Here is a 243,793-nt window from a genome sequence, read left to right on the forward strand (position 1 = left end):
AAATTATAATAATTATAATCATGATTAAACTCGCTAAGCTATAAACCACGTTTTCCAATATCTGAGTTCATGACATGTTAAGCCAACATCAAATATATCACTTTATGTTAAGCACAATATGTTAAGCCAACATACTGATAAGACTGAAGGCCTTGCAAGAGAAACGCTGTCGTCATTCATCCTGAGGTGGTACTTCATTCCAATAGGTCTTCTGGCCAATATTGACAATCCATTCATTATCTATTTCCCAGATTAATTCTTATTTGTCAATCTTTTTCAGGTTCTGTTTTATTTTATTGGCCTTTTTCCACCTGCCATCTACAGATTTTTCTCCTCTCTCAAGTTCTGTGCTAGAGAACTAGAGAAAGATGTATAAAGAGATTAACCTGCAGAGTCTGGAAAGTGACTGGAAAGAAAGTGATTCAAGAAGTAAGGTTCTCTTAAATACAAATATATTATGCACTTGTTAAGCAACTGGTAAAATTACTGTTGCATACTGAATGTTCCAAGGATTGAGGATTTTCAGGAATCCCAGACTGCAGATTAACCCCTTTATACATCTTTCTCTAGTTTCCTGGAAGATCTGTTGGAATGAAGTGGCACTTCAGGGTGGGTGACTTCAGAGTTTCTTTTGCAATGGCTTCAGTCTTGTCAATACATTGGCTTAACACATTGTGCTTAACATAAAGTGGCACATTTGATGTAGCTTTAACGACCTTTATGAACTCATGTTGTGGTTTGTAAAACTGGTTTACAACTTAGCGTTATGCATGAGACAGATCTCTTTAGCTTGTTAAATAGACCAGATTTGTTTAACTTGTAGTTCAACCTATTGCTTAGCAAAGGGCATGAATGTAGAAGCCAATAAATGTGCAAGACAGCATCTCCTGCAGTCTTAATGGAGGGAATTAGCAGAGCAAACCAAATTATCTGCTATGAGAAAAAAACATCATTACTATTTTAATACAGCTGGCTTAATCACAATCGGTAGGATTGTCTAAGTGCTCCAGCATTTCAAACTGTATCAAAGTGAGCTATTAGCAATTTCATCTGAGATTATTGAATTAAGAATAAACTGAGTATCTTATTATACCATTTGTTTTGTGTAATTCCTGGCACACACTTCAGTAATTGATGAGAAAGAGATTACCTGGGCTTAACATTTACTGTCTAGATACTCTAAATGTACCTTGCTGAAGATAGATGAATGCAACAATATTCTCATAATTACATAGTGAACAATTACAAGTAGTGAGTATAGAAAAAAAAAACACAGTAACAGTGGATAGAATTTTTTTTCTGAAACAATATACAGTAGGAGAGTGATTTAGACTGGGTTCAATATAAACTTTTTTGGTGCAACACAAAATCAGTTAAGAGAACACAGTGACATACAATGTGGGCAGGGCCATGGATCAAATGATTTAAACAAGCAAACTCACTCTTAGGAGATCTACAGATTTATACATCAAACAACTGCAATCTATGCAACCTCAGTTGTTGTGGAACCTCCTTTGGGTTTCACAAACACACTCATTGAAGTGGTAAATTTGGATAGAGAAATCTGTGTTCTCTCCTTGCACTTCTAAATTCATTTAATATCAAGTATCTGTTACATCATTTTTTTAAGGAAACAATCTTACTTGAGTAAATTGTAATGTTGATGAAACAGACATCAACATTCTTGGTCAACTGGACCACATTTAATAAGTGCAGTTATTCCTAGCATGGAGAAAAATATATTGTCCATTCTTGTCCATATTAAAGATGAACAGATCTATTAAAAGAAGGAAGAATCCTTCTTATGCTGAAAATAAGCATCATTAGATATAAGAATTTAAGCCCAAGCACTGATTCAAGTATTTTTAAGTTCAATTTTATATAGCCCTACATTATATTTTCTAAATTTATATCTTAAGTCTTTCCACAATTCATTAAATTAATTCTTCACATTCATCATTCTAATCAAAACATGACTTAAATGAAATTCTTGCTTGTTCTGAGTGTGGATTCATAAATAAATGTCAGCTTATAAATACATGTCTTACATACTATGAGACCATCAGCCCAGCAAGTCACTATGGAGAGACTAACTGCATCTGACTCTAGAGTTACAAATAATGGATGCTAACTACAGAGGAGATTTGATAAATTTGGAAGAATATTGCTCATAAGGACTGGCCTCTTAGCCCCATATCAAGAGGGGTTCATTGGTTTGGGTAGATGAAGTGATTCATGTCTCAGCGGGCCAAGTTTGTAAGATGCTGACAAAGTTAAACCATTTCAGACATGTTTAGTACTCAGATAGGAGACCATTAGAAAAACCCATGTGTGTAGGTTGGACTGGGAAGTTGAAAAATATATCCCAGAAGAAAGTAATGACAAGCTACTTTTACATTGCTGCCAATGTCCATGTAGTCATTAGCAATCAAGCTTGATTTAAAGGATTTTTGTTAATCCTGTAAAGTATGCATCTTCTGGTAATCATAACTTTTATTAGATAACTTTGAGATAATCATCATCCATGCCTTGTCTACCAAACGAAAAGATCATGCATCTTCAAAAAGTTTTATACCATACTAACTTATATCACTCCACATGACTGAAACATTGTTCTTGTGGTGAAGAAAATGTAAGAAATTTGCCTCCCTCCCCCCAAGGCTTCATGGTTTATTTGCCACTGTAGAGAGAGAAATCTTTGGTATCTGGTGGCTTCATATAACATATATGGAGAGCTGGAGTACAATGGATGGAAATATTATAATGGCAGGCACTGATATTTATAGAAGTGAGAAGAGAATGTATTTTCCCTTATATTATAATAGGTCATGTAACTGTCGTGCATTTCCATGCTACTCTCCCATTCTCAACAATAGTGATTGTTGGGGGTTTCAGCAATTACAAAAGAAAGTTATGGGCCACATATAGAAGTAGGCTGTAAAGTATTATAGAGAAGCTCTCGAAGATTCAGTGACATAACACTGATGTTCATTAGTAGAAATCTTTATTTTATACATTGGCCCAAAACTCACTCATCTATTTGTCAAGATCGTAACTGCATGATGAGTTTGCTAACAACTTGTTTGTGTAATCCTGATAACGTTTGAAGTTATACTAATACCCAAGAGATGAACGAAGCTCAAAGCATTCACTTTTTTTTGTTTATGTCTATCTCACATGATTCAGTATGGAGAAAAAAGCAAGATGCTCTCACATCTTTAGAGACCTCCTGTCAGACAGAGAAATCACTGGCTACTCTCTCTGCACTCTCTAAATCATGTGCTGTCAGCAAGAATTATGAATGCCTTGGTCATTTTAAAACTCAATACTGTAACAGCCTTCTAAAGGCTGTCAAATTCTTGGAAATTTATAGCACACTTGGATGACCACAAAACTCATTACAAGCACTTCCAGACTTTGAAGAGTTCCCCTAGCTCAGTGACCTTATTTTCCCTCTTTCTACTTCTTGAATATTTGTTCAATAGACTTACTGTGGCAGGCTAATTACCTCCAAGAAGTTACAGGCTATTATACCAGGCTAAGGAACAATGGCTCAGATCAAGGAAAGCAGCTCATTGGCAAAAGACATAGGAATGACTGTCCAATTTTAACCACTGTGCATGCATACTTGAATCAAACATGGATACATGGAATGGAATGGAATAGAATAGAAGAGAAGAGAAGAGAAGAGAAGAGAAGAGTTGGAAGGGACCTTGGAGGTCTTCTAGTCCAACCCCTGGCAGGAAACCCTATATCATTTCAGACAAATGGTTGTCAAATCTCTTTTTAAAGACTTCCAGTGTTGGAGCATTTACAACTTCTGGAGGCCAGTTGTTCTACTGATTAATTGTTCTAACTGTCAGGAAATTTCTCCTTAGTTTTAGGTTGCTTCTCTCCTTGATTAGTTTCCAACCATTGCTTCTAGTCCTGCCCTTAGGTGCTTTAGAGAATAGCTTGACTCCCTTTTCTTTGTGGCAGCCCCTGAGAAATCTTAACACAGCTATCATATCAGCCCTAGTCCTTCTTTTTAAACTAGACATACCCAATTCCAGCAACCGTGCTTTACATTAGTTAATATGGAACATTCCTTGGTTGCCTGTTTTACCCATTGAGATGACAGTCAGGTAGTAATAATAATTATGTTCCATTAAATCAGTGTTTCTCAACCTTCCTAATGCCGTGACCCTTTAATACAGTTCCTCATGTTGTGGTGACCCCCAACCATGAAATTATGGCTTGGTTCCTAAGACCATCAAAAAAATATGTGTTTTCAGAGGGTCTTAGGTGACCCCTGTGAAAGGGTCGTTTGACCCCCAAAGGGGTCATGACCCACAGGTTGAGAACCACTGCATTAAATGTTTGGATAGAGAAATGTGGGACAATTTGCACTGTCCTTGCTCCCTATCACAACATATTGAGTGAATTCATATTGCATATGACTAGGCTTTTACTTCCAGAGTCATACTAGGATGCTGAAAAGTATTTTCTTAAGGAAGGTTCATATCTGCCCATCAACGGCAGATTGCCTCGTCAACAGTTCTAGCCACAAGCTAAATAAATAAATGTCAACAGTCCAACAAAATTAAATCTGTGAGTAAGATTGCTCCAATTGGATACAGTGTCAAACTTGATTTTAATGAGGGCCGGACCAGGGTTGTGTTTGACCTTGGGGGCCGGCATGGGAATGGCCAGCTTGATGTCACTCATATCGGTGGAGCCTGTGGTGGCCTGAGTTTTCTGCCAGCAAAAACAGGCTCCTGAGCTCTGTTTTTGGCTGTGATGCCCTCCTGCAGCCTTCTGCCAATGAAAACGGAGCTTGGGTGTAGGCCACGTGTGCCCCCCTGGCCCCATTTTTGGCCACAAATGGAGCTCCATTTTTACTGGCAGAGGGCTGCAGGAGGCCATTGCAGCCAAAAACAGACCCTGGGAGTGTCACACGTGGCCCTCCCAAGCTCCATTTTCTCTGGCAGAGGCACTGCGGGCCAGTCCTTTGCAGGGTGGCCCTATGGGCAAGATCTAAGCACCCATGAGCCAGATCTGGCCCCTGGGCCTTGATTTTGACACCCCTGGGCTAGGGTATAGCTCTACAAAACTCACACGTGTTCAGTTCGCCCTCCATTTAAAATGTCCCAAATTCAACATGGTACCTACAGGATGCAAGGTCTTCTTTAAAAAAATTTTTTTTCTTTTCTTTTCTTTTTTAAACAAGCACCTGTCACTTGGTTCTATAGTTGGGCAGCTATAGAAATCGAATAAATAATAAACAAAACTTCCTTTTTTATCACCATCAGGAGATGATTCTAAATAGTGAGGCTCCAAGTCAGAGGCTTACAGCTCCTTAAAAAACAAGAAAGGAAACAGGAATTTTGAACATATGCTTCTGTGTACCAAAATATGAAATAATTCTGATGCAATGGATATACCCATCAGAAAGAAAAGATGGAATGACAGAGGTATAAACAGAATTGAAAACTTCAGGACTGCACAAAGTGAGGAATAAACATCCTCTTTTTAAAACAGCTAACAGGAGGGAAGATGTTGCCTGTAGTCCAGGTATATAAGTATGCAGAAGTATAAGTATGCATATTTAAATTATACTGCATATTCCTTCCCCACATTGTTATATGAAACCCCTGGTGTTTTAGCCCATCGCTGTATATTCTTCACATTTCCTTGCTTCGGAGAAGCACATGGGCTAGACTGAGGGAATGGGAACATTTCCCCTTCTCCATGTTGTCCTAATGTGATGCTTTTCCACATTCCATTACAAACATTTGGAGAGGAAAAACTGAATTCCTTTTTTTAGGCAGCACACATTTTAAAAATTATTCAGTCAATGTACATCAGATTTTAGTGAAGCTCAGCCTTCCTCTGCTATTCATTAAATCAGGATTTTTTTTAAACTTTAGGCTCTTTGTGCAAGTCTGAAAACAAACCAGTTCATTAAACTTGATGCAACTCTTAAAGCATTCATATTTTTTTTTTTAATCTAAACTCATGAGGAAGTTGGAAAAATAATGACTGCTGTAATGAATACCAGGTAGACCCAAAGCACTCCTCCAAATATTATTTTCACTTATTCTTTTATTCTCTAGAACAGTGGTTCTCAATCTGTGGGTCGTGACCCCTTTGGGGGTCAAACGACCCTTTCACAGGGGTCACTTAAGACCATTGGAAAACACATATTTTCAATGGTCTTAGGAACCAAGCCATAATTTTATGGTTGGGGGTCACCACAACATGAGGAACTGTATTAAAGGGCCACGGCATTAGGAAGGTTGAGAACCACTGCTCTAGAATATTCTCTGTGCTTATGAGTTGTTGGAAGTTAAAACCCACCCCCTCCTAGAAAAATGAAATATTTTACGATACATTAAAAAGGCAGAATATTTTCTCTAAAAGAGAAGTAGAAACTCAGAGAGGCAGAAACTCAGCCCCCCCCTCCTTTGTTAATGGGCCATTAATGCCTGGGGCAGTCTATTCTACATAACAAAGATCTATCTCCTTCAGGCAGAGCCATTTAATTGCCTAATGAAAGCATCACCCAGCAAGTTTCAACCAAACTTAGCACACAGACAACCTACAAAGTTACCCCTGCATGGCCCCATGGGAGAGTGACAACCATTCAGGATACTGTTAGTTAAGTTTTTCTGGAACCCTGACAGATACATTTCTTGCCACAGGAACAGGAAGCAAGTTCAAAGCCCAACAGAGGATACAAATATATTTCACTCTCCATTCCATGTGTTCAGTTACCCAGAATCACACATGTTTGGTGGTTCTACTTCACCATTAAACCATCTTTCCAACCAGCCTCCATGTTTCCAGTGCTTCCCACTTGGAACTGAACCCAGATGGACATTTCTTCCAATAGAGTCATGCATAAACCGATTGTGGTGGCCATCAGGTAACAAGAAAACATTAAAGCCGTGGATATGAAAAAGAGGTGACAAATATGTCTGGGTGAAAAAACATAAAGTTCTCATTGCGGGATGGAAACAGTTAAATGATACCCTGAGGAAACAGCATGTTCATTTTTCCTGTTCATGGCAGCTATTGAAATCCAGAATCCTTGTTTTCTTGTTTTTGTAGGTGATTAGATTACGCAACTTCACATGCAAATGTTAAAAAGAGTTGTTCTGAAAGATTCTCTCTGCTTTTTAATGAGCAATTAGCATTTATAAGAGGAAATCATGAAATGGGGGTCAAGATAGGCTAAAACTCAAGGAGGCAGAATACATTCGTTCTTTAAAGCCGCTTTGCATAGAAAAAAGTAATTGTTGCAGACAAACCTTTCTATTTTAAAACAAAAACAAAAAACTACAGCTGGCTTTGAAAAAGGAACTTGTGAGGATTTAGAGACCAAATACAAGAATTGTTATTTTTGTTTTCCTCAGTGCAATGACTGATTAAAAGCCTCTCTATATAGAATATGTTCAGCTGCTGATGAAACTGTGAAATGAATTTTGATGATGGATATCAGAAAAATATTATTTATGTATGACTAAGATTTCTGTGCTGCTCCATTACTGCTGGGCTCTGAATGTCTTAGAAGAACTGGAGATCAAACCAAGAGACAAAATCGATACTATATAAAAAAGGTACCATCTATTGGGGAGGCACAAATTTACACCTCTTCCCCCCCAGGTCTTGTCGAATGGGGTGTTTTTATACCTCCCCCAAGACAGTAGGGAGGAAGCAGCCTGGATATGGGAGAAGCTATTCAGAAGGGAGAAGGGGGATCATCCTTCAAATATCTGTTTTGTAGGGCGGGGGCATATACAGATGAAAGTCTGATACAACAAGCCCTTTTCTCCCCGTTCTCACTGGAGGGAGAGATTCATTCCAGGGCACATGAAGTATAGTTTTGTTTAATCTAGGGCAGTGGTGGCTAACCATTTTGGGCTGCTGTGCCAAAAATAGTGCATGCACCAGCGTGCACGCACTCGTGAGCCCAGACTGTAATGCGCACCCCCTCCCTACGCCCCCTGCGCTTCTGCATGCAATTCCCCCCCTCCTGCCTCACAGCTGATTTTTCGGCTGGTTTGAAGCCTTTTTCGGCCTCCCAGAGGCTTGTAAAAAGCCTCTGCAAGGCTTTTCAGGACAAATTATAGACTCATTTCATCACTTCTGGTATTACAGGAAATGACGAAACGAGCCTACAATTCATCCAGAAAAGCCTTGCAGAGGCTTTTTACAAGCCTCTGGGAAGCCGAAAAAGGCCTCAAATCAACCGAAAAAAATCAGCTCTGAGGCGCATGCATGCTCAGTGCAGTAAGTTTGCCAGCGGCTTGAGTGCCAGCGCAAATGGCTCTGTGTGCCACTTGTGGCACACGTGCCATAGGTTCACCATCATGGATGTAGGGATTCTCAAACTCTGAGACAATTCCTTAAAGTAAGTAATTGGTTTATATCACACCCAATAAAATTAATTCATTGGGATTATGGTTAAACATGAACTAAATATACCAGTTTGTTTTCTGCCTCAAATAAAACAATTATATAGAGCTAGCACATCTGGACAGCAAAAATCCAGAGAACTGTAAAGAAAACCACAAAGAAATATTCTGTAACATAAATGACAAAATTCAAGAATACAATCATGATGGTAATTCAAAGAATCCCTGACCTCTTTGCTAAGAAAATAAAACAGATGAAAAACCTATTTGAGGAAAAACCTAGGAGAAGGTAGTACAGGCTGTTCTCGACTTACAAAAGTTCACTTAGTGACAGTTCAAAGTTACAATGTCACTGAAAAAAGTGATTTATGACCAATTTTCACACATACGACCATTGTAGCATCCCCATGGTCACATTATTAAAATTAGGATGCTGGGCAACTGATTCATTATTTATGTCCTGGGGTCATGTGATTACCTTTTGTGATCTCTTGACAAGCAAAGCCAATGCAAAAGCCAGATTCACTTAACAACCCTGTTAATAATTTAGTGATTCACTTAACAACTGTGGCAAGAAAGTTCGTAAAAATGGGGCAAAATTCACTTAATAACTGTCTCAGCAACAGAAATTTTGGACTCAGTTGTGGTCATAAATTGAGGACTCTACCTGTAATGCCCCAACTCTAAGCTTGACGAAGCCAAGACAAACATTTTATTGAGACTCTCACCCTCCTCCCCACAAGTCTTTGTTTTAACAGTTTATTCATACATACATACATAAGTGCTTTGTGAATAGTATACTGCCTGGATCATTTTTCTTACCCTAATGTGCCGGGGTGGGGCGTGGAGAGCCAAACGGAGCATCTGAGGGCTGTAACCGGTCCCCGGAGGCTCCATTTTGGCCTGCAATGGACTGGGGGATGCCCACAAAGGGCCAAATGGAGTGTCAGAGTCCTTAGGAACTTCATTTTGGCCAGCAGCCTATAAGGAGACTGCTTGCTAGATCTTCACAAGGTAAATGACCTAGTGAGGCAGGTTAGGAGAGGGGAAGCAACTGTGGGGATCATGAGGCATTTCAATGGGTCGGGGAGGCCTTGGGTGGTCTTAGGCAGATGCCTGTTCCATCAGTAGCACCTGCCCATGGCCTTCCCCATCTGTAATATCTTATGTGCACTTAACGAGCCTCACATTCAATTAGCGAATGCGTGGGCGAAAGGAGGGAGTGATCCTGTTCAAGGTATGAGATTCACTCCCACGAATCCTTGGTTTATGAATGGAATAGCAAGCTCCACTACATTAGTAACTCAAGGACTATCTGTAAGGCACACGCCTTGGATCTAATCCATGAAACATTTTTCAAACATACATAAAAACATACATGCCTATGTGCACGTTGAGGACTACGTTCTTCTGAACTTAGCCCATTTTTTCCCCCCAATAAAAATTCCTAGGATGTAGTTTCAGCAAACACTTTTGGCTTGGCAAGCCTACTTGGGAGTATAAGAACAAACAAACTGGAGTCCATGTGGGTTTTTTTAGTTATATAGAAAAGATCCCAGGGTATTTTCAAGGTCTGCCAAGATCATCTTGGTCTACCCTTCTAAAAGGGAAACCTGATTATGTGAACAATAATGTGCTTTGGCAGTTTTAAGGCTTTACTTCTTTCTTTGCCCTGTGCTAAAGCAAGCAACCTTTCCTATATCGAGAGATCTACAGACAGCAACCAATTATACAATCCTACCTAGGTTTGCGAGTACCAGAGAAAATTTATTCACATAGATATACACACTCAAAATTAAAGGAGTTTTCTTCTGGCTAAGTGACTATACAAATACAAAATAGTCGTTTCTCCTTCTTAAAAAAAAGAAAGGGGGCAGAAATATCCAAAACTAAGTTCGTTATATTAAACAAGATCTTCCTTTTCGATCAAGAAAGAGAAACACTGAATTAGAGGTATATACATTGTGTAGCTGTATAAAGAAAGTAAGTGATGTTATGAAAATAAATGCAGTTATATTAAAAAAAATCAAACTACAGTAAGAAAACAACACAAAGAAAGCAAACGGAATGGTTTTAAGAAGAAATGGAATGGGACACAGTCTGAGTGTTTGGCATATACTGCAAAAATGCAGCAATCTTGAGTTCTTGGAAGAAAGATAAGGTATAAATCTAACAACAATAACAACAAAAGGCACATTTGTCAAGGGAACAACTCGCTGAAGGTTTGCAAATAAAACTGCAAAAGAAGGACATTTTTCAACATAGGTTTTATTGTGCCTTTAACCTGCCTCCTTAAAATATTACAAGGCAAGCTAAAATGGTAACCTTCTATTGCAACTCTCTTCTTATTGCTTTAAGAGGAAAAGATGGGGTATCTGTAAGATACTTCTAGATTTATAGCAGTAAAAGCATGTTCAATCTCCTTAGCACATGACCCAAACTTCATAGTAATTACTCTTTGCAGAATTCCCAGTTAGTATGGCCAGCTTTAGAATTAAGGGAGCGGGAGTCCCAATAGATTATCGGATAGAGATGATTTCTACAGAATGCAATATATGATAGCTTAACATGGAGAAAGAAGCGTTACATGATCACATTTTCCTCTGAATGTCTTCCAAGCTTTTATAAATGTAGAATCTGAAGGAAATAAACAATTACCATATAAATATTAGTAAGACTGATCTCCATGATAATGTTAGTTAATATTCTAGCTTTAACATTTCTGGACTAAACGGAAGATGCAGTGTTTCAAAAACTTGGCAACCTTAAGATGCTTGGACCAACTCCCAGAACTCAGCATTTTACAGTTGTCAAGTTTGAGAAATGCTGCCCTAAAGGCAGCTTATTGTCTCACTGGAGTCCATCTCAAAATCACCTCACAAAGGATGAGTCAGTGTATTCCAATATTCTCTGTGACTTCAGAATACAGCTGGTCCTTGATTTACAACATTCCATTTAGTGACCATTCAGAGTTACAACAGCACTGAAAAAAGTGACTTATGACCATTTTTCACACTTATGACCATTGCAGCCTCCCCATGGTCATGTGATTTTCATTCGGGTGCTTGACAACTGATTCACATTTATGCAGTGTCCCAAGTGTCATGGGATACCCCTTTGCGACCTTTTGACAAGCAAAGTCAATGGGAAATCAGATTCACTTAACAACCGGGTTACTAATTTAAGAACTGAAGTGATTCACTTAACAAATGTGGTGAGACAAGTCATAAAATGACTCACTTTAACAAATTTCTCACTTAGCAACATAAATTTGGGGCCCAATTGTGGTCGTAAGTTGAGGACTACCTGTACTTAGAGTAAGATCTGGCCTTAGCTTTTCCACTCTCCTTCCCTTCCCTTCCAGTAGGCTGAATTTCAGCATTCAGGATATCTTACGAACAAAAATAAGCCACATGAAGATTCTCTTGTTGTGATGTTATCATGACCCTTGATAACAAGGGGTAGAGCAACCCTTGTTTATCTATTTTATTTTATTTGGCCTGCTAGAAAGTTTTATCCTCTTCAAGTCTAGTGCAACTGCCTTTACAACTACATGTTAAACAGAGATATCTAACCATTAACTCCAAGCCTCTGCATTGTATGGCTTCAGCACATTTTTAAAAACACGCCGGAAATGTTGCTATACGATTAAAGCAATTTTTTGTTCATTTCTCTTTTACAAACTAAATTAAAAAGTGAAATTTTGTGGCAGACCAAGATCCTTTAAAATGTATACTCATGTTCCTCTGACCTTAGGGGAATGTGCCCTACCAATAATTTTGAATGGCACATTTTAAAATCTGGTTTTTAAGTGGCTTTTCTTTCTTCCCTCACCACTAATAGACTTCTCTTGTTCTCATGGGCATACAGTTGGATTCTTTGTCCTGCATGGAATTGATGGGGCATGTCAGGACCTGGGATCAGCTAGTTACAGACTGGTGCAGGCCTGCTTCCTCTGACTACTCTTCTCCACCGCCCTTCTGGAAACATAGCAAGCAGATCAATAATTAATGACTAACTGCTTGATTAGCAGAGGATTAAACAAATTGTTCAAACCATTTGCTTAGATTCATCCAGCAGTGATCTCACCACACATTAAGGGGAGCGACAGGACTTAATTTATCCCACTAGCACATACCACTCTGACAGGAAAAACAAAGCTAGGAATATTTCAGTTTTTCCCCTAATTTATCCTGTATTGAAGTGTTGGAAGAAAATCCATCTCGTTCAGTTCCAAACTGGAAGAAAGACACTGGAAACATGGAGGTTAATAGGAAAGATGATAGGAAAGATGAAGTAAAACCACCTGTGATTCTGGGTAGCTGACAAATGGAGTTGAGAGTGGTGGGTTTTTATACCTTCTTTGGGCTTTGTACTTGAGCTTCCTGTTCCTGTGCAAGAACATGTCCTTTAATATTCTATTGGCTGTTGTCAGATTTCTATGGCATCATGTAGAGGTCATGTAGGGGTTATAGCTGGCTCTATAGGCAAAAGAGGAAATGAAAATCCTAGGTGTTTGTGCTAATTTTGTCAACCTTTTGTTTGTTGCTTATCTGAGCTCCCAGGTGAAGTTTGGACTGCTCTGGGGGTCATGCAATAAAGGGGTTGTGTTCTGAAAGGGTGCTGGGCAATTCCTACTTGGCTAATCCTGTATTGTATCTTGGGGCTGCTTCTAATCTTATCACTCTGCCTTTTTTAGCTTTGCTGCAAGGAGTTTCCAAATATCCTGTCTTGAATGAATCACCAAATCTGCATTTCTAAAAACTGGCCTCCTCAGTTTTTGTTTGGGGGGGTATTAAGAAAGACTGAGTCTGCTTTCTGTCTTTGAGAGCATGTTTCTCCATTTCTCCTTTAGGGAAATATAATATTCTGCCTTTTTAATATTTCCCAAAATATTTCATTCTTCTGGAGGGCAAGTACTGACTTTCTACAGAAGTAATAAGGACAGTGCCCAATCACTGTCTCATTACTGGGACAGAATTAGATTAAAGCATCAAAATTTATGCCAGCGATTATTATTATTAGTTTGCCAATTCAAGGTCTAGAGAAGGAACATCCAACCCACAATCCATGGGCTTCATGTGGCCCTGGGTAGCCCCACAAGATCGTACACTTGTAAGATTATTGTCTGATTTTAGTGACATTAATGTACATTAACTATATTATACATTTTATATGCAATTCAAGTCAATTTCTCTTGACACAGTGTGGCCTAGGCAAGCCAAAAGGTTTGACACCCCTGATCTAGAGGACCGAAAGTTAGAATGGCTATAAGGAAAGAGTTCTAGGTCAATTTTTGTTTTCAAATGCTATACGGACTGGATTCAGCTATTCTATGTTGTAGAAAATGTGTCACAGTAAAGTGAAAAACATAATAGCAAGTATTTGCCTGCATTTTTAACTTGGAAATAAACACATTCATACCATAATGGCTGCTCTAAACCAAGAAATCATGTTTTAGCACTATACATGAGCTAACATTTGCTCATAAAGCCTGTACAAGAGCAAAAATTTTCACTGTAATTAGAAAATGAGCCCAATCTCCCCTCTCTTTTCCCTTTTCTTGAATATTCTTGGCCTAAAACTACCTGTGGTCTTATAGGTTCTGGGTTTATAGTCACCAATATAGAAAATGGTACAGAAAAAGAAAGAAAATAGGATTGAACCCAAACTATTTTTGAATAGCACTTTCTAATTTCATTCAATTCCAATTTCACCCAACAGTGAAAATGAAATCAGACTTCATGATGTTGTTGTTTGCTATATCATTCCTCATCTTTAACTCTTAATTTTTTCTGATAGTTATTATACCATTTGCTTTTCTATTATCCTCTTGTAAAATCCAGTCTCATCATCTATGTCCAAAATCCTAGAGCATGGGGGCTTATCCACAGTGTTCAAAGTGTAGCAAGAGATGGTTTTATAATCACTGTCATCTCCATCTCCTCCTCCTCCTCCTTTTTCTCCTTTCTCTTGCTTCATTACAGAGCCTGCCTGTTTTGTATTACACTTGCCTAGTTTTTTAGTCAGCTTGTCACAGAGCCTTATGATGATTATGACTGAGAGGAAGTGACTGGCTCAAAATCACCCAACTGGGGACCATGTCTAAGGCAGAACCACTGCCTGGATCTCCCTACTGTTTATCAGATAACCACTACACCACACTGGTTTACTAAATGACTTTATGATACTATCTGTTCTTTTTAAAAGTCACCCAAATGGTTCATTCTATAGCTTTCTAGATAGTCTATTCCTAGGACCGGTTTTTCTTGTGCCCCATGCTTAGGAGGCACAGGAATGTGAAGCTTTTGCTGCTGGCAGAAGCTAATCAAAGTATTACTCTATTGGTTATCTTTTAAAGAACAGAGGGGAAAATGTGACAACTCAGCTCTGACAAGCAGAGATTGGAAATTCTTATCAAGCAAGCTTCAAGTTATACTGTTAGAGAGGAAGAATAAAAATAAACTGAATTGTGGAAAGACACACACACACACACACACACACACACACACACACACAGCAGGGATAGCAAGGGTGACAGTGTAGGACTGGTGGGTACGGAATTAGCCATTTGGCAGCATCTTGCAATAACCAGCCAAGAGTCTACTATCAGCTATATAGACCATCTGGAACTTTAACTCAGTTTACTTCAAAGTGGGTGAAATTTCTAAAAACAGTTACTTAAGTTTGATATAGCAAGTAATCGATTGATCATGTGCCACTACTTTGGTGCTGGCTATGGGTGACCACATAGAATTTTTTTTCTAGGATTACCTGTTTCAGTTTTGATCGTCGGATCTTCCAATGTTGTCCCTATCACCACTGCAATTGAGTCCCTCTATCTTGCTCCTGATCATCCTCTTCCCTGGAGATTGATACAGATTACAAATGAGGCCTTTGATGTTCAGGTCTCCAAAAATAATGGGGACATATCTGGACTAGAGAGCATGTTGTGGGTGCAGTCACAAAATTGCTGCAATGAGAAATTTGTTTATTGACAATATGGGTATCTGGCAGACATGGCTCATTGCAGAAATGGCTTTTCTCTTAATTTTTTTTTTCATTTGAACTCTTTTGCAGTAGGGGCAAAAGAGGTTGGCTTGGACTCTTATTCACATAGTTATAACTCTGAAAGAAACATGATTCATTAGGATTTAATATCCATCTTCATGTAATGAAGGGAGAGAAAAGTATCATTTGTATTGGCCTAAAGCAAGTTAGAATACAATAATAAGTTGTCTAAAAAGAAGACAGATTAGCACAGCAGATTATTTGCTACTTGCGGTGTTTGAACACTTCAATTAACACACTGATAGTTAGGACTGTCAGTGATTTGGCAATGTCACTAAGCTCCAACATTTATATACACTGTGCTATAAGGTCAGCTCATCCAAAGCATGAATGATCATCTCAATCCCTTTTCTGAGTGCTGAAAGAGGAAGTGCTATGAACATCCTGCAACATGTTATCTTCTGAATTACTGGATCTATTCCACTCCAAATTCCAAATAGAAAATCAGTCCCTCTCAGGACTACAGGGTGGGGTAGGATGAGGTGGGTGTCCCTGGTTACAGAAGTTGCATTTTCTGTAGTCCCAACCCCTATTTGCCTCTTTTCATTTTCATCTGTCTCCACTTGCAGTGCACAACAAGCAATAAACACCAGAAAATTAGCTTTGGAAATAATAACTTCCTGCATTTGTCATTGAATTTCACTTCCTAATCATGCTGTTATGGCTGTTATCCCAACACACTGCATGAATCATTAAGAGCTACTACCATTATTCTATAATTAGGAAGTTCTGTGAGAGTTTTTAATGAAAACATCCAAATATTTTGAATCCAGGTATATGGGATGGAATGCATCCAAGGAAAAGTCAAGTTCTTTGAGTGATCTACCATGGATTATATTTACCTCATGGCTTCTTTATTTTATTCCTGGTTACTCTGGGATGAGTAGATTCTGAACACATGAAAGGAAAACATAAAGGGGCATATGTAATCTATCCTGAACTGAACAAGCTGTATCTTTTCCTTTATTTATGGATTTCAGAAAAGAAGAATATGAAAGACTGATTTGTATCAAATTAAAAATTTAATATGTTTAAGTAAGCATTATTTTCTCTGGATGAGAACAGCAACCTAATCTTTCAGGAAAGGGACATTCCCTGCTCTACTTAGCAGGGGTGGGATTCTACCAGTTCGCACCTATTCGCTAGAACCTGTTGTTAACATTCTAAGCAGTTCCGAGAACTGGTTGTTAGAAGAAATTACTGGCCTAATCCTGTAAGGAAGGCAGGAAGGAAACATTCTGGTGTTGCTTACAGAAAGTGCCTCTTCATTAACCGTTATTACATTCTTGGCAGGACTAGACTTCCTGTCTCAGGAACATCTCTGGAGTTTTTTTCCCTCCTTTGCTGGTACTTTGCTTGTGCGGAGTGATCATTCAAAATTACAATGGCACTGAAAAAAGTGACTTATGACTGTTTTTCACACTTACGACTGTTGCAGCATCCCCACAATCATGAGAGGCCAGGCGAGGAGATGCGTGCCTCAATGTGAGTGATGTTGAGTTGGCCATACCCAGCCAGTCACATGACCACCAAGCCATGCCCACCAACTAAGCCACACCCACAGAACCGGTTGTTAAAAAATTTGAATCCCACCCCTACTACTTAGGAATTAAAAATATTGAAACTGGGCCCATTTATATGCAGGCAGCCTATGGACATTTTCTTCACAACCAGAAAACAGCTCAAACCTAGTGCCTTCTAGGTGGTTCCAATACAACTATTAGTCACCTAACCATAACTATTGGTAGTGGAAAATTTAGCCTCATATAACTGGAGGAACTACCATTTTCTGTGAATCTGCCAGAGCATGGGGAAAAGAACAGGGACTTTCCAAATATGCATCTCTATTTATTCTTATTCTTTTGTATGTTTACAGATAGAAGTCAGGTCTCCCTTATCCAGGGGTTTTCATCAACCTTTAAACATCTCCTTCTCAATAACTACATAAGCCTGAGTGTTGGCCCACAAGAGAAAAACCTTTAATTCTGAGGTGATGACATCATTCCAAGTCCATCAGGACAATTCGGCCTACCAAAGTTGCCAAATGAGAAGGCGATGTTTGAACTTCGCTCTGCTGTGCATTGATCTAACATCATTTTGACTTGAGCTAGGAGACAGTGTATGCTAAATTGGCATGCTATTAATCAAGCACTGAAGACCTTGCTTCCCTGTGTGGATTTTTGGCGCAGACAAGGTCTTTTCTGCAGCAAACAAGAACTTCAGTATTAATGCCTACTCTTGTTTTTGTAAACAGAGCACATAATTTCACTGCCATTGTGGCAACGACTAAGGACACCATACAGATATAAAAGGAACTGTGTGAATTGTTCATAGATGATATGGCCTACAGCAAAAGATGTATTCCTTAAAGTGGCTTTCTCCAATCAAGCACATTGGACTGTTAGAAGAGAGTCCAGAGTTCGAACCCAGGCTGGGTCACCCAAAGAACACACAGGGCAAGCCACTTGGAGCAGAGGCAAAGTTTATTTGAGAGCATAATGTGAAGTACAGCGATCAAAGTTTGCGACTAAGTTACAATTGTCAAGTGATTACCTTTATACATTTCCTCTGTTCTGTTCACGCTTTCCGGAAACAGAGCATACCTTGCAGGAATTATTGGAAACTGCAATTAACTGGGTGGTCAAATGGGGGCATGGTGGTTAGTTTGTGGCATTTTTCCATTCATTTACCATATCAACTGGCTTTTTGCTTAATTAATATTGATGCTGGGAATGATAGGCACCCAGTAGAAGGGATCCTTTTATTAATACATGTGATATCTGTTATGTACCTGAATGGGCTGCAACCTTTGGCTAATCTAAACCACTTTATGTGTGTACAGGGCGGGTTTATAATGACCATTCTTTTATAATGATCGAGTTATTAATGTCTGCCAACTTCCTGTCAGTTTTGTGCAGAGTCTGTTCTATATTAACATACTTGTAATCCTGTAATCTGATTGGTCCACCGACTCAGCTTACTGATTGGCCCATTTTCCCTATTCTGATTGGACCATATTTACCACCTTACGATTGGTCTGGCTAGACGGCGGGAGATTCAAGGAGCCATCATTGGCCGCTAGCTGCAAGCAGCCATCAATAAAAGAGGCTGCTGAGGCCCGCGGTTTACACAGATTTTAAGAACTAAATAAAGAGCTGAAAGTCACACTGGTCTCCAGTCTCTTTTCCCGCGATCTAACAGAGTCAAACTCGGCTGAAAGCTCAGAAAGGTCTTTGTTTTGTGACCTAGAGTTTCCTGGAGTCAGGTATGGGCAAGATTAGTGTGTGGTCTGGCTAGAAGATATCATGGACACTTTTACTTTCTAACAGTACAATTCCATAAATTCTGACATGACTATGATTTGTGTCTATTTCTGCTAAGGAAAAAGAGGGCTAGTCGCCTTGTCCCATACAGCTTGAAGGAATTGCTGGGAAAAGATCTGGAGAAGCCTATTAAAGAGATTCTCAATAGACTGGCTCTATTTTCTCTGTATATCAAATTGATAAAAGAAAAGAAAAAAGCTAAATTAGGGAATTTTCAGAACAATCTGATTCATATAAAGTTTAATTAAATATATACATAAAACTCAGAAGGAATATACCTGGATAGCCTGGGTAAGAATGTTAAGACTCAAAAAAATGTATGCAACATCCTAAATAAAAAACCATTTTAGAGTCATAAATCCAAAACACAGATTCAAATGGTTGTTTATGCTTTCGACAGATGTCCATTTCAACAAAGAATAGAATAGAATAGAATAGAATAGAATAGAATAGAATAGAATAGAATAGAATAGAATAGAATAGAATAGAATTTTTTATTGGCCAAGTGTGATTGGACACACAAGGAATTTGTCTTGGTGCAAATGCTCTCAGTATACATAAAAGAAAAGATACAATCATCAAGAGTCAAGAATCATAAGGTACAACACTTAATGATAGTCATAGGGTACAATAAGCAATCAAACCATACTAGGAAACAATCAATAAAAATCATTAGGATACAAGGGACAAAGTTACAGTCACAAGTGGGAGGGGATGGGTGATAAGGAGTGATGAGAAGATTAATAGTAGTAGACAGCAAAGACTTACCTAAATGGTAACAAAGAAAGGAGCCAAATCTCTAAAATCAGTCTATATGCTTATTTTTTGTTTTACACTCCTTAAAAATGCCTATTAATGTCTGCAATATTTTACTTCTATGTTTTATCCAAATATTTACATTCTTTTTTTCCAAGGCAGATGTCGTACAATAAAGTTTGCATATGATTAAACTAGCATATAAGCTAATTAAAGAATACAACACCCAATTATTTTATGAGAAACACAACAAAAGTAATTCAGAGTCTGGGTAAATCATGAGGAGTTAATCTCCAGTGAGCTTTTAAACTGGAGAGTTTGCATGTAATAATAGTGGGACAAAAGGACCCCAGGGAACACTGTCTTCAGAATTAAGATTGTTGGTTATAATACAGAGTTCCCCAACCTTTCTGGCTTTGTGGTCCAGTGAGGGAGGGGGGAGAGGGGTTCCACCCTAGCAATGAGCAAGCATGCATGCTGCTTGTGCAAGTGGGGACATAGGCATGGACACACATTCCACTTCCTTGGCCCGGTTCCAAATGGCTCAAGGCCCAGTAGTGGGTGGTGGCCAGCTAGCTGGGGACCCCCTGTTATAACAATACAGGTAGTCCTCCACTTATGACCACAACTGAGCCCAAAAGTTTGGCTGCTAAGTGAAACAGTTAAGTGAGTTTACAACATTTTGCAACCTTTTAAATGTCGCAAAGGCTGTTGAACGAATCACTACAGTTGTTAGGCTAGTAACATGGTGGTTAAGAACGTTGGTGGCGGCATTCTCAAAACTGTGTCTACTATAAGTGTGTGTGTGCGTGTGCGTGTGTTAGTGTGTGTATCAAAGCTAAGCATGCTTTGGAAAAGAGCCACGAGCTCTGAAGTGCTTCTTTTCATTTGTTTTCAAAACCTACACAGCGCCCATATAGTATTTTTTTCCTTTACCAACCATATCACAACCTACTTTGTATTCCGGCAATGTCTTGTTTAGACAGTTCTAAACACCTTCATTAATGCTCCATAGTATGGCAAAAACATTAAGCCTGCCCTCCTATTGCTAACCCTTTAATAAAAATTCCCAGGAGTCCTCTTTAATCAGCCACAAAATGACTTACCTGCTGATTTCTGCAGAGCCCCCCCGCTCTGTTAATGGAATAAAATCAGTCTAAGCCTTTCTTTCTTTATTGTCCAGTTGCACCAGGTGATTCCGAACTCATTTTGCATTTCACATGTGATTCATTCCTGATTGCAATATGTTGAACAGAAAATAGTAGCCAAGTTCAGCATTTAATGAAAGGTGTAATACATCAAGAAATTATTCAAGGTCTGCAGTTAGCGGATTTTGCTCCCTGATAAGACTTGATGCTATTTATATAGAGTAAATGGCAACAGAAGGTGCTGCGAACCAGTGAGCCATGCAATGCTGTAAAATACTTGAGTGTCGGGGGGGGGAAGGCTGAAAGCCCCTGGCCTGTAATGACATTGAACAGAATGCAAGCCAGCAAAAGCAGGCATATGTCTGAGCTCATGAAGCATGATTTTGACAAATGATTGGTTTAATACATCTTGCAATAAATTCGTCCTACTGCAAAGAGCACAGCATAAAGACCTCTATCAACACCCAAAGAAACTTGTGCATTCCTATGTAATGAAACTGTTTGAGAAATGTCACAAAGAGTTGCTAAGTAGTTAATACATTCAGCACATATATGGAAAGGATCATTGAAGTTTTAATAGATTAATAGCAGCCTACTGTGCCTCTGCTCCATCACTTCTTTTGCTTGCCTGTGAGATGTTTTTTTTTTTAATATAGTCCCTTTTCTCTGTTCCTCTTGTGATATTTTTATTGAAATTAAGGAATCTATAAATATTTTATTTTCCTTTACCCACCGTGTTTATCAATCCCTTGGACTCATGATCAATGCCTTCATGTTTTTGTATTGATGTTTCACATCCCAAGCTGTCATTCCTTCACTTCACTTTTAGTCTTAACAGGAGTCTTAACAAAAGTTTGCAAGCTATATTTTGTTTAATCTACTTATCTACTTTTATTCAACACCTTTTTATCCAGTCCTTTTGTACTAACTTGAATGGTGAAAGTATTACCCATAAAGCATCATTCAATACCTCTTTTATTCAGTCTTCTTCTCCTTGTACTTCCTTGAATAAAGCATTATCTGTGCTCCTTTATAGCCATTCATTAGAAAGAGAAATCATTTTTCTTTGGGTGTGTTCTGTGCTGATCAGGGCAATTGTTAGTTTTACATTGATCAAAAACATTGCCACAACTTGAACATAAGTGCCAAAAGGGACACGTTATGGACACGAACACTTTGAAATGTTTGTGTTTAGGTTTGGTTGAGGATACCACCCTTCAGCAAACACAGATTGCATTTTGCGCTAATTCCTAAGCCAGAGTTTCTGGCCAAGGTGACAGCTGTGACGCAGAGTAGGAAAACTTGTTTAATGCATGTGTAAATATTTGAAATGCCAGCATAGATGTCTGCTGTCTCTGCACAACTTGGGCAAGAAGCCTACTCAGCTATTAAAACCATAATTCAAGGCAGCTGCTCAGTGGTGAGATTCAATTTTTTTTTACTACCAGTTCTGTGGGTGTGGCGGGGGAGGATACTGTAAAATCTCCAGTCAGAGGTGACATTTGCTGGTTCTCTGAACTACTCAAAAGTTCCGCTACTGGTTCTCCAGAACTGGTCAGAACCTGCTGAATACCACCTCTGCAGTTGCTCCACTTTTCTAACTTGGGTGCCTTCCAGATGTGTGGGCTTCAATGTCCAGGATTTGCAACCAATATGGCTATTGTTCTGAAAGCAAAGAATTGAATAACAGAATTGGAGGAAACCTTGGAGGTCTTCTAGTCCAACTCCCTGCTCAAGCAGGCGACCCTATATCAAGGGTCTTCAACCTTGGTAAGTTGAAGACTTGTGGACGTCAACTCCCAGAATTTCTGAGCTAACATGACGGGAGGAGGACTTCTGGGAGTTGAAGTCCATAAGTCTTAAAGCTGTCAAATTTGAAGACCCCTGACCTATATCATTTTGGATGAATGGCTTCTTAAAAACCTCCAGTGATGTAAGACTCACAACTTCTGAAGGGAAGCCACTGGTCCAGTTCTACTGGTTAATTGTTCTCACTATCAGGAAATTTCTCCTCAGTTCTAGGTTGGTTCTCTCCTCGATTAGTTTCCACTCATTGCTTCTTGTCCCGCCCTCAGGTGCTTTGGAGAATAGTTTGACTCCCTCTTCTTTGTTGCAATCCCTCAAATATTAGAACACTGCTATCATGTCTCCCCTAGTCCTTCTTTTCACTAGAACACTGCTATCATGTCTCCCCTAGTCCTTCTTTTCACTAGAACACTGCTATCATGTCTCCCCTAGTCCTTCTTTTCACTAGAACACTGCTATCATGTCTCCCCTAGTCCTTCTTTTCACTAGACTAAACACACCCAGTTCCTGCATTTGTTCTTCACGTTTTAGCCTTCAGCCCCCTAATCATCTTTGTTGCTGTTCTCTGCATTGTTTCCAAAATCTCAACATCTTTTTTATACTGTGGTGACCAAAACTGGATGAAGTATTCCAAGTGTGATCTTTCCACTTCCAAGTGTCATCAAGTGAGGTGCTCATATCTGAGGAGCACTTATTCATGGGCAGTCTTTCTGAACTTTCAGATAGATTGGATCAGAACTCCAGTCTGGCTGGCAATTGGAGAAGTGGTAATTGCATGCATCCAGAGGGCACATGGTTGGTGGAAGTTTAGATATATAGATGGTCTCTGTTAGGAATTGATAGTCACCTAACAGTTGGGTTGGAAATATATAAACCAGGATAGACATTTAATACTGTCTCTTTAAGGGAATGCTAAAATTGTAATTGGGTATGGTTCCTCAAACAGCCATAAGATGGAGCCAGAAACCTGGGTTGTTTAGTCCTGTTGTTGATAGTTGCTAGTTGGCCGATGTTCTGATGTTGGCTGTTTTTAGTTCTTGAATTTTTCCCTATTTACTGTTGCCTGATAGTTGTTCTTCTTGGATTTGATGTGAGTCTATTTACTGAACTGTTTATGATACTGGACTTTGTTTTTGGATTATCCCTGATCTGACTGCTTTAACCGTGAATGACTTGGACTGTTAGTTGAACTTTGTTTAACCGTTTACTGGAAGTAAAAACTTACATTTTACTATTCAGTGTATCTGTGTGCTGGTTGTGTGTTATTCAACATCACTCTCACTATGTCTCCCTGTGTGCACTCATTCTCCTAACGGGGAATTACCTCAACACTCGTTATGGGCCCAGGCCATACCAGACTCAGATAACTGAGAGTTAGTGTGAATATACAGTACTTTATACAGACAGCTGTTTACTGTTTAATTGTGGGTTACTGTCCTGGTAAAGATGGCACAAGAGCCGTCACAAGTCTATCACTGATAACCCAGTTGGATGGAACAAACTAGGTTTCCTGGTCTATGAAGTGCAGTCTACTTCTGCATAAGGAAGGGTTATGGAATTCAGTTCAGAATCCACTGGATGTAAATGCTTGGGATCCAGATGATGAGGACGATGCCAAGAAGCTTGAACGAGCTCTTTGTATAATTGGACTAACACTGAGTGACCAGCAGCTAATCCATATTCGTGGAGAAGAGTCTGCTGCTAGGTGTTGGGAGAATTTGAAGAGGATTTATGTTCGTGACAGTGTAGAAGCACACATACATCTTACACGTAAACTGTTTAAAGCACATCTTCTGAAAGGTGGAGATATGTTAGCTCATTTGAACTTCATGAAAAGAACTTTTCAGGAGCTACATGAAAAGGAACTGATATTTTCAGAGCTGCATAAGTTTACATCATTCTTTCCTCACTGGATGAAAGCTATGACGATTACATATCTTCACTGGAAGTTCTACTCAGAGATAAATTGATATTGACTGAAATAACCTGGTGATTATTAGAAGAGGCAAGAAGATGGCTGGATAGGGACCAACTGAGAAAGAAACAACCACAAGAAGAGGATTTGTCTTCAACTGCCTATACTGTTAAATAATTTTATTCTTGTGGAGCTAGAAGACATATAGCAAGATTCTGTAAGAAGGGAAAACAACAGAATAATGGTAATCACCAGAAGGCTAAGAAGAATGTTAATTTAGCTATGTATAGCAATTTAACTATAAACCATGATTTGTGGGTAGTTGATAGTGGAGCATCGCAGTGCATTACTAAAAATAGAGAGAGGTTTGTAACAATGTCCCCGAGTAAGGAACATGTGTCATTGGCAAATGAATGGAAGATGAAAGCATCTGGTGAAGGTACTACATATTGTTCATATGTAAATGAGCATTTAACTATGCTATATGTGCCTAAACTAAAATTTAATTTGTTATCAATAAGGGCTTTAGTTAACATTGGTTATATAATAACCTTTAGGGGAGATAACTGTTTAATAGAGAAAGAGGGTAAAAATATTACTGCTACTTTAGAGAATGGTTTATATGTTATACATGATGACCAGTTGCAGATGGTTAACTCAGTTTATAACAATGTTAAGCCACATGACGAATGCATACATTTACTACAAAGATGTCTGGGGCACATTAATTTCAAAATGTTGAAACAAACTGTTGAATTGTCAGAGGAAGTAAAATTAAAACCCTGTAGTAAGTACTTAAACTGTAATGCCTGTAGTCAGGAGAAAAGCAAGGTTACTCCAGCAAACAAACTTAATGGGTTTAAGACCAAAGAACCTTTAGAGGTTGTGTTTGCTGACATAATTGGTCCTAAGAAACCAAGTTTAGGAGGTACCTGCTATATTTTGAATATAATGGACCATAACTCACGGTATGGTTTCTGCTATCTCATCAAAAACAAAACAGAAACATCCCAACATTTCTTTAATTGGCTGAGGTTTGCTGAGAGAAAAATAAAACATAGGGTAATTACGTGAGTTACTGATAACAGGACTGAGTTTATTAACAATAGATTCCAAACTATGTTAAAATTGGCTGGTGTCAAGCATAACATTACAAGCCATGGCTTGCACTATGTTATCTGATTCAGGTTTGCCTGAAACACTGTGGGGTGAGGCCATAATGTGTAGCAACCATGTGTTGAACAATGTAGTGAACACAACAACTGGTGAATTGCTATTCACTCGGTGGCATGGCAGAAAACCAAATTTAAGTTATCTACACACATTTGGAGCTCCAGCATGGGTGCATATTCCCTCACAAGTAAGACTGAAAGGGCAATGTAGAGCTAGGAAATTATTTTTCATAGGTTACGAGGCCAACCATAGGTTGTTTAGACTTTGGGATCCAGGCACAGCTAACTTTTACTGTAGCGTTAGTGCTAAATTTCTTGAGCACATTGGAAACTTGAACAGGAATACAACAGTGATGTTGTAATTGACACCCAAGTAGTCCCTAAAGATGAAATGATTAAACCATCAATAGCCATTAAAGAGGAAGAACAGAGGCACAGGAGGAGGTAGGAGAACAGGCACAGGAGGAAGTACAACAGGAGCAGGTGGAACAAGAGTCCACCAGTTAGCCCTGTATTACGGAGATGTTCAACCCGAGTAACACGACCACCTGATAGATATCAGGCTAGTGTTGTATGCCAGGTGAATACAGTTCCTGGTTACTATAATGAATTGAAACTGTATCCTGCTAAGGATCAGGCTGCTTGGCAGGAAGCAATGGATAAGGAGTTGAAATCCTTACAAAGGTTGAAGTATATGAAAATGTCAGGTTACCACCAGGTAAACATGCCATAGGGTGTAAGTGGATTTATAAACTGAAGACAGGTGTGAATCGGACTGTTACCCATAAAGCCAGGTTAGTAGCACAAGGGTTCAATCAGACAGCAAACAACTACGATGAGGTGTTTGTGCCTAGTCTAAAGGCTACAACATTATGAGCAGCATTAGTGTGGGCAGTTGAGGAGAAATCCATTATACATCATTTAGATGTAGAGATGGGATATCTGCATGCACTGTTGCAACACACTATATATTTAAAGAAACCTTTAGGTATCAAAAATGATAAAACAGCTGATTGCTGGAGATTGAAAAAGAGTCTTCATGGCTTGACGCAATCAGGATATGAGTGGAACCAGTGTATAGTTAAGGAATTAACTGAGACAGGTTTTTTAGCTGGCATGGCTGATCCATGTTTATTTAAAAAGGAAAATGATGGTGTAGTTTTGTTGTTGCTATTGTTTACTGATGACATAGCATTAATCACCAAAACTGAACAAGAAGCCACTGAGTTAATTTCACTATTAGAAAAGAAATTTAAAATAAAACAGTTAGGTGAAATTAAACAATATCTTGGTTTAAAGATAGATAAAACTAGAGGAGGATACAAATCTCATAGGCAGATAAAATTACAGTGTTAACCAATTAGCTAGGTTTAATGCTGAGTCAACTAAAAGGCACTGGCAAGCTGCTAAACATGTGTTAAGATATCTGAAACAAACAATGCATTATGCATTATATTTGGAGCCTAAGGATGAACTAAGTCTAACTGCATATGCAAGTTTTGCTACAGACATAAATACACGTAAATGTACGTCAAGTACTGTAGTATGGTGTTTCTCCAACAATACAACCTCCACCAATAGGAAGACCCAGCATGTTTTCTAGGCATAAAATGAAATTAAGCCCCTCCCCCCAAATTTAGGCCTATTTTAAAACATGCAAAATGGGGGAAAGGGTGGGGGGACTTGCCGTTAGGAGCGCCCCACAGGCAGCAATTCCTCGCCACTAGCTGCTCCTAATGGGTGATCATGGCAGAGCGCGGAGAGCTCCCTACTCCTGCCAAGCACCTTTGTGGCAGACCCAAGACCTTCAGCACCCGCCGCTGTTGATTTCCCTTCTGCCCATGCCGCCACCGCGTTTGGAGCTGCCACTTATATAAACCAGGATAGACATTTAATACTATCTTTAAGGGAATGTTAAAATTGTAATTGGGTGTGGTTCCTCAAACGGCCATAAGATGGAGCCAGAAACCTAGGTTGTTTAGTCCTGTTGTTGATAGTTGCTAGTTGGTTCTGATGTTCACTGTTTTTGGTTCCTGAATTTTCCCTATTTACTGTTGCCTGATTGTTGTTCTTCTTGGTTTTGATGTGAGTCTATTTACTGAACTGTTTATGATACTGGACTTCATTTTTGGATTATCCCTGAACTGTCTGCTTTAACCGTGAATGACTTGGACTGTTTATTGAACTTTGCTTAACTGTTTACTGGAAGTAAAAACCTACATTTTACTATTCAGTGTATCTGTCTGCTGGTCATGTGTTATTCAACATTACTCTCACTATGTCAGTCTCCAAGACAACTTCCCATACTGTCCAGAACAGCTTAGTTTGAAATAACATGTTTTGTTAAGCCCCAACTGATCAACTTACCAGCAGAAAAATATTGTAACTTGACAACTGGCTCTATATAATATACCTTTGCTTGTGTATTCAATTAGCTGAAGGCCAAATATGTGCCTGAAATATTTCTTTACAACAATAATCTGAATCTTGAAATATGTGGTACCATGACAACCACAGTGTGTTTCCTTTCATGCCATTGTACATTGCTGTATGTTGTTAACAAAAGCATTTCAGAATAGCAATTTCAAAGAGCCATACACACAATTTTAAATGAGGTAGTTGGGGGCAGAAATAAATGACCAAAAACATCTGATTCCAAAATACTCATCTAGAGAAAGGATGCTTGACTGCAGCATAATATTGTAGGGTTCCAGGTCTGCGTTGGCTTCCTTCTGCTTGGCTGAGTCACTCTGCTGTTTGAATCCATACTGATTATTTGATTGGGTCTATCATTATCTGTGCAGAGATGTCATAGCAGGGTCCACTTTCAGATGAGGCCTACTTCTGCTTTGGGGTGGGGTGCCTCCTTTCAGCTTGAAGATTGTTACTGATTAGTGACCATCTATTTGGAGGGAGGATAAACCTCCTGCAGTTCAGTGGTAGGTCATTGTTTCCTGCAGAAGGTTCATGATTCAGTCAAGTTCAGAGAAATTTGAAATGGGGCATTGAGAGATCTGCAGTCATTGTAGGGAAAACTGAGCTACTTAACCCTGATACAATATATGGCACTACCTTCCTTTCTTCATACAATGCAGAATTCTTGCCTTTTGCTATTAAAAGCAAACCAAGGCTTGGTTTACGTAAGAGTTTAACTATGCTCCATTAAATAATATGTGTAATATAATAAATGTAAAATAATATGTGTAATATTAATATTAAATAAAATGTGTTAACTTGCACAATATATTAGGCCTTGCTTTAATATAAGTCCTATTTCATATGTTATGAGCAGATCCTCTTTTTGATAGGCTCCTTGTCTAGTATGGGTCTTTTTCCCTGTTCCGAATCGAGCCCATTGCAGATGCATCCCATATCTGAAATTGGCTTAAGAAACAACTGGAAGCAGCCTTAGAGACAAGCAGTTTACTACATTTGTCAGGGTTTACCCAATGTAACAAGCCAATAAATATGGTTAATAACCACAAAGACTTCATTCACATAGCAAATGAAAACCAAACCAAACCAAAATAGCCTTATTGTGTGAAATAGGTCTAAAAGTGCCACTCAGTTTGAACTTGCATATTAAAACCAAATACAAATGTGGCACTCTGCCAATCTGAGTGCCAAAAATGTATACATAAATGCTCCCTTAAAAAAAGAAAGAAATTCTTGAAATTGTTCTGCTCACATTCCTTTTTGCATCATGGGAAAAAAATCTATCCATCCTGGTTCTGTCATCTTGAGGTGAGAATCAGCATCAGGAATGAGATGCAAATGCAGGCTTTTTACGAAGAGGAAGTGGAGGAAGGAGTACATAGATAATATCCATGCTAAATTAGGTTTGCCCTAAAAGTAAATATTTTCTATTCTTATCATGTGCAATGCTGAAAAAAGAACACTGTTAATATTAGTTTTCTGTTCTGATGAAATGCTGTCATGCAACTAGAGGAGATTCTCCAAAGACGGATACAATAAAATAGTCTTGTCCTTACAAGTCATAAAATTCCTGGTCCTGATTTTTACATTCCTTCCCTTGGATGAATCTGCTGATGCATGAAATAACTAATTTTTAATTCAACAACCTCTGCTAGACAGCTTCAGGGTCTCTTGAGGTATGGCCTTTACGCCTTTCCTCTTATTCCTCATACACTTCAGTTGTGATGCAGCCAAAATTTTAACATTTTTGCCATTTGTACGATTAGAGCTCCATAACGCTCGGAGAGGGCTATTTTCCATTTTCCTTTAGGAAATTCTTGCATCAGCTACCTCTCTCCTACAGTTTAACCTCTGCTATCTAAATCCCTCTAAGCAATTTTATCAATAAACTTGGTTTTAATCCTTCGAGTCAGTCTCACAATCCCTGTTGGTTTGTTTTTTTAATCTGTTTACTTTCCTTGCTTAGGTGAACAATTGCCTCTAGACAAGATGGGCAGGACACAAATCAATCAAATAGATAAATAAATAGTCTGCACTAAATTCATTATCCACTTTGGCCATTTCATGGCCATGGAAACATATGGCCCCCTCATTCTTCAATCAGGAGGAAAGTACATTGACGTAGTAAGCTTTGTCCTTTACCATTATTCAAGGATAAACTGGCTAGCAATTGCTACCCAGAGTACACATTAGGGCAATTATTTAGGTGATTCAATGATTGGTATATTCCTGGCTCTCCTTCCCCTCCTGCCCACCATCTCCTACTGTTGGAAAAAAACAACCGCTACTTGTTGTTCTGAACATGTGGGTGTCTGTGACGAGGGACATGGTTTGACATTCAAGATGTCATTTTTATTTTCTTAGGTATTTTGACATTTTTTCTCCGGAGAAGGCTCTGAAAAGATCGAAAGAAAGAGAATGAGTGGTGATAGACTGCCTTGATGCATGCCCCAGTTGATCAAGATCAGCATGGAGAAAAACTATTTATGTAGCCACTAAGGGTCATCTACAACTTATTACAAAGCTCACAATGTGTTCTTTAGAGGAGAATAAGAATCTGTGCACATGCTTGAAAGCAGCTCCTTGAAAGGTTTTCTCTAATCCTAAATTTCACTGTGTTGTGGAATTTTGTGAGTTACAAATCCAGTTTCTTTAGAAATACATATATCTAAACCATTTTTTAAAAAAAAAAACCACACATGCTAATTATCAAGGAGGAAATTTGATTACCACTGATTTTCATAGAACCGGAGAACTGTAAATAAAAATGCATCTATTTTATTTTTAAAACTGCAACTCGGACTTTCTATGCTTGTGGAACGGGCTTCCCAGATAAATACAAATGCTATGTGTCACCTTTCTGCTCTTGCAAGAACAACAATACATGATATTTGATCATGCGCTAAGAATAGCAATACAGCCAGGGATCTATTTATTAATGAGTGACCACTGAACACCTTGGGTGTGGTGTGGATAAACTGCCAAGAAAGCAGCTCAAAAAATGAAGGAATGTTGGTAAAGACTTACCTAAGTGACATATGGGTGGCATGACTGGAAAATCTTCAGGAGTAAAGGTGTAATCACATGTAGGAGGTATCATTAGTAAATATAGGAGACAAAAAAGGGTTGGGTAGTAAACTTTAAAAAAAAATCAGACTAGAAAAGCTCCTTTGCAACTGGCTGTTAATAAAAGGGGAATAGTTCAGTTTTCTATCCCATGGAAGGGAATTCAAGTGTCTCTAATTAATAGCAATAGCATTTAAGACTTATATACTGTTATATATAGTGCTTTACAGCACTGTCTAAGCATTTTACAGAGTCAGTAGATTGTCCCCAACAATCTGGGTCCTCATTTTACTGACCTCAGAAAGATGGAAGGTTGAGTCAACCTTGAGCTGGTCAGGATCAAACTCCTGGCAATGGGGAGAATCAGCCTGCAATACTGCATTCTAACCACTGCACCACCATGGCTCTTAATTAAATGAAATTAAATTAAACCTAAATAAGGAAAGGTGTGGGCTAAGAACTGGGATCGTGGCATTCTAATAACAGAATTAACTGCAAAGAATGTGCTGGTTTGCCATTTTGAATATTTTTTTTTTAATGGAGTGTTTCCTTCCTAAAATAGAAAACAGCAACATAAAAATTGTTTCTAATAAAATAAAGCCCACAACCCTTCACCACCACAAACCTCCAACTCAAAGTACTTCCCCAGACAGAAAACAAACTATTAGCAAGGGCATGCCAATTTCTTTTCTGCTAATACTTTTATTCACTATATATATAAAATACTGTACAGAGATTATGTGATGGCAAAAATCCCATCTTCTATAAATTGGACAACATAATTAATGTTTGCTTCATCTAATAATCCATTTTTTGGGTCACAATCACAACTCTTTCAGATACACAAGCAACAGCTCTGTTTTTTTTCTAACACTGCATGGAAGAGTGAAGGGTCATAAAGGTTTTATTCCTGTTGTTGTTCACAAAACACACTTTCATTTCTCCATGGTAACTACTGAGTAACCAGATAGAGACACCATCCTACACAAATGTTTACCTAGAAATATTAAGGCTTTTGTGAAAATAACCTGCAGTTGCTGAGTTGGAAGCCAGCAGCGAAGACTCTTAGATTTCTACTGTTCCTGAAGTTAGACAATACTTTTCTGTTTTTGGGAATCATTTTGCAAAAATGGATTGTTTATAAGGTCAACAAAGATATATTCACCAACACAAAGTTCAACCTAACCCAAGAATCTCTTTAACTATAGGTCTCTAGTAGCTTAGTAAACAAAGGATTCCACAGCTTGCTGGTATAACACATGATTTGATGCAGAAAGTTCATCCATGAATGCTCCCTTTTGATTTATTTGAGAAGTGTAATGGGGTTGATGGAAAGGCCTCAATGGCATGAAATATTGAAAAAAAAGGCAGTTGATGTTGGTACTATCAACAGTTACAATACAGTAATGATTGGTATATGAAGTGGCACCTTTGTTAAAAAATGAAGATGGAATATGCTGTTATAATTCTCTTATACAAAGGAAAGAGGAACAAATGACCAGACTCAAGTTATCCTACTTTGGTCACATTCTGCAAAGACTTAGCTGCCTGAAGAAATCTCTGATACTGAGAAAGGTGAAAGGAAAGAGAAGAGGATGACCAGCACCAGGGTGGAGTAACTCACTTACAGTGGTGATGGATGCACTGTTTGAAGAACTGAAAGACCAGATTAGGGACAGATTGTCACAGAAAAAATCTGTATGTTCATTAAGAGTTGACCTCAACTTAATGGCACATGCTGTAATCAAATAAATATAAAGGGAAAGATAATAATAAATGCAAACCATACAGGTGGATCCGTTTGTCAAGTACATTGGGAAAGTACATTCCATCTAATAGAAAGGATACAGAATAATCATTAGTGCAGTTTGGGAAATGGAACATTTTTACACTGGAAAGAGCTATGTAATTCAAATTGTTGCTGGTAGACAAATGCATTAATGTGAGAAAGTTGTAATTTAGAGGAAGTGGCAAAATACTTTGAGTAACTCAAAATTGGTTATAGAATTCATTAAGAATGGTATATGATAGGAGCAAAAACACAAATGAGAATAAATTGGTTAACGAATAATTCAATATTAGCAGAAAGTGAGGGTGCATCATATATTTTTGCTATGAAATATATTTAAGAATTCATAAAATACTTGTGGTGTAAATGTGTAGACATGCAGGTGAATAGATGTGACATCTCAAAGTATATTCAATCATATGGTGCAATAAAGAGCCCAGATCTAAAAAAATAATAATGCCTGAAAGGTCAAGGTTTGATAAGGAAAATTTAACAATGCTTATAATCTACACATCAATGGTGAAAAATTAGATCAATGTGTGTATCTTTGTAAAATGTTTATTAAAGAGGGAATAGATGGAGAGGATTTAACTGTAAATGCTGATAGAAAAATAATGGTAGAATGTAGTACTAATATTTGTCAAAATAAGTTAAAATTTCTATAAGTTATTTACATGGAAATAAAAGTTGGATATGGCAGGAAAAAACATAAAAGTTGACATGCAGTGGGAACATGTAACGTAAGAAATATGATGATAAAACAAGAAGAGACAGGGTCAAGAATGAGTGGACTGATTGGATGTGGACTGAATCCGAAAGTGAGTGACCCATTTGAAAGAAATGTACTAAGGTTGGATCATATATGAAGACTGAATCACAAATAAATACAGTATATGAGGGGCCCTTGGTGCTCTCTGAGTTTGTTTTCTTGCAGACATTTCATTACCCAAACTAGGTAACATCATCAGTGCTAGTAAGGAGTGCTGTTTGCTGTCAATTTGTATTCTATAGTGCAGAGGTCTTCAAACTTGGCAACTCTGGACTTCAACTCCCAGAATTCTGGGAGTTCAAGTCCACAAGTCTTAAAGTAGCCAAGTTTGGGGACCCCTGTTCTGGTAGCTTGCTTGTCAGTAGGAGTGGGGATGTTCTGAGATTCTTTGATTGGGCTATTGGCTTCTTTGGCAATTTCTTGATTGGGGAATTATTTGTTAGCCTGACGTTAACTTCAAATTAAGCAATGCCAGGGGTGTCAAACTTGTATTGTCACGTCATCACATGACATATGAGGACTTTAACCCCCCCTTCACTAAACTGGGCATGGATGTGGCCCACACGTGACATATCCGGCCGTCAGTCTGGAAGTTTGACAGCTCTGATCTATGCTGGTCTGGGTGCTTGAATCATTTTGTTCCTTTTGGGGCTAGGTTATAGTCTCTTTTGCACAATCATGTACATAGAGTATGACTGTAGAGTCAATGGGTCAAGAAGAAAGCATAAAATGAAAAAGCCGTGGCGAGATGGAGTTGATGACAACCTCAAAAAGTGAGAAATATAAAGTATATGAATTAGCAGCATTTCACAGTACTTGTGAAAAAAGTTTGGTTTGCTGGAACATATGGAGAAGTTAGTGAACGTTCTTGGTATAAACTAGATTTACTTAAATTTCTTTTTCTCATCTCTTGCATTTAATATTGTTGCTCATTGCCTCTCATTCTTTGTTTCCTCTACTTTTCATAATGTTGGTTACAATACTTGCAAAGGAATAGCATGTTGGGTATATACAGGTCGAATATTAACTTGAGCAATTTTAGACCAGAAACTGCAGGCAGAAATATATTTAATTATGCCTTTCAAGCATTCATGTGTGAATTGAATTGGAAAATAAAAATAGCAATCTTTGATGTATAACTTTATATTGCAAACAAACAAATTACATTAGAACACCCTTTTCACTAATGAATTGTGTGTCAGGGTGGGTAGGTAGATACATTCAGAAGTTTTTTAAAGTCTTCTATATGCAGTCTGACATGGAAAAAAACAATGGATCAAACATTTGAGCCAGTTAATCTAATCACATATATACCACATAGAACAAAAATTATAGCTGAATGCCCTGAAAATAAAAGCTTGAAGCGTAATATTAGATTCATTTTTCCAAGGGTTTTAATTTTTTAATTTTAGCTTAATTTTTACAGAGAGGAACAATGTGTAATTATGATTTTCAAGTATTAACATTACACACATAATATGTATCAATATGAACTCCAAACATTCAGAACCTTGGCAGACATGTAATAGTAGCTTTATTTAATGAAACCACTAATGGAAGATATGAAAAAATGTTAAAAGGAACATTTGAGTTTATTATTCCTGTACTAGTCTGCTTTCTTCAGTGCAGATAATTTTTAGTAATGTTTTTTTCTAAATCCTCAACAGGCTTCTAATTATTGTTTGGATGTGAAAGTACATTTTAGCCTCTGCAGAATCAGTTTCCCTGTAGTACAAATGTTCTTATTAGGAAGACATTTTAACATGGAAAGAATATAAATGAGATTTGTTTTTTTTTATGTTTTGATCAAAAGAATAATGGGAGCCAAACCACTATGCTATTAGGTCTTTCACAGAAATTAGATGACCAAGTGGCTTTTTTAACGAGGCTTGTTATAAACACTGACTTTTCATGAAACATTCATGTTTGAATAGCACACTGCCTTTTAGAAATCAAAGGACAATTTGATGGAGTCATCTCTATATTACACTGTCTTTCTTTACATTTTCCCCATTTTTGGGGTAATGCTACATACCCAACTCTAACTCAACCCAGGATCTTATTCTTAATCCAATATGTGTATGGATTTACTCAAGCATACCTGAACATGGGTAAAAATTCAAATATTAAGAGTTGTAGGCTCTCTGATCAATTTGGCCTATTGTACTTATGATAGCAATGTAATCAACATAGGCTATTATGTTTAAACTGGCCAAGAATCGGATTTATCAAACAGGATTTATATAAGAATAACACTACCAGGAATTTGGGGAAACCCAATGTGCCAACAAAAATAGAATACAGAATAAAGTGTGCTTGCTTTAATATTGCGGGCACGCTCAATGCTGGATTGAACAATTTGAGGAAATGACTTAGGTCTAAAAATTAAGAATGCTTCCAAACTAGTCTCTTTCTTTCTTTCTTTTAATAAAGCCTATTTGTCTCCTTCGCAAAATGTTATGGCAAATAGAATCCAAGTACTTCCAATATGAAAGCAGACAATATTCTTGATTAAGAAAAAAGCAAAGCCAGGATCATTGAACAATATATTCTGATTGACAGCATAGGACCCTCCCCCTCCCATCTGATAGCACCCCCATCAACTGAGGCTTCCAAGGATAAAAAGCTGCTTCTCTGGTTAAACGCATGGTGCTTAGTTAGTACATTTTCACTTCAGTGTAGAGATTGCCCATTTTCTTCGGAGAGGTAGTCCGCGACTTACAACAGTTCATTTAGCGACCATTCAAAGTTACATCACTGAAAAAGTGACTTATGACTGCTTTTCATTCTTATGACTGTTTGCTGCAGCAGCATTCCCATGGTCACCTGACCAAAATTCGGATGCTTGACCACTTACTCATATTTATGATGGTTGCAAAGTCCCGGTTTCATGTGTTCACCTTTGGCGACCTTCTGACAAAGTCAAAGGGGAAGCCAGATTCACATTTAATAACAACCGCAGTGATTCACTGAATAGCTGTGGCAAGAAAGGTCGTAAAATGGGGCAAAATTCACCTAACAAATGTCTCGCTCAGGTGAATAAATTCTGGATCCAACTGTAGTCGCAAGTCAAGGACACATAGGGAATGTTGCAAACAAACTTCCCAAGAAGGAAGTGTTATTATACACCGTTTTTTTTTTTACTGGCATGAAAATCAAGTCAGATCTTTATTATTGTCAAAGACCAGCATAATTACTCAACAACAAAAGCAAAACACAAAAAAACAAAAGCAGCGCGCCAAGAATGTATTCATAGATCTTCCTGCCTAGCAGGCTGTCCAGGGTACAGTTCAAATGGAGAATATATGGCTTCGCCCCTTTTCTCTCAGGGCAAAGGAGTGATATCGCAAAGGAGGATTTGGAAGGCGGGTAGGGTGGAAAATATGTGCACCATACACAGGTGTTACGAAAAGCCTCTCGGTGGCACTCAGATGGAGCGTTGCTCTGTACATATTCTCAAGGATTCTGCTTTGTTGTGATTTAAATGGAGTAACTCAAATTGTCCAGGAAATAAGCAGACAGGGCTGACAGTGAAATGAGATAGTTGGCATTTGTTCTGGTGAGCTCTCTGTTCTCAAGCTTGTGAAATAAAAGGATTTATTATGTGTGTATTTACAAGTTGGCTTTGGCTATCACTTATGGCATCAAGGTAAGACACACAAAACTTTTATTCTAGCCAATCAATCTTATTTGTCCAGCCATTTTACCCTTGGGATCATGTCAACAGAGCATAGCAAAGATCCTGATTCTTTCTAATGCCGTGTCAAGCAGAGTTTTTTTTTTAAAGCTATTTAAAATCTTGGCTTTGGAAACAGGGAAAACATCACACTTATACAATATATTTGACGAAGTAATTAGATGAAAAAGTCACTTTTTTCCTACAAACATTGCTTCTTATTGGTTCTTGTGTATCTCACAAGACTGGACAATGCTGCAACACATCTTCATAAACATGCTAACTAATTATCTATCATGAATTTTAATTTTCCCCCAAACTACGTACCCAGAAGAAGCTTACCTTCCTAAACTTCCCTGGTACAGGTAGCCCTTGACTTACTTACAACAGTTCATTTAGTGACCATTCAAAGTTACAACGGTGCTTAAAAAAGGGACTTCTGACCATTTTTTACATTGACAACACTGTGGCATCCCTTGGTAGTCACGTGATCAAAATTCAGATGCTTGGCAACCGGCTCTTATTTATGACGGTTGCAGTGCTCTGGGGACATGTGATCCCCTTTTGCAGCCTTCTGTCAAACAAAGCTGATGGGGGAAACCAGGTTCACTTAAAAACCATGTTACTAAATTAACAATTGCAGTGATCCACTTAAACAATTATGGCAAGAAAGGTCCTCAAATGGAGCAAAACTCAACAAATGTTTCACTTAGCAGCCAAAATTCCGGGCTCTATTGTGGTTGTAAGTTGAGGACTACCTGTAATGCTGAAACCCTATCTGCATCAGGGCCTATGTACACAACATTTATTTTTCCTTTTCCCCCCTCTTTCCTTGGTCAATCTGCATGTCGTATTAGATCTCTCTCTCTCTCTGGTCTTACTCTCCCAGAGGTTTATGTGAAGCCCTAAAGGTAGTGTTCTCTTCAGAACATTCAGGCCATGGTGAATCTGTATTCAGTTTCTGGATTACTGATTTCCTGGAGATGGAGATGTTGGCACTGAACCTCACATCTATTACTGAAAAGACAGATTCCATATAGACTTCAGCAGTAGCAGCAGCTCTAAATTCAATTAATTTAAGTATGAAATGTCCCCCTACGAATGGACTTGGAAGAAGCAACAACGAGCATCCAGAAAGCTGAATTTAAAGATAGAATAAGAGCAAGAGAATGAAAAGAACCATTAAGGCATTTGAAGAGATCAACTTCTTTCTTTCATCAATTGCCTAGAAGGTAGAAGACAGAGACAAGCATACCACACTCTGTTTATGTATCTACTGGAAGCACAAACCTGCATTCAGAAAATACACTTTGTATAAACATTAATATGATGTGTCTTAACCCCCCGCCCATGCACACTTTTAGCCCTTTTGAAATTTCAGAAATTATATTCACAAAAGCTATTTTTTCCCTGTTTTAAAATTAGTATACTCATAACACATGACGAAATAAATGACCTGCTGCAATTTTACAATAAATATTAAAACATTTTAAACCATCTTGTTTTGCATGTAAACAATAGCAAAAATTGTATGTCAGAATCTGTACATAAGATTTAAAACTTGGTGTGTTAAAAAAGTAAGTAGTTCAAAACCAAAGTATCAATAGATAAAAGACAGGAGGATAATACAAAAATGTTCTCTTAGGTGGTAAGTTTAAAGCCACCTAACAAAACCTTGTTATAAAGTTTACAGCCATAGAAATAATCCACTCTATTATTTGTTACAGAATAAACATGGGCTAAGAGAGGTCATGGTCTGGTCAATATGGTAACTGGTGTAAGGGGGGAAAAAAAGGTAATGAGATGATATAATTCATATGTGAGACAGTGCATGCAATTCCACTCTAAACAGTACCTGTCCTCAACTTAGTTTTTGGTTTGTACTAAATGATCCACTCTAAGCAATGAAAGTTTGCATCTAAGTTTTATACACCGACTTTCCCCATGCCAATAATAAAATGCATAGGATGAGATTAGTCATATGACAAATCATGACTTCTCTCAAATCAATCTACAGCATTACACTGTATTTCCATGTACTGATACACATTGGTAGCATTAGAGTCCTTTATGTACCTACTTACAATAGACTTGGCTTCTTCTGACTCTGTCAGATTTCCTCACTCCTCACCAATAGGATGGATCTTAGAAAAGAATCCTTATGTATTATATTATCTACATGTGTTTCCTCTGAAAATAAGAACAGGTCCTGTATTAATTTTTGCTCAAAAAGACGCATTAGGGCTTATTTTGGGGAAAATACAGTTCTAAATCTGTCCGTCTGGCTGACAATCTTAACTGGGGCTTATTTTGTGTGTAGGGCTTATATTATGAATATTCTAAAATCATGCTGGGGCTCATTTTCCAGTTGGGTCTTATTTTCGGGGGAACATGGTATTTTTCCCTATCACTTTCAATTGTTTGGATACAGGTACGTCTCTTCCTCTAAAAAAGAAGCAATACAAACTGGATATGTAAGTTATCTTCATTTAAAATTAATCTGTATAATTTGGAGTTAAAAATTAAGACACTAAAGAAGTTGGATCAGTGACATTTTCCAAGATGTTGTCAACTAAGCTGTCCTTGTTCAAGCAGTTCCTCGTATATTTTCATCCGAATTGATGGTCTGTATAAAAGTTCTCTTATCTGATTCACTTTGGCCAACAGAGGCAACAATTCTTTATGCAAAGCTTCCTTTACTAGAGCTGTTTCAGGGCTCTTCCCTAAAGGAAAAAGAATAACAACACATTTGTACAATTAATAGTGATTAAAATGTTATGGAACAAATTACTAAACAATACGCCATTGTGCAGAAAGTATATAATTTTGCTTGAATGCATTTTTTTTTACTGTGAAGTAGAAAAAAATGTTAATCAGAGAAAAATACAACTTATGTGTGAAAATTGTACTTCAAAATGATGCATGATAGGAGGTTCAGTATCCAGTTACATTCTATTGGGTAACAGTAATTCTGATTCACATTAAGATTTCAGTACTGACTGCTCTTTGATACAACAGATTGCCGCCTTCTCCAACAAAACACTTTATTTAGTTCTGCTGAACAAAATTCAAGATACTGTTTCTTTGGCCATTCGTTTTGCATCCAGGCGGCACAGAAAGAAAGCAGTGGAGAAATAACTCTGTAGTCAAGAACACAAGAAAGATGGCACTTTGGGTGGATCACATCTCTCGTCCTTCTTGTCCTTTCCTCTCTCAGGCTTATCTTCTTTCCCAGAGTTCAGTAGTGTTTTTTTAAATAATCATTTTCAGTAGCATTGACATTAGTTCTTGTAAAGCTCTGTGCTCTCAGTTCAGAAAGGATACCTGATAGCAAACCATAACCATCATGCCAGCGAGGACAACTCTGAAGAGTAGGGAGCAGAGACATGGATGTTGGTGCTACAGCCCTGCCTTTTTGGCCTCCAAAACAGTCATTTTCTACTAATGTCACTCTCACTTTCTTTGCTATTTCCAATGGCCACCTCCTCAGTCTTCACTGGGGTCCCACAATCATTTTGTATGTTTTTGTTTTGAGTTTCTTCTAGATACTGCTGTACCGCCTTGAGGACTGCAGTCTCCACCAGCTTTTTGCTGAGGCTCAGCAATTCTGCATCATCTGGCTCTGCCCCCTTTTTGTCACCTGTACACCACAACAGACAAAAATCAGTAAAACTAAGCAGGGAAAACTGCATGCAAAAACACACTTCAGGGGAAAAGCTTCTCAACACACGGGATACACATTCATCAGGGTGTTCTTGCTTTCGTTGGTTCCAAAACCCTTGAAAAACCTTCAGAATGAAACATAAGAGGAGTCCCCGGTGCTCCCTGAGCCTGGGTGTTTTATTGCAGATGTTTCATTACCCAAACTAGGTAACATCATCAGTGCTAGTAAGGAATAGGGTGGACTCTCAGTTTATATTCAACCCTGAGTACAAACATTCTCCATTGTTATAAAAAAAAGGACCTGTAATATGAGCAGTAAGGAAGGTGACCTTGCTAGAGATACTGTCCAGGTCTGTTCCTAAAGCAACAAGGGCAAAAACACACCTTAAGTCTAAAACAAGAAAGTATGCTTAAGCAACTCAGACAGATACTTGCCTAATTTACATCAATATGGTGAGAGTAAAGAACGGACAGATTTGCAAGATTCTGTTATTATAGCCAATGATAATAAAAAATGTTGTAGATTGAGCCTTCTTGTAGAGTTGATTTCTTGGTTTGGTCTACATAACGAGGCTGAACTTAATTCTTTCTCTGTTCTTTGCCTGAATCTTAAGGCAGCCTGTCTTATTTCCCTGCCATGGAATTCCATTCCATGGATTCTGGCTGTTCCATTTACCTCTTTTGTCCAAAGAAAATTCCTAATCCAACAATTACCTAAAGCCTCAGCTTATACATTGAAAATCATCTTATTTCAGGAATTTGAAATATAAAACTTGGTGCAATTTGGGACTAATTTGTGTTATAGTCTGTTTAAATTATGAAATTGTGGCTGAGATGAGAAAGCCTGTTGAGGTACTACTGGAAGACTAATTAAGAATAACAAAACATATAATAAATATCTTTAAACAGAAACAGAAGTCACATAGAGCTTATCCTCCAGAAGAATCACTTATTCTTTTTAGTTATGAAATGTTTTTCCAAGTTGATACACTATTGAAATGGCAAGTCAATGTTATCCAAAGATTCCTAGTTTGAAATCCTGTTTATTTCATATTTACTCCATAAGTCATACTTTGCAACACTCTTGGACTAGTTCCATACTTCAGTGATCACATAAGGCAGAAATTGGAGCAAGGCAAATATTTTCCTTGGAATCTTTGCAATTCTGCAAATATGAGAAATCTTGCTTCACCACTTACTGCTCTTGGGTTCAAGCTACCCATTACTCTCTACCCATAAGATCCTGAAGCTGAATTCTTCCTTTTCTTCTCCTTTCTCACTTTGTAAGAATGCAAAGCGATCATGGTCTTAGTATTGGAAATAACTCCTGAAAAAGGAATGACTTGCTATTCTGTCACTTTCATAGCACATAGAGCTTTTAAATGCAAATTGCATGCTAGATATAATCAACAACATGCTAGAAAGCCTTTGAAAGATTGCCATGCCTTGTTTGAATATATTCCCATCACTGCTATCACTCAAATTCTTTTGCAAAGTGCAAAGGAATCTATTTAAAAACATGGTGCTGGCTATTTTGTGTAGTGGAGGTGAGGGATATTTGTTAGATGGTGGTAGCTCTCAGGGCAGAACATGGGCTGGGTGACATATTCTTATTGGTTAGCTGAAACAGAAGTGCTAAGTCCTGATGAACTCACAGTATTCTTGGTTTTTCAAGGTTAGTACAAATATATAGTAGGTCAATCTGAAACTGCTTTGTGAGGAACTGGGAAATGGAAATGCTGCCATGTGGAGGTGCTTTCTTTTTTAATGAAAATGTAATAAGCCCTAGCTGTTTAATCATACACTTTCCTACCAAAGGGCAATTTATAAATATACAACTCTATTGAATGCAGTCAATTTATATTTTGCTATGAAACTAGTATTATTGTTAAAGTAAAGTAAAACTGCTTTTTTGCTCCTAAGCAACTCATTAGTAATGGACTGAAAATGTCACTTGCATCTAAAACAAACTCTGAAAAATAGTGAGCAGGGAGAGGAACACTGGTTCTTCTTTTATTTTACTTGTTTGGTTTCTATAGTTGCCCATCTCAATAATGACTCAGAATGGTATACATCTATGCCTCCCTCCTCTGCTCACCTAGCATTAATTTAGTTCAGGAGTTTTAAGAAGTGGATGGCTCAAACCACTGTGCCCCCTTAAAAACCCACATGCACATTCAAGGAGGAAAATAAGGGTCCGTAGTTATGCTCCATTATTATGGCAAGCTTTAGGAATAACTAAAGAATACTGACAGGCCAAACACAGTGAGCTGTGGTTTTCGTATCCCTACTTTAGCCATAGTCTTTGGCTTGAACCTGTTCTGACCAAGGCTTCCTGAGACAGTAACAAACACACAGTAGTCCCAAAAACCTTTTGTTTTATTTCAACAGCTGTGAATTATATTCATTCACAGCTCGTAATGAGTCCCAAACAGTTGGTGAATAGTCCAAAAGAAGTCTGCCACAGTCCTTTGGGATAAGGCTGAAAAGCACGCACCTTTATCTCCCTTGAAATGCTGCCAACAACTAAATTGCCAATTAGCTGTACAAGGCCAAACAGAGCACAAAGTCAACACGGAGCTTCAGACTCCAAACCGATCAGAACAAAGTTGCTTCCCTCAAAGGCTCATGTCCCTTTGCTCCTCTTTCATATCTTATGGGAGGGGCCAATCACCTCCAAGCCTTACTCCTGAGTCGCCCCTTTTGTCTTAACTGTTCTTGCCTTCTGACAGCTCTGCGCACTGGGAACAGGCTCCCCCTGTTCCTTTGCCTTGCTGATGTCAGATTCTAGAGGCTCCGGAGTCAGCACATAACTCCCAGAGTCAGCACATAACTCCCTGGTCCCACCTCTGTGTCGATGCAGTTTCCTCGTCTGAGCCTTCCCTAGCCTCCAAGACAGGGCCCCTGTTCCTCCCCACTGTCTGACTCTGCTGCCAGCTCTGCAGGCCGCCAGCAAGTCACAACAGAACCATAGTTTTCATATTGTACTTTAGATTATTCAAATTTAGAATCTTTTAAAGCCTTCATGAAAATGAGTAAACTGTGAACTATTCACCTGCTTTCAATCATTTAAAAATAGAGAAACAGGGCACATTCTATTCTTCTTGCACTGCATTAGAAAGACCTTTTAATCAAATGAGATGAGAAACAGTGGAAAGCCTTGGGACTTGTAATAATAGCTAGGAAACTTTCACTGACTAATTTTTATTACATTGCTTGTATGCTTGGCCTTGAACGCTATATAAATCATAAACAGGCCAAATAATTGAAAGACTTCAGTTGAAACAAGTTATTTTTCACTTTGAAGGAACTGTGTTTCTCTTCTGTTTTATCCAGTCCTATTTAGCACTTCCAATGAAGCTTCAATCTTTTATCTATTGTCATCCTCTGGCAAGGTCTATGTCACCTTTAACGGTAAAAAAAAAAAATCCTTTCCAGCATTAACGGACATCTTGTACAAAACACATTCTAAGTGGCTTCCTCCCCTCCTGGAATCTCTGTAACAAACGTTCAGAGACTTCAGGAGGGAATCCTGTCCATCTAACTGGGCAGTTTGTTTTCTAAGGTGACCAGATGCCTATGGGAATCCCATAATAATGGCCTAATAAAGAAAGCTACATCACATTTTTCTTTTCCTCTCCCTAGATTCTGAAATTAAACTTAAGTTATTGTTATTCTGTCAGCTCTCACATATATTAAAAGTATATTATCCATAATTTGTTTGATCGTTTCTGTAAAACAATCAGGAACCATTGCAACATATTTTGTCAAAACATGCAGCATATTCACTACCTTTGCATTACACTACCTTTGCATATATAATCACACAATATATTTTATTTCCACACTCTTCAACCCAGTGGGATTTAAATTATTCATGGTAACTTAGATTGTACTAACATCAATGGTTCTACTCTGATTAAGTTTTGCACAGGGGTGGGATTCAAATTTCTTAACAACCGGTTCTGTGGGTGTGGCTTAATTTGCGGGTGTCGCTGGGTGGTCATGTGACTGGGTAGGTATGGCTTGCTGGCTGGGTGTGTTTGGTGGTCACATGACTGCTGGGCGTGGCTTGGTGGTCATATGACTGGGTGGGTGTGAGCAAGTTAATGTCATTCACATCAAGGGGTGCTCTGCCAGGCCCGTCCTCTCCCAGCCATTCCTTGTCACACCCAGCCTCAACTTATTTATAGTTCTGTAAAAATGTTGTTCACCTTTTTTAACTTTATTATCTATTATTTATTCATTTATTATGAAATGGTATAGGGTTCCCCCAAGATCCCTTCTAAGTTTTATTCTGACAGCTTTCCCAGGACCTCTACTCAGAGTTTGGCATCCTCCACTTTCCTGCCTGAGCAGGGGGTTGGACTAGAAGGTCTCCCAAGTCCCTTTCAACTGTATTAAACTCAAGTGTATTTAAGCTCTGGAGTCTGGACTATAGACATTGAATGTATGTAAACCCTGAAAAATATGTGGTAGCTCTAGGCAAAAGGAAGGCAGTAAAATCACTCTAGGTGTAGGGACAGTGTAAAATATTATTATATGATAAATAATGGAACAATTAAAAATAATAGCACAGAGTTTTCTCTCCCCGCTTCCTTCCTATTTCTTTTTTTTTTGTTCTTTGTTCCCATTTTTTTTCTTTCTTTCTCTCCCTTCCTTCATTTCTTGTTTTTTTCCTCGTTTCTCTCTCTCTCTCTCACACACACACCAGTCTCTCTACCTTCCTAATTCTTTCTTTCCCTTCCTTCCTAATTCTTTCTCTCCCTTCCTTCCTTTTTTTCTCTTCCTTTTTTTCTTTCTCCCCCTTCCTTCCTTTCTCTCCCTTCCTTTTTTTCTTGCTCTTTCTTTCTTTTTTTTCTTTCTTTCTCTCCCTTCCTTCCTCCCCTTTCTTTCTTTCCCTCTCTCTCTCTCTCACACACACACACACACACCTGGTCTGGGACGAACTGAATGATATGGCAGGCTCCAGTCAGCAGCGGGCGGCGGGAAAAGGAAGAAAGTGGGGGTGGGGGTGGCATGCACCGGCAGAGGGGCCATGGAGAACTCCCCCCAGACCTCCCAAAGTATCTCTGCAGACAGTGTGCAGCGGTGGCAGCATGGCCGTGGAGCACCCCCGCCTTCCCAAAGTACCTCTGCGGGCAGTGGTGAGTCCGTGGAGCGCCCCCAGCCCTCCCAAAGCACCTCCTCGGGTAGCATGAGGCAGCAGCAGCGGGGTCGTGGAGTACCCCCAAACCCTCCTAAAGCACCTCCATGGGCGGCAGTGCTTACAAGAGATAGCCAGGTCCCTGCCCTCCTGGTCGGAGCACCACCACCGCCACTAGCTTCTCCCAGGGGCAAAACAAAAGGAAGCGAGCGATTGCGGCGGATCTGCCTGCCTCCCATAAGCAGTGCTGTCGCCGCAGTGCCTCCACCCGTTTTCTTTCATTTTGCCCCAGGAGAAGCGGGCAGAGGTGACAGAGGCGGCAGAGGCGCTGTAGTGATGGCGCTGCTTATGGGAGGCAGCCGGGTCTGCTACCCTACTATTCATAGCACCACTGCTGCCGTTCGCTGCGCCGCAGACACATGGTAAGGAGAGCTGGGAGAGCGCCATGTGGCGGCTTAGCCAGCCAGCTGAGCCCAAGGATGGTGGGGGCCGTAGCTAGCTAGGCCCCAGCCAGCACCACTGCCAGGATGGGGCCGCGCTGATTTGGAAGCTAGCTAGTTGAGTCCGGGGATGGTGTGTGGGGGCAGCTAGCTAGGCCCCAGCTAGCGCCGCTGATGGGGTGGAGCCGCACTGGTGGGGAAGCCAGCCAGCATAGCCCAGGAACCGTGGGAGGATGGCAAGGTCTGGGCACAGGCTTACTTGTGAGCAGGCAGATCAGGGCTGCTCAGCTGGGATTAGGGTTAGCCTAACTCAACTGGAAGGAACAGTGGAGAGACTCGTGTTGGCTACGGCCAGGTCAGCGGCTGCTTCTCTCACTTGCTCTTGCTGGGAGAGAGCAAGAGAGCCTCTCCTGGCAGAGCAAAAAGCTTGCAAGTCCCCCTCCCTTTGGGAACCAGCTCCTGGGCAGCAGAGGGAAACAGGATTAAACTGGGCTGCTTCTCTGCTTCCCAGGAGCCATTTGCCGATGGGAGGGGGACTTACAAGCTTTTCACTCTGCCAGGAGAGGCTCTCTCACTCTCCTTGCTGGAGCAAGTGAGAGAAGCAGCCGCTGGCTTGGCTGGAGCCAACAGGAGTCTCTCTATGTGTTCCTTGGTTGAAGGCAAGGAGGGGGAGAAAGGCAACCAGCAGCGGTGGCAAAACACAAGTGGTGGGGGAGAAGGGGCAAAACAAGAGGCAAGTGGTGGAGGGGAAGGCAACCGGGGATTGCACTCACCCAGGGAGATCATCAGATCAGGCAGGGCCACAGCGAAAGGCAGGCAGCAATGGCTGGCCTGGCGGGCAGGCAAAAGCTGGGTGAAGGCATGTCACACATGCGCACAATGTTGGGCATGTGCAATAGGGACTGGCTGGGCAGGGAGTGGAGAAGCAGGCAGAGAGGGGTGGGACCATCCAGAGGCCCGATTTCCCGGTTCTCTGAACTACGGAGAATCATAACAACCAGTTCTATCGAACCGGTCTGAACCGGTAGAATCCCACCCCCTGGCTTTGCGTCTTGTCCTTTGGGATAAAAATCCTGTTCTTTTATGAGGCATCCATTCAGATACATAAAGAGTATTAACATTCTCCTAAACTTTGTCAAGGGTTTTTTTAGTCTGTCATTGGATTTAGATCCTAATTGTTCTTTTCTGAATCTATACCAATATGTCTAATCTTCTCAAAGTCTGTTGGTCTGATTTAGGTTATGGGGCTACTAGCTTTTCTTCGCTATTTTCCAATATTTATAAGCAGAGAATTAAAGTAGCTTCCATATAATAACACTTCATTCTGCAACTGGAGAAAGAAAAGAAGGTAGATAAGCTTGCAAGATTAATAAACTTTATTATCTGCTCTTCTCTTGATTAAAGTCAAGAAACAAAGAGAAACTAGCAGATTTCATAGTACCAGGTTGATAAATGAAAACCTAACCAAAATGTGGCCTGAACCTTGATCTATTTCCCCAGACTAGAATGAAATTGAAGCATCATTCAAAAACCTTCACAAGCAACTGTATTGCCCATATTGGAAACTGAACTAGAAGATAAAATTGAGTCTGAAATTATAATGTTCAATCGTTAAACAAGTGACCCTATTATATAATCATTTGGTTTGATTATAAAAAGGAAATGTTTGAGAGGATTTTTATGTTATTTGCATGTGCTTGCTAATATGAATTCTATATTTTTTAGCATACAGTGAAGAAAGCTAAGCAATCTGCGGGAAAGGTAGAAGGAACAGTATGTACATCACTTTTGTGTACTGCGGAGTGGTTCTTCTGTGCTGAATTTTGTTGTACACACTTAATAAAGTTGCTGTAAAATCTTCCTCATTTCAAACATTTGGCATAAAGGAATGACTATCAATTACTGTGTTTAAAAATTAATATCCCATTCTAGATAGGCTATAAATGTTCCTGTTCCTGTGCAAGACTCCGAACAAGTAGAATAGCTTCTAAAATATCTCATTTAAAAGAGGAATCAAGATAAAAATGTGTTGTGCAAATGCTACACAGTGGTTGCATATTTAATTTAAATAGCATATATTTTTCATGCTACTAATACCTTAAATGGCATGTGGAGTCCATGGGCACTGGGTCCCTGATTATCAGAGCCCAAATGAAATGGGTGGGACATGTCATCAGAATAGATGACCAATGTATACTTTGCCAGTTGCTCTATGGTGAACTAGAGTCTGGGAAGAGACCTCAAAGTTGACCATGCAACAGCTACAAAGATGCTGTGAAAGAAACCCTACATCATTGTGATATCCAACCAAGGGAACCAGAAGCTACAAATGTCGATGGAACTTGTTGGCCAGCTTTCAAGTCAGGCATTACCAAAAACTGATGGAAAACCATGAGCAGCATCACAAAATATTGTCCAATTACCACAACAATGGCATTGTAGTGCTCCCATTGGGCTGAACTCTGGTCCTCCAGATTGGGACTCTAGAACCACCTCCGTATCCACAAATGGTACAGCAGTATGTCTTCTTCAAACCTGAAGGCCTATCATAGCTATAAATGTAGTTGTCATGCTACTGTACTTTATCTTTAAGTAGCATTTAACATTATACGGTTCTGTTGTCATTTTCCCTTCATTCTCCTTTAACTTGTGCTATACAAATTCCAGGTTTTTTTTTTTTTTTTTTGAAGCACATGTACAAGGTTAGAATACTTATTTCTTTTGTGATATAAGCATACTAGAATCATAATAAGTTCATTCAATTCCTCCCTCCCACCAGGATACCAGCTGATTTAAAGAAGTCAAGAACACCCAATTCCAAATTGGGCTATGCTGTATCTGCTCCTGAAAAACAACTTCTACTAGAAGTGGCAAATTGCAAAGTTGTTATAATGTGGTGTTCATATTCAAATCAGCCAGGTTTGTAAATATGCAGATCTCTTCTTTCACACACATCCCTTCTCACACACGTGCATATACATGTATCTGGTGATAGGCCTGAATTGAGGATAAACATAATGAAGAATCAGCTTTTGTAAAAAGACAATTCTATATAAAGATAGCCTCATATTAAATTCAACCTGCTGACAACATCGTTCAATTTTCTTGGCAAAATTACAGAAGTCCTTTACTGTTATTTTCTTCTAGGATGTCCTTTAATTTCTCAAACTAGCTTTCAGCCCTGGAATTCCCATATAAGTACAAGCCAGACCCAATTCTGTTTTATCATCCAGGATACATCTGATAGCGATGGATCCACAGGCATTCCTTTGTCTCTTTATACTGTATTTCTATTCATATTTCATCATCCTATTAGCCTGTTAACACTGGGGATATTTGTTCTTGCAAAGTGATCTTAAACTAGACACAATGGAAATATATTTGGTTGCCTAACCTCTTGGCTTCTGAAGCCATTTGACATTTTGACTAAATAGCTCATTTATGCCATCAATAGTTTCACTTGCAAACTCTTTATTTTTCTTCTTCCATAGACCTCTTTCAAAAAGTTTATGTTATTAATTGCAGTTTTCAGTCTTGTGTTTTTGACTGAGATATATCCACACTGATGCCCCAATACTATAGTGAACTAATTTACAAACCAATGTTATTGGAATGTGTCATTTCAAACTCTGGATTAAAGCTTATGCAACTAATATGCTTTCACTTTTTGATTATTTTCTTATATGTAAGATTTATTCTTTTGCATGGGGGAGGGTGGGGCAACCATTTGACCTGCAAACGTAACCAAAACATCTTAGATACAGACCAAAGATAGACGATGAAAGTTATTGTCTCATTTTTACTTCATAATTCAACTTCCTTTGCATTTGTGTGCACAAAGTTAATGGCCCCAATTAAGAAAAATCTTACTAACATTTCAGTCTTTGGCTTAATTACATTTAACATTAAAAGTTTCAGTACATGAAGTTAAATTTTTAAAATAATATATTCATTATTGTTTATTCTGCATAAAAAAGACTACCAAGGAAGAAGTGCTTGAAAAGGATCTCAATGTCCTTGATTGCTTTATAATTCCAATGAATGTTAAAAGTGGGAATTATTTATTGTTAAAAAAACCCCAGTATAACCAAACTCATAGCCCTATTGGATAAAAATTCAAAAATGATGTATATCGGAAACAGATCTGCAAGTATGTTTTGAAGAATAAATATTGTATTATAATCATGTTGTATAATCTACATGATAGCTTCCCTTTTATATGTGGCAAATCAAACTTTATAACAAACTTCATTCATATTATATTACGATGTCACAAACTTGTACTCATACTAATTCAGTTAAGCTCAGAATTAATGGAAGCCACTAATATTTATCCTAAAATACTGTACTTCTGGGCTTTAAAAAAGCCACCCAGATACTTGGAGAAAGAATATACTAAAAAAGTTTTGCAGTCAAAAAGGGATTAACAAAGTGGAGGTACTTTGAAGCTTGACAATAATTATCAATTTGAAAAAGAACATTTTTCATAAAATAAAGAAGAAAGACTAATATTTTAAAATGTACCATAGTGAAGTGGACCAGATATCTGCATTTACCTAGTTATCATCTATGTTTCTATATATCTTTCTCTAGCCCTCACTTCATCTGAATTCGGCTTTATTAGCTTTTTATTTAATTTGTTCCATGACTTTCTAGCAAAATACCATAATAACAAAATTTCTTTGGGACCCATTGTTTTATCCTACCTCTCTTACTTGATTCCAAGATTCTGCCAGTTATTTCAGCAACATATCTGCTCACTTCCTCTTACATTAAACCTGGCTCTTATCCTGCACTTCTCATTACATTTCTCAGAACTACATTGGATCTCCATCCAAGATTCTTAAGATTCTATTTTTGTATTCTATTGTATTTTACTTCATTTATGGTAACCAGAAGGAGGTGTTGGATTAATTAAATGTTACTTAGAATCCGGAATTAAGCAGTAAAGTGACTAAATCATGGGTCTGCCACAGCTAAGGCACCTTAGTAATATTACTGGTTAACTAATATACTATTGTTATAACTGTTTATTTGGAAATTCCACTGAGTGGACAAGGTTATGTGTATAAACTGCAGTTTATCATTAAAGCCAACTATAGCAAAAACAGAAATGAAATGTAAAATAAACCAAAAATGCAACAGTTCCCCTAAATATTGCCTATTAAAATTAAATGAAATTTAAGATATGGGGGGTATCTCAGTTTTCTGACAGAAAGACTGACAGCACATAATGTTTGAATGTTGCTACACAAACTATTCTGAAACACAATTAAAAATTAACATTCCATTGAAATGATTATTATTAAATAAGTTAATAAAATTTATCTGTTGCAGTGCCTTTTAAGTAATCTGAATAAAACTAAAAACATGCCTGGCAGCTGTTCAGAAAAGAAGACTCTCTTTGAAGAGTGCCATGCAATAAAACAAAAATACTAGAAAATCCTTTCCCTGTTTTTAAGTACAACAGCAACAAATCATCAGTCATTTTGGTCCTCCATGTCTATTGCATTTTGCTAGTAAGCACTGCCTTCAACTGAAATTAGATTTAGCGTGGCAATACTGCCCTATCGGATAGGGTACATCTGATAAGTTAAACAAATACACACCCCAATGTTAAGTCATATTTCATTATATGCACTAATAGAATAACCATCCATACTTCAGAGTTACAGACATAAAATCTGTTTCCTAGCCTAAGAAAACATACAGATACATATTCAATTTCTACTTACCTGCATTCCTTTAAACCATAATATATAATTTAAAGTGTAGGTGAAAATAACCCATGCTCCAAATGCATATAGCTGGATTTTTTTGTTCTTAGCAGTAAACTACATTCTGAAATAACTGCACCCAGTACTGGCATTGCACAAAACAACCAGACTTACTGATTTTTTTCTCCTCTCTCCCAAAAGGATAACAGCACAGCTGGCCCATGATATTTACTGTTTGATTTTCTTCCTCGTCCTCTCAGTGTGTACCACCCCAAACTGTAAACTGCATGTTGCTCTCGACTCTGAAGGCAAACTGTTCATTCTACTCAGAGGAACACAGAAAGGCACACACACATACACACACACACACTGAGGGGAGGGAAAGAGAAAGCAGCCAGCTCTCTGCTGTAAAGAATGAGAAAGGCTCCACCTCTTTGTCCTCGGCACTGATAGGTGTAGAGAAGGAAAAGTATTCCTACCATCTGGAGGGGTTTACAGTGAAACTATTTTACACATACACACATGGATGCTTCACACATTTCACAATTTCTCTGCACAGGAATTTAGAATGTCAAAATATAGTATCTTGTCACCATCAAGAACTAGTTATATTAATAGCTAGTTTTAAATCTTACAGTTGGGACAATGTTAGAGGCAGAGTTTCCTACTCAGATTTTTTTTCTCTTGTCTTTCTATGCCTCAAAAGCTGTAATACTTGCAGAAACGTAAGAGATACAATATTTTCCATCACTTTATCTCAATTTTAAAACAACCCATGTAATTTTATAATCCTACCTCACTTAAAAGTTATAAAGATGCAGGAATGCAACCAGAGATGGGCAAAATCTTTATTTAAAGTCTATATGTTTTTCCCAATTGTTAATGTCGGGGACACATTGGTGCCTCAGTACTCGTTCCCAACTGGTTCAGGGAGGTGGAATGAGTATTAAAAAGGATGAATACCAAACAAACCATATGACTAACCACATGTTCCTTTGTTTTGGCTAGGAAGGACCTCCTATCTGTCCCTTTTCCTATGTCAATGCAATGACCTTCCCAGCATGGTCAACTTCCTGTCAGCCCCTGTGGCTACCCCTCACTTCTTTTTGCAGAGCATCAAAACAAACAATGAGTACTGGGACATTTTCACGTCCAAATTAAGTATTAAGTGCATTAAGTACCAAATTCAACAAGTTTTGAAGTGGTCGAGTACCGAGGTACCACTGTATTAAATCTTCTTCTAGAGTTCAACTACTACAATATGCTTGATAATGCTTGGTTCTGCTTATGTGATTAACATTACGAGAGAGAAAATGCCCAACAGGAGATGGGACATGCCCTGAAGTCGTGCTCTACAGACAGAAGCAGCTACCAACACTGAAGTAATGAGGGCAAAAGTTGAAAATCCATTATTGTTTGACCTTGTCCTGGCAGAACAACATCATATATATCAGCCATTCTGAAAATTATTTTGATAATTTTATTTGAGAAAGGGGATAGTTGGCCTCAACATATGGGAATCTACAGTCTGTACCAGAACCATAGCTTAGCTTAGCTTTCACCACATGCAGTGCTCACGGAGATTAATTTAACTTTGCAGCCCCAAATTCCAGCAAAAGCAATAATTTCTCACCACTATCAGAAAAGTAATTAATATTTCACTCTAGCTTTCCCCTTATGAATTACCATAAACAATTGTAAGGTAATTGCTAAACTCTTAGTCTAACAGGGATAATGTGATACAGCTGATACTTGGCTCTCTTAATCTTTAATAGTAAAAGAAATTTGAAGAATTTGATTTGATCTGATTACATGATAAAAAGTTATGTAATAAGCCTCTATCCTATTCTTTCTGTATCTTTACCAACTACTATCCACTTGCTAGAAGAATTTCTTCTTTGCAGTATTATCCACAAACAAAAACAGAGGAGCATTATTTTTAAATATTGAATCACAACTGTTGTTTAAAACAATGTGAAAAGGACACTCTGTCCTGAGAACACTGAGAATTGTTCCAAGATAATTTGGTACCTTATCAGGGACAGAAGTCAGAATGTTCTTTCATGGAAATACTAGTGTGATACTTTTCAGGCAAATATTATATGGTTCTTATAAATTATTCTGATATGGCAGGATGGACTGTAAAACTCTATCATGCATATGAACAGCTTCGTCTACATTTTGTAATAAAGCCTGCTTAAGCAAAACTGTCATCCTGTCAAATCACATGTAAAAAAAAAAAAAAAGCACATGACCCATATTCTAAAGAAGAAATGAATTAAACATGACTACTTAACACACATCTACAGGGCATAAGTAAAAGCCTGTAATTAAAGCAAAAGAAAAGATGTCTGGTGGGAACTTCTTTCATTTTACTCTTTTCAGGAGACTAATGCCCTATTTATTTAAAAAGGAAACTAACTGGGAAAAACGCTAGAAGTGTACTATTTGTTTCATTTTACAACTGTGAAGTGACAACAGATAGTTTATTTCTAAGAGTATTTAATGAAATATGTCCAAATAATTTCAGCATGAAGAAAAATGTGGGTTTAAAATTCTCATACTGAATTTAATAAAATTTCACTATGAAATCTGTCACTGATGCCAAATGAAGTAATATACAGGTTTTGATAAATAAATCTATTCACTATAATTTCACTGTTTTTATACAGTTTTACACTGTTTTTATACATTTTATTCTATAGTTACTCTTCATACCCTTCTATATTTATTTACAATTTTTAAAAATCTGCATAAAAATTTATAAGCAAACTTTTTTCCTCCAATGTACACATCCTGAATAAAATGATGCTTTGTCCATTATCTTTTAAAATATACAATTTTGTGTACTTTAGTACGCAGATTTATACAGGTAGTCCTCGACTTACAACAGTTCACTTAGTGATCGTTCAAAGTTACAACGGCAATGAATAAAGTGACTTATGACCATTTTTCACAGTTATGACCTCTGAAGCATCCCCAGGATTATGTAATTGAAATTCAGATGCTTGGCAACTGCTTCACACTTATGACCGTTCCTGTGTCCTAAAGTCATGTGATCACCTTTTGCAACTTTCTGACAAGTAAAGTCAATAGGGAAGCCTGATTCACTTAACAACCAGGTTATTAGCTTATCAACTGCAGTGATTCACCTAACAACTTTGACAAGAAAGGTCATAAAACTCAGTTAACAAATGTCTCACTTAACAACAGAAATTTTGGGCTCAATTGTGGTCATAAGTCAAGGACTATCTATCCTGTTTCGATTGAAAAACAGCATCACAGAACTCAGAAAGATACAAAAATAGATAACTGCATTTCTGCATACAAATTTATTCATGAAATACTATTTAGAAATGTATGCTTGAAAAGTTCAGCCGAACAAATTTATCTCCCAGCCCTATTAACACATCACATTAGTTTCCTGAAGCCACTGAATAAGTTTAAGCAAGACATTATCTCTCCAATGCAGTCCCAAATCTGCATCATGATGGCAAGCTGTGGCTCTACAGATCCTTCTGAATAGAATCCTTGAAATCATTTTAATTTTGTTAGTATTTTCTTTTTGTCTTGAGTGTTTATATTTGTTCTTGTTCTAGGTATCTATCAATAAAATAAAATAAAATAAAATTTTATCATGGCCATGGCTATCTTTTCTATTATAATCATCTTTCCTTTTGAATTGCAGGTCTGGCAAAAGGAAGGCCAAGTGAAAAAAAACAAAAACTCTCACTTCTATAAATAAATTGTTGAGTGCTATAGCTCAAACTCAAAGAACAAACAAAAAGAAGAAATATTAGAGCCAAGGATGTGAGGGAACCAAGCTTCTTTTTGTTGTTGTTGTTATTCAGATTTACACGGAATTTGAAGACCAATGTGGTTACACTATTCTGGACCTGAACTGCTACTACAACTAACTACTACAAGCTACTTCTGCTGCAGCCAGTTGCCTGCAATTTGGCAGTTCAAATCGCACCAGGCTCAAGGTTGACTCAGCCTTTCATCCTTCCAAGATGGGTAAAATGAGGACCCAGATTGTTGGAGGCAATATGCTGATTCTGTAAACCGCTCAGAGAGGGCTATAAAGCACTATAAAGTGGTATATAAGTCTAAGTGCTATTGCTATGAGCATTAAATATTTTTTCTAGTTCTGTGATTTTTATTCATTAATCAAGATTTAATTGCTTCTTACATACCACAGATTCTCACAAAGTTCTTTAAATTTCCACAACCTATTTACGTAAGTGTTCAAATTTCCTGCTAGGAATTTTTATTCCGTTATGTATTTAGTTCATTAAAACTACAGTGACATTTTAGAACAGAAATCACCCATCTGTATGGCATTTTTACATGAACACAAATGTACATCACCAATTCCTTAACAAACAAACAAAAACATAGATTTGAGATTTAAAAAAAATGCTTTAATCTTTATACTGTATGTGCACATGTATGTATATATCCCCATAAAGAGGAAAAGAAGAATAACCTTTTATCACCATATTAAGTTATTACTTGTTAAATAATGAATAAATCAAGATGGTTGTGTTCATGCAATAACCTGAGCCATAATCCATAGCTTATACATCACAGAAATTTTGTTCCTTTACATAAACCCAAGCAAGATACTAATCATTATTGATTAGTATAATGTATCAACCCAATGGAGGATTCTTGTCAGCGGGCCTGACAATTCTCTTTTATAGTCCTCTGTTACTTATGGTAACTGGGACCAGAATTTTGGAAGTCCTTATTGCTGTCATTAAGTGAGGTACATGGCTTATTAACTGAGAAGCTCCTTACAACTTTCTGTTGACTTCCAATAACCAAAGTCAATGGGGAAGCCAGCAGGAAGTTGCAAGTCCCAACTGGTTTGCAAACAGGCTGGTAGACAGATAACTGGCTGCTACTGGTAGATGGAGAAGGGTGCATAGGGATGTGTGAGAGGCAGGGAGGTGCAAACACAGTGGGGCTTGGGATGGCTGCTGCAGGGTGCAGAAGGTTATGCAAGGGTGAACAAGGGGTGGAGAATGTCATAGGATTTGAGATTGCTACTGCAGGGTGCAAATGGGACAAGTGAAGCAGGAGCACAGTGGGGAACATCAGAACAATTTTCGACTTTCCTTACTGGCTTTTCCATTGACTTTGCTTGTGGGAAGCTGGCAGGGAAGGTTGCAAATACCAATCATGTGACTGGGACACTGTTAAGTGCAAGCATTTGCTAAGCGCCCAGATTATGATCATGTGACTAGCCAGTTGCTGGGAGAACTGGAACTTCAAAGAGCAGTCATAGTTACTACTCATTCAGCATCACTGTTAACTTTGAATGGTTGCAAACAAGTGGTAATAAATCGAGGACCAGCTATATATTTAAACACGGTAGGCATATCTAAAATGCAAAAATTTTAAAAACTCCATTAGAGAGATTACAATATATTTATTTCAGATTCAGTACTAGAGTTCTCTGACTTCCTTAAGAGTAGATTTAGTCTTGGGAATTCTTCAGACAACAGAAGTCCCATCATGAAGATTTCCTTGTAAAAAGTTCACTTTTCCTGAAATCACTTGGTATTTCTGAAAGACTCCTTTGCCTCCTTTGCTTTCTGTGCACAATGCACAAAGAGTTATATGATAGTAAAAGTCACAATGCCTGTATTGTTACAAATGCCAAATCAATATAGGATTGTACCCAGGAGTGTCTACAGGGTTAACAGCATCAAAATAGCAGGCAAAACTGACAACTTGCCTCTACTAATATGGGAGGGGGGAGCAATTAGATTATTCCAATAGCTTCCACCATTTTGAACCAGCTAACATTGCCAATGGATATCCCAAATGGTACTATGTTCCACAGCAAATAATTCAATTCCTTAAACTATAAAGCAGATTTATTTATTTGTACCCCACCTTTATTATTATTTCTGGACTTAATTCAAGAACATATCCAATAAACCATCCTTCGCCTATTTTCTCAACAACTCTGTGAGGTAGACTAAGAATGACTTGCCCAAGGTCATGGCTAAAGCTAAAAGTTAGAACTCACAGTCTCTTGCTTTCTAGCCTGGTTAACTACTAGACAAAATCGGCTCTCAGACCTTAAAACAATACTTTAATGTCTATTTAAAAATTAGGCCAAAGAAACCTGTCTTAATTGAAAAGTCCTTCTGCCCTTTCTCCAGAGTCTATTGATAGAATGAGTTAAACCTCTTCATTGTGGTTTCTCAATAATGTGTAAACTATCTTTCTCAAAGAGTTTTAACTGTATCTAATAATATATTTTGAAGATGAACCCTCTAAATCAAAAGCAGAAAGGGCCCCCAAATCTTTTCATTTTTACTGCAGGATGGCACTTTCTAATATCAACCTTTATACCAAATCAAAACAATTTAGCCCAGCAAAATATGACCAATATATCTATTTATAACCCTTTATGTGTACCTCAACAATAATTCAGCAATCCTAAAATATTTTCAGAATTGGGCCAGAGTGCTTGATCAAATCAAAACAGATAGTTTTAGAGCATTAGCTCATAGCCTGAATAACAGGCTAATGCTGTTAAAAGAAAATATTTTATGGAGACATTAGCTAAAGCAGGCAAACTTCTAAGAAAGTTTTATCTTAATGCTTTGAGATACGATCATTCCATGATGACATATCATCATTAATCTTTTGTAAGTTTTAACCAAATACCCTAATATGTTTTAACAGGTTAGCCTTGTTGCCATTTATTAATTCTGAAAATTAAGCTTTTAATTCATCCATCATTCAGTTCTTCCCATTTTCAAACAACAGTATTGAATATACAAACCCTTGATTTACAAGACATTATTCTTTTAAATAAAAGGTATAGTATTTGAGTAAGAAATCTGTTCGCTGTAAATTGAGTTTTAAACTAAATATTCATATTAAAAATCAAAGGGGAAAAAGTCTCAGCCAAATGAAAATTAAATCAAATTATTTGCTGACCCTGAAATATACTGCTAAAATCATGTTTTTTCAAATTGTATTAATACATCAATATAAAATTGATACATAATACTGAATAATAAATTATTTTACTATTTAATGGCATCTTAGGGTTTTAATTATTATAAAGCTAATAAATTTGCAAGACGTAGTTAATATTACCAATTATCTCAAAGCACAGCTAAAATGAATTAATTCATTATTGCCTACGGTCCTTTCTATCAATAAATTCATGAAGTATTTTTAAAGATTATAGCATCATATTATTTGTTAAGTATGCTTGCTCTGCATATAGATAAAGTGGAATTTTTAACATCTAATTTCTTAACATAAATATTTTTATTTTTAATTTCAGATAATTATGAGACCATTGCATAAAACATTTGGTTTTGTATTTTTCTGCATTATTTCAAACCCTTACTGCAATCTTCTAGTTTACAAATCAATCTAAAACCTTTGATCTAAAATTTATTAGCAGCTGCTAGTTACACAATCACAGTATACATACTAAATCTAAAAAGATCCCAATATTCAGTACTGCAATTTAAACATTCTGATAAAAAGAAGACCCTTATACTGCAGAACAATTTCCACATTTGGTAGTTCTCAACCTCAGTTTTTTTCAGCCATTTTAAAGTGTTGATTACTTGAAGGACCACTTGTCTCCCATAACATCTGCCCAGTCAATTCAATTCTGGATTCTTTCATATATTTTAGTTTGCACAGATGGCTTATCGTAGGTGGCACATTTCTCCTGATATTTTGGTTAAAAATCTGAGGTTGAATTATATGTGGATGGGCTCATATGTGAGTATACTGTATACATGATATATGGTTACTTTAGAGAAGTACTGTCATATGTTTTCACAGATAAGCCCATCCATGAATAAACTGAACTCAATTTGGGGGGTATATTATGGTACCTAAAACTCTCAGCTTTCTGCAAGTTTACAAAGTACATAGCACTTGTTTGCTCGTCAAACTGGAGGCTAGAGATTTCCTCTGCAAAAAGATTTTGAACTTTGTACCTAATTAGTTTCTATTTTTCTTTCACCGTCCCTGCTCCTCTTTTGACATTCTCATTTATCAAGTACAAGGCTGAAGTTATAAGAACTGGCTCTATTTCTGTACAAATTTTAGCTATGAAGTTTAAAGGAAGAAGAGCAAGTGAAAAGCCAATTCAGTGCTGCTTTTCTGTGATATAAGAACATCTGCACTTGCAAGCTGGGTAAACCACCTACTGACAGTCAAAGAGTCAGCTAGGCTCCTCTATGAGAGGGCCAAAAAAAAAAAAAAATCTTTGGAAACAAAGATTTAATGCTCTGGAAAAAAATGCTGGCCTTTTTTTTAAAAAAAACATGGATTTAAGGTTTTTTTTTAAAGCAATAGTGCTATGTACACAGAAACTGGAAAAGACAAGTTCCGCCATATGTATATTGCTAGCTGATACGACTGGCTGTACAAATAATCCTCGAGTTACAAATATAATACAGCCTACCAATGACATTTGTAACCGAGGATTCGTTTCCCTGCTTTCCTCAAAGCATTCGCCAATCAACATGGAGCCCAATGAGACAAAGGAAACAAGCTCCATGTTGACTGGCTGCCACGCCGCAATCCCTGAAGCTGCTCATTCGAACTAGTCTGTCAGTAGTAAGCAGGAGGCTGCTTGCCGGCAGCCAGACTGGGCCCAAATGAAGCCTGCAGACCCTCATGGCAGGGAAAGCCGGGCTTTCAGATGGGGTGAACCTGTTTTCCTTACATCTCATGTTCTTACAGTTCACTGGCTTCTGAAGAAAAGACTTCAGCTTCTCTGCCTTGTGGGTGATCTTCTTCTGAAGCTCTTGAGAAAGTAAGTATAGTAAAGCATGGGAAATAGAGTGGGGAGGAGACAGTGGAATACAGGACGCTAATGGTGAACTGGTGGGGTAGGATGGGGGGGGAATAGGCAGGGAGCATGTTGTAGCATCTCTGCGGTCGGTTGTAAGGGCGAATGACCACTATGATGCTGCAACATTCGGAACTTCGGGACCAGGTTGTAAATACTTTTTTTGGGGAGGGTAGTAATTTTGAATGGTTGCAAATTAAACTGTCGTAATTCGAGGGATACCTATATTACAGATTTTCTGCTGCTTCTGCCAAAAAGTTTTGCATGGATTTGCTTTTTACTATTTCTTTTGTTTCTCAGGACTCTTGTAAGAATGTTACAGCTATTGCCTTGACCAAACAATTCTCCTGGCCATTCAACTGTAGTTTCCATAGCTGTTTGTAATGCACTAAGGTTACTTCTTATTATTCTCAATGCAGAGTAGCCAGGCACAATTTAGCCCAGGGTGTCAAACTTGCATCGTCACGGTGTCGTCACGTGATGCATCAGGACTTTTTCCCCCTTTGCTAAACTGGGCAGGGGCTAGGGCCAGTGCGTAACGCATCTGGGCTGCGGGCTTGACACCCCTGATTTAGCCCATTCTGTTCCAGCTTTGGAGGTGATCCATATCAGGGTGATGACAGTTCTTATAGGCAGACCATTCACAATTACATGTTTCCAGAAATCTCCTGTAGTACGTTTGCTTTCCATAGCTCTTCCCTGGATTCTCCCAGTCATGAAATCAACTGGATCCCTTGGTCACTCATTGCCAGTGCAGCCAGTTCCATATAGTGCTCTTTGGAGAGAGTCTTTGCATAAAATAAATAATTCCCATCTATTTTACTTGACATCCCTTTTAGGAGCCTGTCATTTATTAATTGACCAATTTGACAGGTAGCTAAATCTTTTATTGTAAGCCTTCACACAAACTTTCCCTACTCTTTACTGGGGACAGTGTTTTCCTACCAGCAAGATTCACTTTCTGGAAGGGGAAAACAAAGCAAAGGGAATTTATCAAGCCTTTCTTTATGTGGCCTGCAGTAAATAAATAACAGCACCATGCTGACCTTGTTACTGTAGCAGAATAGGATTCTACAGAATAGAAGAGGCAATTCTTTTGCTGGCTCTAGGACAGCTGCATAACACTTCAAATCAACTGAGAGAAACAGCCCTATTTCTATTTAGTTTCCATCAACTTGGTTACAAACAGAACAAGATAAGCAGATTTCAAATATATCTTTTAGCCTTTCCTCCCCAAAGCATGACAGAAAAAGCAATTTTAATGTGTAATTATAGATCTAATTTGAAGTAGGCAGTTTTTCAAAATGAAAACACTACCTTGATAACTGGGTATTGGAAATGTCAGTCAAAGAATGAGTAACATATGGCCACACATTTCCATTTAAATTCTAGAGGAAAGTAAGGTGAAGAAACAGAGATTTGGTGGATATGTGGGTAGGACAGGTATAAAAAGTCTACAGCCTCAACCCAAGGAAAATCTACAATCACTGTATACATATAAAAGACATATTCTTAAGAACTGTATATTCTAGAGCAAGATTTGAATTATTGGATTCTATGGCTAAATATTGGTGCTTCTATCACTTGCCATATCACAAGAAGAGCTTCAGTTGTTGAAAATACTGTTCTTGTTGTTGATTTTTTTACTGTCAACTGTATGTACATCTTAGATTTACATATTTAACATTGCTCCTTGAAAAGATGGCCCACTGGGATCTGAATTGCAGATAGTCCTGTTTCCTCCTGAGTTTTAAGCTACACATTGTGAGAAGAATTGCTAAGTTTATACTTAAGGCAGCTAAGAACCCATTACACTGAATAGATCAGGGTATCCTGTAAAGCAAAGAATGCTGATTCTTCGTATTTACCACATATGTATTTTATTATTGTATTTCCTTTGATATATTTTACCCCAAAATTAAATCTTGTATTTTATTTTTTGATATGGTCATAAGACTAATCAATCAATAAACTACCACTACCACTGTATACAAATATTTATTGATATATAGATACTTTGTAGAACAATTAGGAGTCATTTTGCTGTGAAAGAGACATAAAGGTAAATTATAAACTTAAAGGTAATGCTTTTACAGTTCTTTTTATAGAAGAATTGTTTTACTCCAAAGCATGTTACCATTTATACATGCATACCTATATACAAATGCACTTATGGATATATACGAATGTACACATTACAACATTTTAAAAAATTCCAAATCAGGAAAGTATTTGGTGGTGACAGAAAGAACAATAGATGCTATAATAATCTCCCCAGATTACTGAAATTATGCTGCAGTGCTGAAACACAAAAAAACGAGGGCATCTACTCAGTGGTGGGATTCAAATTGTTTTACCACTGGTTCGGTGGGCGTGGCTTGGTGGGCGTGCTTTGCACGCACGCAGAGGCTTTCCTACTGACCTTCTCTTACACTCCTGCACTCTCCCTTTGTCTTCAACAGTTGACGCGTGGCAATCCATTGTGCTGCACGATGCAGCTGAGGTTGAAAAGCAGCAAATAAAGGTCAATATGGAGCCCAGGCAGGTGGAGCCCAGCAGCTGATCATCAGAGCAATTGAACTGGGCAGCGATCTTCAGAGCTACTGGGAGCGACTTAACTGGGACAAACTGGTAGAATCCCATCCCTGCATCTACTGTAATGAGGGTGTGCCACACAGCCACTTTTCTAAGAGTACTGGTTGAAGACAAGGCAATACTATGTAAAAAAGCTTCAAAGCCTTATGACAGGCCTAGCACTTAAGCTTGCATTCTTAATGTTATATTCACTTACAAAATTGTACAAAGAAATCAGCAAAGGTTTTATACATGCAGTATATTCTGCACTATTAGTTAGCATAGAAAGGATTAAGAAATGTATTTTCTTACCCACTATAATCGAGGATTCACAATGATAGTAGCCATTGGGTTGCTTTTTTTTCAACATTGAGCAAAGATCTAGACGGTTCATAAGTTCATCTCCAAAATAATGATTTTTGAAATTTGCAAACATGCTTGAATCAATTCTCTTCACTCCCTTGTAACATCAAAGAAAAAGCACAGACAGAAGAAGACAAAGTGAACATAATAGAATGAGTATATATAAAATATTTCAAAGAATAACCTAAAGATGTGACTCCTTGGGTAGTACTAGTTTAGATCTCATTAAGTTTTCAAATAAAATTCATTATTTCCTAGTTAAATACTTTATTTAGAAAACTACTAGAGCTGTGGGAATATATTAAGCATTAAACTTCACTACTACTATAGTAATAAGATTAGCATCTTCTTAAACCAGCCTTCTGTCTGACAAAGAAAAAGACAACACTGTAGACTGCAACCCACTATCAACTGTAAATGCAATCTCTGATGTGTATATACCCTGTTCATTAGTATAATTCTTCTAATTGGTAAATTAGCAACTGAGGTTAACACCAGACTTATAGCTGATCTCTGGAAGCTCCAGGCTTTGCTGTTTTATTTCCAGCAGTTCCTGACAGTTCAGCTCTATCATGCAGACAACGGCAAGAGTGACAAGATGCAGTATGCCTTCACATTGTTTGAACTCTTCCTCTGGGCAGTTGTGCAGATAGAGGTAAGCAGGCAGTACAACTTTAGCTCTCTACCTATACTCTACTGCTCTCTTGTGATGAGAAGCTCATGAGGAGTTGAAGATTCAGTGCCAATAGATTTGCACATCGGAATTTCAATCGTCTCTACCCTCTCCACTAAAATAAACAAAAATTGGTGCCCACATTTGGGTTACTTTTTCCTAATTCTTTACCTTTGTGTCTTTTTATGGGTTTCTATGTTGAATAATGGAAATTAGCTCAATATTTTATTTTCTCTGTAATCTGACTGTTAATAAAAATATGGATAACAAAATAAGTTTTTTGTTCTCTTCTTTTATTGTATCTCTATTTTCCCCTTTTCTCAGTTGTTTTCCTGTGTTTATTTCTGAACAGAAGTCCTTTGAGATTTTCCTGCATGGCATTTTGGATAGGATTCCAAAAATGTGTTAAGGATTGGAGAAAATTGTAAACTCAGCTCTTGGCCCCAACTATTTAGAATAATCATTTTTCTAGGATCAAGCAGATGCCTTTTGTAACAGCTACACAATTTTGAGAAAAAATGTGACTACTCTAATAAGTTGCAGGCAGGTGTTGCACTCATGTTCCCAAATACATAACTGAATTTTACATAACTGTATTTTACATAACCGAATTTGAACACAACTTTCACAATTTTAAAAAAAAGTTAATTATGACAATTACTGCCATTTGTGATAGGAAGGGACTTCTGCTATTCTATTATATAAGTGAACAGAACAACCACCAATTGCATAACAGTAAATGTTACGATATCAACCTGGCATCTGATACCTAAAGAAAGTATTGATTCAATAATTTGAAATGATTTCCTATTAAGCAATATAACATGTACTTCAAAATATAGGCATATCATATATATAAATGTTAAAATATAATATTTAAAATAAAATAGGCAGAAAAAGACTTATAAACAGCTTTAAATTTAGTTCTCTCAAGGCACAAATGACCAGACTCAAAGTATCATATTTGGGGACATTACCTAGTTCTTTAGAAAAGTCTATTAAGTTGCTAAATGTGGTGGGAGAGAGAAGAAGAGGACAAGATGCATGAACTCAATTATAACAGCAATGGGTGCAATTTTTTGAAGAACCAAAAGATCAGGTTAGGGGCATCTATCTATATGGCTTCTAAGAATCAAAAGTGACTGAATAGCACATAATAATTATCATATTTTTTCCTTAAAGTTATCTATAAATAAGTGTTATAGTTTTTCTTCTAGCAATGATTTATTTTGAACAATTTTTTTTGCACAAAAAACAAGCAACACTCAGAAAAATAAGGGGACGTATGAGATTTAGTACTAACCACTATAGTATATGCTAGATAGCTCTGTTTCGGTTAATGCCTGAAATACGGCTGACATCTAGTGGTGCATCATGTGTGATGCATATGAGCTGCTTCTTGATTTCTCATCCCTAGCTCCTTTTAGTTCCATAGGAAGTATTTTTAAATCAATAACTATGGACACAGCCTACTTAACCACCCACTCTGCCACTACAATACATAGAATAATATGATATTTGCATTCCATCAACTACCAAGGCACTTAAATGAATGAGAAACAGGAGACAAACTAACCCTTTTAATGGGGGTCCTTGGTGCTCCCTGAGCTTGGCTGTTTTCTTGCAGACATTTCATTACCCAAACTAGGTAACATCATCAGTGCACTGAAATGAGTGCAAGAAAACAACCGAGCACAGAGCTCTGTCCCTCATTTTAACCCTGAATTACAAATATTCTCCTTTATCTAAATTTTAACAAGGTAACTTCCAAAACTAGTCTCATCTTCCTCTAATATATTCAACCTTCCTCATCTTATGTCCAGGATATCTATATAAGGGACTAGTTTCCCATCCTACTTTTGTTATCCCTTTGTTAAACTCAGAAATGTTTCTGTGAAAAAGGAAGGCCTTGTGCAAATGCCTCACTCCAAGTAAGTTCCCAAGTTAATTCAAAAACTAACTTTCATTCATTCAGGGGAACAGAAACATGTAAGTTAGTTCTCTCCCCTCAAGATTCTGGCAAAGAAGCAATCTGAAAAGAATTTTATTTTGATGTCATGGCATGCTAAATGGCTCCCTTGAGTCGTGTTCGTCTCTTCACCCATCTCAAAGTGTTTTTTTCTGCTAGCTGACAACCCTTCCCCCACCTTTGTTTTGACAATGACAGAAAAGAGCCTGCAGAACAAACACTGAGTGGGGGAAGGGACCCTCTCTGGAATGCTGAAAGTGAGAGAAAGCAGCCATTGTGAGAGGATTTATTTAGGGAAGATAAATTATTTAGGGAGGATCTGAGGGGTGTGTGTGTGTGTGTGTGTGTATGCGCGTGCATGCACATGTGCACAATTGTGCTGTTCCCCATTGCTCATGTGCCTTGGGGAATGGCGAGCTGGCCTTTTTGGATTGGCAGCAGTGGGGCTAGGGCTGAAGTCAAGGCCTAGGCCTCCATTTCAGGCCTAGGCCTTGGGGTTGCTATCAAGTGCCACTGTTCAGAGTAGCCAACAGGGGGGAGAGATGGGGCGGAATGTAAAGAATTCATCTTTTGGTCAGGCATGGTGGTAGTGTGATACATCAACTGAGTCAAGTTAGGCAATTTAAAATTTTTCACAAATCAAGCCCAAAAGGTTTGCTATCGCTGCCCGAGAAACTCTGTCAAAGGCAAGTTCACTTTCTTTAAGACCAATGTAGCCATCCTGGAATAAAAGGATCACAAGACTTCAGTGGATGACTAAAGGTGATGGAAAAATGTGTTGCTTCTATGAGAAAAGAATGCAAAAGAGACAAATTCAGAAAATAGATGTTATGTAAAATAGGCTTTGATGGGAAAGTATTAGCAAGGTATTTTTGCAACTGTATTGCAACAGCATGCATAGGAAATATGCTAGTGTATGTATTCGTGTGGATACCTGTCTATAAAATAAGGCTATGCCTCAATCAGAAATTATCCAGAAGAGATGCAGTACATTGAACACATAAGAATGCAAGCATGGCATCTCAGCAAAGGGGTTTTCATCTTTTCCAAATAATTTTCAAAGCATGCACTAGATTAAAATATAGCACATGCATATAAATGTAAGAAGAAAAAATAGTATGGATTTAGGAAATACTGATCAAGCCAAGTTACACTACTGGAATAATTAGAAAATACTGTAAATGGAAGTCCATTTTAGAAAGGTACAGTCAGGAACACTCGTATAAAACTTCTTAATTCTTACAAGGGATAAAGTGAGATAGAGAATTAGAAGTGTTCTGCATGAAAAAATATCTACTTACAATATTAAAAAGTGGCTTGTAGATAGATGAAATATAGATTAACACTGTCATGGTATCTCTATTAGCAGGATACTTATGAGGAAGCCCATTAATGCAGAATCTGGGTACTTTAGGCTTGGGATCAGGAATGCATTGGGGATTTTGTTACTGTACTAATGATCTTGATGCTGAAGGAAATTCCTATCAAGTTTATTTTAGATGTCATTTTCAAGTTTTAGAAGCACCTGGGCTTATTATGCTGGGTGACTTCAATATCCACTTTGGACCTGGTTTGTTTGGGGTGGTTTAGAAATATACAGCACAAAACAGGGCAGTATAACAGGGTCAATATAATATAGCTTCCATGATTGATTTGATTTTTTTGTTCTAATCAGGAGGCTGTTCTGACGATGGAGAAGTCTGAGGTCTTCCCCGGAGTTATGGACAGGCTGCTATCTGGTTAATGTTGGATGAATGGCTATACATCATCTTTGTGGGGACCCTGAGTCCATTAGGATGATATACCCCCAAAAAACTACTGGACAGGTGACTTGAGATGTTTTTTTTTTTTACTATATGCCCCTCTGATATTTGTTTATTACTTCTACCTATGACGTTACTAGAGATTTATTCAATTCTGTAAATTTCTGAGTAAATAAATATACTATGAATAAACATACTACATTCTTTAAAGGAGTCAGTTATTAAATATCGTAAGCACATTGGATTCCTTAGAGATATCTCTCAGGGAGATATTGATTGCTCTAGACTACCTCCAATCTTTTTCAATATTTACATGAAATGTCTGATGGGGCATCATCAAGAGATACAGAATTGGGTGCTCTCAGTCTGATGATGACACCCAAATCTATTTCAGTATGACAACCTCAGGTTCCCTTATACGTCTGACAGCTTGCAGTCAATAATAAATTGTATGAAACCAAATGCAGACAAAATGGAAATGCTTACTATGACTGGCATAATGGAGCGGCATCTATTATGTGAATTTTTTCACATATTTAATTCTGTATACAAAAGCTATAATATAATACCAACCATGCAGAAGAATAGCTGTTTGTTAGCTAAAATGTAATCTGGTTCATATGTTGCTGTCCAGAATTTATATTTCTGTATATTTACATACGCATTTGGTCCTGTATATTTATTGTGCACAATATTTCTGTTTGGACTTTTTACTTCAAAGATTCCAAATATCAGTATTCTCACTTTAAAAATACTTCTAAGAAGCATATGCACTTTCAGTCTTGATTCCAAAATGCAAAAAAAAAAAAAAAAGAAATTATTCATTCCTTATTAACAATATTACAACAATTTTGAAACCTTTCTTTTAAAAATGTATATAGAAAGATTATGGACCTGGTGTATGAATGTTATATTTTAATTTAAAACTGGATTCAGCGAATAAATTAATGTTAAGAGTGGATGGGGCCCTCAAAATGGACAGGTGTATGAGTTAATTATCTTGTATTAATTACACTTTGTCCTGGTCCATCCACTATTTTACCCTGGGCCCTTTTACTCTTTGATATATGGCTTATAGCTTAAAAAGATTATATAATCATTGTTTTGCACACATGTTCCATAAAGGATGAGCCACTAATGCAATATTGTGTATCCAATTACACAGGTGCTTGAACTTCTTTGAAGTCAAGGAAAATGAGTACTGCTGCTACTTTTTCCAACCAGTGCCAGTTCCAACCTCAGCATGTCACTGAAGAAGATGATGGGCTATCTGAAATCTACCTGTGTGTTTTATGGTATGGAGGTGAGCTGGGAATTGTTTACTATGACACTGGAGACTGCTCAGTATATTTCATGTCTGACTCACCTGACAACGAAGACCTCAAACTGCTTCAAAGGGTGATAGATGAGGTTTCTCCCAAATGTATATTGAGTAGTGCCAAACAAGATTCTAACATTGCCAAATTTCTGACCAAGATAGATACCGCGGAAGGAGAAAAGCCAGAAGGAGGAAAAGTAGAGGTTGTCCTCTATCCAAATATGGATTTTGGTTTGGAAGTGAGCAAACAAAGGATTCTATCTAGGCAATTCCCTTTTGTCCCTTCTCACATGACAGCAACTGAGAAAATTCTTTATTTGTCCTCTATTTTACCTTTTGAGAGCCCTCTTGTGCTAAGAGCATTAGGAGGTCTGCTAAAATTCCTTGACAGGAGAAGGCCTGGAGTTGAACTAGAAGATAGTCATGTTGTTGTCCCAATCTTAGCCTTTAAAAAGTTTGTACTGACAGATACTGTAAATGTGGATCAAGACACTTACTGTGTACTGCAGATTTTTAAAAGTGAAGTACACCCTTCTGTGTATAAGCAGGCCACTGGGAAGAAAGAAGGCCTGAGCTTATATGGAATTCTGAACCACTGTAGGTGCAAGTGGGGAGAGAAACTGATGAGACTGTGGCTCATGAGGCCCACCAGCAACTTTACAGAGCTTAATAAGCGACTGGATGTTATCCAATTCTTTTTGTTAGCTCAGAACCATGAAACAATTCTGACCTTACAGGAATGTCTCAAAAATATAAAAAATGTACCTCTGATTCTTAAGAGGATGGCTCTTTCTAACACAAAGGTAAGCGACTGGCAGGCACTTTATAAAACTGTTTACAGTGCTGTGTGCCTAAGAGATAAATGTCGCTCTCTCCCAAGCACCATTGAGCTTTTCCAGACAATTTCTCATGTTTTCACTGATGATCTACACTATATAGCCAGCCTAATTAGCAAAGTGGTAGATTTTGAAAGCAGCATCTCAGAAAACCACTTCATTGTCAGACCAAATGTGGACCCCATAATTGATGAGAAGAAACGAAAACTAGTGGGGCTTTCAGACTTTCTCACAGAGGTAGCTCGCAAAGAACTAGACGACCTGGATAGTAGGATCCCATCTTGCAGTGTTATTTATATTCCTTTGATAGGGTTCTTACTCTCTATTCCACGGTTGCCCACAATGGTGGGCAAGACTGACTTTGAGATTGAAGGTCTAGATTTTATGTTCTTATCAGAAGAAAAGCTGCATTACCGCAGTGCCAGGACCAAAGAATTGGATATTTTGCTTGGTGACCTTCACTGTGAAATACGAGATCAGGAAACATTAATCATGTACCAGCTACAGTCTAAGATCCTGGAAAAATCTGCAGTACTCAGTGATGTGATTGAATATACAGCACATTTAGATGTGCTATTATCCATGGCAGTCATGGCTCGAGAGAATGGATATACCAGACCCAGCTTCTCTCATGCTCATATTATTCACATAAAAGATGGAAGGCACCCTCTGATAGAGTTATGCGCAAAAACTTTTGTGCCTAATTCAGTGGACAGCAGTGAAACATATGGACGGATTAAGCTCCTTACTGGGCCTAATTCATCTGGTAAAAGTGTGTACCTAAAACAAGTAGGTCTTATTACATTTATGGCTCTAATTGGCAGTTATGTCCCTGCTACCGAAGCTGAAATAGGACCTATAGATGGAATTTATACAAGGATCCACAGCAGAGAATCAGTATCTCTTGGACTCTCCACCTTCATGATTGATCTTAACCAGATAGCCAAAGCAGTGAATAATGCCACTGAAAACTCTTTGGTGTTAATTGACGAGTTTGGCAAAGGCACAAATACTATGGATGGGCTCTCTCTTTTGGCTGCTGTTCTAAGGCACTGGATTGCACAAGTGAGCCAGTGCCCATACATTTTTGTTGCTACTAACTTCCACAGCTTGATGCACCTGAAGCTCTTGCCCCATACTCCTCTTATGCAATATCTGACCATGGATACACATCAAGATGGAGACGAGCTTGTATTTTTCTATCAGATTAAAGAAGGCATGTCCACTGTCAGCCATGCAGCCAATATTGCAGCTTTGGCTGGCATGCCTTCTAAAATCATTGACAGAGGAGTCGAAGTATCAGAACTGTTTCGCAATGGAAAACCTATCCAACGTACTGACCATCCCTCAAAAGAGAAACAGATGCAAAATTGCAAATCTCTGGTGGATAAATTCCTCTCCCTAGATCTTGATAATTCCCAAGTGGATATAAAGGAGTTTATGATTCAAGAGGTGCTACCTTCTTCAGCTTCCATATTGTAACCTATTAACCTAGAGTGATTTGAATAGAGACCATATAAGTAATTGTAATACAAATAATATATGACTGAACTATAACGTTTAGTGTATACTGAATTGTTACAAAGTAGGAAATACATCAGAAAGAAATGCCACTTATTGATTCAGACAAAAAGCCTGAAAAATTCATAATCCACCAAACTGAGTTTTACCCATCAGGCCTTTATTATGTTTTACCCGATGCTTGTCACCCCAACCAGCATATTCCATTCTGTCATATATGAGAGATGACAAAACAAATCCTGATCCTGCAAACCACCATACTGCTATTGTTATATTTGATGAATTATTAATGTGTATTAGTGAATAAATTATAACTGAAATGAAATTTAGAAGATTATTTATAGATTTCCCTGGTTTTTTTGTAAACATATTTGTCAATAACACGATATTTGGACAACAAATGGACTATGTTCAGATTTACTTACTTCTTTTTCACTGATAAATTATTTCAAAATTTGTGTGATGTGCATTAAATATGTTCATAACACAAAAATAGTCCAGAAAATATACAATACAAAAATATTTAAAAGCAAAGAAACTGATATTAATATTCCTTTTTAAATAGTAGATTTTTCTTTGCTTTGGTGTATTTGTTAAATGTTTTTGTATGCTGGTATTCTAAAAAATAAAATCTACAATGCTTCATGTTGGTATTATTTTCAAATGTCCTAGTTTCTTTAGCTTTACAACAGAACTCTTTAATTCAGAACATTCAGGTATTTTGCATAAGGAAAAAATACCTTTATTACTGGTTACTGAAATACAGTTATAATATAGGAGAAATTAAATTAGTTCAGGCACAACATAGATGGCAGTATATGATCAAGACTAGATTATATTTCTCTTTCTCTCTCTTTAGAGAGATCTTTCTTTCTTTCTTTCTTTCTTTCTTTCTTTCTTTCTTTCTTTCTTTCTTTCTTTCTTTCTTTCTTTCTTTCTTTCTTTCTCTCTCTCTCTCTCTTTCTCTCTCTTTCTCTCCCTCCCTCCCTCTCTCTCTTTTAGTTTGCTTTTGCACCCGTAGTACAAACCTATGGCTTCCATATACATTTAAACGTGAACTATTCTTAAATCGTTCATTAAGGCTGACATTAGACCAAAAGTGACATACTACTCCTGTTTAAATAAACTCATACATCATACATTGTTAAAATTACTAAACTAGTTTCATTATTTATTTTGAACACTTGCTAGTAATGAGACAACTATAATCCTGTAAAATGGAGATCTATTTACTAATAATGTTGTTCTTACTGTATTTTTTCTATGTTCAAATTACTCTAAAATGTTATTTATAATCTTGGAGAAATAATAAATATATTTGTAAAAATACAAATGTTTTAATTCTACTTTCATACTTTTTAAAAATATATTTTTCTGAATTTTATCTGCAAGCATCTTTACAATGGCTGCACTAAAAAGTTACACTATTTTCATTATTACTCAAGGGCTTCAGTGCTATGTATATTTACTTTGGAAATAAATGTGAGGCTCACTTCTAAGTGGACAGGTTATACTATCAATATTGTTTGATTTTTAACTCAAATTAAAATTAATTCAAACAGAAACTACATTTATGTAATGATGTGTATATATCATTTTAATGTCTTACGAATCAGGGAAATTTATATATTCTGTTTTTCAGATTCTCCTTTATAAAATATGAGCGATAATGACATCAAGGCAAAGGTCTTACTTTCATTTAATAAAGAAGTACTATATTTATTACACTCCAGAAAAGTGTTTGGCCCCAGTATTTCCTTATAGTCTTTAAAAAAAAAGCCCTATGAGTTGGGAATTACTATTCAAAAGCATGAAAACTGCAGAGGAAAACAGAATTTGTAAAAATGCCCTCTCCCTTAAATTAATCTTTCTTTTTTTTCTTTAAGAGAGCTGTATAAACTGAAATTAATAGTTTTTGAATGTAATTGTTTTTAAATAGTATCAGATTATTTAAATAATTTCAATTATGCTGTTGGATTAGATTTCAACTGTGAAATAATCTCTTATAGGGCTTCCTGATAACAGACTTAATACTGATTTACCTGTCACTTAGCTACATTTAAATATAAAATTATATAACAATAATTTGTGGACAATGCAAACTGCCCCTCAGCCCTATTGTGATTACTTTACCTGCTTTTGTAGTTTGGGGGATTTTGACAACTTCATGAAGGTCAAGTGAGGCTTTAAAACTTTGTCATCTATGATGATACCTTTTTCTTGAAACATCTTCTTCACAATTTCTAGGTTTAAAAAAATAGAAGTACTTAGAGCTAAATCAGAGAATGAGAAATATCTGTTTCATGAAAAAGAAGAATCCACTGAAAAGAGAGAACACTTTATTTCTAAATTTGCTACAACTAAACCATATAATTTTACACATGTAACATTAATTGCATATAATTATGGTGCATATTATTGGAGAAAGCAGAAATCCTACTCCAACATGGCTGTATAATGATACACAAGGATTGCCTTATTCTGAGATCACTCTCACACTTAATTTTACTATTACTGGCATGTGTGAAAGCAAACTGTCAGCTCAAATTTGCTTCAAGCATGTTAATGCTAAATCACATTGTGTATTAAACTTACATGTATTTGGCAAGTCAGTAGTAAAGCAAACACTTTTGTGACTTTTACAAAAGACAGAACTATTTTTAGTCTACTGCAATGTATTTTTTTTTAAATCTTAAAACAGATGTCAAGAGTTTAAACATTTTTTATCATAATAATGTTTAAAATAAGGAGGGAATTGCAGAAGCATCGAGCTGGAAAGTCCACTGAATCCACATCCTGCTCAGTGCAGGAATCTAAATCAAAGTATTGTTAACATATGACTGTCTTTCCTCCACTTGAAGACATTAAAGGGGACCAACTACCTTCAAGGTGCTCTTGGTGGTTTTTTCCCCCTATTGAAATGGATTCCTGCTACTTAAATCTGTTATTCTGAATCTTGCACTCTAAAGAGAACAGGGATTGCTCTTCTATATATCTTTTCAAGTCACTGAAGAACACTATCAGTCCTCTTTTGTCAAGGCCCTGTTTCTCCAATGTTTCTTCACAGGAGTTCGTTTCTAGCTCCATGATTGTTATTTTCCGAATCTTTTCAGTTTTCCTCAATCTGTCTTGAAATACTTGTCCAGAACTCTACACAACAGTCAAGATGGGATTTGACCAAGTAGAATGGTTACTACTTATTTATCATGTAGAAATTATACTTTTACTGATGTGGGATAAAAAGTGTGTTTGTCATCTTTCAATACATCCGTTCATTTATATTTAGTTCACAATCACTTACTGCTGTAATATCTTTTTCAAAAGTACTATTACCAAATTAAGTATTCTATAGCTGTACCTTTGATTTTTATTACTGAAGAACTTTGCACTTGTCACTTTCAATTTTCACTTTGTATGTTTGATTTGAATTCCATTTCTGTCTTCTAGTATATTAGCTATCACATCCAATTTTCTATCATCTGCAAACTGATAAGCATTCTTCCACCACTGCGCCAAATCATTAATTAAAAACACTGAAAAATAGAAGACTGAACCGAACAGCATTCGGTCTCCAATTTGATAAGAAACCACTGAAAAGAACCTGATGAGTTATGATTTTCAAGCCAATTATAAATCCACTTAATGACCATGCATCCAGCCCATACCTAATAGCTTTATAATCAATATGTTATGGAGTCCTTTGTCAAATGCTTTCCTACAGTTAAGGTATAGTTTTTCTACAGTAATCCCATAATCTATGAAGGAAGTTACTGCAGCAGAACTATTTTTATGACATAATGACATAAAATTAGTCTGGCCAAATTAGTTCCTGCCAAATGTGTGCTGATATCCAGCAATTGTAAATTGTTTTCAAGATATTTACAGATCAATCTTTTTAAAGCCGCTACAGAATTTCCACAGGTATTGCTATGATGTTAATTGCTGGTTTCTTGAATTTGCCCCCAATTTTTGAAGATAGGAATATTTGCCCTCCTTCATTCATGAGGCACTTCAGATTTCCAGAGTGCCTCAAAATCTAATACACAAGATTTTATCAAGACTATTAGCATAATTCCTTCAATACTCTTAAAATGCAATTAATCTGGTCCTAGATACTGAAATAGTTTTTCCTTAATATGGTTCTTTCGGTTCATTCATCCTATCCTTCACATTTTGCTGTGGAACACATTGTTGAAGAAAACTAGACCAAAATAGGAGCTAAGTAACTGCATTTTTTAAAACCTTCTTCACTGAGCAGCTGGTATACAAGTTTTTAATTCTCCTTTGTAATATAATATAGTCATAGATCAGAAAACTGTTCTCTTTGAATTTTTAAAACAGGCTACAGTTATCTGATCAAATGTTTATATTAAACTTTAAATGTTAATATCAATAGTTTATTGGAAATTTTCAGTATCTCCTTCTGACATTCATTTCCCATTTTAATTTCCTTTGCTTTATTTTCATGCAAAGATATTCACATTTGTTAACACGGCTGGATTCAGATTTCATGCCTCAGTAACCTTTCAGACATGTCCTCTGATTTTTCCCTTTGAACTAGAAAGTTCAGTAGGCCTGTTCAGAGATTCTACGTAAGTTGGGAATGCCCAGAACTGAGTTCTATCTTTTCTATCTCTGTCTTCATGAGCCCATTTCTTCATTCAGCTAAATATTTACTTATAGGCCCATTTAACATCAATAGTAATAGCACATAGCTCTTCATAGCCCTCTCTAAGTGGTTTACAGAATCAGCATATTGCCCCCAACAATTTGGTCCTCATTTTACCGATCTTGGAAGGATGAATGGCTGAATTGACTTTGAGCTGGTGAGGATGAAACTGCTTGCAGTTGGCAGAATTAGCTTGCAATAACCACTGAGCCATCACAGATAATAGGGAAAACTATTTTTTGTCCCTGTTGTTAATTTTTAAACATTTCTAGAATCAGAAATGTAAACCTGCAACAGACCATCAGTCTGGTTTAGTTCATCAGTCTAGTCCTGGTTTAGTTCCACAACTGAGACCAGAAACCTGGTCCTTACGGAAATGATCACTGGGTGAACCGCAATTCTATTTATAATCTTACTTTGGTTTTCCTTTGCTTTACAGACCTGTGAAGGTTGTAAATGGGACCATTAGTTGCAAAAGTTACATTTTCATCTTTGTTGTAACTGCAAACAGTTGCTAAATGAGGTGGGTTGATAAATGAAGAATAGTAGAATAGAATGGACGGGACCTTGGAGGTCTTCTAATCCAGCTCCCTGCTCAAGCAGGAGAACCTACATCTCAGACAAGGGACTGAAAAAACCTCCACTGACGGACCGCCCACGATTTCTGGAGGCAAACTGTTCCACTGGTTCACTGTTCTTGCTGTTAGGAAGTTTCTCCTTAATTCCAGGTTGCTTCTCTCTGATTAGTTTCTAACCATTATTTCTTGTCCTGCCTCTGGTATTTTGGCGAATAATCTGACCCCCTCTTCTTTCTGGCAGCCCCTCAAATACTGGAATAGTGCTATCATGTCACCCCAATTCTTCTTTTCTTTATACCAGCCAGACCCAAAATCTGCAGCCATTCTTCGAATAGTTTAGTCTCCAGGCCTTTGATCATCTTAGTTACCCTTCTCTGATCCAAAGCCTCAACATCTTTTTTTATTGTGGTGACAAAAATTGGCTGCAGTATTCCAGGTGTGGTCTTACTAGGGTTTTGTAAAGCATGTAATCTTCATGTAATCTGATTCTATGCTTCTGTTTATACAACCCAGGATTGTATTAGCTTTTTTGGATGCTGTTGCACATTGTTGGCTCATATTCAAATGATCATCCACTAAGACTCCAAGGTCCCTCTCAGTTACTGTTTTTGAGCCAGGTCTCACCTAACCTGTACTTAGACATTTTATTTTTCCTGCCTAAATGTAAGGCTTTGCTTTACTCCAGATTAACATTCATTTTGCTGGATAGGGCCCATTGTTCAAGTTTGTCAAGAACTTTTGGGAACTTGAACTAACTGTATTTGTCAAAAAACTTAAGATTTATGTTGAAAGGCAAAATGACACCAGAACTATAATTACTGATTATAGTCCCACAAATATGGCAGAAACGAAGTTTTAGCACTAAACAAAATTTGCTCAAGATTGAAAAAGGAAAATTGCTTACCCAATGAACTTGAAATACTTTATGGTGGAAATTATGTTTAAAATGTTAATAAAACTAGAAAGGGTACAGAAATGACCAGTAAAATAACTGCCTAGAAGTGACAGTGCAGTAATAAAAGATTCTTCTGCAATCAGTACCATCAAAGCATATCCATGTTGAAAAAGGAATTGCTCATTTTTGGTTTTCACATGTCAAACAAACTTTGAAAGTCATATGAAATCAGTACTTTTCAAATGATATTTTAACTGCTTGTTTACTAAAGTAGAAAGCTCATCTAAAACAACTTGTTCAATGCTGATTTTAGTCTTCTACAAGGATACTTTTGAGTTCATTCAGATCCAACAGATTTGAGTTGTACCTTGTGTAAAAATGCATTGATAATGAAACTGATAGATGTACAGTTTTATGCAACATTTTCAAACAAGGAAGCAATGAAACAGGAAAAATAAAATACTGCAGAGAGAAAGAAAGATTGTTTGCGCACAATTCTACTTTTAGCTCTACCTCTTGCCTGTTTCAGTATTACTCATTCTAGGAAAATGTTGCTGTTGGAAGAAAGGAAGATTTCTTACCCACTTAATATAATGATTGATTTGTTTGACTTCTCTGGAAATCTGACAAATTCTACAATGATTATCTCAAGTTAGAAACTTGGCAAAATTTGGGATTTAATTTGGGATTCAAGAGACGTTGGACTACTGAATTTATTCCAACATTGCTATTAACCACATCTACTAACCAAATGGAACATTTTTACTACTTGAATTTTGAACAGCACAAATATTTTGAAATGACATACATTGTGTCTAATAGCTATATTCAAATAAAGACTTATTGTGTTCCCTAATGCATTCCCCTCCTCCTTTCCTGATTGCTGGGTAATGCTTGTAGTAAATGTAGGCTTTTATGAAAGAGCCAGAGTAAGTGCTGCTAACATTGTCAATAAAGACCCACACAGTTTCAAGACATAAGCTTTTCAATTGTTAGTTTGTGTACCATCAGCACAAAATAGGTAAGAAAAGAAAAGTCATTGTTTATGGTAAATGCTTTCTCACAGCCTAACACTATGAAAATGTATTTCCAATTACTCTCCCTTTACCTTCCCTTTTTTGTAAAATGCAGGTGAGAGTTTTTTTTAAAAGCTTTACATACAGGTGTTGAGGTGCTGATACACCAAATGTCATGGCTCTTTAACAGCAGGTGGCAGCACTTCACTGACCATGGCTGATCCTGAGAAAGTTTATTAAAATGTGTATTTTGTGTGAAAGAGAGACAGACAGAGAGAAAAAGCCTAATTAACAGCAGAAAATGCAGCACTACTAATAGGGATGTGTGTGTGTGTGTGCTTTTTAAGTCTAGAAAGAAAGCCCTATGAGGAACCAATAAAAGGATGGGGGATTATTTAGCCTACGTCTTTCACAGGACTTTCTAGATTCGTCAATTTAGAAGTTTCCCTTTGACTTGCTCCCATTTGACACTGCTGAAATTTGACAAATTCACTGTTTAAGGAATCAAAGTATCTGTCCAATTATTTATTCTAATTAATGGCAATCTAGGATGAAATTACTTTTTCTATATTAACAGCACAAAACTTAGGTGATTTCTATTATCGTATTTCACCATCTGAGAAAGTTTTAAAGTGTACATTCCCTTTTTGTAAAATACACAGTGACCAGAAAGCCATTTCTTTGTGAAGCAGCATTTAGAATCCTAAGGGATTCATTCTATTTCATTTTGTTCCATTTTGCACTTTGGTTGCTCATTTATTTATTGATTCTTTTTTTCAGTAAAACCCCTGATTCAATTAACAGCTACTGAGATGTTTGCTCTTAGACAATCAGCATCTAACCCACAAAAAATATGATAGGCATAGCAGGAAAAAGAAAGCATATTAAATAAGCTTATTTAGAAACACATTAGGAACAAATAAAATATTACTACTTATTTTGTGTATAGCATGATACTCAAACTGATGCACAATAGTTACAGTGTATACAATATGTATACATGCTGAAGGCCTGCCTTGTGTGTGAACTTTTACTTCAAAATGATTTGATTAGACTCACTCTCAAAATTTACACAAGTTTCTCTAGGAAACCTAGATGTTATTAGCAACCTGAACAACGCCAACACAAGATTAGTATCTATTTAAATTCATATAATCTGCTTGTTGGCTGACCTTAAATGCTCTCATTTCCTGTCATTTCTTTATATCGTTCTTCCTCTAAACCGCTTTGGTTCAGTAATAAACAATAGACAACCTAATAACTCTCTTTTAAAAAATGAAACAATAATCCTAACAGTTAAAATAATATAATTGCCATAACAGTACATTGGAATAAGACAAATACAATACAGAGTGCTGTACTAAGAGAAGCAACAAAATATGTAGCGGGCTTTTTGTCTGTGAAAATACTAGTAAACACATGACATGATGTCACCATATTGGCAATGTTTCTTTTGCTTACAAAAGATAACAAATAGACAAAAACAGATTATGTATTTTATTTATGTATGTATGTATGTATGTATGTATGTATGTATCTTTGGTTGTTTGGGTTTTCTCCCGCGTAAGATTCGAAGTATCTAGGCAAAGTTTCGATGAAGTCTCATTCATCATCTTCAGGCTTCTGTCTCTGGCTCTGTGCTTCACTCTGAGAAGCACAGAGCCAGAGACAGAAGCCTGAAGATGATGAATGAGACTTCATCGAAACGCTGCTCAGATACTTCAATCTTACGCGAGAAAACCCAAACAACCAAAGATCCACATACAAATACCCGCGAGAACCTCAGAATATATATATATATATATACATATATACATATATACATATACATATATATACATACATATATGAGATGTATCCGAAAGTCATATGTAGAATAGATGCATGCATCTTTTGGAGGAAATGACTTGTGTTCCTAAAGTGAGTGGCCCACCCTAGGCAAAGTCTATTGAAGCAAATGTGGCAGCTTTAACAGAAATAAATTTTAGTTATAGGAAAAAAATTCAGATAGGCAGAAAAGCAGCATCTAGCTAACTACATCCTACCAGAAGCAAAGTTAGCAATAGAATGTTCATGTGCAAAAAACAGAAAGGAGGAATTTGAGATTAACAATCACATCAATCAAGAACAGAAATAGTTAGTGATAAAACCACAGAGAGAATTCCCAGCAGATTTTCTGCATCTTGTGGTCCGTAAGTTATGAAAAACTGAAGTTACATCTTCAACATCCACTTCTTATTTTCCCCTACTCTTGAAACTTTTAGGAAAGTAATCAAGAAGGTAAGAGATTAACCTTGGTTTTAAAATTAATTAAATTTGCGGGGGAGGAGTGAAACCGAAGAAAGAACAAGTGAAAAAATACATTGAAATTGAAAAAGAAAGAAAACGAAGAGCCATATGCAAGTTTCAGATGAATTCTGGATTCAGAAGCAAAGTGTATGGATGCAGGAAGATTTCTTAAGGCTCCTTCCACATTTGAAACAACTGGCTTCACACCGGCAAAAGACCTGCTTACTCCTTTGGGATTCCCATTTACTTCTCTCCCATATGTAATCATTAATGCCTTTTTCCCATTTACAAGAGGCAAGAAGATGGGAGGAAGTGCAAGAGGCAAGAAGATGGGAGGAAGGACAATGGCTTGGCCATTAATTTTCTTGGTATCTCCTTGTAGATGGCCCTTTTTTCTTCTCTCTGCTTTGAAACTCTTTTCCTTGGACACTCGGAGATAAACCACGAAGATCCTCATGCAGGGCAGAAAAGTGAAAAGGTGAGGAGAGTGAGGCTGCTAGCTGTGCCACAAATTATAAAATAGTTCTAAAACTTATTAAATGACTTTGAGATTCAAAAGTCTATACAAATATTTGCAATGCGTTTCTCCAAACATTTGTTCCTGAGGAAAATAAGAAAATAAAAATAAGAGAACAAATAAGGGCAACAATGTGGCAGACAGTTCAAGTTTTAGTCATAGTGAAATTCTCCTTCTAGAGCTCACTAATAATTCTGATCTATGGAGAAAGATCCTGAAAGAAAATCTAAGGTATTGTCGGCTGCCAGCAGAGCTAGCTGCAGAATCAGTCGAGGAGGAGGTGGAGGGAGAGCCTGGGCTGGCTTCAGAGCCTTTGGAAGGCTCTGATAAGAAAACAGCACCAGAGAGAGGCAGAGTGGGAGCCTTCTGTCCTCCCCCAGGTGGAGAGGCAGATGTTTTCGGGGCCTGAGCTGAGTGAGGGGAAGGAACAGATGGGGCCCATCCCAGATGCCCATATGCAGCGGAAAGGAGAGGAGAGCAAAGGAAAACAATAAGCCAGCTCTCAAGGAAAAGCAGACATCAATGCAAGCCAGCTCCTCCCTGGCTGGGAAATAAATAGTGGGGGTTTGGGAGTGGCCGGTTGTCACAGACAGCCATTCGCTTTTAGATACACCAACCCATTCGGATTTCTTGGCCAGGACTGTTGGGACTAAATTACATTTGATTTTTGTTTATCCACATGAATAAAAAGACTGTTTCTACTCTGTTTGAAAAGGGATTTTTACTTGTGAGTAAGTGGCTTATTATTATTTGCTAAGGCTGTGTCAGAACAGGTATTTTCTTAAGATTGTTTGCCATTTTTAATAGGTTTCCCTATAAAAATGTAGATTTCATAATCTGCCATACTTTGCTCCAGGTCCATCATCAAGCTCAATTTTATTATTATTTTTGATTAACCCACATAATGTTCTGAAACAAGAAATATTTACAGTAATATAAAAAAGTAACCCCATGTAGGGTTTTTTTTTTGCATTTTTGACATTGGCAGACATATTAATATCTAATTTTCATTCAAGAAGTATGTGAAAATAAAGGTGATGTAATTGAACCAAAAAACTATGAAAAATTGATTTTGCAATCATTTATTTTAAAAAATTAACACATGAATTTCCTTCTGTAGAAAAAGCTTCTTGGCTCTTTTGGCACAAACAAACTCAAGTAAGCATTTATTATCAGTGTCTACCAGCTTTTTATATTGACTGGAAAGACTTCTTTCCCATTTCTCCATGCAGGATATTTCCAGCTGTGTGATGTTTAATTGGTTTCTTGCAGGCACCCCCTACTTCAAATCACCTGACAATGTCATCTAAATTAATCAGATTTTCAGTTGGCTAAGCCATCCCAAAAAACTCAATTAATAATAAAGGAGATCTTGACCCCACTTTTTAACTGTGTGAATTTACAGAAACACAGTTGTTAGGAAAGATTTTGCATAGCATGAGATATTTCATGACATCATACATTTAAACGGGTAGAACAAAGGACCATTAGAGTGTTTGGTATTTATTTCTGTGTTTTTCTCATAATTGGTTATTAGTTATTGCTCCTGGAAACATTTCGTTTAGACATTTAAAATTAAAATACAAGGTTGCCCTTGTTATTTGTGCTTTCATTGACACCTGACAACTGCCTGGAACATTTTCTTGGCAAAATTTCAGAAGTGGTTTGCCAATCTTTTCTTCTTAGGATTGAGGGAGAATATCTGGCCCAAAATTACCCAACCAGTGTTTATGCCAAAGTTGGCAGTAGAACATATGATTCCCCAATTTTATAACCTCGTATCTTATCCACTTTATCTAAGTGGCTGTCGTATCAAAGAGATATAATGATACAGAAATTAACAATGTTTAAGTATTGCAGTATATAATACTAGAAGGTTTTGAGTTAGAACTGGAAATACTTTTTTTGGCTACAAAGGTCCAACTTGAAAAAAATGCTCCTTTTCTAAGAAGTCCTGATTTATTTCAAAGGATGCGTATTTTATTTTCCATGAGTAGAACAACATGTTTATTTCATTCTCCCTGAGAATGTTTTCAATGCTGCTAAAACTGCCCCCATCTCCATCCTCCAGTTTCATACTAATCATTTGGAAATTAGAGAAATACATAGAATGCCTGTGAATCTTCTATTGAGCTATGCAAAACATAATCAAGATGGCTGTGGCCTTTGCAACTTTGAAAAATTCTCCTAATGTGAGTCACGCAATATTCAGGCATGGTACGACTTCACATTCCTTCAAGCACAAAAGAACATTCATTGCATTTAATAATGTCTTAAAGGAAAACTTTTCAAGAAATGATTGGAATTTGGGGAACAGTCTAAAAGGACAATGTCAAACTCCAGGCTTTTCTGCAAAACTGAGATCTTTTTGTTAATTTATTTTTCCAACACTTTGCTTTATCAGATGGTTTCTGTTTTTTAATACTACATTTTGTATTGCTCCCATTTTAAGTTCCATTCCATTGGATCTAATGCCTACAATCTCTCATTTCTCCTATACCTAGCAAAAATCATGGGGCAATTCCCAAGAAATGCATATATTTCTCTCTGTTTTTCTTAGCAAGTGATACATGACAAGAGGTTACATCCCATTCTGAAAATTATTTGTAGCCATCCTGACTACTTGCCAAAGATAATTTATTCCTCCATAAATCTGTGTATTTATTAAAATGCTGTTTTCAGTGGCCAACCAAATTGTAATTGCAATCAAAATTTAGATATTGGCCTAAAAGCAGTATTGCTATCACCCAAGGATAAAAGTCAAACAAAATCATGTTACTGACAGTACTTTCTCCATTTAAACTTTTCTTTCCCATTCATACCCTCATGAATTTTGCACCCTCTGACAAATATCAATATTTATTTTATTTATTGATTTATCTGATTTGTTAATCACTTACAAAATAATAGGTATAAGTATAAACATGAGTAAGAATACAGAAAATAGATACGATTAAATGGGGACAATAGGACAGGGACGGGAGACATGATGGTGCACTTATGCACGCCCCATATGTATGTATGTAGAATATGAAATAAATCCTACAGAAAGAAATTTTATACATCCCCCAGCTTCACAAGACACCAACTACAAACCTCCACTGATGTTTAAGCTAATAACTCTACTTCCTTGATACACTTGAAGTAATAACTGTTTTCTTTACACTTAAGCCACCAAAGCAACTTGTAGGAGTCTGTTTTACATTTTTTTGCTGTGCTCTTTTCACTAAGGATACTCCTATGATTCACCTCCCAGTTCATATTTCACACAATCCAACAGGAAAAAAGCTGTTAAGAGTGTTTGTTGGCTTGCAGATCTGTAGGCGTGCAATGCTCTCAGGAGCTGCTCTCAGGGAATACACATTTCATCTTGAAGGATCCTGTAGAGCTGTAGAACTATGGAGTAAGATTTTTAAAGCTTTTCTGTACATTTTTACCGTGTTTCTCACAAAATAAGGCCGGGCCTTATTTTTTTTTTTTTTGACCCCTCCAAAAACGGCTAGGCCATCTTTTGGGGGGTGACTTAATTTCACCCCCTTGCATGCTCGGGCGGGAGGGTGGCGATGGCTTGGATGTTGACCTTGGCGTTGGTGGGGCACATCATATTGGGAGACCTTCTACCACCGTTGCTTTCCCTTCTCCCCGTGCTGCCGCGGCGTTTAGAGCAACTCCACGGCATTTGACGCAGCCACACGCGGCCAGCCAGGGCTCCTCCCTGCAACCAGAGGGAGGCAAGGCGAAGGGAAGGCGGCGACAGGACGCCTGAAGCCGAATGTCTCCGCTGGGCTCCGTTTGAAGGGAGGAGCCCTGGCTGGCCGTGTGTGGCTGCTCCAAACGCCGGCAGCACAGGGAGGAGGGAAAGCAATGGTGGCGGAAGGTCTCCCGATACGAAGTGCCCCACCAACGCCAAAGTCAATGCAGGCAGCACCATATCCGCGTATGCAACAAAATTACTTCCTAACGGCAAGCCCCCCTGCCAATCATCCTCATTTCACATGTTTAATATAGGCCTTAATTTGGGGGGAGGGGCTTAATTTGATTTTATGCCTATAAAACATGCTGGGACTTCCTATTGGGGGAAGCCGTATTGTTGGAGAAACACGGTAATACTTTCAAAATGAATTAGATCTTAAGGAAGGATATTTTACAATCCAACAGATAAATATGCACATGCATACTATATAAGTGCAGTATGTATGTGTACAAATATGTTTATGCAAGGATGCCCAGGAACTTAATTACTCCTCTTCTGGTAAAGGGAAAGGCTTTTTAAAAAAAAAAATCTTAGGAGCACTGGAAGCTCTGGGAACACTTAGCAATTTGCAGATTTGAAACATACAGGGTGAGTTCTCTTTGGCTGCACAGTACTTTCTGTGACCATGGACGTAAGAGTCTAACTCAGCATCAGAAATTGCTCTTTGCAAATTCTAAACCCACAAGTATACAGACATTAAATTAAAAGTGGTTTTTATCTGGAAATGGCAAGGACAAAGTATAGCAATCTCAGGGTGGTTTTAAAATAGGTTGAGAATCACTTGCAATGGGAAAGCTAGTGATTATGGCAGAGTTCTGTGTTTGAAGTATTATCTATATAGGATGCCTTTTTGCTCAGTGCAGTCCAAACAATCTCATGCAGAACCCTTTCCTTTGTAACCTTCATACATGATCTCATGGGTGAGACATCAATAGCAGGTCTTATACTTCTGTCTGGTTGTGGCTTTTCCCTTAATATGGACACTGGTTTCCAGATGCTTAGATTGCCAGTGAATTTGAGTCTCTGCCTATAGAAACCTCTAGCTCTGTAATTGTAGATAATGGTTTGTTGCTCTCTTCATAACTGGACAATGGATACAGCTGTGCATTGCATGCAAGTGGTCTGTCACTGCCTTGTATTAATGATAATGTTTCATTTGTTATCTCAGTTTCTGATGAAATAAAAATAATAGTTTCACATGTTTATGTGTGCAACCGGTTCCCTACCTGTGAAAACTAATTATTTCCACAATGTGGAAAAGTAGGGAATCTATAGCTGCTTAAGCAATGTTACTAAAAAAAAAACCCCAAGATCAAACAGTGTTTTTAGACTATCTGGCGCAACACCTTGAGTTCCTCAATTACAGACATCACACAGAACTGTGATTAGCCTTTAATATGAAGCCCATTTTTGTAGGCATGAAATAAAAATAGTAAGAAAGGACTGCAGTTGCCCAAAGTGTGTCTCTGTTTATTCTCTTAACATGTAATCTCAGGCTTCAGATTATCTCTGAATCAAGATTAGGTATCTAATCCTTCTTGAATTGGTGAATGATCATGCAGTTTCCAATCATTCTGCAGGAGTGGTAGAATAGTGATGTTATCTCCATTTCTAGAGTTATTATCTTGTGTTCTCTTTAACTCCAGATTCACAAATGGATCAAGCTTGCTCAAGGACTAATGTAGCAGCTATATCTAAACAACTTTTTTTTTTTTACAAAAATTAGGCTACTTTGTAATAATATTAAAAAAAAGATTTACCTGCTATCTTTAAAAGCGTGGTTGTGTTATCACTCTCAGTCAACTTTACAAATCCAATTTGATTTCTGAAGTGATCAATACCTTGAAAAGATAAATTCAAAGGCTTCCCTTGCAGTAATTCTTCAATTAAACCTCCACTCTCCAAGAAAGCACCAACACCACTATCAGAAAGAAAATAACATATGTATATTAATCTATCAATCTATCTTCTATCTGACTTAATACATACAATCACCACATTAACTTGCTACAGGAAGTTCTGACTTAATAATCATTGGTTCTGTGACCAAAATCATAGCAGCACTCAATGAACGATACTTACAGCCGGTTCCCAGAGTTATTGCCATTACAATGCCACCAATGGTCACATGATCAGAATGTGAGTGCTTTGCAGCTCACAAAAAATTAGGACTTCAACTCCTCCCCTGCCTACCCCACCCCCATTTCCGCCTTTTTGGCCACTTTTCACAGTGACACTCCTTGGTGGTAGCAGAAATGCTGGGGCTGAAATAGAGGCTTGGACCTCTAGCAATCTCAAGCCTGCTGTGCCTATTGACTTGTGCTGTTTTCCTTCCTCTGCAGACAAGGAATGCAAAGCCTGGTCCTACCCAAGGCAGCTGCTGGCTACATCAGACCTTCCTTCCTCACAAGGCCACTTGCATTGTTTTAAAAAAAGGATTGTCATTGTCCAAATAGCTTTCATCATTCTCGTGATGCTTTGGAAGATCTCAGAAGCTTTTGGAAGGCTTTCTGAAGCACTGCAAGAACCAGCATGCGCTATTTGGAGAATGATGGGTGCAGCCTTCTCACGAGATTTCAGAAGGCCTCTGAAGCCTCTCAAAACAACACAAGAATGCTGCATGCTATTTGGAGAATTGTGTGAGTAGCCTTAGGAAGGCCTGGTGTAACCAACAGCTGCCTCACACAGGTATGCCTTGTCAGCAGGGGAAGACAGCAAAGGTCAGCCGGGAGCAGCAAGGCCTTCAGAGTACAGGGCAGAGTACAGGGCATTGGTAGACAGTGGTGTGAGGTTTGAGGTGGCACTCCTTGGCAGCAGCAGTGTCGAATCTGAAGTAGAGGCCCAGGGGAACTGACAGCAGACTAGACTGCTGAAGACCCCAGGGCCTTTACCTCAGCTCCAGTGTACCATCACCAAGGAGTGTCGCTATGCCAGGCAGTCAGAAGGGAAGAGATGGGGGTGGGGGGAGAATAGATAGATTGGAGTAGTAGAAGAAGAGGCAGGGGAGGCACTCTCTTATGTTAGAAGGCTTGAGACTGGGAAGGACCAGGCTGGGAATTGAACCCAGGCTGGATTGTCACCTAACAACTAGTAGGATGCAGACAATGAGAACAACGGGGACTGCCAGGATTGAGGTTGCTAAATGATGAAATTATGTGACATCATGCTTTACAACTGCATTGTTTAGCAACAGAAATTCCACTACCAAGTATGATTGCAACTTGAGCATTACCTGTGTTAATTATTTTCTAGATTGCCTCATTTTTCATAGATTCCCTGTTTATAGAATACTAAAAATAATTTAAATTATCAATTTACCACATGCAGTTGTATAAAACATTAAGTTTACCTGAGCTCATGACCCACCCCACCCTCTGGGTCACGAGTTAAGAGGTTTTTCCTTACCAGAATCCTCAATGCCTTCAACAATGGCAGAGCTTCTAATATGTTTGAAAAGTTCTTCAAAAATTTTAAAAGATGCATCCGCCTTGAAAAGAGCCCATGTTAAACTGTCAAATATCAGGAGCTGACCACAGGAAACGTTTTATGACATTTTTGTATTGTGACATAAAATGCTTTCTGATCATTTTTTTTTTTTTTGTCATAAAATGTTTTATGAAATCTACCAAATTTCAATTCCACAGGAGTCGTGGATCCTGGATTTTAGATTCATTCTTTAACTTAGCCTGATTTGAGAAATCTTGGCTGAAAAACTTTTTCCCTACGATAAACTGTTTTGCCCAGTTTACAGACATGAGAGTTTTGCAGTATATATAGATAAATCTAGGGCAAACTACAATGCTTCCTTGTAAACTTCCAATTTGACTGAAGGCAAGACAGACATCAGTGATATTTCAGTCTTGCCTTGTTGCCCATCTTGGCAACCTATGCACACTGCTTTCTCTAACACATACAATAGAGAAAATGTCTTTTTCCTAGCACGGTTTCAGATCAAGTTGCCTAATGCAATATTTCTGTTACGTATTTTGCCATAGGAAAATAAAATAAAATTTAACTGATCTGTCTTGCACATTTAAAAAAAAGATCTTGTTCTTTCGGTGTTCTGGATGAAGTAAAGTATCAAACTAAGACTTTGGGAGAGTTGGATACAGAGCAAATTACAAAATGATATAGTTAACCTTGGGTCAGGATCCTGGTTTTTGAAATTTTATAATTCATTGTTATTCTGGTGAAAAATGGATCAGATTAAAACACAATACAGCTTAAAAAATAATTAATAGGATTTCCTGCCAGTAGGCATCATTAAGAATTCAGCCTTATTAAGCCTATTAAAGCCTTTAAAACCTTTGTTGTTGTTACTGTTGCCATTGTATTCACATAACTATCACTAGATGGCAGTAACTACCTTTTAAGCAAGCGTCTTTCCTTTCATACATTGCGCTGCAAAAATGCATTTTGACTCAAAGTATGCCTTAAGCAAAGAAATGTTAAGATATGCAATTAGTTCCTTTAATAATTACCAAGACAGCTTACTAAAGCCATATCTGTGACTGGGGACAGTAACACAATCAACACAAATAAGGCATATATATGTTCTGACATCATTGCCTTTAAATTAATCATTTTCTAGCTTTCTCTTTCCATCCCTTTTTGTCTACTGTGAACTCTGAAGGGCTTTGCTACAATATTGATGTGAATTGTAGAGACTCCCATGACGTGTCCTGGAGATCACATATGTCATACTTTTCAAGCCATATTATTTCAATGTATAACTGTGCCTGTAAATAAATTTAATAATCTCCCATAGCAACACACTACAGTACAGGGAAGAATCAGCAGCTAGGGACTGATTTTCAAGAAAACATGCTCACTACAATTCATTGAGAAGGGTAGCAAAACAATAATTGTTTCCTAGAATACAGCTTTAAAATTACTGTTGTAAAATCATGGATTTCATAAGAAAAAGAACAAGAAATCAAAACAGCAAGCAGTATGCCTGGGTAATGGATAAACTCTTGGAACTGAACTACAAAGACCCAATTTTAATCCCTCCTTGACCAGGGAGTCTGGATGAGTCTCGTAACCCAATTTTAAAAGGTTGCAATTATGGGAGATAGAAAGGGAAGGGGGGTGATTTTATAAATTCCATAAAAAAATTTAAAAATCTGAGTTTTTAGAAAAAGTTGGAATATAAATTAAGATAAGACTGTTTCGAGGCTTAGTTCACATCAGCAACTCTTTCTCCACATGACTGTTTCTAATATTAGTTTCTACGAAGAAACTCAAGGTCTTTCATTGCCTACATGCTAAGGAAAGAGGCAGGGGTAAGTTAGTTTCTATAGTAAAAGCAGCCCTTTATTTCAATCTATCACAAGTATAGGAACCAGCCACATCAGGGTGGTTTCTCTTCCCATTGTCTGATAAGGAGGGTCTGCATAAAAGTAATTGGCTGGATTGCACGTGTGAACAAGTATTACATGGTGAAGAAACCAGCAAAGAATGGTTTATATTCAGCTCTCCCAACCAAGAATGTAGGAAGCTTCAAAACTCATTCACACCAGATTTATAATTTCTAAAGTAATAAAAAATAATAATTATCAAGTCACATGAACATTATTAACTGCCTGGTCTTGATATCTCCAAAAAAGAGGTATATATTGGTAGAGGAACATACTATTCTTTATACTTTCTTAAACATTATCTACGTTTCAGCCACCCAACTTTCTCCCTAATCACTTTCTACCCTATATATGCAAATGGTTCTTAGCTATTCTACAAACTTAACTGTCTCAGAGATCTTCTATTGCCAATCTCTAAATTAAGCAATAGCTGATTCATTTGCTGACACTAACCACAAAAGCAAAGCATGAATGATTCTCACTTCTTCTGCTTCTAGTTCTGCTATATGGGGAAAAAAATCAATCCTCTTTCTCACTGAGAATTGTGATGCTTGGCGTTAACTACATCTCACATTACAACAGAAACTTATCATGCTGGTGACCCAAGACTGGGTTGGCATCTACTATCTTTTGTCCACACTACGTGATCTTGGAATGTACTTTGAAGATTCTGAAAAATAACATGGATTTTCTGAAGTATTTTATTTTCTTTCTATTTTTTCGGCAGTGACCATTTTCAGAAAACTCTTCCTTAGATTTGTTTAATTATTTACCTTGTTTTGGTTTTGTTATCGAACTTTCCTTTGTAAAGCAAAGTTATAAACATAAACCATTTTTTAAAAAAATCTTATGAACCTTTTCAGATTTTCCCTTTTTCAGGTCTGTCTTTTATGTTTTCCAAGAAAATATAATCACCATACCTATAAACCACTTGGTAAAAAGACAAAAGTCAAATCCAAGTAAATGCACTCAAGTCAATATTACAAGTGACATTATGTCAGGCTTAACAAACAAGAAAGCTGTCATCCTGAACAGCTATTATAATTGAAATACCAGTATTATATATATAATATAATGTACTTATTGGAGAAGCTACCGTTAAGATAATACGAGGTCAAGGCCACAATAAATAACCATTTGCAAGAGATAGGTTCCTCTCAGATAAGGATAACAAAAGACAGAAAATGAGGTGGTTGAACATCTGAACTTTTCCTGGAATGAATCAATTACAGAAAACATATCTAGCCAGATGATACTGTGACATTCCTGCTGGATGAAAAGATAGCAAGATGTTTACATAACCTTTGAGTGACTGCTGTAAAAGATATGGTAATTATATTAGTAACAGCTATACAAACATCTGAGATTGTAAGTGTGGAAGAAGACTAGGGTCTTCATCCAAACTTTTATAAAATGGCGCTCATTTTATAAAATTGGATGGCTATCAAAATAAAAAAAAATATGGGGCACAGAGAAGAGGTGCTATAGGATTCAGAAATGGAACAACTTTTTATTTGATGACAGAGGAGAAAAGACTAGAAGTATATTCGCCCAATGTAAAAGTGTCGGAAAATATACCACTTTTAGGTGGTATATTTAGCACAGCATGTGCAAAGGAATTCTGTTGCCAATTTTACACAGTAAGTGAAGAGAGGGAGAGTTTATTTAAACGTAGGTTTCATTTCCATTGGAGACATACCACAGACTGAACCTAACTATCTGCAGAAGCAGTGGAGTTTTTCAGATGCTGCACTGGCTTTCAGTAATTGATGGTATGCTGAGACAGACTGGAGGAGAAGACCCGCTTCCATATGATCCCCTTTTTAATTAGTGAAGGATGAAACTCCATATTCAATATTTTTAAGTGGTCATTTGCATACTTCACTACTCCAGCTAGAGAATACAGAACTTCAAGTTGGCACAGAAAGAACATTCAAAAATAATGAGTGCACAAGCATAAATTGAATTATGAGGAGACAAAGAAATTGCAGGAAAAGGGAGAAGGGGAAAAGAATAGAATAGAAAAGGCAGCAAACAAGTCTTTATAAAGCAGTACTTGTTTTTTATATATAAATTGTTAAATAAACTATAATGTTTAACAGACCACTTATATCAGAAGTGAAACTTCTTCATTTTTTTCATCATTAATTTAAAGCTGTGTTAAAAGTAATTTTTGCTGCAAATCAATAGTGTATTCAACATCTGCGAACTGTAGGATTTAAGATCACAGCTAAAATTACTGGAAGCAAGTAAATGGAAATGTTTTGGCTTTTAGCACAGTTATGTTGAGAGGTTCAGCCACAGACTCATTATATCCTCCAATTTACCACATGATTTATTTTTTGCTAAACTCAAGCCATTAGCTGCTTTGTGAAGAAGTCAAAGCTGAACACAAAGTTCCCAAAAACAGTTTTAATGGTCCAAATTCATAGGCCCTTAGCCAAGTGCAACAGCGTGAAAAGTATGTATGTAGCCTTTAGTGGTGCCATCAAATACAGTATATGCTGACTAGAAAGTTAAGTTCTAGTTTGAAATAGACAAAGATAATCAACAAGAGTAACATATGCCATTTCTGTCCTATAATCTCTGACTGAGAAGAATCTGGATAATCTCTTTTATTTAGTCCAACGCTAATTTGTCACCGCCTTCTCTATCAAAGTGGGTGAACATTATTAAAAAGGGCTGACTCTCTTCAGACAAAAGCACATTACTGAATTCTTAAAAACAAGGAGCATTACAATCTTTATCAAAGAGTGTATTCTAACTTGCTCACATCTCACTTAACCAAACCATCCAAAGGCCCTGGGAAGGATGTGGACTGAGTCCACAACTGCATAATCCAGGTTACTGAAACCAGTAACCACTTCTTCTGGTTCCAAAATCAAAAGAAATCTAGATTAAAATTTAAAAAGATGACTTGCTCACCAGAACAGGTTCTGTCCAACTAGCATCCAAAGCAGATATCTACTAAGATACCCACAGATTCACCCGGTGTGTCTGTCCCGTTCATCTTTTCTCGAAAGAATCCAAGTTACTCTAAATGGAATTTCTGGGAAGCAATTTATGAATGTAATAAATGTGGAGAAAAAAGCGACACTTTAGTGCTCTTGCTGCCACCATGCAATCTCAAAAGAACAGCTCATCTCAGTATTTAATTGTGTCCATTTCTAAGTTTTCACCAGCTATGTTTAAATGTCACTATGTATGTGTACAGTATGAATGTACAGTGCTAAAATATCAATGAGGAGCCTACCACTTCACATAGTTGCTAAGTATGTGTTAGTTCTAGTTATCAAGAACTAACTGATCATTCCGCTCCTGGACTACAAAAATTCATATTAATAATATATCAATGGTTACTGGGAAAGTAATTGATGTCATAATTAATATTAAAATAATTAATAATTGTTTCTATTCCTATTCATTCTTTTCCCAGTTCTATCCTAAACAAAACAGATTTTAAAACAACCTTTGATTTCAGAATGAAAGACTTACTTGCTAATTGCTTCTTCATTGGACAGATGCATCACTAAGAGGGTGACATGGAAAGTGCCATAATGAATCATTGCTTTGGAGAGCCTATTATCTTTTTGTATGATTGTGTTCTGAAGAGTCTGAATGCCATCTATAATCTAAGATAAAACAGAAGCATATAGAAAACCAAATTACTGCAAAGATTACTAAAATTAATGCAAAAGAAAAAAGGGAGGGGGAAAAAAGATTGAGCATTTTAGTTTTAGGTAGGCAAATATGATAGTAGAGTCATAGAAGAACACAACCAACCAAGGCAAGGAATCCATTATATCTTAGTGGGATTTATGCCATAAACTAGTCCAGGGTATGGCATTTATTTATTTTTTTCAAATTGTTCCAGTGCACAAGTATATAATCAGGTCCCTGATTAGAGTTTAAATCTGCTTCAATAAATTTGAAGCTGGTGGGGAATAAATAATTTGTGGATAAAATGGCACCCTGCTGTCACATCTTGTTATGGTTTTTCCTTGCAAAATCATGTCACTGTACACCATTTGTGCCCGATTATATGCTTTCACAAACATTTCATTCATATTAATCTTAAGCAAAGGACATGACAGCAAGTAAGATTTCCCATTAAAACATGCAAATCCAATCATAACATTAATGAATACAATCATTGAAAAAAAGGACAAACTGTATTCGCTTTCTCTCTGAAGAGAATTGTGATGGTATGTCCAGTCTATTTGACTGGAAATGCCAAAACAAAGCAGTAAAAGAAGCTATTATCACAAAACATCTGTGTTACATCAACCTCATTTTAACAGCAGGTATTGCTAGGTTGGAAGTTATAGGAGTGAGAATATGTAGCCCACCCACAAATATTAATATTAATATTTAATTAATATTTAAATATTTAGTATTTAATAATAAAGGAATTAAAGTCCATTTTATACCACATCAACATAAAGAGTCTGATTGTTCTTGAGTTATCATGGCCTGGGACATTAAATTCATACAGAGTCTGGTAAATAATGACAGGATTATACAGTAACTCCACTAGATTAAATCAACTGTAGCAATGGGATGGGGGATATTAGTATTGATTAGATTCACAAAACATATGAATAAGGTGCTTCCCTGTTCAATGAGCAGGATCGTACTTGTTGTTGTTGTTGGCCTGGGACAAATTTAACATAATTGGAGAGAATGAGGGCTATAATATGTAGGGCGAGAATGCCATGATATTCATTGAGGATTTTGAAATAGGTTTTTAGGATTTACATAATAGTATTTTTGTAATGTAACTCAATTCTTCAGACTGAAGTAAATTGTATCCACAATATCTGACAAGTTACTAGTACTGTCAAAAAGCGTTGCAAATATGTTTTAGTTTGGATCCTCCAAACTATAAAGTAAAACACTGAGAACAAACTCACCAGTCATATGTTAACCTAGCATGTTATGGAAACACAGATAATATGCTTGAGGGAAAGAAAAAATGCTAACTGGCAGATAATCATTTCTCAAAAATCTTCCTGTTTTCAAACTACCCTCTAACTTTCCTCACTCCTTCCACCTTCTTATTAAATTTATCTTTGATGTCACTGTTGCAATCAGAATGTAATCAGAATAGGTGAGCCTTTTCTAGATAACATGATTTTAAATCAGTGGAGTTCCTGTGCCAGCAATATGAACAGATTGTTGTGATTAGAACTAAACTGTGGTTTATCAACTGTGTGCCATTTTGTAGATTTTAAGTAGATTTTAAGAAAAAAAAATCACCTTTGGATTTGTGATTGGAACAGAAATGAAATAATTGGGTCTGTCTTGGTTTTTCTTTTTCTTCGTTATTGTACTGTCTTCTTCAGTCCCCTTTCCTGCTAATCTCTTTCTCTTCTTTTTAACAGATGGTTTAGATTTGCTCGTGTCTGGATAGAAAGCAAAACAGTTATTATACTGTAAGCACATGTAAGTAGAACAATGCATAACATCTGATAAATACAACATCAAAAGGCCATTCAGACATTATTTTACCCTCATTTTCAAATTTGAATGGTAAAGTTTCATCCTTTCTTAGTCAGAAACAACACCACCTCCATTCTGTTCAAGATGTTCCTCTGTCCTTGGAAGTCCCAAAGGTTTTTTTTTTTTAAAAAAATGCAACTAGACTTGTTTTGTTTTGCTTGAAGACATTTCACTTCTCATCCAAGAAGCTTCTTCAGTTCTGAACGGAAACTCAGAATTGAAGAAGCTTCTAGGATGAAAAGCGAAACATCTTGTATCAAAACAATGAAAGTCCAGTTGCCTTTTAAAAAGCACATTTGAGACACCCATGGCCAGGATGGTCAAGAATCTCCATAGACACACACCCTTGGAAGTAATGCTCAGGAGTGCAGGTGGAAGGAAGAACTAAAAACAAAGGCCATGTTGCCCTCTTTTTTCCAATGTTTAAAAAACCCAACAATAACACTGCTATATACAAATCTGGTCCCAGTCCAGGTTTACAAACCTGGAGCTTTCAAATATTTTGGACTGAAATTCCTTGCCGCTGGCTGTCCTGCAGTAACTAATGACTAACGAAAGCCCAGAATCCAATAGAAGAGAATATGTGTAGTTCAGAGTTGAACTGTGAGGTCCTTGGTGCTCTCGAAGCTTGCAGATATTTCATTACCTGACAAGATAACATCATCAGTGCTATGGGACATGGACTTTGCTACTGTGGTATACAACAGCTTGGCCTGCCAGCATATGCGGGAATATGATTTTCTCTTCACTAGTTCCTTGATTGGGTTATTGCCTTCTGCTAGATTGCTCATCGGGTCTTAAACTCACTGTTGATTGCTGCAGAGGATGTGTTTAAGTACACATCACTGTTCCAAGACAAGCAATCTAGCAAAAAACAATACCCTAGATGAAGAAACTGTCAAGGAGAAAACCACACCCTCCATCAGCACTGGTAGGCAAGCTAATGGATGGGGGAGCAATATCCCTAGCATTGATGATGTTGTAGTCAAGTAATGAAATGTCTGCAAGCAAATAACCAAACTAGGAGCGTTAAGAACTCCAAAGCCCAGACCCGTGATGGCAAACCTATGGCACACGTGCCACAGGTAGCACGCAGAGCCATTTGTGCCGGCACACAAGCCAAAGGCAAACTGCGCATGCACGTGCCTCACAGCTTATTTTCGGCTGGTTTGAGGCCTTTTTCGGCCTTCCAGAGGCTTGAAAAAAGCCTCTGCAGGATGAATAGGCCCATTTTGTCACTTCTGGTATTAACAGGTATTCCGGTATTAACATTAACAGGCAGGTAAGGGGGGATGGGGGGATTGCACGCGCATGCGCAGGGGCGCGTGCATTGCCTTCTGGGTGCTGGTATGAGAGCGCACAAGTGCCAGCGTGCACACAATTTTTGGCACAGGAGCCCCAAAAGATTAGCCCAGACTATCTGATACCAGTTTGCTTCATCCTGCTAATGTTTTTTTCAATTCAATCTCTAATACATTGATGGGAAAATCTCCCTAAACAAATATTTGTTATGGCTAAAAAAGAATCAAAAATTCAAAGTTTGAAATGTTTCTACCTGTTATAAATGTAAACATAGTGGGATCAAGATGATTAGGAAATACTGTTGTTTCCAGAAGGGCCACTTGTTTTGTTCATTTTTTCTTTTACGAGGCACTCATACAATGTTGCTTCAAAATTATTGTATTCCAGTATCTTCTGGGGGACCTTAAATCCATGTCATTTTTTTCAGAGTACTTGTGTGAGTGAACCCTTTGTGCGTGTTTTTAAATTAAAACTCAAATTACAACATGATTTGGTTCCAGGTGGCTTTTGCAAAGTACTTATTAAGACTTCCTTCTGCTCTGCTCCTAAAGCTTTAATTAGTTCTGTGTTCATACGCCCTGGTCTCACTTAATCTTTGAGTTAGTTGCCTCAGGTATAATCAAGCAATCCCATCTTTCGTTATTAAATGTTTTAACTGCATTTTTCATTATTGAAATTGCCCTTTTGTGGCATTTCCCTACAAGGTTAGCATGCGCAAGCATTAGAACACAGGAAGCTTTTGCTTTATAGAAATTCTTATACTGAATAACTTGGAATTCAAATATAATTCAGAAAAAGGAAACTTCTAGCCATTTTGAAAGGGAGAATTAAGAAGACTTGGAATTTGAAATGGCAAATGTTAGGTTGTTGTTGTTTTTTTAAGAAATCTGGCCTAAATATTCTTGTTTGCTTAACTACAATGTGAATATTCACTCTAACAAAGTTTCAGAGTTCTATTCTACTAAACTTACTGCTAAGTTCAAGTTCAATATCTACTTCAGCAAATGGCATTTCCGCCATCAAGTTATCAATCGAATTGTTAGAGCTGGAGCTGTACGATTTCTTCCTCTGCTTTTTCCGTTCTTTTTTCTTGCACTCCACAGTTTGTTTTCCATCTGGAATACATTTAAAACAATGAATTTGGTTTTAGATTTCATGGCTGATTAAACCATCACCAGTAAAATTCTGTCCTAGGCTTACAAGCTCATTACAGGGCAGTTTTTCAAGCACAATACCAGAGGTTCTCCTGCATTTGCTTGTTTCTCCGGTGTGCAAGTTTAACTGATTTTTAAAGCATTAAATAGATTACAATAATGGATTTGCATATGTATTTTGATCCCCATTTGAAAAACAGGGATGAAGTGGACACAAGTCTTTCATAACAATCTATAGTTTAGAGTAATTCTCTTGCTCTGATTTTTAAGCTTTGAAACTAGAACAAATTTATCTGGCTATGGCTAAATAAGCTATTAACAGTGTTTTATTAATGTGAAGAAAGGTTGGCGACTCAGTTCTGCACTGAAAAAATGATTCAGCCAGGGTACATTCAAAGGCTTCTCACAGCTGGCTGGAACTGTTAAATGGAAACAATATTATCACTTATTTGACTTCAGATTTTATTGGTTACCACTCATTTCTTATTTAGAACTATTTGGGAAACTTACGATAAAAGGTGGTACACATACTTTTAAATAAATAAAACTCAAACTTTTTTTTTTCCTATTCTACGAGGGCTATCCACAAAATAGATTACGTTTTTGTCTGTAGCAAGAAGGGGCGGAGCTAGCGCAGCCATCTTTGGTCTGTGTATGCGCCGCTCAGTCTGCATCTAGTCGTGCTAGTGGGAGGTTCGTATCGTTGCTCGTTATTTCACAGCAAACATTTGAAATGTGTGCTGGAATTGAAAATCCTGCAAGTTGTGAGGTGCGATCAGTGATAAGGTTTTTGTTGGCAAAAAAAACATAAACCAATTGAAATGTCCATCCTCATAAGAAAAGCAATTCAGAACAAGCATAGAGGAAAGTTAAGCTCAAAAATTTTGTTTTACATGACAATGCCCGACCACACAGAGCAAATCGCACTCAAGAAGTCCTGAATGCTTTCAAGTGGGAGATTTTTCCTCATCTGCCCTACAGCCCCGATCTTGCACCAGGAGGCTAAATTTTATGACAATGGAATTACAAAGCTTGTTCACCGCTATGATAAGTGCCTCAATTTGTTCGGTGAATATGTTGAAAAGTAGAATTTAAGTGTCACTTTCACGTGTATGTAATAAAAATTTTTTTTACTACACTTTGTTTTTTTTCTATCGCAAGACGTAATCTATTTTGTGGATAGCCCTCATAGATACTCAAGTATCTGCAACTCCACTATTGTCTTATCATTATGTATGCATTCAGGAATGTAACCAAAAGCCATGATTCAATTATATTCTTATCCATTATCCATTGTAATATTCTTATCCATTATCCATTGGTTATCAAACAACCATATAACAGAGGATCTGTGAGAATTGTTTTTCTTTTTGATCTAGGTTGCAGATTTAAGCAGATTTAGGGAGATTTGTTCGAGAATCTCGGAAATCTTGCTGGGCTGTCCAAGGAAAAATGAACACAGGATTCCATCCTGAAAAGCAATAAACTCAGTTAAGGTGTTTAAATTTTGCTCCATATCACATTGTTTATTAGCCATATTTTTATAAATCATATCCTTCATGTATATTTCAGAATTTCATGCCACTTTGATTACACCATGTTCTGTACAAATATGTTTGCGCCTTTAAAAAAAACAGGGCTTAAAATTATTTGCTGTGTTTGGCCTTTTCTTTTCTTGAGCAGTAATGGCAAACTACAGATGATATGCCATGCCATTTCTGGTGACACACCAGGCCTCTAGACCAGTTTGTGGTCAAACTCACAGGGTGTCAAACTCACGGCCCATGGGCCTGATACGTCACGCAGTGGACACGCCCATGCCTGGTTTAGCAAAGAGTCACAACACCTCATGTGACAACACAACAAGATTAGTTTGACACTCCTGTTCTAGATGCTCTAGAGCTCACCTGAGATGGCACTGCTCTCACATGGCCTCTGGGGCCTCATGCAAGAATTTCAGAGTGAAGTAAAAAAAATCTCCCATCACTGCAGAAAGACAGATCTCATTGTCAAGGTTGGATATTCCACCTCTAACCTAGAGGGAATTTGGTAACAAAGGAGCACATGCTATTCTTAAGACATAAAAAGAAACCAGTGGCTTGATAGAGGGAGTGTGAAAAAACCCAAACATTTAATCCAGATTATTAGTATCCTGTATAGTGTTTCCTGGATACCTCATCCCTAGATAGGGGCGATAAGCCACCTGATTACAAGCTAATTGGCTTCAGTGTTCAAAAAACAAGGGAAGGATAACAAGGATAACTGCTCCTGGAAGCTGTACAGAAATTCTAATAGCTGTTAGATGGCAGCCGATTGGGGAAAAGAGATTTTGTATGAAATGCTAAGATGAATATCCTAGTTGAGCAATCCTGTCTTCAACAGGTTAATGGTTTTAAAACCACCATGTGCCTTTTTATCGGGGAGGGGAACAAAAGGGAGAAGAAAAATTGCCTGACCCCAAATCAGAGGCATGAATTTCATTTGCTCTGTTTTAGACAGGCAGCTAAAAGCTTACAAATGTATGCACCGTGTAGGCAATTTATTGGGATGTAGATCACAAATACCTTTTAGGTGCACTATCACTGACCAAATCTAGTTTGCCATCTTAAATTTCCAAAATTATTGCAAGTAAAAGGGCTATTATGGCAACTGTCTTTTATTAGTCTAATTATACTTTTGGTCCTGCATGAAGGCAGTATTTAATGAAACAAACATAAAGGTAAGATGAATTTCCCTGATGGCTTTGCATCAGAGCTTAATCGCCCCATTTGCAACACATAGAAATGTGTGGTTTGGCCATTATATAAATATAAATGCTATGAACAATCAATACACAAGGAAGCAGAAACTGCTGAACAAAATGATTTGCCGTATTAAACAAGTGAGGCAGGTATTCTTTCTCTCAAGGGAAATCATCAAAAAAGGATGAGACAAACAAATGAGTCATAGTCATGAGTGGATAGTCTGCTGGTTAACAATAGTAAATAGATAGATCATAAGTTACTCCAACATGTAACAGTTGGTTATTGTCCTTTATTGGCCTATAACTTTCATTAAAGAGTATTTTTTTGTAAAAGTTTCATTCAGAAAAAAGACCAATTATACTTTGCAACCCAATCTATATACCTCTAATATTGGAAGCTTTTGCTCTCAGAGACCGAAAAGCTTTAAGTTTCCTGCTGTAAGTTGCAGGTTGAACTGAACAGCCTCAATGATTCCTTTCAACTCTATGACGGCATTGTTATAAAACAATGAAAATCACTAATTGAGTACCGTATGCCTAGGATTAGTTACTTTCACAAAATATACTGTTCTGTCCTTGTTTTCAAACTGAAGATGCATTTTTAATTATGGAGAAGCAGGGGTGTGGATACTATTAGAATGGAAGGCATCTAGGGAATACAAGAGATGTAGACTAGATTGAGAAATCAAAACAACGCATTAGAAAATGTCTATGGCAAACCACATCTGAGACTGTTACCAATAAAATCATAAGAATATTCATTATATCATCAAGAATTGAGTCTGACCTCGAGAATCTACTGCATGGATTCATAGGATGTTCTGTTCCTTATTACCGAGAAACAGTGATTTGAACCAGATTCTATTGTAAATGTTCAATTTCTAAAATATGAATACACTCTCAGGAATAGACAACATGTGGTTTTATAACAAGGTTGCTTACTGCTGTCATACAGAAGCGTGTAATCCTTAATTATTAGAAATTTTGAACTCTGGAATGCCTCAGATAGGTTTTGCTGAAGTTATACTACCTGGATCTGTGAGCAGTATCAAATACTATTCACCAATACTAGGAACATAATAAAATATACCTTGATTCAACCCTTGCATCTCCCAAGATAGGTATTTCCTCATTATTTGTGCTACCATATCTGCCCTTGAGAGTATTGGTTAACTAGGAACTAGGGTTTATTTCAGCATATCCTGCATTGTAAAATATTTTTGGAACAGTTTTCAGTATCCCTCAGTGAAAGAAAAGTACTCCATTTTGGTTGTCTGTAACTTAGAAACAGGCAACATTTTAATACAGTTGGCCCTTAAGGGACTCATGGCCACAATTTCTGCTGCTAATCAAAGTGGTTAATTGAACCACATCTGGTTTTACCTTTTTATGCTATAGCTGTTAAGGGAATCACTGTGGTTTTAAGTGAATTGTATGGTTATGTGAATCTGGCTTTCTCCATTAACTTTGGTTGTCAGAAGCCATCTGGGAAGATTACAAATGGTGATCACATGACCACAGGATGCTAAAACGGTTGTTAATACTTGTTAGTTGCTAAGTTTACTTTACTTTATTGTCACTGCACCTCATACAACAAAATCAAACACCATCTTCAGCGCACATCATGACCATGAAAATAAACACAAACACACATCCTTCACACTCCACACATTGAACCAAAAAACCCCAACACTGCACTATACAGTAGAATTCAAGAGCTACTGCCCTGGGATAGAAGCTGTTTTTCAGCCTATTTGTGCTTGTTTTTATTATTCTGTACCACCTGCCAGATGGTAATAATTCAAAAAAAAAGTGTGCCCAGGATGAAATGGATCTTTAAGAATGTTTTGAACTTTCTTAAGGCAGTGGGAGCTATAAAGCTCTTCCAAAGAGGGGAGAGGGCAACCAATGATCTTCTGGACAATGACATTAACCCTCTGGAGTGCTTTCCTTTCAATATTGCATCATGTGACTATGAGGATGCTGTGAGAATTGTGTGAGTCATTTTTTTTCAATACTGTTGTAACTTCAAACCAGTGCTAAACCAGTTTTAAGTTGAGGACTACCTGTACCTGAATAATTGCTGTCTTAGGTAGTAAATATAAATGTACCTCATTGACATTTCCCCCCAAACTGTATTAAAAGTCTACTACAAAGCCTAAGTTGCTGACAGGTGTTAAAGTAGACCAGTTATTGATATCACTTTCTTTCTAAGTGGATTTAAAAGATAGAAACTTCTAATTTCTCTCAGTAATTCGGTTTCTAGAGAAAATGGAAGGGCAGGGGCACAAAAAGCACCTGTGACTTTAGTGCAAACTGAAACAGTTTGAAATAATGGGCTAAGATGGATAGAAAATTCAACTTCATATTGTATTATGAAGTTTGTCACATCCACCAAGTTTTAGTCAAATTTCTCTAATAGGATAAACATAGTGAAAGAAAATCAATTCTTGTGTTATATGCCCACTAAAAAAAAAACAAAATACCCACATGAATACATGTAAACCAAAGGTGACTTTGTAGCAAACGAAATGCAGTGACTTCTAAAGCATTGCTTAGAATTGTTCAAATTGAGGTTTTATTACCCTTATCGACTTGTTTGCTTAAAAAGCATGGGTTAATAGTGTCATGTTTACCCACTTAAATGCTCACTTACTACACTTCAATAAGCCCATCGTAACTCCCATTCCTAGTGGTAACCTCCAGCTGCCAAGTTACATGATAAACCAGCAGCAGGATTACACTTGATCACTAAATTGGAAAGGAGGCCATCAGAAAACATCCGAATAGCAAGCTGGACTGATTTAAAAAAAAAAAAAAAAGCAGGCGACAGTGGCAAATCACTTTGTACTTTTGCCAAGAAAGCAAAGGGGGTCAGGTCTGTATAATATTCAGAAGCTGAATTGGATTCAAACAAGATCCTCCGTTAGCTGCAAGGTTTTCTTACTGAAGTCTTTTCAGCCCAATTTGTTGATTTCTTTGAGCAGGATTATCACCCCTTTTGTGAAAGACTTATTCATAATACATTGGGGAACACTCGTACTAATTCATTCACGCATCGGGTGGTCTCTCTCTAGAGAGAGTATTCTGATGCCCTTATGATGACCGAGCTCCCTTTTTGGGGTTAACTAAGGGCCCGGAACAAAGCATTGCACAAGTTTTAGAAGAGGAAGGGAGGTTTCATTATCTGCGACTGCCAAACTGTGAGAGACAAAATGGAAGTGCCCCCGCCCCACTCCCACGTAAAGGAAGGAAAAGTTGAAGAGAAGGGTGAGCCTGCTGGACGCTCCTCTCTTGGCTTTGGGGCCGCTGCTAGCATTCATTATCTCCTCCTCACCGATCTGTCGTGACAACTGCTTGCTCGCAGGGGGAGGCTGAACTTTTCCTCCTATTCCAGCTTTCTCCTCCTCCTCCTCCTTCGCTTCCAGCCTTTGGGAATCCGCCCGGAGAGGGGAGGATCCCTGCACAGCCATAACGGCGCCGGAGAAGACAGATCCTCGTCTCACCTCTGGGGGCGCCCAGGGGATCTGGGGGCCAGAGGACCCAGCTGCCCCCGCGGCGAAGCGAACGGAGCGAAGAGTCCAGAAAAGAAGTCGCGGCACTTTCGATATCATAGCCCGGGCTCTCGCTTTTCTCCGAGCACCTACGGAAAAATGGAGGAGTCAAAAGGAAAGCTCCACCGGTGCCTGCCGTTCAATCGGCGGAGCGGACACGACTCTGCTCCCCCGCCCCCGCACGTGTAATTTAGGAGAAACTACGGCTCCCAGCATGCAACGCAGCTTGCAGAGTGGGCTCGAAAGGAGCAAGCCGTGCGTTATGACGCCGCTTCGAATGTTTGTTGGGAGTCAACAGCGCTAAACCTTTCTGATCGGTTTGCATTGTATGAAAATAATTTCCAGCTATTATTCGTTCTCCCTCTTGGGGTTCTCCGTTGTATTCTCTGAAGAATCAAAATTCTTGGTGTGGAATATGGACTGCATCTGTATAATATTCTTGAGCCGCATAACCCGTAATTCCCGCCATAGCTGCTCTTTATTGGAGGTGGCAACACATCCCTTTTAACCAGATCAAGGTTTAACCGTTTTAAAAAAGACGGTGTTTCTCAATACTTTGTGCCTTCTGGTATCCCACGAGCATTTGTGCCAGGAGAGCACCAACTTCATTGTAGTAAATATGACTGGTTCAAACGGGAAATAATGGGTATGGCAGCCAAGCAATTTTGGAAGTTGTATGTATGGCATGCTGTCGTTGCATGGCCCTTAGCCAACTTCATAATGAGTACCTTGTATTTTCAGCTGCTCTACACCTGTCCACATATCTGGCTTTGAAATATAAACAGGAATTGAAGAGGCTTCTAGAATGAGACTTCACCGGGAGATGGCTTAATTGATGATTTATTTAGGATGTGGTGATTCTAGAATGGTTCTCATTTGGGTATATATTCAGTTTGGGCTTTTGCACAATGCACTGCACCTAAAAATTACCATTTAAATGTATTTTGCAAATTTACCCAGTGTAGGCAAATAATTGAATGCCAAGACAGAAAATCACGGAACATTTTAAACTCAGTTGCAATTATTGACTTGTAGCTCAATGTACTGTGGAATAAAGTTAATTTATGCTCCATTAAATCATATAAATCCATGTTAACTCAGGAAACTAAAGTTGTCAATCATGAGCTAGTAAGTTGCATGAACCCAGCCAAAGCAAACCCAGCTCAAAGAAATGATGGAATTCTAGTCACAATGCAAGCCCTTCCCTTTTTACACATATCTATATGTGACATCTGCATATGCAAAAAAGAGTGCAAGTTTGTATAGCTTACTTAGTTTCCACCTTGCTTTTTGAATCTCCCTCCTAACAGATGATCTCTGAAATATTCTTACTACTTGATTACTCCATCCTTTTGATCAACCCCCATCATTCGGAGTCCATTAAAAAATTTTTTTGAGTATATACAAATTTGAAACTTAGCTGTTTTTGTCTTTTAAGGAAACTAAATAATATCTTGGGCAAATACCTGTAGTTTTTTGAGAAGAGCCCCAAAATGTTTAATCTCCATACTTTCCCCCCCTCATTTGTAAACATGATGTTTGTCATAAAGATAGGAGTTGGGGTATGAATGGAGGAAATCAAATTCCAGTTCTCCCTCAGCCACAGAAACTCACTGGGACAGTGGGTCTCTTTTAGCACAACCTATGTCACTGGAGTGTTGTGGGGGGAAAGTAATGAAGGAAGAGCTATGGATACATTGTTGAATTGCAATGTTAAATAAAAGCAAGATATAATAAAATAATCCTTAACTTTGTCAAAATATTCTGGTTCTGGAATTCTGGAACATGTTTCCATCAATATGCTGTATTCTTTTAACAGTTTTGAGTTTTCATATAGCATTTAGTCTGTCCGCCTGGTCAAAGCCAGATCTAGTCTTCTGAAATCTGGTCCTTTCAGATCTGATGGGACTACAATACCCAAAATTCCCAAATTGGGAAACATTTCAATTAATATGTACACGATTTAACAAAATAAAAGCTAGGTTATCAATCTTGCAAATTCACACACACAGCATGAATAGAACTGAAGTTGCAGCAGACGTCTAAGGAGGGAGGAAGGAGTTAATAAGGCACTGGAAAGAAAAGGGGAAAGTGTTCATATGGAACCAATTACAGTGGTATTGTAAAGGATGTTCCCTCCAGAGGAAGAAAGCTAGCTAATGGAAGAGTTATCTTCCTGGAAATGCAACAACACACATCTTGAACGGCTGGCAATGAACCAAAATATTTTTAAACCCCTTTGTTAAGATTAAAGGGAAAGAGTGACCAGTAAGATGGAGTTAGAAAAATTCTTCTAGAAAAATAGTTCTGAATGCAGCCCATTTTCTACCAGTTTCCAGATTTTGAATTGGTTGGGAGGGAAGGATACTTATAATGCTGAAGTTTTAATCGTCTTGGTTGTTTACTATTCAATTCAGTGATTTTCAAGGTATGTTATAACTTTTAAATTAAAGAGCAGGCTTTCATCAAAATTAGTATTCTGCTACAGAATGTTAAAAGACCAGTTGAATCTGGCCTGGTACCCTGAATTCCTTATTTAATGGCTCTTTTCAAAGGGAAAACCTAATTGTGAATGACTTAAGTCCTAACTAGACTTGTGTATTCCACTTCTTACTAATTATCACAAAGGTTTTATAAAGGCAGCAAACTTGCTTTGTACATGGAACAGAAAAATGGAAATCTAAATGCCAAGTGGCATTGAAAAAATAAAATATTACCAATCACCGCTTAACCTTTATATAGCACACCCTACAAGAGGAAATGCCATTGAGGATTTATTTGCTTACGGATTTGTGATTGTGGATGTAGGATCATCTGAGAGATGGATTTGTGATTGGAGTCGAGACTTCATAGTGATTTGTGTGTCTTTTATAAAGCTAGCAGATGTCACTTCATCTAACTTGGCTGAAAAATGGACAAGGGAGGAATCAATGTTCATGGTATATGTTGGCATTAATGTTGGTTAAATATTATGGAGAATTTCTGAAATATAGCTAAAACAGACATAATGGAACCCTAGTGAAATGGACAGAACTAATGAAGATACAAATTATAGAAAGGAGAAGGAAACACAATTGGAATTTGTGTCACTTTGCAGTTCAAAAGAAAGTAGTGAATACGCTGTGATTTCAAGCTTCAACTTATATTGACCATCTGTGACTGGGAGCCTACTGTCTACTTCTAATTCCAATCATGTGGCTTTTTATATCTTTTTATACTAGGTGTCTATCCAGATACACGAGATTGTAGTGCTTTGTTTCCACTTCCCCACATCAAAATATTTTTCCATGTAATACTTTATGCTACTACTAGTTAAAAAAGAAATTTCCGTGTGACAATTTTATTTCTGAATTCTTTGTAGATTCTCTCCTCCTAATTGACATGGAGAGGATGCCAAAATTCTAGATTTCTTTTTAGTGCAACTTTTGAAACATAGCTCTTCATGGTTACTATTTAATATCCCTGAAATAATAATAATAATAATAATAATAATAATAATAATAATAATAATAATAATAATAAATTATCTAAGTGATCTGAAGTTATACGGAAATTGGAAATCAAAATCCAGTCACTGACCAATACAATTCAAATTTTCAGCACTGACATCAGCATCGAGTTCAGCCTGGACAAATGCACCACAGTGGCACTGATGAAAAGAAAAATTGTAGAAAGTGATGGAATCGTAATGCCAAATGGAGTGCCACCAACCCGAAGCCTACAAATACCTGGGCATACTGCAGCTGGACAATGTCAAGCATGGGCAAGTGAAAAATGTGGTCAGCATAGAATACACACCAAGGGTCAGAAAAATTCTAAAAAGCAAACTGAATGGTGGTAACACCATCAAGGCTATAAATACCTGGGCCATACCCGTCATCAGATATACTGCTGGGATCGTAAATTGGACACAGGCAGAGCTGGACAGCCTGGATAGAAAAATGAGAAAACTGATGATCATACGCTATGCACTGCACCCACATAGTGAGGTTGACAGGCTATATTTGCCCAGAAAAGTAGGTGGCAGAGGACTTTTGCAAGTGAAGCAGACAGTCGAAGAAGAAAAACATGTTCTGGCAGATTATGTGAAAAACTGTTGAACCAGTTTTGAAGGAGGTCAACAATAGAAAGCTGCTCAAAGTGCAGCAAACCAAGAATCAATACAGGAAAACAGTGATGCAAACTCGGGCTGACAGGTATAACGAAGTACTGCATGGACAGTTCCTTGAAAAGATCCAAGGAAAAGTAGATAAGGAAAAGACCTGGTTATGGCTGACCAATGGAATACTGAAGAAAGAGACAGAAGGCCTGATTCTTGCAGCCCAAGAACAAGCCATCAGAACAAATGCAATCAAAGCCAGAATAGAAAAATCTGCTGATGACCCCAAATGCAGATTCTGCAAAGAAGCAGGTGAAACCAATCACATACTGAGCTGTTGCAAGACAATTGCTCAGACTGACTTACAAACAACACCATAACACAGTCGTTCAGATTGTCCACTGGAACTTGTGTCACAACTACCATCTGCCTGTAGCAAAAAAGATTTAAATATAGTTAAAAGTGTCTTAAATTAGTTAGTTGGCTCTAATACAAATGCCTATGTAATCTAAGTCAGATTACTATTCCATAGTATTGTATGAACCTCCCCAGCAGTCCCAATCATACTCACAAAGTTCAGTGGTAAGATTATTCATTTCTGGTAGTAGAAACTGGATATGCCATACTCAAGGCTAAGGATGTTGACAGTAACATTACTTGGCTGCTCAGCCTACCTATTCCTCCCACTATTTTCCTAGCCCCTTCTTTTCCTAACATTCCCTTTGCTACCGCCAATAATTTTGGAGTTTTCCTTTTCTCCTGAAGCATTCTAAGCCAAACATAGACTACCTGGAACTACCTATCTACACAAAGAATAATGTGCATAGAAGGATGCATATTTTTGTAATTTGACAGCTGATGTATGGGAGGTTATATATGGGTTGGCAGCAATTCCATGCATACTTGTAGCATGTTCTGCTCTGTTAGGTCCATTTTTTTCTTATTAGTTCCATATTAGATTGGGAATTCTAAAAGTAATTAGAAGAAGAAGGCAATGGCAAACCTCTTTCATGCTGATTTCTAGAAAACTTCATGGATTCTTAGTCTGTAGGGTTGAGCTGAAATGTTATGAATTTGGGATGTTTACTTTTGAAAATTAAGTTTTCAAAATCATATTCTTGTGGCTTTTCCAAATCCCTAATGTACTATGGAAAACTGGTGTTTACAACTCTTATAGCTGTGTTTTTTTAAAAATTCTCTAAGATATGAAGACAATAGTTTCAGTTGTTTTATTTTGAAAACATGTAATCTTTTGTATGGAAACAAGGAATGATGATGTCTTTAATTGGGCTGCTGTGGCGCATGGCTTTTTGATGGCGCACTTCTGTTTACATACAATTGATCTGATCCTACCAGAGAGCTTTTTGTATGCTTAGGATCCAAGACACTTCCAGGCCTTATTGATCTCCAAGTAGTATTTCTCAGCATTGCATGGTGAAGGTTTATTACTCTTCTAAGCAAAATCCATATAGCTTACAGTTTCTGAATACAGAGTTTTGACACCATTCCAGGATGCCACATTGCATTAGTGTATGAAGTCAGCCCAAAGCAGGAAACTGCTTCAATGGGATGTCTGTTGCCTTTTTGTTTCCTGCCTTTCGAAAAGAAAATGTATCTCTAAGTAAAAGGATATGTGCTTGAGAGGCTGCTATCAGAAGTTATCCACCAAAGTAAGATACCATGAAACAGCTCACTAAAATTCAAAAATCTCATACTTTGAAACAGGTTGATGTGGGGAAATATGTCTCTCATACAATAACACTGGTAAATCTTTGCATTCTGAAGCGAGAAGGGGAGGGAGGGAGAATGGAAATCTTCCAACTGCTGTAAGTATTTTGAATTAATCTTCAGTCTGAAATGGACTGAAGAGAAAATGTGTCAAACAGATCATTAAAAAGCAACATCCACAATAAAAGGCATAATTTCAGCTTGATGCATATGCTGTGTACTGATTTCCTTTCCCCCCAAAACGCCCTGTATTTTGCATTTTTGACCATGCGTATACATAACTATCAACAAAACGGAACACTCCTAATTGATTTCACTGGGATTTTCAGTCAGGAATGCAGAACTAGATCCAAAAATTGTCTTGTTCCAGTTGGAAGAGATGCATTATTGCAACCTAGTAAATCATCGTTTTAAGACTAAATTCATTGTTGGATAAAAATCCAGAGGTAAAACTTTGCTTCCCCAATATTATTTTTGTGAAATATTATGGTTACTTTAAAAACCTTCGTTACACTTATATCTTTTTTAAAAATCCTTTTGAGATTTTTACTTTTTTTCCTGTCTAAAGGGCTATGTTGCAAAATAAAGGATATTGTTATCTATTTTTTTAGATGCAAAGGATATTGACAGTAGCATAGGTAGGATGCCATGAAACAGCTTGCACTACAGGGAAGCTCAAGTTTTATAGAAGGATAAAGAAGAAAGTAGATGAGAGATACAAAGAAAAGACATCTTAATAATATCCAGTGCTACAGAATGCTAGTTGACCAAAATGAAAAGAAGTGTATAGAAATTCAGCAACATGTTGAGTACACATGCAGCCTCTTTTAAACTCAGTTTGCTCATTTTTGGTCTCATTTTGCAAGAGCTCCTCTTTCCCCATATAGTTACAAATTCATTCATTCATGTATATCTGTGTGTGCACAAATACACAGAAAGACACAGGTAGACACTCCCATGTAGAGTCAAGTTGCCTAAATTATCCAAGGCAGACAACGTTATTGTTATTTTTATTTCACACATATTTCGAATCACAAATTAAGTACAAATTTTCATTCAAAACTCCAACAGTATTTAACAAAAGTTAACACTTTATTTAATAAGCAATGAGGAAATTAGGTTAATATATGTAATTTAGGAACACATTTGTATGGGAATAGAGATAAACATAACAGTGGCAATTCTTTGTTTTTACCAAGGGAAAAACTGGATCATTTTACACATCTTCATAGCATATGAACTGGCAGACTAATACTCGTCCTAAAATCCAAACGTAAAACAAATATGGGCGTCCATTCTGTTTCTCTTTCCAAGACTGTTCCACATTTGAAACTGAAAGTAGAATTATACATTCCTATTAAAGGTCACTTTATTAGATCATGCAAGTCTTTTTAAGGGGGGAAAAGCTTGCAGCAAATTAGCTCTTGTAGATAGCAATATCTTGCAAATTTCTCTTTCAATCTATTCAGGAAGGTACAAGTTGCTGTCACATTTGTTCTGAGTGTAGATCTCTCCATCCAGCTCCAGAAGCTGATTTCTCTGTTTCTTCTTGTTCTTTATACTGTTTGCCTTTGCCTCCTGCTTTCGCTCTTTCATTTTCTCTGCCCCCAGTTCTTGACTCTTTTGTTTTTTGTTACCCCTGGAAAGTATTACTCAGCAGGTGTAACAGTTTCTTCCGCGTACCTTGACTTCCAAAAGCCACAACACCATCTTGCTTTTTATTGCAATCTATTGTGCCTTGCACATGGGGGCATTGGTGTTTGGACAGAGGCAGTGGTGGGATTCAATTTTTTTTACTACCGGTTCTGTGGGCGTGGCTTGGTGGGCGTGGCAGGGGAAGGATACTGTGAAAATCTCCAGTCAGAGTGGGTATTTGCTGGCTCTCCGAACTACTCAAAATTTCCCCTATCAGTCCTCCGGAACTGGTCAGAACTTGCTGAATACCACCTCTGGATAGAGGCAACCTGAATGTGGGAGGACATTGAATGAATTATTGACATGTGTAAATAGTAAGCCAAGAAATATATTTGGACTCATAAGTAGTAGAGATTCATCTAGGCCATGGTTCCTCAAAGAAGTCAATATTGACCCCTGAGTTGAAGAGGTTACTAAATGTTTGGTGATCAGCAAATGAACAATAAATGATGAAAGGTTGATTGTGATCAATTAATTTTTTCAGAATCTCTGTAGAGTTCCACACCAGTCTCTCACCCTGAAGATTGAGATAGATATTAACAGTTTCAGTTTAAAAAAAAAAAGGAAAGCTAAATCTCATATTGTTCATATTTTAAATATTACCTATTTTTATGAAGTCATGTCTATGATCATGGTACTATTAATTTAGTTATTAAATTATTTTCATATGTTTCAGATGTTTGGGGGTCAATGAACAATCTGAAAGGATTGAAGAGTTCAGGGACCTCTGATCAAGCACAATCTTGCTAGGCAATAATATTACCTCAAAATTATTGAATTATGTTGCTAATTTAAAGTGATTCAGTATAGGTTTTCATAATCCGAATCTCAGTTGTAACAGCCAAAATGCAGGTCTTTGCCCTGTTTTTGATTATAGCAAGTTAGGAAAGCCCACTTTAATATTTTGTATCACTACACTTAGAGTGAGGTAACTAAAATAATCAATCTCAGAAGTAGTCATCATCATCATCATTATCTTCTTCATCATTCCTCCAAGTGCAGGGTCGCTTTTTGGATCAAAGAACACCATCTTGCTTGAAGAAGCACAGCATCCAGGTCATGTCTGCATTTTGATGGAGATGGGTGGCGACAAAAAAATTGACCAAATGGCTTGTCACCTGGCTTTAAGTTAGTTTGATCCGTGTTTGATCTGTGTTCACTTTAGCATTGCCCTGATGAGTGGGCAGTACCTCACTGCCAAATATCAAAAGTAGTGATGGCCACATTTTTAAAATTATCACAACATTTACAAATTCCTACATACACGTAGCACTTAGCAGGGAGTGTCCTTTCATCTTGCACCTCATGCATTTCTTGTCTGAACATTTCCCATCAACTGGCCAAAGCAGAGATGGTATTCAGCAGGTTTTGACCAGTACTGGAGAACCGGTAACGAAAATTTTGAATAGTTCGAACAACTGGCAAATACCATCTCTGCCTGGTCCTGCCCCCATCTATTCTCTGCCTCCTGAGTCCCAGCTTTTCTTGCCCTGCACAGAGGAATGGAGCTGGAAAGTAGGTTAGTGGGGTAGGGAGGGAATGGGGATTTTACAGTATCCTTTCCCTGGAGTGGGGTGGAAATGGAGATGTTACAGTATCCTTCTCCTGCCATGCCCATCAAGCCAAGCCACATCCACCAAGCCACGCCCACAGAACCGGTAGTAAAAAAAAAATGAATATCACCACTGGGCCAAGTCACTTTGACTAAGGAGCCATAAGACTCTTAAGAAGCAGTTTTCCTTTCTTGCACAAACATTTGAACATAACTTTTGATTGTCTTTTCTGACAGAGCCAACAACTAACCATTATGGGAAAAGCAGATAGACTTTCACTTCCCTTTGCCAACACAAGCTGGTTATATTCTGTGTCTTGGCGCTTTTCTGAGTCTCTTTATTCTAGGTAACTTTACTAGAGCAGAAAAGCCTATCTTTTGTCCTTGTTTATAAAGGGATATTTTATTCAGAAGGATATACTGTATACAGTACTGATTTGCAAGAGAACAGCTGGACTGAAATTCAAACCTATAATATTGTACTTTGGCGATGATCCCTGAACAGATAGTTCCATGTTCTGGGTTCCATAGAAACAAGAACTTTGTTGAGATAAAAACATGAAGCTAATCTCTTAAAAAGGAAAATTAACACTTGAGTCACCTCACATGTTTAACCTGGAGAATATATTTGAATTATGAACTGCATTCATAGTGTATATGTGTACACAGGGGATAGGTGTTGTAAGTCATTGGACTGGAAATTCAGAAAAAGAACATTTGCTTATAGTGATGTTTTGAAATATGTCATATTGTGAATTAACTTTTATTTGTAATTTCACAACAGAGTGCTCTGTCCACCAGCCGAGATAACTATACTTATAGGTCATTTGATTTCTTTAATGTTATTTCCACATTGTAAACCAGATGTTGAACAGAATAAGAGACTGCTCTAATGTTTTTGTATTGCTTTATGCTTTTTAACATTCTAAGCTGCCCAGTCATCTTGTATTGTGATGGATGGCTAAATAAATAAAGTAAGTAAGTAAGTAAGTCAGTCAGTCAGTCAGTCAGTCAGTCAGTCAGTCAGTCGGTCGGTCAGTCAGTCAGTAAGTGATTTCCCCCACTCCCTGACTGAAATCACCAGATTCCTCAAAGCCAATGGGCATTTTCTTCCTGTGCATAGGTACCATTGCAGAAGTAACTGCTCATAGATGAACACTGAAAATAGATGGTATAATCATGCCGCAATAGATAATGATGTGGCAGCATAGTTGGCAGGATTGCAGAAGCTATGTACCGATACAGAGACATTTATTTGCATACTTAAATAGAAATATATAAAGAGAAGGCCTTCAAAAAAGAATTATTGGGTGAGTAGCACCGTAATCCACAGTTCTGGGATCTCATTCTGCCACACACCTTCTATTTGCAGACTTTGTGAAATTCACTGGACAAAGGGATCCCACCTTGCTGCTATATGCAACGGAAGGCTTCAGCATTTAAATACGTTTCCTGCAATACACATGTGATTAATGCTATTCCATGTTCATAGTGTTTAAGAACTAGAATGCACTTCTGTACGTCTTGGAGTATTAATGTTAAATCTTGATAAAGTTTCTAGGAAGTTTGTTTCTTTTTAACCACTTTTATGACATACATTTAGATATTCTAACTTTAAAGATTTTCATAACTTTTGCAGTATCTTATTTGCTTTAAAAAAAACTGGCCTTGCTTAAAAAAATAAAGGTGATATGAAGAGATCCAGGGTAGGACTTGGAAGTTCCAAGTTTCAAGCCAATCCTCAGCTATGGAAATTCTCAGCTAAGGAAAGTCACTGGATGACTTTGAACCAGCCATTCTGTCCCAGTGGTGGGATTCAATTTTTTTTTTACTACCGGTTCTGTGGGCATGGCTTAGTGGGCATGGCAGGGGAAGGATAGTGTAAAATCTCCAGTCAGAGGTGGTGGCTTTGCCGGCACCATTCCTGCATTCATTACCTGGGATGCCCCATGCTTCTTGCTTAACAACTTCTTATGTGGAAAATCTTGCCTATCTTGGGGTTACGACAGCAACTGGGACTGCCAAGATTATCGCCATTAAGTGATGCAGTCTCATGATACCACTGCATCACTTAGTGACAGCAATGCCAGTCCAATTACTGCTGTAATGAGGTCTATCTGTAATGTCAAATAAAAGATTGCTTTATTTCGCACCAGCCCTGTCTGCAACTGAAATGATAAATGAAGCACTAGTGACATTCAGATGTGGTAAGCTGGTTATTGAGTGCAAACTGGTTATTGAGTGGTTATTGAGTGCAACGAGTATGGGCCTTGATTCAGCAATAATCTGCAATTAAACTGCTTATATACTGTTGTGACTGCTTATATGTGAACACCTGGCCAAATGTTGCATTGGGACAATATTTCTTAATCACAGGGAGCTCAGTAAATTATTCATATATCATGTCAAATATAAACCATAATTAAAATTGGTCATCCTTATACATTGAAATTGAACTACTTTGTCTTACCTATCACTTCATAATAAATTGGGGGAGAAGTTATTTTTGGCAGTCCTGTAATTATAGAAATAATCGTGAGTCTTTATTTATTTGATCCAATTTGTTCAACAATACCAATACAACTTAGCATGACACTAATATTGGCATGGTTTCTTATGATAGACTTTACTATTTAAATTCAAATAGCAGTGTAGCTTTCTTTTAGGCCAACAGAAAGATGAACATTTGTGTGGTTGGCACTGTTCCCAACTAGTTATGGTACTAGTTATGATTTAAAAAACGGATAGACACACACTTCTTTTCTACCTTTTATTCATGCACAAATTCATGAGCAATGTTAACTGAAATTAATTTCTATAGACATTTCTATAGCCTCTCTAATGGCAGAAAACTATACAATCTTAAGACCATTTGCTGTAGCAATGCTTTTATCAAGACTAACGGCACCTGCCTTATAATAGTGCAAGCAATATACGGAACATGGCCTTTTGCCCAACTGCTTATGAAATCATTGCTTATGAAATAATTCTGTATATTTCTTAGATAAAATCACATTGTAATGGTACATGAGAATGACCTTGGGAGACAGGAGGAACAGATAAGAAGCAGCTTAGCCCACAGAAGGAATGGGGGGCATAGCAAACATTCCAGAAGAGACCCTCTCTAGTTTCTTGGATTGTAAAGTTACGGGGGCTGAGAAGATGTATTTTCAGACTTGCAAAGGGCCAAATCAATAGGGTTGTGAAGGTGCATAGGCATGCAGGCATACACATATTTAAATTGGAACAAAAATAGCAGTTGCCTTCATAACAAAAGCAATGTAGTTGTACTGCAGGCATGGCATACACTTATTTGATTTCCAACAGAGGATAGCCAAAATGCCAGATGTGGCCCTCGAGACATCAAATCCCAGGTTTGTTTTAAAAGAAAGAGCTATTACTTCTAGGTGTGAGTCTTGTCTGGACTATCTACCACTTTGGAATGGGTGCTAGCTGGGCAGAATCCCGTCTTATGAAGTTAACTGGGCTTCTTTTCAGCTTGTGGAACCTGAGAAAGGGGATTCCTGAGAAACCCGAGAAAGCCTTTCTCTTGCAAACTGTCCCCCTCCCACCTCTATTGGCTCTCCTGGGGTGCGAGCATGTAAATTATCCCTTCTTTTTTGAGGGTGGGATAAATTCTACCTGCCTTGAAGAAGGTGGGAGTGTACCACCACCCAAGATGCTCATTTGATCTGACCATTTTTGATCATTATTGCTCAATCTCCCACGGTTCCTTTTTAAGGGAAGGCTATTGAGAAAGTAATGCAATTCAGGTTCAGAAGATCTTATAAGAAACAGTTCGTCTGAATCCTTGCCATTTAAGGTCCAATCCTAATCATTTTACATCATTCAGAAATGGCACTGAGTCCTCCAGCTGATGACTGTAACTAAGATCTTGATGGAGGGAAATCAGTGGTGGTATTCTACCAGTTCTGCCAAGCCAGTAGGGCCGAAGAGCAGTGGAGACTGAACCAGTTCTCTCCTATGCGCTGCTGTTGGGCTCACCCACCCATATTAACCTTTATTCCTTGCTTTTGAAGCGCAGCTGCTTTGCGCGGCACAGCAGATTGCTGCGCAGCAGCTGCTGAAGCAACAGGGAGAGTGCAGGATTGCAGGAGGGAAGTCAGAAAGCCTCTGTACCTGAGCAAAGTGCATGTTTGGCACACACGTGCAAAGTGCGCCCACCAAGCCATGCCTACCAAACTGGTGGTAAAAATATTTGAAACGCTCCAGAGGGAAATCTAAAGGCCCTATTGGCTTTTGATACTGTCAACCATGGTGTCCTAATAAACCATCTCCAAGGAGTTGGAGGCGGCATAATTTGATGGTTTATCTTCTGGATGGGCAGTTATAGCATGTAATCATGAGGGACCAGAGCTGTAGCCCTTGGGTGCTCCAGTATGGAGTGTCAAAGGCACCTGTATTGTCTTATGTAATGTATTTATGAAGCCATTAGATGAGGTTTATTTGTCACTTTGGGTTTATATGTCATCAGTATACTGATAATACGTTTAGAATAAAGAAGAAACTAATCTATAACATGTAATAAATATAAGTTTCTGGCTTTTAAGAAAGATGCAAAGTGTTATATGTTAATAATATGTTGTTATGTGGAGAATCCAATACTCAGTTTCCATTGATGGAACTTTTTGTTCCATCAAGGAAGTCTACTCCATCAGCGGAATCAAAGATTCCCAGTGTGTTGCTTTCTGTAGTATCATCTTAGATTCTATTTCTGGAGGACTTGAGAACCTCTGGAGCAATTTCTTTTCAAGACAGGAAGTATGAGCACAAAATCCTGTTACTGATGTGAACATCTGCTTTTACAACATTGGATCTTGCTCCAAGAAAAAGTCTTGTTTATTTGACTTTCAGCATAATCCAGTTTATGCAAACCAAAATGTTATGATCTCTGGGCTCAATTGTACTGACTCTCAAAGAAGATTGCAGCTGATATGTGAGAGATCCCAGCTTATGAAGAATGGAATTTCTAACTGTTTTGTACTCAAAAAATAAAATAAAATAAAAATTTGCTTTTCAAAATAAGTGTCATCTCATTTTAACACTCTAATTTATAGTTTCTTTTTGATTCTGAGGTTGAAATACATCTATATCTATTAAAATATGAATAACTAAACAACTACTGAAAGAATCATAAGGTTTGTGATTTATTTGATATAGATAACTAGGAATACTTTATGCCACTTTCATACTGTTCATTTCAAAGTGTGCGATTAGTGGCACAGTAAAATAGCAAGACTAGTGATAGTTACATATTAAATATTTTAAGGGGTTGCATTAGAAGCATCACAGATAAATAGGACAAGCTTTGCCAACAGCATAATTACACATAAACAAACACTTGAGAAAGACTGCTGGGCTTTCCTCAATAGAATATTAAAAGACCAAAATCTAAGGTGGAATTTTATTTAATGACATAAAAAAAATAAATAAAGGAGTCAGTTTTGAGTTGCAGGCTATATTTTCATCTGCTGTATTTTTTTCTTCCCTATAATTTCAAGTAAGTAGTGCCTACAAGCTTGATGAAATACAGTATGTAGTTTGTTAAATACAGTTTAGGAAGTCCGTACAATAACCAAAAACATGTCATACAGTGATTATACCACGATCAGTAATGGTTTTATATATATAAATATTCTTTTTAATGTTGTGTATATCTTTTACAAAAAGGAAATTATATTGCATACAAATGCAAACATTACAAACTTTGTATACATGTAGCAGTTAAAGTATAGGCAGTTTTGAATCTGTATTTTAACAGCCTGTATTTTAACTGCTACATGTATACTCTATTTAATACACACATCTGCACAGGATCTAGGTGGTTTTTTTTTCCTGGGTTAAGCATATATTCGGGGAGTGACTTTTGTTTGTTAATGCTGTTAAAGCATTTGGTTTTCCCTTCATAATGATGTTTAGTTATTAAACTTATATGCCATCTGATTAAAAACAAGAAAAAATAATCACGCTATTCAAACTGGAAATTTGTATACAGTAGTGGAACTTTACATTGCTAATCCTTAATAATGTAAGAAGCCACTTAAATGATATTTCAAGGATTATCAAATCAGAGACAAATCAGTGTAGGTGAATTTAGGATTGTTATTTGGTTGGTTCATGACAGCTGTAAAGTCATCAATGAAAACATGTAAATGATACCAGATACACAACAATCAAAATACAACAGAATTTTAGATAGTCTTTCATCTCCTAATCAAAGCAATTTGTGTAGGATGTGAAAAATATTTCCTTGTTTATTTATAAAAGATCTATGTAGTATGTAAAATATTATGTAAAAGAGTATTATCTTAGGTAAAAATAACTGTAAGATCAAACATTGTTTTCTTTCCGTTTTAATAAGGTTTTATTTATGTCTTAAAGAGGAGAATTGCAATGCATTAAGCTGAAAATAACTGCAAAATAAAAGTTGAATGGAAAAGCAAATGTTTCATGAATATCAAAACAGATCAAAACAATATTTGTAGCCAACAAACCTGTTTTCCCATTTGGTTTTAGCCACACCTCCATTAGATATTCGCACGTTCAAAAATGGGTATAAATTAACTGCTTTTATTTTGAAGCAAAAGCAACTTTAAGGGCTTGTTTTGAAATATGCTTTTAATCCAGACTGATGTGACTGATGCCTGCTCAAAAAAGCCCCACTTCTGACTATTATTTGCCTTTCAAAATGTAGCTATTTCAATTGAAAGTTGAGATGAGACTTTATCTGAATGAAAGCCTAATGAAGGTGCTATCCTGGATGTAAACTTGTCAGCTTGGAAGACGGGGGGAGGGCGATGTAGAATAATCTGCAGGCAATTAACAATATCCCCAAAAGCCCACATGTAGTGGACTGAACACAAAACAAAAAATACGTTTCCACCATTTTTAGTTGCTATATAGAAAACTGAGGATAAAACATCTGTATGAAATCTTGAACATCTCAGTTACTCTGAATGACCTCCCTAGATGAATGTTTTGGTTATTACTCTTCTTCATTGGTCATAGATAGCAACAACTTGCCAGACTAGACATAAAAGGGATAAGATGGATATTTATCCATCTTTAGATGGAACCAGAGTGGTATTCAGCAGGTTCTGACCAGTCCTAGAGAACCAGTAGTGAAAATTTTGAGTAGTTTGGAGAACCGGCAAATACCACCTCTGACTGGCCCCGCCCCCATCTATTCTCTGCCTCCCAAGTCCCAGCTGATCGGCTGGGTCTTCTTTTGCTGCCCTGCACAGCGCAGCGGAGCTAGAAAGCAGGTTAGTGAGGTGGGGAGGTTTATGGGATTTTGCAGGAACCTTCCCCCAGGAATGGGGAGGGAATGGAGATTTTACAGTATCTTTCCGCTGCCATGCCCACCAAGCCACACCACGCCCACCAAGCCATACCCACAGAACCGGTAGTAAAAAAATTTGAATCCCATTACTGGATGGAACTACCCATACATCTGTATTGTGCCTGTTCATGGCTTCAATTTAAACTTTTGTCCAAAGGTCTCATCTGTGAAGACTCTCCTTTATCCTATTCTCAGTTATCTACTCACAGCGTGCCTCATACTAAAATTATCAGAGCTAATTGTCCTCAATGTAACATCACTTGCCATAGCTCATGAAATTGACTTCATCTCAGGACTATTTTTCCAGTTCCCTATTGAAAACCTTTCCATGCAGATGGAACAGTGGGGTCTGGGAGATGGGATGTTTCATAATCTGCAAGAATTGCAGGCTTGGTATTGCAATCAAAGTCCTGCCTCTTTTGTACATGCTCACAGGTAAAAAGAGTGGGCATTCAGTTGTGAAATTGAGAATGCCAGATTACAGATTCTCCCCCTTCCCCATTGATGCCCATGGGTAGAAAGGTTGGATTTTTTTCCCCAAATGCAAACTGACTAGACTAGGTTAGATCAGGCCATCATTCTGACAAAGATGGGCAGAGAAAGCAAACATAGCAATGGAGAGCCAAGAAAAGATCTCTGAGTTCTCTGGCCATGTAGCTTGTTCAGACTACGGTATAATATTAGCCTTTCGAGGTAGGAGTGGGACAACTTGCCACAGCCAACTAGCCATGGCCAACTCGCCATGGGAAAACTCGCCATGGGACAATTTTAACAATTCTATTTAATTATTTTAAATAAATAAAATTTATTTTAATTTTTACCATTCACATTTCATTCTATCTCTCCTTTTACATCCTTTATTTAATGACTCTGTTACACCAATTCTTTGATATTACTGTAATTCTTGTCCCGCAGCGAGTTGTCAGTGGCATGTTGGCCATGGCAAATTGTGATAGACCACTTCTAGATAGTCCAGGCCAGAGGCAGAACCATGAGTAGTAATTCTGCCTTTATTATACCATTACATTAACAGAAACATAAAACACCGAAAGTATTCCCCACCCCCATTCCTTTTAGTCTCCAGAGAACTAGAGAGAGTTCCTTCTGAAATGCTTTCCCCACCTCCTCTCCTGTGTGCTTTTATATGCCAGTAGTCCAGCCTGCAACTTCTCCTCCTGTCTCCCAAGGTTATTCCCATTACATCTAGCTTGGGGGGGAGGCAGGAGCAGGAGTTACAGGTATCTGAGTCTCGGTGGTTGACAGTGGTTGGCTTGGTGGGGGCTGGACCTGGGGGAGCATATGACTGTTACCTCCTTCAGTTTACACTTGCAAGTGCCATTCTTGCTTATTCTTCAAATTAAAACAATTTTAAACAATACTTTAAGAGTGTGGGCCCCATGCTTTTCTTGATGGCTTAGGATTACAATAGACTTTTATCTTTTTTCAATTAAGGAGACTTGCTGTACGTATTATCAGCCACCTTTCATCCAAGCAATAAATGTTAAATGGATCACAGATGATTTAGTGAAGCTGTTTAAATATGCAGCTTCCAAACCAAGCTAATGTGCAGACATTGATTAGAAAGTGGGTAATGGCATTAATGCAAGCAGAAAGAAAATTAAAATGACCTGGAGGTGGGAAGCATTACCCTATGGAGCTTCTACCTCAAAGTACACTTCTGCTTAGTTAGATTTGATCCCATCCAGAAATAAAATGCTGTTGAAGCCCAACCTGTTAGCTCAAAGAAGCCAGAAGACTAGCCATTATGATCATTATGAATGACAGTAGAACTGAGTTAATACATCCTTGGATGTTGTTAGCGCCTTTCTGCTAATGACGTTCACATCTCCACTGAGGTATTACTAACGCGGTAAGTCTGGACAGGTGCCCATTAATATGGAACTGAATCCTCTACTTTGCAGGAACAGGGAAGAAATTTTACCAAAGCTCCAAACAGTTAATCATTCAGGGACAAGGCAATGGGATGATGGGCAGGCCTGAGGGAAAATGTTGGTGTTCTCTTATGTATTCCTGATAAAATAGTGTTCCTTCTAAATACCTCTAATGTTAATTTATGTAATACAAGTATATAATTCCCTTGATCGTGGGATCCATGACAGAAATCAAAATAAGGGACAACGTAAATACTTGTTAAATTCATCTTTTAGCTGCCATTCCACCAAACTGCAGCAGTGTGTTGGAAACCAATGTTTGTCTCCAGAAAAAAGTTCTCAGAGGTGTAGTTGTTTTAAGTTCCTCTTTTCTCTAAATAGATTGTTTTGAGCTTTATGAATTTGTGCCATAGTTAGTCTTTCCTTATGCACTCCCATGTCCTTTTTATTATATGGAAACACAGAAATACAGTTATTAAAATCCAGACTGTGACTGTGTTATTACCAAAATAAAAAATGGAGGAAAAAAAATAGAAATAGTCAGCAAACAATAGCTAAAAATTTCTAGTTCAAGACCCTGACCATTAACCACATTTTGGAAATAGACACCCCCAGAATGAATAAACTGTTTAAACTTTTTATGGAACTACAATTTAATTGTTGGCAGTGAGGGCTGTGAGGAAGCAGTGTCCCTCAAAAGCTTGCTTAAAGCTCATGAATTCCTCTTTGTCAAAGCATAAGTGAAAAGCATGACGGAGCAAGGAGACAGCATTGTTGTTTAAACCAACATTGCTGACAGCTAGACTGTTTACTTTCAGCCGAGGTTTTTCTTTTCTCTTTATACAAGCCTGTGTCAGTGGGTCACATTTTCACCAAGACAAATGGCTTTAAAAACATGAGAAGTATCAAAATAGACTCAAAATCTGTGCATGCAATGAAAGGAATGTTAGATACCAAGTTTCTCCAACTATTAAGACAACTGGTTAAGGAAAAATGGGGAAGAAGAGACCTGCAAAATGCTTCCTTCCCTGTTTGGCTTTGTCTTGTCCACAAAAACATCTTGCTAGTGACAATATGCTTGGGAGGCTTAATTGAGAGAAGGGGCTCTTAGCTCCAGTTGTTTATAACACGGTGCTAATTAAACCTGCTGAGGCTAGTGTCATTAAAATCATTAAAAGCTATTATAACATCAGAGTGAAAGAGGGACTGGCTTGCATGTCTCCTATGCATCTTCAGAGCTTCACAATCTTTAAAGGCAAAAGTTGCTGCTGCTTCTGGGTCAGTGTTGGAGAACATTCTTCCCATTCTTTCTGAGATTTTCTAAACCCTAGGGAAAACAGAAATGTGGAGAAAACACATAAGCTGTGTTGACTCAACTGCAAGTGCAAATCTTGCCAAGAAGTACGCTGTTGAGAAGTAATTGCTTTGCTCTTCTATGGTTCAAACACAGCAATCAATGGTTTGGTTAACTAAGAATTACTGTGCTAAGCACCATAGGAGGTATCATGCTCTTCAGTTTGAAAATTGGTATGAGAAATGACATTTTGGAAAGCCCATCAGGTGAAATGAAACTGAATTACTTCTTAACTGATGTGTGACAAATCCCCATTTTAATATAGATGAATTATATTGATTTCTTTAAGGCCACAGTGGGCAAACTTAACCACCAGATGTTGGATTGCATCAATCTTTATCCCACATCCATGACCATCAATCATTATTCCACATCCATGCTAGGACCCAAGAGTTTTGTAACATCAAAAGGAAATGTATTTTACTACATACATTTTGCAGGGAAGTTCATAATTTTAGGAGGTAAAGTTAAACTATTTTGTGTTAAAATCTATGCAATTGAATTTGTTTCATTCTCCCAACTTTACATCAATTTATCTCATTGTTCTAGGTGATACGATACATGATTTATTATTTTAATCCTTTAAGTATATCAAAAGCAAATAGCTATCCATGTGTATCCATATACTTACACATTTATACTAACCAGAAAGTAAATGTTGAATATTGGGCCAGTATATACTTCAAAGATTTTGCAAAAGAGCATAGATGTAAATACTATAGGTCAGGAGATAAGTCACCTTGAACAGTGAATTATTATTTTTAAATATAAATGGAATATAAATCAATCAATCAATCAATCAATCAATCAATCCAGGTGGATTGGGACTTGGGGATTTTCCCAACAATTTGGGAGGCACCTTTGTCCACATTCGGTAGACTTTTGGAACACGAAGGGAGCAGGGCACTGGATGAAATTGTTGCAGAAGTTGGGAAGTCGAGCTTCAGCCATTCCAGAGTGGGATGATTCAGACCCTGGCTCTATGTCCTTTGTTACTTAACATCTATTTGAAACTTACTTGTTAATCAGAGGTGAGGTGTATCAGTATGCTGAAGATAGTCAGCTGTTTATGGCCATCCTAGCTAATCTGTGGACGCTATGCAAGTCCTGAATTGGTGTCCAGAAGTGAAAGAAACATGTGTGAGGAGAAATGAGTTCAAATAATTCCTACCATGAAAGTTGCAAGACTCCAGCAATATGATAGGGTTGCATTCCATGGTGCCTTTGCTTAGCTCCAATTGGTGTGTCACTTGTGGCCTGGTTTGGACCAAGATGTTCAAGGGACATGTCCTGATCTCCACAGAACTGGACTATTTCACCCTATTCCACATAGGGCTATCTATGGAATACAAAATGGAAATTTCAACTGATCCAAAATTTGAAGGCTAGATTGATAGCTAGAGAAATTTGCTATTGTAGAATTATATTTATTCTTAGAGCTACAGGTTACCAATACTCTGCATACAATTCAAATGTGCTGGTTGGGGCTATTTCTAAGCCATGGCACCAGAATAGACCCAGAATTTCTTTGCCCATCGAAAAAGTGCTATGGAGAATCCTGCATCCTCCTGCACCCACTAGAAATTGGTGTTCAGACAAAATGTCAAGTGCTTTTAATAAGACTCCCTGCCCCACCTCCTTTACCTTAGAAATATAGCATGTCCCAACTTTCATTTTATTCAGAAAAACACTTTATTTTTGATGTATGCCAGCGTATTCACAGCAAAAAAAAAAGTGTCAGTAAAGATTATTTTATTTTATTTTATTTATTGCCTGGATTTCAAGATACCAGAGCCCAGAGAAAGGGCAGCTGATAACATGTGGGTCATTATTACATTAAAATTAATTTTAATATTTTTTTTCCTTTTTGAATTTTGGGAATCATTTCGAATCCGAGCTATTGGAATGACACTCCAGAACAAATAAAACTAAAAATATTTAGTGAGCTAACAAAGATTGCTGCTTCGTCCCCATTTGGTGCAAGTATCTCATGTGGTTGAGTAACCCAAGGGCAATGCATATGGGACACGATGGATGACATAAGAGACATTAAAAGCTCCTGACCAAAGAAATCTCAGTCACCGCGCTGCATCTCGGATTTCCTTCCCGCCTAAAAATGCAATAAACGATTTGGCAGGAAAAAGGAACCAGTGAAAGATTTTAAATCGCCAATTCACTTCAGGCAGCTTATTCTCCTCTCCTTTGCAGAACAGAAAACATTCACGCTAAAACAGTACGCGCCCCCCGGGCCCGAAGGCGCGGTTCTTCAAACTTCAAGTCTGGCGATTGGCTGGGCGTGGCGAGAAAAAAAGCAGGAGGGAGGGAGGCAACTGGCCATGCTTGTGATTGACGGGCCAGGGAACCCCCCCCCCCATAAGGCATAGGTGGGGTCGAGAGCTGTCCCGAGGCCTTGATTGGCTGAGAAGCGCAAAGGGGGCGTGGTTCCAGGCGGAGGCGGTTTAGGGCTGGGGTGGGGCTGACGGCTTCGGCCAGGGAATTTCAATTTTGAGTCAGACTTAGGGAGACGGTCGGTGCGTGGGGTCGAGCTGGAGGAAGGCAGGTAGGGAAGCGCTCAGCGCGCGTAGCCGGAGCGACTTGTGCCTGTTGGCAGGACTGAGCACGGGACTCGGCGTCAGGCGCCTTTTCCTCCCCTGGGAGCGGGGAAGGCGTGCGAGGCAGGCAGCTGGGCTCCGAGCGAGCGGGAGAAGTTGGGTTTCCCCTTCCTTCTTCGGGCGCCGGAGGTGAGTGGAGATTTGTCGGTTCTGCTCCCCGGGCAGCGGTTACTGCCTCGGACGGGAGGTCCGGCTCCTGTTCATTTTCAGCCCCAGACTTAGGTCGGCTCCGTGGGGTATGTGGCCAGCGCTGCTTCTGCTCTGCGCCCCCCCCCGCCCCTCTTTTTATTTTTCCCTTCCTCCGCCCGGTCGCCTCCTCGTCCTCTGGGCCAAGATCGGTGATGTAGTTCGAGTCGGTGGCGCCTCCGCGAAAGTCAGCCGGGGCTGAGCGAGAGGAGGAGTGGGGGTTGCAGCAGCTCCGCCAGGAAGGCGCTTGCCCTTCGGCCTCGGGGAAACCCATTTCCCTCTTTCCGCGGGATGGAAGAAGGGATAGCGGGGAAGGGGGGGGGGGGGAGGAGACGGACGACGAGTCCGCAACTCCCGGGCCGAGCAGAGTTGGCGCTCTTGGCGAGTTGTTCCGCAGTCAGTAGAGTGAGATGCAGAGATGCGCCGACGGCCCGGAGACGCTTCTTTCGCGCTGAGGTTGGGAGCGGCGCCTTCACTGCCAGTTGAAAGAGAGGGGGGGAAGAGAGAGAAAGGAAAGAAAGAAGAGAAGGAGAAAGAAAAAGAAAGAAAAAAAGAAAGAAAAGACCCTGCGCCGTTGGAAACTTCCTTTAGTTAAGGCTGCATCCTGGAGCCGGCGCTGGTGTTTGTTGAAATCTCCCTCCTTTTTTTACACCTTGCCGTGTGTGTGTGCTCAACACCCAAAGTGCGCCCTGGGGCGAGTATGAGAATGAACAGCGGCGACACTTTTCTGGAAGTTCGCCCACAAAATCTCGGGATCGTAACTTATTAGGGAAGCCGCTGCAAGTGGGAAAGGGGGGAGATCTGTCAACTCTGTTTTTACACATTGGAGACAGCTGCTATGGTTCGTTTTTTTTTTGGTGGTGGGGAACCACCGGGTAAGATCACCAATTTTTTTTTAAACGGGGAAGGCAGGAGTATTTTATGAATGCAGTTAACATATGAATCATATCAAAGTTATTGAAAATGATGATGATTCTAACAGTTTTGGAAAATATTACTGTATTTGTGAGGCTTGTATCCTATCTAGTCTGCAGCAGCCCAAGACAGTGTACTCCTGGTTTTTCTCACAACAGAAACCCTATGAGGTAAATTTGACTGAGAACATTTATCCAGAATGCTTTGGGTGAAGGTGTGCTTGAATTTGGGCCTCTCCAATTTTGCATCTACCATCTTCACAATTATGCATAAGTGATTTCTCTTTAAAAACCTAAAACCCACAATGGCACTTTTATAATGATATTTTTAAATGAAGAATTATGCTTTTTCTTTTTTCTCTGTTAATCTGAGAGGGTGGCATTATACAACAAGTTTTATTCAGGATTTTTCTATTGCACATTTGATAGGACAAAAGAAATTATTCTTCTCCCCAAAGTAGTGGCGCTTGTAAAACCCTAAATTTAATTTATGAAATTTAAAAATGAATATTAGGAAGATACATTTGATATTAGATTATGCTAACATAAGTCTGAATCAGTATGAGGACATGTACATAGAGAAATGATAATTCAGGATTGTATGCACTATCTCTGCATTAAAAATTAAAGTGATAATTCTGGTTTAGGGTAAGTAAGATGGAGAAGACTGAACTCACCAAGAGTTGGGCTTAACCTGATGAAGATGTTAACTTCATACTTTGAAGAGTGAAAGCTTATGAATATTATGTTCCATCTTTTAATCTTACCTAGCTAATTGTTTTTCATTCCTGCAGGATATTCTAGGCTAGGATATTGTATGGTATGAGAAAGTGAAATGGAATAGAATAGGAAAACTGTGACTTGTTTATTTTATAATGTTATGGGAAAGCATTGTTTCTGGATAGCTTGTTGATGAAAATAAGAGAAAGTGGCTAGGGAACTAAGTGTGGTGGAAATATAGATAATAACTTTCTTTTATTTCAACGGAGCTCTGTCTAGATTGGCTTCCGTTTTCAATCTCAAAGGATAAACTGAACTAATATCTTTCTATTGTGACATACAGGAACAAAAGTATGATACAAAGGGTTTTGTCTTTATTAGCTTGCCTTTATGTTTTCCTTCTTTGCTTTTTTCAGCATGCTTTAAAACCATTTTTCTGTAATTTAACCAATCTTCTGTCCTGGAAATGGCCCAATGTACATATCTAGGGATATTTCGTGTAAGAATGGTACAGAGCAAAATTTATTTGCTACACCCTTTTTTCTGAATTTTTGTCCATCTTATGTAATGAAAAGTTTTTTAAACTTGGATCATAGAATTGCTTTGTAAACTTTCAGTTATTTTAATGAATATATTAGCTCAGTATAGTTTATTTAGTGGTTTTATTTTAGTGGTAATTCAAGTTGTTGATCAGTAGTTTTTGGAATAAGCTTAAAACATATTGGAAATAAAACTACAGTCTTAAATAAAATGATTTCAAAAGTGTTTTGGGGTAAAATGATTTGATTATTAAGCAGTCATGGTCATAACATTTGAACATAAGCAACTTGTGCAGCAATAATTATGAACAATTTTGTCCTGTCTCCTGGGAATTGGTTGAAATTTAGCAAACATACAGTAGGAAGACATATCTAGGTAATAGAACAGAGAAAAATTGACAAGTGTATTTCCGTTAATGCAGGTTTTATAATATTTCCAAATTTCTGAAAAGATAATAATGTCCAGATGTAGGATGAACTGGTGTACATGTAAATAGTAAAAATATTGCTAATTTACAGAGAGTTTTTAAAATGTCTCAAAAAAGAGTGTATTTCTACGAATTATTTCTAAATTTTATAGTACCAAATTTCCTTCAACATCTGCAACATATTGATTATGTGCCATTAATTTAGTGTCAACTCTTCCTGACCACATAGATTTTGTCCATGATGATTGGTCCCTGACTTTGTTCTTCAGGTCCTCTACCAATATCTTCAACAGAACCACTAAAACATTCTTCCAGGTCCACAAATGGGATTTTTGTGTGTGTTATGATTGGACTATTAAGTATTTGGAGTAATTACCTGATTTAGGATGTATGATTGCGTGGCAGTTAGGAAAAGTAAACATATTACCTTCCATTGTTTGAAGAGGCGGAATAACATGCCACTCCTTTTGAGACTGTTTGCTTTAATTGTCTTGCTTTCCCTGTTTATACACAAAGACAATGAAAGGTGTAATGAACAAAAAAGGATGTCCCCCTTGAAAGCATACGTGTAGAATTACATGTAGGCATAATTCTGAAATAAACATATTGAAAGCCATATTGTTCTTTTTATTCAACTTTACTGAAACAGCATGTTTCTTTTAGAACCCAAGGGAAGTTTGATTCTTTTATGTTTTAGGAGACATGTCTTTGATTCTTCTAGTTTGAGAAGAAAATGGCTAACATTCATGTGCTGAGAACCACAGAGTGCAATCTTGCAAAACTTCAGATGGGCCTTTTTACTTTTAGCACATGGAATGCAGTCCATTTTGATATTAGTGAGGCATTTATAGTGGTGTCTTTAAGATCGTTAATGAAGATCTACCTTTTCATAAGAACTTTTCTGTGTGAATGTTGCATGAATAGTTTCCATGTTTTTCTTGTTTCCCCCCGATCTTTTTAAAATAAATGCTATTTTTATTCTGCTTTAGCTTACTATATTAAAAAAAGTAAAGATTCAAATTGAGCTTGATTCTGAGTGACTACTTGGGCAAATCTATGTCATTTTCTTGGCAGTCATATGAAAGTGTTTTGTTGCTGTCTTCCCAGGATGCTGATTAGTCTTTCTAACCTAATTTGGTGGTCTTTCAATGTCATCCAGAATTACCTAGGTGCTGCAACCTATCTGGCCCTATTGTATTGTTGTATTTTAATTTCCCTATTACAAACATTCTGACATTTGCAAAGAAAAAAATCATTCTAGAAATTTATCTTTGCTATCTAGTTCTGTTATATAGTATAATAAAAACATATTTACATTGTTTACATTTCTTGTGTTAATATTTTTTTTATTTAGCAAGCAGAGATTAATTTAAGCTGGCCTTTCCAGGGTTTAACTTTTCCCAATGTATTCCTTTGAAGTGTCTTAGAATTTTTACTTGTTTTATAAATTTTTTTCTTCACATTTTTCACATGCATGTTATGAGATTTATTTATTAGATTTATATCTCACATTTTGTCCAAGAATTCAAGGCAGCATACATGACACTTGACCTGTAATTCTTGACTTTCAAGAAGTTAAAACTAGAATAAAGGTATCCTTGACTTACAGCAGTTTACTTAGTGATTGTTCAAAGTTATGATACTGAAAAAAAATGACTTATGACCATTTTTCACGCGATCATTACATCCCCATGGTCATGTGATCAAAATACAGATACTTGGCAACTGACTCACATGATGGTTGAAGTGTGCCTGGGTCATGTGAACACCTTTTGTGACGTTCTGACCAGACAAGTCAATGGGTAAGCCAGACTCACTTAACAACCATGTTACTAACTTAACAACTGCAGTGATTTACTTAACTGTGGTAAGAAAGGTCCTAAAATGGGGCAAAATTCACTTAACAGCTTTCTCACTTAACAACAGACATTTTGGACTCAATTGTTGTAAATCGAGGACTACCTATCTGTTACAAAGGTGTAAACAAAACTGGGAAGTCTTTTCTATTAGAATATAGTGTGATCTAGTTCTCCCTACTGATTAAACTTCTTCAAAGGTAATGTAAATTTGTTTTTCTAAGAAAAGGTAGTATACAGTATTCAAGCTCATTGCTTGGTTGAAGTAGGTTCATCTAAGTCTATCTTGTTGCCTTTGTTACAAGAGGATATTGATATTCCTTTTAAGATTTCTGTTAATAGTGAGGCAGTATTGTTTATTTTCTATAATTTGTACTGGTTTATAACTTAATAGGAAATAATCCTGTTGAACTTGTTGCTATTAATTATGTGATGTGCTGTACAAATATTTAATACAATTTACAGAATAGTTTTATATAGCTATATCTGTCAGGTTCCAAGTAATACAATCATCATAAAATTCAGACTTGACAATATCTTAGAATATAATAAATATAATACCAATTACAAAATTAATGTATTATTCATTTGGATTATTTATATACAATACTTCCAAAATTTCTCAAAACTTATATTTGTTTTGTTTATAGTCTTGGCAAACACGGCCCTTTATGTGAGGCCACAGAGAAGCAGATTTCACATTAGAGATATAGGTACAAAACTTTGTGAACTTGAAACATTGAACTGCTTCAGATAAGATTGGACCAAGTTCCTCTAAAGTTGAACTCAGGACAAGACATTTCACCTAAATACCATAAATCCATGCTTCTACTGTGACATCTGATTACCTACTATTTTTTATTAGCTATTTGCTATTTTTGCTACCTTGGGAATAAATTATGATGTATGGGCCAAATGTTTTTGCCACACAGTACTTTCTTCAGTGAGTGGACTTAACAACTACCTATTTATATGGGTAAACTGAATTACTTTTCATTTCGTTTAAATAAATTATTGATATTAAATATAACAAAGATTCACCCAATCAATCTCTTCCCACTAATCAAGTTATTTTAAAATGGAGTTAAAACAAAAATGTGACTTTAAATATTAATATTCTTGCTCATAGATTTTGCATCAACTCATTCATTGGCCACTTGTCATAGTCTCTTCAAATAGTTTTAAGCACGTCTCCTTTGCTTCAAATTAGGGACTTAGGTGCCTAACTTCTAATAGGTTGTGTGCTACAAAAGTAAGTGGTCTAACATAATCATGTATTATTTTGGAATTGATAAGGAAATGTGGACCTTGGTATTCTAATTTGAAGTCTACTGCTGAGTTATCCTATTTCAAGTCTACTCTTCTGTTTCCATGGTAGTGTTCTGCCAGCTAGAATAACATTCCACATTGGATATAATTGTTCTTGATATCTAGAGAATCCACCTGGAGAAGATTTAGGCTATGGATGGATCAAAGTGGAAGAGATGTCTTGCTTTGTAACTGGAAATTCACACTTTGCATTGCTTGAAGTAACTTATAAGGAAAGATAATTGAGATATCTGTTACCAGTTATCTTTATATAAGCACAAAGCAATGTTAGGGATTTTTTAAAAAAATATATAATTTGAAGTAGATTGAACCTAATTTTCAGGAAACCTAGTAGTACGCCTGCAATCTAACCTTTGCCTTTTCATATGTATTCCAAATGGCAGCATCATACTTGTCAGCATAGTGCTGTATGATCAGAAAGCTATTCTTTTGTTTCCTGTTGATGGTTTGTTTCCTTTGTCTTGCGTAAGTAGTTTTTTAAAAACACTTGAGATATGCTACTAACATATTGTGATTTTTTTTCTTTATTCAGCAAATGTTGAAACTGATGACAGTGCACATTTATGGAATGCATAGATGTAAGCTGCTATGTATTTAAATAAGCTGGTTATGGATTACAGTTTGTGCTTGCATTAGAAAAATCAAAAGTAGAGAAGCTGAGAAACAGTTTCTGGGATACTTCTACTGGAACAAGACACATTTTTCTTTTCTCTTGCACTCTCCTGTGCTATCTGGAAAATCTACTTTGGTGCATTGTGATACTTTTGGAACAATGTTTATGAGTTGCCTGTGGGGCTGCCAGGAAGGGGGAACTAGCTTTCTACTCTTATTGGTGTCTTATTGGTGTCTTTTCATAACTCTTGACAGATGGGTGTCTAATTGCTTTAACATATTCAGAGAATCAGAGCCCATGACTAGCTATTGGATTCTATTGAAAGCAACTGTTCTATTTTTCTCAACTGGTACAAAATATTTGTATTTGTTTTGGCATAAAATTGAAGTGTTTTATTGCAGGTTTGAAATAAAATGAATCTTGAAATCTAGTGTTTTGTCAAAGCTGTGTAGCATAAAGGAACTGCATTCTTGTGTATGCACAAAAATGAGCAAAGTTTTAACCACAATTAGTGGAGCAAGTCATCATGGTTTATATGATACGCAAATCACAGTAGCTGCGCTTTCACAACATGCTTTCTCAAAGAAAACTATGTTGTGATGTAGCATAAATTTCAAGTCTGTCAAGTTGGCCCATTCAAAAACAAGATGATAACTAACTTCACAAAAGTTTACCATCTTTCATTGAATTTGAAATAAAGGTAGTCCTCAACTTATAACCATAATTGAGCCCAAAATTTATGTTGCTGAGATATTTGATAGTGATTTTTGCCTGATTTTGGGACCTTTCTTGCCACAGTTGTTAAGTGCATTACTGCAGTTGTTAATGAATAACATGGTTGTTAAATGAATCTGGCATTTCTGTTGACTTTGCTTGTCAGAAGATCACAAAGAGCATGACCCTGGGATATTGCAACCATCAAAAATATGATCATGGAAATGATACAGCGGTTGTTAAATGTGGAAAATGATGCCATTGTCAGTGCCATTGTCAGTGCCATTGTCTTTGAATAGTCACTAAATGAATGTAAGTCAAGAACTACCTGTAGTTTTAGTACTTATACCTGTAGGTTAAGTACTAAATGTGTCCAAATGCTAAGAGTTGCATGTTTATCAGTTCTATAGCAATATGAATAACAGAATCTGTTTGCCCATTTATTTATTTTGCAGTTTTATTCAAATTTTAACGGAAAACAATCCCTAAGTGGAAGATTTTACAATGTAAAAAGAAAAATTCAAATACAGATTTACAAGTGTTCCTTTACACATTTATTAGTAGTAGATTGCAGTAGATTCATTTTTAATAGAAATGTTTAGTAAGCAATCTGAATGACAATGATAATATTGAGTAAGGAATGTAAACAAATGTAAAGCACTTATGGAGTGGCATATAAGTATAAGTGCTATTGCTATTATGTCTCTCTGAATAGCTTTTTTGCTATTGGTAGTGAGTGACCAATCTTGAAAAAGTTCCATGAAGTTGTATTTTGATCAAAGAAAAATAAGCACATGATTGAACAGGCTTTACTGAAAGTAATTTATCAGGGCATTTATCTTACCAAAAATTTAGAGATTTATTTTGTTTAGATCTAGCAGAAACATGGACGTAGGTGACCATGTTGAGATAGTATGCTTAGATTTTCAATTTTTTTCACCAGTGCTTAAGAAAACATAATGTTCATGAGATTGCAAAAAATTATTGGAGAAATTTGATTTGCTTTATACTGTATCTTTACATTTGTAGTGTGATAGTGTTATAAATTAAATGAACACTTGAAATAGTCAGATACAAAGTTCATAGTAATATTGCTTCAAATTTAAGGAAACCAATATTCTAACATTGATAACATTTTTCTTCTTTTGTTTATCTTAAGTAAATTGTTCTTGGAGAAGCGGAAGTGTAATATTTAACATATGTAATTACTTGAGAATAAAATTGAAGATGCAGTCCAACTGTTCTTGATATTAAGAAATGGAAGCGTAACTCGAAACGTATTAAGGCTTAAACTTTAAAATGAAATATTCATTTCTGGAATAACTTTATATGAAAATGTGAACAGACTAATAGTTAAAGTTAATAGCATCTTAAATTAGTTTATGATCTAGCATTTCAACTGGTAGTTTCATTTTAATTTTAATCTTGGAGTCCTAGTGGACATTTCACTTAAATTTGAGCCAATAGTGTACTACAGCTGCCATCGCAGTTCTAGCCTGCATTAACAGAGGGATAGAATCAAGATCACGTGAAGTGTTAATACCACTTTATAATACCCTGAGAAGACAGTTGAATATTGCACCCAGTTTTGGTTGCCATGATATAAAAAAAGATGTTGAAACTCTAGAAGGAATGCAGAGAAAAACAAAAATGATTAGTGGACTGGAGTTTAAAACAATATGAAGAATGGTTGCAGGAATTGGGTATTTCTAGTTTAATCACAAGGCTGTTGGTTCTGTTGACAGAAGAAAGCAATGAATTGGTAACAGGTGACAAAGCAGAATGTCTTGCCTTATAATTTATAGCTATCTTTTCTTAAGAAGAAAACTAGGTGGCCATTATTATGTCTCTAGTGAAAGGGGCGGGGGATTGCAATTTAGGATGATCAAAGAAAGATTAAAAATACTTAGCTAATTCAAATGAATTCAAGTCTCCCAAGCCAGGTTAAATGTATCCTAAGATTCTGAAAGAATTAACAGAGGTTAAAACAGAACTAGCATCTGTGATGCCATGGTGCTGCAATGGTTACAATGCAGCATAGCAAGCTAATTCTGCTGACTGCCAGCAGTTCAATTCTCACCGGCTCAAGGTTGACTCAGTCTTCCATCTTCAGAGGTCGGTAAAATGAGGATCCAGATTGTTGGGGGCAATATGTTGACTCTGTAAACTACTTAGGGAGGGCTATAAAGCATTGTGAAGCAGTATATAAGTCTAAATGCTACTGCTAGTGTTATGTGTACTGGTTAAGAACTCATGGAGAACTGACAAAATTCCAAGAGACTAGAAGAGAACAAATCTTCACATGTGCAAAAAAAAACAGAAGGGATAGAAAATTGCAGACCTGTCAGTTTGATTTCTGTGCTGTGCAAGATTTTTGAACAGATTAAAGAGCATGTTAATAAACACTTGGACAGTAATGCAGAAATCAACAATAGCCAATATGGCTGGTCATAAATAAGTAATGCTGGACTGTTGCAGGCTATCTCCCATTTGACAGAATTGATAATTTAATTGATTTGGGGGAGTGATGTGGACATATTTATTTCCTAGGCTTATATGCTGCTCCAATTCTGAAGAAATCTGTTTGGCTAACACTTCTATAAGAATGTTAAAATCAAAATAGACACCGAGGAACAATCCAGCATCAGGCCAAATTCTATAATGGAGACCAATTACTTCCAGAACTTTCTTGATAACTGCCCTAAAACCCAATAGCATGGGATTTGAGGTACATTGCTCCAATGAATGAGAGCTGCAGGGAGAATACATGTCCCCTTATTAGTCTTTAAGAGAAGCGACCTGGAGGGAAACTGTCATTTTTAATTTTATGGGGCCTATAGAGGGTGACAACCATCACTTTCAATTATATCCAGAAACAGTTCGTGATGTAAAGATGTAAATGCTCCTACCACAACACCAGTAGCTGAATTCTTGACCATTTGAAGTTTCTGGATACTCTTAAAAGGCAATCATACTCTTAAAAGGCAACAATAACTTGCTATGTGTGAGTTAATTAAAGCATAACTGGAAACAAGGGCCTAAAATCCAAGAATGGTCATTATCGATGCCTTAGCCACATCTGCTACTTGCTCTTCGAGCATGAGCTGTGAGTTGGAAGACTCTCAAATTACAAACTATCACCTCATGAGGAAATGTGATCCAGAAGCAAGGATTATCTCTGGAACTGGAATGTTTTCTACACCCACAGTTACTCTGTTTTCTGGAATTAAACCTGATAGTGTTCTTCCTCACCCAGATCAGACATTAGAGTTAGAGCTTTCATTGGATCTCCTATTCAGCCTGGAATTGAGATGTACGAATAAATATTATGAATGTAGTGTTGAAACCTGGCTATCTCTCTCTCCCCCCCCCCAAAAAAAAAAATCTCAGGCCGTTGCTTCAACGAGAAAAGTTCTCTTCAAAGTTGAATAGGAGGAATGAGGGTTTTAAGAACTGTGACATCTCAATCCGAATATCATTAGAGCATGACCTCTTCACCCAAATTACCATTGACTGGGATCTCCCTGTTAGGAAGAAATAGAAACATTGGAAATCAATACTTCCCATTTCCAACTCCTAAAATCTGTTCAGGAGGATGCCATGAGCAGTGAAACCAAAAGCTACAGGCATTCAATAGGATTAGGAGAATACTAGTGTCATTATCTCATACCTATTACACATCATCAACAAGAGTGATCAGTGTGATTTCAGCATCCGATCTAGACCTGAATCCTGACTAAAAAGTGATTACATACATTTCCGCCACAACTGAATCTATAGTTTTCAAGCACATTCCCAAGAAATGTGTTTGCTGTTTTGGTAGATTAATAAGAAAACCTGACCAGTATTCCTCAGCTGGTTTAGTATTGGAACAGCAAGTACTTTTTCAGTTTAAAATTCGGTTTTATATATTTCTTTTAAAAATACACTGATCCATTGAAAACATCAAGAAAATATCAGATATCTTACCCACTGGCAACTGATGATGATGTCCTGCGTTTGCATGTTGATATTTAACAGAAATAGAAAAAAGTACTGATCTCTGTGGCACCTCATAAATGAAGGACTCAGGATGATCAATACTAATTGGTGTTGTACTGTATGCGTTCTATATATCATTTAACTAAATATTCAGTAGTTCAAATTGTCTGCAGGAAGGAAGAGAACTAGCCAACACCAATTAGTGTTGGTGTAGGAAGGAAGAGAACTAGCACAATACAGTTGTACCCATTCCCAATCCCTTGTACCAACCTAGAACGTTACCCTGGTTAATGGTATTGAAATCCACCAAGAGATCAAGTAGAACCAGAATGGATACACTACCCCCATTCTTCTCCTGTCAGAAATCATCCAAAAGTGCAATCATTGCCATTTCGGTCCCATATCCGGGCCTGAAACCTGATTGGAAGGGGTCCATATTATCCACTTAATCAAGGATCTGTTGAAGCTGCTGCACAACCTTCCCTAAAAAAAGAAGGTTGGACATCAATTAGTATAGTGGGAGCCAGTGATAACTTCTTGTGGAGGGAGCGACCCCTCCTTGAGCAGGCATCTAATGAGCAGATGGCCAAGCTTGTTGTCATAAGGGCCCTCTTCATGTTCAGCAGATTCAAAATGTTCTCAAAAAAGAGAACAAGATTGTCCCCAGGTACCTCCTTCATACCTGCACAAAGGCTGCCATCTAACTGGGAATGAATTTGAGCTATTTTGTCCAACAAATGCTCTGAAATTTCTTCTGTATGGCCATGCAGATGAATCTCTAGGTACCCCTTACCTAGAAGAGCTCAAGTCACCTGGAACATGACTGCCAGGCAGCAATCCTCAAACACAGTAAGGATGGAAAAGTAATGGTGCTTTGCCACACTTATAGCACCTAGCTATACCTTAGAGTGGCTGTCACCGGTGTTTGTTCAAGTTTATCCTTCATTAATCTCCAGCAGTAGTTTAGGTATATATTATCCTATTTCATCTCTCTTGGCTCTTCCACAAACCACAGAGAGTGACAGGTTCCATAGGAAGGAAGAGATTGCATGCACCTGATCAAAAACCATAACAGCCTTCTCATTACAAGTGATGACTAAGGCCTCAGCCAGACTATGCAGCAGACCAGCAAGAACAATGCTAGCTCTCTTGAGAACTCTTCAACGTCTATCAGTCACCAGGGGTTTAATTTTATGGTTGCCAGGACATAATGTGACCATGATAAAGGAGCTAGAGGGAGCTCTCCCAACTCCAGATCATGTTGCCATTGCTCCAAGAAGAGGACCAGATCAGGTATATGACCATTGATCCATGTGAGACACTGGATGACCTGGGATAGGCTTATATCTGTCATGATGGATATGAACTCCTTAGCCACTTCAGGCTCTACTTTCGGGGAAATCTTCCAGGACTATAAGATGTAGAATTGCACTGCCAACCTTGATACGCAGTTGGGGAACTCAAATGAAGAGACAGCCACACAGCAGAGAGGTTGGTACAGTAGCAATACTATATATAATTATAAATATTACCTGTTAACTTCAGAAACTTTTAGAAATGATATATATGTTTCCATATAACAAACAGGCAATTTTGGCCTTGTTTTTTCCTGATAAAAAAAATATCTTCCCATATCTCAAAAACATCCTTTAGATTATTTGAAAATGTAACAGATGGGTTGATTTTTCTTCATTGCAGTATAGTAAAGCAGCTTACACCATTAATCTAAGGATAAAATTCTCTTCTTCCTATTCTGTGTTATATAAACGTTCCTGTTGTAATCAACATATAAACCACAATTCTTTAGATCTTTTTCTTATTGTCTTCCAAATATTCAACAAAGTAATTCTGGGTTTATTTTGATTTTCTAACTGATCATTTTATCTACTTCTGTAAATACTAAATCGCAGCAGATTTTAATCTTTAGGCATATCCACTATTTTAGATATCAGATATGCATACATACATACATATGTATACATACATACATACATCTATATATCTATATCTATCTATCTATCTATCTATCTGGTATCAGCATGCATTCCATTTCTTGAAAACATGTATTTTTCCATATTGTACTGTATGCGTTCTATATATCATTTATTCAGTAGTTCAAATTGTCTGCAGCATTTGGAGTGTTCATTTCTTTATATGGGACATGCTTTTCTTTTGGCTTGTTAAAGGATTGACAATAATATTTTGAAAAAGAGCCAAGTATTAATATGGATAATTATTTGAGGGGTGGACAACAAAACAATTTAACTAGACTATTTCATATTTTTAATGTAATTTTTTTCTCTAGCATAGAAATAATTTTTTGATAAAATAGTATTTGTCATGGCAGTTTGAGACACAATGAAACACCCTCCATGTATGATATAAACTTTAATACTTTCATAATAAAAATATAAATAGAAATAGAAACAACTAATTCAGAATAGTTGTTTTTATTTTTTTAATTTTATATTTTTACTGTGGAAATATTAAAGTTTATACCATACATGGGGGATGTTTTAAAACTGGGATGCATAAATCCAGCCCTCAGAGCCGACCTGGAAATATCAGAGGACCATCCCACGGTGCTCTGGCAGCTAAAATGGGTCCTGCATACCCCCCACCTAATTTTCACCCTCCATGACCTCCTGCAGCACTGCTGGCTGAAACCTGGGCTGAAAAATGCAGCCTAAAACAGGTCAAAGATGGGCCCAAATCAGGCCAAAAATGGGCCCAAAGTAGCCTGAAAAACAGGCCAAAAACATGCTGGAGGAGACCAGGGAGAGCAAAAACGTGCAAGGGGGCCGCATGTGTACCCCCACATGCTATTTGAGTTGGCAGGGTGCTGCAGGAGGCATCTATCATGTCCCCCCCATCTCCCACCACCACCACCACCAGCCCACAGAGGAAAACTACAGTGCTAATCTGGCCCTTGAAGAAATCCAGTTTGACACCCCTTTTAAAATGTACATAATCACAATCCTCCAAAATAAAAATGGATGCAACAAGCTACCTACCACATCCTCTTCAGGAAAACTCCATCTCGAGTAGCTTGTAATGTAGAATGTTACAAGAAACGGGGCAGACCTTTATTTGTTCATTTATCATATTTATAAAGCTACCCATCTCACTAATAGCAACTCTATTAGAATATATAATAGTGACTCTGTAAGGGTATACAACAATCAAATAAAATCACAGATACATAAAACAATCATAAAAATATTTTAAAAATATCTTTGTTAAAAGAATATATTATAAAAAATTAATATAAACCACTAACCTTAAGACTACTCCACAGAGAGTTGACTCCAAATGAAAACCATTCTCTTTTCAGATTTCCAACCCAGGGAGGGGACCAACACACTTTGGAGCAAATGGCCTTCAGGTCTCCTCTATGCCTTTCCCCTCTTCCTATCATTCCGGCAATCATTCGGAAGATGTTGGAGGAAAGGGCGGAGCTCATAGTCCTGGCACCCCATTGGCCCAGGAGACCCTGGTTTGCCGATCTGGTGAATCTGTCTGTAGCCCAGCCCTGAAGGATCCCGGCCAACAAGATCTCTCTTCATCAAGGAACCTTATTCCACCCGGACCCTCAGTGGTTCTGCTTAGCCATTTGGTGCTTGAGCGGCAATCTCTTGACAGGATGACAGAGACCATCCAGGCCTCCCGTAGGCCTTCTACTACTCGCATCTATGATGCTACCTGGAAGGTCTTCAGCACTTGGTGTTCACATTCAGCCTGAGATCCCATTTCAGTGTCTGTTGCAGATGTGTTAATTTTCCTTTCAAGATGGGCTGGATCAGGGGCTCACACCTAACACCCTCTACCGTCAGGTGGCGGCTCTGTCATCGGTGTTGTCCTGGGATAATTATTCATCATCCTTCAGTTCGCAGGTTTTTGAAGGGGGCTTCTAATCTACGACCCCCTGTAATTCACAGGTATCCCACCTGGGACCTCCCTAAAGTGTTGCAGGCCCTTATGGGAACCCCGTTTGAACCTCTCAGATCTCTTATCGCTTCAGTTTATGACCATCAAGGCGGTTTTTCTAGTGGCCATTACATCGGCCAGGAGAGTATCGGAACTTGCAGCACTCTCAGTTATGCAGGATCTGTGCATTTTCTATGAGAACAAGGTGGTTCTAAGACTACATTTGTTCCTTAAGTGAATTCTTGGTTTCATCAAGACATAGTGTTACCAGATTTCTGCCCCAAACCATTCCATGATTTGGAACACAAATGGCATATGTTGGATGTAAGGCGAGCCCTTTGTATCTACATCAAACGTACTGTGGCCTTTCGGAAGTCCGAAACTATGTTCATATCTTTCCATCCTAATTCCTTGGGGAACAAGGCTTCATCATCTACCATAGGTAGATGTATCAGGGCATGTATCTCCAAGGCCTACCAGACTTTGTCCCTATCGGTGCCCAAGAATCTAACAGCCCACTCCACTAAAAGTGCTGCTACTTCCACTGCCTGGTGTACCCAGGCCTCTCTCGAAGAAATCTGCAGGGCAGCTACCTGGGCATCTCCTTCGCCATTTATACAGCACTATCGCCAGGATTCCTTTGCTTCTGCTGATGCCGCGTTTGGAAGAAGGATACTACAGAAGGTTGTCCCACAGTCAGAGTGAGTGGACCAGATGATGGGCCTCACGTGGACGTGCAGGCTTTGGTATATCCCATTCCTGGACTCCTGGCATGGCGTGGATGAGAATGTGTATGATTACCTGAGAACGCTCTTTCTATCAATGCTGCAAGAGAGTACAGCCCCACCCTTGTGTGTCTGGTTTTGGTGGGTTGTGTGTGAATTAATTTCACTGTTATCTTCCAGAGACATGTTACGCCTGTCAAGCATCTTTGCCTAAAAGCTGGGGAGCCAGCTAGGGGCTGGCTTTTTATATAGTGGCAGACGCAACTCTATGACATCAAGGAGGAGTCATATCTCATTCCTGGACTCTCTTGCAGCGTAGATAGAAAGTGCGTTCTCAGGTAATTATACCAATGCCTATTATTGCACATCCCCCATACGAGTTCAGTTTTAATCCAGTAGTGTGATGAAATTTGCACTTCTCACTTCGAAAAAATATGGTGACCTTTTTTTACTCTTCTTGTTTTATACCTGAATATAAAGTGTATGTGTACATAAGAGTCACCATAAATCAAACTATGAAGTACCTTTCTAGTCCTATCTCATGTTAAGCATAACAGATTGTTCTTGACCCTTTTGTTCAGAATTTTAATTCACCACCACAGCCTCTTCTGAGCTTAAGTGTGACCTTACATTCTTTCTGCCTTTTTGCCTTGCAGCTGTGCTGGCCAACAGCCATGCTGGCTAGCTGTCATGGGAGTTGTAGTAGAGCAACGGAAGGAAACAGATTGGGAAACATTGCAAATTTGAACTAAATTTGAAGAATGTTAAAATCCTTCAAAAGTTATGCTTTAGAAGATACAGGAGCTTTTGGCTTCTGGAGAAAGGGGGAGGTTAAGCATTTAAACATATGCACAGAGATAGAGCAACACCATAGAGCTGCACCATATTTTTAGTCTTTGGTCCTCCAAATGTTGTAGTTTCAACTCTTAGTATCTCTAATCCAATCTTTCTCAACTTCGGCAATTTGAAGATGTGTGAATTTGAGAATTCTGGGGATTAAGATCCACACATCTTTAAATTGATGAGGTTGAGAAAGATTGCTCTAAATGCTCATTGTGCTGTAGACAATTAGGGTTTGGCTAACTACCATTTACAGGATAATACCATTTATAGAACTAAAAGTTTCTCATTCCTGTGGGATGGTGTGTAGATTTATGAATAGTATACATAGTCATTAACTTTTTCTTGTGGGTATGGAAAAGATCTAATTTAGTAGAAATTATGTTTACTAAATGTTTTGTGTAACAAAATCTCAAATCTATTAGGATCTATAAATAATATTTTGGATTATCCATAGATAATATCCATAGAAAAGGGGTGCGGTGGTTCAGTGGCTAAGATACTGAGCTTGTCAATCAGAAAGGTAGGCAGTTCAGCGGTTTAAATCCCTATCGCAGCGTAATGAAGTGAGCTCCCATTACTTGTCCCAGTTTCTGTCAACCTAGCAGTTCAAAAGCATGTAAAAATGCAAGTAGAAAAATAGGGACCACTTTGGTGGGAAGGTAATAGTGTGCCTGTCATTTAGTCATGCCGGCCACATGACCATGGAGATGTCTTTGGACAGTGATGGCTCTTCGGCTTTGTTACGGAGATGAGTACTGCCCCCTAGAGCTGGAAAACACCTAGCATGTATGTGTGAGGGGAATCTTTACCATAGATCCATATTTTGGTAATAAGTTTGAGATTTTAATAAGTCTGTTTACTGCCTTTTAGATGAGATTGTTAGTTTCCATAGCCATCAATATTAGCTTTTATGTTGACCTTCTAGACTCTGACTTGAGTTAAGGTATCTTACTTGACAGTTTATAGTTAACAAGTCTAAAGCTTTATTAACTTTTTTTAACTTAATTATTTTATTACCTGTCCAGGTAACATAAATTTATTGTGAAGACATAAATAACATAGCTGACTTATATTTAATATCTTTTCTTTTTAAGGAAATGTCCTAGATAATATGAAAGTAAACACTTTTTCAGTTGTCCTCCCTCCTTTGTACTGCATCCAACATGCCAATTCCTCTCATTCTTTACAGTTATGTTTTTATTCAGAATGATTAGCTGTTAAAGAAGCTTATGACAACAGGTTTAACACATCATTTAGGCTAGGATAAAATGGACGTAATGATCAGATGCATCTTTGTTTTGTTTTAGTACTTGTTACAATATATATTTAAAATTTTTTCTATTATTTTCTTTTAATGTGCTTGAGAAATTGTTTTATATGTATCTTATAAATACAGAACTTGTGTTTTGTTCTATGCGACAGTCGGTGAACTGATACCTTACTTTTGTAAAATTCCTGAAATCATTTCAACGAATTAGCCATAATTAATGCAATTGTCTTTCAAAAAGATTAAAAATATGTATGGTATGCTACTGTTCCTATAGGAGAAAACTGTAGCAGAGGCAGTATTCTTCTCACTTAGCACAATTCATTAAACTAGCACAGATTTAAAAACCAAAGCACAAGAGAATTTTTAATATCATTGGTTAGATTTGATTTCTGTGATAATCATTTACTTAAAGAGAGTTGCTTAATGTTTATGGACCAAATCAATAATACCAGGGGTGGGATGCTTCTGGTTCTGCCCGGCTCTATAGAACCGGTAGCTCTGGAGTGCAGCAGACACCAAACTGGTTCTGTGCCTGCTGCTGTTTGGCCCACCCACCTGCCCGGGCTCTTACCTGTCCTTTATTTCCTGCTTTTTCAACATCAGCTGCTTTGCACAGCATAGCTGAGGTTGAAAAAGCAGTAAAAAAGTGCTTTTTGAAATGCTGTGCACCTGTGCGCAGCGCTTATTAGTTTTCCCGGTGGCTCAGCCAATAGTATAGTACACGCGCATGCAGATACCAAACCGGTAGTAATGCCGGTTGAATCCCACCCCTGAATAATATCAGAAACGCTTGTCTGCTCATGGGTCCATTTTGTATTGGTTGGTGACAACAGAATGTATAATGAAAATCTATAGTATATTGCTGTTCTAGTAATATTTAAACAACAGTTCTGGGTTCCATAAAGCTGCATTTCTAATTTAAAAACATCTCTTGTGTATGGTACCATTCAGGACATACAAAGCTTATTGTACATATAACATTGCAATACTGTACTAAGTTATAAATTTGGTTTTAGTCAATTTTGTCATATAAAAAAAGCAAAACCAAGGATCTCAATCTAAATGAGAACAGATAGTCCTCGACTTATAACCACAATTTAGCCAAAAATTTATGTTGCTAAGTGAGACATTTGTTAAGAGATGTTTGCCTCATTTTTCTTGTAGTTGTTAAGTTAGTAACATGGTTGTTCAGTGAATCTGGTTTTACTTATCAGAAGGTCACAAAAGGAGATCATATAACCCCTGGACACTGCAACTGTCATGAATATGAGTCAGTTGCCAAGCATCTGAATTTTGATCACATGACTACAGGGATGCAGCAACAGTCATAGGTGCGAAAAAAGGCCATAAGACACTTTTTTCAATGCTTTTGTAACTTCAAGTGGTCACTGAATGAATTGTTGTAAGTTGAAGACTACCTCTAATGTAGATTAAATGGCAGTTCCTGAGAAATTAGACAAGAATCTTATTTTAATCTTTATATTCTTTTATTTTGTTACAATTCTGGTTTGTGATTTATTTTAAACGGTTGAAGATCTGTGTTATTTATCATTTCAAAAATATATTAACAATTCTTAAGTACTCAAGAATTTTGATAGGCTTTATCTGAATCATTTTTGGCCCTCTGCCTTTGTCATACTGAAATTCTATTTGTTTTCCAATTTATCCCTTTCTCCAGGAAACACTCAAATTCATAAATCATTCTGTTAGATTTGTAATTAACACCTCGGATTATCCAACTGTAGCAAATCAAAATTTTCTAGGCCACCAGCAAAGACTTGCTAAAGGCAATAGAATTGTGTACTCATTCTCCTTATTTACTGAAAATTTGTCTGTCCTGACGAATCTGAACTACAAAGAAACTTAATGTTGCCTCATGAAAATAGCTGTGGAATCTGGCATGAGGAAAATACCAGAGCAAATGGGTGTGATGAGTCATTTCCCATTTCTTTCTGACCTTAAGTTCATTCAGTTCACTGATGTTTTTAGTTTTTCCCTCAGTCACTATTTCTGTTTGTCGACTTATACTCAGAGGTAATCAAGGACATGTTGGGATTTGCTCATCTGTAACACAGTTGCATTGCATATGTTTATTTGTATGCGTAGCATATACAACTTCAGCTCACATACATATTTTTCTTGGTCTGTTCTTGCTTTGGACATAGGCTTTCCCTTTACTCTGGAAATTATGATTATTGTATCCATTCCTATTCTGCAAATTGTATCTACCCAAATTAATGGCTGAATTAATTTTTCAAGTAGGAAAATATCACTGAACATGGTAAACTTGTGGTTTTTTTTATATTGAATAATCAAAATTTGAGACCAACTGTACCTACCAAAGGTACAATATAATATTAGATTTTGTGTTCTTCAAATTTAAATAATGTCTTCTAAAATAGTTAATGTATTTGAAGGATTGTTTTTTGATGTAACATTTTTTCAGCAGTTTTTGTGTTTTTAATTATAATTGTCAATTTTACCCAAAATAAAATAATTATTTTGTATATTTTTTTAGGAATTAGTGTGGAGTAAGAGGTTTTTTTTCTATGCCAACTAGATATTAATAATCTGCATTTGAAGATGTACTGTTTGGTTACTTATATTTTTATATAGCAGAGAGAAATGTATACAGTAGATACTAGATTTCTGTGCATGAATGATTACATGGAAAGCATTAAAATATGAAAGTAACAACTTGTCTCATTGTCTTTAAAATTAACATAATTCATTACTGTTAAGTAAAGTACTGTTTTTTCTTCAGAAAAATAAAATACATTAATTTTAAAAAAAATGTTTCATTCCACATTATTGCCTCTTTGAAAAAATATTTTATCTTGGAAATATGTTGTTTTACTTGAATCATTTTACAATAAATAATTCCTTCATTATTATTGTCCACAAGAATTTTCCAGAGTTAGGGAATTCCTGTGTAGGATGTGAAAATTCATTCTTTTCAGTCTGCTTTTTTCTTTTCACTATGTTGCATAGAGAAATACGATAAAATTGTGCAGTTGTTTCTTTTTCATGTGTTGAATAACTTTACATCATTTATCAAGAAAGGGACCACATGTTTAATTAGGTTCATGATATGTTTTAGAGTAGGGCTTCCCAACCTCTAGTCCATGGACCAGCACCAGGTAGTGGCATGCCAGAAACCGGACCACACAAACAAGCAATGCCCGATCTGTGGGATGCAGGCAGCACACAAAACCACATGCCCTCCAGTCCACAGCACCAGTCCCTGGCGCTCATAAAGTTGGGGGCTGCTGTTTTAGAGTGCTGTTTTATATGCAGTTAGATCATACCACTCACTTTATGTCAGTATTGGTATATAGACAGAGTTGCTTCCCGTAGTTTCAAACTGGATTCTTTCTCAGTTGAAGAAGACAGGAATGAAACCTGAAGCCTTGGCATTCAAAGCAGAAAGAAATTCATCATACCAAGGGACAAAACAGCAATTGTGGACAATTCTATAGATTTACTCTGTCCTATATCATTTTGTGCTACCCTGACCTCTAGGTACAAGGCATGGCAGGGCTGTGGAGCATTGGGTGGCAGGGGAAAATGGGATTTTATGCTGTACTGGCTGTGATATGAGGCTTGAAGCGGTATTTCTCAGTGGGAGTATGGGGATGAAGTAGAGACCTAGGGGCAGGGGCAGCTAGCTGACTCAACTTCAGCCCCAACCTTACTAAGGAGTGCTGCTGTGCAGAATGGCTAAAAGGACACAGATAAAGGAAGGATAGATGGAGGAATTGAGGTCCTTGTGTGGTCATTAATGCAGGGAGGTTGCCAAAGGCCCAAATTTTGATCATGTATTGCAGTGGCTGCAATTTCGAAGATCAGTTGTAAATCCCTTCATTCAGCACTGCTGCAGCTTAAACAGCCGTTAAATGAATAGTCATAGGTCAAGGATTATCTGTGTGCAATTACTGGATTACCTTGAAGGCTTGGTATAATGTATAATCTCTCTGCAGTTCTGGGCATTGTAAAATGTTTACCCCCCCCCACAATCATGTAACTACATTTTGAGGACATAGCAAATGGGTCACCCTTATAACCACAATTTGTGACTTTTTAATCTACTTTTTTGTCAGTTTCCAGCAAAAACCCAATTTGGAAGAATGGGTTTACTTAGCAACTATGCTGTTTGCTTAACAATCACATGATTCACTTAATGACTGTGGTAGCCACTGAAATCCTATGGATAGTGCTAGATGCTAGCAGCAAACTGCAGCCTTTAGCTATGGGGCCTCTTTTGTTACTGCATGATCTCATCTTCTATCCATTGGATTGGAAAATCCCAGACCTTCCAGGCTTTTAGGTGATCTCATTTACTAACATCACCACTAGTCTTAAGGATTGGTTGGGAGGATGTATCAATGTACTTGTGGGATCTATTCTCCAATCCAGATGCTGCCTTCGTCTTGTAAAAACTCTATAAATGTAATAAACACTGTCCATGCAGTCAGACATCTTGGCACCCTGCACAATGGCTGGTCTTTGAAACCCATCAAATGACCACAATGATTTGCTGAATAGCCACCTTGAAAAATGTCAGAAAAATTCAGTCACTTGGATTCTTTGATTTTATGACTACAACAACTTACAACCAGATTTCAAAAGGCCAGCAGATTGGGGTCATCGTCGGTGGTATTCAGCCGGTTCACATTGGTTCAAGTGAACCGGTAGCAAGGATTTGGCATGGGTTGTCGAACCGGTAGTAAGTTCTGGCTGGACATGCCCCTAATCCAGTCGCCCGGTTGCTGTTGACTCGCTTGCCCCACCTGCCTGATGCTCACCCCTTAAGGTATTTCTTTTTTTCCCCTCCCAACAATCAGCTGTTCATACGATCAGCTGTGCCAGGATTCCCCTAGCTGTCTTACTGCTTCGCCCAGGAGGATTCCCTGAGGCCCAGGAAGGCAAAAATTGGAAGGAGGGGTGCAGTCCAGCGGGGGCCTTCTGGGAGCAAAAACATCCCCCCCCAAGAGGCTTGCCTGAGGCTCAGAAGGCCCCCAAAATGGGGTGTGTGTATGTGCAAAAAAGCCACGCCCACCCAGTCACATAGCCATGCCCACCAAGCCACACCCACAAAACCAGTAGTAAAAAGTTTTGAATCCCACCACTGGTCATCGTCAGTTCTCAAGAGAGAATGTTTTAGAGGCCAAGAGCTATGGTAGAGAAGACATGTCTCTGCCAGCCAACATTCCTTGACTGGCAGAACTGTTGCTTCTAGAAAGACAAGAAGTTAATTCTTTTGAGTTTGCACCTACTGTAGATTAAGAATGTTTACATAATTATTTGCTTTGAGTTCTGAGAATAAATTTGTGTACATTTCAGTAACTGAACTGATCCAAACAGTAGCATATTTGTCTGGTAACTAAACATGCCATAGTTAATTTTTTGTTTGTTCTGTTTCATGTTTTCTTTTGAGATTAGATAAATGGAAACAAGGTTGTCTTATACATATTTATGATAGAATGAAAGGAATAAAAAACATTTTCTATTTTCTGTTAAGGTTGAATTTTCCAGCAAAGTTTGGGGCTTGCGTAGCACTACTCTTACTCGTTTTAGAGACTGGATTTTCATCTTACAATTGCATCATTTGTATTATCTAATACTTGTAAACCACTGATTGAATATACTGGTTTGATTTCCCTAAAATTGTATATAACTTATGCTGTAGAAATTAAATAAATCGATATGTCAAAAAACTTTTGAAATAGAATTTTCAGTAATAAGAAAGCATGAATTGATTCCAGTCTGTTGCAAAATAGAAGTGTGTTTTTGACTAATTGTTGAAGTCTATATACAGTTTTAATATGAGTAATGAATGATCAAATTGTTCATCCCAGAATAAATCAAATAGTATAGTTCAAAATCATACCTTTTAACTTTGAAATGATATACGCCGTAGTTTAGAGCTTCAAAAAAAATGGTATAGTGATACATCAGCATCTTTACTAAAATGTAGTGAATTTTTAAGAAATGGTAAATGCATTGTTAGATCTTATTTTATTCGCCATCTGTCATTCTTTCATTAACATCCTTTAGACATAGTCCTTCCGCAGAAATAGACACCATTACTGACAAAGTTGATATTGTGATTAATAATTTATGGCTCCATTCTTTAAGGATCCCCTTTAATATTTCCAATGTTTTAATATTTTGTGTCATTTTGTAATTTCCAGCATTAACTGCAATAAAATTCAAGCTGAAAATGACACACAGTAAATGCCTTTTAGACTTCACTGCTAGTAGAATTCTATGCATGTCTACTTGGAAATGAGTCCGACTGAGTTCAGTAAACATTTTTCCTAGTAAGGATGATGATCCAGGTGGAAGAATGAAATATGTTACATAAACAATATTTGAGAAAATGCATGTAGTTAACAGGTTCTAATTATATTTGTAGGGAGTAAAAAACTGATGCATCTAATGACACATATTTGATATTAATCTTTTAAAATGTGAAATACACAGTTACATGTGTATGCTTGGTTAGCTACTTTCTGCATTTTATTATCAACTTTTATTACCTATAAATGTATGCAGATGTATGCAGCATATTTTTTGCATTTTTACCAAAATGATTCAATAACTCAAAATTGAGTTTTTGATACTGTATTTTATCTAGATGCCTATTTTAATTGATTGGAATTACCAAAAAGTCATCTGTTTAAAAAATGTTCTAAGCAAAAAAAATATTGTATTTTTTAGGGCAACAAGTGATAATGACGACCGAAGGTGGTTCAGATAGTGAAGTAAAAGAATCAGAGAATCTGAGGACTAACACAGGAAGTGAAAATGCTGGGGATGCACCAGAAAGTCAAGAAGATCAGAAACAAATAGAACAAGGTTCTCCTGTCCTTCCAACTGCAGCTACCCAAAAGAGCCCTAAAAGCTCAGGTGGAAAGGGCATTTCTCGTTTTATACCCCCCTGGCTTAAGAAACAAAAATCATACAGCATATCAGAACCCAAAGATGAAACTAAGAAAAGAGAGCATCTAGCATCAGAAGAAGAGACAGCAGTGGACGAAGGAGAATGTCATCTTTCAGAAGAAGAAGCTCAATCTAAAGGAAAATTAGAGGACATTTCTGAGAATCTTCAAGAAGCTGAAGTGGGTGGTGATAAAGAAGAAAAACATGTTGAGTCACAGGTACATCCTAGACAGAAAAACAAAACAAACTTTAGGAATCACACTTTAGTGACCTTGTATTGTTGTGGCTACTGTTATGTTACATTTTCTTTTGTTAATATAAATTAATACCATTCATTCTGAGGAGTATTTTGATTTGGTAGTGAATCATACTGTTCATTTCTGCCTAACCAAATATTATAATTTTGTTACTTCAGATTCAGCAAAATCTAGCTATTGAAATTTACCTAATTTTTATAAACTAGAATAGAGGTTTTTCTTGTTTGCTGATGTTTGAATAAGAAACTTGGGGATTGTAATGGCTCAGCGATTAAAGACACTGGGAGCCCCGGTTCGAGACCTGAGTGCCTTATTCCATGTACCTTCGGCATATAGTCATGCTGGCCACATGACCCTGGAAATGTCTTCAGATAATGCTGGCTCCCTTGGCTAGGAAAGAGAGATGAGCACTGCCCCCTAAAGTCAGACATGACTGGACAGGGGAAAGCTTTACCTTTAAATAAGAAACAGTAAGACAAGTAATACTGTGTAATGTTGTGGGTCGTTGGGTAGGTTGATGACAGGTCTCCATTGGTTTATGAAGGCTAGTCTGAAAAAGGTCTGTCCTGAAATCCAAGGATTTTGGCATGGAGTGTTTGCAGTATGAGGCGTGCAAAAATCCTGCTTGGATTTCAGAATAGCTCTTTTCCAGCCAACCCCAAGACAAATGGACTCCCTCTTGTTTCTAGCAGCTGGCTGTAAATGCCTCATGCTGCAGATGTTCTTTGCCAAAATTCTCCTTGAATTTTGGGATGGATTTTTTTCAACCATTCCCTAGAAATCAGAGGCTTCTTATCTGAGAACGTTTCTGCTTAAAAACCCTCAAAATTGCTTAATAACTGCAACTGAATATGCTGAGATTTGGGGCACTGAGTGAAGTAGTCATGTGACATCCTGCTTAATGACTGCTTTCAATGACCAAGATTCCAGTTGTGGCAGTTAAGTGAAAACTACCGGTGTTGCCATCAAGTTGGTGTCACTCTTAGAGACCATGTAGGTAAATTTTCTCCAGGATTTGGTTCAGTAAGTAAAATGCTTTTCAGGGTTTTCTCCCTCGAGCTGCGAGGAGCATCCAGAGAGTGGGAGGTGCTTCAGAGTACTCTCTCACAGGCTGAGCTTCAATTGAGGAACGCTCCGCCCCCTCATGTGGCTCCACGCTGCGTTCCCCAGTTTTTGCTCAGCCTCGGAGAGACAGGCTGCTTTTAGATAGGCTCCTTGGCTGATTCAGGTTTTTCGCTGCTCATTCGATCTCTCTCCCAAATCACCCCCCTCTCTTCCTCTGTTGCCCAGGTTCTGGAATTCCTCCAAGAGGGCCTGCTCAAGGGGCTTTCCCCTAACACCCTGAGGCGGCAAGTTGCAGCCCTGGCAACTGTCGTCTCCTGCGATAGTTTCGGCTCCCTTTCCCATCACCTAGGGTCAGGGCCTTTCTCAGAGGTGCCACTAACCTGTGCCCCCCAACTGTTCACAGATACCCTACCTGGGACCTCAATAAGGTCCTTGTCTCGCTCACAAGACACCCGTTTGAGCCTCTTAGGGAGTCCTCCCTTCAATTCTTAACGTTTAAGGTAGTTTTTCTGGTGGCCATCACGTCAGCACGGCAGGTTTCAGAAATCGCGGCCTTATCGATTAGGAGGGACCTTTGTGTGTTCCACTCCGACCGGGTGGTTCTTCGTCCCGACCCCACCTTCCTGCCTAAGGTCAACTCTGCCTTCCACAGGTCGCAGGAACTGGTCTTACCAAACTTTTGTCCTAGACCCTTGAGGGACAGGGAGATTCTCTGGCACACTCTAGATGTTAGGCGGGCCTTGCGCATCTACATCAAGCGCACCCAGCCCCTGAGGAAGTCGGAATCCCTTTTCCTCTCCTTTCAGCCCAGGTCCTTGGGGCTCAAGGTTTCCCCCTCAACCATCAGCCGCTGGATTAGGGCCACTATCTCCAAATGCTACCAATCTCAATCTCTCCTTGCACCCAGTGGAATCACCGCTCATTCCACCAGGAGTGCGGCTACTTCAGCGGCCTGGGCCACACAAGCCCCAATTGCTGATATATGCCGGGCAGCCACCTGGGCTTCCCCGTCTCCCTTCATCAGGCATTACAAGATAAACGTGTATGCCTCAGCGGAGGCCTCGTTTGGCCGTCGAGTCCTACAGAGGGTCATCAGTGACCCAGAGGGGCTTCCGGCCCAGACGGAGTCCCTCCCGTAGGACTGCCAAGTTTTGGTATGTCCCATTCTCTGGATGCTCCGAGCGGCTCGAGAGAGAATGGGCGTTGGTCCTTACCTGATACGTCCCTTCTCGGCGAGCCGCAAGAAGCATCCAGCCCCACCCCTTTTTCTCCGTCTGGTGGGGGAACTTGTTTCAGCCAAGGATCCACTAGTTTAGTAGGACGACTACATAGCCTTTCCTTTTCATCCTCGCAAAAACTGGGGAACGCAGCATGGAGCCATGTGAGGGGGCAGAGCGTTCCTCAATTGAAGCTCAGCCTGTGAGAGAGGACTCTGAAGCACCTCCCACTCTCTGGATGCTCCTCGCGGCTCGCCAAGAAGGGGCGTATCAGGTAAGGACCAACGCCCATTTTCCCCAAACGTAACTTTGGGTACATCTTTAAATTTCAAACCCAGTGAAGTTCATTTCATTTTTCAAATATTATGTTTAACTATGTAAATTTTCAGAAAATCCTCTTCTATAATCAGCACTGTAAAACAGGAAAATAAGGGTTTGGAGTTCAGTATAGCTACTCTCCTATCAGTTTCTTTCTCGTAATGTATTAATATGATTCAGTTTTCCACAACCTTTAATCTGCAAGCCAATTACAACAATGAAAAACATATTCAGGTTGCATCATCCTTGCTTTTTCTCCTTGTAATTCTTTTTGCTCAGCCCTCCCCCTCCCTCCAAAGCCAGTTTTGCCCAGTTCAGGTCTTCCTAATTTATATAATTTATTTTTCAAACGTATGAAAACAGATGTTAAGTAACTTGCTTAGATGATGCAATATGTACGATAAGCAGAAACATTTGTGGCTCCCTTTATTGTAAAGTCTTTTGCATTCATAACCTATTTGTGACTGCTTGGAAGCCTGCAGGTACTTGCTGCTTGAAGCAGAATAGACTAGCTGTATAGATAAGGTTTTTTTATTCTTAAAGAAGGAACTGTATTTACTTGTTTGCATAGAGTATTCAATGATTAGGATTCTGACAAAGATATAGAAATGATGAGGAAAGACAAAATGAAACTAGACTTGTAACTAGATATTATTTTCAAATGAACAAACTTAATTGTGTGTTTCCAGTTGTAATACCTTTGCTTCTGTTTACCCTCCAACAAAAGAAATAATTCTTTTTCTAATAGTTGGGTAAGCCAAGGTCTCAAAATAGCAGACTAACTAAGTGTCTTAGAGATTTGTTCTCTTAAGATTGGTAGTCTAAAGAGACAGTTGCTAGGTTGAACATGTATATGAACCAGTATATGAACATGGAAAGTTACATACTTGTCTCAAGCCACAGTAGCCCTGTTTTCAGTTGAAGCTGTTTCAGAGTTCTCAGTCTGGACAGTATGTGCACTAGTGAGACACATTTGCATTTCAGAATATCTAGACCTAACTGAGCTCTAGAAAGAAGTCACAGCACCATTTTGTCAATATATCTTTAGGTTCTTTGTGGCCAGTGTCCTCTACTTTCATGCAGTAGAATCTCAGAATATCTGTCCTGATTCTATTTTTTTCACTTGCCTGAAGTATGAAAAAAATGTTTTATCATTAGTGAAGCATGCTTGATGCCTCCTGCAAGTTTTTTCTATAGACAATTTGTATTTTCTCTGAGCAAAATGATAGAGGAAACAGATATATGTATATCTTAATGATTAACTGCTATTGTAATTTGAAATGTGCGTGTATGCATTTGATTAAATTTAAATTCTGTAACTATAATATTACTGTATGGTAATATATATTTCCTTGCACAGTCTGATAAAGAAGACAAAGAAATTATTTCTGAAGCTACAGAAAACACTGAAGATCGGAAAAGAGAGACAAAAGAGGTGCAAACAAGTGAAGTCAAAGTAGAAAGAGTGCTTCAAAAAACTCCTAAGAAGATCAGGATAGTACAGGCTAAAGTTGTGCTTTTGGATGGCACAGAATACAGTTGTGACCTTGAGGTAAGCTAGTGAGTTTTATTTATTTTTTTCTCTAAGAGGGAGTAAGTGTAATACTTTTGTAGAAATGAGGACTAAACTATGTAATGTGTTATATGTTAATAATATACAGCATCCCAATGCAAACTAGATTTATACGCTGCTCAAAAAATAAACACAAAAATAAGACATCCTAAATCTGAATGAATGAAATATTCTTATTAAATACTTTGTTCATTACATAGTTGAATGTGCTGACAACAAAATCACACAAAAATTATCAATGGAAATCAAATTTAGCAACCCATGGAGGTCTGGATTTGGAGTTATACTCAAAATTAAAGTGGAAAAAAACACTACAGGCTGATCCAACTTTGATGTAATGTCCTTAAAACAAGTCAAAATGAGGCTCAGTAGTGTGTGTGGCCTCCATGTGCCTGTATGACCTCCCTACAATGCCTGGGCATGCTCCTAATGAGGTGGCGGATGGTCTCCTGAGGGATCTCCTCCCACACCTGGACTAAAGCACCCCCCAACACCAAGACTGTCTGTGGTGCAACGTGGTGTTGGTGGATGGAGCGAGACATGATGTCCCAGATGTGCTCAATTGGATTCAGGTCTGGGGAATGGGCGGGCTAGTCCGTTAGCATCAATGCCTTCGTCTTGCAGGAACTGCTGACACACTCCAGCCACATGAGGTCTATCATTGTCGTGCATTAGGAGGAACCCCAGGGCCAATCGCACCAGGATATGGTCTCAAAAGGGGTCTGAGGATCTCATCTCGGTACCTAATGGCAGTCAGGCTACCTCTGGCAGGCACATGGAGGGCTGTGCGGCCCCCTAAAGGAATGCCACCCCACACTATTACTGACCCACTGCCAAACCGGTCATGTTGGAGGATGTTGCGGGCAGCAGAACATTCTCCACGACGTCTCCAAACCCTGTCACATCTGTCCCATGTGCTCAGTGTGAACCTGCTTTCATCTGTGAAGAGCACAGGGCGCCAGTGGCAAATTTGCCAATCTTGGTGTTCTCTGGCAAATGCCAAACGTCCTGCACGGTGTTGGGCTGTAAGCACAACCCCCACCTGTGGAAGTCAGGCCCTCATACCACCCTCATGGAGTCTGTTTTTGACCGTTTGAGCAGCCACATGCACATCTGTGGCCCGCTGGAGGATATTTGGCAGGACTCTGGCAGTATTCCTCTTGTCCCTCCTTGCACAAAGGTGGAGGTAGCAGTCCTGATGCTGGGTTGTTGCCCTCCTCCAGCCTCTTCCACATCTGATGTACTGGCCTGTCTCCTGGTAGCACCTCCATGCTCTGGACACTATGCTGACAGACATAGCAAACCTTCTTGCCACAGCTCGCATTGATGTGCCATCCTGGATAAGCTGCACTACCTGAGCCACTTGTGTGGGTTGTAGACTCCGTGTCATGCTACCACAATAGTGAAAGCACCGCCAGCATTCAAAAGTGACCAAACCATCAGCCAGAAAGCATAGGAACTGAGAAGTGGTCTTTGGTCACCACCTGCAGAACCACGCCTTTATTGGGAATATCTTGCTAACTGCCTATGCTTTCCACTTGTTGTCTATTCATTTGCACAACAGCATGTGAAATTGATTGTCAGTCAGTGTTGCTACCTAAGTGGACAGTTTGATTTCACAGAAGTGCAATTGACTTGGAGTTACATTGTGTTGTTTAAGTGTTCCCTTTATTTTTTTGAGCAGTGTATAAAATATAAGTACACAGATCTGTATAAAATCATTTCAGTGTTGGGATTTTAATTTTCTGTGTTTTTCCTAATGATCCATAGCATGGATTTTTCTTTTTAATAGTTGTCAACAATGTTAATTTAACCATCTACTAAAACACCCAAAAGCATTTTTACTGGTACTTACAAAGAGTTCAGTCCTCATGTATGAATTTAGGGTTTTTGCCCTAGTGTGCATCACTTTGTTTACTTAAACTGTACTTGTCATTTGGTAAACATTTACCAAATTAAAAAAACCAAATCCTTTAGGATTTTCTTCACAGTCACTTGGTTCTTATGATCCCAGACTTCTTAATATTATCCAGAAGTCAGTATCATTTAACCCATGATAAATACCCCATTTGTCATTTATTCATAAGCCAACATCTTCAAAATCATTGGCTCTAAGAATCTTCTTATGTTCCCATTTAGTCACTCTTTTGTATTTTTATCCAATTAGCTAGCAATCCATAAAAAGCATTTCTTCTAAACCTATGATCACTAAGTTTCAGAACCATTAATGAAGAACTTTGTTAAAGATGTTTTGAAAATCCAAGTATAGAGTAACAGCAAGGTCACCTCCATCAGGTCCTATTGTTTTCTTAGAAAACTCTGAAAAGTTGGTGAATTAGAATTTGTTTATGCTGATTTTTCTTCAACAAAGCTTAGTTTCTATGAACCTATTTATTTTTTATTTGATTACCATTTCTGTCAAGTGGCATAAAGCAGATGTTAAAGTGGCAGGGCTGTAATTTCCTTTCCAGACCTTGTGAGGTATCTTTAAAACCTGGTATTACACCGCTGTCTTCAATTTCTTTGCAAGTGAACCAGTTTGAATGTTAAACTATATACTTTGGGGAAAGATTAACAATTATCTTTGAAATTCAAATGTTTATTATATTGTACAACTGATTAATAATCAGTTCTTTCATTTGAGTTTGACATGCATTTTTGTAAAAGATGCTCATATGTAATGTATAAAACAGCTTTTTAGACATATGGTAGGTATGTACCTGAATTTATTAATTTATTAAAATCAGAATAAAGGTTTATAATGTTTGTTCATCATTTTAGACAATCTTTTCTCTAAAAGATTGCTAATCTGTACTTAGTTCCTTGTGCCTTTCCTTTCCTAGTACATATATACAGAACATTTGCTTTTTTTCAACTCACCTACTAGTATGAATTTCCTGTCCCCAAGTTGTAAAGAAATCTCTTTTCTGCTATATTTATAAAACCTGCTTCACTAATCATCAGTCAAGTCATATTCTTTGTGTTGGGAACATTCACATGTCCAACTTCAAATACTAAAATTGTTGTACATATTAAATCAGCATTTTTTTCTGCCACAGAACCATCTATGGAACCACAGTGGGGAGTATTAATGCTTTTTGGCAGATAAAGTCACTTGGAGTTGGAATTTGACTTGGCAGTCCAAGCCACAAGTTGAGTTGCCCATAGCACAAATTTGTAAAGTCATATGGACTGAATTCAATTTTGTAACACTGAGCACATGGATAAGGTTCTTTAATCTGCTAGTTCAACCACTTGATTGTTAAATTCTGGGCCCTCCTGAGTTATCAGGGTGGCTTGGGAGATGACCAAGGGATAATTCCATGCAGTGTTATTATCGTTTTTGAAGTAGGGTATAATTCCTTCATCCCTGGAACAGTCCCTTCTCAAGAGACCATTACTAAAGCCCTCCATTCAGGGCAACTACCAACAACAAAAATTTCAACAGAAAAAGAACAAGGCAAAATGCACAATTTGCACATTGTATTATTTCTCCTGATATTGGTGCCATGCCAGAGTATGCTCTCGTTGTCATCTGTTCTTATTTACTGGGGAAATTACCCATTTTTGCTATATTAAGGAAAAAGTCAGGATGTGACTGTAACATCTACCTAATGAGCTCCTCAGTTTATATAGCAATGATGAAACTATTGCGAACAAAGTCTGGAAGAACATCAGATAATACAACTGCCTTTTCTAAATGACATTCTTTGATGCCAAAGAAATCTTTACAATGCGGAATAAATAGAATCCTTCTGGGGCTTTTTAAAGGCAAATCCATAACTCAATCAGGCATTTAATGCCAGATCCCAACCAGCAAATTACATTTATTTAAATTTACTTTATGGATCCTTAAGCTTGGAATACCATAAACAAGGTCTGTCTCATTTGTACTCTGCTCTGGCCTGATGAAGCATCCAAGCCAAGACCAAAGATTATGATAACATTTGTGCAAGCCAAAATACCAGACTCAAATGAAGATCTAGAGCTGCACAAATCGGTATTGAAGGCCATATTGCAGTAGAAATTCTGTTTAGAAAAATGGTGCATGCAGTAGGAGATACCCAAAGCTATTCAATGAGCATAAAAGGTATGGTGATGATTAATGTACTCTCTGCAGCACATGGTCTTCAAAAATGGGAGAATGCGAAGGCTCTGAAGCAGGATGAAGTTGAACTCTTAACTTCTCAATGCACAGCTATTGTATTTATCAATACAGTCATGTTTTGCTTTCACTATACATAAAGGACAAGGACAAACTATGGAAAATGTGCTGATTTATTTGAAGAAACCAATATTCCAATATGGTCAGTTATATGTCACTTTAAACCAAGGAAAAAGAAGTGTAAATGTTACAATATTCTTTTAAAAATGGCAGATCAACCACAGATGTTGTGATTAAAATGTTCTTTATTAAAATGAAAAACATCTATATTTGTCTGGCTACACATCTCTCTTCTTTAATAAGATGTTTTCTTTTTAAAGTTTAAAACCAAAGCCATAGAAATCTGCCCATGATCTTTCTGTTTCTGTGTTTACGTAAGGAAATATCTCTGAAAGGAAGATCCCACAGATCATAGGTTCCCTAGTTTCAATTAATAAGGCAGCAGATGCAGCTCAAATGATTGAAATTAGGCCACATTTCAATACTAGAATAACCTTGTAAAATGTTAACATTGACACTTGACATTTATGACTTGTCTGAGAAGTCTATGTAACCTGTTGTGTTTATCATTTTCCCTTTATGGAAATGATGTAGGTGTATTTGTCCAAATTAACATTTGCTATGAAATATTTGAATGTTAAAAAGAAGAGTTGCAGCTAAGTCAGATATATCTATATGTCTGTCTGTCTGTCTGTCTGTCTGTCTGTCTATCTATCTATCTATCTATCTATCTATCTATCTATCTATCTATCTATCTATCTATCTATCTATCTATCTATCTATCTATCTCCAGATGAGCTGTTCAGAGCATCCATTGTTTGGGATGATGCTTCTGTCGCTCGTTTGATAGGCTGGGCTTTAATTGAGAGGATGCTCCTCCTCCTCCACTGGACTCCTCCCTAGCGTCCCCAGTTTTTGCTCAGCCTTCGTGGATATAGGCAGCTTAATTTCCTTTCCCTTGGCCGGAATAACAAAGGCTTCAAAAGGAGTCAACAAAAAGGTTTGCTTTTAAACTCTAAACAACTCCTTTAAGGCTTTTAGTTTCAATGAGTCAAGCAGCTCCCTACGATATATAACTCGAGCCAAGGGAGCCTTCTGTAGCTTCAGATAATGATCTCTCGCCCCCAGGATGATAGGAGGCGATAACACCTCAGCTGCATGGCTAACAACTCACGATCTTTTCAAGCTGAGCTGCTACGATCACAGCTGCCGCTACGATCGCCGCCACCCATGCCCGACGGGAGAGGCTCCATTTTAAAAGGGTCTGAGGCTTTTTTTCTCTCCCCTGGGAACACCGTCTAGGGTGCGGGCATTAGCACTCATCTGCCCCACCGCGCCTTTTTATTCAAGAGCAAACTTCGCAGTATCAACTCCCCACAAGGCGTGGAAGTGTTGCTGAGCCGATTTAACTCATTATGCGCCTAAAGAGCTAACGGCTGGTGCCATTGCAGACTCACTAACCATGCGGTAGTGATCTGCATTTTATTTCTGGAACTGTGAGAGGCTTTTCTTTCCCTAAGTAGGGGTCTCCTTCCTGGAACCCGAGAGAAATCACCTAATACATATGTGTGTGTATGTATAGATAGATGGATGGATGGATAGATGGATGGATAGATAGATAGATATTCAAATATAATTATTCTATTTTGGACCCTTATTCATTAAGGAGGAAACTGTTGGCTTATGCCCTCACAGAATTAAACAGCAGCACCACAGCGAGCACCAAGGCCCGTGTCCGCTTGTGCAGGAAGCTGTCGCAGGCCTACATCTTATTTCAACAATTCCTCCTTTCTAGGCCTATGAGGTGTTCCTAATTTGGCTAATTTGGAAATAATAATATTAATAACAAAATAATAATAACAAGAATAGGAACAAGAATAAGAATTCAGTATTCTTACATAAGATTATACAAAACTGGGGAGCATTGCTTTAGGGTTCCCTGTCCATTGCTGGTTGAGGAAGGGTCTACTCACAACAGTGACCAAAATCTGTCAGTGGCAGATCCCCTAAAGAAGTGGGGCATGTCAAACATTGAAGACATTAAGCCAGACCACTGACCTTCAGGTCTGTTTCGCCCTCAGACCTTTTTCTCTGTTGTTTCAAAAAAAAAAAAACCCAACTATTTCCTGCCTTGATATTCCATTTCCCCTCGGCCCAACAATCGTTACTATAAGGGGAGGGTGTCAGATGATTTAATCTTCTCCCAACCAATAATGTAAGAGGAAGTCATAACTGTCCCACAGAGGTTCTTGGACCTTGTCCAGAAACAAGGGGTCTCTTCAGTGGCGTATACCCCTCTTACAGGATATGATAGCAAATTTTTAATTTGGTTTTCTCATTCTGCTAAATTTTTCATCACCATGATAGTAGATAAAACAAAAATGGCAATTACCATCCTCCTCTGCAATTCCAACGGAAGCAGAAGAGGCTCTCAAATCAAAGGAAATACAGGGTCAAGTTGTCCCCATGTAGGGCATGTTGATCTGATGTGAGGGCCATAAGAGCGGAGTCGGCCTCATCCCCCGTTTTTTTTACTAGATCGTCTCATAGGTTGCTCTGCCATCTGAGGGAGATTATCTCAAATTCCAATATCAGGGCACAAAAGGATGCTGCAAAACTCTATTAAATTATCTGCTCAAGGCAGGGCGTCTCAGGTTACTCCTTGCCTACTGCTATGGCTCAGACATTGGCAAGCAGATATCACACAACTAATGGAAGCTTGCTTCCTCCCCAATATAGGGAGATAATTTGGTTGGTGGTGCCCCTGACGTATCTCTGATAGAGACTAGAAGCAGAAAATAAGTTCCTCTCTTTTCATAGACCCCAAAATAGTCCTTCCCAGCTTTTTGGAGGGTTCCTTCGTTCCCTCTACCAGGGACTTTTTCTCTCCAGACTCCAGGGACTGTCTGGACACATGAATCACCAACAGTCAGATAGTTTCTGGTCTGGAAATAGAATACTGAAGACGAGGGCAGAGCAAAAGAATCTCTTGAGAAACATGAAATATAGGCCTCATGACTGTGCCCCTATTGGTGGAAGGCTCAAGCCTTTCACAGACAGATGGGATGCCTCTACCTCTATTTCCTGGTTAGAGGTATCAGAAGATTAGGCCTGGCTATAGAATTTCCATCCTCTCCCCAGAATCTTTCAATTACTTGCCTTTTCTCTGGGGATCCTGTTAAAGGGAGCATGATGGAGACAGCTATTGTTCATTTATTGGAGATCCAGGCAATCAACCTGTGGTACCAGATCAGCAGGGGCAATTTTAGTTTTAAAATGACTATATTGATCCATAGTTCATAGGAGGCTTAAGATGAGTATACTGAACTCCATATTTCTGAGCTTCAGAAGGGGTGATTTTCTACCCTCCATTGACTTAATGGAGGCCCGTCCCCACATTCCAATTAGATCCTCACATAGCAAAACTCTTCATTTTTGTTATAATACTCAACGTTTTGAATACATTGCACTGTCCTTTGGATTGTCATCTGCCCAAGGTTCTTACGAAGGTTCTGATGGCTCTGGCTGTCCATCTCAGGGGAACACCTGCTAGACGGCAGTGTTATTTATATGATATTTCATTATTATCTTGTTCATATAAACAGGCAAAGGGGAGGCCTTAGCATCGGTCATCACTAGGAGAGACTTGCAGTCCATCTCTCATCACCCACGCATATGCAAGTTTCTTGCACGGGGCTACAATCTTACAGCCTCCTGTAGTGCATTGATATCACACGTGGGACCTCAACAAGGTCCTTACCGCACTCAAGAAAACTCCCTTTGAGCCCATGTAGACCATGTGTCTCCATTTCTAACGTACAAGGTGGTTCTCTTGGTTGCCATTACATCGGCCAGTTACATCTTGGATCTAGTATTGTCAGTTAAACAGGAGCTCTGTATTTTTCACACAGACAAAGTGGTCCTTAGTCCAGATCCATCTTTCACCCATAGATAACTTTGGCTTTCCACAGACCATAGGAACTGATACTCCCGTACATTTGTCTGAAACCGACATAAAATCTGGCACGACAATGCCACAATCTAGATGTAAGGCGAGCTTTCTGCATATATTTCAACCGCACGTTGTGTGTTAGGAAACAAAGGTTCTCTTCGTTTCTTTTCAACCCCCCACCACTGGGTGCAAGACCTCTTCCTCAATGACCAGTAAGTGGCTGAGAGCACAATTCCCAAGTCCCATGAGACACAATCTCTTCCTGTACCCAGGGGCATCACTGCTCAGTTGACCTGGAGCGCTGCGATGTTGACAACATGGGCCACAAGCGCCAATAGCGAAAATTTACAAGGCGACAACATGGGCTTCACTATCGCCTTTTATTTAGAAACTATTAGAATGATGTCTTCGCCTCTACGGAGGCTGCCTTGGACAGGAGAGTGTTACAAAGGGTCCATAGGGACCAAGAAAAGGGGAATCCGAACCAGACGGAAGCCCTCCCGTAGGACACGCCAAGCTTTGGTATGTCCCAAACAATGGATGCTCTGACCAGCTCATCTGGAGAAGGGGCGTTGGTACTTACCTGACACGCCCTTTCTCTGTGAGCTCTGAAGAGCATCCATCCCCACCCTTATTCGTCTGGTGGGATGCTATTCCGGCCAAGTATTAGAAAGGGTGAAGGAGAAGAAATATTTCATCACTTCGACTTCGCCAAAACTGGGGACGCTAGGGAGGAGTCCCGTGGAGGAGGAGGAGCATCCTCTCAATTAAAGCCCAGCCTGTCAAACAAGTGACAGAAGCATCATCCCAAACAATGGATGCTCTTCACAGCTCACAGAGAAAGGGCGTGTCAGGTAAGTTCCAAAGCCCCATCTATCTATCTTATATCGGTATATTAATGCTGTACTTTCTCAGATACGTTTCAGACTATATCCAGCTTCCTCTCTGCCCCTGTTTCCTTCTTATAGATGAATTACTTCCAGTCTTACGAAAGAGGAATAAATGTTAACATTTAATATTTTCATTGCCCTATATTCTTGCTTATTTGCAGTTTAGTAGAACATAGGATATAGTATTTGTTAATAAGTAGAAAATACTAAATCCAGTAATTGCACCTTTTATTTATTGAATTAAAATAGCTAAATATATGTTTGAGATTATGTACAAGCTTTATCATAGTTCATTTTAGTCACCCAATCATATAACTATTTATCAAGTCTAAAGAATGCCATAATGAGACCTAGGCAGCTGACGTATTGTAAAAACTCTTTCCAAAGCAAATAAAATTTTCATCAGAACGTTCTACTCAGGGCATTCTGTTCTAATTAAAATGTTATGACAAGGACATTTAAATATGACTGCATGGATATATTTTATGCACGTCTGAACAACTGAAGTATATTGGGCATGACATAACTGTTTCAAGGATTTTGTAGTATGCTTGATTGAAATGCAAGACTGCACTTGCTATCTTATAAAAAATTAAATGCTCAAGTACCATATGTCTTACAATTTGCCAGTTATTTCCTGGCCATAATAAGCTATATCAGGCATGTTTTTAAACATGAAAGTTGTTCAGTCAATCTTATTTTGTTCCAGCAAAATGCTAAAATAAAATCTTTTATTTATAGTTTAAAACCTATAAAGTCTGTTTAAATTATTCCAAGTATTTTTCTTGTCTCAAACTGTGTTTTCTGTAAAAAGATTTGGCAATCAGGAATATATTGTGTTAGATTTAGAAACATAGCTATAATAACATAAATGAAATAACATACTTGTTTTATTTTCATTTTAAACTTGAGATAGACTAAAGCTATATATAAAACATCCCTTCTGACAGTGTTTTTCACATTGATGTTTTAATACAAAATACCACTGAGAAGCTTCCAGCAGTTAAAATTCAGTTTATGCCATTTTTCTGCTAAACATTGTCATTTTTCTGGTCCACGATACTAGTCCATGATGGCTCATTGGTCCAATTAAAGAGAATTTATTTAAATATTTTCTTAAAAATCAGTTTTTAAATGATAAATTTAAGATCAATATTTTCTCATCATGAGTACATTTCCTTTGGATTGTTCTAACAAACTCTTCAACAATACTAACATTTTTTTATTTGTACCTTTAACAAAATACTGTTAACTAAATACAATCTAAGATTATAATGGTCATATAATGCATGTACGTTATAGAATTTTTGCTCATATAAGAGAATTTTGAATGGTAACCTGCCAAGTAAAATGATGTTTTGAAACCTAAGCTTGAGTAATCATACCAAGTAAAATTGGGTGGCAAATTGGATTTTATAAGTACTGAGAGTCATTTGACAAAATTGTATTTATAGTGAAATGGAAAATACCCAGGGTTTTATTTACTAGAATCTTAAATATTATTTGGAAAGCAAAAATGTAGCATCAGAAGCACAAAATAAGAATACAATATTTAACTGATTATGTACACCATGATTATCTTCTGAACACTGAAGATTTAGTAGCTACTTCAGTAGGAAGCATGATAATAATAACCGTACATGACTTACGTGATTATGTGATGGCTAACTTTATAGCCAAAAATATTTCACTCCTTTCTAAACCTTTTTCAAGTTTTTTTACATAAGAAATAAAATGCATTTCAATTTAATATATTTGGCACATGGATGTCCTTTTTTAAATACAAGTCTAAACTGGAACTTTCTAAATATTTAATCCAATTTAAACCAGGTTATTTAATTTCTTGGATTTATTTGTTACTGCATTTTAAAGTCCTGCTTAAATGATAAATTGAACATGTAAGGCGACAAGTAAAATCTATTGAGCAGTAAATACAAGTTAAAAAACTAGCCTCCTCTAATTGTACCTGAGTATATTATTAGAAATAATTTTGTGTTGCAGGGGGTTTACTTGTATTATTCCTTGCGTTTCAGCTGATGAGATATAAAACTGAATGATCTAGTTAAAATTGTAAATGCTGAATATAAATTGAGCAGTTCAGTTCGGTATGAATGTGCTTTGATTTCTTTTGGACAACAAACAATGCTTTTATTGAGCTTGGTAGTTTTATTGCATACCTTTTCTCCCTTGTCCTTTGTATTTGTACAGTGTTTCTCACAACTACTGTGTAGCACATAGCTCAACAGCATAGATAATCCGTTCAGTTTAAAGCTTTCTGTCTCTGACTGTCAGGCACAATAACTTTAGTGTTGCAAGAGCCTACACATAGGCACTCGAAGGGACTTCTCTGGAATTGCAGTGGCGTCTACTGAAATTTGCGTGATAAGCAATTGCAAAAATGTCTTTCAGTTGCCAGGTCTCTGAAATGTCACATTATAGTTGCATTTTAAAAGCCATAAATAGCCAAATGGGGATGTAGGACTTGCGTGAAAATGAAAGGCACCATACTGCACCTCTTGAATTCTGCCAGTAGCAGACACTATTTCAGTGTTTCGATAAATCTTGAAAAGCCAGAAAGGCGGGTTGTCTATTCTCATTTATTAATTCAAATCAACTACAGTATTTTCAATGCCCTAAATTTTCTCTTTTGGATATTTACACTCAGGGTTATATATGTATCTTGCTGCATTTCATTAATATTAATTAATAAAATTATTATTATTTAATAGTACTAATTATTAATTTATTATTAATACAATTATATACAATATTCAGTGCAGACAAAAAAACAAACTTTTTGAAATGTTATCTGTTTGCTTGTTGTATACTTTTGCTGCCCCAAAGTATTTAAAACAATAATACAACTTTCTCTGACATTTTGTATCATATGGAAATATTATCAATCAAAGCAATTGTTTCTGATAGATTTCTTCTATCACCTATATTCTTTAAAATGTTAAGATTTTATTCTTTTTATTTTCATGTAGTTGGGGGAGTATCTTTTTTGTTCAGGTGACTTGAAAAATATTGGTTCTTTCATGTTTCACTTAGCCACTCTGAATCATTCTAGTAACTTTTATTATCTTCTAATCAATTCAACTTTTATTGAGGTTATATGGTCATGGTTGTGAATGCATCTGAAGGTTATATTTAATGCAAAAAGAAAAGGAAAACTAATGAATGGAAGTAAGATTCTATAAATCACTTAAGTGTTACATTTCTTCACTACAAATCTAACATTAGACAATAGTAGATTGATGGCTAACAGTTGTTTTAAATATTTAAATCAAAATCATTAGACTTTCATAAGTCTAATGTTTAAAACAAAGAGCAAAAATAATGAGGCTTGGGCAACTTACCAAGATATCAGATAATTCAAGGCTGAGTATGTAGCAAAAGTCCCTGAAATGCTGTCTTATGACCATGGAGGCGTGCGGCACTCAGAAATCTGGATTGCAAGTACTTTTCGTACCCTGTTGTAACTTCGAACAGATGATAAATGATAGTTGTAAGTTGAGGACTATCTGTATTTAATAATTAGCAAGTCCTCAGATAACAAACTATATATATTTGATTCCTTTAAAAAAAAGTTTTAAGAGACATTGATGATTCCTAAATATACACTCGTATTTCAGGATTTTAAGAATTACTGCTGAGTTTTCATTTGTCCTACTTAAATTTCAGTTATCCAAATAAATATCTCCCCTCCATTGGTTTTAATTAGCGCTTTCCTATGTGCTGGGGATAGACTATGAAGTATCTATTCACTTTTGATTTATTTTCTGAAATAGCAAATTGAAACCAGTGATAACAAATACAGAGTAGTTTTCTTTGGTATTCGTGTGTTTTAAAATAAAATATATTTCTCATTGTATTATATAAATGTTTCACTAATTTATCCTATTTTTTCCTAGAAAAAAGCAAAAGGACAGGTGTTGTTTGACAAAGTATGTGAACATCTTAACCTACTGGAAAGGGACTATTTTGGCTTGCTATTCCAAGACCATACAGATCAGAAGGTATGTATTAAATGGGTAAACGTGACTTCTAAAAGACTGGGAACTTTTGTAATATATGGAAATTTATTACTAAACATTAAGTCTTTTATAGTCTGGAACCTATCTTTCTGAGCAGAAAAGGGGTAACTATAATGCTATCTCTTGCTGTAATATTTTGAATGAGCAATTTTTCCACAGGTGGGGAGGAGGAGCACACAACCTAGAAACCTTGCATGTGCAGTTTACAGTAGAGTTTGTGCTTCTATGAGAATCTAATACCTGATGATCTGAGGTGGTGATGCAGCTGTAAATACAGATCAAGTTTTGCTCACTTGTCTGCTGCTCACCTCCATCTGGGTGGCCCAGTTCCTAACAAGCCACAGTCCGATACTGATCCATGGCCCGGGGTTTGGGGACCCCTGGACTAGATGCTGTATGGATGTGATCAGCTGAAGGAGAGAATGCTGACTGAAAGCATTTGAACTCTAATTTTCACTTTTGTTTTAAAAATACATTTGCAATAAATAAACATCATCAGTGTTTGAACAATTAATTAGAATGTAACAGTCACTGATAATCTTTTCTTATGGGGTATACTTGCATATAAGATCTGATAGATTAACAAGTTTTAACTTTGGGTGCAGAAAAGAACCAGTTGTTCATTACACAGAAATGTAAAAGATTTAACAAAAGATGAGACATAAGAAATATCCTTCACGTTTTCCGGAAGTATTGGAGTTCTTTTTGGCTAAGTGGTGATTTGTACAATAGACAAGGAGGCAAGGATTGGATCTGTGTAGTTCTAGCCCTGTAATTTATATCATACAGAGGAGTCTTACCCTTACACTATATTCTGTTTAGGAGTCTGCCACGCCATTGCTTTATATGTCAAAAGACTTGATTCCATTTCTCATCAGTTTTTGACTGCAGAAATGATATGATAGAAAAACATTATTATCTCTTTGTTTCCTTAGAAGACAAAGATTGCTTGGTAGGATCTCTTGCTGAGTTTATAGATCTAGTCTTAGGGCCAGTGTTGCTCTCCTATTATTTGTTGGGGGACCTCATTCTAGGCTTCCAGGAAGGCTCAGGAATTTGTAACTGCAATAGTGATCACTTGTAATTTCCACCCCAATATATGTAAATGGTTGTATGCTAGATCTTATGTAAACATAGAATAAAATAGAATGGAATTCTTTATTGGACAAGTGAGATTGGACACACAAGGAATTTATCTTTGGTGCATATTCTCTCAGTGTACATAAAGAAAAAATAAAATTCATCAAGTATCATAAGATACAACACTTAGTGATAGTCATAGTTTACTGTAAAATAAATTGTAAAGATACAGGCAACACTGTTACAGTCATAAATGGGAAGAAATAGGTAATAGGAAAGATGAAAAGAATAATAGTAATGCAGTCTTACTAAGTAGTTTGACAGTGTTGTGGGAATTAGTTGCATACATTGGAGAATTAATAATACCCCAATGTTTGCAATGGTCATATACTAGATCTTGTCTTCATCTAAAAACAGATAATTAACAATCTGGATAAAAAGAGTATTAATTACCTTGAGCCTTTTGCTGTGGTCAGGTGATTTTTTGGTTCAAATAAAATTGACTGTTAACTATGCCCTGCAGTGGGCAAGCAAATTTAATACAATAGACTGCCTCATGTGGATCTAGAGAGATTTCCGAAGACACTTCGGGAATATCTCAACAATTTGGCAGCCAGTTCTGTTGCTTTTATAATGAACGACTGGGAACAGGAAGCTTTAATGAGTTTGCTTCTAAGTAGCCTCTCTTGTTAATTCTGATGGGCTCCTTGGTTTATTAAGGAGCTCCAAGAGAAAAAATGACAGTAAATCTGTCTGAATACAAGTTCAGGTTCAGACCTGCATTGCGATGGTAACAAAAGCATTGATGAGCTGATGCCTGATTGGCTTATTTAGGGTGGCATCCCCCAGTTTGGGAGAGTGTTATCTTCCACTTGGCAGCTTTGACAGTTTTTCACAGTATTTAGCCAACGACATGGTTCAAGTTTGCCAGAGGTTGAACTCTTCCTGTGATTATCTAGAGTCTATCCCAATACCTGGGATAGCATGTTGTCATATTGTCTGGATTTCTTTAAGTTTGTACAGTCTTAGGAGGTAGACGGTATGAGCATTTTACTAGTATACAGAAGACAATAAAAATATTTTTATTTATTTGCGAGAAAAACCTATATCGAAAAAAAGTAACTTATACATGGATAATTAATTGTGAAAACTAGATTTCCCGCTTTGTAAAGGATTAAATGCATTTTATTTTTATTTTAATTGGTGTTCTATGTTTATAGAGATACTGAACTTCAGTACACTTATATGACTACAAGTCTGGAACTGTTGTTTTCATGAATTAGCACAGAAAAAACTATAGAAAATTAATTTATAAGGAGGAAAACAGTAAAAGGCAACCTAATCTTAAAGGAAATTCTATCATGTTATCTGCATATTTGAAGAAGCAATTAAATTATCTTTTATGACCATAAAATCTAATAACAAAATCTTAAGACACTTGAGATCTTTGTTTTATAAAAAACATTTTTATGCCCTTTAACTTGGCTCATGAAAAGACAGTGATTTATGAAGGAGAAAGACTTTATAAACAAACAGCTAGCTCACTAGCAATCCTCAGCTAGAGAGAAAGCCACAGACAGGAAAAATATGAGACATATTTCTTTTCATTGTATAGTCTTCAGTAAAAAAAAACAAATAGCTTGCTTGTATATATAGATAATAATTTTACATTGTCAGTTAATATAGGCAGAGGGAACATCTGTCTCTGAGTTTTCCATCTGGTTTCCAAAGTTATCTCCTTGTTTCTATCTTTGATGTGCATATCCTATCCTGAAGGAAAATCATTTTTCTTGCTCAGCAACTTATCCAAGATAAAAATTGTTTTTTATTCATATCTAGAAAGGAGGGGACAATAAAAAAGCATCAGCACAACACTGCTTTCATCAGTGCAAAAATCTTAAATAAGTAAAAATGATGGAAGTATTAGATCCTGTAGATACCACTGCCTGCATATAAAATTGCCTCGTAGGCCTATGATTTAGTTAAGAACATTTTTCAAAGAATTGTGTCTGTCCCAAAAATTATAGTGAGAGAATTTGAACAAATCAGTTGTGTGAATATTATCGTACTAGTTTCAGGAACATTTTATAATTGTATAGCAAACAGTAATCTCTTACTTTTGCAGAATGAAAGGTAACTATTTTGACTACTCAGAGCCTACCATTGATAAATAGTGAAGTAACATTTGTATATTTTAACCTTTTGTATTTAATAAAGTGAAGTTTATGGAAATTGGACATTTTTAATGAATGAAGAAATTAACATAAAGGAAAGTAAAAAAAATCGATGTAACTCAATTTAAATCGCAATCTCTTTTTGAGAGCCTTCCTGGATTCTTAGATCCTAGTTCAGAGAGAAAACGGCAGTAATGGCAAGAAGACCTTTGAACAAATTTATCTTGTGCGACAGTTGTATCCTTGGCAGGCCATTCTTATAGCACTCATGCCTTAATCACTTCATGCTCAATCCTGTGAAATATTCTATGTGGTGCTTCCCCTGAACTCAGATGCCACAACTGGTTTAGAACGTGGCTACACAAATAGTTATGGGTGTTCCTTTTTGGTCCATGTAACATTTCTACTCTACAAGCTACAGAAGACACCAGCCAGTTTCTGGATGCAGTTCAAGATATTCTGTCTCATTGAGCACTGGATGGCCTAGAACTTGGTTATCTGCAGGGCAGTCTTTCTCTTGTCATCTCTTCCTATTCAATAAAATCTGTAAGGGTTGGCACATTTCACATCCCAATTATAAAGCATTGTGATTTTGTGAGACCTAGGCAATATTTATTTGTTAAATTTATTTGCCACCTCTCTCACTGTGGGGCTACTCCATGCCTTCCCTGTAGCTGTATTATCTTATGAAACATCATTTCCCCATAGTTTCATATGACTCCAGTGCTGTTGAGATTTTTAAAGCCGTGGAAGTGTGACTCTTCCAATAGAGATAGGAGGGGTTCATTGATTTACTCACTGACAGTTTATTGCTTATTGCTAATAATAGTTTTCAGTTGGTGAATTTCCAGGATGTGGAACCACCTATTACTATCAGTTTTTGTATTTTATTACTTCTGTAGCTGTTTAAATCCTAACAAGTAAGCCCAAGCTTTTCAGTGGTTGAGACAGTTTAAGAAATTGATAGATGAAAAATTATCAGAGTATTATATACTGATTTTGAATGAATCAATAAAAGTTACACTATAAAACACACATTAAATATTATATTTTCATTATGTGTCATTTCTTTTTTTTAGAATTGGCTTGATATTTCAAAGGATATCAAGAAGCAAATTCGCAGTAAGTGCTCCGGTCATATCTTTTATTGTCACACTACAGGTAGTCCTTGATATATGACTGTTCATTTAACAATAATCTGGAATTACAATGACCTCAGGAAGGGTGCTTTACAACCTAAAGTATTTCTGGTTGTCACATAATGATGCATCAATAATCCCCATATGATTGTGATCTGGATGCTTGACAACCTGGTCTCACAACTGTTGCGAAGCGCTGCACAATCATGTGATCGCCATTTGCAATCTTTCTTGCTGGATTCCCCCCCAAAATTCTTCTCATCTGTGGGGGCTGGGAGCTGAACTCTTTTGGTAGGGTGCAGAAATGGAGCTGAACAAGTTATCTTCCATCCACTAGACTTGGATTTCAGCTCTTTCTTGTTTCAGGGGGATGACTGAAAGAGCTGCCTGCCAAAGGATTTCGGCTCACCTCTATGAATGGAAGGGAACTAACTCCTTTGGTGGGATGAAAAAATGGGGCTGAAATCCTGACTTTTTCTTTTTGTTTGTTTTTATTGCTTAAATCCTAAAACAGATGGCTCTCTTCTATGCTTTAAGACTGAGATATATAATAAAAATTTCTGAAGTTTACAATGCTGTATTTACTGTATTTATAAATATGTTAAGATTAAAATTGTTAGAAATCTTCTTCAGTGTGCACAGTGTTAAATAATCTAGATCTTTCTAGAATAAAAAGAGTTAGATTAAATATTTATCAGTATATATTGTCTTAGGTTCTGGTAAACTTTCCAAGACATCTGTTAGAAAAGTTCCTAGAAAAATCAGGCTTTTGAAAAGTGAACAGATGCAAATACTTTATCAGTCTGGCACAATACTCCAAAGCTCATTTGGTAAACTGCACAATCTAATCTGGTATTAGGGTGACAATGTCTATTAATCCAATTTTATTTTTCATATAAAGAATGCAAGAATTTTTTCTCCTCCTTTGTAACTCTTGGGATTGGAACATACTGATCAAGTTGCTTGTTACTTTACCTTTAGCTAAACACATTTCTTTCATTTTGGTATATTTTGCGTTTTTTTTATTGTGAGCATTTTGTAGGAGTTCTGAGGCTGCTCACAAGGTGTTATGCAGACAAATAAACAATATGTACAGTGTCCTTTGTTGTCCATGCTTTTTGCCTCCTTTTTGTATATTTATGCATGTGGAAAAATGATGAAAAGGCTTTTGTGCATGTTTATAGTACAATCTCATTATCCACTGTTGTTCATCTGGAACAGAAGCGCTACAAATGGGTGCCACTTGTACAGTCTGTTTTAATTATTGCTTGTATAGCAACTCGGGAGTTTTAATAATTCATTGTTCTGCATCTATATAGTTCATTATCAATAGAGTAATCTTAGACAGATAAAATATTTTAAAGTATTTGCATTATGAGAACAAATATTACTGAAAAACAATGAAACATAAAATTTATAAAAATAAAAAATAGGCATAAAAATATGGACAGGTGGAGGGAAACATGAATGAAATTGGCTTCCTTTAATCATTAGCAATGATTTTCTTCTCTGATAATAAGTCATATTGTGTTTTAGAGATGACCTTCAACTACAGTGACCTCCCATAAAGCTCTTGTAAAAATCCAAGTTATAAGTGAAGAATTTTAGTTTTTTTAACAATTCCTCAAATAATGAATCACCAATAAAAATCAATATTGAAATAGGCTAACAGTCTCAGAATTGGCTCCAGAAGACATCCAATTTATAGAATCTACTTTTTCTATTTCACCTGGCCCTTATGGATTGTCAGGAGATTTTATAAAAAATTTAAAGAGATTTTAATACCTGAATTTTTATTTTTATGCAATACTTTGCGCCAAGGCCTTTTCTAGAGTCTTGGAAGCAGTCTAATATAAATGTGATCCTTAAATTGGGCAAAGATTTCCAGGATTTGGCACCATATAGGTCCATTTCATTTCTTATTATGGACTGTAAACTGTACACCAAACTGTTAGCTAATTAACTGATCATAGGTAAAATTATTCTTATGGATCAATTTGTCTTTGTTTCAAGTTGAAATACATCTATCCCATCAAGAAATTATTAAACATTATGCAATATAGTAAAATTAATCTTCCCTAGCTATTTGTTATTTAGATATATTAAAAGTTTTGATTGTCTGGAAATATAATTTTAATACAAATATTAATTAAATGTAAATGTGTATTAATTAAATATAAATATATATTTATGAACTATCTAAAGTTCAGGTAAGACTTAATAGTTATGATTCAGATTCAATTACAAATTTAAGAGGTACCAGCAATATTGCTCTTTATCGCCTTTATTATCCAACCTAGCCATAGAAGTGTTGGCAATAGCATTTAGATCCAGTAATCAGATTTGTGGGATGAAAATGGGAGGTAAGACATAGCTTTTAAATCTATTTTCAGATTATATGATTTTGATTCTCCCAAACACTTCTTACTCAACCCGCTATACTAAGTAGGAGTTAAAGGAATTTGCAGAGGTACCAGGACAAGATGTTAATTTTCATAAATCACATCTGATACTGTTTCATACACTCCCAAAAATTCAAAAGGAAATTTTCATACTTTTAATTATTCCAAGTATATAAATATCTTAAAAATATTTAGAATTTACTATTACTAAAATATCAGTAATATATATATAGCTATATATCTATTGATATAAAACTATATATAGTACCAGCATGCAAGAAATTAAGAAAATAGAAATTGGGCTTCAAAATATTTCAGTGTTTTAGATGAATTGCAGCAGTAAAGATGAAGATCCCGCATGGCTTAACTTTTTACTTCAATGTGTTACAGTGGTAATTCCAGTACAGGCTTTAAGACATTGGTGTGCGGGTGGAGGGGGGAAGAATGCTTTTATGCAAAATAATTGAGAGTAAATACAAGGATTCTATACAGACCTCAGACACATGGAGATGCATTAATCTCAAATGGTATGGGCAAAACAATTTAAAATCTGGCATATTAGTAATTACACAATATAAATAAAAGAGTTTCTTACAAAAGAGTTTCTCTCCCCATCCTTAGTGTCTACATTTTTTTCCTAGTTGTGGATTAAAATAATGTTTACTTTGAATGTTTTCATTTTTTTCTCCCATGTATTCTCTGGGGAATGTGTTAAATGTAGATTTGCCATGGCAGTTCACCTTTAATGTGAAGTTTTACCCACCTGACCCTTCACAATTGACAGAAGAAATCACCAGGTATGCTATTAAGCATTATTGAGTAGAAATCCTACATTAATTAGGGTCTCTTGGAAAATCTGTAAAATATTACATTTCATAAGCCTAAAGAAAATGACCAAATTCAAAAAAAGTTATTAGCTGCTATTACTTTCCTGTATGTTTGATTTGTAGTATTTTTCATAAATCTAGTATAGAAATGTATATACAAATAATTAACTGCAGATAAATGTAATTTAAGAAAAATTAATCATTTAATGGCAATGTTTTTACTGAAAACAGAAGAATAAGTTAAAGCAGAAAAGCAACAATATTGAATCCACTGCAGATATTCAAAACATAGTTCATAACCTAGGCAAATCAGGAGGAAACACTATTGTAACTCTGACATTTCTATGGTTGTGGTTAAAGATTATGTGTGTGTGTGTTTTTGAAGTATACTACTTAAAAACTAGTAGTCAGAATAATTGCACTAAGACTTCACTGATAGTATAATTTCCAGCTTAATATGAGAAATAGGATATATTCAGGGTTTTTTGCAGTTATTAATAAATAAATAAGTTATTAATAATAAATAATTTCTGTGTTTGCAGATTGCTTTTGATGTAGATTTTTAAAGTGTTAAAATAGAGAAAAATATTAAGCTTTTGTGGGGAAAATAAAAGGAAGGAGTATCATGAATGTTCGCTAACTTGAGTTACATATAAAGTAATAAAGGGAATAGGCTAAAAAGGAAACAAACAAATAACATTGGTCAGACAATTATCATTGCTCTTTTTCCTAGGTACTTCCTTTGTTTGCAGCTTCGTGAGGATATTGCTTCTGGACGTCTACCATGCTCTTTTGTGACCCATGCTCTGCTTGGTTCATATATTTTACAAGCTGAACTAGGTGACTTTGATCCCGAGGAACATGATAGTGGTTACATACAGGAATTCCAGTTTGCACCTAACCAGACAAAAGAGTTGGAGGATAAAGTAGTAGAATTACACAAGACACACAGGTGCGTCATATTCCAAGTAATTGATTTGTATGCATTTTTGTTTGCTTGTGGCAAATAATGCTCATGCAATTAAAAACAAAATATATAGCCCTAGGCTGTAGTCAGGCATTATGTAATATAACTCTGCCACTCCCTTATAAATAGGTAAATTAATCAAGAGATTGTTATTAATAGCATACAAATAAATAAGGAGAGAAAGGAAAAAATAATGAAAATAATAAACTTCAATCATTCACTACAAGGGGAGAAAAGGAAATGAATGTTAGAATAAAGTTTTGGGAGAAAGATCCCATAATATTTCCCAGAGGGCAAGGTGCAATTAAGAACCAGTAGCAACAAAGTTTTAATTTGCAGGATACAAATAAGCATAACAGTATAACATATGGAAAAAAGTTCATAGGTACACAGGAACTTAAAAATGCAAGATATTTCTCAGCTTCCATATGGTTATGAAATTGTTTCTGAGTATTATTTGGAAATTTTAAAACAAAGATGACTAGAAACTAGGGATCTCCCCCCCACTTCTTGATTACATCAAAGAAGCTGCAAAAAAGATGTTCAACAATGCAGGGAGTATTGTTTGAGTCAAACATCTTTATTACTTCATTAGGATTTTCATAAAAGCAGTAGCCCTGGCTACTCTTCATTTTGAGAGATAATAAAGTTTGAATCCCTCAAGAGCAAGTTCGGTCTTTTCTTACTCAAATAGTAGATGTTCGAAAAACACCAGAGCATTTCCCTTTATTGGTAACCAACATCAGATTTTGATGTAACACTCCAGTATGTTTTGATAGTTTTTACAAATGCAGAGTGGAAGTGATTATATTTGAAAATGGACTCACCTTCACCATGAATGATACATTGTTTGAGATGTTTAAAATGGATGGTATTCAAAGCAGTGCTATTCCCTGCAAAACTGGCCATATCTTGAGACAAAATACTGGCTTAGATAGACCATGGTCTGGATAGCAAGGCCTATGTTTTTATATACTAATAAGAACACAGCATAACATAACATTGGTTTTTTATGTTTCTTTTCTAAATATTTGCAGGGGTTTGACTCCAGCACAGGCAGATTCCCAATTCATAGAAAATGCCAAGCGACTATCCATGTATGGAGTGGATTTACACCATGTTAAGGTATTAGTCAACATTTTTATAGAAAATGAACTTTTATGTAGAAAATGTAGATTCATGTACTTAAAATATTGTATATTGTACAATATACATGGCATTGTTGTTTGTGAGGAAAGGAAGAGAGTGTTGCTGCTGGTGCCAAATCAGTCTGAAGGGAGATTAGAATACAGGAAGTAAATATGTGATTAGAATATGGGAAGTAGAATTCCTGGCAGATGTATGAATCAATCCATCCTGTATCAGAGATGTAGTCCTTGATATTCTCTTGCTTGAAAGACAGGGATATTTGGAGAATAATTTGAAATCTATAATAGATATTTTAAACTTTTTTATTGCACATATGTCATTTCATGCTCGTTTAGGCTTGTTTTAATCAAGAGCTGTATCTTCTGAACAGCATTCTCTTGTCGCATTCCCCCTTACACATTCTCTCAGCCAACATACACAAGCAAATGCAGAATTGCTGCTTTTTCCATGATCCATACTATTGGGGGAAAGCACCTTTCCCCAGTGCTGCTGCTGCTGTAGTAGGTGGTAAGTGGAATGAGAGAAGTGATATTGTTTGCACATAACACCATTTATAGTCCCAGGTTTTGTAAATCGGCCGTGTAAATAGTAAATGTACTATTACAGGTTTTGGAATGTTGAGATCAGGTAGGGGACTCCAATATTTTAATCTTTTTTTTTTTCTAGCTGATTTGCTGGAGAAAGTTCTATTGAATCAAAGCCTTCTGCAGAAAGTCATTGCAAATCTTGGAGTAGCAAAACACTATTTCATCCTCTCCTTACCCAACAAAAAAAACAAATTGCCAGTCTAAGTATCCAGAACTTTTATTAGCCCATTGGCATTTGAAAAACAGAAAATCTGAACACTTGCCCTAAAGGGATATTTGTGAAGCTGCCAAGCTGTTATTCACCCAGTATATTTAAAGGACTATTGTTAACTGTATTAGTGAAAGACTATCATGCTGGCAGTTTCACAACTAGGAACTTTTTTTTATTGTTATCAGCATTTTGCTGCAGTTAGTACAATGGTGGAAATTGGGAAATAGTGAACGCTCTAAAATGGGATTGGGATGAATGAAAATTCCACAGAACAAATATTGTTCACAACTTTTAGCAAATAGGAGTGTTGTGTATATGTTTGCTTTTCCCCTCGAAATTACATCTATAAAATACTTTATTATAACATATTTATTGTAAAAAAACTTGGGTTCTCCCATGTTTTCGTTTTAAAGGATGGGTTTCCTCTACTAATACTTGCCAAATATTTGGATAGTTAATGACTTGAAATATTAAATATTAAAATGAAATTGAAATATTAAGTACAATATTGCATGCTACAAAATTGAATGGATTAAACAATATATTGCTGATTATTGATCATTAAAGCTTTTTAAAAATGTGTTTTGTTTCCATTCATATGATGGATGTCTATCTTCTGTGTACTGTTTTGATATTCAGTTCGTATATGTAACTTTATATAACAAGGCAATGACTTTTATAATTTTACAATATTTCCTTCATTATCAACTGCCTGTCTGTCCACTTCTGAAGTATTTTCTTAGATTCAGTATTGTTGCTCAGCTAAATTTCCATGTCTTCTCTACTCCTGCTACCTTATTATCTGCCTGCCTATGTATATTCCTACTGTAATGAGGTTGAAATCGTTTTCATTCTTAATTTGATAGGATTCTGAAGGTGTGGACATCATGTTGGGGGTTTGTGCCAATGGGCTACTCATTTACAAAGACAGACTTCGAATAAATCGTTTTGCATGGCCCAAAATTTTGAAGATTTCTTACAAACGGAGTAACTTCTATATTAAAATCAGACCAACTGAAGTAAGTACATGGATATCATAATTTACATGTCAGAAATTGGATGAATATATGTCAGCTAATTCAATAGTTCATAGTGTGATATGTGTCTGCCTGGTAAAGTGTTTTTTCTTTAAAAAAAAACACCCCATACTAGATCTGTTGAAGAGCCTCAGTGCAAAGCAGCCATAGCTACCCAAAGGCTTCTTTTAGCTGGTGCATGGCCTTCCTGAGATGTTCTCAATATTGAATATGTCTAAAAACATATTCTCCGTGGCTTTGCTATTTCTCCAGCACTTTGTTTTTTGTTGCTTTATATTTCAGAATCATACACCAGATTAGATCCATAAGTAATGAACAGTAAGGCATATTTTAAAGCATTTGGTGCTCACTAATAATTCATAGGCAATTTAAAAGATTCCAAATGCCATTAAAAAAATTGTCCTACAAATGAATTAGTATGGAATCTAATCAATTGTAGACTTGCTTTTTGACACTTACCAGATGTGTACGATATGCAGCTCATTAGTACAAAGCTTAATTATTCAAAAATGAATGCATGTTTTTGCCTGAACATTAACTATAATAGGAAATAGATAGAGATACTATCATTTTCATTCTTAATTCAGACCAGTTCCTACTTTGCAGCAATTTTGTCTTGTTTAGAAATAGCTTTTCTGTATGTTAAATGTTATGGAAAAGACTTCCAAGAAAGTGTTTAGTCAGTCATCTGTATTTACATTATGTTTGAATTGTAGCCTCTGAGTAAGGCATTTGAGCCTCTGGTTGAGAGTTGTTAATGAAATTGCATTTTAAGAGATGATGGTGACAATGATGGTGATGGTGATGATTTTATATTTAACTCAAGGCAGTGAACATACCCAATACTCCTGCCTCTTTCCCCCAGAACAACAACTATGTGAGGTGGATTGGACTAAAAGAGGGTGACTGGCCCAAAGTCACCTGGCCTGGAACTCTTCTGGTTTCTAGGCCAGGATCTTATCCACTGGACCAGGTGACTGAAAATGATTACATTAAGTTTAAGAGTAAATGAAATCAAATGCTAACAAAAATTAAGCCCCACTGATTTAGTATGACCTACTGTCTGGTAGACACTCATATTGTCTGTACAATTGGAGCTTTAATCTTTATGTTTTTAAAAATAAAAATTAGTTTGCATATGAAGCTCAATAAAAATGAACATATTTTTGCAACATTTATAAAGGAAATTTCATTTATGAAATGGAAAAACGATGTATGAAAAGTTGTCAGTAGGATCCTGGGAACCACCCAGTAAAGACCAGCCAGCAAAACTTATTTATAAACACTAGGGAGGGGTATTCTTTATTTTCCTTAACTATTAGTGTCAGGAATTGAAGGCAGTAATGAAAATGAATCATAATAAGAAATATAATATTGAAAAAGAAGTCCAAACAGTTAACTAGCCCAGATAGTTTTAAAAAATTGTATTAATCTGATGATATTATTTTTTTTCAGCTGGAACAGTTTGAGAGTACTATTGGCTTTAAGCTGTCAAATCATAGGGCTGCAAAACGATTATGGAAGGTTTGTGTGGAGCATCATACTTTTTATAGGTAAAACTTACATTTTTAATTAGTGGGTTATGGGATTTCCATGGCTTTTATGTTGTTGAGGAAAAGTTTTAAATATAAAAAGCCTCCTGAGCTGTTCATAAAAGAGCTTCCTTTTAAAAATATAACAAAACAAAAAGCCTTTAGGTTTTTTCCTCAAGCTATATACTAGATTTTTCTCCTAAAATATTGTTATGCTACAATAAATGATAAGTTGATTATTTCTTTAGTAATCTCTAATATGATACAGTGGGCTTCATTATGGTTTTGCAAAATGTTTACGCTAGGCAATCCTGTAACATATTGATAGATATCTAGGGCATCTACCAGTGTCAATAGTAAAAACAGACAATAAATAGAATGAAAGGATTCTGATAAAAATATATTTTTGTTTTGAATCCTAATATTCTCCCATCTTTAAGGTGCATTTCTTCAACACTTTTTGCCTTCATTATAGTAGATTTTTTTTTGTTCCCTTTGATAAAAGTGTAGGCTGCAATAACTTAGCTATGGTAATATAGAATATTTTGTTAGAGGAGAATTTACCAGAGAAAGAATTTTGAGTGAAAACAACATTGCCTTATTATTCCAGTTTTCCCTGCAGACAGAAAGTGCTGCTACTGTTCATTGGCTTCTTGACCTGCAAACTATATCTACTTTTTGCTTTCCAGTGAAAGCTTCAGCAGACAATTTATTGGACTCAAGAACTAGATTTATCCCAGGCTTCTTTTTCCTTGTACTGGGAATTCAATTTTATCTGCTATTTGTTCTTCTTACCAAAACTGCTAGTTTCTCCAATTTACTTTTATTTTTAATTAATAATGAAATATATATTGGATAAATATGCATATGCCCTCTATAGTCTGTTTGAAATTTAAATCATTGGGGTTTGATTATACACTTTATGGAAGACTACCTTTATATATGAGTAAGAACTTCCTAGCACAAAATGCAACACATGTTTGTAGGAGCTAAGTGATCATGTTAAGCTTATTTGCTACATCTGTTCTAGCGGAGTTAGGTTGCTTTCATTCTAATTTAAGGAGCTAGTTTTAGCCTCTTAAACCTTAAGTGGTTTAAGACAAGGTTATCTGAAAGAGCATGTCTATTGGTATCAAACTGCCCAGCATATGGGGCTCTGTTTTCATTCATTCCTGAAAATGATTTCACTGGGGAGGAAAATTGAATGGTGCTGGGTGATTGCAACTCACAGCTGTAAAAATAAAACAAATTAAAATAAAACTCAATATCTGCGTTTGTGCATTTTGTTGATTAGAGTCTCATGAGAGTTATATTTAAAAACCTGCTCAGGGTGGCAGAAAATACTGGGACTTTGAAAGCATTGATGCTAAAGACTTTTTGGTTCAATCTAGATTCAAATCATAATCCAGAAACCAATAAAATTTTATTAGAGATGGAAGACAGGAAAAAAAAAACTTCTAATAGTAGGAAAAAGGAGAGTGAACTGCACAAAATGCAGAAAACGTATTATCATGTATTAATATCTTCTGGCATCACCATCTTAATTTTAGCATTGAGAGTCTTGAAATTTGTCAGGAAAAATGTTCTAGAATGATTTTCTTCCATTTGGAAACATTTTGTAATCTTTTATTGGAAAGAAGCAAGGCTTTACAAGGAATGACTTGGTATGGAGAAGAAGTTGATGCTCTATATGAAGCTTTAGCTGATCTAATGGATCCTAAATCATTTATTTTGCATTCTGTTTGTTATCAGGTAGTTCTTACACCTGCTATATTATATTTACATATTACTTAAATTCTAGATTGCAAATATGTTCTCCTGAGATTGCATACTTTATTCCAGAATTGCCCATTTTGTGCCTGAGTCCACATTTTTAATAGTATAAAAGATCTTTAGGATTATATTAATGCTAAAGGTTACATTAATGCTAATTGCTTTCCAGATAACACATAAAGAAATGTTTGTAACAGGAGTCTTACTGCCACAACATATTAAGGCAGAAATTTTGATTTTCCAATTATAGATGCTGTTGAATTACAACTTTTATCATACCATATATTTAGCTGGCAGGGGCTGCTGAGAGTTTTATTTCAGAACCTGAAAATTTTAATTTCATAGCCCTAAATAAACTTTTTTGGTCCTAGTTGATGTAAAAATTACTTTCCATGAAGCAATGATTAGCAAGCTATAATGGATAAGGGTGCTGATGGGATCAGGAATATCAATGGAATGTCCTAGGAAGAGCTACTCTCACTTGTGGAGGTGTCAGACACTTATCTATAAAGCCACTAACAATTGTGTCTGATTCAATTGTACCAATTTAATTCTGAAGGACCAAATTACACTTTGATTTAGCTTAAAGCCTGCATTAAGAAAAATGTGTTCTAAAATCAAAGAGAAACAAAAAATTGTAGGTGTAACACTGCACCAGTGTTACAGTCAGTTTTGGAGCCTGGTATGCATTTTTTTAAATGTACACACACCAGCACAATCTTGGAAGCTGTTAACTTTTTAATAAAATAACTGCATAGTGTGTATCCTATCTTAAGCTATATATGCAACAGAAGTGCTAATGAAAGCTTTAGTATCTAGTGATTATGGTCATCCAATGAAACAGGAACTACTCTTAATTTCCACTCCATGCAGATTTTTATGCCTGCTTTCTGTGACACCTGTGAGATTTCAAGGATTTTTTTTCTGTGATGGCCCAATCATTTTCTAATGACCTTTCCTGCAAGCAATACTCAGTCTTTTCTTTAAAGTATTAGTTATCTTCAGCTAAATGTAATTTTTTTTTGCTGAACAGTGTTCTTCATTGGTTAATGAATTGCAAATTAATGTCTTTATAATTTCTAGTTTTCCTATAGTGATATATTTTTTATTTTTTGGTCACATTTTCACATTGAACATCTTGTATAAAGAAACACCCAAGCATTTTTCATTCTTACTCTGAATAGAGATAAAAGCATATTTCTAATAGTGCCAATTGTTCTAAGTCTTCTACTATTTTATATTGCCTTCTTACAACTGATGCCATTATGCAGAAAATCTTAAGAAGTTCAAATTTTGATTTAATACAGGTGAAACTTGAAAAATTAGAATATTGTGCAAAAGTTCATTTATTTCAGTAATGCAACTTAAAAGGTGAACCTGATATATGAGATAGACTCATTACCCGCAAAGCAAGATAGTTCAAGCTGTGATTTGTCATAATTGTGATGATTATGGCTTACAGCTCATGAAAACCCCAAATCCACAATCTCAAAAAATTAGAATATTACATGCAATCAATAAAAATGAGGATTGTACACAGAACATCGGACCTCTGAAAAGTATAAGCATGCATATGTATTCAGTACTTGGTTTGGGCCCCTTTTGCAGCAATTACTACCTCAATGCAGCGTGGCATGGAAGCTATCAGCCTGTGGCACTGCTGAGGTGTTATGGAAGACCAGGATGCTTCAATAGCGGCCTTCAGCTCTTCTGCATTGTTCGATCTCATGTCTCTCATCTTTCTCTTGGCAATGCCCCATAGATTATGAGGTTCAGGTCAGGTGAGTTTGCTGGCCAATCAAGCACAGTAATCCCACGGTCATTGAACCAGGTTTTGGTGCTTTTGGCAGTGTAGGCAGGTGCCAAGTCCTGATGGAAAATGAAGTCAGTATCCCCATAAAGCTCATCTGTGGAAGGAAGCATGCTCCAAAATCTCCTGGTAGATGGCTGCATTGACCCTGGACTTTATGAAGCACAGTGGACCAACACCAGCAGATGACACGGCTCCCCAAATCAACACAGACTGTGGAAACTTCACACTGGACTTCAAGCATCTTGCAGTGTGTGCCTTTCCATTCTTCCTCCAGACTCTGGGTCCTTGGTTTCCAAATGCGATGCAAAAGTTGCTCTCATCAGAAAAGAGGACTTTGGACCACGGAGCAACAGACCAGTTCTGGTTTTCTTTAGCCCAGGTAAGACTCTTCTGATGTTGTTTGTTGTTCAGAAGCAGCTTGACAAGAGGAATACGACATTTGAAGCCCATGTCCAGGATCCGTCTGTGTGTGGTGGCTCTTGATGCACCGACTCCAGCCTCAGTCCACTCCTTGTGAAAGTCCCCAACACTTTTGAATGGCCTTTTCCTGACAATCCTCTCCAGGCTGTGGTCATCCCTGCTGCTTGTGCACCTTTTTCTTCCACACTTTTCCCTTCCACATAACTTTCTATTAATGTGCTCTGATACAGCACTTTGGGAACATCCAACTTCTTTTGCAATTACCTTTTGAGGCTTTCCCTCCCCATGGAGGGTGTCAATGATGGTTTTCTGCACAACTATCAGGTCAGCAGTCTTTCCCAGGATTGTGATTCCCACTGAACCAGACTGAGAGACCATTTAAAGGCTTTGCAGGTGTTATAGCTGAATTAGCTGATTAGAGTAGGACACTTTGAGCCTAGAATATTGAACCTTTTCTCAATATTCTAATTTTCTGTGATTGTGGATTTGGGGTTTTCATGAGCTGTAAGCCATAATCATCTCAATTATTCCACATCACAACTTGAACTATCTTGCTTTGTGTGTAATGAGTCTATCTCATATATTAGGTTCATCTTTTAAGTTGCATTACTAAAATAAATTAACTTTTGCACAATATTCAAATTTTTTGAGTTTCACCTGTAGTGTTAAATTCATAATCCCTTTTAGAAAAAAATAAAACTAGAAAATGATCTACTAGGCCATTGCTATGACTTCAGTAAACATTTGGAAGATAAAATCACTCATATTAACTTGGAATTGGACACCAGCTGGGATAACAAGTTTATTTCTGGAATTATTTAGATTGTTTTCAGCATATGACTGCTAATAAAATAAGGCAGTCTCATCTGCATTGTTAGCTTTGCTATCTGTTAATTAGTTCCTTGCTCTACCTGGTTGGTGAAAGCAGGAACTGAATATAGGTAGTGGTATATGCCCTCCATTTTGAAAGAGGTGATGGTAATAACTGTTCTCCTTGAGTAATCATCATCCAGTCCAACCATTTTATAAAACTTGACAATTGTTAATTACAATTTTGGATTGCCCTGGACGAAATAGGTTATCTGGGTTCTATTTAGTTACAAATTACACCTAAGTAGAGCCTCAAAACAGCACTAGTTGCTCTTTTTGATATTTGGCAGAATGAGGAAAGAGGCAGTACAATTATCTTGATCTTCCTTGACCTCCGGGTGGCCTTTAGTGCCATGGACCCTGTTGACCTTTTGTACCACAGCCAGGGCTGAAAGTCAGGGTGAAGCTTTTGTGATTAACCTGCTTCCTGAGAAGCTGGTTCTACTCAGTAGTTGATGGGGAGTGGAGGAGAGATTGCATCCTCAGTCACCGTGTATGGGATACTATGTGTTATTTATTTATTTAGTTTTTCATTTATTTATTGGAGTTTGTGTTACTGTACATCTCTAATAATGTGGTTCACGTAGAACAGTAACAACAAAACAGTATTCAATTTGTATAGCCTCTTATCAACTCCTTAAATTGTGCATCGGGTTTGATTGGGGTAGTGCACCACATCCAACTTCAAAAATGGTAAGTTCCTGGAACCTAAGGGCCCAAAAGCCACTCAGTCTTGCTAGGGTTGAGCTAAAGTTTGTTCCCAATCCAAATTCCCACAATCCCAGGGTTATAATGTGTGCCAGTTGTCGCCTTTATTGAATCAAGACATTTTATTCACAGTTACTCATGCCTGTGTCACTTCACAGCAGAGGATTACTGCAATGCGTTTTCATGGGATTACCTCTAAAGATCATCCTTGAAGTTTCAGCTAGTGTAATTATGTCTGTTCTAAGGTTTACCCATATAATACTATTATTGCTGCCAGTTAAGGTGCTGGTTGTCACCTTTAAATCTTAAATGGTTCAGGGCTGGGATACCCCTGTGGCTACCTTCTCTGAATTGAATATGATTGTTTAGTGTAAGGTGGGAGTGTGGACATCTTGATATTTCTACCATAGAAGGAGTGCCATCTTCAGTAAGTTATTCTTGGGAATAACTTACTCCCAAGATATTTGAATGAAACCATCCTTATTACATTAATGGGGAGCCATAACAAAATGTTTCCTCAAAAATGCATTTTTAGACTAGTAAAATCATGTTGTGTGCAAATGGTGGCCATTAGATTAATTACAATCGTATTATTGATTTTATAATCTTCACAGTCTTTCACTATGAAGCAGCATGTAAATTATAATAATTATGATTAAGACAACTTTCGTCTTCATGAGCTCCATGAATACTGTACCACCACATAAAAACAATCTCTGAGGAGAGGAAAATAAAAAAATACGGTTTTGTTACTGGCATTTAATTCATTTAAATTCAAATATTTTATGCAGGTGTCTTTGAAATAAATAGTCATTCATATTATGACTTCCAACAAATGATGTATATTCATGGTAGCTTCTGAGGAGCTGGCATGCAAAATAATGCAGCAGTTCCAACTGTCATAAATGTAAACAGCTTAGTCCAAAAGTGTCAACTTCCTTCATGTTAGGGTTAGTTTGCCTCTTATTTTTTTCTTTCATTTGATTACCTTTTATACGTTTAAATACAGACCTTCTAAAACTTACTTCCTCTGTAATACTAAAATAGCCTTGTATTGTACTTAAGCCCTAGTATTCTTTCTAGGAATTAAAAATTTAAACATAGAAAAATAGGGAATGTGGTAGAAGAGAAAATGTATGAACACTCTTATCTATTCACTAAAATATGAAGACTGCCATTGGAAAATATTTTTGTCTCTGTTTTAAAATCCTCTAGTATGCTAGCTGGGAGCTGAATTCCACATATCTTAAAATTGCCAAATTTGAAAAATACTGCTCTAGCACAAGGTTTCTGAAATTATGTCGCATATAACTCTAGACTTCCACAAAAACTTGATAGGTCTATTGGAAACTTAAGGGGGGGGGATTCACTCATATGCTGCCAGTTTTTTTTCACTATAGCTTTGTCTTGATCTGGGCTTCCATTATTTTCCTTTCATTATTTTCCTTTCCTTTCATTCCATGGCTTAAAAGCATTTGAAATCTTGCTCTAGCAGATTAATTACAATTTTTGGCAGGAACTTTATAATAAAATGTCATCCTTCTTATCATAAAAAAGTAAAATATGAGGTAGTCTTTGTACGTACATACAGTCTGTTACATATGACAAAAGCAATACTGAAGAGAATATTTTCAGAAATGTACAGAGTGTTTTATAATTCCTAAAAATAAGTTGATATAATTTATTAAAGAAAAAAGGAAGTACTGTGTTTAGTGACTATCATTTTACAGTCTGGAAATGACCTTGTTCACTTTTTCATGGTTGCAGGCTTGTATCACCAGAACAGCCCCCAAAAGCCAAATTTCTCACACTGGGCTCCAAGTTCCGCTATAGTGGACGTACCCAAGCACAAACACGCCAGGCTAGCAATCTCATAGATAGACCTGCCCCACACTTTGAACGGACCTCAAGCAAACGAATTTCCAGGAGTCTTGATGGTGGTAAGAGCTGCATAGAAACTGTAGTGATTTTCTTATTTATTACTTATAAAAGAATCTTATACATTGGAATAGTGTAACCCTGTTTGTCCTTTAACTTTCATGTAATAAGTACATTTTTCATAGGTCTTGCCAAACCTGTTTTTTAAGAGAGAAATCCTGCTGAACTTGTTCCTTAAGAAATGCTACTTTTTTCAGTATATAATGGATTGGATTGGATTAAAAATGTATTAAAGAACTGTTCCATAGAAGTTGCTGCTGGTTCCTCTTGCAGAACTGTAGATGTCAAACTATTTGTCTATAGCTTATTTATAGCTAAGTACCTCATCCAAATTCAAAAAGGTGACCAATTCAAAATTAATTAGAGAATATGGCCCAGATTAACTGATCTTTATTCTGTGTATGGATTGACTAAACATACCATAGGCAGTAGTTTAGAAGTTGCTATTTGAGTGAGGAGTATTAGACATGGACTAGAACAGTGGTCTCCAACCAATGTACTGGGGAACACTGGTGGCGTGTGAGAAAATTTTGGTAGTCCACAGAGAAATGTCCCTCCCCCAGCATTCCTCCAAAGCAATTAATCCAGGCTGCACAGGAACACAAGGCTGCGCCGCCCACATGGCCCACCCACCTGTTCGCCCCCACCCTTCGGCCAAGTGCAAACCTTACCTTGAACAGAGCTACACGAGCTGGAACTGGAAGGTAAAACCAATAGGGGAGGGAAATCCGCCCCGGGGTAGCTTGCTGACATTGGTGGGAAAGTTGGTCCCATATTCCAGAGCTTCAGTAGTTATAGGACTGGCCTTTTGGTCATCCTGGAGCAGCTCCTCCAGTCCATGGCGGGCAGGTACACCCGGGTGGAGGAGCAGTTGCTCCGGGATGACCAAGGGCCAGTCCTGTGACTACTGCAGCTCTGGAATACGGGGCCGACTTTCCCACCAACGTTAGCAAGCCACTGTCAGTCAAAATTCATATTAGTGGTCCGCGAGATTTAAAATTATGAGTTTGGTGGTCTTTGAGGTTCAAAAGGTTGGCGACCCCTGGACTAGAGCATTCAGAGTAAATCAAAAGCTTATGTAATATTAATTTATAGAGCAGTTTTCACTCTTATGCAGGCACATGCACAAATATGTAGAAATAGGACATGTTATAAATACTGTAACTGTAACATGCTTTACTGTGATAAATATAGTTTGTTTTTATATTTTACCAATATAACATGTATCTAGTGATATTTATATTCTGTCACATTTACATATAGTCAAACATTATTGTAATTTTATTGTAATTCTCTCTTACTGTGTTTTATTTCTCCTTTGTAAAATTTCATTGATATAGCATATTTTCTCAAACTACGTGATATTATAGTCCCCTAAAATAATAAATTCCACCCACCCCACATGAATAAACTTTTTTTCATTGGTGGTAATGTGAGTAAGAAAGAAGTATACCACTTCTTGTAACTAAGTTTTAAGTTCTATCTCATAGTCTGTATCAGATTTGTAGAACAACAGCTGCCTTGTTGGGACACAGGCCAAAAGCCCAGGGTGAGCTTTGACATTAACTCCCAGTTAACCATGCAAGACTAACCAGGTTTATAAAAATTTTTGACCCCCTACAGAGAGTCTGAACCCTTAATCCTGGTGGAATGCTTGTTTGTTTTTAAAGGAAACAAGTCAGAATTCATCTGAAAACTAATAGGGTTTTTCTTTTAATATATATTTTTGCAGCTCCAGTAGGCATTGTAGACCAGAGTCTGCTAAAGGACTTTTCTGTTGCTGCTGGTGGGAGGATCTTTGACACAGCTGAACAGCACAAGTTAAAAGATGAGGAAGACAGAGATGCAGATGGAGACATTGCTAAAATGTCACAATTAGAAGATGGAAAGGTATGTTTGTTGAAAACAGTCTATTTTGTAGAAATAACATTAAATTGGAATGCTATCTAAGTTGTAGTAGTTAAATTGTAGCTTCAAACTTCTATGGCTGTTTTTATAACTTACCACCCTCTGTAGGAGAAGGTGTGGATAGCATGAGATCAAATTATGATCTGCTTCTTAGGGTTCTAAACCATTGAGTAACTGTTGGAATAGTAAATGTGTGTACTTTCATGATTAAACACTCACAATTCTAAATATTTAACTGCTTTGTAAGAGTGACTTAAAATCTGGAAATTTTTCAAGATCTATAATTAGAAGCATTGTGTGTCCTTGTGCTGCTGTCCCCCCTTTTATTAAAGCTTTGAATGTCTGTCTGTTTCCATTTACACTGCTCTTCACAGGCAACAAAAAGCTGGTTGAAGTGACATAATCCAAATGTTTGGATTGTATGTTGTTTAATTAGGTAACAAATGGGGCTTTATAAATGTTTATACATTAATATTCTAACAGTACTGCTTACCCTATTTTTGAGTAAAAATTATCACTAACAAATGTCTCCCTTCCCTCTTCTTCACACTTTCCTTCTGCTTACAAACATACCTTTATATTATGGTCATGTCTGCATCTAAGATTAGACTTTCTCTACCATTATACTCCTCCCATTTTGCTTTTCTCCTGTATTTTGCTCTATTTTATGCATTTATGCATCACCTTTCATTCATTCTCTTTCATCCCATTCCTCAAATTTAATTGATATTCATGAAATGGACATGCTTTTAGATAGTTTAGATTATAGGAACCTTAGTAAACCTGCACAGAGAGCAGGAACTCTCAGTCCTGTGGCTGAAAAGCCAGAATGTAATAGAAATGAAGATAAACCATTTACCAGCTACTAGCTTGTAACTCATTTGGGGGGTTGGGGTGGGGGGGGTGTCTTTTTGCAATAGACAGAGAAGCTGATAAAATTACTGAAAATGAAGATGCTATATCTACAGAGTTTAGTTTGAGAAAATGGTTTTCTTTAGTTTCCATGCTTGGTTTGATAAGGATAGCTGCATTGGATCTCCTAGTTTTACAGAAATGTACATCTTCTTCCTTCCACTTCGTGTTCAGCAGTATCTTTCTGATACTTCTCTCTCATTTCTTCCTTTCTTTCGTGTTATTTGTGTCATTTCTCCTTACTTTTTAATCAGTTCCTTTTTCACTCACATTGTCCCTTCCTGTCCTTCTGTTATGTTGCAACCTGGAGCCTAAAGCAACTTCTCTGAATGTTTTTAATGGCGCTACTCTAACAGACAAAGCAAAGGAAGAGAAGGTGTGTAACTTTGTTGCCCTCCCAACTTTTTTGTATATACATTTGTTAACACATGTTCAGAGGTAACCTGTATTTCCAGAATGAGGCCATAGTGGTTGTGCGTTTAGTGCGATCTATTGATATGTAACCATCTATATAAATTCTGTGGTATTAAAAATTAGATAAATAGTATGGTTTACTTGACACTATTCTTAGAGAACACAAGCTACATTAAGTTGTTTCCTGATATGTTTAGAATCTCACAAATCAAGAACTGAACTGCAAAAACTGGCCACCAGATTTCAAAAATGCAATCTTAGGCTACTGGAGGCCTCAGATTGCACACTCCTGAATTAAATAAACTCTTTACATTGAAGCTTTGCTTCATGCTTGTGGCAATCAAGTCCATACATACCTATGCACTTAGTTGCTATTCTTATGGCATATCTCTTCCAAAATGGATTAGGTTAAGGCATTCCCAAAGATGAAACATACCACTTGCCAAACAAGCAACTGGCCTTTAGACATAATATTCTGTAAATTGTTTAGCATTCCTTAGTCATTTGAAAAATAATGGAACTGGTTTCCTTTAATATGTGTTTTTTCTTCCTATTTCTGTTAGATAGTTCTGCCTCTTTCTTTTAGATACTAATATCTCATTTTGACAAATGCTCAAAAGGCTTTGTTCAAATGTAACAATAAGCGATTGTGTATTATGATTAGAACAAGGCTTTATACAATACAAGTTTGTGTGTTTTCCTTCCTACAAAGAAGATATAGGAGGAGTCTGGAAGCGTTTATTTTCACTTATAATAAATCAGTCTTAGTTAGGATTTGCCTATACAAACCAACTTCAAAGCAGCTCCGGTGCAACTTTGTTGTCCATTTTAAATTTTTAACAAATTTTAAAACTGATTTGGGGAATTGTTCAACAGGGGTCACTGATCAGTAATTCAATAGCTAATTCTGGTTTTCTTTTTGTCATATGTCAAAGCTGCATATGACTTTTGAAATTTTAGTTGTGACTTCCTAGTTTTCCAAAACTCTAGAAGCTTATTAGAACTTATTAAACCTGCTGAAAAGCAAACCTATACTTATATTTAATTAAATGTTAATGAAACAAAAAATAATCATGTATTGCATCCTGCATGTCACTCATATCAAATATAACTCTTGGGCCAGAAAAAGAACTGAGTGAATAGTTTTGAATTCTTTATACAATACAATTAAAGCAGGCCCTATGTTGGAAATATATAATGTTAATCAGAATGTGAAACAATATTGCTGGGGGGTGGGGGGTTGGAGGAATTTAACTTTACTGGAGAGCACATAAACATCTCTTTGATATGAACAAATGTTAAACGTGCTAATCTTGTTGAAGATAACTTGTCACTAGTCGTATTTGGCATTATATTTGAATAATATTTCATAAGTGAGAGGCCATACCTGTACTGCCTTTACTCTGGTGTTTACATTGACCCCACTCATTATTTATCTACTCCAGTAATATCTCGTATTATTGTTAACACAGATCAATTGCATCTAAAGATAGTTTGTGCTTCTTCTCTTATAAAAGGACTGCCAACCAATTGCATAGTGATTTGCGTTATTGGATTATGCGAGGAATAGGCAAAATGTTTTCAGATTCAGAATGACTTGAAAATCCAATTATGAGAGGCAGATGGTCTATTTCAACCATTTTGGAAGTATAGCTAGCACTTAAAACACTTTTAAAATTCAGTGCAACAATCAGCTTCATGCTAAAAAAAAATGGACAACTACACCATGCTGAAGTAGTTTGAATTTGAAACAGTTTGCATATATCTGGATAAATAAGTATTAATAGCAATAGATAATACATAAGTATCAAAGATAAAATAATTCATTGAAATATATGATGGGTGGGAGAGTTGCAAGTTAAAAACTTAAATGAGTTTGATACTATATATGTATCAAGTTCTCCAGATGAGCTGTTCAGAGCATCCATTGTTTGGGATGATGCTTCTGTCGCTCGTTTGATAGGCTGGGCTTTAATTGAGAGGACACTCCTCCTCCTCAACGGGACTCCTCCCTAGCGTCCCCAGTTTTTGCTCAGCCTTCGCGGATATAGGCAGCTTAATTTCCTTTCCCTTGGCTGGAATAGCAAAGACTTCAAAAGGAGACAACAAAAAGGTTTGTTTTAAACTCTAAACAACTCCTGCAAGGCTTTTAGTTTCAATGAGTCAAGCAGCTCCCTACGATATATAACTCGAGCCAAGGGAGCTCTCCGTAGCTTCAGATAATGATCTCTCGCCCCCAGGATGATCAGAGGTGATAACGCCTCAGCCGCATGGCTAACAACTCACATTACGATCTTTTCAAGCCGAGCCACTACGATCGCCACCGCCCGCGCCCAACAGGAGAGGCTCCATTTTAAAAGGGGCCGAGGCTTTTTTTCTCTCCCCTGGGAACACCATCTGGGGTGGGGGCATCAGCGCCCATCTGCCCCACCGCGCCTTTTTATTCAAGGGAAAACTCTGCAGTACGACTCCCCACAAGGCGTGGAAGTGCTGCTGAGCCGATTTAACTCATTACGCGCCTAAAGAAATAACGGCTGGCGCCATTGCAGACTCACTAACCATGTGGTAGTGATCTGCATTTTATTTCTGGAACTGTGAGAGGCTTTTCTTTCCCCAAGCAGGGGTCTCCGTCCTGGAACCCGAGGGAAATCACCTTAATACATATGTGTGTGTATGTAGATAGATAGATAGATAGATAGATAGATAGATAGATAGATAGATAGATAGACAGACAGATAGACAGACAGACAGACAGACAGACAGATATACAGATGTAATTATTCTATTTTGGACCCTTATTCATTAAGGAGGAAACTGTTGGCTTATGCCCTCACAGAATTAAACAGCGGCACCACAGCGAGCACCAAGGCCCATGTCCGTGTCTCTTTGTTTCCTTTCAACCACCCACCATTGGGTGCAAGACCTCTTCCTCAATGACCAGTAAGTGGCTGAGAGCACAATTCCCAAGTCCTATGAGACACAATCTCTTCCTGTACCCAGGGGCATCACTGCTTATTTGACCTGGAGCGCTGCGATGTTGACAACATGGGCCACAAGCGCCAATAGAGAAAATTTACAAGGCGACAACATGGGCCTCACCATCGCCTTTTATTTAGAAACTATTAGAATGATGTCTTCGCCTCTACGGAGGCTGCCTTTGACAGGAAAGTGTTACAAAGGGTCCATAGGGACCAAGAAAAGGGGAATCCAAACCAGACGGAAGCCCTCCCGTAGGACACGCCAAGCTTTGGTATGTCCCAAACAATGGATGCTCTGAACAGCTCATCTGGAGAAGGGGCGTTGGTACTTACCTGACACGCCCTTTCTCTGTGAGCTGTGAAGAGCATCCATCCCCACCCTTATTCGTCTGGTGGGATGCTATTCCAGCCAAGTATTAGAAAGGGTGAAGGAGAAGAAATATTTCATCACTTCGACTTCGCCAAAACTGGGGACGCTAGGGAGGAGTCCCGTGGAGGAGGAGGAGCATCCTCTCAATTAAAGTCCAGCCTGTCAAACAAGCGACAGAAGCATCATCCCAAACAATGGATGCTCTTCACAGCTCATAGAGAAAGGGCGTGTCAGGTAAGTACCAACGGCCCATCTAATTTATCAATTTTATTTGGACTATGCTGTGTTACTTGAATGACTTCTGTTGATTTCAAACATTTATAACAAAACCAAGAAAAACCTGAAAGACTATTTTATTGAGCATAGGACAGCAGACTTTATTCTGATTATATTATAATTAAAATAGCTCATTCAGAAAGTTCAAAACTCAAAAACTTAGTTTTTCAAATTATTCAGTTTTTAAAACGCCTTTAAAGTTATAGATAAAAATATACTAATATAGAGCTCTGTCTGTAGAATAACAGAATTTCCATTTCAGCCATTGCTACAGTGCTGTAGGTAGATGCCTAGTGTGTTAAATTTATATTTAAGCGACTGCCTGCGAAGACTGCTGGATTGGGGCTGACAGGTGAAAAGGAAGCAGTATGCTCCTTCCCATATTTAGGCAGACCAGGTTGCCCTGGTAGAAAAAGACATTTAGATGCCTAGTGGTTTAATACATTGAGCAATATCTGAAGCCAATACATTTTGTACTTGTAAATAGGTTAAGTTGTTTGCAGTATTTCCAGTTAAAGACTCTATTATGCTCCAGTAGCTTCCTCTAATTCTCCTTTTTTGCTGATCTCTGGGTGATTCCACTACATAGACGGAAATGGAAGAGGACGAAATTCACAAGAAGGTTGCTGACTGCATTATTAGTGTCTGAAGCTTCTATAGTTTATGTTTGCATGGTACCCTTCTGTATTTAATTTCAAAGCCCTGTTTATTGAATTTTTAAGCACTTGTGGGCCTTTTTAATGATCATGGGCTTTTTTCCCCCTTGTTCTCTTTTATGTGTGTGTATGTGCTTTAATTTTACAGATTTATTCCTTGAGAGTAAATGGGGAAAATATTTATGTCAGACATAGCAATTTAATGTTGGAGGTCTGTATAATTAAAGGAGCACTTTCTGTTCTCATGGGCTGCTAGGCTGCACGAGATGGGAAATCACTTGCAGGCTGCTCTGGGCACAATGCATGAAATGCATGGAGATGTTCAACTTGAACATGCATGTTCTATTTTGGTAATTCTGTAAAATGAACTATATTTTCAGCTGTTACAAATACTTTTCAGTGGCAAGTGGAACATGGCCCTGTTTAGATGTTAAGACTTAAAAGAAATGGGACTTTTTAGAAATGTCTATCACTTTATAAAGGCACTACCCAGAACTTTCAATGTTGTAACACTTCCTACACCTGAGTGGAAGTATAAGAATAGAAAAAATGTGGCGTTCAAGTTAGAACAGAAATTTTGAGTTCTCTTCCTAAATTATTTGTGGGCAACATACCAAACTTTTTAAAGCATTGTAGGTTTAATTTTATAATACTATCAATTAATCTTTGTGATACCAAGAGATACCAATTGCCAAGGGTTTGAAGATGAAATTGTGCATGTAGATTCTCTTGGCAGAATAATTTGTAAATAAAAAAATGGATCATCCAGATGGGGCTATTTCCAATATTAAATTTAGGATATCTGAGAGATAGGTAGATGTATAATGGAAAGGCCTGTAGATTTAAAGTAACCTTACTAACATGTTCTGTTGCTTTCTGGCAGCTTCTGATAATTTAATATATATTGGCATAACTTTACCAAAACATTGTTGAGATTATTGCATAACATTGCATTGAACAAATCCAAGAAAAGTGCCTAATCTTAAAATTATTTTTTAAAAAAATATTATATTGAGACAAGTTGTAATAAATTAAAATTGATTTCCATTTTTTAGATTCCCACTAAAATTTCAATTGTCTCCTGAAATTTTTGTATTTGTATAGTTTATCTTGTCACAGGTGGCTATGTTTGAACCTTTTCAAATAAGATTTTTCTTTATACAAATAGCAACACAAAGCATCCAATTTCCCCCAAATTCTGGGAAAATATTTTCTCTACAAGCTGTTTTAATGTTCTCTTTCACCAGTGTCTGTTTTTCTTTTTTCCTTAACATATATAGTATATTAGTTTTCTCAGACTTCTCTGCTATGTATCCTCTTAGGTTTGTCGCCACAAGGATAATATAAAAGAACAGAAGATTATTTCTCGGTTTCATTAAATTAATCAGTTAGCCCAATTCCTTACTATTTTATTTGTTTTATAAATTAATTTGCAGATTAATTGCAGAGTAGCTTTTATTCCTCCCCTTTCATGTGTCATTAACAATGACATAACATTTAGAAGGAACTGCAGAAGTCAGGTTTATACTTGAAATAATTCATCTGAAAGCTCAATACGTGGATGACAAAGTCATCTGTTTTCATTAAGCTATATTTTGTTCTATTAAAGAAGGTATAATAATGGAATTTGCTGCTTCCTCCTTGTAAATTCATTGCAAACAAGGAAAGATTATGGTTCTTCCAGCAAAATATTTTCAAATGAATTATTTTACATTTTTTTCTATAGTGGATAGTATTCCTGCAAATAAATGCAAATTCATTGATAAAAATCTTGTAGCAAGAGTGTATTCTGGCTCTAACTCTGATAGCTAAGCCAAGCTACTCTAATTCTCAGTCCCTTTCTTAGTATATACTGTATGTGATGTATGCTTTGCTGATATAAATTATAGAATCAGATGATTCATTTTTACAACAAAGGCAATGATAATTACAAGGTAATACTTGTAAGTAAGCTTAGAATATGCAGATTCACTGCAGCAGTTCATTTGTTGCGTAAACATCAGTTCCTCATAGTTGTAGAATTTATTTCATTCTAGTAGGTAGCATAAAGCCTCCGGCAGCCACCTGCCCAAGTTACCATGTTTTTGTCCAAGAAAGACATGCGGGGTTACTGTTAAGAGTTTCTTATTCTTATTCTTACTCTTATTTCGTATTGTTCCTCACATATAGACATAAATTTTCCCAACCAACTACTTGCTTCATTAAGATATACTGAAAACTTCTAAGGAGGACCTGCCTTGACCCTCTTTCTCTCAATCAAACTGTCTTAATTTCACTGTATCTTGGTTCTCTGGAATGCAGCCCCTCCCTCATGGGAATCCAGGCTGCATTTTACCACAGTTTTGCAGCAGGTTATGGCAACACCAACTTTTTATTTTATTTGAAATATTTGTAGTACATGATTTTTAATATTATAATGGAAATAAAAACAAGGTATTTATTTTCCTGAAAAAAAGTATAAATGAATATTTTTTTAATTGATAAACTGCTGTTATATTTTCAAACACTAGGCACTTTTCATGGTATTTTTTTAAAAAAATGTCTTTGTTGTATGAATTCCCTGCTCTTTTTACATTACACATTGGTAGGAACTGGATAAGACTCAGGATGAATTACTGAAGCATCAGGCTAGCATTAGTGAACTCAAGCGCAATTTTATGGAATCCACTCCTGAGCCACGCCCCAATGAATGGGAAAAACGGCGTATCACACCTCTAACTCTACAAGCACAAGGGGTATGTCATTAAAGACCCTTGTCAACATTCCATAATGAGCAATATGTATTATTTTATACAATATTAATAAGAAAAATAAGAACCATCTCTTCACTGCTAATGTGAAATTTATTTGCAGCTAATACTTATTAACTTTGTGTGCACGTTGCTTTGTTCACAAGTTGTAAGGAAACTAGAATTGAAGATACTGGTCATAACTCATTAGATTAACATTTAATAGTGCATTTCTAATCATATTAGTTCAAAGTTTTTAAGAAACTTTGTTGATTCACTGTAAATGACAAGACACAATCTATCAGAAAAAGGAAAATAGGGGAGAAGCATCATTTACAGCATTTTCTCTCCATCTCACAAACTAGTATGTTTAAGATTGGTGAAGAATGCAATGTAGTCAGAACATCAGGGATTTGTGATATTAGAAGATCTTGAAACATAATATTGCATTAAGAGTATCTATGGAACTTTGGTATATCACATTCACTATTCAATTAGGGATCGTAGTTAACAATTGTGTAGAAAAAGAAAGGCACCAACTTTGAAGGGTATTTTGAAATAAATATATCCCTTTAAAAAGTTGGCATTTAGAGATTCTTGTTGGTGATTGCCACCAACTTGAGTATAGAATCGTGGAATTTGAATTTTGAACCAAATATTTTTATAGTGCTTTTCTAATACAGTTTTAATCTGTATGAACATTGAAGTCCTGAAATTGTTGACTTTAGGGTTTAGGGTCTTTAGGGTCCTCTTGATTTGACCAGGACTTCATTATAAAATATATAAGCACTGGGAGAGTCCTTTTGTCATTTTTTTCTGTAAGCTATATTAGTGAAATGTTATAAATTCATAAATTAAGTTTGATGTGTTTGTATAGTGTAAATGATATACATATGGGATTAGTCATTCATATCTTGAATTTTCGGGGGAAAGTAGCATGTAGCTTCTGATTTTTAGCTAGTTTACAAGACACAGTTTCTCAATGTTGTGCTGGCATTTGGTGGACATTCTTGTCTGACATTTCTGTGGGGTTTGAATACAAAAATTGCATACATTTCAATGCCTGTGTTTCTGAGAGGTACTCTACCTTGTGGGTTGACACTTTGTAAAGCTCTTTGACTGTCTTCTTCCATGTTGATTTGGAAAAAATAATACAAATTTCCCACAATGAATGTAAACTAAGAGCAGTGGGAATATGGCGTCAGTGGAACAGGAATGGACTTAAAGGGTCTACTGGTTGACAAAAGAGCACAAAGGAATGGTAAATGAGGATGCCTACAAATTTATCTTTTATTCCTATACTTCCAAGCATCTGGGGTCCTGTTATATGTTGTTATTACTGTGCTTAATTGTTCAGTGTCTTGTCTTTTTTCCCCTCTAGCTGCAGATAGCAATTTCCAAAGTAGATATTCAACTTAAACTTTAACAAGTTATCCCCAGCGCAGTGGCAGTTCTTTTAAGTTTGAAGAATACTTGTGTTTTTCCCCCAAAACTCAGAGCCCTTGATGAACTGCCTTTGGTATTCTGAACAGCATTTTCTATTGCCACTATTGCCTAGCACAGCATATGTGATAGAATATATGTGATGGAATAATTTTGCAAAAATTACATAACCTCCAGTAATCTGAATTTCCTTAACAATAATGTTCTATATTTCTTCATCTGGGTATATACCAAATTATTGAGCAGAAAGTGAATATAATTCTATATAATATAATAATAATATGGAATAATTTATATGTAGAATTAAAATGCATCATATATAGACATACTTAGTTTACCTAAAATCTATTAAGTTTACAAACTGAAGGATCTATTTCTAATTTACTCTTTTCTTTTTGTCTTTTATTCTATGCACATGAATGTTATATGTTACATGTAGTTGGACAATGTTGCTATTTCAGTTTCTTATGCTACATCTTGTCTATCTTTTAGTTCTGGTTTCAGTATAGTTTTTAAAATTTTAATCTATGTGGTTTTAATGTTTTAATATGTTCATTATTTTTTATTTGTAGGCCTCCCAATTATCTTATAGGGGAGATGGACAGATATTAATATAGATAGATAGATAGATAGATAGATAGATAGATAGATAGATAGATAGATAGATAGATAGATAGATAGATAGATAGCAGCATTGATAAATTTTATTCCTGAATTTTATCATTGCGATTGCTATAAAATGTGTGTGTGTGTGTGTGTATGTGTGTGTATGAGAGAGAGAGAGACTAATTGCATGCATGCGCGTGCATGCGCGCGCACACACACACACACACACACACACACACACACAGAAATAAATGGGGCATATTAAAGTGAGGCAACATCAGTAATTATTTCATGTTGTTTTTATCTATTTAAAAGCACAGGATCTTTTCAGGAAAAGTAAATATTACAATAACCTGGTAGAGCAATGTTAGATGCTGTAGTATAGTCCTGATCAAGATGTACTTTAATTTTAAATGTATCACTATTAGACATACTGAGAAATCTTGTTATGTGGCAAATATACTAAGTTTAATCAATAAATGTAAATGTAGAATTTTTTCACTTTAACAAGAAAATGAAGTTAGAGCTTTACAAAAGAAGAGATATATTTTGTACAGAAAATTGGGTTCCCCTCCCCCCTCAGAAAGCTATAATTCTTTCTTTCAAGGACTATCCAAATATCTTGAAAAACTTCTTTGCTGTACTTTGAAACAGACTACTGTTTGATAAATGCTCCTATTTGACCCAACTTGTTTTTTATATATATGCAATCATTTTATTCAAAAATAATTAAAGAGACAATCAAAACTTAGCATTAGTTCAACTATTCATATTACAGTTTGTGTTACAAATTAACTCCAGCTTTACTGTCCATCTTCCATATTGAGGTATAATGCATTACATGCAAAACAGTAAAGTTTTAAAGAAAACTTCAAAATTAAAAATAGAATCATTTGATTCATATTGATTATGCAGGTTTATTATACACATTCATTGTTGAACCTACTCTTACCTGTAGTATTAATATTACAAGGAGAATAAATTTATTAAACAAATTCAACTAATATTAGAGGGGGGAAATTGAAAATGTGGTCAAATTTTAATGGACATGTCATGTCAGGGTGATTTAATGTGAAATTTATAGTTTTAAAAATAGAAGAGGGTTAAATGGAATGGCAAATATTGAATTAACTTTAAAATATATTTTTGTCATAGAAGTAAAATAATTTCTGTCTTTAAGGAAACACATTTGCAATATACAATTCTATGTATTTCTCTTCTTGCATGATCTTTTCCTTTTATTCCCCCTGTTTGTCTTTTTCTTTCTTTCAGCTCACTTCTGTCTTCTAGTGTTAATTTGTTGATTTCCACTTTCTAACTTGTCTAGAGCCTAGAAGAGGAGATAGCATCCATTTTATTTAGTAAAGAGGGGTTTTCTACTAGCATGAAATCTGCCTTCACTTCAGCTTTCTCGTGGACAGCAGAGAGCGCTGTTGGGAAAGATAATGTACCTTCTGAAAAACACTCTGCCTCATCAATCTCTCAGCTATTACCTGAGGTGCTCTTACACATTTCCTTTTCCCAAATCAAAGCATAGAGTTGTGGATGGGTGGATGGACAATTTTTCACATGTTAGATAAATGCTTAGGTCCAATAAATTGAATGTCCTGTCATATTTTAAAAGACATGTAAGCTGAAATTATTTTGAAAAGCCTAAATGTTCAATAGGAACCAAAATATGCTGAAAACATTTGCATGGTGGGCTTTTTCCATCAATGCTATTTCAGAGTTATCTCCCCAAATGCACTGAGAATAGATGACAGGCACTTCCATTATTCTTCTTTTTACAAAATTCAATATTTAATGAAATATTAAATGCAAATATGTTTTGTAGAGCAAAAATAGTAAGGTAAAAATAGTTTACCAGAAATCTGTTTCTTGGAGGTAGATCTTAAAAATTCTTTTTCACTATTTGTGTGTATACATACACACACACACACACACACACACACACACACACACACACATACACACATGCATAATGCATTAGAGAAACCCATAAACGTCAACTACATCAAATTTTATACTTGTTAAAACCAAAATTCCTTATTATATCACACATGCTGTGCTAGGTTTAATTGCACAAAAATACTATTTTCTTATTTGCTCATATTTCTGTATCATTTAGCTTTTAAGCTCTGTTAACTAATTTATCTATATTGTAGGACCTATGGCATGGGTCATAAAAGATGCTAAATGTTAACAGCTAATGTCAATATAGCAGGAAATCATTACTATGTTCTAGTCATATTGCTTTATGCTTACATTATTAAATAAACTCCCTCACCTGATGCAGTATCCTTATGGATAAATTTCACATTTCTTTAGAGCTACATTAGCTCTATAGTTCCTACATTATAATAACTTAGGAAGTCTTATTACTTTCACTGAAATATGAATATTTTGGTAGTTATAGCAACATAGTCAGAAACCCCTAACTAAGTTGACTAGAAGCTAGTACCGCATGTACATGTATGAAACTTCTGAACATTTCTTTGATTTGACTGAATGATATCTGGTTAGTATTAGCTTGGATGGTTTGGCTTTTGTTATTTATGAGAGAAATAGTATTTTAATACCAATATTAAGAGTGTGTGTATGAGAGAGTTTTTATATTGGTGTTTAACATAACCCATAATAAAGCTCTGGAAGAGTCACCAGCTCAAGGTTTTTTTTAATATTTTCAATGTTCTTGTTTGTGATCTAACAAAATTGCCCCATAAATGTATGAGTGTATAGTCAGTTCCTCTGTGCTGTTGTAAAATGTAAAGGCAGATGTTTGTGTCAGTTGAGTGTAAAAATGTATTTATATCTCTTCCAATTGCTTTTTTGTTTCACAGAAATTTACTTTCCAAACGGAAGAGCCTTCCATTGGAACCAGCAGGACTATTAAGGTTCTAATATATTGCCATAGTCCATTGAGCTTTTACATTTCAAAATCTTCTTTTGTCTTTTCTTTGTTTGTTATTGTTGTGTTTTTTTTTCATTTAACAATTGCAAGTCATTTTTGCTCTTCATATGACCTGACCCACCTATCCTTTAGTTTTATGTTCGTTATTTTGTTTATTCATATGTTCTACTTTTTGTTTTTTTCTCACCCATTTGTTTTGTGCAGAGTTCACATGAGACTCTAGACATAGTGGAGAAGAAGCAGGCAGAGGTTGGGATAGCAGAGACAATAGTCACAGATGATACCGACAGGGGGAAAATGCCATTTGTCTGTGGTGGTGGGGAAAGTCAGAAGATGGAACACCTAGCAAAAAAAGACTCTTCATCACTGTCATCCAATAGCAACAGTAGTGAGAGTGAAGATGAAGTTGGAGAGTATCAGCCACACCAGCAGATTATACAAGATACTATAAAAGAAGAATTGGAAGAAAATGAAAGTCCCAAAGAGGAGGAACAGAGCTCAACAGCAGAAGTTTGTGTTAAATTTTCAGAAGAAGTCAGTCCAATTCAAACAGCAATTGAGCACAAGCAGTTGACTGGGGCTCCAGTCCAAACAAATGAAGCTTCCATAAACACATCAGAGAAGACAACATTAAGAAGATTGGATGATGAATGCCCAAAAGAAGAAAAGGAGGAAGATCTACCCAAACTAAATGGAGAAGCATTGCATGTTGACATTGATGTTTCACCACAATTAATTTGTTGCTCAGAGGTAAATGGTAGAAGAGGAAGTGACCCGGAAGTGTCTTCATCATAGGGTCAAATATTTCTGCCTTTCTTCTTCTCTATCTTATTCGGAATTCATAATATTGCAGATTGAGGGAGTCAAATTTTTCATTTCTCTCAGAAGAAATTTGGGGTTATAACTTTTTTTTTTCTTTTTTAAGTTTCTCATGTTCTCCTTCTGTTTGCATGCTTTATGAGTCTTCAAACATTTAATTGATTGGTCTTTTGTGACAAACTATGAAGCGTTATAATGTGTGTGGCAAAATCAGCCAGCATGTTTAATATTATATTTATCCCTTAAAACACAAAATTTTATACACATTATTAATTATTATTATTAATCTGCTTTTAGAGCTTAGCACAATCTCACTTCACTTGTACATGGATATTTGTACTTCATGAGGCATCATTGGTTGTAATAATTATCATATTACTGCTGTTTGCCAAAAGCCTTTGCATTTACACGTCTCGTTATTTTATATAGGCAGATCTGTAAAGACATTATTACAATAGATGATAAATCAAAATTTTCTGAATCCAAAATATACTGTCAAATTATAGTGAATGATATGGAGTAAAAAACTTAAGAGTATCCTATTGCATATTCTAGGTTTAGGAGCATTCTTGTCAAAAACAATAGTGCCAATCAGCTAAATCTGGGTATACGGAGGGGCAGGGATTATAAGAAGCATAGATTCATAACAGGGTGTCATCTTTAGTAGATTTTACTTGACCATTCCTGTTCAGGCATCACTGGCATATTGAGAAGCCAAACAATGCCTGATTTATTCTGTTCTTCATATTTGTTTAAGGTATTTTGGGAGTTGCATATTTAAAGGACTTGGACATCTTTTTTCCTTAATCAGTTAACATTATCCATGAATATAGAATGGAATATCTACTAATATGGTTTGAAAATGCTTTATAGGTAGGTTATTGATGCGATTGTTTGTCAGGATTGTGCACCTGGTGTTAAGATTTGATTTTAGAATCTTGAAATTTTTTTACAATAACCATTGTTTCCTCATGTCAAGGTCTGTATACTGTATAGTTCGCTGTTTCATGACTATTGAATATAGCCTTCTGTATTTTCTGAACACTAGCCTCCACTTATTAAAACTGAGATGGTGACGATTTCAGATGCTTCACAAAGAACTGAAATATCCACCAAAGAAGTCCCAATTGTTCAGACAGAGACTAAAACTATCACCTATGAATCTCCTCAGGTACAGATGTTTAAATTAAAATAGCTGCATTTAATGAAAGCGATCGTGCTGCCTTTCTAGATAAGAATTTAATAAGATAGGAATCACAACTATCGTGATGGCTTCCTTTCCATATACTTCCCAAATGTTTGAGAAATAATTGCTTTTGATCCTATATAGATGACAGAATAAGTTAGATTACATTTACTGATTTCTTCCATACACTGTGCATTAGTCTGTCTAAACAAATCAGGATGCCTAGTACATTTGCAACATGAGTAGTTTACTGTCCTATCTTTAAGCCCCGTCATTGGCCTATCTTTACATTTCTAATGTCATATTACTCGCTATAAGCGCTATAATCTTCATGATTTTGCATAACAGGAAATAATATCTGAATTCTATGCAAAGGGAATTATTGAGCAATCATGAAATAGAAGAAGCACAAACATGGGAAAGTTCAGCATAATGAAAGATGAAATGAATCAACTACACATGGATATTTTACGCATCAGCAAATTGAAAAGGATTGGAATTGGATATTTTTCTGAGATCATACAGTTTACTGCTCAGGTCACAAAGAAGAAATGACATTGCTTTCATAATCAGGATATAAGCGAACACTGTGCTAGAATACAGTCTAGTTGATGAGAGGCAGCATTTGAGTTCTTACAAGGTTGCTTCTGCTTTAAAAAAATCATAAATTTGTGTTTTTATTTAATTTTTAATCAGTATTTGCTCTTCTTGCCTATGTAGTTTGATGATGGTGGTGATGTTGGTATGTTGTTGAGTGCGCAGACAATCACATCAGAATCTGTCTCTACTACCACAACCACACATATTACTAAGGTAGGAGAAAAGAAATAATTTAGAGTGTGAAGCTTTTTGTCACTCAGGTTTTTTTTCCTGAATCTTTGAGCTTTATAATTCTGGTTTATATGAACAAGTTCAACTTCTTCTATTTGATTATTCCTACTGTGGGGAAATCTCAACAGTTCATAATAGTCCTTGTTCTTTTCCTAAAAGGAGTTGGAAGACATATTTGCATGCCAATTTAAGTAAAATATAAAAATTGCTTTAATATGCTATTATAAGACAATGAGTGAAGCCAATGCAATCAAGTCTATTCATTTACACCAGCATTTTTGCTTACTGTGATATGTTTATACTTCCATGAAGAATATTTATTTTAATAGTAATTGGCTTGGTTAGAGATGAGTTTTGTAGTTGTCTTCTCATACATGAATACTAGCTTTTTAAGGTTCTTTATAGTTTTGTATGTTACTCTATGCTAAGAAACATAGTTTGTGTTAAGACTTCCTTTTTTTAGTATTTTAGCAAATCTATAGGTACTGCACAATAAAATTATTAAAGTAACATACAAAATAATATATTTACTTAATAAAAGTATGGATGTGTCAGAAATATTTAATGAGTAACAGCAAGTTGATTGCATCACACTCATATCAGAAGCACTAAGGCACTTGGTGGGGTTGAAAGGATTAGCCAGTGACATCACCATTGCCCGGGGGATGCCCAGTTGGAGACCCCTTTCCTGTCCCCAGCTGGAGCGAAGGATGGGAGCTCACCTGCCCCACAAGCAGCACTTAGGTCTTGAACTCAGGCTTGCTAACCTCCCAACCTAGCATCCTAACCATGTGAGCCATCATGCTCCTATAGAGCAGTTGATAAAAATACTATAAAGGTTGCAGCCAGTCAAGAATTTATAGAAGAGTATTTCAAAAGCTCTGCAACAGTGGGACTTTGCCGACTATCTCAAATTACAGTAGATTAACTTTTTTTTTCCTCTCTCCCTTCCCCCCTATTTTATTGTTTCTGAAATTTCTAGAAAATGTTAATTTCCAAATAACTTAATAAAAGCTAGGCAACTGGTAGATGAAAAGTTTTTTCTAACCTAGCATAGGGAATGGTATAAATAGCTCAAGAGCACAGCCTGTCCATCCTTTATGGGTTTCCTTATCAGAAAGGGTTTCAAGCTCACCTTTGAGCAGAATTCCCCCTCCTTTCTCTTTCCTTGATAAAAATATGAAGCCAATGATCAAATAAATAGCCATGAGTTGATGGGATGGCGGCAAAAACCTATTTTTATCTCTTCATGTATGAGGCCTATTTTTATTTGGCTAGTGAAAAGAGAGAAGTTGGGTGCCCTGATTTTGGCACAATTAAATTTCCTAGGCAAGAACTATTTTAATTTGCATTTTGAATTCTGTTTTTAAAATGATAGGCTGGTAAAATGTCACAATGGTTCCAAATCCTTTTTCAGCTGGACATATTATTTAAAGAATTGTGTTTCCAGTTATTTCTTTCTTTCTTGTACTATTAACAGTTCTCTAGCCATCTTTTTCCCTAATATGATGCTGAGGAGGGTGTGCTGAAGAGAGGTTAGGAATGATTGCAGTTATCAATAAAATGCACCTGTAGCAGAAACAGTTGTAGATAGCAGGAATATCAATCTAGAAGTGACAATGCATTTGCTTTTTCCTCGTTACTCCAAAGGCATTTGAAGTGTGTGTTGTAGCTTTGTCTAATTTTGCACAGGTAGATTTCTGCTGAATATCTTTTTCATTGCAATATTTGTCAAGTAAAATTCACAGCATTATAAGATTAAACAAACCTTTTCTGGTGAAACCTGTAGATGGTAAAAGGTGGTGTGTCAGAAACCAGAATCGAAAAGCGGATTGTTATCACGGGAGATGCAGATCTTGATCACGATCAGGTGAGACAAAATGAATGCTTATAATGAGGGAATTATATATGGAGGAAAGGAAGCTTTAAGAATATAAGGTATAAGATTTGGAACTTATCATAAAATGAATAATAGTTAAAATATTTAATTTGCAAAATGCGTTATTTACAAAAATGTTGTAGATTAAAGCAAAAAAAAAGTCATGTATGTTCATTAAACTCATACTGAGCTCTCATTAAAGTCTTCATAAATAAATGTAACCAGAATTTAATTTTAATTTCTTAATGGTAATGTATCAAGATTTCCAAATAAATTTAATCTGAGATTTGGATGTATGTGAGAAATTCAATCTCCTTGAAGCTTGAAATGAAATGGCAGAGCTGCTTAGCATTAGATCTGAGGGATATCCTTCCCAACACATGCTCAACATGGCTGGAGAATTTGAAAAAGTCAGACATGTTCATTTTAATAAAATTTAAAATTATCATCTTTATTTAGGAGTCTTAAAATGATGACATCCGAAAGTAATCTTACAGTGGGACCTATGTATTTGTATGAATTTAATCCATAAATGTTGATTTTTGTGTGTGTAAAATACATGGGTGCTTTTTTCAGTAGTATGCTGGTCATTCTTTCTGTGATGGACATTTAAATAGAAATAAAATAATAATTTATACAGTTGTATTCTTTTTGTTTCCATACATTCTGAAAAACTTACTGCTAAAGAAATGTCAAGTAGAGAAAAAAATATCTGTTTGTATATTTCTTTGTGCTGTTCTTTAGGGTTTGCTTTTGCATTTTTTTTTCAGCTGAAGTTTAGGGTAACTACATTGCTCAAAAAAATAAAGGGAACACAAAAAATAAAACATCCTAGATCTGAATGAATGAAATATTCTTAATAAATACTTTGTTCATTACATAATTGAATGTGCTGACAACAAAATCACACAAAAATTATCAATGGAAATCAAATTTAGCAACCCATGGAGGTCTGGATTTGGAGTTACACTCAAAATTAAAGTGGAAAAAAATACTACAGGCTGATCCAACTTTGATGTAATGTCCTTAAAACAAGTCAAAATGAGGCTCAGTAGTGTGTGTGGCGTCCACGTGCCTGTATGACCTCCCTACAACGCCTGGGCATGCTCCTGATGAGGTGGCGGATGGTCTCCTGAGGGATCTCCTCTTATACCTGGACTAAAGCATCCCCCAACTCCTGGACAGTCTGTGGTGCAATGTGGCATTGGTGAGTGGAGCGAGACATGATGTCCCAGATGTGCTCAATTGGATTCAGGTCTGGGGAACAGGCGGGCCAGTCCATAGCATCAATGCCTTCGTCTTGCAGGAATTGCTGACACACTCCAGCCACACGAGGTCTAGCATTGTCGTGCATTAGGAGGAATCCAGGGCCAACCGCACCAGCATATGGTCTCACAGGGGGTCTGAGAATCTCATCTTGGTACCTAATGGCAGTCAGGTTACCTCTGGTGAGCACATGAGAGGGCTGTGCAGCCCCCTAAAGAAATGCCACCCCACACCATTACTGACCCATTGCCAAACCGGTCATGCTGGAGGATGTTGCAGGAAGCAGAACGTTCTCCACGGCATCTCCAGTCCCTGTCACGTCTGTCACATGTGCTCAGTGTGAACCTGCTTTCATCTGTGAAGAGCACCGGGCGCCAGTGGTGAATTTGCCAATCTTGATGTTTTCTGGCAAATGCCAAATGTCCTGCACGATGTTGGGCAAATGCCAAATGTCCTGCACCTGTGGACATTGGGCCCTCATACTACCCTCATGGAGTATGTTTCTGACTGAGCAGCCACATGCACTTTTATGGCGCGCTGGAGGACATTTAGTAGGGTTCTGGCAGTGCTCCTGCTTTCCCTCCTTACACAAAGGCGGAGGTAGCGGTCCTGATGCTGGGTTGTTGCCCTCCTCCAGCCTCCTTCTCCTGATGTACTGGCCTGTCTCCTGGTAGCGCCTCCAAGCTCTGGACACTACGCTGACAGACACAGCAAACCTTGCAACAGCTCTCATTGATGTGCCATCCTGGATGAGCTGCACTACCTGAACCACTTGTGTGGGTTGTAGACTCCTTCTCATGCTACCACAAGAGTGAAAGCACCGCCAGCATTCAAAAGTGACCAAACCATCAGCCAGAAAGCATAGGAACTGAGAAGTGGTCTGTGTTTACCACCTGCAGAACCACTCCTTTATTGGGGATGTCTTGCTAACTGCCTATGCTTTTCACCTGTTGCCTATTCATTTGCACAACAGCATGTGAAATTGATTGTCAATCAGTGTTGCTACCTAAGTGGACAGTTTGATTTCACAGAAGTGTGATTGACTTGGAGTTACTTTGTGTTGTTTAAGTGTTCCCTTTTTTTTTTGAGCAGTGTATATATAGAAAACAATTATTAATTTTGATTTAGGGTTAGGGATTCTGGAAATCGCTGATCTTTTCCACATCAACAAGTAAAATTTTAAGAGTAAAGTGTTTAGTGTTCTGAAATGCATTTTCCAAATTCTGCAGCTACCACATTAGCACAAATTGGAGAGAGGACGACAAAATTGTAGAGTGGAAATGATGAACAATAAAAAATATTAACTCTTCCAATTGCCATTTGTTTGCCAAACTGTATTTCATTAGTCTGAGATTGTAGATCAGCTCAAATGGGAAAAATAGGCTAAACAATAGACCAAGGCATATTGGAAACTAGCAGAAAAAAACAAGTGCCTTAGCATACATTTGCCACCGAGTGGTCTTCAATACCTTACAAAACAAAACATGAAAAAGCTATCCTTACTTAAACACGCTTTCTACAAATTTTAATACTTTAAATAATTTGATATCATTCAGCAAATTTGTAAATGTATTTATAGCTTTTGATATAACACTTTAAAAGTTTTTCTTCTTCTACAGTTGGTTGTTTTATTACGGGAATGATATGCTTAGTTTAATATTTCATTAAATTGTTCCAGGAAGATAAACATTAAGAGCTTTGCTAGCCATTAAACATTAAACTCTGTTAATTTTAATTTGCCATTTAGTTATTCCACTTTTCTGGCATTGCAGGCATTGGCCCAAGCCATTAAGGAAGCCAAAGAGCAGCACCCTGACATGTCTGTAACAAGAGTAGTGGTGCATAAGGAGAGTGAACTTGAAGAGGAAGGCCATTAAGGTGTGGATTTTCAGCTCATAATGTATACAACAATCATTCATATAACAATCGTTTGGAGAATTTCTTCATAAAGGCTTTAGATTATAGAGACCAGCCATATGAAAACCTCAACTTGAATATGTCTTATGATAAGTAAATGGATCTTCTGATTTTGCAGTGATTTTATTCTTCCATATATATTTTTAAAGAATGGTTCAGGAATTAAGAGTACAGGAAAGAAAAAGGGAAAGGGCATGGAGGCAGTTTTCAGTATCAAAACATGAGAAATGGCAAAAAGGATACTTGTTTATTGAGAAGACTGTCAAAATATTTGATGCCACCTGGTGGTATATTAAATATTTGTCCATGACAATCTAATGCAGTCTTTTGTTCCAACATACAGTCAAATCACACCTTTTAATAAGAACTAGGCAGATTTTCCTATACATGACTATTTGTCACACAACTTGTAAACTTTTGGAATTGATCCCAAGATAGTATTCAACATTAAAAAAAAAATCCAAAGTGTGGTAAGAAAGTTTAGTGTTGTTACATTCAACAATATGCATTTTTCAAGTGGCATGTAAATGCTCTGGGTGAATTAATAACTATGGATTTTCAAATAATATTGGCATACTATTCATATTATTGTGAATATTCAGTTTGATAAGAACAGTATATTATATTCCAGCATTATCAGTGATCTTGATGGGAACATGGAGCTTTGTGCTAACCCTGTGTTTTCTAAATTGCACACCTTGAATTTTAATGTAGATAATGTCGATAATACAAACACCCACCCACCCCAATTTTCTGCATTTACTGCGAGCAGTAAAAAGTTCTTCATCCTGCTTTTAAGTCACCACTATATTTGGATATCGGAATATTTGTTATATTCCTGCCCTTAGAATTGTGGATTAGTGTGACAGCACCTTGAGAGATTCACGGACATCAAAGCAATTTGTGGTTTAGATTGGCAAAAATCCTCTCTGTTCACACCACAGCTTTTCCAAAGTTACCCAGATTTGGAAGAGAAGTAGTAACATGTAATACCTGTCTTTGTCTCTGACTTTAAGCCAGGCAGAACTGGACATGCCTACCTTAAAAATTATGTTATACCTTGTGATTTTAATTATTATATCCTATATTATATTTTGTGCTATAAGAAGAAATTTATCATTTGACTGGTAGTTGCTTTAGTAACTTGATGCCAGATGGGCAGCAAATAAATTTTAAAATAAATAAAACAGATATTTCCCAAAGTAGAAGTTATGTTTATCTAACGATATACAAGGATTTTTAACAATAGCTGGGTTTTAGGTTCTACATTCTAAGTATAATACTGCTATTTATAATTACAGAATAAAGTAGCAGGTTCTGTCCCTCTGTAGCTTAACGGTAATTGGACCAATTAGAGTCTGAAATTTATTGGAAAAATATAGCATGAGGCCTTGGGAAGGAAAACTGTTTTCAAAAGAGAAAAAAGGCAATTTAGTAAAAATGTTTTAATATAGTTTAAGATTTATAACTATAATTGCATTAAATTTCTTCTTTAGGTTTATGAAGAATGCTTTGAGACTATGAAGAACTTCAATAATTCCAAGTTGATATCCTAGCCAGTCTTTCACTGAATACACCAAGCCTCACTACAGGGACCAAATTTCTCTAAACCGAATTGTCAACCTTACAGTTTTTCATGTATGTCTTTGTTTTTATAACAGATTTTTAACATTCTTGGATTTTTTTTAATGAGGTATAGAGATTTTTTTTTTGTTCAATTCCCTGCTATTTTTGTACAACTGATTTCTTGTTTGCATGAAGCAAAAATATTTAGAAAAAACTGTTTACTTGAGCAGTTTTAAATGCAGGGAAAAGGAACCCTGACTAATTTAGATACAGGCTTTTCAAAATGTCTCAAAGACTTAACTGGAAAAAATTTACTTTTTCAGATAAATGTCAAACAGTACAAGAAAAATATTCTTTTTATTAAAAAAAAAACACAAAATGTTCTTATAGCTTGGCAGGGAAAGTAAACTGAAAATCTGTATGATTTTTATATAGATTCCTATATTAAAAAAATTCTGTTTATTCTGATGATCTCCTATTTTTTTGAGAGAACTGGTGCTGGTATCATATAGAAGCGAAGTTTTAGTTATTAAAAAAATATATATTTCTATTGACCAACCACTGTTCAAGTAGCCTTTTGTTTGCACTTCACTGTCCTCAGCCAGTCCCTTCAAAGAGACCTAAGGGTCTAACATTCCAGAGTTGGAAGCACTTTGCTCTGTCCTTCCAGCAAATTTAGGCAGCTTAAAACTTAACGCTTTTCTCTTAGTGTGCTAAATGTCAGATACTCCCATTATATAAATGCATCTGCAGAAAAAATCTTGCTTTGCCTAAAAAGAAAAAAACCTCAGGGTTGGCAGCGCTTCTGATTCAAATGCAGAAAGTGTGTCGGAGCACACACTGAAAGCAGCATGCAGACTATATCTCCTTACGCAACTCCTTACAGAGTGGAGGAGAATTTTTCCATAGGTTTGTCTATGCGATCCCAGGAATAGACATGTCTCACTTAAGCAGTTGCAGTCCAGCACCACAGACTTGCACCTTCTGTCTTGGACTCTTTGAGGTGCCTTTTACTCTTTGAATCTTAAGTGCTGCCTTGCCCTATTAAAAACTCATTAACTCCTGTTATAACTGACATTTGTTGAGCAGTTATTGTTTAAGTAGCTTGCCTAATAACAGGAACAGGTTTTGAGGACCAAAAGGAACCAAGGGTATGGCCTTAGGTCCATTATCAGTGGTACCTGCTACTGAGGAGGTCTCTATGAAAACCTGTTGACTATATCCATTTTTCTCCATTGTTCACCATATGAACTGTATAGTTAAGATGCCATATTAAATTTATAGCAGCTTGAAGTTGTATTAAGTGATATTTTGCTTGCATAATACTGTTATAAAATAAAGTTTCTTTATTCTCTAAATGTTTCTCTGCTTTTAATATTTGACATTAAAAATAATGTAAACCTATCAGTGTTTATATTGTGTTGGGATTAAAAAAAACTTCTTAGGAACATATTCTTACATACTTAAACACATATCTGCTTTGCTTTTGTCCTTTCTAATATTTAGAGAAAATATTTTTTTGACTTTCAGCGGATCACTTAGAGAGAAGTGGGGAAATGGTATTGTGGCTCACTCTATGGCCTTTGATCAGTTGGGTTTTCTAAACTTCCTTTGTGGCTCTTGTGCTTTTCAGCAGTTACATGAAACCAAAAGATTTGGACTGAAATGTCACTAGTCTGTTGGTAACACCCTACCTCTGATTTCCATTCTCAGATCCCAAACATGCAGTGGACCTGTTGAAAATATTGATGTTTCACAGTTAGTGTTAGGTAGTATTTATACCATTTGTTTCCACAAAAAGTCTTATTTTTATAAATAAAATAACTGGTGACTAAAGAACTTTGAATAATGTATTAGTTCATTGAAACAAGTGGCCTACATTAATTCAGATTATAGGTGAGAGCAATTGTAACTTTTTAAGAAATGCAAATTCAAATAGTGGAGTAATGAAAGAATGGCTTGTTTATGAGTTACAAACTCTTGAGTCAGAACTTGGTGACTGCCAATCATGTCAGCCTGTCCCATTTGATGATCCACAGCTTTTTCAGTGACATTCCAATAATGTCTTTTGTCCACTCCAGTTTTACTTATTTTCCTTGCCCTTTTATGCTTCCCTCAAAGGATATTTGGAAAAAAATCTTTTTTCTAATTATCACCTGCTCATATCATGTGACCAAAATATGTTTCTGTTTTCTGATACTTCTCTTAAGGGAATAGTCAAATTTTATTTCATCCAGGACACATTTCTGTTTCTCCCAATCCATGGGTCTGTTATCAACTGACTTAACAAACCCTAAAATTCATAATTTAAAGACTTGTATCTTATTACTCAACAGCTGTATATGGCTACTAGAAAAGCCATTGCTTTAATTATTCTGACTTTTGTTGTTATGGCAATGTCCTTCATTACCTTGTTTAAATTTGTAAATTGCATTTAATTCATTTTTAATGCTTTATACCCATTTTTGTTGATGAACACACACACACACACACACCATAAGTGTCCGTTTTCTTCATTATGGGCTTACTAAGCATGCTGGTTGACATTGTTGTCTTTGTTATTTAACGTTAGCGCATATTTTTCATTTCCCATTTTTACTTTCACAATGAGCTCTTCCACATCATTTTTATTTTCAGATAATAAAGTAGCATACTCTGCAGATTTCATTAATGTCTAATCTCCAAATGTGATTCCAAATTTCAATTCTGCCTGTCAGGATCTTTTAAACTATACTTAGCTTGGGCTCAAGACACAAACGACTCATCAGCAGCACAGCTCCTTAAACAACACACATACTATTACTCAATACTACTCATTCTTTTCCACTCCTCCTGCTATTCCTACTCCTTACAAATACTGTTAGAGAAAATGTCCCTTTCTGGCTGCTTTACTTCCAACAAATACCTCTTCCCAACATTCTCAGCTGTTTCACATAGCTTTTATAGACATCTGCCATGCTGACACTGGGGAGACGGCTTAAAGAGAAGAGACAGAAACAGCACAGAAATTGTTTAAGCAGCCTACCACAAACCTCATCTCTTAGTAAAAAAAAACCCCAATCCTGTTTTTTCATGAGGCTCGTGCCGTTTATTTGTGTCTTTCCCATGCTGTAGTAGCAAATCAGCGATGACATTTTGCTGTCCATATCTTGATATATGATACTGAATTGGCAAGGTTGTAATGTGAGACACTATTTGGATTAACGGTGAATTGGTATATTTCATTTGTTGCAGCCAAGTGAATGGTTGATGGGTATTACAATGACTTCCCAACCCCCAAAATATACACGTAGAGCATTGATTGCCCATTTTAGTGCACAGGCTTCTTTTTCAATGGTGCTGTATTTTTGTTCTCTTGGGAGGAGTTTCTTTGAGAGATAAATTACAGGGTTGTCCATCCCTTCCTGATTTATGATGAGCACTGTGCCTAGCCCATTATACATGTCTATTTGTAGGACAAAAGGTTGGTTAAAATTCAGCCCTTTCAATATTGGCTTCACGCACAGCATGTGTCTTATTTTATCAAAGGCTTTCCTTTCATTTGAGTAGGGGCTAAAGACTTCTTTAGACCATTCTCCTTTAACCTTTTCAGATCTTAATGCTTCCTGCTTTCTGAAAAAGGCTTTCTTACTCTTTCTCCTATGTCTTCCGTCCAAACATCTTCTGATCATTTTGCTGCCCTTTGAACTGTTTCTGGGTCGTGGTCTTGTGCCCAAAATCTCATTTTGGTAGGGAGCACATTTAGAAACTGTTCTAAAATTACTTCCTCTCCCAATTTTTCTTTGCTTCTTTCTTCTAGCCTCAACTATTTCCTACCTAGGTCTTCCAATCTTCCCTACAATATATGAATCCCTTCCTGTTCGTCATCTGTGTAGCTCCTAATCCTCTGCTTGTAGGTTACATGATACATGTATAGGATTACCTCTTTAATATGATAATCTATTACTCCCAGGAGTGAGATTCTACCAGTTCACACCTATTCGCTAGAACCTGTTGTTAACATTCTAAGCAGTTCAGAGAACCAGTTGTTAGAAGAAATTACTGGCCTAATCCTGTAAGGAAGGCAGAGAGAAAACATTCTGGTGTTGCTTACAGTAACTGCCTCTCTGTTAAACCTTATTACATTCTTGGCAGGACTAGACTTCCTGTCTCAGGAGCCTCTCTGGAGTTTTTTCCCCCTCCTTAGCTGGTACTTTGTGTGGAGTGACCATTCAAAGTTACAATGGCACTGAAAAAAGTGACTCATGACCATTTTTCACACTGATGACTGTTGCAGCATCCCCTCAGTCATGAGAGGCCAGGCGAGGAGATGCGTGCCTCGATGTGAGTGATAGAGTTGGCCACGCCCAGCCAATAACATGACCACCAAGCCATGCCGACCCAGTCACATGACCACCAAGCCATGCCCACCAACTAAGCCATGCCCACAGAACCGGTTAAAAAATTTGAATCCCACCCCTGATTACTCCCCTAGTTGAAAGACTATTAAAAGCCCTTAGAGCATTTCCTGATAAGCATGGGGCTACTAATCTGGCCACCCATTCATTCATAGTCCATTTATGAGAGTTAGTAACTTTCAAATGTGGCAAAGGTTTCTATATCTTCTTCTGTTAACCCAGGGATTTTGAGATCTTTGGGACCATCTCTCCTCTGTTCTGAAAACCCGAGAGATGAATGGTCCCCCCGTCTCACTTCCCTCCTTGCCTCCCTTTCACTCTTCCCATTCAAGCCTATATTTCCACTTTCCCTTCAAAAGCTTTCTTTTTAAAAGGGCCTTTTCATCTGCTGTTGCCTCAACATTCCTGTAATGATACCGGAGGTTCGTCACTTTTCTGCCTGGTCTGCCTTTTCTTTCACTAGGGTAGATACCTGTCTCTATCAAAGTAATAGTATCTTTTTTAGGGAGAACATATCTGCCCTTTCTACTTTTTCCTTTCCTGTTTGTGTCAGCTTTGGAAGCCATATTGACACGAGACGCTTCCACACTGCTCCGTTTTTAAGCCTGGGAAAATGGGAGAGGGGAATTTCTTGGGGTGTATGTGGTTAGACATAATAGCATTCTTCTTCTAAGTCAAGGTCATGTTGTTCTGCACTTGGGTGAGGGGACGTCTCATGTTGGGACGGATGGTGATTGGGGCATAGGATGCGATGATGGGTGCAGGGGATGGATTTGTAGTTTTTACTTATTGCAAGGAAACCCAGAACTTTCAGCTTCGGGATTCCCTGGATGTGCCAGTTTGCTATCCAGATAAAACAGAACTTTTGAGAAGATGTCTGTCTTGGAGTTATTTGTTGGAGTGGAGGTTTTCTGGAATGCTGACTGATTGTATAGGCTCTAGTGAGAGGTCCAGTTTCTGCAGCCAGGATTGTTGGCTGTTGCCTTGTTGGTCTGTTGGTCTGAACTCTGCAAGAGCCCAACTCACTTCCTTTTGCAGCTAAGGTTTAAATATCCCATTCCACGCCTTTTGGGATATCCCACCACTGCCACCACTTTGTCGTAGGATTTTTAAAAAACTATATACACAATTAGATGTGCTCAAGACACAAAAGAGCCAACAACAGCACAAGTCCCTAGACGGCACACACAAGCACTCACCTATTATTACAGTCACTACTCACTCTTCCCCATTCCTATTACTGCTGCTACTCCTACTCATTGTGAGTATTGCTATTGGAAATATCCCTTTCTGGCTGCAGCTGCTTCTTTACTTCCACACACAAACACTTCTTGCCCCTCAGCTGTTTCACAGCAGTTGCTTTTATAGGCGTACAGGAAAGAGCTTAAAAATAAGGTCCAGAAGCAGCACAGGTGCTGGCAATTTGAGCAACCTGCTTGCCCACACTGCTATTTTTATAATCAGTGTAAATTAAACAAGTTCAGGGACAGGATGAGTCCTTCTCTTACTCCCTACATTATTCTGAGTCACTCTGTTTCGTCAAACTCCGTTTCAACAGTAGCTTCTTACTCATTGTAAAAGAATAACTGAATCTTCTAGCACATTCACTGGCTTTATTTTCAAATTCTGACGTGAATTACCTTCAAAACAAACTTGCTGTTATCAATAAAACAAAATGTTTTAAATTATCTTAAATATTTTCTCAAATACTCCCTTTAATTTTTTAAGTAATATGTACATATGACACCAGTAATTCATGAACTGTTCCACACACTGCACTCACTGACTGTATTCTACTTCTCCATCTTGCATTTTCTCATATAGTTGTATTCCAATGTTTTCCAACCAATCACCCTCAGATATAAACTGTGTTTTGGTTGTTTAAAACAGGCTGCAGTGAACTATGAATTCACTTTGCTAAATTCTATAACCCTATGTCCTGCAGTCTTGCATTTACAATACTCAGAATGAAATTTTGTGGATTAGAGTGGATTTTAATCTGGATAATCCCTCTGTTTTAAAGCAGTGTACAAATACTAGAATTAAAATTATTAAATAGTATTAAGCATCTCACAGATACCAAGGGAAGTAATCTATACAGCTTGTACTACTACAGTGGACAAGTGACTACAAGTTTGCAGTCTATAAATCACAGCAAATGTAGCAGATTGTCTTTTCTTAATCTTACTGATTGTGCAGGACTCCATTGGGGGAAATGATCTCTCAAGTATCTGAGACTGTTTACATGCCCAAGGTAAACCTGGTTTGCTTGTTAGTCAGTGCACTTGCTTCAACAGAGTGTAACGTGCATGCCAGATATTCTGCATAGAATGCTTCTGCTGAATTCTATTGCTGATAAGTGCTCCATTAGACTTCATGTAGATATTATAGTGCACTGGCATCTCAGCAGTCAGGGAGCAGAGGCATCGTCAATAAATTCTCTTCTCTGAAAATGTCCTTTCAAGTAGGATTGGAATCCATCTAGCATAGTTCTTTAACAATTCCCAACTCACACAGATGGTCTAGGAAATAGTGTAGTATACACTATCAACAGCTGCTGAGATACAAAGCAAATCAGTAGAGTAAAATTACCCTTCTTCCTCTCTAACAACAAGTCATCTATCAGGTTTTAGCCAGTCCCAAGCCAGGTCATAACCCAGATTGCAAAAATATGTCTTCCAAAAGACTCAAGGCTATGCATCATTTATTCAGCTTCATGATCAATCTTAACATTTTTGTGGATCCAAGAGCTGCAGTTGCTGGAATGATAATACAAAGGTGGTAAGATCATTTTTTCTGTTCTTTTTCAGTAACTACTGGGTTTTCTTTCAAAACAAAACATGAAACTACAAAAACAAATATGTATCTTTTTAAAAATGAAGTTTATTTTCAGACCAGAATTTTCATGCATCTACTTCTTCAAAACGATGAGAAAATAAATCATCAGTGTCCACTAGTAGTAACTTATTTATTTATAAAATTTGTAGGCCGCCCTCTTACCTCAAGATAACTCTTGGAGCTGATCTTGAGGTGCAAAAATGTGAGCTTACTGAGTTTAGCGGATTAAGCAACACACATTCCCTCATTAGAAAAGCAAGCCCACTTAGGTTTGGTAAGAATTCCCCTTAAGAAAGGGATGCATCACCCGCAGGCCACGCCCACCCCAGATCCACAAAGGGGGAAAATATCGTGAAATGTCACGTGATGGCAATGTGACGCCTTGAGTTTGACGCCCGTGCCCTAAGACAAAAAATAGTCCTGATTCTCTACATATCCATACTCTTTTCCGACTCTTCCTGCTGATGCCTTAACTGTTACTCGCATGGTATGCAAGTGATGAAAATAATGCCATGCTGATACAGTGCAAGTTCCAATGCTTCTGTGTGAACGCTATATCATGTTGTCACTTTGCACGGAGAAAAGTGGACCAGCTTGTATGGTGACAGCATAAAATTGCTTTCATCATTTTGATGAATGTGGTAGATCCTATGGATGCTCCTGCTGTTGAAATCCATTATTTTTAATTTCAGATGCTTCGGCGTGAAAAATTAGTCATGCATTTAGCAAAAAAATTAAAACCTGTTGACCATTATTTTCTTGGTTCTCATAATTTAAATTAAGGTTAGTAGCTAAGCTGCTTTTGTGCCTGCTGGACTTCGTGATCCACTTCCTTTTTCAATTAAAGCAGAAAAGGAGATGGAAAAAAAATGTAAAGCATGGGTGTCAAACTTGATCGCGTCACATGACGTATTGTGATGTTTTGCCTTTGCAGAGACAGGGTGGGCGTAGCCTGTGCATGACTCAACTGGTCCGTGGGCTGCCAGTTTGAGCATGCCTGATGTAAAGTAATAAAGAATTTCCCCTTTTAACAATTTGTGACTGGCCATTCTCATAATGTGATAGCCCCTTTGGCTGCTAGTTTGTGAGATTTTTAAATCCATACCTCTTCTCCAATATTTGGGCTCATACATTACATTGACTCTCATAACTTTTCTGTAGTTTATGTAGTTTCAGTAATTCTGTAAATCACAAACTTGTATAGTTTTCTTTCTACCAGAAGTATCCAACCGAGCCACAGCTGCCTGAGCTGCAAGAACTGATTTGGAGGAGAAATATTTGCTTTTTTTTTCTCGATGACAGCAAGTATTTATATTCAAAAAAAGCTCTGCCACAAAGTCCATGTAATCGGGAAAGTCAATATTTTGCAACAAAAGCAAAATCAATTCATTAGACCTAAACAAGATCAGACAAAAAGAAAGCAGCAGTGTTTGATGTATTTATTTTTATATGCCATCTCTTAGCATTTTGTATAACAACAGTTTATGCTATATGTTTATACACAATTAACATTTCATTTGTTTCTATTTCCACAATTGCAAATGTTTCAAATACAGAAAAACAGAATAAAACTCAAATGCTTCTGTCTTGTGATAGGTTTTATTTTTCCCTCTGAGAGAACATGAAGACATTTTCTGAATTGGGTTCAAAAAGCTGTGGCCTCATCGGAAGAAGCAAAATAACTAAAAGTCATTTTAAATAATGGTTTCTTTTTTTATCTTTTTCTTATCCACATCAATGGAATATCTTTCCTGGGTTTTAAATAACAGTAAGCTGCAGTTGAATTTTTCCAGTAAATAGCTGAAGCTGAACCTATCATCCAAAGTCACATCCTCTAAAGAAATTGTCATCTTCTTACTGATGATCTTGCTTTCTTTTTGAATTCCTCAATTTGTTGCATTTGGCATAGTACTGGAGGACAACATCTGTGGGATTATTGGCCAGAGACAATTGCTTGTTCACTGAAGAGAATAAAAACATTTGCAGGTGTTGAGTGCCAAGAAGGCCAATTAGACACAATTAAGTAGAGAAGCCTTTCTGATAAAATAAATGGCTAACTTGAGTATTTAACTTATTAAAGAAAAAAACATTTTTATTAGTGCATCGGAGGCAGCTTAGATAAAAGTTCCACAATACCTATGATAAATAGAGTCATATTATGTCAATCTTAGTTCCCATCTTAAACAATGGGAACAGTTGTGATTAGATTACTTTTTGGCTTTTGGGGCTAAGATGAAGTGTAGAATAGAAATACACACAAGAAATAATGACTTTCACATCTCAGAAAAACCCTTTGCACATTACAATAGTCAAATTCTTTCGGTATATCTTGAAAGTGGACATGAGGCAAAGGGTTAGAAGAAGATAGTTTGAGGATGGATAAACTATTTTTTTTTCCACCAAACACTCTCTTTCAACTTCCATCAATTCCAACCACCAGTCCCAGCAGTCAGGCATGAAGGCATTGTATGTATCAGCATATCTTATCAGAATGGCTACTCTATGTTGGAGTGTACTTAGCAATAACTACAAGCAGGATAGTGGTTATTTTGCATTTCAAACAGACAATTTGAACTATTCAGTCCTAATTGATACATAACTTTATAGCAAAGCCTTCTATATTATGATAGTGCTGCCTTCTTGCTTACCTTTCAGGCCCCCGCAATGTTGGCTGACTTACCTTCTTTCAGCTTGATCCGGAGGTAGACAATGAGCAGTAACAGAAGTAAAGTTACAGGCAGGAAGATTCCAGTGAAAAGAAACCAGCCAGGCACCTTGCTCAGAAACACTCCTAGATTATATCCCATGGCCTAGGAAACACAAGCAGTAATGTAGGCCTACCAACCCACCGTCTTCGTGTGTTTGCGTTCCTTGATAATCCTTGCTTCTGCCGAAGGGCCTTTGCTCAGTCCTTATGACATTTCCCCCTTTCTGGACTTTGTTTTGTTTATACAAGCCTGTGATTCCTAATAAGAATAAGCCACTTACAGAGTTACTCGGTGCAAAGTTTAAAACAGCATGTTGGAATTATGCTGAGTGGTCTAACTAAAGTAGAAGAAGAGGCTTTGTTTCCTTTTCTGAGGTCAATCATTGTTTGGATATCTTCTGCCCTGATCATTTATTACGATCACAACAGTTCATGTAAGAGTATTATGTTATATAAGATGCATTTTTGGCACTTGTCTTACATTGCTATGCGCTGAAAGCTATCTTTCTGCACGGTTAACAGATGAATATTGCTATTTCTTATCTCTCATTTCCAGAAATATGGTATAATAGTTGGGGATCAGGTGTTCTCATTAGCTGCCTCTAAGAAATTTTGAAGCATGGTATTGCCAAAGAAAGTGGGGTTACCATCCAAAGTAATGTTTTGGGAGTTTAAATAGAACTAGTGATATAAACAGAAAGATAAAAGTCCTAGGGTTGTTTCCCCCACCCCCCTTAGAGTTAAATTTAATCATACATAACGTGCCAATAAATTTCATTGAGCACTGAAATCTCTTTGGTGACTCTTGTTCATCTCTTCTGCTATCTTCGGGAACAGATATGATGATCCTTGTTGTTCCTTGGTGTTATTCTGCTCTAATTACCATGCTTTGATTCTGAGCTAAATAAACCCTTTTATTTACATTGCATTTTCTCCAATAAGAATCATATAAAATATTAAAACATTGACATGTCCAGATACAGAACAGATTTAAACAGATTTAAAATTAGTTTCCATATAATTAATACAAATGCTCTGCATTATTCTAATTAATCTTGAACTCCTTTATTTGGTGATTCACAATACAGCATAAAATACAATAAAACATAAAAGCAAATTCCCTAAGGATTGCTGCTTGAACTTTCTAAACTGTAAGGTGTCTGTAAGCAAGGAAAGCAGTGGAAGACTGAACTTGATCAAATGAAAAGCAAAGTGAGAGAAAAACAGACAATTGATTGCTTGTAGAGTGTCAAGCTTACTTTATGGATCCCACATGCTCTATCATCATTTTCATTTAAAGACCCCATAATCCCTTGAGGGATGGAGGTTGGGCAACTGAATGGAGCTAAGCAGAGTGTTTAATGGCCGGATGCCCTCCCTAGCCAAAGCTGAGTTATGTTCAGCAGATATATTCTCAGTGTGCCCAGAGAGAGAAATACTCACAACCTCCTGATTGTGAGGTGAGAGCTCACCTCTAGACTTCCACACCATTCTCATTTCACATGCTCTATGTATTTGTAATATTAATGTTGCTGTGCTGACAGAAGTGAAAAAATCAAAAACATCTTTTCAGTGACATGTTTTACTCAGCAACTGGTTTAATAAATATGACAAAATAAATACCCCCATTCATGAATTTTTTATTCTGTTCTGTTATATGGCTATGGAAGCCAACATTACTGTGTCATGTCAAAAACCATTACTTTCTCGTTCAAAATTCCACATGTCTAGCAATAAATTTTACTTGGTTTCCTTCATGTGTGTATTTTAGTGACAATGTATTTTTTGAACTTGTCTTTCTTATTTTATATGGTGTTCGTGTCTTTCAATATACAAGTGGCACATCACTTTAGCTCCTTATTGAGTTGAAATGATGCCTCTAGAAATGTAATTGTATTTGCTCATGTTTGGTCTGTCTGCATTCTGCTTTTGTTGCATTCACCTCTTACAAGAGGTGGTATTCAGCAGGTTCTGACCAGTTCTGGAGAACCAGTAGCAGAAATTTTGAGTAGTTCGGGGAACCGGCAAGTACCACCTCTGACTGGAGATTTTACAGTATCCTTCCCCTGCCACGCCCACCAAGCCACGCCCAGAGAACTGGTAGTAAAAAAATTTGAATCCCACCACTGACCTCTTACATACACGTCTCTCTCAACCTGCATCATGCAAATTCTTTAGGGGAAACACTTTCTATACTGACAAAAAGCTGCCATCAGACTGATTGATCAACAATAAAGGGCAATCTCCTATAATAACTTGCCCGTTGCTGTCATTTTTTTACCACAGTCTGATAGACATTTGGATGGGGCATGGAAGTAGCCTTCTTTATTATGGGACTGTCCCAAAAAGAGCTAACTTCATTAATGATTTTCTATAATATAGCATATAACAATTTAGGGATTTAAAAATATTTATATAATGAAGACGTATATGACAGTAAGTACTGTTATGTAGTTTGGACGATACAAGAACATCCTAGTTTTTTGTGCAGTTCCACAATGCCCCTTAAAGCATTTGATAAGCTGATTCATGCTGAGAAGCCTGAATAGATGAAATTCATATTATTTTCTCCCATATTTTCTCTTTATATAACAGAATAACCTGCACCTTTATCATTTGATCTGGACTCATAAGAAAATGGGTTCAATTGCTAAACAATTTGTTGTTTGCTAACTAAATCATCACTTGAGACTTTCAAGAAGAGATTGGACTGCCATTTGTCAGAAACGGTGTAGGGTCTTCTGCTTAGGCGGGGGGTTGGACTAAATGATCTACAAAGTCCCTTCCAACTCTGATTATCTGTAAAAATAGGTCATCAGCATTGGATGAGCCATTGTTAGTTTCCCCCCAAAGTCCTACCTTCACATACAAACTTTAAAGCTGAAGATATTGGCTCAAGGCAGAAGAAGCAAAGAAGGCGTATTAACACCTAAGCAGTAGGCCCAAATTAACTTTTTCTAGCTAGCCCCCCTGCAATGAACTCTGATTAAGTGCTCAATCCCAAGATTGTATTCAAGCAGACAGTACCAAGTTAAATTAGGCTGAATGTATTGATTTTATTTGTACCTCTGAATTGGTTTTCCTCTATTCCTATTTCCTTAATGAACTTTTTATAACTGGAGATTTGGATTCATTGGCTTTAAAAAAGAATCACCTCATTTAATTTTTTTTATGGCTTTAGAGCTATACCTGGTAGTTCAGAATTGACAAAAGAGTTGTTAAATTCTTATTTCTTGACAAGAAGATCCAAAGCATTTTTCTTTCCATTTTTCTGGAGCTGGCCTGAAGGGAGAGACATCTGGTAGAAGAACTATCCAGCTGGACAAATTGGAGCAGTATTTCTCAAACTTTGCAAATTTTAGAAGCATGGAATTCTCCTGCCAACTCCACAGTATTTAAGTTGCCAGGTGTCAGAAATATGTTAGCTGGGAAGTTCAGAATTCGGACTTCAAACTTGGCAACTCTAAGATGTCTGAACTTTCTCAGGTCCACACATCTTAAAGTTGCCAAGTTTAAGAAACACAGGATTAGAGGGAGTCTGGAGGATCAGCCTGGCTAGTGCCAGTCTATCAAGAATCTTCTTCAGGAGCCCTTAGAAGAATAGCTCTTGCAGGAAAGTTCTCCAATCTTTCCAGTTAGCTGGCAATTAGGATGCAATGTTTGATTCAAAGCTTAAGCAGTTGAATAGTTATTGGTTGCTTTAGGTTTAATATACCTTTGGACTAAGAGCTAGAGTAAGAATTAGGATAGCTATTTGTATTAGGGTCAAGTTTCAATAAAGGGTTGCTTCATTGCTTTATTGAAACATGGTTAAATCTTTTATTCTTTGTCTTTCCTATTTGTAGGCTTACTACAGTGTTAAGCTCTTTTCACCCTGGAAAAATGACCTTGAAAAATATTTTGACTCCAGGAAAGTACAGAATGGCATTTAAAGTAGTCGGAGTGCAAACCCACTTAGATTAATTTATAAAGGGGACAAATGTATAACAAGCTGGGAAAGTTACAACTAGATGTTAAGTTTGTAAAAAATACATATTCTAACTAATGAAAACTTTTTTTTAAAGCCTAAACATGGGATTCAACAAATTTGTATTAGCAGATATCCAATTAAAGCAGATGGGGTAACTATTATGTCTAACAGCAGTCTTAATGAACTTTGTGATAGTGAGGGACACTTTATTTTTTCATAGTAATGATAGTTACTATTTATTTGATTAACTTTTATGGCCCCATTAGGAACATTTCTGAAATTGTATATATGTCTGTGTGTTTGTGTGTATCTAATTAAATTTAGAGACTCTGGGTAGTTTGTAATTCCCTCCCTCTTCCAAAAAACAAAAATAAAACACAAACACACACACCACAAAAACAGAGTTTCAACAACTGTTCTGTTCCCAGGCACGGAAGCAGCAAAAGTTTTCAAATATTTCCAAAACATTGTTAGAATTGGAGCATACAGTTTTCTGGTTGAAATATTTTGTAGGCATCAACTTATAATGTCTTCTAGACATTATGTCATTCAAGATTCTCAATTATACAGAAGTGCTTAAAAATTATGTTCCCTCACACATATGATGCATCCTTATCCTTTAAGAAATCATTAAAAACATAGTTGTTGCCTGAAATCTTGGAATTGGATGAATATGGAATCCCCTTTAGCTTAACTTTGGTTGTACTGTGCTTTCAGTTGGCTGTGCTTTCTTTTTATATGTACAATTTTTGTTTTATTTGTAAGCAGCCCAGAGCTATTAAGAAGTCAGACAGCCTCTAAACTGGAAAATAAATAAATTGGAAGTTATCGCAAGCATATATATTAGAATTCAACTTAATATTATTATTCTGAGCTAAAATAAAGAAGCTGTGACACAAGGTGTAAGGAAAGCAATCTGAATAATTATTGAAATAGAATACCCCATTAGTGTAGTATAATGTATGTGACTCAGCCAAATAATAAGTGAAGTGACATTCCACATTTTTGCGTGCTGAGAGTTTGCTCTGTGCAATGAACCTGGCATTTCCCGGGTTTAATTTGTTTCTACCAACAATATTGATTTCTAGTATGGGGAGGAGGATTTGAGATAATCCAACAGTTTGTCCACTGCTGATCTGATTGGAAAAAAATCTCATAACAGCTGAGAGCAACTACCTTCTCTTAAACTTTCAAAGGGCAATACCAAAGGAAAGTGTGGTGAGGGTTGGAATAATATTTGTGGACCCCCAATGACCCAAGCGGGCTTGATTTAAATATGCTGGAATCTGTTTCTTGACTGAAACCGAATCCAAAACCCTCAAGCCCTTGAAAGGTAAGTCCAAGACTGCTATTTATGAAAGTTGTAGACTTACTGTAATTCACCCAGTTGTTAGCCATGATGAATTAAATACCTTCTGTCACTTACCGATTTCAGGTGTAATGTGACATGAAATAATAAATGACATTTGGCATTCGTCATGGCATGCCATTTATTTCTTGTAAATGCTAATTTGATTTATGACATTTCACCCCTTAAAACTATAGTTCTACATCACGATGAGGCTCTGTCGTCTGCCTGTTCATAATCTTTCCCTGACAGGAAGGCTCTATTTTGAACCTCACCCTATTTTTCATCCTCTGTTTTTCCCCATATTATTTATAATAATAAATGATAAACCTCAGTCTTTTGGAACCCCGTGCAGATTAGAGATTTAAGCTGAATAAAACAGTAAATTCTAAGAGAAGGCTTTTGCATCTAATTTGTCAAACCATCATGAGTAACAGAAAGTGACAGAATTAAGAGAATAACAGAGTTGGAAGGGACCTTGGAGGTCTTCTAGTCCACCCTCTGCTCAAGCAGGAGATCCTATTCCATTCCAGACAAGTGGCTGTCCAGAATCTTCTTAAAAGCCTCCAGTAATGGCGCATCCACAACTTCTGAAGGCAAGCATTCCACTAGTTAATTGTTCTCACTGTTAGAAAAAAAAATTCCTTAGTTCTAAGTTGCTTTTCTCCTTGATTAGTTTCCATCCATTGTTTCTTGCCTCGCTTCTTGTCTTTGGAAAAATAGATTGACCCCCTTCTTCTTTGTGGCAGCTTCTCAAATATTGGAACGTTGCTATCATGTCACTTCTAGTCCTTCATTCCACCAGACTAGGCATACCCAATTCCTGCAACTATTTTCATATGTTTTAACCTCCAGCCCCCTGATCAACTTTGTGTCTCTTTTCTGCACTTGTTCCAGGGTCACTACATCTTTTTTATGACCAAACCTGAATGTGGTATTCTAAGTGTAGTCTTACTAAGGCTTTATAAAGCAGTACTGATACTTCACGTGATCTTCATTCTGTCCTTCTGTTAATGCAATCTGGAATGCATTGGCTTTTTTGGCCAATGCACATGGTTGGCTCATATTTAAGTGGATTCAGATGAGTGCATAGGGACAGGTAGTATTCTAGCTTCTCAAATTGCTATTGTACTCAGGATCAGGGTTCCTGCTGAGAAGTAGATAATAGTAACAGAGGATGGGAATTCTTGAAAGGAAAGTGGAAAATCCACCTCAATCTAGTGGACTCCTTCCATGCTACATTTATAAGTCTCCAAATATTTTTATTAGGAGCGTTTTTATTCATTTTTATGCTTTATTATTTTAGTTGTATTTCAGTCTAATATCATCACAAAATATGTTACTTTATTCTATGTATTTAATTATTAGTCACATTCATATAGTTGCCCAAAATACTAAAAGCAACCAGGAGATGCACTGTGTCACCCACCTCAATCCTCTGAGATGATCCAGAAGGATACTATGAATAATGGTACCAGAGGTGGTATTCAGTAGGTTCTGACAAGTTCTGGAGAACCGGTAGTGGAAATTTTGTGTAGTTCAGAGAACCGGCAAATACCACCTATGACTGGAGATTTTACAGTATCCTTCCCCTGCCATGCCCACCAAGCTACTCCCACAGAACCAGTAAGTAAAAAAATTTGAATCCCACCACTGAATGGTACCAAACTACAGCAATTAGCAATAGCAATAGCAATTGCATTTAACCTAAGTCCTCATTTTACCAACCTTGGAAGGAGGGAAGGCCAAGTCAACCTTGAGCCAGTCAGGATCAAACTCCTGGCAGTGAGTTAGCCTGCAATGCTGCATTCTAACCACTGTGCCACCCCAGCCATTGGTATTTATTGGATTAAAAAACATTTTGCACACCCCTAAACCAGAACAAGCAAATTAAGAGAAATTATGGAACAGTTCAGTTTTCCCAACTGGTGTGGTTGCATGACAACTCCCATGATTGTCCATCAGCATGGTCTTTGGCTAAAAATGGGGCAGGGAGGAAAGTTGAAAGAAACCTTCTCATTGTCAAAATTTATCTCTTCCTCTTTCAGTTGGAACTAAGTGAGAAGAGATGTGAGTGATTAATCCTGCCAGATCACATTTGCCTAAGCTCACTTTCTCTGGGATTCTCCTCAGGACTCTCCCATTCATCCCTCACAAGGCATGATCACAGCTGCACCTTACCACTATGAGTGGATCCCTCTTTAGGGTTTTTTCCCGACATTATCTCACCACCCTTTACGGCCACTGTGTTAAATATTATTAAACTATTTCCAGAAATATTTTTTTTTATTTTTGTTCCAGTTTACCAGCAAGTTTCCTTCCTATCCTTTTTTTGTCACATTCTTGGAAGGAAGTAGTAGTTCCCAATTGATAGAGGCTACACACAGAACAATGCCAAGTTGGTATTTTTTTTTTCAAAAATATCTTTAAATAGTCCAGGAAATACAATCAAAATGCAATTAAAGTGGTTAGGCTAGTAAGCGTCTTCCAAAAGAGGGGCGTTTTAAGAAGGGTGCTGGGAGCACAAAGTGGATTTAAACCAAAAGCACAACTGCCAACTGGTCATGTAACAAGGGATCAAACTGAAAACTGCTTAGTGATAAAAACTTGCTGCTAATAAAACAAGCCTGTTATTGCTACTACTGCTGTTGCTATATAGGTTGGTGTCCATATGCCTTTAGACTAGAGCTTCAGGCGTTTTTCTAAATGATTGACAATAAGAGAGTCATACACTTCTAATCTGCTCTTCTCCCACTCCCGCCCCCAACACTCCCCACCCCCACACTCCTTCTACTAGTTTCGGTACTAACAAGCTTCTGTGGACACACAGGCATCCAGAGCAGGAATCTGTGTAAAATATAAGGTCCCTCTTTCATTTTCAGGCCTTGCCCTCAGTGTACAGTATTAGCAAATCACATTTCAGTGTTTTAGAGCAGAGGTCTCCAACCTTTCCAGCTTTATGGATTGGCAGCAGTGATGAGGATAGAGGATGATTCCGCATGAGCAAGTGCATACGCAGCTCCATTTGCGCGTCAAGTTTACACATACACCACTCACCGAATTGAAGCTCCCCCCTCCCCCCACTCACTGGTGCCCTAAGCACTGACAAATCTTGGTGCCCCCCATTCTTTGTCCATACTGCACAAATGAAGCCATATTCTCAACTTTGTGGTGTTCCCTTTGGGGCTGGTTCTCAGCCGTTGGTCCAGATAATCGTAGATAGAAATATGAGTCAGCAAACAGGCAGGGTTAGCACTGGGAGCATTTGCATTCCAGTGTAATTTATTCCCTTACCCCACTCACCTAAATGCTTTTAACTCTGCCCTATGCTCGTTTCCCAATCACCCTTCCCTATTATGCCTAGCCTCCTTTAAACCTTGTATACTAATGGCCTGCTTTCCTATCCCCGATTCCCATCTAATCCCCTTTTCCCAGCCAGTATACACAAGTCTCTCCCCCCAGGAGTTCCAGCCGTTACCAATGCTCAGTGGCATTTTGGGATCCCCAACGCATCTGTAAGGAATTCCCCCACTCCGTTGCCTCCCAGCCATTTCTTGCTCCATGACAGCCGAAATCCTAGTTAGCGTCAGAATGATAGAAACAACGTCAAGGCTGGCTTCCCCAGCTGTTGCCTCTCAGCCATCGCCCCTCAGCTGTTTCAGCTGACTCAGGCAACATCACGTGTGTGTGCCGATCCCACCGGGACCCAAGACGCCGCTGATGTAGATTTGCACAGAGTCCGACACTGGTGCCCTAAGCACATGCTTAGTCTGCTTAATGGTTAATACACCACTGCTCCCATTCATGCAAGTGGTGCTGCACCCATGCTTGCTGGCTGCTTATGCGGCCCAGTTCTGAACAAGCTGCAGCCCAATACCGGGCCACGGCCCAGGGGTTGGAGATCCCTGTTTTAGAGGGCGAGTAGAAAGTACAAGTAGTCTTTGATATACAACCAGAATTCCACCCAAGTTTATGACCTTTTTTTTGCCGCAGTTGTTGAGTGAATCTCTGCAATTGTTAAGTGAATCTTGTAATACAGCAAATCCCGGTAAATCTCCCCTCCCCGCGTTGACTTTGCTTGTCAGAAATTGGCTGGGAAGGAGGCAACTAGTGATCATGTGGCCCTGGGAAGCTGCAAACATCATAAATACATGCTGGTCGCCAAGTGTCCAAATGTTGAACATGTGACTATTGATATGGTCATATGTACAAGGACTGGTCGTAGGTCCTTTTTTTCATATCTTTGAATCAGTGGTGGTATTCTACCAGTTTGGCTCAGTTCAGGTGAACTGGTAGTAAAAAAAAATGCTACTGTTCAGCCATAAAGAAACAGCTACTGGTTCGATAGAACCGGCATTTTTTCCCTCCCAATGATCAGCTGTTCCTATGATCAGCTGTGATGGGATCCCCCTCACTGTCTTACTGCTTCACCCAGCAGGCTTCCCTGAGGCCCAGGAGGCAAAAAAAAAAAAAAGAGCATGGGTTCTGCTGCTGTGCGCCCCCCACTCCGTTTTTTGCCGCCTGGGCCTCAGGGAAACCTGCTGGGAGCAAAAACTGCCTCCCAGGAGGCTTTCCTGAGGCCCAGGAGGCAAAAAAAACAGAGCTAGGGGTGCTGCAAAAAAGAAGAAGCCATGCCCACCCAGTCACATGGCCATGCCTACCTAGCCGTTCCCACCTAGCCACGCCCACAGAACTGGTAGTAAAAATATTTGCATCCCACCCCTAGTTGCTAAAGGAATGGTTGTAAGCAGGGGTGGGTTTCTACCAGTTCTGTCCACCTCTATAGAACTGGTAGTTCTGTAGAGCAGCAGACATAGAACCGGTTCTAAGTCTGCTACTGTTTTGGCCCGCCCGCCCGCCTGGGCTCTTACCTGACCTTTATTTCCTGCTTTTTCAACTGCAGCTGCTTTGCACAACACAGCTGCAGTTGAAAAAGCAGGAAAAGAGGGCTTTTCCAACTGCTGTGCACCCGCGCACAGTGCTGCTCAGCTGTCCGGGCAGCTCAGCAGGTCCTAAATTGCACTCGTGCGACTCGCGCGACTCGCACACATGCGCATGCGATGCAGAGCATCAGAACCGGTAGTTATGCTGGTCGGATCCCATTCCTGATTGTAAGTCAAGGACTACCTGTATCCTGATCTTTCCTATTGGTCATTTTCTTCGGGAGGAAGGAAGTCTTTTGCAATTCCCCCGCCTTTCTTTATGGAAAAGTAATGCCGTTGAAGCATTTATGGTTTTGCTTTCTCTGGTGTTTACAGATGATCAGGATATTGTCGTCATCTTGTTAGAGGCTTCCTTAATTTATTTTTGTTCCTTGGGTGAACCTTGTTTGTGACAGGTTTTGACATTTCAAAATTCTAAGGTTTGTTAGGAATGCCTTAAGAGAAATACTAGTTGTTTAGCAGCTGTAGCTGAGAATAGGTTCAAAGCCTGTGGGAGTAAACAGGGATTTTACCCAGACATATTAGTTTAACTGAGTTAGGAAGTTCAGCAAAAATAAAATAAAAAAGTTGAGCTAAATGTGACCTTTTAAAAGTTAGTCAAACATATGCTGAGATGAGTCACAGGAGAACTGAACTGATTGCATCTGTAGCTGCCCCTTTATTAGTCCAGGGCTCTTTAAATTGCTGGAACTAATGGTAGATGGGTCAAGGGTCAAAAGAGATGAGAGATGAAATGGGCCATTGCATGAAAAGGAAAACAAAAAAACAAAAAACAGAGCAGATCATAGTCTGCTGAAAATGAGGAGGACCAAGGAGACCTGAGAAACCAATGAATGCCCTGAATCAGGCCCAACACAACAGTGGCACTAATCCCTCTAAGAGTGGGGCTTCACGCCCCAGATTGGTTTGGATTTCTCAGAATTACCTCCAAGGACAGCAATGCCACAAGATAGCCAAAAGTTAATAGAATAGAAATAGAATATAAATAAAATAGAATAGAACAGAACAGAACAGAACAGAACAGAATAGAATAGAATAGAATAGAATAGAATAGAATAGAATAGAATAGAATAGAATAACAGAGTTGGAAGGGACCTTGGAGGTCTTCTAGTCCAACCCCCTGCCTAGGCAGGAAACCCTACACCATTTATCCAATCTCTTCTTAAAAACTTCCAGTGTTGGAGCAAGTTATTCCACTGATTAATTGTTCTAACTGTCCGGAAATTTCTCCTTAGTTTTAAGTTGCTTCTCTCCTTGATTAGTTTCCACCCATTGCTTCTTGTCCTGCCTTCAGGTGCTTTGGAGAATAGCTTGACTTCTTTGTGGCAGAGAAGCAAAGAAGCATGCGTTCATAAGAAAAAAAAATTTTTTCAGAAGTAATGGCCTATTTGGGATCCCTTGCTCCCAAGGAAGTCTATATGCTCTGGGTGAAGTTCTAGTCATACCAGTTGTGCTGGAGGTAAAACCTTGAAGGTTTTGTATAAAACCCGCCATTTTTGAGAAAAGCCCAACACTGAAAGCAATCTCTGTACTTTACACATTCCTGTACCTAGCTCTTTAATTTCGTCTTCTATTGCCTTCTTTTTTGGACTCTGACCCATTTTGGACTTTGACGCGCCTTGCTTTGTGCCTTCTGTACTGGCATTATCTGCCTTCACTTATTTAAACTTATTTAACTCTCTGCCTGCATGTTGACTGCATGGGCAAACCTAGAAGCTCATAGTTGAGGCAGGACAAGCAAGCCCTGAAGAAGGGGCCTGATGGAGTAAGCAAGAAGTGAGGAAGATATTTGTTTCCTTTTGTCAACAATGGATAAGATATTCTCCTATCAAGATTATGTATTACCTTGTGATTATATTTATATACTGCTATTGGGAAGCCAAGGACCAATTCCTGGCCATTTACACAGTATGCAGTATGCCAGACAGACTATTTTGGCACAGAATATAAACTGAGCCATTTGCTATATTTTCAAAATGTATCACAACACAATTCTGAGTCATACTTCCCTCTGCCTATCAAGCGCTTCACTCCAATCCCTATTTTTGGAGGGAGAATGATTTTAAAAAAATATTTTTTGAAAAAATAAAAATTGTTCCTTAGGCATTTTAGCAGCCAAGGTATTATTTTTACTCCTTTTCCTGATTCCTCAACTTTACAAGCCAGATCACATATTTTGGGCCCACTCACACTAAAGTATTCATAAAAGACATGCTTGTAGGCATCAGTTGAACTTTGACTTAATCCAAGGCTGGCCTCTCATAGATAAACGTGGTTTCTGGAAATAATAGTGCATCATGGGTCAGCTGCAAGATTTGTTTTTCAAGTCAGGATTCCTTCAGAGACATGCAAAATTTCATTAAAAGTCTCTGGGCATAATTCCACTGAGAAGCTTCTTATGAGTCATCAGAGCTTGATAACAGGTGTGGTTTCTGGCAAAATTATGCTTTGGCTGTCTATAATAATAGAAATAAACCACTGGAAGGAATGCATGTCTGCTTTCTGAGCCTTTCCCTTGGTGTATTTTTCTGGCGACTTCTAGGGTGCCTGGCAATGCTGCTCCAGTGTCATGATAAGAAGGCAAAAGCCAGAGAATCCCTGGCTGCAGCCACACAAAGAGGGAAAACCTTGGAAGGAAACCCTTGTGTTTTCCGAGCAAAGAGCCATTGTCCCTGTCAGTGCAGCCTCAGCACACTTTATAAAGAGCAGTTCTAAATTAAGCCTCACAGCATTGCCCTTTCTGAGCTAATTAAGTTACGATCTCCCCTGAGCAAAATCTCCAACTTTTGCTTCTTCCTAATGAAGAATTCAAGATGCTCCATGAAAGGTCGCGCAGGGTTTGTCCTCCTCTTTCCAATCAGCTCCTTGCATTAAAAAAAAGGGGAGCTCAAAAAGTCCTCTTGAGACATTTTCCCAGTCTAAGTTGGCAAAGTAAGAGACCTGAAAACAGGCCATAGGCTCACCAGTATTTCCTAAAGATTAAGAATGCTGGGAAGGGCGAGGTTTTCTACCTGAAGGAAATTCTAGCATTTTTCAGCCATTCTGATAGGTAAGAAACCATGGGTAGAAACACACACTTGTTCTGTCTGAAAAACAAAACAACAAAAACAACAAAAAAGGTTGTTAGACGAAGGTGAAGTTCTACTTTGGCACAACATGAATTTCCTGGTAATCAGATATTGCAAGGCCAGAGGCTTGCAATTGTATGAAATCCTAATATGTGTTTTAGAAGCACAAAGAACTGGTTTTTTTCCCTTTTGAAGCTAACAAGCCAATAAATAATAAGCAAAATGTGCTGGCTCATCTCTTGGTGAAATTAATGGGAATTTTTTTTCTCTCTGTAGCAGAGACAAAACAGAAAATAGGCAGATTCATCTGGCCTGTTGCTAATAAACACTAGACACTTCTATCCATGATCACTTGTGATTTCTTGCACAGTCATTTTGTTTTACTGCAAGGGATGGCTAGAAGCGTCTTCCAAAGAAGCTTGTGAGCCTCGTCAAAACGTGGCTACTTTCACAGTGGGAAAAGAGGTACTTCCTCTTTGAGCTTCCACTCAAAGGCAGCTACAAGTGTGACAAGTGACAAAAGTAGCGGCATATTATCACTACATAAGCTCTACAGTGTTGTATATGTGCTCATCTACACGCTACTAAAAGTCTCATTATGACCTTTAACTGGGCAATGGTGACCTTTAAATGGTGCATAATAGGGCCACAATTATTCAACCAAATTTATGGACTAATTTATAAAACGTGTCCAAAATCCAGGACCCATGACTCCCCAGGAAATTAAATTTGGGAAAGTTGTGGCTGCTTCAGTGCTATCGGCTACTACTATGCTGCTGCTGCTTTGGTCACCTTGATATACTACCTTCATCTCTATTTTCAGTGTTTCCTGGCAGTTTCCCAGGCAGTCTCGCAGTCCCTTGCTCTCTCTCCCCCATCCAGCAGCAGCCACTTATTAGAAAGGGAAGGGTAGGGAAGAAGAAAAGAAGGGAGGGAGGGAGGAAGAGGAAGAAAGAGATTGGAAGGAACCCCTATGAATTCTTCCTAGCCCATGTCATCCCCAACACACTCCTTAGCCTTCTCCAACCTGCATCACCCCCAGGCATTTTCCCCAACCCAGGCAACACTTCTTGTGTTGTCCCACACACCACCCTCATCCTGCAACACCTTTTGAGCAACCCCACACATCCTCCCTTCTGGTGCTGCCATGCAAGACACCACTAATGACCTGCACAATGCCTCTTGTGCATTCCCATGCACTCCCAGGCATACTTCCCAACCCACGCTACTTCCCCTTGTGCCATCCTAGACGAGCGTGGCACTTCATGCATTGGGAAGGGAAGGGAGATTTTTGATGCTCTCATACAACTCCCACAAGGAAACTCAATGGGGAAACTGGCAGGAAGTCAGAACTTGCTGCTGCTCTTATTGATTTTGGCATAGTGGGGGTCATACTCCTTCTGTTCTTAGGTAAGGAAGTATCTCTGAAATGATGAGCCAATAGAGCATGTATTGTCTAGTGGACGTAAAAAAAGGTGTTATGATGATGCCATTTTCATCATTTTGAAAAAGCTTAAGATCTTGAGATGACAAATCTTTTGAATAGTTTGCATGATACTTATGAACACCTCCTCATTTGTCTACAGTTAACAGCTTAACTTCTTTGCCAGGAGTTTGTGAAAGATCTTGTTACTTCACTGGAGTTCCAAAGGTTAATGGATCCTTAAGCAAGATACACAAGAGCTCAAACTCAACCTATGCAATCCTTTCCTACTTGCTTAATCTGCTAAACTAGTACCTGAGTACACTGAGAGAAGTTGGGGGTTTGAAAGTGCTTGCTTCTTCTTTCTATGCAAGAAAGTTTTTTTTTATGAGGATTACTAGATCATGACAACCATTACCATACCACATTCCCTGTTTCCTAGTTGTCTTGCATATCGAGTGATTAGTCTGTTAAGAGCAACAGCCTGTGAGTGCACCATGAGCTACCTTCTGCAAAGATCCAGGACTGCAGCTCATAGAATGTGTCAGCTCTTTTTCTTTTTCTTTTGGCCTTATTTATTTATTTGATTTGATTTGATTTGTCAATCGCTTACAAGATAATAGGTATAAGGATAAACATAGTTATGAATAGAAGAAATGAGTACATATAAGGAAAATAAAAGAAACAATAGGACAGGGACGGTATACACGTTGGTGCGCTTATGCACGCCCCCTACAGACCTCTTAGGAAAGGGGTGAGGTCAATAGTAGAAGGTCTAAGGTTAAAGTTTTTGGGGTTTGGGGAAGAAACCATAGAGTCAGGGTAGAGTATTCCAGACATTGACCACTCTGTTGCTGAAGTCGTATTTCCTGCAAAAAGTTTGGTGCAGTTAACCTTGAGTTTGTATCTATTGTTTGCTCTTGTATTGTTATGGTTGAAGCTGAAGTATTCATTGACAGGTAGGACATTGCAATGTATGATTTTATATACTATACTTAGATCGGACCAAAGATGGCATAGTTCTAGGCTTTCTAGGTCTAGAATTTCGAGTCTGGTGGCATAAGGTATTCTGCAACGAGTAGAGGAGTGGAGAACTCTTCTTGTGAAATATTTCTGGACTTTCTCAACTGTGTTAATATCAGATATGTAATGTGGGTTCCAGACTGATGAGCTGTATTCGAGTATTGGTCTGGCAAATGTTTTGTATGCTCTAGTTCAGGGGTGTCCAACCTTTCACCTTCCCTGGGCCACATTAGAAGAATTAAATTTGGTTTGGGCCGCACATAAAATAATATAACAGTAACGATACCTGATCATCCAAAAAAACCATAGAAAACATAGTTAACATATTAAATTTATTTGGAAATGAAGTTAGTGAGATGTTTTTATTATTTATTATTTATTAAAAATTATTTATTTTTTATCGCGGTTTTATTATCATGGTTTTTTTTATCACGGTTTCTTTATCACGGTTTATTTTCCAGCCAAATTTTGCGGGGAGGGGGGAAGCTCGCCCGCCTCGCGCCTACCTCTCCTCCTGCAAATGGCCCGGCTGGATGAGGCAGGACTGGAAGGCAGAAGCAGCAGCGGCGGCGGGGGCAGAAGCAGCGGCGGTGGCGGGGGCAGAAGCGGCGGCGGTGGTGGGGGCAGAAGTGGCGGTGGGGGCGGCGGCGGGGAAGAAGCGGGGCGGGGCAGAAGTGGCAGCGGGGACAGAAGCGGCGGCAGGGGCAGAAACGGTGGCGGGGGCGGCGGCAGCAACAGCAGGAGGTGGCGCTCTGACAGCGCCCACCTTTTCTGTTGCTGCTTGGCCTGGCGCTCGCCTCACCCCGCCCCGCACCTGCCTCTCCTCCTCCTCGCTGGCTCTGACATGAAGGTTGGGGTGGGCACTGGGCCGCATTACGAGGCAACCTGGGCCGCATGCGGCCCCTGGGCCGCGGGTTGGACAAGCCTGCTCTAGTTAGTAGTGTGATATTACCAGAGAAAAAGCTATGTAGGATTAGGTTAACAACTCTTAATGCCTTTTTGGCTATGTAGTTACAGTGGGCTCTAGCACTTAGGTCATTAGAGATGAGTATTCCAAGGTCCTTGACAGAGTATGGATCATCAACAAGGTCTTGACTATTCAGGTTGTATTTTATTTTCTGATTATTTTTTTTGCCAATATGTAAGACAGAGCATTTATTTGTTGAGATTTGAAGTTGCCACTTGTTTGACCAATTTAAATTTTGACCCTTCAATTTAGCCTCATGAGCATTTGCCTAAGGAAGTGAATGTTCTTCACACAATTTACTCCAAGGGCATTTCTAATCATGATGCTTTACTTTTTTAGTCCCTCCTGCACGCGGTATCATGACTTAAAAATATAGAGATTCTGTATCTATAGATAAATTTAGACCATCTGCAGTGCCATCCTGCAAGGATTATAGCTTGCAGGGGAACAAATACTTTGCGTGAAGAAGATCCCAGATAGAATCATTGGCATCTGCCTTTGCAAGGATCAGGAAAAAAATGAGATTAAGGCCTTGACCTGACACTCTAAGCAGCTGTTGCCAGATGTTATGGAGTGATGGGGGAAAGCAAGCTGTTCTCCTTTTGTGTCAGACAATTCCTTTTCCAATTGGAGCAAAAGATTCATATGGATTCTACATTTTCCATATGGGAATAAAAAAACTGTAGTTCCTCATTTTCGTCTATCATCCGATTTGTGTCTAACTGCGACATAATAGCTTATCTGCTATTAAAAACTGAACATTTCATTCAACCTCTCTTTTCTTTCCTGGCTTTCTTTTTCCATTCATACAAGATCCTTTTGGTTATTCGGTACACATTTGGAGAGGCTGGACTTATGAAAGTGTGGTCTACCTTTAGGTGGGACTTGTTGGAATGTAAGTCATTTGAGGGTCCGATGTTACACATTTACAGTTTTCAATAGCCATATACAGATATGTCCCTTGACCTATGACCATAACTGTGCAAAATTTATGTTGCTAAGCAAGACAGTTGTTAAGTGAGTTTTGCTCCACTGTATGACCTTTCTTGCCACAGCTGCTAAGTGAATCACTGTAATTGTTAGCTTACAGTTGTTGAATGATTTTGGCTTCCCCTTGACCTTGCTTGTAACAAGGTCACTAAAGGTGATCACTTGACCCCAACTGCAACTGTAATAAATAAATAAATAAATAGTCAGTTGTCAAGCATCTGAATTTTGAACATGTGATCATGAGAATGCTGCAACAGCAGTATGTGTAATATTGGTCCTAAGTCACTTTTTTCAATGTTCTTGTAACTTCAAACAATCACTAAATAAACTGTTGTAAATCAAGGAGTACATGTAGAGCAGAGATCCCCAAACATGGCAACTTTATGTTATGCCCCTGGTTGAGACTGATTCTGAGGGAGAGGAGGAACAGCCGGCAGGAGTGGAAGTGTGGCACTGGAGGTTGTGGAGGAGGCTGGGGAAGGGCAGAGGCCGGCTGAGCAGTCAGAGGAGGACCCAGGCCCATCCCCTCTCCATTTTAGGGCACGCAGGGAGGAGAGGATAACGGGAGAG

General features: G+C 37.4%; 3 protein-coding genes and 1 long non-coding RNA gene across 48 annotated transcripts; 2 read left to right on the top strand and 2 right to left on the bottom strand.

The window, feature by feature from the left end:
• Positions 1-38,573: 38,573 nt before the first annotated feature.
• On the bottom strand, positions 38,574-107,250 carry AKAP7 (A-kinase anchoring protein 7). Of its 4 annotated transcripts, none has more exons than XM_026705496.2 (8): positions 105,280-107,250; positions 99,017-99,160; positions 96,501-96,646; positions 94,737-94,873; positions 87,642-87,802; positions 74,297-74,406; positions 64,033-64,180; positions 38,574-40,049 (listed from the first exon to the last, which is right to left on the bottom strand). In XM_026705496.2, the coding sequence occupies exons 1-8, from the start codon at positions 105,554-105,556 to the stop codon at positions 39,895-39,897; spliced, it is 1,278 nt and encodes a 425-aa protein (XP_026561281.1). In that variant the 5' UTR covers positions 105,557-107,250; the 3' UTR covers positions 38,574-39,894. The 4 variants fall into 4 exon arrangements, with proteins under 4 accessions (XP_026561281.1, XP_026561280.1, XP_087797300.1 ...); XM_026705495.2 differs by having other exon boundaries at positions 38,574-40,966; XM_087941171.1 differs by lacking the exon at positions 38,574-40,049 and adding an exon at positions 57,716-57,895.
• MSH5 (mutS homolog 5) lies at positions 69,683-72,188 on the top strand. The gene has a single exon (XM_026705494.2). The coding sequence runs from the start codon at positions 69,683-69,685 to the stop codon at positions 72,122-72,124; it is 2,442 nt and encodes an 813-aa protein (XP_026561279.1). The 3' UTR covers positions 72,125-72,188.
• On the top strand, positions 103,872-216,907 carry EPB41L2 (erythrocyte membrane protein band 4.1 like 2). 42 transcript variants are annotated; one of them, XM_087940927.1, is made up of 23 exons: positions 103,872-103,936; positions 152,560-152,999; positions 156,999-157,190; positions 170,133-170,237; positions 174,589-174,631; positions 177,772-177,847; positions 178,611-178,829; positions 179,882-179,969; positions 181,658-181,810; positions 183,284-183,381; positions 190,712-190,884; positions 192,615-192,772; positions 194,013-194,078; positions 198,330-198,362; positions 200,985-201,131; positions 204,502-204,672; positions 206,015-206,068; positions 206,290-206,835; positions 207,953-208,075; positions 208,811-208,903; positions 210,711-210,791; positions 213,839-213,944; positions 215,480-216,907. In XM_087940927.1, the coding sequence occupies exons 2-22, from the start codon at positions 152,574-152,576 to the stop codon at positions 213,941-213,943; spliced, it is 3,150 nt and encodes a 1,049-aa protein (XP_087797053.1). In that variant the 5' UTR covers positions 103,872-103,936; positions 152,560-152,573; the 3' UTR covers position 213,944; positions 215,480-216,907. The 42 variants fall into 42 exon arrangements, with proteins under 42 accessions (XP_087797053.1, XP_087797040.1, XP_087797045.1 ...); XM_087940914.1 differs by lacking the exon at positions 103,872-103,936 and adding an exon at positions 127,692-127,920; XM_087940919.1 differs by lacking the exon at positions 103,872-103,936 and adding an exon at positions 127,692-127,739.
• A 7,302-nt stretch (positions 216,908-224,209) lies between these two features.
• Positions 224,210-225,912, bottom strand: LOC148127723 (uncharacterized). The gene is made up of 2 exons (XR_015745090.1): positions 225,465-225,912; positions 224,210-224,745 (listed from the first exon to the last, which is right to left on the bottom strand). It is a non-coding gene; the product is annotated as an uncharacterized LOC148127723 (long non-coding RNA).
• Between the last annotated feature and the right edge of the window lie 17,881 nt (positions 225,913-243,793).

Source organism: Pseudonaja textilis, chromosome 1, assembly GCF_049901715.1.
Source record: "Pseudonaja textilis isolate UNSWEBS1 chromosome 1, rPseTex1.2, whole genome shotgun sequence".
Classification (NCBI taxonomy): domain Eukaryota; kingdom Metazoa; phylum Chordata; class Lepidosauria; order Squamata; family Elapidae; genus Pseudonaja; species Pseudonaja textilis.

Bases quoted from the DNA above. Each gene is read 5' to 3' on its own strand.
- AKAP7 (XM_026705495.2), bottom strand. From the start codon at position 105,556: ATGATATCGAAAGTGCCGCGACTTCTTTTCTGGACTCTTCGCTCCGTT. The intron at 94,874-96,500 runs GTGATTTTTTTT...GTTTTATCTTAG, and splicing joins TTCCAATCACAAATCCAAAG to ATTATAGATGGCATTCAGAC. The intron at 40,967-64,032 runs GTAAGAAAATAC...TGTGGTGTACAG, and splicing joins TGAATCCTCGATTATAGTGG to GTGACAAAAAGGGGGCAGAG.
- EPB41L2 (XM_087940906.1), top strand. The intron at 181,811-183,283 runs GTAAGTACATGG...ATTTTTTTTCAG, and splicing joins TTAAAATCAGACCAACTGAA to CTGGAACAGTTTGAGAGTAC. The intron at 204,673-206,014 runs GTGCTCTTACAC...TTTGTTTCACAG, and splicing joins TCTCTCAGCTATTACCTGAG to AAATTTACTTTCCAAACGGA.
- MSH5 (XM_026705494.2), top strand. From the start codon at position 69,683: ATGAGTACTGCTGCTACTTTTTCCAACCAGTGCCAGTTCCAACCTCAG.